Raw genomic sequence first — 285,907 nt, 5'->3', positions numbered from 1 at the left:
GATAAGAAACTAGTTTGTTCTGTAAAACTTCAAATAAAGTACAAGGAAAAAAAAAGAATAGATTTGACAAATTGAGCACTATGGACTGAAAACCAGTGGCGTTGTGGAATGACATCAAGGACATCATATATGAGGAAAGCAGAAGGTCATTAAAAAGGCAGGAAAGAAAGAAAAGACCAAAATAGATGTCAGAAGAGACTCTGAAACTTGCTCTTGAACATAAAGTAGCTAAAGCAAAAGGAAGAAATGATGAAGTAAAAGAGCTGAACAGAAGATTTCAAAGGGAAGCTCAAGAAGACAAAGTAAAGTATTATAAAGAAATATGCAAAGACCTGGAGTTAGAAAGCCAAAACAGAAGAACACACTCGGCATTTCTCAAGCTGAAAGAACTGAGGAAAAAATTCAAGCCTCGAGTTCCAATATTGAAGGATTCCACAGGGAAAATACTGAACGACGCAGGAAGCATCAAAAGAAAATGGAAGGGATAAACAGAGTCACTGTACCAGAAAGAATGGGTCGACGTTCAGCCATTTCAAGAGATAGCATATGACCGAGAACCAATGATACTGAAGAAAGAGGTCCAATATGCACTGAAGGCACTGGTGAAAAACAAGGCTTCAGGAACTGACAGAATACCAACTGAGATGTTTCAACAAACGGGTGCAGCACTGGAAGTGCTCACTCTTCTATGTCAAGAAATTTGGAAGAGAGCTACCTGGCCAACTGACTGGAAGAGATGCATATTTGTGCCCATTCCAAAGAAAGGTGATCCAACAGAATGCAGAAATTATCAAGCAATATCATTAATATCACACAAAAGTAAAATTTTGCTGAAGATCATTCAAAAGCAGTTGCAGCAATACATCAACAGGGAGTTGCCAGAAGTTGAAGCTGGATTCAGAAGAGGACGTGGAATAAGGAATATCATTACTGATGTCAGATAGATCTTGGCTGAAAGCAGAGAACACCAGAAAGATGTTTACCTATGGTTTATTGACTATGCAACGGCATTCGACTGTGTGGACCATAACAAATTATGGATAACATTGTGAAGAATGGGAATTCCAGAACACTTAATTGTGCTCATGAGGAACCTGTACATAGACCAAAAGGCAGTCGTTTGAACAGAACAAAGGGATACTGCATGGTTTAAAATCAGGAGAGGTGCATATTAGGGTTGTATCCTTTCACTATATTTATTCAATCTGTATGCTAAGCAAATAATCCAAGAAGCTGGGCTATATGAAGAAGAACACAGCATCAGGATTGGAGAAAGACTCATCGACAACCTGTGATATGCAGATGACACAACCTTGCTTGCTGAAAGTGAAGAGGACTTGAAGCACTTCCTGATGAAGACCAAAGACTGCACCTTCAGTATGCATTACACCTCAATGTGAGGAAAACAAAAATCCTCATAACTGGACCAATGAGCAACATCATGACATATGGAGAAAATATTGAAATTGTCAAGGATTTCATTTTACTTGGATCCACAACCAACACCCATGGAAACAGCAGTCAAGAAATCAAACAAAGTATAGATTTGGGAAAATCTGCTGCAAAAGACCTCTTTGAAGTGTTGAAAAGCAAAATGTCACTTTGAGGACTTAGGTGCACCTGACCCAAGCCATGGTATTTTCAATCGCATCACGCATGAGAAAGCTGCACAATGAATAAGGAAGACTGAAGAATTGACGCCTTTGAATTACGGTGTTGGCGAAGAATATTGAATATACCATGGACTGCCAGAAGAATGAACAAGTCTGTCTTGAAAGAAGTACAACCAGAGTGCTCCTTAGAAGCAAGGATGGCGAGACTTCTTCTCATGTATTTTGGACATGTTATCAGGAGGGACCAGTTCCTAGAGAAGGACATCATGCTTGGTAAAGTAGAGTGTCAGTAAAAAAGAGGAAGACCCTCAGTGAGATGGATTGACACAGTGGCTGCAACAGTGGGCTCTAGCATAACAACGATTGTGAGGATGTCACAGGACCAGGCAGTGTTTCGTTCTGTTGTACATGGTGTTGCTTTGAGTCATAAACAACTCAATGGCACCTAACAACAACAAAAAGACAAGGAGAAAAGATCCAAGTTTGAGAGCAAAAGGCTTGGGCAAATCCTTTACTATCTCTGAGCCTCAGGCTCCTCGTCCTGCAGTCTGGATGGAGGCCTTGCTGCAGCCCTTGGATGGAGGCAGCTCTCCTGTGAGGAAGACAGACCACCGCTGAGCCCTTGAGCTGGGCCAAGGACAACACCTTCCCTGCCGAAGCCATGAGTTGGTAACCATGAAAGGTTCACACTTCAGGCCGAGTGACCAGAATTTCTGATTTTTAAAGGGAAGCCAGAAAAGGAGATGTTAATGTGAAATTTCCTGACTTTCAGTGTTGGCTACTAATTCACTTTTCTTTAAAACATGGTGACAGACAAATCAAACTTGGGTGCAGGCCAGATCTAGCCTGAGACATTCCCTGGCTCAGCCAGTCAAGTCCCAATCCACCTCTAACAGGGTTTTGTTTGGTGTGGAGAAACAGGGGGTGGGGGCGATTTATGTAATTTCTTCTGAAGCCCACCTTCTTCCCACAACATCCATGTATTCCCAAGACAGCTGGCCTGAGCCTGGGTCATGTTGACTGGTCAAGTGGGCCCTGTTCCCCAGCTGGGCATACATAGGACTCTGCCCCCAGCGTCAGCTGAATGGCTTCAAAATGGGCACTTGTTCTAAGATGAGCCAGTGAATCTTTTCCCTGAGACGTTTGGACTTGAAGCCAGAGAAAGGGACAGGTAACTCTCTCTCCAGTGGCTGGGGCTGTGAGCTATCAAACTTGCCAGCTGTTGACCCCTGCTATGTTTTCCAAGATGGGAGCTCAGGGAGAATGAAGTGGGTGCCCAGAGGCAGAAATGTAAAAAATTTGAAAAATGGCCAAAGAAAGAATCCTAAGGGGGTCTGAGCGCCTGGTTCTAGTTGTCTTGAGCCCCTGCCCCTTCCTAGTCCTAAAAGGCCAGAAACCTCAGTTCCCTCATAAAAAAATTCCCTTTCTTGCCTAAGCTAGTTGAATTGGCTTTCCGTGTCTTGCAGCCAGCAGTCCTAACTAGTGCACGTGGCTTCTGCTAGCTGGCCCTCTCCAGTCCCGCCTCTGACCCAGGCTGGGAAGCGGTTTTCTGATAAACAGGGCAGCACTAAGGTTCAAGTCCTGGCCTCCCTCCCAGCTCTCACCCCGCATCTCCCACCCCACTCACTTAGATTTGCATTAAGCCTCCTCCCTCTCTGCGGCTCCACTTTTAAAAGGAAAAAAAAAAAAAAAGTCAGAAGAAAATGAACTGGTGAAACACAGAGCATCATAGTGCCTAACGGGAGGAGTTCATTCCCTCTAGGAAGGGAACTCAGAACACGCTGGGGTCCAGTACTGCGTGAGAGACGGAGGCTGTGTGGGGCTAGCGAGCCCAGTGAGTGGTACTGCCCCCCTTCTTGCATCGGGTGAGGTAAAAGGCATCCAAAGGGCTCCCCGCCCTCCCATGGTTTTTAGAAAACCCACCCACCTCTGCTCCATCAGCCCTGCCCTGGCAGCCCACACTCAGAACCCCAGTTCACCGGCTTACCACCCTCTGGGGTTCCTGTTCACCCTCTCCCTCACTCAGACTTCTAGTCCCAGACCCACTTGGGAATAACCTCCTGGGTGCCTCTGGGTGGGTCACTTCTCCTCTCCTCTAGAAAGCAGTGTTCTGAATACCTCTCCCGTTTTTGCCCACCCAGCCCCTTCCCCTTCTTTTGGTGACAGCCACAAGCACTCTCAGTCCACGTGACCGGTAGAGCTGACTCCGCCCCCGGCTCTAGGGGCGGGCACAAGAGCTGCCTGGCCAATCAAGTATGCCATCTCCTGAGCCCGTGCCCCTGCAGGGCCAATGCGAGTCCACTCCCTGAGCCTGACTGGAACTAGGCGGGGACGTTCTTTCTCCTGAAATCACAGGCTGTGTAAGGCTGGGGGTGTCGGGTCACTTTACCGCCACGCGGAGATCGTCCACCTGAGAATGAAGCCCACACAAAGGAAAGCAGTGCGGAGACAGACAGCGAGTCTTGGTGACATACCTGAGCTTTTGGGTTCAGCCGAGCCCCGGTCTGGAACCTGGGCCTTTTTATGTAATCTGTTCGTGGCGCAGTGGTTGAGCGCTCCGCTGCTAGCCTAAAGGTCGGCAGTGCCAACCCACAAGCCGCTCAGCTAGAGAAAGATGTGGCAGTCTGCTTCCATAGAGATTACCGCCTTGGAAACCTTATGGAACAGTTCTACTGTGTCCTATAGGGTTGCTGTGAGTTGGAATCGTCTCAGTGGCAATGGCTTTTCAGTTTGGTCCCTGTCACTTGTACCTGGAAGTGTCCTAGGTGATAATTGAGGGGAAGACGATTCCTGCCTGGCAGCCACCTAGTGTGATAAAGGAGTGTGTCAAAATCTCCAAGCTCTGCTGTGTAAGAGGTTAGGGTTGTGAAACTCCGAGAGCAGGGCCAGGCCTAGGGTGAGGGAGGGGGGGAGGGAAGGGCACGACATTTAAGGAGGCGCTCAGGTGTGACCCTGAGAGCAGGTGTTTCCTCAAATGGTGCACCACAGACATCTCTCTGGCCTCACCCTAGTCCTGCTTCTGCGAAACAGCTCAAAGAATTCTGGGTTTGCCCCGATAGAGGAAGAGCAGCCCAGCCCCTCGAGGTAAGAGAAGGTACCTTGTCTACTCCCTGGTTCCCAAGAGGGAGCATATGCAGGAAAGAGCCCCTGTCTGGGGTCTGGAGATCTGATCCAAATCTCAGCCCTTGGCTATAGCTTCAGGCAAGTCCCACTAAAACAGGATGGTAGCTGTCTGCCCTTCTTTCAAGGAGGTAGACATTTTACATGGGCACATGGCCACCCAGCTAAAGCTATGTCCCAGCCTCCCTTGCAACTAGGAGTGGTCATATGTATTGGCCCATGGGATGTAAGGGGAGTAATGGGTGCAGCCATCAGGGAGTTTCACTTAAGGGAGAGAACAGGGCCTTCCACCCTCCTCCCTGCCGCTCAGGATCGGATGAGCCATCTCAGATGCTCCCAACCAGGGCAACATCCCAGACATGGCAAGCAACAAGAGAGGCACAGCCTGGGTCCCTGAACACCGTCCTGGGGCAACACAGCCAAACCAGCTCTGGACACCCTCCCTATGGTCTGTACCATGAGAAAGAAAGAAAACTCTATTTGGTATAAGGCCCTGTTGTTAGGTGTCCCTGTGTCTGAGTTTATATCCTAACTGATACTCTACCCCAGGGGTTCCAGTTAACATTTTTGATTGTCACCACATGGGCTGGGGGAGTGCTATTGGTTTCTCGTGGGTAGAGACCAGGAATGCTGCTAAACATCCTACAGTGCACAGGACAGCCCCTCCACAACAAAGAACTGTCTGATCTAATGTGTCAGTAGTGCCACTATTGAGAAACCCTGCCCACCGTCCCAGAGATTTAGTGTTCCCATTTCTAAAATGGGGATATTGAACTATCATGTTTTTTATGAGGACCCAGTGGGATGACAGACATGATCCTACTTTCAGGAAAGGAGACCATGCTGCAAAGAGAGTGGTGAAGTCTTTATTACTGTGAAAAAACTATGATGGAAACTCCAGAGGAGGAGGGCGAGGCAGGTTGCCAATTTACCTCCAAAATGAGGCAACAGAGGCTCCAGGAAGGAAGAGGGACCCAGGGTGTTTTGGGGCCTGGTGGGGGCCCTGGCTCAGAGAGGGCTGGGCTCCTGGAAGTGCACTACAGAACAGGGTGGGGGCAGGGGCTCCTGTCTGCCGCCTCATCCTTGGGGCCGGGGCAAGGGTAGGGAAGTCTAGCTGAGAAAGGAGTGGGGAGATAGTCCCCACACCACCCACAAAGCCCACATCACCCGTCCCCACCACCTCCTGACCTGCCTGGGACCCCAGTCTTTCTCACACACAGCTCCTCACCTCCCTATCCATGCTCACTTCCTTCAGATGCAAATATACACACACCTCACCTTCCCATATGGGCTTGCCCTTCTGCACACCCCCAGCCACACCCACCTCACCCATTCTAAACCTGACCCCAGAGAGTTAGAGCTGGGCTGAACCAAGCAGATGTCCCGTGAAACGGGGCCCTTTCCTTAGGGCCAGCTTTGAGACCCATGCCACAGGGAACTGCAGGGTTGGACAGGGCACACTCAGTGCCACTGGGCAGAGTAGTTGAGTTTAACCTGGGACTCAGGACTGTGGGGAAACTGGAGGCCCGAGCCTAGAACAGGCAGGGGCAAGCAGGAGCTCTAGACAGCACAAAGGCACTGGGGGCGGGTGGGAATGTCCCCAGAGCAGGAGAGGGTGGGCGGGATGGACACGGAGAGCCTGCCCCGGGCCTCTAGCAGAAATAACACCAGGTGCTCCATCTCTCCACAGCCAGGGCTCTCCTGGTGCACCCCGGGCTCCCCAAGCTGGGCTGCAGAGGAATCCCCGGAGGACCAGAGGGCCGTCTTCTCTGCTCGGAGGGTCTCCAGGCTGGGCAGGAACGGGGAGGGCGCCACAGGCCCGCTCAGACCTCGGGGCCACCGAAGGCCAAGTTGTCGCGCACCATCAGAGTCTTGCGGAAGTCGCGGTCCACCAGGGGGCGCTGCATGCGCCACTTGTGCGCCTCCTGCAGGCCCGGCTCGAAGTAGTAGATGCAGGCGCCGAAGCCCACGAGGATGAGGACTGAGATGACCAGGTAGACAGGTACGAACCAGTCCAGGAAGTGCGGCATTGCGGCAAGGCTGCCGAGACACGGGCGTGAGGGTCGGAGAAGCGCCCCTTGTCCCGCCCAAGGGAAGCCCCCAGGCAACCCGAGCCAGGAGGCCCAAGCGTCCCTTTACAGGTGGCCGTCAGTGCCTGGTCAACCCAGGCCTCCTGACACCAGGCTCCTCACCCAGGCCGACTCACCCTCTAAGAAAGAGGCGTATAGCCGCTGAGAACCGGCTCTGTGTCTGGTTCAGTCCTTTTCCAGCATGTGTGTCCTTGAGCCAGCTGCCTAACCTCTCTGGTGCTCAGCTTTCTCCTGTGGAAGGCGAAACTAATAGAGCCTCCTCACAGGTGCTAGTGAGGACTCAGTGAGGTTACAAATCCTTGGACGCAGCCGTGCAGAGCGCTCAGGAGGTCTGGTTGAAAGAGGCCCCCACCTCCCCCCACCCCCCCCCACCCTGCCCCCAGCCACGGGGCTGGCCCTCACTGCGCTGTTGCAGCAGCGGCTGCTCTTCAGGCCCCACCTCCCACAGATAGGTGGGGGGCGCCCAGCCGCCTGCACTCACTGACCATCCCTGGGGCACCTGGTTGATATCAGCAGGGTCAGCATAGGCACCCGCGCTTTCCTGGTTAAGAGCATGGACACTAAAGCCAGGCTGACTGGGTTGAGTCTTGTTTCCACTACTTACTAGCCAAAAAACTTGGGCCAGATACTCAGGACCTCGGTTTCCACATCTGTAAAATGGGAATAACAATAGTAGCAAGGACATAGGGCTGCTGTGACTGTTGAATGAGTTAATTTATGTGAAATGCTTAGAAACAGTGCCTAGCACATACTAAGTGATTCACAGTAAGTTTGCTTTTCTCCAAGACTCAGTTTCCTCAGCAGGGATAGAAATAGGACCTTCTCCCAAAGATCACTGTGAATGATTTTTAAGTTGGGGTGAAAATATAAATAACAAAACACCTGACATCTCAACAGTATCTACATGTACAATTCAGGGTCACTGTGAATTTTTAACGAGATAGTGTCTAACCATGCCTGGCACAGAATAAGCACTTAATAAATATTAGCTGGTGTTATTGAGGAGCCCTTGGTGGTATAACAGTGGTAGGCTGTTAACTGAAAGGTTAGGGGTTCGAACCCACCCAGAGGCTCCTCAGGAGAAAGACCTGATAATCTGCTCCAGTAAGGATTACAGCCTAGAAAACCCTATGGTACCATTCTACTCTGCCACATGGGGTCGCCATGAGGCAAAATCCACTTAACAGCACCCAATAACAACAACATTGTTATTTCCAGTGAACCGGAGATGGAGAAAGCAGGAAATTGGAAGGTAGCCGGTGTAAGATGCTTCACAAACATGCCATACACCCAGACTCTGTAGAATGGCCCAATGGCTCCCACATCTGCCTCCTGCCAACCTCCCGGCCTCATCTCCCACCCTACAGGCCATCCTATGGAACTGCTTGTCCATCACCTGCACACACTGGCCTTTGCAGGTGCCTTCTTTTTGCCCAGAATGCCCTTTGTCTTCTTGTTCACTTGGCAAGCTCCTATTCATACTTCAAAACTCAGGTCAGAGATTATCTCCTCCAGGAATGGGATATAGTGGGGCTCATTTAATGCATTCTCAAACCCTCCCTGAGGTGAGATGCCCCACTTCTGTCTGCCCCACAGGGAGAGCACTGTTCGAGGGGCTTTCAGGAACTTTACAATGGGCATATAGGGTAGGTGTTACTGTCCACATTTTACAGATGAAGAAACTGAGGCTCAGACAAGCTCACTAACTTGCTCTGGGTTACCCAGCCAGAAAGAGGTGGGGCTGGATCCCAAGCCAGGTGTTGTCCTGAGACCTGAGTCCTCAGGGTGGGGAAAGATACCTGAGCAGGGTGAAGTGAGCGGAGGCCCACCAGGGAGGAAGCAGAGGCATGGACAGGTGGCCTCAGTGGAGGCTGAAGAGAAGTCCCACTGCTCTGACCTCTGTCTCCAACCTGCAGTTCCTGTTGGCCCACTACTTCCAGGTGGGTCTGTCGAGGTGACCTGTAACCCTGGGGAGGAAGAGATGCTGCTTCCCGGGCTGCATCCTTCCCCGAGCCCCTCCCTGCCCCCAGGTCACTGGCTGCTCCAAGTCCAGACAGCCTCTCAAGGTTGCCCCACTCAAGGAGGAGTAAAATGGAGCATGCGCTAATTGCCCAAAGTCAGGGCTTTAGCAGCTAGCAGGATGGGAACAGGACCCACTACCCTCCAACCCTCTGCTTTTCTGGAGAGCCAGAGAGAGAATTTAGAATTGCCAGGTCCCAGGCAGGAAGGCTGCTCTAGCCCAGTTTGACTGAGGCCAAGGGGATTTGGACCCCCTCCCCTAGCCCCAGCCAAGACCCAGACTCCTTTCGGCTTAAACATGATGATGCAGGGAGCAGAACCATTTCAGTTGCAATATTGTGGGTCTGCAGAGCTGAGTTTAGGGTCCCCCAACATCTCCAGCCCCGTGAGCAAAATCTCAGACATTCTGGGGCAGACTGAGGCTCCCCAGACCTTTGCCTGGCTTCTCAGGAGACTGGCAGAGGTGGAGAAGCCAGACACCCCCCTGGCCTTCTGGGTGACCTTGGGCCACTCCTCACCCTCTCTGGGCCTCAGGTCCCCAGTGCACAGTGATGGAGAGTGGGGGTTTACAGATGATCTATGAGGAATTTTCCAGCCCCATCTCAGCCATGGTGCTGACCCGGGCAGTGTGAGGGCTGCAGAGCCCCTATTCCTGCCTCCCAAGTCATCAGCACCCCTCTATGCCCCCCGAGTGCCCGCAGACCCACCTCACACCCTGCAGATGCCTGTTCCGGGGGCTCTGCACTGAGCACACCACCTCGGCCTGAGCAGCTCAGCGTCGGCCCGTAGACTCAGTCACAGCTGCTGTCCCCAGAGACACTGCCATCTGCTGCTGCCCAGGGGGCTGGAGGCAGAGATAGGGCGAGGCCAGTGCCCTCCACAGGAGATGGAGCTTCCCAGGCCCGGGGGCTCTGACTGGGCCAGAAGGGGGCAGTCCTGGATAGGCTCTGCACCCTGGTACCTCTCCTTGTCCATGGAGACCCTTCCTCTGTCCCCCACCCTCAGGATGCAGGAGGCGGGACCTGTCTCAGCCAATCAGTAGCCTGGCAGAGCAAGGGCTTCATCCTCCGTTGCCCTGGCAACCAGCCTTCTCTTCTGGATCCCTCTCACTGTGCACGTGGTACAGCAGATGACCGGGAGGGCAGGGTTGGGGGATGCAGGGAGGGATAGGAGCCACCCAGTGGGCCACTGGGGTGCAAGGCTGGTGGGTTGAGAGGGGTGGACCCCAGCTCAGGCAGCTGGGAGGCTTTGGAGATTTGCAGTTTGGGGATAGAGAGAGGTGGCGTCCCTGGCAAGTGGGTGGGGACACAGAGGCAGGGACTAGTAGATCCAACGAGGGGTTTACGTCACAGAGGGGAGAAGCGAGCCTGAGAGTCTGGACACATCGTTCCGCCGCATTTACTATGTGCCAGACACTGTTTCAGCATGTTGTTTTCACACAGCAAGAGACAGTAACGGCAGGGCAAAGCCCTAGCCCAGGCTTCAGGGGTCCGGCCTGAGAGAGTGGAGGCCCTCCTGCCCTGGGCACCTCCACGCGCCAGGCACAGCCCACACATTATTCAGGCCTCGTGGGTGGGTGGGTGCTGAGAGCCTATTTTGGGATGAGGCAACTACAGCTCAGAGAGGTGACACCCTTACCCTCTCTTCTAGGTCACTCAGCTCCTCTGTGACTGAGCTAGAAATCAAAGCCAGGGGGTAGGGGTGAGGGGCCCGCTTCCTGAGCTTGGGTCCTCCACCTGTGCTGTAGACATAGGGTCTGCAGAGTGCTGGCGCCTGGTGAGTATGCCATAAACAGCAGTGGTTACCGACCCAGCAGGAAAGAGCAGTCCAGGAAGCCCGAGCCACTAGCGGGCAGTGCACGGTGGGGAAGAGCCTTCAAGGAACCACCTCCCTGCGGAGACCCTTCCCAGACATCTGAGGACCAGCAGGTGGGAAGGGCTCTGGGCAAGGTGGCTCTGGGACCCTGGGTCCCCCATGTCACAGACACTCTGCCTGCTCTGAGACTGTCTGGGGGGCTTGCAATGGAGGTGGGGGTCCTCCCTACCATATGGGGAGCAGTGGGGGTGAGTTCGTGTTCACAGGGGGATTTGTTTTGTATTGAGGTGTAGTGTACATACAGTAAAATGCAGAGATCTTATGTGATGAATTTTTACCTATTTTGCACCTGGACAATCACCACCAGATCAAGATATAGGCTATTTCCCTATCACCCCAGAGTCCCCGCCTACCTTTTGCTTGTCAATATCCCCTTCCTGAAGGCACCCACTGATCTGATTTCTATCCCCATCGATTAGTTTTGCCAGTATTTGTATTTAATGGAAACTGAATCACACAATATGTACTCTTCTGTCTGGCTTGTGTTGCCCAGGTCCCAGGGAAGTGTAGCGTGGGCTTTCCAGGAAGGCCTCGTGCACCTTCATCTCTGCTTCCCCGCCAGCTCTCACCTGCTGCACTGCTTTAGGCGTTGTTATCTGCCACTGATAACTCCCTGAAGCAGAGGTGGCACCAATGGTGCCTGGGTCCCCAGGACCAGGCACCAGGCCAGTCCAGAGCCAACACTCAGAATGGGTCACAGCTCAGCCCCTCCGGGACATGTCCTGGCCAGGGTCCAGAGTTTCCATGGCCTACGAGTTCCTAAGGATCTGGCCCTCAGTCATGTCTCTGGCTTCATCTCTTCCCCTTTCTCCTCACTCTTCTTCAACCGCTGGCCACCTCGCTGGTCCTCAGAAACGCCAGGGATGCTCCTGCTATGGATTGAATTGTGTCCGCCAGGAATATGTGTTGGAACCCTAACCCCCTAAACCTGCGGATGTAATCCCATTTGGGATCAGAATTCCCTTCGTTAACGAAGCCATATCTGTGTAGGGCGTGTCTTAAACCTACTTAATGACTGTTGAGATGTAAAAAGAGCAGATTTGGCACAGAGAGAAGCAGCCACAAATGCGGGAAGATGGCCGCCAAGGTGTGGAGATCGCCAAGGAATGCCGAGAAGAACACCAGAGAAGTAGAGACAAAGGTTTTCCCCCAGAGCGGACAGAAAGAGCCTTCCCCTAGAGCCGGTGCCCTGAATTCAGACTTCTAGCCTCATAACTGTGAGAAAACAAATTACTGGTCATTAAAGTCACCCATCTGTGGTATTTCTGAAAGAGCATCACTAAGAAACTAAGCCCACTCCCCCATCAGGATCTTTGCACTTGCTGCTTCCAATCCAAAAGTCTTTTCCTCAATATACTCACTTGGCTCCTCTCCCACTGCACCCAGGGATCCACTCAGATGCTCCCTTCTTAAAGGGGCCTCTCCTGACCTCATGACTATCTCACCCCACTCTGCTTTACTTTATCTTCATAGTACTTACCTGGCTTCCACACCCCACACTTAGCCATGCTGTGGGGGTATCAAAGCCTCATCTGTGCTGGGGACAGGGGCCCCAGGAAGACAATTACTTCTTGATCTTTCTGAGCAAGATGTAATTAGTTTAGTCTGCAAGGAGGAGGATTGAGGTTAGACAGGAGTATACCTCTGCTTTCCCACACACCATAGCAATGGACACACTGTCATCATCTGTCTCCCTCGCCACACTAGTTGATCAATAATTTCTGACTCATGCATCATCCAAGGGTGGGGCATTGGGTCTGGTCCCAGAAAATGATGAATGAATGATTGTTGTGAATGAACGTAAATCAATCCATTCATTTGACAATATTTGCAGAGCAACTACTATGTACCAGGCACTTTTCTGAGCGCTGGACATACAAGCTGATGGTCTCTGCCCTCCTGTGTCTTAAGCTGTAGGTGGAGAGACAGATATTGAACAAGTAATTACATCACTGTTGGCAGATGGGATCTGCCGTGGGCCCTGAATGGTTCTGCACGTTCTTGTTGGGTATTGTTAAAAATGATCAAAACTAACCAAAATTTGAACATAAGGTTGTTTCAGAGCAGTTCATCTATCTGCATATAAGGAGACCATTTTATTTCCAGAAAAAGCAAATGGCTCGAAGAAACTAGGTACAATGAGGCTTTATAAAGAAGACAGGAAGGACAAATATAGAAGATCAAGCATGGGGTAATCCCAAGAAAGATGATCCAACTGAATGTGGAAATTATCAAACAACATCATTAATATCACACACAAGTAAAATTTTGCTGAAGATCATTCAAAAATAGCTGCAGCAGTACATCGACTGGGAACTGCCAGAAATTCGGGCTGGTTTCAGAAGAGGATGTGGAACCAGGGATATCATTGCTGATGTCAGATGGATCCTGGCTGAAAGCAGAGAATACCAGAAGGATGTTTACCTGTGTTTTATTGACTACGCAAAGGCATTCAATTGTGTAGATCATAACAAATTATGGATAACATTGCGAAGAATGGGAATTCCAGAACACTTAATTGTGCTCATGAGAACCTTTACATAGATCAAGAGGCAGTTGTTCGGACAGAACAAGGGGATACTGACTGGTTTAAAGTCAGGAAAGGTGTGCGTCAGGGTTGTATTCTTTCACCATACCTATTCAATCTGTATGCTGAGCAAATAATCTGAGAAGCTGGACTATATGAAGAAGAATGGGGCATCAGGATTGGAGGAAGACTTATTAACAACCTGCGTTATGCAGATGACACAACCTTGCTTGCTGAAAGTGAAGAGAACTTGAAGCACTTGCTGATGAAGATCAAAGACCACAGCCTTCAGTATGGATTGCACCTCAATGTCAGGAAAACAAAAATCCCCACAACTAGACCAATGAGCAACATCATGATAAACAGAGAAAAGATTGAAGTTGTCAAGGATTTCATTTCACTTGGATCCACAATCAACAGCCATGGAAGCAGGAGTCAAGAAATCAAAAGACACATTGCATTGGGTAAATCTGCTGCAAAGGACCTCCTCAAAGTGTTGAAGAGCAAAGATGTCACCCTGAAGACTAAGGTGCGCCTGACCCAAGCAATGGTATTTTCAATCACATCATATGCATGTGAAAGCTGGACAATGAATAACGAAGACAGAAGAAGAACTGACGCCTTTGAATTGTGGTGTTGGCGAAAAATAATGGATATACCACGGACTGCCAAAAGAATGAACAAATCTGTCTTAGAAGAAGTGCAACCAGAATGCTCCTTAGAAGCAAGGATGGAGAGACTGTGTCTTACATACTTTGGACATGTTGTCAGGAAGGATCAGTCCCTGGAGAAGGACATCACACTTGGCAGAGTACAGGGTCAGCAGAAAAGAGGAAGACCCTCAACGAGGTGGATTGACACAGTGGCTGCGACAATGACCTCAAGCATAACAATGATTGTAAGGATGGCTCAGGACCGGGCAGTGTTTCGTTCTGTTGTGCACGGGGTCGCTATGAGTTGGGACTGACTCGATGGCACCTAACAACAACAGTCTCCTGAACGGTGAGAAAATAGATCTCTGTTCTGTAAAGTGACTCACTTGTGGTATTTGTGTTACAGCACTCCTAGGTAACTAAGACAGTGAGGAAGCAAGTCAGGTGACTGGGAGGAGACCATTCTAACCAGAGGGACCCGCAGGGGCAAAGGTCCTGAAGTAGGAGCACACTTGGAATATCTGAGGAACAGGCCAGGGGCCAGCATGGCTGGAGGGGCTGTTAGAGGGAGAGGAGCAGGAGATGAGGTCAGGGAGGTTGTCAAGGGCCAGAATGCAGGACCTCGAGGACAATGTAAGGCATTTGCAATGTACTCTGAGTGAGATGGGCTCCATTGGAGGGTTTAGATCAGAGAGGTGGCTTGCTCTGACGTCTGTTTTAAGAGGATGACCCTGACTTCTGTGGGGACAGGGAGCCTGTGAGAAGACTGTTACAAAAGTCCCAGTGAGGGAAGACAGTGGCATGGCTGGGTGGTGTGGTGGAGGTGGTAAGTGCTCAGCTTCTGGGATTCTGGGACTTTGAGGGTAGAACTGATGGGCTTGCTTACGGATTGGATGTGGAGCACGAAAGAGAGGAGGCAGGAATTTAGTTCTGAGCACCTGTAAGGATGGAGTTACCATAAACGGTGATGGGATAGGCGTGGGAGGGGCAGGTTTGGAGGGAATTAAGAGTTCTGCGAATGAGCATGAATGAATGGACGAAAGTGAACAAATGAACCACTGAATGCTTTCTTTCTCCGAGGTTCACGCCTGTCCCGCCAGCAGCACCTTATCTGCCTGGGGCCAAAGCCTGGACTCCCCTCAGAAAAGGAGCTAGCGGTCCCTTTAAGAGAACACCATGAAGCTCCGCCCAGAGAGGGTCACGTGTCCCTCGGCCCCGCCCAAGGGGAAGGCTTCAGGGCGGTTTGAAAACCCGGCGCGCTCCGCGAGAGTCACGGTTCGGCCTGCGGCGAGGATGTCGGTGTTGAGGCCGCTGGACAAGTTGCCTGAGCTGAACACGGCCACCATCTTGGTAGGTCGCGCCCCCTGGGCTCCTTTCCTCCTTGGCTACGCCTCCGCCGCCCTTTCCATTGTGCTTAAGCGCTGCGCGGTCTATCCTGGCTGAAGTGGGTGGGGCGTGGGGCGGGGGCGGGAGAACCACGCTCTGAACCAATCGGCGTGGCCTCTCTGTGAGGCGGCCGGACCCCCCCACCAATCCCGGCTTCTGGTTGGTGGAGTGGGTGGGCGGTGCCCAGAGAAGACTCGATCTTCCCGCGTCGCGAGTCCGGCGGCCGGGAGGGCCTAGGCGGTCGGAGGACGGGCGGAGGCCGTAGTCCGCGCTGTGTAGACGGGACCAGCCGCTCCGAATGATCGCCCACCTCCGGCCCGCAGCCGTGCCTCCTCGCGGGAGTCCTCTTCTCAGTCAATGGCGCCCTCCGAGCGGGGCGGGAGTCCAGGAGTCGCGGCCGCAGCCGCAGGCGGTCGGTGTGTAGCCGGATCCCCGGGAGTGGTCGAAAGTGACTCTCCAGCCTGGGCATCGGTCGGTCGCCTTCTTTCTCTGGGCAGCTGGTGAGCACGGAGGATGCCCTTCTGCAGCAGCTGGCGGACTCGATGCTCCGGGAGGATTGCGCCTCCCAGCTGAATGTGTAAGTAGCGGGGAAGGGCCGTGTCCCTGAGCTGGCCTGTGGCCTTGACTCTGGCCTGAGCGTGGGGGAGGCAGGAGGCGGGCGCAGGTGGCCTGGTTGGCAGACCCCTCCATCCCAACACTGGTCTCAAGGCTCGTCCACGTTGTAGCATGTAGCAGAACTTCATTCTTTTTTATGGCTGCATAATATTCCATTTTGTGCATAGACTACATTTTTTTGATTCATTCATCTGTTGCTGGACTCGTGGGGTTTTTCTACTTTTTGGTAAACTTTCGTGAACCAAAACGTCACAGTCCAACATGCCCTTTTCTGAACCTGGTCTCCATCCCAGCATGCGATGTGGCTGGCTACCCCCATGCCACCCGACGTCCAAATCTCCGTTTTGCCAAGGCAACCTCTGACCCACTGAGAGCCGTCCTCCTGTCCAGATCGCTCTTGTCTGATTCCCTCTGTTAGTAATAACGGCTCCTCTCTGGCAGAGGGAATCAGACAAGAGCGATCTGGACAGGAGGATGGCTCTCAGTGGGTCACAGGCTGCTGCCTCCTGTTTAACAACGTTCAACAGATAGAGAGGGCCTCAATGTCCAGCGCAGGGCACAGAGGATAAAACAACGAGAGATACGTACGTTCCCTGTCCTCCTGGAGCTCACCCATCTAGCAGGGAAGAGGGTGTTATGAAGGAGAAGCGTAGGCTGCTTCAAGTGTAAAGGAAACCAAAACCAAATCTTGAGGGAGGTGGTCTGTTGCTGTAGTGTCTGATACCTTGCTTCCCAGGTATGAGGCAGTTACAACCATTATCCAAGTTCCACTGAGAGCCCGAAAGTCCTGCCCCTCAGCTCTAGTAGGTGTCAGACAGTCAGGGTGGTGACCATGTTGATATAAGGAGGAGCTCTTAGAATGGGATTGGGCAGAGCAGGAAGTGATGTGAATGGAGGTACCAGCCCTGCCCTCCTCTGTGCTCACCTGAGGTTGTCAGATGAACAGGTGAGGAGTCCCTGACAGCCTCTTCCCTAAGAGCAGCTTGTGAATGATCACTGCGAAGTGGGGACGTATATCTCTAGTCCTGTAATTTCTTGTTTTTCAGGCACTTGGCAAGGTCCCTCCCTCTGCCCTCCAGTGTGACCCGGCCCCGAATTGACCTGATTGTGTTTGTGGTGAACCTTCACAGCAAATACAGGTGAGAACCAGAGGATGGGGGCTGTCAGGGCTCAGGGGTCCCGGGACAGTGACCCCACTTATGATGGGAAGGAGGGGAAGCAGGGAGAGGCTGCCTGGGGTTAACCTAGAGGTGAGGAAGCAGGGGCTGGTAGGCCAGCATGCAGTGTTTAAAAGACACTGATAAATTTCGGCAGCGTCATCGGTTTGTTTGGCTGATGCTCTCTGAGGCCTGATTTGTACGCCTGACACCAGGTTGGAGTTGAACGAAGCAGACCCCTTATTCTTAAGGGGCTTCTCATCCAGTGGGGGAGGAGGCCAGACTTCTGAACAGTGACACCACCTGGGAGCTGTACTGTACAAGAAGGAAGCGCTAGGTTGGGAGTCCAAACAAGACATCTGATGCCCAGGAATTAGGTGTGGGAGGTCAGGGTAGACTTTGTGGTGGGCTTTGTGGTCTACTAAACTGACACCTAAAAGATGAGAAGGAGTTAACCAGGTGAAGATGGGAGTGAGCAGAATGTTCCAGGCAAAGGGTTAGCATAAAGGCTAGGAGGGGAAGGAACAGAGTGTGTTTGGAAGACTGTTAAGGCCCACGTGAGGCCAGGAGCCTGGTCTAGTTTGGGGGCCCTGGCAGTAGCAGCAGGAGTGGGAGATGCCTGTGGCCCAGCCTGGCCTCTCTGTAGCATCTGGGAACCCTGGGACAGGATTGCAGCCAGCCCAGAGGAGTATAGAAGTAAGGCCTACCCTCTCCCCCATCCTGGGGGACAGCTCACTAGGGTTAGGCAGGAGCTCAGGGTCCAGCCCAGAAGCCACAGCAGACATCTAGTCATGTGGCAGGGCCTAAGGGAAGACTGTGGTGGAAATACTGGAAACTCAGAGGCGTGGAGGTACCAGGTACAACAGCAGTTAAGTCCAGAACTCACAAACTGACCTAGTGGGACAATCAGCAGTGGCTTCGGCCCCAATGGGTCTGAAAAACACTGGGCTTTGCCATGGTTGCCACAGCATCCTGGCTTATCAGATCTGCTGCTCTGTGGGTGAGGCTTCTGGTCTCTGATCCAGCCTTTGGAGGGTCCTGCTTCACAGCCACACTTAGGGGCAAGGTCCCTATTTTCCATCCCCACCTCTTTGCTGTTGGCCTCAGGCCTCGTTCTGACCAAGATGGCTTTTTGGCCAGGAGATGGCAGGTTCTGTCATCAGTGCCTAGACATCAGTGAATGAATGCCTTGACCTAGGAGGTCAAAGTGTCCCTAGTTTGGGGGAAAGGGTGTTTTCATACAGTTGGCACAACTGTAGGTTGCTATAACCATGTTGGAAAGCCATCTGACAATAAACCCACCCACCCAGTGCTGTCGAGTCGATTCTGACCCATAGCGACCTGATAGGACAGAGGAGAACTGCCCCATAGAGTTTCCAAGGAGCGCCTGGCAGATATGAACTGCTGACCCTTTGGTTAGCAGCCGTAGCACTTAGCCACTGCGCCACCAGGGTTTCCATCTGACGATACGTATCAATGTTTAAAGGAGTCCCTGGGTAACACAAACAGTTAAGTGCTCAACTACAGGGCACTAGCCAAAAGGTTGGCTGTTCGAACCCACCCAGAAATCCCTTGGAAGACAGACCTGGCCATCTGCTCAAGATCACAGCCTTGAAAATTCCATGAAGCAATTCTACTTTGCACACATGGGGTCTCCATGAGGTGGAATCGACTGGAAGGCAACTAATAACATCAGCATCTGAAAGGCCAGCCACTCTGCTCCTAGGATCTGTCCTACAGAAGCATTTGCTTGGATGTGCAAGGATACGTGTGAAAGGGCGTTCCTGGCTGCGTTCTTGTAAGTGGGAAATCGGAGACCATTTCTGGAAACCCAGAAACACTGGTGGCGTAGTGGTTAAGAGTCTGGCTGCCAACCAAAAGGTCAGCAGTTTGAACCCGCCAGATGCTCCCTGGAAACCCTATGGGGCAGTTCTAACCTGTCCTATAGGGTTACTATAAGTTGGGATCAACTCGACAGCAGCGGGCTTTATGGACACGCTGGTGGTGTAATGGGTAGGAGTGCAGCAGCTAACCAAGAGGTCAGCAGTTCAGTTCCACCAGGCGCTCCCTGGAAACCCTGTGGGGCAGTTCTGCTCTGTCTTACAGGGTTACTGTGAGTGGGAATCAACTTGATGGCAACAGGTATGTCTGTCACTGGAAAAACAGTTGGATCATGGTAGACCGTGAGGTCATTCGGAAGAATGTAACCACCAGCGATAGATGGTGGCGTAAAAGAAGGCAAAGTATAAACTAATACTGCGATTCCACTTGTGATGTTAAAAAAAAAAAATCCCAAAACTCAACTACACACTTAAATATATCCCTGTCTCTCTTTATATATGAAAAAAATTCTGCAAGTTCTAAACTGTTGCCAGCAGTCGCCTCTGGGGAGTTGGGAGTGAAGGACGGTGTTGAGAGAGGGGGGCTTTTCCTTCTTCCAGCACATCCGTATTTGCCAATTGATTCTTTTGCAAGCATGAATCACTTTGTGATTAAGAGTAATTAAAAAAATCAGAAGACCAAGCCTTGCTCTGGGGCTGTTTCCTGTGGTCTCCCGCCTTGCATGCTAGGGCCTTCCTGGCCTCCGAGGAGTAGGGTCTTCAGCTTTCTCTGGTGTAAGGTTTTGTCCTCTGGTTTATTCTCTCACCCTGGCCTGGCCACCAGCCTCCAGAATGTCGAGGAGTCCCTGTGCCACGTGGACGCCAGCTTCTTCCTGGGGAAGGTGTGCTTCTTGGCCACAGGTGGTGAGTACATCCTTTGCCTGACCCTGCCCACCCCACCCCCTGGCCCGCCCCAGGAGGGCTATGCAGAGGCAGCCTGGGTGATGGAAAGGACACGGGCCCTGCGGCTGTCAATCTTCCTAAACGCTTTACACTCTGAGCAGATAATGCTGCTGCTGCATGGGCCTCCCTGTGGCTTTCAGAGTGAAACCCCAACTCCCGTAAAGGCACGACATACGGTGCATTTTGACCTCTGCCTCCCTGCCTCGTCTCATCGGCTACGCTTGCCCGTTCTCTGGGCTGGCTTGTAGTTCTCTGAACAAGTCTGACTGTTCTGAGACTTTGTCACATCAACAGTGGAAGTAGCAATAGCTAACCTTTACTGGGAGCCCGTGGGTGGCGCACACGGTTAGGTGCCCAGCTACTAACTGAAAGATTGGTGGTTCAGATACAATCAGAGGTCCCTCAGAAGGAAGTCCAGGTGATCTGCTTCTGAACAGGAAGCCACTGAGCCCCTGTGGAGCACCATCCTGCGCCGACGCGCACGGGACAGCCATTCTGCGCCTACGCGCACGGGGTAGCCATTCTGCGCCGACGCGCACGGGGCAGCCAGGAGCTGAAATCAACTCCACAGCAACCGGGGCGGGGGGGGGGGGGTTGTTTTGTTTTGCTTTGGGTTTTTAACCTTACTGAGCACTCGCTATTATCGCTGAGAAAACAGAGGTCAAGTGGTTGAGTAACATCCCCAAGGCCACTGAGTTAAAAAGGGGTAGATTCACACCTAGGTAGTGTGCTCAGAGCCCATGATGACACTATGTGGCTTCTCTCAAATAGGTCTTTGCTTTTTGTCTCGCTAACCTGTACTAACGTCTCCAAACACAGCTTCATTGTCACCTTCTGGGGGAAGCCTCCTTGCCCCATCTGACTCAATGGCTTCCCATCTCTGGGAGCGCTCTCACCCTTCCAGCATCACTGATCGGCATCTGACTGGGCGGCCTCCCCAGCAGAGCTGGGAGCTCCCTGGGGACAAGAGAGGAGGGCTGGCACGGATTATTCTCAGTAGACATTGGCAAACAGAAGAATGCCAGGGAATTCCTGTATATTGGTTCATTGGATCTTTACGGTTACTCAGGGCAACAGGGGCTACCATTGTCCTCACTTTTTAGCTAAGGAGCCTCAGGTTCTTATAGAGCACTTTCTCGAAGTGACCTTGATCTTCCTGACTGCCCTGAAAAGAAAGTAGAAGAAGATGACCAACCCATTGACTAGAAAGCAGCTGCGGCCCAGAGGGGCAGCGCATTCCTTGCCCGAGCTCCGTGGCTCCCAGCTGTGGAGGCCTAGGTGCTGGCGCCAGCCTCGTAGCACTCACGGCTTCTTTGCAGCTGGACAGGAGAGTCACTGCAGCGTCCACCACAACACCGTCGTGACGCTGGCCCGCACCTACCGTAGCCCTCTGCTCTTCTGTGACCTGAAGGTGAGGACCCCACGGTGGTGGCAGGGACGCGCGGGTGGGGTGGGGCAGGGCCAGGCAGCCCCAGTGGACATGTAGGGAGTGTTGACCGAAGGGCTGTAGGGCACCGAGGGAAGTTGCTCCTGCTGTAGAGACACAGTTGCTAGTTCGAATCCTGGCTTCTCCATTTCCCTGGGCAGGTCACCCTAAGCCTCAGGGTACACACCTGTAAAATGGGGGTGCCTCTTAGGTGCCAGGCTCTATCACTTGCTGCCTTGCTCTTTAGTTCGGTTTTCTCTGCACTTATAACTCGATCTTGCGTGTGCGTTTGTGGGCCATGTTAATACCACGTTTTCCCACGAGGTGTGAGTGCTGTGAGCCAGGCAGCGTGTCCATCTCGTGAATCGGTGTATCCTCCTGTCCACCTGGCAGTCAGGTGCCTAATGTCCCCCTTACCTCCCTGGGTGGTGGACCTTCTCAGATTCATGCCTGTGTCCCAGTCCCAGCCCAGGTCTCATAGTCACACAGCTAGTAAGGAGGTGGTAGGGCCAGCGGGTTGGTATGCACCTCTCTCCCTGCTTTGTAGCCTCTGCCTGTGTGGCCTTGAACAAGTCACTTCCCTCCCCCGCAGCCTGGGTTTTCTCTTCTGTGAGAGGGAATCACCATCTTCACTCTACATCTCAGATGCGCATGGGTGGCCATTCAGCCAGCTGTGGTGCCAGCTAAAGGAGCCCTGGTGGCGCAGCAGTTAATTGCTCAGCTGCTAAAGGAAAGGTTAGCGGTTTGAACCCACCAGCCGCTCTGCAGGAGAAAGATGTGGCAGCCTGCTTCTGTAAGGATTACAGCCTTGGAAGCCCTGTGGAGCAGCTCTATTCTGTCCTACAAGGTCACTATGAATCAGAATCAGCTTGATGGCAATGGTTTTGGTTTTTTGTGTGTGTTTTTTTGGTGCCAGCTAACCTACGAGCCCACTGCAGTGGCTAAGCACTCGGCTGCTAACCAAAAAGTCAGCAGTTTGAACCCACCAGCCACTCCACAAGGGAAAGGTATGGCAGTCTGCTTCCATAAAGATTTACAGCCTTGGAAACCCTACAGGGAAGTTCTACATTGTCCTACAGGGTCACTATGAGTTGGAATCGACTCAATGGCCATGGGTTTGGTTTTGGTTTGGTAACGCTTGAGGGCAGTACAGTTCTGTGTGTGGCCACAAGGCGGCAGGCCATACCAGGCCCATGTTCTTGTTGAGTTTTAGAGAATGTCTCTCAAGAAAAAGCCTATTGGGCCCCGTGGTCAACTGTCTGGGGAAGCAGGAGCCCAGTCTGGCCCACCAGCAGAAACTCCTGCTCAGAACATGGGTCTGGCCTTCCCTCAGGTAAAACCCTGGGTCTTTGGACAGCCCCCACTCCTCATACCTGTGCTGACCTACATGACCGGGCGTGAGCCTGGCCTGTGTGGCGAGAACCATCAGCTCCGTTTTACAGATGAGTAAGCTGTGATGGTTGAGGTTGTGTGTCAACTTGGCTGGGCCGTGACTCTCAGTGGTTTGACAGTCACATGATGTGATCATTTACATGATGAGGTTTGATATTATGCGATCATGTCCATGATGGATCTGCCGTGAGTAGCCAGTCAGTTGAAAAGGAGCTTCCTTGGGCGTGTGGTCTGCACTGAGTAGAAGTGGACATTCTGGCAAGGCTTGGGGGCTTTTGCTCGTTCTGGATCCTGCAGCTGGCTCCTGTTCATCTGAGCTCTGGTTTTTGGGACTTGAGCTAGTAGCTCACCTGCAGCCTTGCCTGCCGATCTTGGGATTCATCGATCTTCCCAACCTGTGAACAAGAGTCCTACTCCCTGACCTGTCGATCTTGGGTTCGCCAGCCCCTGCAACTACATGAATCAGGCGAAGCCTCTATCCTGACCCACGACTTGGAATGTTCCAGCCTCTACAACCATGTGAGCCATTTCCTTGATATAAATCTCTCTCTATATATATATTTATACGCTTTACTGGTTTTGCTTCTCTAGAGAACCCAGCCTAAAACAGAAGTGCACTCAGGGAGGGGTGTGATTCACCCAATGAGATCCCTCCCTAGGCCACTTGCTGGTCCCTGGGGACACAGATGACTCAGACTGTGCCCACCCTCTCAATGCAGCGAGATAGACAGAGGTGTGACAATGCCACAGAAGAAGGGTGTGCAGGCTTTGAAAGGCCTGCAGTTGATGGGGCAGAAAGACAGTGTGAACAGACTTGTCCCTGGAGCATGAAGTGTGGGCTGGAGGAGGCCCAGCCAGAGGCAGGGAGCTGGGGCCGAGGCTGCACCAAGGCAGACGCAGAGCCTGAGCTAGAGCAGGTGCAGCCTGGAGATGGCTCGGGGGCAAAGGCCAGAGAACTTGGGGTGAGAGGGTTCATTCCACAAATACATCTAACACATCTGCAGTGTGCCAAGCACTGTTCTAGGCACCAGGGATACAGCATGAGACAAAACAGAAAATAAAATCCCATTCTAGTGGAGGAAACAGACAAGATAAAGAAGTAGAAGGTGTACTGTTAAAAAACAAGCTGGTGACATGTCAGGTAGTAGTAAAGGGGTAACATTTAGATAGGGTGACCAGGGAGGTCCTCAATGAGAAACAGACTTTTAAATAAAGACTTGAAGGCAGAGAGAGTGGAGAAGCAGCAGGCTGTCTCATTAGGGGGAGAGTGGAAAAAAGTTAGGAGTATATAGCAAGGTGTATATAAATTTTTGTATGAGGGACTAACTTGATTTGTAAACTTTCACTTAAAGCACAATAAAAAAAAAAAAAGACTTGAAGGCAGCAAGAGAGTAAGCCGTGGAGATAGCTTGTAGAAGAGCACACCAGGCAGGGAAACAGCAAGTGCAAAGGCTCTGAGGTTAGAACTTTCCTGGTGTGTTCAAGGCCCAGCAAGGAGGCCCCGATGCTAGAACAGAGCAGAGGAGGGGCAGCGTAGTGGGAGGTGAATCAGAGCATAAAACCCCCATTGCCATCAAGTCAGTTTTGACTCATAGCGACTGTAGGACAGAGTAGAACTGCCCCACAGGGTTTCCAAGGCTGCACATCTTCACAGAAGCAGACTGCCATGTCTTTCTCCCACAGAGCACCTGGTGGTTTCCAACTGCCGACCTTTTGGTTAGCAGCCAAGCACTTAACCACTGTACCACCAGGGCTTCTTGAATCAGAGTATAATGGGGACAAATCACCAGGGTCTTGTGGGTCACAGGAAAGGTAGTGGCTTTTACTCTGAGTGAGACGGAAGTTGCCAAGGATTTCATTTTACTTGGATCCATGATCAACGCCCATGGAAGCAGTGGTCAAGAAATCAAAGGACACGTTGCATTGTGCAAATCTGGTTCAAAAGACCTCTTTAAAGTGTTAAAAAGCAAAGATGTCACCTTCAGGACTAAGGTACACCTGACCCAAGCCATCGTGCTTTCAATTGCCTCATATGCATGTGAAAGCTGGACAATGAATAAGAGAGAACGAAGAAGAATTGATGCCTTTAAATTCTGGTGTTGGCAAAGAATATCAAATATACCATGGGCTGCCAGAAGAATGAACAAATCTGTCTTGGGCGAAGTACAGCCAGAATGCTTCTTGGGAGCAAGGATAGCAAGACTATGTCTCACATACTTTGGAAGTGTTGTCAGGAGGGACCAGTCCCTGGAGAAGGACATCATGCTTGGTAAAGTAGAGGGTCAGCAAAAAAGAGGAAGACCCTCAACAAGATGGATTGACACAGTGGCTGCAACAGTGGGCTCAAGCCTAACAATGATTGTAAGGATGGCGCAGGACAGGGCAGTGTTTGGTTCTGTTGTATCTGGGTTGTGGAGTCCGAACCAACTTGGCGGCACAACAAGATGGAAGCCAGTGAAGGGGTTGGAGTCTGGCAGGGATGCGGCCTGACTTGGGCTTTCACTGGACCCTTCTGACTGCTAAGTGGAGAGTAGACTGAAGGAAGGCCAGGGCAGAACTGGGGAGATGGGTTCAGAGACCAATTCAGGAAGAGTTAAGAGTGTCCTGGGCCAGATGGTAGCTGGGGAGGGTCATGGTCTGCAGTTCTGGGTGGGTTTCCAGGGTGGAGCCAACAGAAGGTGCTGGCAGCCTAGACACGAGATGTGAGAGACGGGAGTCAAGGAACACTCTGAGGTTTCCAGCCTGAGCCCCAGGAAGGGGGCAGTTGCCTTTGGCTTTGATGGGGAAAAATACAGGGGGGGCAGGTTTTGGGGGGCCTCTCAGGGGCTCCAATTTGGACAAGCTGAGATGAAGGTGGCTCTCAGGGGTCTGTGTGGAGAAATTGAGGCAGCTGCAGGTGTGCATGCATGTGAAATTCAGGGAAGGATCTGAGCTGGAGACATGACGGGGGAGTCATCGCAATAAGAGGGCTTTAAAACCATGGAACTGGATGAGGTCACCGAGGGTGGGAGTGTGGGCGTGAGACCTGGGGCGCCCTGGCATTTAGATGTTGGAGTGAAAAGGAGGCAGCAGCTTGTAAGGTGTGGGGAAAGCCTGGGTGAGTGTAGGGTCCCAGGAAAAAAAAAAAAAAAAACAGGTGCCGTCAAGTCGATTCTGACTCCTAGTGACCTTGTGTGTCAGAGTAGAGCTGTGCCCTGTAAGGTGTTCAGTGGCTGATTTTTCAGAAATAGATTGCCAGGCCTTCGGAGGCACCCCTGGTGTACTCAACTTCTCAGTAGTCGAGTGCATTTGCACCCCCCAGGGACCCCGGAGTCCTGGAAGCCAGGTGGAAAAGTATTTCAAGAAGGAGGGAGGGGTAGCTGTGGCAGATGCTGCCAAAAGGGCCGGTGAGCCAACTGAGAAGTTACCGCTGAGTGGGTACCACAGAGGTCATGGTTGACAGGTGGCGGGATAGGAGCAGGAGGACCATGACCCAGGACATCTTGCTTTCTAGTTTGGGTGATGGAGTAGACGGTGCGCCCTCCTTCTCCCAGCTAGAGAGGGAACGGGGCAGACATCTGGACATTATCATTTACTCTTCCAACAAATGTTTCTAGATCATCTCTTATTTGCCTGGCACTAGGCAGTGCCAGGAGCCCTGGTGGTGCAGTGGTGAAGAGCTCAGCTGCTAACCAAAAGGTTAGCGGTTTGAATCCACCAGCCACTCCTTAGAAACCCTGTGGGGCAGTTCTCCTCCATCCCATAGAGTCGCTGTGAGTTGGAGTTGATTCGGTGGCACACAACAACAATGACAGGCAGTGCCAGGGTCTAGAACTGTCTTGTTGCCCTGCCTAGCCCTGAGGCTCCTCTGTGCCCACCAGCCTTTACATGCCTGACAAAGCGACCTTTGTTCATGTGTCCTGCCTCTCCTGGTGAGGGCCTCTGTCTGTCCTCCCCCCATTCCCATCTCTTGGTCCCAGGTCGGTGAGCCTTTGGGCCATGTAGCCTGGGCGTGGTTGCAGCTGGCCCATTTCAGTCCCCAGCTCTGCAGTCACTAACTGTGTGACCCTAGATGGTTTCCTTAACCTCACCAGCCTTGCTTGCTCAGCCCTATTTCCTCTCGAGCAGGGGTCATAGTCTCTGGGAGTCCCTTTCTGGAGGCCATTTGAAGGATTCGGTGAGCTAAGGGTTGGAAGTTGCTTGTTGGTTTGTGAAGTGTGACGTGAACAGGGTGGGAATGGGGCATGGCTGGGATGGGCAGCGGAGCCCTGAGCAGCCCCATGTTGCTCAGCTCCTGTGCCCCTGGTGGCCTATGCAGCCACTCTGGTGACAAGGAGCAGGGCAGGCCCCCCACCTGGCTTACTGCTGTTCTGCTCTCTCCCTGCAGGTGGAAAACTTCCGGGTTACCATGGCGCAGCGCCTGGTGCGGATGCTGCAGGTCTGTGCCGGCCACACACCTGGTGTCTCAGCCCTGAGCCTGGTGTCCCTGTTGCAGAGCCCTGAGAGTCCCTCCCTGGAGGACCTGTGAGGTCACCATGCAGGCTGCCCTCCACACAACTCAGTGTCCAGGTGGCTCGAGAAACACTTAGCAGTGGTGGAGCCCATGGCAGGGCCGGCAGGCCCGGGCAGCCAGTCCCATGGTTTCCCAGATGCCCTTCAGAGCGGGCTCCTCTGAGCTGTGGCAGGGAGGGGAGGACAGGAGGAAGGAGCCCAGCAGGCAGAGCCAGCCCCCTCACTGCCCCCTCGCTCCAGCACAGCCCGTGTCTTTACCCGCCTGATGTGTTACGCTTCTACTTAAGATTTCTCACAAACAAAGGGTCGGCAGCTAAAAACAGTTTGAAAATCACCGGCCTCCTCCACCACTTTGATTTTGCCGATGAGGAAACTGACTCAGAGCAATTAAGCGTGGGGTGGGGTGGGGTGGGGGAGTTTGGACTCCATCAGCCCCATCTGATTGCCTAGCCCTGCTGTTTCTATGGCTCCTGGCTGTTGCCTCTTACAGCCGCAGTTTCCCTGTGTGTAAAATGGAGATTGTTCTGCTTACCTTGTCAAGTTGTGAGGACGGGATGCAATGATAAGGTGAGGTACCTGAGACTGTGTTACTCCCTCTGCTTCTTTTTTTTGCACCTGCTCTGTTGCGTAATTTCATAATAAATGTTGTTAATGCCAAGCACAGGGCCGGGCAGGCCCTCAGGGGGTAGTCACTGTTACGTGAGATCACACAGCCCCAAGTGCCAACACTGGCCGCAGCATTTGGTGAGTGGGAGCCACACCACCAGCCTCATGCATCTGTGAGAATCACGTGAGAGATGCGGCCGAGGGCTGGCTTCAGGGCTGGCAGCGAGACATGTACAGTGACGATTGCTTTCCTCCTCCTTCCGGTCTAATCAGGAATTTGCGGAAGCGTTGGGGCTGGGATCCAGAAACCCTGTCAGCCTGGTCAGGGCTCCTGCCGCTCCACAGAGGTGGGCTTGGCGTATGGGGGAGGGAAAGGGGGTCTGGTGGCTCCCTCCCCTCCAGCACAAGGGCCTGCCTACCGTGCTCAGGCAGCAGGACAGTCCCTGCAGGAGGCCCTGCAGGGCCAGCACTCTGGGGCCTCGGCTTCAATGTCACCATCGCGGCCAGGGCTCCTGCCGACATCAGAGGGGGCTCTTCATGAAGGATGGGCCAGCTGATGACTCATTGTAGGCGTCCTGAGGGGCGCTGCTTTCTCCTTCCTGTCTTTCTGCTCCTCTAGGTGCCTTCAAGAGCCTCACCCAGCACCCCCACCCTTAGGTGCTCAGTAGGTACTGTAGACGCCAGGCTGTCTCTGATGCAGCCCCTGGGGCCCCACCAAGAACCTACAGCGTAGACTCCAGCAAGTTCTCATCACTGGCATTTGCGGGACACGTCACGCTTTACGGAGCTTTTCTCACACAGCAGCAGCTCCTGTCCCCCCTACAGCCCTGTGAGGCTGATTGTGTTTCCCCATTTCACAATTGATGAAACCGAGACTTGTAGTGAGAAGGGTGTCCACAGTCACAGCTGGTCAACAGCAGAACCCAGCCTTTGGCCCACTCTGCTTTTCCCTCTGTCGCCTTCTTATGTGTCTTTGTTGTTGGACAGAGGCATGGGCTTCACTGGGCAGGCCCTGAGCCCAGGATACAGGAGTGGTGCGGACAGGCCTTGCCCCTGAGAAGCAGCATCTGGAAAAGCCCCATAAAATCCACCGCGCACACTGGGCCGGGCCTCAGGACAGGCTGCTGTGGCACCACCGGCACAGAGGGGAGCTCTGGGGGCATCGAGGGCTGAGGCAGGCTTCACAGAGGAGAGGGCTGGTGAGCAAGTAGCGGGGGCAGGGCAGGGGCCCAGGGCCAAGGTAGGGGGGCTGGTTGATGCCACAGGAGCAGGGGGCGGATCGGAGCACGGGCCTTGAGCAGGCCTGTGGCTGGCAGCAAGGAACTCCCTTAGTGTTGGCCGGGTGTGCCGGCTTCTGTGCTGAGCGGGGGCTGGAGGTGAGGTGAAGGTCTGCACTGACCCCCGAGGCCCCTGGGAACCAGCACAGGTGGTGGAGACGGCCCCAGGCCCTGAATGGTGCCTGCAGTGTGTGCAGCCCCTCAGTAGCCTGGGCCATGAAGGGCAGAGCTTTGCAGGGCCCGGGGAGGTCGGCGGGGGGGGAGGGGGGTGTCCATGAAGAGGAGGAAGACAGTGTGCACCCACCTGCTGCTCCTCTGGGCACCCCACTGCTTTTTCTGGAGTCAAGGGGAGGCCCTCCGCCCAGCCAGCATGGGGGCATGGGGCACACTCTCACAGGCCCCTGTGCCACATTTTCTTTGCCACCTGGTGCCATTTAAGAAGAGAAGTGGCATCATATTCCCCAGCCTAAGGTCTGGGAGCCTTTCAAGTGCTGTGGGAACAAGATGCTGTCACTGCTGCCAGCTCCAGGTGAACTTGCAGGGGCCCTTGAACCAAGACTGGGGGCTGGCAGGGCCCTGCCTCACAGCAGAGCTGAGCAGCATTTAAAAGGCAGGCAGGTAGCCCCTCAGCCCTGCTGTCCCTGGGTGGCCCCTCAGACGAGTCTCCAGGTAGCCTGGGAGTGTGGCTGCTTCTCAGTGTCTGCAGCCAAGGCTGGATGGAGGCCAGCAAGACTGTCCAGGGGGATAGTTTGAGGGAAGGGCTGGGAGACCATCTTTATGCAGCGACTGAGTGTGCCCAGAATTGGTGCAGAGGTGGCGTGGAGGGGGATGGGAGAAGCCGGGCTCAGCTGCTCACTGATCACATCACCTCACACAGGTCACTTGTCCTCGCTGAGCCTCAGTTTCCTCATCTCAGTGGGGTCAGGCTAATGAATGCCTTTCTCCCCAGCTAGTTGTAAGGATTGAGAATGAGGAAGGTTTTTTTTTTTTTTTTTTTTTTTTAACATAAAGCTTTAAGCAAGTGTAAGACCCTTCGTACCTGTTGTGGTCACACTATGCAGTTCTTGAGGGTGGGCAAAGACCCCATGGCTGCAGGTCTCGGTGGGCCTCTCAGGTGAGTACAGATGAACGTGGTATGTGGGCCCCCACTACACAGATCAGCTGTCAGAGGCTCTCAGAAGGGCCTGCGTTCATTTGTCCCCGGTGTAGGCAGCCTGGGGGCCCACCTGGGGGAGCTTACCTCTAGGGATGACCCAGGCCCAAGTGTTTGAGCCCCACACCTGGTGGTATTTCCCATCTCTGCCAAGGAGCAGGGCCTTCCTAGTGAGGAGGGACTTTGTGGCACGGCGCCCTGTCTCCTCCACCCCTCAGCAAGCAGAGACAAGCAGCCTGCCTGTGACGAAGGCAGGGGTACCCAGGCCACAGAGGGGAAGTGGTGCAGTGGGAAACGACCCAACCTTTGAGTCCCACCGACTTGGGGTCTGCGGCAGCTCACTTCCCTTCTCTGAGCATCACTTGCTTTCTCTGCCCCTTGAGGTTTCTTGTGAGGCTCAGTGAGAAACTGAGGAGCCTGGCAAGTGTCTGACCCGTGTTTGCCCTTCACAAATGGTGGCCCTGAGGGTCAGCTGTGTGGCAGGTAAGGTGAGCCTTCTTGAGACAAAGCCCTGCCATGCCTTCCCCCGGCCCTACAGGCCAAAGGGGTATGGGGCCATGCCTGAGTGAAGGATCCCTTTCTGGAAGGTTCCTGCTGGCTTAGCCCCACCTTCCCTCTCAGGCTCCCCTGGGGCCATAGGGGGCAGGCCAAATCACTGTGAAAGGACTTCTCACAGGCACTTGGCAAAGCCAAGAGTTGTGCCTGAGTGTGACCCCATGGACTGGGCCACTGAGGACCAGCTCTGGGAGGAAGAGGGGGTGGGTGGTCTCTAGTGCGCCTGACCTGAACGAGAGTCAGCCTTCCTTGGATCACCCTCTTACATGAGAGAAAACGTCAGCAACATTTGGGGTGGGTGGGGGCCCTGGGAGCTAGCATTTGGTGAGTGCCTGGTCTGACTACCTAACAGCCATGCAAGGCCGCAGCCAGAACGGGGATCCCCCGCACTGGATCCGCTTCTACTATGCTCAGCCACAGGCCATTCTCTCCCGTGAGGGGACCGGACCTGGACCACCACCACCCCATCTGCAGACAGGGAGAGGACCCCACGGATGTGTGGAGCCTGGGAGAGTTCGGGCTGAGGGGCTGCCTGGCTTTGAATGGTGACGCAGTTCCCTTATCCTCTCTGAGCTGGCTTTCTCCTGTCGAAATAGGAGCAGCAATACCATCTCCCCACAAGGCTGGGACGGGCGGGTGACATGCAAGGTGCAGGGCCAGACAGGTGAAGAGACTCCGTACCGTGCGCTGCCATTTTCCTACTTGCTTCTGCCGTTCCCTTGGCCAGCCACGTCTGCTCCTCCCCAGACAGCCTCAGGGATCACTCACCTCCGTCCAGTCTCTGATGCAAGGTCGCTTCTCCCCAGGTGGTCCCTGACTTCCTGGCCCCCTCCCTCCTGAATCTTTCTCACAGCACTTCTTGCCTTCTCACTACTATATTACCTGTTTGGGGGTTTGTCAGTTTCCTGCTGTCTCCCCAGAACCTAGAAGCACAGTAGACACGTGCTCAGTAAGGACGTGATGACTGGGAGGAGGTGCCGGCCTGCAGGAGTTGGAGAGCCCGGATCTGAATATGAAAGTGCTCAGAGAGCTGGGGGCTCCTGCTCAGAAGTGAGCTGTATTTGTAAATACACTAGTAATAATACTTGAAAAAGCCCCTCAAACAATACAGAAGCATGCTGAGTGAGAGGCGACATTTTCCGGCCTCCCCAGAGGGAGCCTGTTTTCTTCACCATGGAGCCCCTGCTCCAGGCTTTTGTGCCTTTCTGTTCTCAAGTATGGGCCATATAAAAAATAGTTTGTTGGGTGTTTGTTTCCTAAGTGAGGTTATGCAGTGTGACTTGTTCTTTTTGGCCTTCCCGTCCCCTTGCTGGTCCCCGGAGGGTCAAACCTCCAGCCTACCTCCTTTATAACAGGGGTCGGGCCCCCCGCTGTGTAGGTTCACACTTCTCATGGCATTTCCCTCTGACAAACAAGGATACCACCCGGAAGTCCCCTTTGCAGGGCCCAGTAGGAAGGGTGCAGTGTCCAGCCTGTGGCTGTGGGGAGAAAAAAAAAAAAAGGCCCTGGGAATCAGTACGAAGCCATCCATCCAGGGCAGAACAGCAGGACTGAAGCAGAGCGGTGGCCACTGGGCCCCACTGCCCCCTTCCTCTCCTGAGTCCAAACTACTGACAGGTTGGTAGGTACCTGAAGTTGGTTTCCACAGGCCCACGTGCTGTGGTTGTTGTAGCCTCAATGCCCCGCTCTCCCTACACAGGTTTGCACTCCGTGGGGTTCCTGGCCCTCCATGGTAGGTCAGAAAGCGCTAGCGCCTCAGTCTCTCAGCAGCAGGGAGTGATGTCCCAGCCCTGGGAACCAGCCCAGCAGATGTGTAAGGACCGAGGCTGAGAGGCCAGGTCGGGGAGGGAGAGGAGCAGGGAGGGAAGGTCTTGGAGGTGTGTAGGCCCACCTGGGGTGCCCCAGCCTCCTAGGGGCTGCCCCTCCCTCAGGCCTCATTCAGGGAATGACACCGGGGGGCCTGAGGAGCCTCTGTTACAAACGCAGTGCCGCCAGAGGACTGATCCTCCAGGACCAGGCTGAGGGAACAGGAAGGCGGAAAAGAACGAGTCACAGCGCACAGGCCCGTTTATGAAACAAACACCCAACAAACTATTTTCTGCACGGCACATACATGAGAACGGAAAGGCACAAAAGTCTGGAGCGAGGGGCTAAATGGTGAAAACAGGCTCCCTCTGGGCAGGCTGGAAAATGTCGCCTCTCACTTAGCATGCTTCTGTATCGTTTGAGGGGCTTTTTCAAGTATTACTCGTGTATTTACAAATAAAGCTCACTTCTGAGCAGGAGCCCCCAGCTCTCTGAGCACTTTCATATTCAGATCTGGTGGCCCACCTGCTCTGCCCCTAGGTGCTGCCCCCTGATGACACGGAGCTTGTCCCATGGGCACAGCGTTTCCCCATCTTTGACCTTGCCCCCAGGCACAAAGGGTACACAGGCTTCATCGTTGTACCTACTGGGTCAGAGCCTCAGAACCTCATTTCCCCATCTGAAAAATGGGCATCCTAGTCGTACCTGTGTCAGAAGGTGTTTGAGGGGGAATTCAGTGGGGAAATCAAGGGAGACTCCCTTCTCCCTGACAGGCCCTGAATTAATCATCTTTGTAAAAAAAAAAAAATCAGTGAGTGAAAATTTGTGAATGCTGAGAAGCATTCAATGAGAAGGGTTTTTCAGGCACCAAGTCCCCTATTTTCTATTCAAGCACAGACTAAGGAATAGGCAGACATTTACCACACTGGTCTGAGGGCGAAATCTCTCCTCAAGTTGCTGAATGGTCCGAGCAGAGATGCCAGGCCTGATGTGCACCCCCACACAAACGCACACACCATTGAAGTCTGTCTGGGCCAGGCACATGCACACCCTACCCTCTACAGACATCCTTCAGGCCTCTACTGTCTCCTGGGCCCCCAGGCCTGGCCCTGTGTGGCACATAGCGTTGTTGTCAGGTGCCGTAGAGTCGGTTCTGACTCACAGCCACCTTACGTTCAACGGAACAAAACCCTGCCCGGTCCTGCGCCATCCTCGCAATCGTTGTTATGCTTGAGCCCGTTGTTGCAGCCACTGTGTCGGTCCATCTCCTCGAGGGTCTTCCTCTTTTTTGCTCACCCTCTATTTTACCAAGCATAGAGTCAACCCCCCAAAATTTGCGTCCAATGAGTGTTTCTGCTTCTGTCCTTCAAGACGGCCCACCTCCCTCTCTCCTTGGCTGAGGTACCTCATGGATAGTGAGGCACAGCTCTCCCCCTCTTGCTGAACCGGAGAGTGGCTCCTCGATGCTGGAAGAGTCGCTGCCTCTCAGGACTCTCCACACCCCCTGTGAATCAGGTCTGGCTGCACTGGGCCACTGTCTCTCAGGAACAGGTGTCCTGCTCCTGGGTCCCCACAAGCCTTAGCCTACCTCTGCCCAAGGGTTTGGCACAAGGGTTAAATGAAATGGTGTATGGAAAACTTGACCTGGCGCCTGGTATGAGTCAGGGTCTGTCCGCTGTGAAAATAACAGTAACAGTAGCACCTATAGTGATGGGGTGGCCCAGTCTTCCTGGCCCTGCCTCCCCACCGCCACTCCTAGAATGGCCTTCTCTGCCCTGGTTTTACCCCCACCACCTCAGCACACACCCACACTTACACCCACCACCCCAGGCCCACTTCTCCTTTGCAGCCACCCTACCGCCTACACCTTCCTGCCACCGGGTTGCTGGCCCGTGGGCAGGGGAGGCAGAGGCAGTGGGCCAGGGACCCTCTACGACTGGCAGGTTAGTGGTCCCTGAGCCAGAAACCTGGGCCTCAGCCTTGCTCCCCTCACTCCACAGCCAATCACCCTGTTCTTTCCTCCTAAACAACTGTGGCGGTCATGCCCCTACCTTGCCCCCAGAAGCTCCCCTACACTTCCAGCCCCCCAGCAAACATCTGATGACCTCCACGGGGACTTTCTGCCCCTGTGGTAATGACCTGCACTGCTGAGGCCAGTATTCAGCTCCTCCCAACACTACCACCTCCAGCTCAGGGCCTGGTACCGAGTGGGTGCTCGGGAAATGTTTGATGAACCACAGGAGGTCCCAAGGAGATGTGGGCAGGTAGGGTGGGGGGACAGGTGGTAGGGAGCTCCTGGGGCCATGGGCTGGCCTTGGTGAAGTGGACCTGAGGAGGCCACCCAGAGGTCTGCGTCCCAAATTCAAGGCCCATCCCCTTTGGCTGCCCAAGAGCAGACCCTGGTCTGAGCCCCCAGCCTGGTCCCAGTGCCGGCCCGAGCAACCGCCCAGCAGGGGAGCAGCTGATGGTTCAGTGGCTGAATGGGGGAACTGCAAGCACACAGAGATCTGGGGTGCCGGCCCGGGGGCATGGCTGAGTGGTCCCACTTCAGCAGGCAGGGGGGCGGGGCAGGGGCGGGTTGGGCCGGTGGCCCCTCCCGATTTCCTCCCCGCCCGCCCGAGGGCAGACTGGGTCCCAGCTGTGTGCGCGGTAGCACAGCACCATGGGGCTAGGATCGAGGAGCATGGGGGGCAGGGACGGGTCGGAGCCCACCCTGTGCGGCCAGGCCGAGTGCTTCGATCTGCTGCTCCGGGTCTGTGTGGCCTGCAGGCTCTTCCGGACTCCCGAGCCCAGCCCGGGTAAGGTCGGGGTCCGTCTGGCCGCGGAGAGACCGCAGGGCGGCACCCCGGGGAGGGAGCCACAGGGAGCGCCCCGACCTGTCCCAGCGGGCGTGGGAGCGACCGGCTGAGGGGGGTCTGTGGGCAGGTGGCTGCTGGGGACCAGAGGTCTCTGCGTGACCCTCACCGTCCTCTCTCCCCTCCCCGTCCTCTCTCCCCTCCCCGTCCTCTCTCCCCTCCCCGTCCTCTCTCCCCTCCCCGTCCTCTCTCCCCTCCCCGTGCCCCCGTCTCCCCTTTCTACCCCCACTGCCCTGCCTCCCCGGCCCAGCCTCGCCCCCCTGCGGCCCTCCCCCTCCCCGGCCTTCCCTGCCCCCTGCCCCCTGTCCGCCCTCCCTGTCCCCTCCCCCAGCGGCCGGTGCGAGCAGCCCGGCGACCGGGACCGCGCTGCAGCCGCAGGAGTCGGTGGGCGCGGGCGCCGTCCCCCAGGGGGCGCTGCCACTGCCAGGGCTGCTCTTCGGCGCCCCCGCGCTGCTGGGGCTGGCGCTGGCCCTGGGCCTGGTGGGCCTGGTGAGGTGGAGGCGGCGACGGCGCGGGATGGCGCCCCCGGAGGCCTCCGACCGCTACCCGAACGGTGAGTCCGCGTCGGGGGAAACGGACGGCACTGCCCGGTGTGCCCGGGGCCACAGCTCCGGGGCTGGAGCAGTCTAAGAGGAGACGGTGCCCTGGGTGGGGACAATCTGAGCGGGGAAGCGGGGCCCTTAGGGGTAGGGGCAGTGCAGAAGGGAAGACACAGGCCTGAGGGGCGGGATTAGTCTGAGGCGGAGGCTCAGGTTGGGGGCGGGAAACTAGGCCCTGCTGGCAGGGAAGGTCTGAAGGGGAGAAGGGCCCTAAAGGATGGTGCAGACCCCGAGGGAAAAGAGCTTGCCTGGAGAACCTGGCCTGAGGGGGAGACATAGCCCTGCCCCTGAGACCCTACTCCAAGTGAGGGACACAGCTCTTCCCCACCCCCACATCCCAGTCTGAGGACAACACTGGGAAGCCCAGTCTGAGGGAGGAGGCTCCCCTGCCCTCTGGGAGTCTGAGGGGCCTGGTCATGCATCTCTGTGGGACCACCATCCTGGGCTCTCCCCCATTTCCCTTCCCTCTTGTCAGCACTCTCCACTCTCTTTGCCCTCTGGCCAGGCCCCAGGCTCAGCACTTCCTGTCCTCAGGGCCTGTCCTGTGCCCTCGTCCCTACTCCACAGTGAGTGGGTTTCATTAACTTATCTCTTGGGTTTGAGGGCTGCCCAGCAGAGGAGGCATCCACAACAGAGAGTTGGGGTAGGCTGTGACCCAATCCTGACCCTCCATTTCCCCCCCTCCCAGAGTCCCTGGACAATGTCATCATCCTCTCCCCTGGACCCATTGATGCCACAACTCCTGTCTGGTCTCCACCTGAAGACAGAGCCACCACCCTACCTGGCCACAGTGTCCCTGTGCCAGCCACAGAGCTGGGTTCTACTGAGCTGGTGACCACCAAGACAACTGGCCCTGAGCAGCTGTAGCAATGGAGGGGGCAGGAGGTGGCCCTGCCCTCCCTGTGGGCCACCAGCCAGGGGCTTGGAAGTTGAATTTGGCTCTTCACCCTAGCACCCACCTGCCCCTTTCCTGGGAGCCAAGCTGCTCCGCTGCTGCACCCTGCAGGACCACAGACACTACAGACGACAGTGTTCAAAGGCAGCATGGACTGCTTACCGTGCTTGCTTTTGGCTTCCAACCATACCATCTTTGACAGCCTGGAAGGTTGTATCTGAGCTCCTGTCCTTTTGAACAATTGGGGCACCACATAGAAGGGTCTTCCTTACACTGGGAAAGCACCATTATGCCAGAATAAATCTAGATAAAGGATAACTCAGAAGGATGCTTAGTTTGCAACCAAAACCGAAAAACCAAAGCACTTGCCAATTCTGACTCCGGGCAACCCCATGTGTTGCAGAATAGATCTGTGCTCCGTAGGGTTCTCAAGGCTATGACCTTTGGGAAATAGATGGCCAGGCCTTTCTTCTGAAGAATCTCTGGGTGGGTTAAAACCGCCAACCTTTTGGTTACTAGTCAAGTGGTTAACCATTTGCGCTATCCAGTGACTCCTGTTTGTAACTAGGTGTTATATTTCTTTAATACTTGCTCTCAGAGCTGTCCTGCTTTTAAACTGACGTAAATGGTAGCAATGAGTTTGCCCTGGGATTTAGGAATGAGAAGTAGCCTGACCAAAAGGCCAACAATTACTGAAAAGCAAAGACTAGAAGATAAGGGGTCACGGAAATCAGAGTACTGCAAAGGGAACAAACAGAACCACAAAGAGAATATTGACACATTGTGATAAATGCCACTGAACAGTTTGTGTGGAAGTTGTCAAATGGGAACCTAACTTGCTGTATAAGCTTTCACCAAAAACTCAATAAAATATTATTTAAAAAGAAAAGAAATAGCCCGGATTGTGCTGATTCTCAGGTATCTCTATCTTAGGGTCAACCCTGAGCCTGGCCCAACCTGCTGGGACCTAAGACGCCATTTTCACCCTAGTGACAGCTTCCAGAACCATAGACCTGCACCTGGGAGGAAGTCCACACCCTCTGGGGCTGGGCTCCCAAACCCAGGCTGAGGGAACACTGATAGGCATTGCCCCCAGAAACCACCCTGGAGTCCCAGCAGCCTCTAAGCCACCGCACAGTCAGCTACACACGGGACAGAGTCTGAGAACTACAGGAAGCTCCTTTGTACAGAGGCGAGGGCAGGCCTGTGGCCTGGAACCAGCTGGACCTGATGTCCCTTGAGCTACTTTCTCTCTGTGGCTTATCTTCAAGCACTAGCCCTGAGTGCTGGGGTCACTTGGCTGTTCTATGCTGGTCCCTAGATTCACCCCACTACTCCAGTGGAAGCTGCTCCTCTAGCATTGGTGCCCCTTGCTCTAGGGCCTGGGGCCGGACCATCTCTGTCCCCTCTGGACACGACGCTGTGCCCTTACAGTCAGCTGCTGTCTCTCCTGCCTGCCGTCCTACACAGGAACAGACCTCCTGATCTGGACTCCTCCCTGCACAGCTTCCTTGGAGCTTGTCACAGCTTAGCACTCTTGGAAGGAGCACTGGACTGGGAGTCAGAAGATGAGGTTCTGGGTCCCACTTTGTCCCACTGTAGGGCCTTGCCACATTCTGTTCCATGCGTCCGAGGTTTCTGCCTGCCTCTCCCTGACCTGCCCACCAGAGCTGCCCAGCAGACACCTGCCCTTCCTGCCCACTGCTTTCCCAGCTTGGTCAGTGGCCATCAGCATGTGGAACCCCCAGGACCCAGGCACTCCACTCACACCCAAGTTACTGCCCAGCCACTCCCTTCCCGAACCCATCTCAGATACCCCTGCCCTCGGGGAGAGTCACGTAGCTGGGGTGAGGTCAGGTGGCTGACAGTGGGCAGGGGAAGGAAGGGGGGGTTGCAGACCCAGAATGGGTCTAGCTGTCCACTTCCCTCTTTGTCCCTGAGTTGGAGGAGTCTGAGTTGTTCCTAGCCACCACCTGTTCTGTTCTATCTCACACCCCACCTTTTCCATCACTGAGGGCTGAGCCCTGGAGATGAAATGAGTGGGTAAAATCCCTGGGGCCCAGACATGCAAACCTCTGTCCCACCTGAACCCTGGCTGATGCCAAGCTTCTTTTCAGGGTCTCAGTTTTCTCTTCTGAAAAATGGGGGGAGGGGTTTCAATGTAAAGTTCTAGCCTCAGAAGTCTGGAAGGAACCCTAGGGAACTTACCCTGTTTTACAGATGAGGACATTGAGGCCCAGGAGGCGAGGACTTGGTTTCAGAGTTGTCCAGCAGATAATAGAAAAGAAGTTCCTCGGGGAAGAAGCAGGAGCAGAGACTAGGGAATAGGGAGACCCAGTATCCCCCTGGAAAAGGGTCCCGCCATCTGTCCAAGGCGTCACTTTCTAAGGAGGCTTCACACCCAGTACCCCAACTGGATCTTCATAACAGCACCTGGAAGGGGGGAGCTATTTGTGTTTGCTTAAAGAAATGCTTTTTATTAAAAATCAAGACACACTTTTTGTAGACAACTTGGAAAGTTCCAGAGAGTAAAGCTAAGGTGGGGGCCTGGAGAAATGACCCATAATCCAGCTACCAGCATATTCGATGTATTTTCTACACAATTGCCATCATTCTATACATACAAACTTGTTATCTTGACAATCACATTTTGGGAGTTTTCTCCTGTCTTTAAACATTCTGCAAACAAGGTTTTCAACATTCGCCAAGTTTTCCACTGAGCATTCATTCAGTTGCTTTCGGTTTTTTTGTTATTGTAACTGAGGCCATGAGCATTTCGGGAGACTTGCACTAAAGGCCTTGACCTTTTTAAAGCCTTTCCCAAAAATCCACACCAGTTTACAGACATCGGCAGGGATTCTATGGCCCATTTCGCAGAGAAGGAAACTGAGGCCCAGAGAGGCAAAGGCACCTGTCCCAAGACACACAGGCAGGGAGTGGTGGAGCTGGGCTAGAGTCTGGCCCATGGAAGGGCTTTGGCCCAAGTGCCCTCCTGGGGTCATTCCAGGCTCCACCCTTGTTTTTACTACCACTCAAAGGCTCCCTTCCCAGCTGGTTTCTTGCTGCAGCAAGAGGGATCCAGGATAGAGACTGGCAAAACCATGCTGGGGTAGGAACTGAGGGAAGCAGACCCCTCCCCCAGCCTCTGTTTAGGCCAGGTTTTCCTGAAGGAGGGTCAGCTTTCCCCGAGGTCCCCAAGGCCCCGGCAGCTGGGGGCGGGGCTGGCTGAAGTCTCAGTTCCTCTTAGGGCTTCCTACAGTCACTTTTCACTTCCTGCTGGGCAACTCTGGACTGGGGGCACAGGGTAGGGGTAGGAAAGCCCAGCTGGTGAGGCCTGCGAGGAAGGGCCTACCCTCTCACCTCCCTCTGTCTCAGCAGAGATGACCCCACACAGCACTGTCCTTAGAAGCTGGTGGCATCTCTCTGGGCCTGTCTCCCTATCTGCAAATGGGGCTCCTGAGGGCCAGCTGGCCCACATCAGACATTAGAGAGGTAATGTGGCAAGCAGCTTCTCGAACCAGGAGTGCCTCCACCTCCTTCCTTCCCCGGTGCTTCCTTCTCAGAGCCACCAATGCTCAGACATTCCCCCGGAAAATGAGCATCCCAGAGCCCGGGTCTAAGGTCTCATCTATCACTCATCTATGTACTGCCCTCCAGTCACACAGGATGCCAACCACACCTGTCCTGGGCCAGCCTGGTGGGAGAGACAGAGTCTGCCACAATGGCAGGACAGGGAATGTCCCAAGCAGGGAGGTGACTAATTCCAGGGCCCAGGGAGAGCTTTGGAGAGTAGGAGGTCTGTCCTGCTGGACTGGCGCATAGAAAAGGCATTCCGGGCCAGGGGAACCAAGTGCAAAGGGGCCGAGGGGCAGGAAGCAGAGGAGGGGAGTGGCTGGAGAGGTGGGCGGCTGTTCCGGAACCCTAAATGAGTCCATGCCTGCCCCACGGCCTCCCTCAGGGAGCCCGAGAGCTCCTCCGGCCTCACCACGTGGTGTCTCGCCCTTCCCAGTCCCCTCTCACAGGCTTCCGCACACCTCTGGGGACAGACGGGGTGGGAGCTCACTTCCGTCTGCTCGGCTGTGGGTAGTTCAGGCCAAATTCTTCCTCACCCAGTCATGGTCTGCTCTGTGCCCCCTCCCCGACTGCCTGACCTTAACCTGGGAGGCAGCGGGTAGCGACTGCCCAGGGTCACGCGGGGACTGGGGCGGGGCCAGGAAGAGCGGAGGCCCGTGGACCCGGCCCAGACGCTTTCCTCTCGCGCTGGCCTGTGAGCCCCCAGCAGGGCGGAGAGGCTGCCCGGGGCCGCTACCGGGTCTTGGGACCCAGGGGGCCCCTGAGCATCTCCTCTGCTCTCTTCAGCGGCAGAGCACTTGGGATCCAGCCCCGGGCATCCTGCCCGGATCCCTGGCCGTGCCAGCGACTCCGGGGTGGGCGAAGGTCTATCTGCGCGACTGGTGCAGCCTGCCCTGCCCACGGCGGCTTGACCTCTGGGCGCCCGCGTGGGGAGGGGGCTCAGAGGTAGGGGCGGGGCCTCCCAGACGGGGCGGGGCCTCCGAGACGGAGGGCGGGGTCAGGCCGAGAGGCGGGGCCGAGGGACCCCAGGCCTCAGAGTTGGATGGAAGGGGCGGGGCCGGAGGAAAATCGACGGAGCGGGGTCAAGTCCAACTGGACACCCTCCAAGCTCCTGCCCTCCGCCCCAACGCGGGGTCCCCATCCGCGCCCGGAGGACTGCCGCCACAACCTGGAGGGTCTCGGAGGCAGAGGAGGCCAGGGCTGCGATTCTGGGGCCAGGTGTGCTTGTAGGGGTGCAGGACGCCTTCCTCGGACTCCAAGCTGTCCTGAGTGATGCCCGGAGCGGGTGGACCTTCCCCAGGGACGCGCTGTGTGGCCTCCTCCAGGTCCTGCCCTCCCTGAGTCTGTTCCCCTGCTACGGATTTGGGGGCCGCTCCGGATCTGCACATTCACGGGCCTTTGGAGGGTCCTGAAGGGGGAGACTAATGGTGGGAATTCGGGCAGAAAGATCAACTGCAACGACTGGAGCGAGACTCCGCGTGGCAGTGTGGGTGCAGACCGGGAGAGGGTGCATGGGGGATTAGAATGGGAGACTGAGGCCCAGCTCCCAGCCCCCCAATCTCGCTGCTCCCCGCGACCTCAGGAGCTCAGGCGCCCCCTCCCTCCCACAGGCAGCTGGAGCCTGAGTCATTAGCTGCCTCTGAGAGGCAAAGGCAGCCGCGGGCCCTCCCCCTTCGGCCCCCTCCTGATACCGGAATTTGCGCTGGCAGGGAGTCCAGAGTTCCCCAGAATCTCTGCTTCTCGGGTCACCCTCCATGCCCAGGAAATAGAAGCAAAGGGGGCTTGGGAATGAGGCCTCTGAGGCTTGTGAATGACTCCCTGCAATTACCACTCTCTCAGCCAGGCTGGGTGGGGGACCCCCCCGGAGGCTGCATGTACCTGGGTGTTTCCCAGTAGGGGCTCATTGACTTTTCCCTGCAGCCCTGCCAAAGGGGTACTAGCAGCCCATCTTGCAGATGAGAAAAATAGAGGCCTAGAAAGTTTGGCCCTAGTAGAGCAGGAATCCCAAGCCAGGTCAGTCTGGGTTCAAAATGAAAGGTAAGTGGGAGCTCTCAGCGTGGGGGCTGGTAAGACATTCCAAAAAGAGAACAGCCTGTGCAAAGGCGCACTGGGGCATGTCCACATCAGGCACAGGCAGGTGTGTTTTCAGGGTGGAGAAGAGGCACTTCCCCTGGGCTCTGGGCCCAGCTGGGGCTCCTCTCTGCCTCTGCCGACCTGACCAGAAAGCAGGTTTGGGCCCAGTAGGCAGGTTCCAGGCCAGACCCTGCCCCTTCCTGGCTTGAGTGTCAGTCACAGAAGTCACTTCCCTTCCCTAAGCCTGAGCCTTGGGTTTCTCTCTAGCAAATCTCAAATGCCCTCTCCCAGGGCTGGTCAGAGCCTGCAGGCTGGCCACCCACCATCTATAATGGGGAAACTGAGGCCCTGCATAGGCAATCCCTAATGTCCAGACCTCTCAGGACCCCTAGCCTTCCACAGTCAAGTCCAGGTATCCAGTGAGGGCTTGACAGTGACATGTGTGCCCAGGCCAACCCACAGTGACACACACATACACACGTGTACATGCATATGTATGGTACAGGGAAGGCCTCATAGCCACACCAGTCCCAGCATGCACACTCTCGCTCACGTTCATGCACACACCCAGACACCCTCACATTTGAGCTGTCAGCTTCGGGAGCTGGGGGTGGGGTGGGTGCCCTTCAGGCACAGAGATACAGCTCCTCTGCCCGCCCCGCGGGGCTGGCTGCAGATGCCAGGGGTTATTTTAAGCCTGGATCAATGGACTCTTTTTGGTGACACAGGCTTGGGGAGGGGCAGTTAAAGGAGACGGGGGCAGATGACCTGGTGCCTTTTTGTGGAGAAGGGGGGCTTGCCTGAGACCCAGGATCCAGGGACAGGAAGCCTGGGCAAAGGGATCACTCCTCGGTCAGGCCGCTCCATCTCTAGATCCCCTCGCCTAGCACATGACCCGGCTCCTGTGGGGTGGGGGGCAAAGTCAGCTGAACGGGTGGTCAGGGTGTTCATATGGAGAGGGCACTAAGCACCTGGCATGGGCCCAGCAGATATGGGCATCTGTGCTTGCTGGCTGACCCTTGAACCAGACTGAGATGGGAGAAAGCTATACAGGGTGAGGGTATCAGTCTCTAGGTGAGGTGGAGGGACTGGAATCCAGGTCCTTCTTTGGACAGACAGCAGTCACAACCCCCTGTAATTGGCATGTATGTTTGCAGGACCTGATATAGGAGTCAACATGGGGTCAAAGGTGAGTAGAAGTCCAGTGCCCTGACAGGGGGGCAAGGAGGGGGCAGAGAGATAGCATGACCGCAGGGGAGGGCAATGGGGAGACTGGCTCTGGGCCCAGTAGGATCACCCTACCTAAGAAAAGGTCATGGTCTCAAAGGGACAGAAACATGACTATTTAAGCCTAAAAATCTCAACCCATTGCCATGGAGTTGATTCCTACTCATAGCGACCTACAGACCAGGGTAGAATGGCCTCGTAGGGTTTCCAAGGCTGGAAGTCTTTACAGAAGCTGACTGCCACACCTTTCTCATGCAGAGTGGCTGGTGGGTTCAAACCAAGGACCTCTTGGTTAGCAGCTGAGCACTTAACCGGTGCACCACCAGGACTTCTATTTAAGCCTAGTCCCTTGCCACGGCGGGGCAGGAGAGCAGGGAGAAATGTCATTCTCAGGGCCCCAGCAGCCTGGAGGGCAGCTGGCAGTGGGAGGCAGAAGCATTCCCACAAACTGTGCAGTTTGAGCTGCTGTTTCCACTTCTAGGAATGTCCCATAAGGAAGCAGAAAAGGCTGCTCCAGAAGGTGGAGCCACGAAGTTCTGAGCAGAAGAACAAACTAAAAGTTTAAGAGCATCAGAAAGCAAACCAAAATCCAGTTACAAAACAGTATGTAAAATGTGACATATTTTAGCATCAGTGTCTCTGGTGACAGGATTAAGGCGATTTCATTCATTCCTTTACTTATCTTTTTTTCTTCTTCTTCTAAAATTGTGATAAGGTTTAAAGAAAAAAAATCTTAATAAGGGAAGTCTTGTTTTTACACGCGCTGCTCACTTACGGACATGGTTAGTTTCCAAAGACCAGATCACTATTCGAAAATCAGCATTATGCAAAAATGGAGGATGCCCACATCAGATCACAAAATGGAGGATGACTGCATCATTATGTAAGTGCCAAAATACATCATTACATAACTGCCAAACCACTGAGAATCATGGCCAGGCCACGTTGACACATAACCTTGACCATCACAGCCAGCATTACTCTCACCTCTGCTTTCCTTACTGCCCTAGTTGTGAATGTGCAAAATACTAGATTTTTTTTTTACTATTGTCTTAAATGAGAAATAACAAGATAGTGGATAAGTGAGAAGTAGGTGTAATTGGAGTGGGGTCTTCTGGGCTGAATGGAAATTGAATGAGTGGGTGTGTGGGTGTGGGACGTGGGAAGTAGGGCGTCTTTATTTAGCCAGGGCACAAGGAAGGACCTAGGAGGGGTGGGCTGTGGGGAGGTCACCCACTTCCTGTCTTAGCGCATTAATACTTGAAATTAGCTGTCAGTCCCTCATCCTGGCAGCAGAACCACTTGATCCTCCTTAAAATGTAAATCCTCCCCTCTCCCCCAACCCCCACTTTTATGAGCGGATACCAGCTGCCCAAGGAAGAGGGGATGGAAAGGACAGCGGGAAGAATCCTGTCGTCAGGTGCCGTGGAGTCGGTGCCTACTCAAAGCGACCCCACGTAAAACAGAGTGAAACGCTGCGGGGTCCTGCGCCATCCTCGCAATCCTTGTGCTTGCACCCATTGTTTCAGCTCAGGAAACCCAAACGCTTCATCTTTTTACAGAAACTAGAGACCAGAGTTACTTCATTCATTCACGTAGCAGATATCGGGGGAGGCCTGCGCAGCGCTGGGAGCTGGGGCGAGCTGGATGCCGGTCCTGGCTCTGCTGGGGTCTGGACAGTGGGGACCGGACTATACCGACCCTGCCTCCTGCGGGGATGGGAGCGGGTTATAAGTCTGCCTTCCACCAAGTTTTTGATGTTACAGATGAGAAACTGAGGCAGAAAAAAGCAGGGCGCCGAGGCTCGGTCACATTCTCCAATTAAACCCAACTGGGCAAACACCGAGCAGCCCCCTAGCAGTGCCCGAGGCCAGGTCCTTGCTGGGTTACAGCCCGCCACCTCCTCCTCCTCTCCCTGGGCTTAAAGGGCCGGCGGAGGGCGGGGCGGAGGTCCGCCATTGTCCCCGCCCCCAGGACGGGCCTGGCCACTCGCTTGGACGGCACTGGGTGGCCCAGTCTCCGCCCCTTCACCCTCGGGTGCTGTGTCCGCTCCCATTACTACAGGGGTGGGAGCTCCCGAGCGAGGTTCACGCCGCGCGCCCTGGCTGCGCTGACAGTCCTCAGACCTGCCCTCTGCAGAGGCTCTGCTGGTGGTTTGTTTCCCAGGGGACAGACGCACAGAGGGAAAGGGCCCCACCTCAAGTCACATCTCTGTGTGGATCAGAACCTACAGAGGGAGCGGGAAAGGAGGCGGCGGTGGGGGCGGGGGGAGCACGGGGCCGCCCGGGACTGCTCCGGCCTCTGCGCCTCAGTCCCCACCTGTACAACACAGGCGCGCTGTCGCCGGCCCGAAGTCCGAAGTAACAGCCCCGAAGCCGTAAGCTAAACCCATTTCGAGCGTCCAAGTCCCTGGACTATTTGGGGAGGTCTTCGGGGAGCGTCCCTGGTGCCGGCTGCGCGCCGCCGCCCCCTCCCTCCCCAGCGCGGCCGCGCTCCTCCCGGCTCGGCCCCTCCCCGCCCGCCTCGCTCGCTCCCCCGCCCGCCGGAGCCGCTGAGCCGAGCCGGAGCCGGAGCCGGAGCAGAGCGCGGGAGCGCCGAGCGGCGGCCGGCAGGCAGCGGTGGCGGCCGGCCGGGCGCTCACCTCTAGACCTGGGACCGCACACCCGCCGGGCCGGGGAGAGGCTGGGGCACAGCTCACAGGAGAAAACCAACAGCCCGGCCTGGGGGTCCCAGGGCGCAGGACTTGCCGCCTCCTGCCGAGGGGAGCCCCGGCGGAGGTGCTGCCCCCGCAAGCTCCGGACCGAGTCCACCGGGCCTGGGCGCCCGCCGGACACCGCGCCTGGGCCAGGGCCAGGGCGACCCCTGAGGGCGCGGAGCAACCACCAGAGGCCGGGCCATGCGGGGTTCGCAGTAGCCGAGGCGCGGCCCGATGGAGCGGCCCGGGGCCCTGGGTGCGTGTTGTGGCCGCCGCCCGCCGGAGCTCTGGCTGGCGCTCGGGCTGGTGCTGCTGCTAGCGCGGACGCCGTCGGGCCGCGCGGGGGCCCCGGAGGAGCAGGAGCCCGTGACGCCGGGCACAGCGGCCCCGGCGGGTGGCGACCGCTGCCGCGGCTACTACGACGTGATGGGCCAGTGGGACCCGCCCTTCAACTGCAGCTCCGGCCCCTACAGCTTCTGCTGCGGCACGTGCGGCTACCGCTTCTGCTGCCACGACGGGCCGCGGCGCCTGGACCAGAGTCGCTGCTCCAACTACGACACACCGGCCTGGGTGCAGACCGGCCGGCCGCCTGCGCGCGCCCGGGACACCGCGGCGCCCCGGGACCCGGGCCGCGAGCGCAGCCACACGGCCGTCTACGCGGTGTGCGGTGTCGCCGCGCTGCTAGTACTGGCCGGCATCGGAGTGCGCCTGGGCCTCGAGAGGGCGCACAGCCCACGCGCGCAGCGCACAGTGACCAGGTGAGCGCCAGGCCTGGGCCGGGGACCCCGGCCAGCTGGGGTCCTGACTGCCCGCCCGCCCGCACTCACGCGCTCCCTCCAACCCCAGACTTCCCGCCCCTCTCCGAGCGCTGGTCTTCTAGCAGTGCCTCCCCCTGCTTGTCTCTCCCGTCTCTGTCTCATGTCTCTGTCTCCCCCACCCCCACTTCACGGAGGGCGACAGCTGATACCGCCCTGTCTCCCCCTGACCTTCCGGCCAGAGTTGGGCGCTGGTCCGCCCTCCCTGCGGCTCCCGTCTCCTCCGGGGAGGGCTGGTTGTCGTTCTGCACAGAGGGCACAAGGTCCCCGCCAAGGGGAAGAGGTCTGAGGGCAGAGCCCCACTATCCAGACAGGTGGGGAGTGGGGGAAGCTGATAGTGTAGTGGGCCTCTGGGGAAGAGGTCCCTGCCTGAGGAAGGGAAGGGGCACCTTCTGCAGCTTTCTGGGCTCTCTCCCCTCCTGCTTTCTCATCTCCCCTCCTTCTATCCCCCACCCCCTCACCAGCTGTGACTCAGGCCTGACCTTCCATCTCTGGGGTCTCGGGGTCTCAGGGTCCCCCTCCCAAGTACTTCTCAAGCAATGTCAGGGCTTCCCCCTGTGTAGAAAGTGGGTGGACACAGGTTCCTATGTTCCTGAGGCCAGGACAGGCGCTGGCTGAGTTTCAGGCATGGTGTGAAGTGGGGTGTCTGGGACCCAGGTTCTCTTCCTCAGCTGGAAATCAGGGGTAAGATATGGGGTCTGGCATTCTACGTGTTCTGGCCCTGGAACCCCCCACCCCCCACCCGAACACACATACCACCACAACATCTGGAGACCTATACCCTCCTCACCCACCAGCCCCCAGCCCCTTGGGCGTGTAGACTGCTGGGTAGCTGTTGTTGCTGCATTTGACAGGCTGGTATTTAGAAGTGATAACAAAGGAAGCATGCTTTCCCCTCCTGGGCCTCAGGGGCAGGGGAGAAGGGCTTCCTTGGCATTCCAGGACCCCTTGCCCCCTAGATTTAGTCCTCCTCCTCCCTGGTGACTGGAGAGCAGAGGTGGGCTAGAATCCTGGACTCTGCCCTCAGCCACTGCGCTGCCCTGGGGATGTGCATCTCATGGCCTGGTCCTCGATGCTGCCAGGGGCAGGGACTGGGCCTGCTGTGCTTGGGGTCCTCATGCTGAGTGAGGGTGGGGGAAGCACAGGGTGTGTCCTTGATCAGGGTGCGTGTCTGAAGCTGTGGGCTGTGATGGATAGAGGGGTGGCTGCGCAACCTGGCTGACATATCCGCCTAGAACCCCCTTTGGCCGAAGGGGACTGGGATGCAGGTCTGGCTCTACTACCATTGTCCTCAGGATGTGCTGTGTGGCCTGGTCCAGGCACTTTCCCTCTCTGGGTTCAGGCTGCCATGCATCTGATACCCTGTCCTCTCCGGGGAGACCTGGAACATGGACTCGGGCTCATGTGTAGGTGTGTTCTGAACCCCTGCCTTCCCTGTCCCACCCTGAACTGTCGTATTGGGAGTCATGGCCAGGGACAGTCTCTCAGAGCACTGGCTGGGGGGGTGGGGGGGGTGGGGGTGGGGAGGGCTGGAATCTGTCCCTGAGAAAGTTGTGCAAAGGTCCAAATCAGAAAGCAAAACAAAACCCATGGCGGTCGCACGGATTCTGACCCATAGAGATCCTATAGGACAGAGTAGAACGGCCCCATAGGGTTTCCAAGGAGTGGCTGGTGAATTCCAACTGCCAGTCTTTTGGTTAGCAGCCAGAGCTCCCCATAGCTCTTAACCACTGAGCCACCAGGGCTCCTGTAAAGGTCCAGAGGCATGAAAATGACTGAGGTGTTTGGGAGAGCTGGGCTGGAGGGTGCTTGTCCAGAGATGAGACCAGGGAGGTGGGCAGCTGAGTGAGCAGGGCATGAAGGTCAGCTCAGGAGGGCATTAGGAGGTGTTCAGACCCTGTCACATTGCAGCCAAACCGCACCAACCCCCAGGTGTCCCACCCCCAGCGTGTCTCGTCATGAATCAGCCATTTGAGGCCCAGCCCCAGAAGGCGGTTCATATTTAGTTAGGAGAAAATCATGGATTCTGGGCACCAGAGGCAGCTGGGCCAAGGGCTGTGGCTAGCTGTCTTCAGGGAAGCCTGTCAGCTGCTGTCACAGCTGGGTGGGGGCTGGGTATCCTGAGCACCCAGGGAAGTGGCTGCCCAAGGTCATACAGCCTTTTGGTGCTGGGCTGCCACAAGGCGATCTCCTGGCCTCCCTTCCTGCTCTCATCTGCCCACCCCTCCATGTCTGTGCTGGCAGCCATGGCCCAGGACCCAGCAGAAGCCCCTACTGTAGAAGCAGAGTTAGGTAAGCAGGTAAAGAAGATGTCTTGGACAAGGAGGAACTCCAGTGGGGATTTGAAGAGTGAGTAGGAGTTTTACCAAAGGAGTTGGCAGGAAGGATATTGTAGGCAGAGGGAACAGCAAGAGCAAAGTCCAGGAGGTTGATATATTCACAGAGCTCGTGTGGGAGAGGAAGCTCAACTTGGAGAGCCTTGGATAGGGGCTTGGATAGGACGAGGAGGAGAGAGGAGCCTCTAGAAAACAAGGTGGCCACATGTGACCCCACTAGAGCTCCTTGACCAGCCCTGGGGAGGCCATCTTAGGGCCACCAAGATGTATGAGGTCAACTACAGGAAAGGATGGAGGCTTAGAGAGTGATGCCCAGGACGGCACAGTGAGACAGTGATGGCTGACCTCTGAGCCAAGGCCTGGCCAAGAGGAGTCTGGGAGGGTGGACTCTCACCACTTCATCCCCACAGGACACTGACAGAACTTCTGAAGCAGCCAGGCCCCCAGGAGCCACTGCCGCCGCCACTGGGCCCACCTCTGGGCAGCTGTGTCCAGGTGCAGATGGGCGATGGTCTCCCTCAGGGTTCCCCACACATCAGCACAGGTGAGTATGCTGGCAGCCCTGGACCTCCCTGGTCTGCCCCTGTCCTGGGCTCAGGAGCGGTGTAGTGTTGGTCCCTTTGGCTGGGGAGTAGAAGCTCTCAGCTGGCTGCTTCCCAGGTGGAAATGAACTGCCAGTGGCTGCAGGTGTGTAAGTGGGGGCTGGCCAAGGTGGTAGAGGAATCCCCTGGTGGAGGGGAATCCGCCATGGGCCCTGCCACTTCGATTTTCAGGGGCTGTGACTTAAGGCCTGTGACTTCCTGTGGGCTTTTTCTTCCAAGCTGGAGGCCTCTCTTGACCTCTAGCTGGAGAGAGAGCTCTGGCAGCTCCTCCCCCACCCTATCCACGGGGTCCTGGGACTCTGCACCTGGCTCAAGACTGACACGTGGAGGGTGGGCTGGCGAGTCACCCATTAGGTTAGCACCCACGCGGGGCTGACTATTATTCATGGTATTCTGAGCCAGGCCCTGCAGGGTCTGGCAAGTGTGGAGCGCGCCCCGGGCAGCGGGCCCAGGAGGTCTTACCTGCCCTCTCCTTGCCTCCCAGACAAGAAGCGCCCCAACAACGCGCCCCTGGGGTTGACGACACCAGGGCCCCCGCGCGGTCCCCGGCTGCAGGGCGGCGGCACCATGACGCTGCAACCCTACTACGCCAAATACACCACGCTCAAGGCCGCCGCGCTCAAGGTCGCAGGTGAGTGTCTCGTCTGTGCCGGAGCGCCCGCTGCCTGGCCCACTCACTGCCCGGCCCACTGACCCTCGGTACCCAAGCTCCTTGATTACAAGGCTAGGGGAAAACAGCTCAGAGCCCAAAGTTCCCAGCCTGGCTGGGAGCAGCGAACAGAAGTTTCCCGTTGCAGCCAGTCGGCTCCCACGCCTTCTTCGCCTGTAACCCTCCATCTCCCGCCCAGCCTCCTGCGGCCGAACCCCACCCTGTCCCGCACCTTGGGCGCTGAGGCCCCGCCCCTAGGACCTGACCCCGCCCCTGCGGTCTGACCCCGCCCCGCCCTGTTCCCCAATCCCCTGACCTGGTCCCTGAGGTCTGACCCCGCCCCTGCCCTGTTCCCCTATCCCCTGACCTGGTCCCTGTGGTCCGACCCCGCCCCTGCCCTGTTCTCTTATGCCCTGCCCCTGCCCTGTTCGCCTACCCCCGACCCCGTCCCAGAGGTCTGACCCCGCCCTCGCCCTGTCCCCACAGAGGGCGCCCCCCAGGACTTCTACCAGCATTTCTCTGCTCCGGAGCCGGCACCGCTGACCCTCCCAGCTCGGGCCCCGCGGCCTTCAGAGGACTTGCCCGCACTGCTCGACGCCTGCCCCTGGGCCCCACCGGGCTACACACCCCAGGCCGGCCCCGCCTCATCTGGCCACTACAAGGCCTGGACAGCCAGCCGCCCCGCCCGGCCTGCCCCACGTAGTCACCTGGCGGCCCAGGCCTCCCCGGCACCCCGGCGGCCCGGCCATACTCCCCGGCGCCAGATCAGCCTGGAGAAGCTGCCCGAGGCCTTCAGTGCACAGCCTCCCAGCCTCTACAGCAGCGCGGGCCGCGGACCACGGCACCTGAGCACCAACAGCAAAGCTGAGGTGACCGTGTGAAGACTAGGACGCCGGTCCTCCAGAGGCATTGCCCAGAGCCCTCATCGGCCGGGGGCAGCTGATGGCCCAATCCAGGGCATCAGACCGCAGGAAGAAGGAGCCTCGGCCCAGAAAGGCCAGCCCTCTGCCTGCCCAGATTGGGTAGGGTGCCTTGGAACTTGAAGGTGTAAGAAAGGTCCGCAGGCTCAGGCCAGTCGTCAGGCCAGCAGGCCCCAGGGCCGGAGTTCCTCATGTAAATAAACCCTATTCTGTGGTTCCTGCCCCCAAGAATAAAGAGGGTGCCCCAGCTTGGCTGGGCAGGCGCTGATGGCAGTGCTGGCCACTGACTGGACAGACGGCAGGGCGACCAAGAGCACAGCATGTGCAGCAGCAGAGGGCTGCTCCGGAGGGCTGGCACTCAGGTGTTGGGAGCCAGGGAAGTGATGGAGAAATGGCCAGGGTTGAATGCCAAGCTTAGTGCCCACACCAGTAGGAGCCATGGGCAAGGGGGCATCTTGAGACTTGGGCACAGGGGAGAGGGCTGTTGGCCCCTTGAGGCCTCTTAGGGAGTCCATGCCATCAATGGAGGTACCCCCACCCCAGGTCACCCACCCTACAGCCGAGTTAGCTGAGCCTGGTTAACATGGTCTGGCTCTGGGCCAGCCCCTGGCCTGCTGGCTGTTTGGTCGGCTCATCCTGGGGCCACCCCCCTAATGGGCATGGGCAATGGGCCAGCTGGACAGCTGGTGCTCAGGGTGAGGACCTCCTTCCAGGAGCTGCTCTCGGGGGAGAGGGATGAGATGCTGGACTAGGAGGCTGGGCAGTGCCCCCACCTAGGTTCTCACACCAAACATGCTTGGCACTGCCAGCTCCCCCTTTCCTGCCAGAAAGACTCCCGGTATCTGGCTGTGGCCCAAAGCTTGCCAACAGCCTGTATGCCTCTTTGATGGGTTCTTCTGTGCCAGGTACTGTTGGGGAGGTGGCGGCTGCGCTACAGCCCTGGATATGTGACCATGGCACAGCCACTCAGTTGGGCCTGTTTCCCTCCTGTGTACCTCGGCACCGTATACTGTTCTGATAACAACGGCATCCATTTGTTGCTGTTTCTCCCATTTAATCCTCACGAGAACCCCAAGAGGTGTGGCTTTTATAGTGCTCACTTTATAGATGAGGAAATGGAAGTTTGGAGAAGTCACCTGCCCAAGGTCACCCAGCTGACCCCAGTTCAGGACGCTCCCATATTCTGCCATCACTGTGGATCTGGTGGTGGAATGGTGTGCAGTGGGGCAGTCTGGGGGAAAAGGGAAGATCATGAACGTGTGTGCTGGCTCCAGGTACAGGAGCCCTGTTTCAGACCTTCCGTCTGCTGGCTGGCCTGCCCCAAGGCCCCAGAATCCACCAGGCCTGGTCCCAACTCCTAGCTGCAGGAGGGTTCAATTCCCTCCCTCTTAAAGAAGGCTGTTGAGGGAGCCAAGGCCCAGAAGCCCCTGGATCAAATGGAGCCCATGGTCCTGCCTGCAGTGAGTGGCCTATAGCTTCCAGAGGAGGGTGGTGGTGGGCCCTGGGCCTATCCCACATCTGTGTAGAGCTGGGGGAGAGGGGTGGCTGCTGAGTCATGGAGCTTGCCAAGACTCACAAAAGGATCAGGCTCCTGGGCATGTCGACCACCCACAGCCACCCACCCTGGTGACGCAGCCCCTGCCCCGGCTATGTGGGAGATGGGCACGACCCCTCCACTCCTTCTCAGCTCCGAGGGCCTGGATCTCCGTCCCACCGGGGCCAGGCTGAGGCCATGGGAAGTGGCCACCACTGAACATGCTGATGTTCTAACTGTGGGCATGGACCAGCTGTGGCCGCCCTCTCCTGGCTGTTCCAGGCCTTCAGAGAGCAGAGGGGTTCAGAGAGCTGAAGGGAACCGGCCCACTTCTCAGCCAGGGGAGCACTCGCCTGTGGCCTCAGCTGTCACCCCCCACCACCCCAGCCTTAGAAGGCCCAGTACTCTGCTTTCCATCTGCTCCATGGTGGTCTCCCCCAACCCCAGGGGTGTCCTAAACCAAGGCTGGCCTCACCTGCCTTACAAGGCTGCCAAAGAGCCCATGACGACTGCTGTCGTGGGCAAGGATTGTCATTGCCATTCAGAACATAAGTACAGACTGAGAGGTGACATCTCCTGCCCGAGGTGGCCCAGCTGGGAAGTACAGGAGCTGGGCTTCGTCTGACTTGTTGCCAGTGAGTGTCCTCAGAGGCTCACTGCCCTCGGGGAGGAAGAGGAGACTAAGGAGAGGGCCCCCCAATGGGGGGAGATTTCTTCTGAGAATTAAAGCACAGAAGGACTTAGCCTCAAAATCCCAAAGGACTGTGTTATCAGCCACCTGGCCAGCTCTACCTCTGGGTATGAGACAAAGTGTGGGTATGGTGACCTCTGACCCGAGCAGCATCACCCATAATCCTTATCACAGGCCTTTCCTGGGCCTGGAGTGTGGGCTGGGTGGCCAGCACTGGAACGGGCAGGCAGTGGGCAAGGAACGTCCTTTAGGCTGAGGCCCCCTGGGGGCTTCTGCCTCATCAGCAGTGATTGGGTGGGGGGCCCGCCATTACTTTCTGGTCCACTGGAGGCCCAGTCATCAGCCACCTGGCTAGTCCCAGTGGTCACACTACAGACCCTCAGACACCTCACGCTGGTCTTACCAATCGTGTTTATTGAATAGCCTACGTCCTGGACACGTGAAATGAGTCAACATCAAGGAAGCCCTGGATGCATACACTCATCAGTGGAAAGCACCCCCTCCCGCCTCTGGACAGTAAAAGGCACAGTATACACACACGACACAAGGGGCCTGAGGGGGCTGGGGGGCAGGGTCCATAATTTACAGTGAGAGCGGGGAGGGGGTGGAGATAAAGTGGGAGGGGCCCGCAAACCTGGCTCAACAGGGTCCTTCCAGCCTGCACTCGGCATGGAGCCCTGCCCATCCTTTGTGCCCCTCAGGCTGAGGGGGTGAGAGGCACAGGGAGAGAGGGCAGGCCCCCGGGGTCCCCAGAGAAACAGTCTCAGGTGAGGGCACTGAGCTAGGGGGCCCAGAAAAGTGGGCAGCTTTTCCTCCTAGCATGTCCACTAGGGCATGGGACCTCTGCCTTAGTGCCCACTGTCCCCATCCCAAAAAGAGGGGCTTGTCTCTGGGGAGGGGCTGTAGGCCAGTCCCTGCCACCCTGGCTTGTTTTCAGACAAGAATTAGGGATATAAACAGACTTCGGAGTTAGGAGTTGGTCTGGGGTGGGGGTGGGAGGGAACTGGAAAACCCTCGCTGAAGGTTCTGGTCCCCAGCCCCCATGGGTGGCCTCATTCCTCCCAGCCCCTTGGCCTACCCTGAGTTTGGGCTTACATCCCAGGGGGCGGGGGGTGGGAAGGAACAGGACAATTAAATAAGATACCATTTATTTTTAAAAAAATTAAAAAATAATGCCGACATTATTTCATCCATCCCAGGCCTGCCCTGCCTCCCACAGCCTCCCAGGGCAGGCTCCCCGCTGTCCCTGGCCATCCTGCATAATAAGAACAACAAACTGGCTTTGTCAGGCACAGGGGAGGGACGCAGACCCGGGGGAGAAATATACTACAGCAACAGCCCTGCACCGTGGCAAACCCATGCGCACGGATATAAAAACGTTCGTATAAAAAGGGGGCACGCTGAGCACAGGCCCGAGACCTATGTCCCCAGAGGAAAGCCTGATAAAAAAGGAGGACGCAGGAAAGGGGGACCGATGTCCAGTGGACACTCGTCCTGAGAAGGCTGAAGGCGGGGCTCAGCAGCCTTCAAGCCTGGGACCTGTGCCACCTGCCCTGCCCATCTTTCCTCTCAGACCACCTGGCCCTGGGCCCAGGGCCTCTGCTGCAGCAGATTAGGGAGCTCTGCCCAGGGGCCACTGGCCTGAGGAGGCCCAAAGGCCAAGGGTGGCAACAGCCCAGAAGCAATGCTCATCCCACGGCTCTTGGAGGGAGGACAGAGGGAGGAGGGACAGAGGGAGGAAGAGGATTGGAGACAGCGTGAGGAGGAAGAGAGAGGTTGGGAGACAGAGGGAGGAGGGAGAGGGAGACAAAGGGAGGAGGGAGAGGATGGGAGATGGGGGAGGAGAGGATGAGAGACAGAGGGAGAGAATGGGAAAGAGGGAGGAAGGAGAGAATGGGAAAGAGAAGGAAGAGGGAGAGAATGGGAAAGAGAGGGAGGAGGGGGAGGGAGACAGAGGGAGGAGGAAGAGGATGGGAGACAGAGGGAGGGTGAGGATGGGAGCCAGAGGGAGGAGGGAGGGAGAGGATGGGAGCCAGAGGGAGGAGGGAAGGAAAGGATGGGAGACAGAGGGAGGAGGGAAGGAGAGGATGGGAGACAGAGGGAGGAGGGAGGGAGAGGATGGGAGCCAGAGGGAGGAGGAAGCAAGAGGCTGGAAGGCAGGGAGAGGGTGCCGCACAGCAGAGCAGCGGTCAGGAGGCAGCGATGGCCGTGCCGCCACCCAGCTTGACGATCATCTGTTGACAGTCGTTGCAGGAGCGCCGGTCGCCCACCTTCTCCAGGGTGCGGGCCGCCTCGGCCAGCAGCACTGCCCGCTGTCCCGGGGAGGAGAGGAAGGAGAGGGGAAGGTGGCGGCAGGCCAGCAGGATGGCGGTGGCCCGCTCACGCTGGCCGGGCCAGGCATCCACCTCACCTGTGGGAACGGTGAGAGAAACATGTGGGTCCTGGTCAAGGGCGCTGTGCCAAGTGCTTCCTAGGAATCCGTCCTCACAAGCACCTCCCCTGCCCGAGTTCACGAGTGAACAGCTGCATGGGGCTGACCCACAAGGCCCGGCTCCAGGACCCACGTCGCCCCTCAGGGGCAGGAACTGCACTCACTGCTGAACTAGGGTTCCAGCCCCACACTGGCCCATTCTGCTCCTCAGAACCAGCGCCCACTCCCACGCCCCCATGACACCGCCTGACCCTCGCAACAACCAAATCAGGCCTCGTCCTCATTTCTGTCTCCCAGCCACCCCTGCGAACTTGCAGACGGACACTGAGGCTTAGGGGGTGAAAGCGGTGCTCGAGGCCGCTGTGCCCGATGCAAGGCCTTTGAGCTGGTGCTGGTGGGCTCACCATGCTTGGCGTTCTGTGTGGTGCGCCTTCGCAGGCTGTGCTCCAACAGCTGGTGGGTGCGGGTAGGGCTGGCTCCTGCCATCAGGCGGACGGTGGCTTCGTGCAGGAACACCTGGGGGAGATGCAGTCGAGCCCCAGGTCCTCAGGTGTCCACTGCCCCAGTGGGTCCCTCTCCCTCTGCCATCTCTTCTGCCACGTGATGACACCCCTTCTTCTCTCCATACTACCCTGCCTCACTCACTCCTGACAGCAGCCTCCACTGCCCTGCACTCCAATCCTGAGCCAAGCCTAGCCAGAATCCTGAGGGAGCAGGAGGGATGAAGAACAAAGCAGAGGTGAGGGGCGGGGTCAGGAGTGAGGCCGAGATGCTGGAAAGGGGCAAGAGGCCTGAGTTCCCTACTGGAGATGAGGGAGCCTGCTGTTCCCATGGGGCTGGGAGACAAGTCACCTGGTGAAGGCACAAATCCTCTGAGGCTACCTCCAGCTTGAAAAGAGGACAGAAGAGGAAGGAGGGACAGAAGGGCCAGGACCAGGGAGGTGCAGGGTCCTACTTCCTTCCGTTTCTTCAGAAAGAGACTGGAAGGTTCCAGGAGAAGGCCTGAAACTCTCATGTAATATGAGTTACTGGGGAGCTTGGGGGGAGGCGTCTTTACATCCTGTACCACCTGTGGGGAGGGTCTTGAGTGCGCCCGTAGCAGGAGGTGACAGGGAACCTATGAAGGGTCTGAGTGGGAAACCGGCAGGAAGGAAACGGCATTTGAAGAGGAGGGCTTTGATGCCAGCTGCTCCTTAGCAGATGGAAGGCAGCTGGAACTGCTCCCAGGAGGCAGGGCTGGCCCAGGCCCCAGGGCCCACTTCTACTTCTCTGCAGCAAGAGCTGACCTCACACGATGACATCTATCACCTGCTGGGTCTGGCCTGCTCATGCACACTAGAACTTGAGTGACAGGAGGGACACGAGTGTAAGCTCGTGAGGCCCACAGCACCCAGGGCAGCAGCCTCCCTCAGGGCCCTTCTTTCCTCTGTCCTGCCAAACAAAGCCCCCCTCCCCCACTGGCACTTCTGGCCTCCTCATCTGACTTTCTGGAAAACAATTCAGGTAACGATGCCAAACATATTACTCTAATTACCAATAAAAGTATAACAAACGAGGAAATGATCTGAGTCCAGCAAGTCAGTCACACAACTGTCCTCAGAGACCCTCGACTCCTGTGGCTGGCACCGGGGTCTCGGTGGGGAAAGTCAGGCAGCAGAGCTGAAGGGCTCCGAGAAAGAATCAAAGTGGACTTTCCTTGAAATGCGGTTCCAGGGAGTGTCTGTCCTCTAGCAACCAGTTACCCACGTCCAAGAGGGGCGTCCTCAGGCTCAAGCCCTGGACAGGCCAGGGGCGCCCTACTTATTCCCAAGCCCCCCAGACTCCACCTGTCCCAGCATTGTCTGGTGGGTTACAGCTCCATGCCAGCCACCCTCTCCGCAGGCACAGAGTGGCCGGCTCACTGCTGCGCTCCAGGGCTGGGCACACAGTAGGTACTCAATCAAGCAGAGGAGGGCATGGCGCCCAGCCCAGTGTCGGGCCTGAACGGGTGCCTGACAGGTCACCTGGCTGACCTCAGAGGGCCAACTGCACAATTATGAACTGGGCCCCACAGCCGTGGCCTCTTGAAGCCCAGGAGGGAGCCCGATGAGGGCCCAGTCACCTCCTCCTGCCCGTTCTTGCTGTTGGGCCTCACCTTGCGGTATGCCGGGCGGAAGCTGTGGGCCAGCCTGCGCAGGCTGCCCAGGTCTCGCTGGAAGCCAGCCAGCTCGGCACCCGATGCCTGGTAGGTCTCACCCAGGGCCTGGCTGGCGCCTGCCTGCTTCTGCCAGAGTACAGTCCTCAGCGACAGCAGCAGGTCACAGGTGAGCAGCTGGACCACCTGTGGGAGGGCCCAGAGGGAGGAGTCAGGTGACCAGCAGGGGTCCCAGCCCAGGCTGGGCAATCAGAGAGCCCCAGATGGGGGCAGCCTGGCAAAGCACTGCAGGGAGGGAGAGGAGAGCCAGAGGCGAACTTGGTCTCATGTCACCTCTTTTTGTGGCTCTGGGAGGTGGAAGAGGTATTCCCTCCCGTTCTGCAGGTGAGAGCCGAGGCTCACAGAGGTGCAGGAGTCAGGAGTCTGCAGAGGGGGACAGTGGCAGGGGCAGGAGGGAAACCCTGGTGGGTCTGCTGGGAAGGCTCAGGTTTTTCCTGCCCCAGCGGAGACCCCTGGCTGGCCCAGAGGTGGACACGCGACTTTCCCTGCCCCCAAGGCTCTGGACGAGGCGAGGCTGCCTGTGCTGCACAGGCCCTGCTGACAGCCCCAAAGTGGCATGGGTAAGGACCTCCTCCAACAAAGCTGACACATCTAAGATGTGGGCACCCGAGGGGCACTTCTGGACCAGGGAACAGCAGGGCCGCCAGGCTCCACAGGGTCCCCTCTCCTCCTCCCACTCTCCCACCAGCAGTCCCAGACCCCAGGGCAGCCACAGCCGTTTGCTCCCCAGACTGCACTGCGGCTGCTTGGTTCTCCCACCGAGACAAATTTCCCATCCTGCCTGTGGGGGCCCCAGTTCAGGGGCCTGGGCCCTTCTGCATGCTGACACCAGGTCACTGTGGGCTGGTGTTCCATCCCAGATTCTGCACACTGTAACGGGCTGGTGCCCTGTCTCAGGTTCTACCCTGCCTGTCACTGGGACTGGTTCCCTGTCCCGGGTTCTGCGCACTGCCTGTCACTGTGGGCTGGTGTCCTGTTCCAGGTTCTGCACACTGCCTGTCACTGTGGGCTGGTGTCCTGTCCCAGGTTCTGCATGCTGCCTGTCACTGGGGCTGATGCCCTGCCCTGGGTTCTGCACAGTCACTGGGGGCTCGTGCCCCATCCTGGGTTCTGCACGCTGCCTGTCACTGGGGCTGGCCTGCCATCCCGGGTTCGGCCTGGGCCCCTTGATGTCCTCCAGCCAGAAGTGCCAGTCTAGTCACCCAGGGACCAAACCCCAGCAAGGGCTGAGTTTGACCCCCAGGCCTCTCCCTGGCCCCCTTCCTGAGTTAAAGCGTGCTCTTCCAGGTGAGCAGACAGGCGAGCAACCGGTAATTCCCTTCCAGTTGTGCGCACGCCTCCTGGGTGGGCCGTGCCATGTGGCCCGACAGTGGCTTAATGGCCACAGTGCCCTGTAACAAGGATCCCTGCCCTGGTGCAGGTGGGGAGGTCTCCTCGCAGGCGGGCAGGTGGGTGGGCAGGCCTCTGGGATGCACTGTGGGAACATTGCACGGAGCTACACAACATGCAATGCAACTACAATGCACCCCAGCTGCCCGCCAGGGGTGCTGTCGTCGCTGCTCAGTAGGCTGCAAGGAGGCATGGCTGGTGGGAGGACCTGCAGCTGCAGAGCACTGTGGGCAGGTGGGGGGAGCCTGAGGCTGCAGAGCACTGTGGGTGGTGGGGGGACCTGGGGCTGCAAAGCACTGTGGGCGGAGGGGGGCCCTGGGGCTGCAGAGTGCTGTGGGCAGGTGGGTGGAGCCTGGGGCTGCAGAGCGCTGTGGGCGGAGGGGCTGCAGAGCACTGTAGGTGGGTGGGGGGAGCCTGGGGCTGCAATGCACTGTGGGCGGAGGGGGGACCTAGGGCTGCAGAACGCTGTGGGCACGTAGGGGGAACCTGGGGCTGCAGTGCACTGTGGGCAGGACCTAGGATTCAGGGAACACACCTGACCCTGGAAACAAAAAAAGAGAGCCCAACTTGGCCAGTTGGCCATATTTTTGGAAAAGAAGGCTCTCGGACAACACCAGGCGCTGGGTACACTCAAGGAGGGGGTCAGCTTCTCACCAACCAGAGCTGAGTACCTCCTGAGGGGTGCTCGAGATGCCCCCAACTCACTTGGTTGAGGGTGGGGTCGGAGGCGGCTCCACTGACATTGAGGCTGCTCCACAGGTGGCTGCTGGCCCTCTCACAGTGGCAGAAGCTCTGCTGCCCATCGGCCTTCCCTGAGAGAGAGGCATGAATGGCTCTGCAGGCATGGAAGACGGCCTTCACCAGTGGGCTCCTGCGGCGGGAGAGATGAGGTCAGCCCCGGTGTGGGGGGGAGGGCAGTTACGTCCCTTGGTAACAGGAGGCAGAGCCCAGCTGGGTGAACGGGCCCTAGGTGACTGCTAACCTCATGCTACCGTGATGTGAGGGTCAGGCCCAGCTCCAGGTCTGATGTGGCCGGCTGGGGCCTTCTCTGGCTGCCCCCCAGGTTGGGCCCTTTGTTCCCACCTCTGCTCCCCCACAGACCAGGCTGCCTTTGAACTACTGGTTTATGGGCCTCTCCCTCACCTGACGCTGTGTGGGCTCTTGGAGGCTGACCCCTGGCCTGGAACCCCTTCCTGTGAAGCTGAAGGGACGTGCTGCTTTCCAGGCCCTCGAGAGGTGGCGGAAGCAGGCTGGCCTGCTGAAGGCCCACAGAAGACAACCTGTGCTGGGTGGTCCTGCCATGCCCCAGAGGCCCGCCCTGGCCCCACCCCACTCCTCTGCCCCCTCACCCTGCTTTATATGTTCTTCCCAGCCTAAGCACCACCTTCATTACTGCATATATTTACTGCCAGAGCCTCGAAGAGCCCAGCTCTGAGTAGGTCCTCAGGGAAGTATCTGTGAGGGATGACGGTATCACAGGAGTGCAGGAGACCCCTGGAGACATGTGCAGCCAACGAGGAAGGAATCCTCCAGGCGGCAATCTGTGCCTCAGTTTCCTTATCTATAAAGTGGCCACGATGCCGCTGGCTGCTACCTACGGCGTCATAAAGTGCTGGCCCTGTTACACGTGCCTGCTGTCTAAGGGACCACTCCCCCGGAAGCCTGGTGCTCAGCTCTCTGCAGGAACTTAGCCTGTGTTCAGAGCAGAGGGGAAAGGATGGGGGGTGGGGCAGGGGGAGTGTTCTTACAGCATCTTTTCCCTGAAGAGCAAAGGGGCCCAGGAGTGACTGAATGCAGGTGGTGGGGGACCTGCTGAGGCATCTTAGCTGCACGCTGGGATCTGCCACTTAGAAGTGGGGTGACTTTAGGCAAGCTACCTCCCTGAGCCTCAGTTTCCTCAGGTGAGTTGGCTGGGAGACAGTGTACACATGGGTGAAGCTCTACTATAGGGCCGGGTGCTCACTGGCCAGGGGCTTAAAATGGAGCAACGGAAATGAAATTGGGGGTATTAGGCCTTCTTCAGGGAACACAGGACTTCAAACCTGCTTAGGCCCCCTTTTCTTGGCTCCGTGTTCACCTGGTTAAGAGCTGCTTGGTGGGACACAATAGTCTTGGATCTAAGGCCAGGACCTCACAGGGCTTTGATGCCAGGGAGCACTTTGCAATTTCTCTGAAGTGGCAAAAATGCCAGGAACACTCAGATCCAATCAGGAGCAGCCTGGGTGTCGGTGTGCAGGGCTACCTGTCACAAAGGGCCGAATGTCCCCAAGAAGCTGACAGAAGTGCCCAAAGCAGAAGGTCATAAGCTTTCAGGTTGAGCTGAAGGCCTTTTAGTTATGGAACAAGGTTGATATTGCTGCTGGTGGGGACAGTGAGTGGCTAAGAGGGAACAGGGTGAAATGCTGGCATGTAGGGAAGACGCTCACTTCTCTGTGCCAGCCTTGAGATGCCACACTGCCTGTCCCCCAGTGACATGCCCCACAGCGATGCTCCCCAATGCGCCGGGGCCAGACTCTCCCCTGCACCTTGTGGCTCCTCAGAGGCCACACGAGGAGCCCTGGAAGCGGTACTCTCAGCTGCTGTGATGACTGCTGAGCTGTGCCCAGCACGACACAGGCAGGCGTACTGCCTAGCCACGCTTGGTTCTCCACGGTACCCGTTTCCTGTCTGTCATTCAGCTCTCCATCTGTCATTCAGTCCCGGGGCTGCCTGACTCCTCAGCGCAGCACAGCCACCCAGACCTGCGCCCCTCCCACTGATGTGAGTGGGCCTGGCACACAAGCTTTTTGGATGTCCAAGGTGGCCTACGCACTCGGTCACTTCCAGGGCCTTGGGGACACGCTCTACTTCGGCAAAATGAGAGCGCACAGCTGTGTCATCTCCCTGGAGCCAGCTGATGGCCATGGTGACTGCAGATGTCCACCACCGACAGACGACATCTGGACCTGGAGGGGAGCAGTACCACACGTCATTCCAGCACCCACAGAAGCCACGCTGTGGCGCTCAGCCCAGCTGGTTGCACCTGTGCCTGCATGGTGCACAGCCCCTTCACCTCTGGCGAGGGCCCAGGGGCCCAGGGGCCCAGGCTGCCCTCACAGTTCTGCTGGAAGCATCTGCCAGCACTGTCTTTGGCAAGTGACTGGCAGTGTCTATCAAGAGCCTTAAAAATGCTCACTCCTCGGGAACCATCCCCGAAGACAATTCATCAGACATGAAAGGGACTGGACAGTGGGTGGGAGAGAGATGCTGAAGAAGAGTGAGCTAAGTATATCAGGTGGACACTTGAGACTGTGTTGGCATCTCCTGTCTGGAGGGGGGATGGGAGGATAGAGAGAGTTGGAGGCTGGCAAAGTTTTCAAGAAAGGAGAGACTGGAAGGGCTGACTCATTAGGGGGAGAGCAAGTGGGAGTAAGGAGTAAGATGTATATTAACTTATATGTGACAGACTGACTTGATTTGTAAACGTTCACTTGAAGCTCAATAAAAGTTAATAAAAAAATATACATATATATACTAATGGCAAAAAAAAAAAAAATGCTCACTCCTATTGACCTAGTAATTCCACTTTCGGCAATCAATCACAAAGGAATTGGCATAAATAGAGAAAAAAAAGTTTAACGAAGATGGTTGCTGTACTGTTATTTTTAAGTAAAAACTTGGGCACAACCTAAACTTCCAACTGCCATAAAAAATGGCATTTTCAAAGCATTTATCATAATAGGCTCATGTTAAATCTTTTAAGTTTTTCTCTCTGTGAGCCTTAGTTTTCTTAATTGCAAAACTATGATCCTAGTGACCTCACCCAGCCCCTGGGGATGGTCACAGAAGACAAAAGGCACAAGGGCACATCCTTTTCTATGCCTTGAGACAGGCTGCAAGGTTAGTGGTCACAGTGGGCTGGCGGCTGTTCTGCAGTCCTTCTCTCCCTGGGAAGTAGCCCAGCACCCCCGTCTTGCCCTGAGGCCCCAGAAGCTTAAGAGGTGGCGGCTAATGTGCCATCACCCTGATGGCAGTTTAGGGATAGAAGCAAAGACGGCTCTGGTGCAAGTCAGCGGGCTGGGCTGTGTCACCCAAGGCAACAGGCAGCCGGAGGGAGTAGAGGTGCCCCTGAGAGGTCTGTGCAGCCGCGGTGTCAGACCCACCAGTAGCATGCATCAGGGGCCACTGCACATCTAAACGTTGTGCTCCGCCAGCCTGTGGTGCCTGGGCCGCGACCTGCCCACCCAGCCACTGTCCTGCTTCTGAGACTATTATTTCCTGCCCTAGAATGCGGCCCAGGAGGGGTAACTGTGGGTTGGTGCTGCATGGGATCCTGCGGAGACCCTCCAGCGTGCACTCCTAACTAAACCTGGGCCCTCCAGGAAGAAGGGCTGTGAGGGACTGAACTAAGGAGCCCTGAGACCTGAGGAACCCGCCACAAGGTGCATACCGAGGGCTGACTTGAGCACGGAGCTGCTGGCAAACGGCGGGGTCACAATCCCCACAGAGTCCACAAAAGAATTCAGCAATTTCAGGTACTCCAGAGCACTGGAGAATTCACTGGAAGGAAAAGGAAGGGCCCCGTGTGCAGCACAATGTACACAAAGGCCAGCTCAGCCCCTCAGCGCAGCTCCCCAGCTGCAGAACATACTTCGTCCCCCTGAGGGCCATTTTCGGCCCCTCCCCACAGCATCCCAGGCCCACCCAGGGGTCTGCCCCTGCACCACTGTGCCCCACAGCCCCGTTTCCCAGGCCTCTGGACTGCTACCAACCTGCTACCTTCCTCCAGCCCTTCTCATCCGTCACTCCCCAGCAAAATCAGACTCCCCACAAGGCCCAATTCAAAAGTCACCCCTCTCAGGAGCTTTCTCATCTCCCAGGCAGAACTGACCCTCCCCAGGTGCACTCCAGCCAGGACCTGGGCCTTGTACTAGGGTGACTTGGGCACCTGTCTGCCTCTGAGTCTGAAGGAAAGGCTGTACCCAGTAAGTATGTAAGAGTTAGAATTGGCCTGGCAGACTCAATGTGGGTCTGAGACTCAAAGGTGCCCGCACTCTGCTGAGCGCTCTGCTTCCATTTCTGTCCTTTCAACAGGCCACTCCGCAAAGAGGCAAACCAAACTAATCAAGTCCTTGACTTGCTCCACTTGGAGGAAGGACGGGGTCAGAGAATTTGGGGAAAAAGGCTGGATCGGAGCTCAGTGCAGGGTTCGGGTGCCAGGTTTGATAAACACACAGGAATAGTCTGATCTCCTGCCAGCCCTCCACGAGGGCCCATCTGCTTCTAGACGTGTGGGCACAAGCTCCCGGCCCCCCACCCCAGGTAGGGCCTGTTCTGGGGATGTTACCAGCCCCCTGAAGCAGAGGCTGTTCTGGGAAGTTACCAGCTCTCTTCTTCCTGGTCGCCAGCCTTCTTCTTGGCCTGAGGCTTCACTAAGGCTTCCACAGCTCGCTCCAGTAGGTTCTTGCAGAATGCCTGGTGGACCTGGGCAATGGGATCCGCTGGAGAAGAGGAGAAGGGCCAAGGAGAAGGATTAAATGGGTCTTCTTTGTGAGCCCATATTGTCTTTACAGAGAAATAGAAGGGTGAGGAGAGGAACCCCAAAATAGGTGTCCCCTCTGAATGGGGATCAAATTCCCCATCCCCCACCCAAACCCAGAACTATCTTGCTCAACAGTCTGCAAGATGGGGGAGGGGAGGGTGGTTATCACCAGTACCGAGGCACCCAAGACTATGTAGGTTCTGGTTTAGCTTGTGTGTGTGTGTGTGCGCACGTGTGTGTGTGTCAGGGCGGCGGGGGGTGCCCAGGGCTTCGATTCAAGGTTGGGGGCTGGAAGGTGGTGGCCTTGAGGCTGGTCAGCAATAGCATGTAGGAAGGTGGACAGCTACACGAAGTCTCAGCGGCATCTACTCTCCTCGTGGATCTAGACAGCGGACAGCCCAGAGGGGGCTGCTACTGCCACCACACTCACGATAGCGAATAACCTGCTCCTTCGCGTTTCCAGGCCCTTCTCATTGAACCTGTGAGCAGCAGCGATCTGGTTGAGGTGATTAAGTAAGGAGCCTTGTAAAACTGACAGCTGACGGTTGCTGGCAAGTCCCTTTACTAGCAGCCCCAAATCATGGCGTCATCAGTCCTCCCCGCCCTCAGGTGTCAAGGACATCTGGGCCTCAGTCTAATGAGGAGGAGGAATACTCAGGAACATGTTCTGGGTGACCAGGCCTAGGGCAGAGACTGCAAGAGCTGAAAACGCCAGCGGAAAGTCTATGCCGTAACACAAAGCAGTCAATGGGGACGGGGCTGGAAGGTTTAGGACTGTTTTCCTTCCATTCTTCCTTTTTGGTGTTGCAAACAATTCTTATATTGAGCAATGAAGTTATTGTTTTAAAAAAAAGAGCGGGGAACCCCCCCCAAATGTTTGCCATACACCCTGTAACTGTGATACTCTTCACTCTCCCAAGGCTCCCGATTTAGGGAGGTGGGAACAAGCAGAGAAGAAAGCCACTGGCTGCTCCAGGTCTGAGTCGACGCCAACCAGTCTCCACCACTCTGAGGCAGGCAAGTCAACTCCAATCATGATCAAATACCAGGGACAGAAAGCCAGTGTCTCCTCCCACCGCCTGGAGCCCTGTCCCTGCCACCACTCTGAGTACTTGATGACTGCCTGTCACCTATTGTTCCCTAGCAGTTCCATTTATGTCCAGCTGCTGGCCTGGTCCGCAAGCCCCACAGCCGCTGTCCCCCGAGCCCTGAGCTAGGGCTGAGAAGCCAGCTGGGCTTCATCCCAGACATCACGTGTGGCAGTGTACTGTAACAGCCACGGCCAGCTTGGTGGTTGACCCGACACGTGACCTCAGGCAGTTACTTAACTTCCCTGAGCCTCAGTAAAAAAGACAGGAGAATAAGACGGAGGTGACCTGTGTCCCAAGCATCTGGCGCTCAGTGACCTTACCGTACTGGGGCTCTCCTGGCTTTCTCATCTCACCTGGGTTCCTCTGGGCACAGTACAGACTCTCCTTGACCGTTGACTTCACTGACCAGCTTCGCTCCATGAAAAACTTCTGGCCCAAGGGGTGGCAGAGCCAGCGCAGGGAGTCAGGGACAGCGCTGCGGTCAGGGCCACAGAGGCTCTGGGCTCGGCTGAGGAAGTAGCTCTGTGGAATGACAAAGACTGGGGTGACACCAGGGAGGCAGAAGGCTAGTGACAACCCCCATGGGCCATCAGAAAGCAGGTGTGTACGGGGCTGTGTGTGTGTCTCTGTGTGTCTGTGTCTGTCCGCCTGCCTGTCTGGGAGAAAAGAGACCAGAGTGAGAGCCGGGCTCTTCCCAAGTACCTGGAAGGAAGTAACCCCACCACTGAAACTGGGGTGAGGGGGCGGTAGATCAGGTACAAAGCCCGGCAGGCAGGCGGGGTGGAGCCTCGGCACGTGGGCTCCTGCTGCCTCGTCCTAGGGCTGTGGATGCGTGAGAGAGCACTCAGAGACCACTCTTGCACTTCCACCCTCAGCCCCCGAGTGCTGCTGCGCAGGGCCAGGCAGCCCCCTCGATCCTGGGGCCTAACTTCCTTGAATGCCGCTGAACCTCGGGCTTTGGACTTTTTTTCATCTGTCATTTTAATCACATATCTTTCAGAGTATTTTTGGTAAAATTTTATTCAGCTTTATTTTTCATTCTTTTACCTTGAATGTGGTGAGTTTAGGGCAGTGCCTGGCACATAGTAAGCGGTCAGGCACTGTTATTTCCTCTCGTTATCATACAGATAGCTCTCGACAGGTAAAGGGGCGGCTGTGAAGCTTGTCCTTGACTTATGCAGGGGTCGGCATGTGTGTATACTCATGTATGTATGAGACACCCTCCCTCCAAAGCTAGCTCTGCAAGGGGTTGTCCAGCCCCCTACAGAGACCCCTCCACCACCCCTGGATGAACTCCCCGACATGAACACCAGCCTGCGAGGAAGGACCACAGGTGTCACTTTGAAAGCTCTCTGCTGGGCTATTCAAGGAGCCAGTGTCCCAGCCTTCCCAGCCCCTTAGCCGCTGCCACCCGGAGAACATCATTTCCAGGGCTCAGTAATAAGAATCGCAGGGTCAACACTGTCCACTCCTGTTCTGAGAAATTCCGACATTTTGTGAGTGAAGAGTTAGATCTTAACTCTAAAATCTGTAATTTCCAACCCACATGATACAGGCCAACCTGAACGAGCACAGACACAGACCTCGGGGCGCCTGAGGTAGGACTGCCAGGACGAGACTCCTGGATCTTGACCTTCACACGCATGTCTTCCTTTACAAGGGGGCAATTCTTCCTTGTCTGGACTCAGTCTGATGGCTCTGACCTTTCCTGTGCTCTAAGTAGCCATCAGCCAATCTCACAGCTTCCGGAGACGTGAATGCCAGGCTCAGAAACAGCGCTGCCAAAGTGCCCCTCAAGGAACATGGATGGAGAAGGGTGCCTCTCTCTCGGGAAATTTGGAGACAGCTGTCTGAACACGAGAGAAAACGACCTGGCCAAACCACTCTGGAGACGCGCTAACATCATCACGGGCAGCATATGGGGCCAGGTGGGAAGAAGGTCATTTAAACCTTGTGATTCAGGGTCAGCAGCACTGACGGCCTTTCCTCCTCTTTGCTGACCAATATCCTTGCAAAGTGTATTGGAGAGCAAAGGTACGAAGTTCCACAACCTTCTCCTGACCTCCACAAAGCATTCATGGAAACTAAGCTTGTAACTGCAATGGAGACAACAGCAGCTGACGAGCCTGGAAGGGACAGAGGTTGCTGTGGGTGGTGGGGAGTCCAGGGCCTCTGAAGTCCCAGGATCTGCTAACAGTTGCTCCCTGACCACAAACCTGATAAGCAAGGGAGCCTGGTGGCTGCTCCAGGAGAAACCGAGGACCAACTGGGCCCAGAGTCACACACAGAAGAAACAAAGCTTAGTCAGGAAGTACTGCAAGACAAACCCAGAGGAGCTATATGGAACATCAAGTGAAAATATATTTTTAAGCTTAATTCCTAATAAAGAAAAAAAACCTTAGTTATAACAAATCTCAGTGGGGCGTGAGGGGCACTTGAGTTTCGTGGTTGAAACTAGTAAGAAAATATAAATCCTGGGATACCGTCAGCCACCATATGGCTTCTGTGAGGAAGATTGAGAAAATAATTTTTGTTGCTCTTTTAATTTTCTTGGCATTATAGTTCTATAATAATTTTCCTAAATTTTATAGACACTAGAATTCTCCTGGGCTGGGTTCTGGCAACTCTTTCCCCTATAACTCACCTGGCTAATCACCCAGGGTGAGAGGCTTGGCAGGAGACCTGCCGCCAGAACTATTTAAATCCTAGGAGCCGCTCCCGCCCCCACTGCAAGGACCAATTCCAACTTCAGGTTGTGTCCTCCCTCTCATCTAGTCCCATGGTTCTCAAACTGTGTGCCAAGGTACTGCAAGCGCCTCAGTGAATTCACAGGGCACTGACGGATGTTTTAAATTTTTGAGGGAAATACCGCGATCCTCGACACTCGCTGAACACGATGGAAACTATTAGACTGAGGTCGTTCACAGTCTCAACATCGGATCCCGCTCCATTCCTTTGGATGACGTATTTTTACAAAGCTGGGTTTTCAGCGAACACCATGAGAAAAAGTGAGTACTGTGTAAAACTCAGCGTGGAACAGGGCATGAGGGTGGCAGTGTCTCATCTGACTCCAAGTTTGAGTAGTTGTATGCTATCCACCAGGTGCATGCATCCCATTAGTGCACAGCTGCGGTTACTTAAGAATGAAATAAAAATATTATTTCTGCTTTCCATTTTCTGTATTACTTTTTCAAATAACTACTAAGTTGTTGGACGCAATTATTAAGTAGCTTGGACCTAACTACTTAACAGAGTTGTCTAGGGGAGCCATGAAGAGATTACCAAGACACGAAGGGAGCCATGAACCAAGAGTTTGGGAACTGCTGGGCTAAACCATTTTCACAGAGCCAGCTCTCCACGTGCCCGCAGTACCCCGACTCATTTACTAGCTAAACACATCTCACCAAATTCAATGCTTCCCCTTCTTTAAGAAAGTACTGTCTGGAGAAGCAAATGGATGAACGAAGCAGCTACTTTATTAGCGTTCACAGTTACCCTTGCCCACCTAACTGAGAACTGTACTAAGACACTGCAAACTTGGCAATGCCCTTAAAGCTCCAACCATGATATGTTCTGCCCCGGCATCACCATTTCTTAGAGGTTTGGCCTGAAGGAACGTTTGCGTCAGTGTGTGAAGACAGCATACGCTGATGCTCCCTGCAGCACTGTTTGTAACAACAAATACTGGCAACAACCCAAAAGCCACAGCAAAGAACTGGTTCAGTCGCTGACAGTGTTTACACACACTGCAGTACCCAGTACCTCTGTAAAATAACGAGGCTGACAAAGATGTCCAGGATCTTTCATTATGCTGAAAAAAGCAAGTGGCAAAACAGGGCTTTCGGTATGATCACGTTTAAAAATGATAACGTACATATGCTAGTATATGCAGAAAATGAACCTCTGAGGAAATAAACACCAAACTCTTCACTGCTTGTTAGACAAACCAAGGATTTTCCTGGGGGCTCCTGGGGAGAGTTTTAAGGGAAATAACAAACAACAGGCACACCAATCTATGGTGACAGAACGCACAGTAGTGGTCACCATTGGGAGGGTGAGTTGGAAAGGACCTAAAGGAGGCTTCTAAGGGTGATGGTATCATGGGGGGAACAAAATACATGCTGTAAAACCTATCCTGGTCACCCAGAGGACACAGGTCTGTGTCCTTATTCAACCCCAGGTCATCATTACGACTACTGAGATGTGAAAACTAAAACCGCAATGGCTTGTTTTAAACACGTCTGATGTATTCAGCGAAGTGGGCCCTGAGTAAAAACACATCTGCTTCTGCCGGAGGAAGAGGAAGCCTGGGTGGACCAGCTGATAACAAGTGCCACGGGTTATGCGATTGTGATTCCCCGGGCCTGGCGTGTAGCCCACTGGCAGTGCTTGAGGACTGCAGTTGCCACCCTGTATGACCCAAGCTCCTTGAGACTCGCACTGTTTCTTATTTCTGGATTCACGGTGCTGAGACTGACACAAGGTATGCAATAAATATCTTTTGCATGAAAGAAAGAACCAAGAGATACGACCAGAAGATCCCAAGAATTTTTATGACCACTTGAAGAGCAGAAGAGATAAGTCTTAACCCACCAAGTTATAGGTCACTCTGCATACTGAACCAATCTTCTCATCTCAGGGCACTGAAACATCCTGGTTATGAGTCCACTGGCCAGTAAGGGCCACGAGGAAGGAATTTTGGTCTGGTTTGTTCCCTGCTGTAGTAAGTGCCTGTGGGATGGCTGACTGAAAGAATGTCTTCCCCTCTAGGTGGTCAGCGCCTGAGGGCAGGCCCGGGGCTTTGATTTTGCACCCTTAGCACATGGCTGGGAAATGTGCTCCACAGAGGTAGGAGGAAGTGAATGGAAGGGTACTCACGGCCAGGAAGCCCAGCTTGCCTCCACAACGGGTCTGGAGTCCCATGGCAGCAGTCAGATGGATCTCGACCAGCGTGCTGGGTGGGATTTTCTCCTCCGCACACTCTGCCAGGTTGACGGCACACAGAGCCATGTGCACGTCTGAACAGGCGGATCCCACGGAAAGCTTCCCTGTGAGGCCAAAACACGAATGTTGACAAATCCCCCACAGAACTTTCCCTGCTTTCTAGCACATCAGTGGAACCAGAGGAGAAAGCACAAGAGCTCTATGATCAGACGGCCCTGGGTGGAGTCCAGCCTCCACGACGTACTAGCTGTGTGCTCCTTTCTAACTCACAGGGTTGCTGGGGTCAAGAGAAAACGCATGACAGGGCTGGGCCCAGGGTTCTTGTACAAATGGGAACAGTCAGGGCTGCGGGTCACTGGACAGGACTCAGAGGCACACACTCTGCAACAAGGTCTAAAACAGCATCAACTGCACGGCCACATTGTACTAATACACTCCTGCGCCCCCAAAGTTCCAAGAAAAAAAACCAAACATCCTGTCGCCGAGTCAATTCCGACTCATAGCGACCCTATAGGATAGAGTAGAATGACCCCATAGGGTTTCCAAGGAGCGGCTGGTGGATTCAAACTGCTGACCTTTTGGTGAGCAGCTGAGCTCTTAACCACTGTGCCACCAGTGAAAAATTAAATTTCCTGATTTGAATTTACTTTCATTTAAAAAAAAAAATTCACAAAATATAAGCATGTCCCCTTTCGAGGGGAGAAGTAACACAAAGCTCATCAACGACAGAGCTGGACATACCTTGGGTTAGCAGCTAGAAGGCCGTGAAAGGCTTGCCACACCCACTCTTGCACAGCCGCTCGTCTAGGGGTGGCCCTGAAGTCAGGGGACAAAGTGCTCATCAAGGGGCTGGGGGGTCAGCAAGCCTTACCAAGGCCTTCACGCTGTCGCTGCCCTTGGTCCTCATTGCAAGGGCTGGGAGGTGATGAGGGCAAGCAACCTCCTCACTTTGCTGAGGGGAGACTGAGCCTCAGGGGCGGCTGTGGACGTGCCCCGGTCAAAGCCCCAGACGAAGGAAAGGCAGGCCTCCCAGTCTGGCCCAGCCCAGTGTTCTTCCCGCTGCACCTCTGTCTCCCTGGCTTCTTTTTCAGAGTAGGAGGCCTCAGCCTTCATACTTTATTATTTTGTACTGCTGTTACCTGTCTGTCTCCCCTAGGAGGCTCGAGGCTTCGTCCTCCAGGGACAGGGCGGAGGGCAGTGTGGGAACCACTTTTTGTTCACCTCCACCCGCTCAGAGCCTAGAACAGAGCCTGGCCGGGCAGTGCTCTGCTCGGTGAATGTGGAGGAAATGAGTGCCGTGAAGCTTCCCAGCTGGAATTTTCGAGAACATGACAGCTAGGAGAACCCGGCTTCCTGAGCTGAGACTGGGGCACGGGCTAGCTCGATCCCCCAAAGGGCACATTGAGAGCAAAGAAGGAAAAAGGAGGAAGATCTACAGATAGGGACCTGCTACTGAAAACCTACCACGAGTCCAGGGATGAAGAGCCCACAACTGGCTCCGCAGTCTCCGGCCCATGCCTGGTTACTCCCCCAGCTTCCAGGCTGAAGCTCCTCCCTGCCACCCAGGCATCTCCAACACCTTCCTTTACCAAATCCTACTGTTACTGTCTGGCCCTCATCGTGCTGGACTCCCCAGTGGCAACCTCCCTTCTGGAACCTTCTCTGTCCTTGCTGCCTAAGCCTCCTCTGACCTCTCCACCTGCTCCTTCTTAGGCAGGCCCTTCCTGTGGGTCCCTGTCCTTTATATCAGTGTTCTTCTGGATGCTCTGGGGCCCCTCTCCACCACACGCCCTCCGTCAGCCCCCTTGGTTTTCAGTCACATCTGGAGGCAAAGACCCAGTTCACCCCTCAACTGCAGACCCTGCACGCACGTCCTGCTCTTCCTCCTGTTCCCTCAGCCCTGTTGGTGGCACCAGCATTCACCCAGACCCCAAAGCAAGGAACCAGGGAACCTTCTGCCGGCTCTTTTCCTTACCCATCACATCCAGTGGGCTCCTAAGTGCTGACAATTCCACTTTCCAATTTTCTCTCCAATCTGTCTTGTTGGAATCTCTCATCTTCAATTTTGCAGCTGCTCCTATGTGGCCTCCCTGACTCTTCAACCTCTCGGATCCACTCTACCTGCCGTCAGCGTGAACCTTCTGAACTCTAGATGCACAGCTCTGATTACACGGTTATTTCCTCACGCCCTTCACTGGATAACTACCAGCCGAGCATCCAAACCGTTCATGATCCAGACACTGCCACTGTCCCTCCCGCCCTGGCTACCACCACTCTAGTTCCAGTGAAATGTTATTCTCCAGGGCCACCGCAGGCAGGGTGCCTCCTTTTGGACATCACGGCCTTCCACAGAGCCAGTGAAGTCTATGCGTCCTCCCATGCAGGACCAATACTTGGCCTCCCCAGAAAGCCTTTGTTGAAACCTCCCCAGCCAGTGCCCTATCCCCGCATTATAGAATGTTTCTTCTGCCTCGAACACACCGACTGTAATTCATCCAACTCTAATAGGAAGACCTGTCTGCTTTTCTACTAGACTGTGAGTTACTGAATAAACTAATTTATATTACATTAAATTTAAAATGGCATCAATTTCAAGTCTCACCATTAAGTACCACCAAGAAGGAAAAACACCATGCCAACCAAACCATTTCATGCTGTTGTTCACAGGATGCACCCGAGTGTAGGGATAATGTGACAAAAGGCGCACCTTAGAGCTCATGGACCTCAGCAACAAGCCACTCCACAGCTGAGCGGCAGGTGGAAGGTGCCCTACCACTCTGAAGGGCAGGGTGAGGGGGACTTTGGCTGGGGTGGAACACTGGCAAACCACGGCAAAGTGGTGAGCTGGCACGGGCACCTCGTGGCAAACCAGGTGGGGCGGCCTCCCCTCACCTGTGATGTGCAGCTGGTGCAGTCTGTGGTAGGCCAGGGCTGCATCTCGGGCGCTGGTCTTTGCTTCGTCCTCAAAGCCCGCCGTGGCTGGGGTGGCCCGCCGGCGCTGGAAGACCTTCTTGAGCAGCCAGCGCACCAGGCGGAGCTTCTGCAGGCTGTAGCGGATCACGTTCCAGGAGAGACTGCAGGCCAGATCCAGGCGGGAGGTGGGCAGTGCCCGGCCCAGAACCGAAAGGCAAGTCTGTAGGTTGGTGGCAGCAGCCGCAAAATCCCCCTAGAAAGCAGCAAGAGGGTGTAATAGCCATGGTCTTGCTGGGGTCGTTTTGCTTTGTTGTTGCTTTCTTTTTAATAATTTATTTTTGTCATTGAGAATATACACAGTGGAACACACAGAAATTCAACCATTTTTACGTGTATAATCCAGTGACATTGATTACATTCTTTGAGCTGTGCACCCATTCTCACCCTCCTTTTCCGAGTTGTGCAACCATTCTCACCCTCCTGTTCCTCCCCCATTAACGCGAGCTCACTGTTCCATAAGGTTCCCACCTAATCTTTCAGGTTGCCGTTGTCAATTTGATCCTATATAGATTGATCTTAAAAGAGCCCAATGCTCATGGCAGACATTCTTTACTAGTTAAGCTGAACTATTTCGTTTGAAGAAGGCTTCGGGGGTATTTTTGGTTGAAGGTTTAAAGATTATCTCAGGACAATATTTTTGTGGGTTCACCCAGCCTCCGTGGCTCCAGAAAGTCTGGAGTCCATGACAATTTGAAATTCTGTTCTCCATTTTCCCCCCTTTTGGTCGGGATTCCTCTATAGAATCCTTGATCAAAACATTTAGTAATGGTAGCTGGGCACCATTCAGTTCTTCTGGTCTCATGGCAAAGGAAGCATTTGTTCATGGAGGCACACATTTTTGGCTTTGTTTTTAATAAAAACTTCTATCACCTCCCCTCATTATCAGAGTAACACGTGCTCATTGAGGAAAATCTGGGGAACTTCAGAATGCTACAAAAAAGAAAGCAGAAATCCCCTATTATCTCAGCTTCCAGAGAGAATCACACTGACCCAGTGATGTATTTTCTCCCAGGCTTTTTATTAAACTGGGATTGTGCTGGGTTCTGTCTTTGAGCAAATCAGGGCTTTGAACCCCTTTCTTCAGGTTCAAGCCCCTGCTGAGAATTTGAATTTTTAACAAGTTTCTAGGTGATGCTAAATACTGGTTAGGGACCAATTCTAAGAATCACTAGTAGAACCAAACCCCACCAAATCTTCTGCTTTCGAGTAGATTCTGACTCATAGCGACCCTATAGGACAGTGTAGAACTGCCCCATAGAGTTTCCAAGGCTGTAAATCTTTATGGAAGCAGACTGTCACATCTTTCTCCCATGGAGCAGCTGGCAGGTTCAAACTGCTGACCTTTCAGTTAGCAGCCGAGCACTTTAACCAGTGTGCCATCAGGGCTCCTGCATTAGTAGAGCAGTGGTTTTCAAAATTATGCGTAACAGTCACCTGGGGATTCTTCCTGTCACACTACAGACTGTGGACCATTGGGTCTGTGGAGTTACTTCTGCACAGGTGCTCTTCCTCCCCTTGGGTACCACAAGCACCTCCCACAGGACTCTGTACACAGTGGGGACTCAACACAAGCTACTGAGATATGGGGCTGAGCCCAGGGGAGGGACGGGAAGGTGGAGAGCAGAGCTCACCCTGGCGAGGTCTAGGTCTGCCTGCTTCCGGTGTCTCCAGAAGGTGACAGAGGAGCGAGAGTGTGGTCGGATCACCGGCTCCCCGTGGACCAGCAGCTTCACAAAGACACTCAGAACAATCACGCCATTGACCAGCCATAAGAGGAGCGTTGGCATCATCCAGTCAAACCAGCCTGCAGAACCTGAAGGGGAACACCTTGGCTGAGCCTGTGAGGAAGGGCTTCCTGAGACGCCCTGGGAGACTGCAGGGTAGCTGGCTGACCCCAGAATTGTGACACGAAAGAGCCTCATTTTTAGAAGAAAGGGTAGGATCACATGATTGCTTCAGTTCGTAACGTGCTTGAGACAGGAGTAATACATACACTTTAATCCACACACCAGGCACATTTGAGACAATTTTACAGCTTATGTAGGAACCCTGATGCCTTTGCCTTTACGGAGCAGAGTGCCACAAAAATCTTTTGTTAGTCAAAGGTCGTTAGGATGCTGGCTTCACAACTCAGGTAAAAAACCCCACATCCTTCCTCAAACAGGCCCCTCCCGCCCATCCCGGGGTAATTATAGCAGCACAGGCTCCTGATTTGTTTTGCTCTTTCTGACCAAACTTGGGTTGCCCCACTTCCCAAACGCAACCTATCAGCCCTACCAGAAGCAGGCAGGCGGGGCCCACTACAAAAGCCCTTGGGATCTGGGGGACAAGCCAGGGCCCTGCACACAGGGGGTCCCCTGCCACAGCAGTCCAACACACATGGTACCACCAGGGCCTCCACTCACCTGACTCAAGGGATAAGACGCTGCGGCCGGAGCCTGTGTATGGGTGCTGGTCCGAGTCGCGGTTCCCTCCCCACTGCAGCAGGGACGTCAGAGGGTTAAAGGAGAGGCAGAGGAAGGTGAGGAAGCACAGAAGAATGCGTGAGCGGTCCACCATGCCCAGCGCCACCGGAGGAGAGTCCGGCTCGTCTTTGACCTGAAACCAGAACCGCAGTCCGAATGAGCACTGTGTGGGCTTCACGGCATGCTACTTTTACATATATTGGGAAACCGACTGTGAGGCTTCAATTTGAGGCCAGAAATCAGATGGGAATAAACAGGGGGACACATGGTCCGTGATTCAAGAACTGCTCAAACACTGGTGCGTCTGCCCTCTCGTTGACTAGGAAGACAGACAACGCTTCCTAAGACCTAAGGCAGGAGAGTTGCCTTTTAAAACAGAGTTCAAGCACAAAACCGAACACAGTGCATGACTGTTGCTATGAAATTCCAGCATGAGAAGATATAATTCAGCTGACACGAAGCACATCAGTGGTCACCTAAGGCCAGAGCGGGGTCTGTGAGCCCCCTGCTGAGATCACGAAGGAGCTTTCCGGGGTGACGGAAATGTCCCACATCTTGACTGTGGTGATAGCTCCAAGTGTTTACATTTGTCAACGCTCAGCATACTGTACCTTTGAAACAGGTGTATTTTACTGCAATAAATTATATCTCAGTAAAGCTGATTAAAGACATAATACTGCCCCCCGCCCCCATTTTAGGGAGGGCGAACTAAAGGCAGAGCCCTATCCACCCTCCCTCCTAGGCCGGGGGATCCCACAAGGAAAGAGGGATGAAGGCTGGAGCTGGGTCTCTCCTGAGTCCCAGCACATACCTACCCTGCCACTCGTCTTCAATAGTTTAAAACCATTTGGAAATTTCTTCCGACGACCCAGTTGTTGCTGCTCGTTGCCGTGGAGTCGGTTCCGACTCATTGCGACCCCTTATGCGCAGAGTAGAACTGCTCCATTGGGTTTTCAAGGCTCTGACCTTTTAGAAGCAGATGGCCAAGCCTGTCTTGAGGTACCTCTGGGTGGGTTCCAACATCAACCTTTCAGCTAGTAGACGAGCACTTAACCATTTGCGCCACTCAGGAATGCCAGAAGCCTAGCTAATTCTACTTACATATCATATGGCCTATTGTTATAAAACAGAATCACATTTATAAAATATTTCAAAAGGAGAGCTTCCTCAGTAAAATCAAGTACATGTCTACAATAAAAAATTGGCTTAAAAACATATACTACAAAGGGATTTTCTGCTTTTGGGGACAGAATTTGCCAACGTCAAAATACAGCAGAGAACCCGGCGGTCTCCACAGCTCCCCAGAAAATCACTAGGCTTTCAGCCTCCTTTAACTAACTCCATCAAACCACAATTGTCAGGGGCTTTCTTTGACTATAAAAGACATTTGGTTTGAATGTTATCTGTTAGACTGCAAACTGCAATCATTTCCAGAAAGAGGACCCAGAGGCAGCCTCGTCCTAAACCCGTGGATCAACCTCACAAAGTAGTCTTGCCAGGCCCATTACGGGCAGAGGGAAGTAATGAGGCGCCTCTGGCAACTCCCTGAGCCCACAGCTGCTGCGTGTCCCATTTTGGATTCGGCTCTTATTCCTCTCTGATGGGTCACTATTAATCAGAATCAACTCCACAGCAATGGGTTTTTGTTCTTTTTGGGCCTTTTCGGCAAGAACCAGTTAGGCCTGAGGGGCTGTTTCTCCCCAGGGTGGTTTTCTCCGTCTTCATTCTCCACGACCTGGCTCACTTCACAGAACCAACCCCTGCTCTGATCCAGCCCGGATCCTCTGAGCACCTGGCCGGCCCGGACTTGGCCTGGTCTGTGGCCTCTGCACTGTTTTCTCAGCTAGGGAGATGGAGAAATACCAGGGGCCAGAGATTTCAAAAGCTCATACCTTTGCATCATCCAACAAAGGACTTCCCGGCTCAGAGTCGATAGAGTATGGGGAGAAGCCAGCCTGGGACCCTGAGTCTGAGGCCGGGGGTGACATCAAGAGGACGTTCTGATTAAAGTCATCAATCTTCAGGTCCATGTCATTGTCCACCAGGCTGCCTAGGTCGATGCCCTTCAGGAGCTCTGCAAAGACACACCCCCTGGTAAACGGAGCCACACCTGGGCAGGGCTGGGCTGGGCCCGGGGTACGCAGCCCTGCTCTGGTTCACCCCGAGGGCCCCATATGTGTCTGTGGGCCTGCCACAGTGCCCAGCATGGGGCTCTCACATAACCGACAAGCTGGAACCCTTTCCTCAACGAGCTCACTCACTGTTTTTCTGGTTCGCCAGCTTCAGCACCATGTTCTCCTGGCGCAGTTTATGATTGACCTGCTGCAGGTATTTGATATAATCAATGGCTTTCCTCAGAACGCCAGACTTGTGCATCTGGGAAGGGAGACATGAAAACCACCGTAAGGCACTGCGCAGCGCACAGTCCACTGACCAGGAAGAGCTTGGGGTTGACAGCCTGGCTCTGGAGTGGGACACTGTGCTACCCAGGAGAAGTTACTTGATCTCTCTGAACCTCACCTCCTTCCCTATAAAGTGGGGAGGATGAGTGGGTGTGACTTGCAGGCCTGCAGTGAGGGCTGAATGAGACAATCTACACACAGCAACACTCGATAAACAAACACTGGCTATCATTCCCACTTCTTAGGATAACACGGTCTCCACAACAAACTTAAAGAAAACAAATGACTAGCAAAACATCAGAACATTTTTGGATGGTTATCTTAAGTAAAGGCATATCAGTACCTTTAAGATTTGTAGGTAACAAAGAAAATAATAAAATCCTTTTTCAAAATAGGGGTCAAAGTAAACAAATAAGAGGTAAAAATCTCCTAGATGCCCGGAGACACATGAACTAAAATATAAAAATATGTGGAAAATCAATTTCCTCTATTGCTATTGGTCAAAGACCCAATCTCCATTTTCTATCTCCCTTCCCTAAAAGGTACAAATATGCTAGCAATGCCATCAGCTGACTCCGAGGTATACACAGTCCTGCACCTGGTTCCCGGTGTATGGCAGCTCTCTCTCTCTGCCTGACACTTGGGTCCATAATGCCTGCAGAGCAGGGTCAAAAGTTGCAGTGCAGTGGGTTACTTAATATGGCCCTTCTTTTTTTTTTTTTTAGTCATAGTCTTGAACTGCCACCAATAACTGGGTGGGACTATGCAAATAAGGTACATGGCATCCTTGTCGGGGTGAGACCATACAAATAAGGTATATGGAACCCTAACAAGGGAATTGGTCAGTTTTGCCATCCTGCTAGGCTTAAAATGAGCCGTCCCAGAGGCAGACAGGGAAGATCTGACTACCACCAAGAAGAGTTGGGAGCGGAGCGTGTCCTTTGGACCTGGGATCCCTGTGCTGAGATCCTCCTAGACCCAGGAGACAGACAGAAAGAGCTGTAACACCACAGACAGCAAGACAGCAAGAAGCATTGGCAGAAGAAGCAGGAGACTGGCAAGAGATGGCACGGTGAGCTTCCTGGCTCAAAGAGCAAGAAAGCTAAGTGCCTTTGGGCAGACGGCTTGCTGGAGGAGTGGGGTGTCTTATGATGCGTGGTGGAGCTAGGCTCCCTGACCCACAGAGAGCTGAGTGCCTTCAGGCTGAGGCTTACTGGTGGGAAGGGGTGCCCCTGGGGCACTTACTGGCAGACCCAAAGAGTTCTGTAACTTGCCTGAGCAGGTGAGGGGCTGAGAGGCCAAGGGCCAGAGAGAGGCCTGCCTGCAGGTGTGGCTGAGAAGAGGCTGTCCTGATCAGAAAAACTGTATCCTGAATCGTAACCTGTTACTTTCCTAATAAACCTCATAACTGACAGTATGGTCTGTGAGTTCTGTGTGACCACTGCGATGAGTTACTGAACCCAGCAGAGAAGGAGAAAGTGCCACAGGAGGGATGGCTGGTGTCAGAATTGGTAAAAAGTTTGGAGGGTGGAGGTAAGTCTGACCTCTGCCTCGTAGCTATCAGCCTTGGGCTGTTGAAGGTGATACTGATTCTCTCTTCCCCTTGTAAAGTTAGCAGGAGGTCAGACGCCTCCACCACGCCATTTTTACAAAGGTCCAGGCGGACCAGTGCCCATTCACCCTCAACAGTTCCCTCACATTGGTTAATGGTTTATAATCTTGACAAGCACCCAGACGCTTTAATAAGAAAGCACCTCTAACTCCTTCTTGCATTCACTCAACCTGGGCCTGGAATGTGCTCGTCTTTCCTAACCCCCATGGCAAGGACAGGTAGAACGAAGAGGGTGGGGTGTGAGGCACCATTTTGCTTGGCACCTACCTTGGCATCTGTCCCCATGACTAGGTCTTTTAATTCGATGATTTTGTCATTGATGGAGGAGCGATACCGCTTCTCAATGATGTTGTGCGTTGTCCGCCTTTCTCCTTCTTTGGGGGGCTCCATCTGCTTAATCCCCCCAGGTACCTGCTTAATGGGCACCTTCTCCTGCCCCATCATCACAGGCATTGTGGTCAGAATGGTCCCATTGCTGCCCACCAGGGTCTAGAACAGGCACAGGGGCAGAATCACAGCTTCAGTGGTCTGCACAAAGCAATCTCAGACACAAACCTGCTCACCCCCAGCCACGTGGCATCACTTGGCAATGCTTCATGCAGCCTTCCAGGGTTAGTTAAGTCAGGCCCCAGGGAGCCTCGGGAGCCACCATGGAATCTCAGCCACTAGCTGTCTTCCAGAATGGTTGACAGTAAATTGCACCACAATACGGTTAATATCTAAGTGTGTCTTAACCTTTGATGGAGGGGTACCAGAAACAAGCCACATGACTTCTGCTTAGCTGTCAAACTGTTAACCACCTCTCGGCCATCCATACACTGTGCACCAGAGATACAGGACACTTTCTCCTGGTATCTGACACATTTTTCCTCTCAGGTGACAATTAAAGGAACTTATTATATTTCCTTATACAACTTGGCCAGCAAAAGCTCAGTTCAGACGCTCTCAATCAGAGCAATTTTATTAAATAAACCAACCAACTGCATAGGTTACCCCTTTTCTTCCCCTCAACCCTGCTTTCCTGTCTTTTTGTTTCAATTTTTAGCAATTTTTAGTTGTATTTTCTTCAATGAATGGCTTCAATATCCAAATGGCCAATAAATAAAAAGTTGCACATTATCACTAGTCCTCAGGAAATAATTTACACATAATAAAAATACACAAATCTGAAGGGTACAGCTTGACGAGTTTTTATGGAGGTATACACCTGTGTAACCACCCAGTGAAAGACAGAGATCATTTCTGTCCCCTCAGAACGTTCTCTCATGTCTTCCCAGCCAGTATCTGCCCTCTGCAGCCCCACTCTGTAAGCACTGCTCTGACCTGTTACTATAGCTTAGTTTCGCCTCTTTTGAACATCACAGAAATGGAATCATCAGCACAAAACTCTTGTGACGGGCTTCTATTGCTCAACATATGACTTCTGAGGTATGTCCATGTCCTTGGATGTATATGAATCGTTCTTTTACTTATTGCTGGGCATAATTTCATTGTATGACTATACCCTAATTTGTTTATCTGTTCTCTTGTTGATAGGCATTTGGGTTGTATCTAGATTTTGGCTTTTATGAATAAAGCTAGTGCTTCCAAATTTGAAACCCCCTTTTCTTCTATCTATATGGTTATTACGAGTCAGTATCAACTTGACTGCAATGGGTTTGGTTTTCTCTCTAATAGACTCTCTTGCCTCAGAAGGCTGAAGAGGCAAAGAGCCCACACCTCAAGGACAGGGTGCCTCCTGTGCCCCTCACTTGGAGCCCCTCCCTGCCTGGTGGCCCTAGTGTCCTTCAGAAGCCAAACCTCCATCAACAGGACCTAAGAGGCAGGTGGCCCTGGATGGAGCTGCTGTCCTCTGGTCTTCTCCCCTCCCTCTGCGTGGGTCCCAGTACTCCCATGTTATACACATTGGTGGTACTTCTTCAAAGAAAAAAATATAAGTTAAATGAGGGGTGGTGACATTTGCAATGTGACTGATAAATGCTTTAGCACTGCTGACACCCACTCAGCAACTAGACTCTGTGATCATCCCGGAGGCCTAGCACCTCCAGAAAGGATGCAAGAGGAAGGTAGGGAGCAGGCCGCTCTTACTGGTACTTGCAGGGCGGCTGTCTGGATGGGAGTGGTGAGGGCAGTGAGGGCTGGATTCTGGACCGCGGCCATGACAGGGCTGCCATCTGTCTTCAGTGTGGTCAAAACAAGGGAATCTGTCTTGATGATCTGAGGCTGTACGAGGACCTGGATGGGGAGGAAGAAAAGGGAAAGGAAGGTTGCATTATTTTTCTATTTTGTACCTGTTTCTTACTATGTAGACATTCCAAGAAAGAATAAGAAAAGATAATTTTCATGAAACTGAGACTCAAAAAAATAACAGGAAACCTCACAGAAGCCCATTTTCCAGAGCTGGCTATTTTGTACAGCTTGGATTCTGGGTGAGGAGAGGCAAAAGGTATAGCTGAAGAGGGCTTGGAGTTCTAGGCTGAAAGGCTCTGGGGAGAGTGACCAAGCAGGCCAAGCGGGACAGGCTGGGCAGAGGGGGCAGGGAAAGACATCTGATTTTGGACGGACACTCAGGAAAGCTAGGAACCTGGCTGAGATGCAAAGATGATATGCCTAGGGGGTGGTGGTGGTGGTGATTATTTTAAGATAAATGACTTTGGTAAGAAAATACAGTCCACTATAACACATGACTTCAATCTTTTTTAGATTACAAAAGTAATGCATGCTCAGAATCTACTGTAGAAAATATGGAAAAGGGAAAATTACAAACAAGAAAGTCAGTTGCAAGATAACATTTTCGTACATCTCTTTCCCGTTTTATTTGTAATGTACCATCTATGTGTTATACAGGATGTCTTCACCCGGTCTGTGTGTAAACAGTTGACGATCTTGCTCACCAAGCGCGTGTGAATACCCGTGTGGAGTGCCGATGTGACCTCAGCCAGGTCTCCAGACCCAGTGCTCACTGTGCACCCTCCAGCCTGATGAGCCACTCCTTGTACACTGTGGCTGGTCCTTCTTAGACATGGACCACATCTTCAACCAGGGACCTGCCAACAACCCCTCCTTGAAGCCCTGCCAAATACCTACCGGGACCTGCTGCACCTGGGGAGCGGCCACCGTCTGTACCGTGGCAGGGGCCAGGGTCTGCAGTGTGCCATTGGCCGTCTGCGTCAGTACCCGCTGGGCCTGGACCGTCTGCACCTGCTGCTGGATGGTAACTGGCTGCACCTGGGAGGACGTCACCAGGCTTTGGACTTGAGGCTGAAGGACTTGGGAGAAGAGGAGAAAAAGTCACGCAGTCGCTGCAGCAATAACCGAGGGTGGGGTGCCTCCTCAGGAGTCCAACCCCACCTGCTGCTGAGAAGATGCGCACCACCATTTACAAGCTGGTCTAGATAACAAGAACATCCCTGAAGGACTGTATCCATCTCTGAAGGAACGAGTACAAATGATTTCATTACTCTGGGAGCTGGAGAGGGGAGTGAGGGAAGCTACTCAGCAAATGACTGCTCCCAGCAGGAGGGGCCACAGATGTTCCCAGTCAACTCTGCCTGGGGCTTCACGGCCTCTATCCTTTCTGGGTACTAAGTGTACTCTGGGAAGGCTGCCCCACCCCACCACCACCACCCACCCCGCCCCTTAATCCTTGAAGTCCACTGAGGAGCTCCATCAGAATCTGAAATGCAGAGCAATACCAGTTCCACCCCGGGCTCCCACAGCTCAGAGGGAAACCTGGCAAAGAGGTGCTGGAATACAGCTCCACACAGACAGCGAGCCACCGTGAGCCACGCGCTCGCTCCGCACACGCTGAGGGCCGCTGGGAGGCCTGCTACTCAGACGGAGCACCCAGACTACAGGGCGCGTGCGTCTCCAGTGTGGGTGCTCAGGGGTCTATTGAACAAATGGTTCACAACTTATGGGTGCTGAGAATGGGCTGCTGCTTCAGCAAAAAGCTGGGCAAGTTTGGAGCCTCATTTTATTCGAGGCTCACCCTCCAGTTACCAGGATGATCCTCTGTCTGCTACGCTGGCGAGCATCTTTGACCAAATGTCATCAAGGCAGGGATGGGAAACGCTCCTGTACCACTGTTCTCACCCCTAGTTATCACACCCATTCAGACAGGGCCCAGGCAATGCCGTCTGTACCCCCAACAGGACAGGGCTATGTACAGTCTGCCTAGTAGCGTCTGAACGCCGGCACAGAGACATTTTGGCCGACCAGCCAGGCTCCCTCACACCTGACTTGGGAGTCACCTTGAAAGCTGGTAGCTGCATTCTGGTAGATCAGGGGCTGCTGGATGATCCTGGTCTGGGGGGCGGTGCTGAATGTGGGGGTGATCATCACCGTCTGTGGCTGCAGCTGAGCCTGGGGCTGAGGCTGGGGCTGGGGGCGGGGCTGAAGAACTGGAGTGGCCCTCGGCGGGTTGGGGACCGTGGTGGGGGGAACCTTGACCTGCAGGGCCGGAGCCTGTGGGGAGGCAGCCGAGGGAGAGAAGGAAGGCAAGGGGACCTGGCTGAATGACCTCTGCATTGAGGGGTCCACGGCTCCGCCGCTGCTGCCCCCGCCACTTCCTCCGCCACTGCCACCATTGGAACTTCCGCCACCGCTGCCGCCGCCGCCACCAGGGAAGGAGCTACACAGCTGCTCGGAAAACAAGTCCGGGAACTCTCCCACTTGATTGCTGACAAACTGCAGCATCTCTGCGAACAAAGGAAAAGGGGACTTTCATTGCCATCAAAAGTATCTACTAACTTCCACATTTGCCTAAGAAAACTGTGGCATGAAAGTCCAATAGCTTTCCCACGGCCATGCCAGAAACGGGTCAGGAAGCCCTTGCCGCCCTCTCGTGTGGGGGTCACCTGGGCCAAGAGCCACCAATCAAGGGCCCCGGGACAAAGGGACAGGATTTCCTCTGTTTGATGGTCTTTCCTCACCTCTCCCTCACCTCCGGGCTCTATCTATGCACTTTCCTGATTGATTTTATCGGTGATAATGACCGCTATTTCTATACCAGGTGGATATTGCTCGGTAGATGGTATCGCTGGCCCCATTTCCAGCTGGGGACACTGAGGCAGAGTGTGTGCAATCACTATCCCAGGGCCTTGGAGTTTAGCACCTTGGACTGTGAGGCCGCCTCCAATCTCAGCATTGCCTCCAGGGCAGACCTGCCTCCCCCAGCCCTAAGCAGTCTTTCCTCCTCACCCCCAGCAGCCCCTGGGTCTTCTCCACCAGAGGTGTTAAGCCCCACGGTTACAACCCCAGGCACCCTCAGTGCCTCAGGGACACTCAGGGACAATGAAGTCGCTGGCCCTTGAGTCATGGGTCTTTAGGGTGGAAGAAATGGACAGATCGTAGATCTTTCATATAAAGATCATATGATATCCAGAACTGGGAAATAACTTGGCCAAGGTCAGGATCAGCGCCAGTTCTCTGCTTCCAGCCTCCTGTTCTTCTTCTGCACCACATCACGTTGGTGGATGGGTAGGGCGGGGCAACTGGCCTGCCCTGGGCGCAGCACCCGGAAGGCCTGCTCTGGTCCTCCTCTGGCTGTGCGAGAAGTCTGTGCGGCCAAGGAAGTGTCTACCTGGAGGTCCTACTTCTAGTTCAGGCTCTGGATACCCAGAACCCCCGCCTTTCTGGCCTAAACGGCCCCTAAGCCAGGCTCCCTGTCTGCAAGAACCTCTTCCCTGGTCTATCCTCCCAGCAGTTTACCAAAGCCCAACTTAACCCACCACTAATAACTCATCTCTCACGACACCATCCTCCTCTTAGGGCTGGTCTCCGTTAGGAGTCTAGGTCCTCAACTTTGTCCCAGGTGTCTTCAGGTTTACAACTGTCAACCTCCCGCTTTCTCTGCAACACACTCCCAAGAAGCTACTATTCACTCCTGGACTGTGACACCCTCCCCTCTGAATGTGAAGACCACAGGAGGCTCTGAGCTGGATAACACACCAAAAAGAAAAGACCACTACCTCCATTAATTTCCCCAAACCTCCACCAACAAGTCCCTCCCCGGTTCCCAATGCTGTGTGTGTGTGTGTCTGTGTCTGTGTGTGTGTGTGAGAGAGAGAGAGAGACAGACAGAGAGCGAGAGAGGCAGGACTGAAGAATGTATGTCAGGCAAGCAGAAAGCTCCTGGGAGTTTCCAGCGTGACCTCCACATAGGATAAATAGAGCTTAGGATTTCAGCACCCTAAATTTTTGTCAGTCCAACCCGCTGGGCAAGATAGCATCTCACAGGCTTAAATGACTATATCGTGGTACTATTTTCTAACACCTTGACACTCAGCTGTCCTCACCGAGCCTGTTGTGTGTGGGAGGGAGAAACGGGCAGACTGCCTCAAATATCTGCACTGACCGATTCCAGCTCCTCATACATGATTAAGCTACAAAGTCTCCTCAAACTCTGCACAAAAGTTAAACAAAACGCAGTTCAATGCTGACACATTCCAACTACAACATAAGATTATAAGAAGCCTTAAGAAAATGATTCAGAGAAACCTAAGAATTGGTCAAGTCTTCCGGAATTCCCATAAGATCCCAAAGCTCTGGGAAAGCAACAGAAGTCTGCTTTGTGAACCAGAACTCACTCACTACCTAATTCCAGTTTTTTAATCCATGGAAAGCTAAGAAGGACAGAAGGCAAACGAGGCCAGGGTGGCCCGGTAGCCGGGCACAGGCTTTGGTGCCAGGTGGGCCTGGGTGTGTCTCGAGGCCACCTAACTAGCTGTGAGGAGAACGGGATCAGTTACGTCTCCCTAGGCCTTGGTTTCCTGACCACACAAGGCTGCCTGGAGAATACTGACTTGGCCTCTTTGTCATGAGGATTAATAAAATAATTTATGCCAAGTGCTTGCTGAGAGCAGGCCCTTATAAAGGTCCGTATTAGTGGCACTTCTCAAGCACCCACTATCCGGGCACTTTGCCCCACTTATATCTCATCTCGTCGAGTGCTCTTGAGAATCTTCTGTGGGAAGGACAGGGGCTCAGCGTGGTGAAGAAACCTGCAGAGGTCACAAAGCTTATCTCACAGAGCAGGCTTAGAGAGTGTAGGCAGATGGAATAGGAGTGCTTAAATTAAAAAAATAAAGATCCTCTTTAGCCCACGCACAAAAAGCTGCAATGGGAGGTATCTCCAGGCAGCCAGGTGCTGGGCTGAGGGGCACTGAGTGGCCATTAAGACAGATCATTTGAAGGAAGAGGTTATTTGAGCCTCTGTTCCACAGGGAGTGCGTGGTGGGACTGCTCCCTACGGTCCCCTCTCTGGGACCCCATCTGGTCTTCAGTGACAGCCTTGGAGAAGCCAGCCTTGGAGACCTGCCCAGGTGCAGCTGTGTGCTGTAACTGAGCTACGCCACGTGGGAGCGCCCTAGTGACTGTCTCCTTGCTGTGCCCCGCTCTGCAATTCCACAGAGAGCCACGAAACCCAGAAAGGGGAAGCCTGGGAGAAGGCACAGGTTTGATGGAGCCTTGAAAATGATGTCCCGGTCCCTGCAGGATAATGTGCAGCCCACGGAGTCAAAGCCACAGGCAGGCCTCCTGGGAGCCAGGCGGCCACTCCCAGGCCTGCCAACCCCAGCTGGCCTTGCAGGGGAGCTCCTGGCAGCCACCTTCCTGCACCAAGCCACGTTCCTGTTTTTAACTGCTTCTTAAACTAAGGCCTAAGCTATTTCATAGAGTGCGCTGAGCCTCAAGAAACAACACTTGAGTTTTGGTCTCTTTAAAATCAGGCAACAAAATCAGAGGCTCCGGCCAATGCAACCAGTCTTGAGCCCCCACCCAAGAGCCTCAAGTTCACATGTTCCTGGAGGCAACGCAATTCGCTCTGCCTGGTTCAGCCTTGCAGCATCTAACAGGGGTGAGGCAACTCGCCATCTGCTCAGATCGACTCTGGCTAGGAACGAAGAATCTGAAGCACCCAAATGGGACAACAGTGTTTCAAAGCTACAAGTTCCTCAGGCAGTCACCAGCCCTAGAGGGGGTATTTGTTACCTAGCCCAGCTAGGTGCTGGGAGAGCCATCTGACAAAGATCATTTATTCTTACATTTTGTATTTATTATCCACCTTGTGTTAGACAATGTTTCAAAAATAGCTTTCCTTTTAAAAATCATAAAAGTAACATATTTACTATAGAAAACTTTAGTATAGCAAGCAGTTCACTGAAAACAACAAGTAAAAACCACCCGGGCAGTCCCGCCACCCTGAGACATCCACGGGCAATGTGGTGATGAGCATCCCTGCGGACTCTTCCTACACGAGGCCTGCCTGTGCCCGCAAATGGATTTACACAATGGGATCAGGCCGAAGGTGTCGTTTTGCAGTCCGCTCCCTTCACTTCATAAACCATCAGGAGCCTTTACCGCCAAGCACGAGCACTGTAGTGTCGGCCTCTTCAGGGCCTCACAGTGTTGTCGTCTATCAGCGTATGTCAGTACACCAGAATCTGTTCAGCCACTCACTGATGATGGGTAGTTGCTTTTTACTTTTCAGAATTATTAAACTCTTACGTAAAAATCATACATGAAATCTTTTCCCACTTATCTGATTACATATCTGTATTTTTTTAAAATATCTTATGGAGTTTTTGGTGAACGTTTACATAGCAAGTTAGGTTCCCATTTGACAATTTCCACACAAATTGTTCAGTGACATTAGTTAAATTCTTCTCATGGTGTCAACATTCTCTTTAACGGTGTTCTGGTTGTTCCATTCCCAGTACTCTAGTTTCCCTGCCCCCTTATCTTCTCACCTTTGCTTGGGATTCAATGTTGACCTTCTGGACTCATACAGCTGGTTTTTGAGTAGACACCATTCTTAGGTGTAATGTCTTTTATTTTGTATGCCCCTCTGCTATTTCGCTAAAAGGTGATCTCTGGGGACAGTTTCGGTTGAAGGTTTAAAAAGTGCTCCAGGGCGATACGTCTCAGGGAGCCCTCTGGTCTCAACTAGTCCAGTTAGTCTGGCCTTTTTAAAGAGTTTGAGTTTTGTTTACATTTTTCTCCCATTCCATCTGAGACCATCTATTGTGACCCTGGTCAGAAGGGTCAGTGCTGGTAGCCAGGCACCATTAAATTTTTCTTGTTTCAGGGTAGATGAGGCCGTGGCTCATCTGATTATATTAAGCTAAATTCCTCACCTTTAGATGGCTGGGCCAAAGGATAGGCAAGTGTGCTTTGGAAATGCAGTGATTTCTGCTTCCACCCTCATTTCCCCACATCGAGCCCACACCTGTGTCTGTCAATCTGCTGGAGAAGGAAAACAACATGTAGTTGTTTCGTGACACACATGACAGTACTAACAAGGATGAATGTCTTTTTTTTTTCTTTCAATTTTATTAGGATTTGTATTTCTTGTATAAATGGCCTCCTCTTGATTTTTGTCCATTTTTCTATTGGGCTATTTGTCTCCCTTACTGATTTGAAAAACTTCCACAGATTATGGAATCTGCTCATTTGTACATGTCTGCCAGTGTTGCCTGACTTTGTTATTTCTCTTTCAGTTTGTTCAAGAGGAAGAATGGCGCAGTGATTAAGAGCAGCCACGAACCAGCCTTGGAACCTGGGGTAAGTTTTACCTCTCTGAGCTGGTTTTCTCACCTGTCACCTGTGGCTAACAGTTGTACCTAACCCATGGGGTTGTTGAGAGACAATTCCTATCACGTCTACAGCAGAGTGCCTGGCACTTAGTATCAGCTAGTTTGTATTATTCATGGTGTTTTTAACAGTTTTGCTTTACCTCTTGCTTTGAAAATGTAAATTTGTTCCAATGTTGTTGTTGTTAGGTGCTGTCGAGTCGGTTCCAACTCATAGCAACCCTATGCACAACAGAACGAAACACTGCCCAGTCCTGAGCCATCCTTACAATCGTTGCTATGCTTGAGCTCATTGTTGCAGCTACTGTGTCAATCCACCTTGTTGAAGGTCTTCCTCTTTTCCGCTGACCCTGTACTCCGCCAAGCATGATGTCCTTCTCCAGGGACTCATCCCTCCTGACAACATGTCCAAAGTATGTAAGATGCAGTCTCGCCATCCTTGCCTCTAAGGAACATTCTGGCCGCGCTTCTTCCAAGACAGATTTGTTTGTTCTTTTGGAAGTCCATGGTATATTCAATATTCTTCACCAACACCACAATTCAAGGGCGTCAACGCTTCTTTGGGCTTCCTTATTCCTTGTCCAGCTTTCACATGCATACGATGCGATTGAAAATACCATGGCTTGGGTCAGGTGCACCTTAGTCTTCAGGGTGACATCTTTGCTCTTCAACACTTTGAAGAGGTCCTTTGCAGCAGATTTACCCAGTGCAATGTGTCTTTTGATTTCTTGTTCCAATAGGATGGATATATTAGAGAACAATTTGAGCATAATATGAATTTCGTGTGGTGGCACAGTGGTTAATGTGCTTGGTTGCTAACCCGAAGGTCAGTGGTTCAGAACCCACCAGTGGCTCCATGGGAGAAAGATGTGGCAATCTGCTTCCATAAAGATTTACAGGCTTGCAAACACTATGGGGCAGTTCTACTCTGTCCTATAGGGTTGTTATGAGTCGGAATCTACTCGAAGGCAACAGATTTTGGCGACAGCAACCGTTATATAGATTTCCCATACAGACATGACATACATAAATAATCTCAAGAGTACAGGCAATAGTAAACGCGGTAAAATACTTAGGAAAAGTGAGTTTTGAATATTTATTACCTTGTGTGTAATATGCTAGGAGCCCTTGTGGCACAGTGGTTAAGGCACTCAGCTGCTAACCAACAGATCGGTAGTTCAAATCTACCAGCTGTTCTGCAGGAGAAAGATGTGGCAATCTGCTTCTGTAAAGATCACAACCTCGAAAACCCAATGGAGCAGTTCTACGCTGTCCTATACGGTCGCTAGGAATCAGAATCCACTCGATGACAAAAGATTTAAGAGAAAACACTAGATGATGCAGAAAACCACACCCAGTTGAATTGAGCCACATAGCGATACGCAGAACACACACGGGCACACACCTCAAACATCTCTCAGCTTGTGAGGTCACAGCCTCTGCTATGAACCACACGCAAACACATTTGGGATTACAACTTTCCGCCTGATTGCAGATAATGCTCTTTCCTCCGTTTCATGATAACACACAGCTGTAACCTTCCACCACCCACTTTACAAGCAAACCCAAGGCCTCTTTCAAGATGAGGTACTGTATTCATTGTGATATTTATATATTTCATAATCACTTAACAGCTATAAAACTCTGTTTTATTAAGTTCCCATTGGTTTTGAAAATGTCTTTTTATGTTTTTCCTATCTTTTTTTTTTTGGTTGCTACTTAAGTTTTTGAGTGTTGTTGTGACCCTAACCCCATCTCCCCATAAGCCCCATGGTTTTTATTGCGTGTTTTTGCATAGTGTGGTGATTTTTAGGAATGCGTATGTCATGTTATATTAGAACTGACCGCATAAAAGTTTCAACACTGCGTAGTCAAATTACATGGCTTGTGTTATACATAAAAAGGCCCTTATCCCCAAGATTATAGGTGAACATTAGGGATATTTGCCTAAACTTTCTTCATTTACTTTTTATCTTTCACATACACAAGAACACAGAGATAAGCATGGCATGATGTGCGCAGGCAGCTGGGAATGAGCTGGACCACACAAGGAAACCAGTGCGGCAGAGGGAGGTAAACACAGGATCCAATTTCTAGCAAGAATCCTTGTTGAGTATATAGAACTGTTTCAAGCTGGTAATCCTATTCCCCCCAACTGCAATGTTTTTTCTAATAATTAAAAGAATAAAAAAATCAGAAGAGGCAGGGCCAAGATGGTGGAGCAATCAGATGCTTCTGGTGATCCTTCTTACAACAAAGACCCCCCAAAACAAGTGAAACGATTATGTTTATGACAAGCTAGGAGCTCTGAATATCAAAGGCAAAGTTAGAAAACGGACTGAGCGGCAGGGGGAGGGAGACACGGTCCAGATGTAGAGAGGAGTTACCAGACCTGAATCACCAGGATCCCTCAGGACCATTCCCGGGAACAACTGCAGCAGGGCTGGCAGTAGCATTCCGGACGCTCTTTCCTTAGGGAGAGACAGCAAGCCACACAGCCTACTCACACTTCCGGAACCAGAGAAGAACAGCACTCTCAGCAAAAGCTAAGTACTTGCGTTTATTTTACCGTGCCCCCAGCCCGCAAGCCAGCTTCAGTGGCTGTTGATCTCCCTGGGCCTGAGATAGGCCCTGCTGTGTGCCCTGAGCCATTCTCCCAGCCTTGGAGAAGGAATAAATTCACAACTGGGGGAAAAGATAATCTGCTAGCTCCACTAAACTGGGGGGCTCAGGAAAGAAGCAGCTCCTGTCCAGGCATAAACGGCCCATGGACTTTGAATACCTTTCACCCCTGCATGGCCCTGTGTGGGCCCATTTCAGGAGAATAGGCCCTTGCTGGCAGACTGCAACTGTTTCAGCTGTGCGGTAGAGAGGTGGGTGTTTGCTGTTTGCCACTGCTTTGTCTATTAAACAGGGTCCTCACCTACCCACATCAGGGGCCTGAGGACTGGTGGCTCCACTCAGGTCACCCAGCCAACCATGACAGGGGTCCAAGGATAGCTGGTACCTCCCAGTCCTCACAGCCAAAAGCACTGGGTGCCCATGGTCCGTGTGCAGAGCCCACACACTTGTGCGCTCTAGGGAATAGGGATACGCTTTCCTCACAGACATTAGGAGGGATGGCTGTCAGCCCCTACCTTGTTCAGAGCGTGACCCCCTGCCACAACCAGATACCTGTACCTATACCGATCACCCCTGCCCTCCTAAGACTGTAGGACAGAGCCTGTACCACACAATTGATGAACAACTACCTGGATGACGGAGCTGAAACCACAGAAGAAAAGTGGATGGACTCATAAGCTCACATACCTGATAACAGCTCTAGCCATCTGGTGACAGGACGTTAGAGCTTCAAAGGCAAAAATAATCAAGCTAGCTCACTCGAGCAGCCTACTTGGATACATCAAAACAAAACAAAGCAAGAAGCTAGGATACAGTAAGCAAACATAAAAGAAACTAATAACTTATAGATGGCTCGGAGACAACAGTCAATATCAAATCACATAAAGAAGCAGACCATGATTGTTTCAACAAGCTCTCAAAACAAAGAATCGAGGGATCTTCTGGATGAAGGTACCTCCCTGGAACTACCAGATGCAGAACACAAAAGATAAATATACAGAACTCTTCAAGACATCAGGAATGAGATCAGGAAGGAGATCGGGCAATATGCAGAACAAGCCAAGGAACACACAGATAAAGCAGTTGAAGAAATTAAAAAGGTTATTCAAGAACATAATGAAAAAATTAATAAGCTGCAAGAATCCATAGAGAGACAGCAATCAGAAATTTAGAAGGTTAACAGTAAAATTACAGAATTAGACGACCCAATAGAAAGTCAGAGGAGCAGAATTGAGGAAGTGGGAGCCAGAATTAGTGAGATTGAAGACACAACACTTGGCACCAATATATTTGAAGAAAAATCAGATAAAAGAGTTTTAAAAAATGAAGAAACCCTAGGAATCATGTGGGACTTTATCAAGAGAAATAACCTACGAGTGATTGGAGTTCCAGAACAGGGAGGGAGAACAGAAAATACAGAGAGAATTGTTGAAGATTTATTTGCAGAAAACTTCCCTGATATCGTGAAAGATGAGAAGATATCTATCCAAGATGCTCACTGAACTCCATATAAGGTAGATCTAAAAGAAAGTCACCAAGGCATATTATAATCAAACTTGCCAAAATCAAAGATAAAGAGAGAATATTAAGAGTGGCTAGGGATAAACAAAAAGTCACCTATGAAGGAGAGTCAATAAGAGTAAGTTCGGACTACTTGGCAGAAACCACACAGGCAAGAAGGCAATGGGATTACTTATATAAAGTATTGAATCATATATCATATATGGTATCATATATAAAGTCAAGAATCATGTATCATATATGATATCATATATAAAGTCAAGAATCATATATCCAGCAAAACTCGCAAATATGAAGGCGAAATTAGGACATTTCCAAATAAACAGAAGTTTAGGGAATTTGTAAAAAGCAAACCAAAACTATAAGAAATACTAAAGGGAGTTCTCTGGTTAGGAGAAAAAAAAAAAAGCAAGCCATTATCAAACCTGTTATGGATTGAGTTGTGTCCCCCTCAAAACGTGTCAACTTGGCTAGGCCATGATTCCCAGTACTGTGTGATTGTCCATCATTTTGTTATCTGATATGATTTTCTGGGTTATAAATCCTACCTCTATGATATCAATGAGGCAGGATTAGGGACAGTTATGTTAAAGACACAGGACTCAGTTTACAAGATTAGGTTGTATCTTGAGTCAATCTATCTAGAGAGAAGAGAGCAGAGAGAAAGGGGATCCTTATACCATCAATAAAGGAATGCCAGGAGCAAAGCACATCCTTTGGACTGAGGGTCCCTGTGCTGAGAAGCTCCTAGACTGGGGAAGATTGATGACAAGGACCTTCCCCCAGAGCTGACAGAGAAAGCCTTCCCCTGGAGCTGGCACCCTGAATTTGGACTTCTAGCTTCCTAAACCATGAGAGAATAAATTTCTCTTTGTTAAAGCCATCCACTTGTGGTATTTGTTATAGAACACTCAATAACTAAAACGAAACCTGGGGATCGACTGCAAGATAGCTTTCCATTTTGTTTCTGTGATCATCGGTGCTTTCTCCAAGACCCAAAACATCAGTTACTCTCACTCAAGTCACCCAAAGAAGTGAAGGAGCCGGGCTCTGTCAACAATACCCTTGAATGTAGAAGCCCTGCAACACAAGAAAAAGGTAGGGGACACAGTGAGAGTTTAGCAGGCAAACTGGTGTCTAAAACCACTCGGCTCAAGCATGTTCATTTCTAAGGAGCTTGGATCACAGGACAGTGCCCTTCAAAGGGACTCAGGGTCACCTTCTGGGAAAAGGGAGCCTGGAGGAGGTGCTGAGTGACACCAGATAGCAAACTGGCGATTCAGGCATCCTATATCTTAAACAAGGGATGTGTGAAATCTATCTACTGGCAAAGAAGCCACAGAAGGAAAATGGGTGCGGAGGCGGCAGATTCTCAAATTCTTGTGTTTCATGATATACATACGTGTGGTGTATATTCCTTTGTGTGTATCAAACATTACATAATAAAACAAAACATTTAAAACTCAGGAGAAAAAGAAGGTACAAAGAGAACCCGAAGTGATTCTCAATGGTCTTCACTCTGCTCTCTGGCTCCCCTCACCCCCATGTCCTCAGGCTGGGTACTGGAGCACCTCCAGAGGGCTATGCTTGGCCACAAAGCCCTGGCTTTCCTGGTCTACCCAGGACCTGAGCCAACCCTCATGGCTTCAACCAGGAGAGTGACCTTCAGCACCACCTTGAGTGCTCTTTGGTCTTCCCTCCACGGTAAGTTCACCATGAATTCCTGCCAAATCTCCATCCACACAGAGTATCACAGATTGAACTCTTCGCACCACTTCATACCTGCCTTGATTTCCACTGCAGCCTCCAACCAGGTGATAGTCACCTTCTTGGAGTATCTTGGTGGTCCAACAGCCTTTGAAATCAAATCACATTTTCTTAAACATGAGCTTCAAAGCTTCCTACCACAGGACTTCCGGCCAACGTGGTGCCACAGACAGAAGCACCACACCGTCCCTCCACAGCAAAGATCCAAAAAACTAAGTAAACCAGAGACAAACATCATTCCTGGAACCTGAAGTACCAAATGAAGAGAGAACTCAGCCAAGCACCGAATGGAATAAGAAACCGACAGAGGATGGAGAGCAAGGAAAGATACCCTGCGGGAGGCCTGATTGACTAATGCAGCACGGATCCACCGTCTTGGGCTCCAGTCCAGGATCGGCAGGCAGGGAGCACAGGAAAGCAGCTTCGCAGAACTCCCAGCAGGAGACAGAACACCAGGTAACCAGTGATACATGCTTTCCCACCTCCCACTCTCTCCCCGCTGTTCTACCTCCGAGCTTCCTGGCTGGCTGCGGTGGCTCGGGTGGCCGGGAAGTACAGCATCCGTGCTGCTTGGATTTGCTGCACCCATGTCAGAGATTGGTGGACAGGGAGTATGGGAGAGCAGCTTCATTAAGTTCCCAGCAGGAGACAGAGTACCCGGTAATGAGCGATGTATACTTTCCTAGCCCCCTTTCTTCCCCCCACTTTGGCCTCCTCTGCTTCCTGCTGCCATAGTCTCTTGGCCAGGAGGCAACTGCTTTGGCCTCAGGCTGCTTGGACTCACCCTGCCCACACTGGCCTGGCCCCTGAGCTGGTGTGGGTTCTTTCCATCTCTTTTGGTTTCTTCTGTGCCTCCTACCACCTTCCCCTCCTTTCTCTGGAACACCTGGCTCCGTGTGCCATCTTTGCTTCTTCATGAAAGGCTGTGAAGCCACGCTCAACTGGGGAACCACTCCCCCGGCCCGTGACACCACGCTACTGGGATCCCTGGGGCTTTCTTTCCCCCTTGTTTTGCTTTGTTTGTTTTCTTTTTCTTTTTGCAGCTTGGGAGCCCCTTCTAGCTGGCTGCACTGCACGGCTTAGGAGCCACTCCTCCGATCTGCGCAGCCATGTAGTGGGATCCCTGGGGGAAATTCTTTTTTTCTTCTTTCTCTTTTTTTTCTTTTCTCTCTCTTTTTCCCTTTCTGTCTGTATTCACTTCTCAGTTCTCGTCTCTCAACACTTATCTTCTTTTCCTGTCTCCTGAATACTTGGTGCTGTGTGACATCTATACCCCCTCTAGCCACGCTATACTGTGTAGCCTGGGAGCCATTTCCCCAGTCTTAGCAGCCCCACCGGTGGGACTCTGGGACTCCTGGGGGCTTTTCTTTTCCAAATTTTTACCTAGTTTTTTTTTTCTTTCTTTTTCCCTTTTTCTTTTCTCCATTTCACAGTTTCTCATCTCTCTACTCCAATGGCAAGCTCCCTTAGCATGCTTTTTTTTTCTTTTTCTTTGTTTGATTGTTTGTTTTTAGATCCTGTTTTTCTGTTCTCTCTCTCCTCTTTCTCACACCCCTATTAGTTCCACACATTACAACCTCCCCCCTTTCCTGCCTACCTGCATTGTACACTGAATATCACACCCCCGAGCAGCACAGGCACGGCCTACTGGAACCTGCCCAGCACTGATTCCTGGTCCGCCATGTCGGACTTAGTATGTGCCACAAACAACCCATGCCAGGACCTCCCCTTCAGCTGGACCTGGCATGCTGCACCATAGCTGAGTGACTGGCCCTACCCATTGGACAAGGAGGTAAAAAGTATCGTGACTACAACCAAACAACAAAGAATGCACAGTCCACCTGCTCAGACATAGCCAAATAAAACAAAAAAGCAGGACAAAACTAACAAAATCTATACTCCAGAAACAAAGAAAATAACTACTAAATGTCCTGAAGACAACAGACAATAGCAAAACATATAAAAAAACAGGATAGGATGGGTCCAGTAAGCGTCCAAAATACACCACCAGATGACTTTCCAGTAGAAGAAAAGGCACTAGAACTACCTGACAGGGAATTCAAAACTCTAATATTCAGAGCAATCCAAGAGTTGAAGCAAAAAGCAGACAAAAATTAGGAAAAACAAGACGAATTTTTGGCAAAGACAGACAAATTGATGGAAAATACAGACAAAAAAATGGAACAATTCAGGAAAGTAATACCAGAACAAAATGCCAAAATAAATTCACAACTAGAAATCATACAAAAACAACAATTAGAGTTCCAAAGGATACACGACAAGATTTCAGAAATGGACAGTATCATAGAAGGCTGAGCAGCAGGTCTGAAATGATGGAAGACAGAATCAGCAAAACTGAAGACAAACACTTGGATACAATTCTGTTTGAGGAAAAAGAATGAAGAAAACTGAAGAAACTCTGAGAATTATGTGGGATACAATCAAAAGCAAAAATTTGTGAATGATCGGAGTTCCAGAACAGGAAGAGAAAATGGAAAACACAGAGAGGATCATTGAAGAATTGCTGACGGGAAACTTCCCTAATATGATGAGTGATGAAAAGCTGACCAGCCAAGAAGCTCAACAAACCCCATATAGGATAGACCCCAAAAGAAAATCACTGAGGCATGTCATAATCACACTCGTTAAAACCAAAGACAAAGGAAAAATCCTGCGAGCAGCTTGGAAAAAAAAAGTCACCTAAAGGAGAAACAATAAGACTAAGCTCTGATTATTCAGCAGAAACTACGCAGGCAAGAAGGCAATGGGACGACATATATAAAACCTTGAAAGAAAAAAACTGTCAACCAAGAATGGTATATCCTGCAAAACTTTCATTCAAACATGATGGTAAAATTAGGACATTTCCAGATAAACAGAAATTAAGGAAATATGTAAAAACCAAACCAAGCTTACAAGAATTATTAAAGGGAGTCCTTTGGTCTGAGAACAAACAACATCAGACCACAGCCTGAATCTAGGATGCAAGATTGTACCAGCCAGATACCAACCTAGGAAATGAACTCTCAAGGACTATCCAAAACCAAAGCAACTGCAACAGGGAACCAGAGAGGTTAATCTGTAAATGACAACAACATCAGAACAATAAAAGAGGGAAGAAACAGTATAGGTATAGAACTCTCTAATGGAGAGGAAGGCAAGGCAATACCAAGTCATAATAGACTTGCTCAACCTTAGGAAGATAAGGGTAAATTTCAAGGTAACCACAAAGAAAGTTAACAAACCTACTCATCAAAATAAAGAAGAAAAACATAAAGTCTCAATAAAACCAAAAGAAATGAAAAAGAAATCCACAAACAAAGGGAACTCAGCCAGGACATTATGCTGAATGAAATAAGACAATCACAAAAGGACAAATATTGTATGAGACCACTGTTGTAAAAACACATGAAAAGGTTTACATACAAAAAGAAACAATATTTGATGGTTACGAGGGAGGGGAGGGATGGGGATGGGAAAACACTTAATAGACAAAAGATAAGCAGTAACTTTGGTGAAGGGTGAGACAGTACACAATACTGGGGAAGCCAGAACAACCTGTACAAGGCAGGGCCACAGTAGCTCTATAGACACATCCAAACTCCCTGAGAGACCAAATTGCTGGGCTGAGGGCTGTGGGGACCATGGTCTCAGGGAACATCTAACTCAACTGGCATAACAGAGTTTATAAAGAAAACGTTCTACATTCTGCTTCGGTGAGTAGCGTCTGGGGTCTTAAAAGCCTATGAATGGCCATCGAGGATGTTCTACTGGTCTCACGCTTCAGGAGCAAGGAAGAATGAAGAAAACTAAACACACGAGGGAAAGATCAGTCCAAAGGACTAATGGACCACCATCTACCACAGCATCCACCAGACTGAGTCCAGTACAATGAGACAGTGCCCGGCTACCATCACTGACTGCTCTGACAGGGATCACAATAGAGGGTCCCAGACAGAGCTAGAGAAAAATGTAGAACAAAATTCTAACTCAAAAAGAAAGACCAGACTTGCTGGCCTGACAGACTGGAGAAACCCTGAGAATATGGCTCCTGGACACCCTTTCAGCTCAGTAATGAGGCCACTCCTGAGGTTCACCCTTCAACCAAAGACTCAATAGGCCCATGGAACAAAACAAGACTAAAGAGGCACTCCAGCCCTGGGGCAGGGACTGGAAGGCAGGAGGGAAGAGGAAAGCTGGTAATAGGGAGCCCAGGGTTGAGAAGGGAGAGTAATGACATGTTGTGCATTTGGTAACCAAAGTCATACGACAATGTGTGTACTAACTGTTTGATGAGAAACTAGTTTGTTCTGTAAACCTTCATCTAAAGTTCAGTAAAAAAAAGGGGGGGGGGACCTTCCTATCGCAAAAGAGATTTCACTTCTCCTCACCTTCATTCCTCCCCACTCTAAAAAAATCCCCACTCCTTTTCGTGCACACTCACCTCTGTGGTGGGGACAGCCTCTCCCTGCCTGTAACTGCCATGCCTCATCTTATGTGCTCCTTACTGTCCTCTCCCTCTCTCCCAGTCCTGAGTCCACAATTCTGCTTCAAAACGACTTACGATTACTTTTTACCAAAGACTCTTCTCCACCTGAGATCCAGCCATTTTTTAAGCTCTTCAACCCAAATATGATTTATTTGTTAAAAAAAAGAAATTAACCAAAACTTGGAAATTAAAAACAAAAAAATAACAGAGAGAGAGCACTGTCTAACCCGCCTGATGCTCTAGGGAAACGGAACTGTCTGATTTTCTATTTACTACTGATTAGGGCCCAGATTCCACAAAGTTAGATGTTAACTTATAGAAAACTGCTAGGTTGTAAATGGTTTTTGTCTGGTAGAAAAGATAACTGCAAAGCAGTTGGTTTTATTACTGCAGGGCAATAACCAGTTTTGTACAGAAATCTGCATTTACTCCAAAAAAAAAAACCAAAAAACCAAACCCAGCGCTGTTGGGTCAATTCCGACTCATAGTGACCCTATAGGACAGAGTAAAACTGCCCCACAGAGCTTCCAAGGAGCACCTGGCGGATTCAAACTGCCAACCCTTTGGTTAGCAACCGTAGCACTTAACCACTATGCCACCAGGGTTTCCCCATTTATTTCAGCATTCTTTTTCTTCCTTTGTAAATAACCAGTTTATTACATTCTCCTTTGAGCTAGCTTTGGCAACTTGCTGGTTTCCTGATTAATAATGTCAAGGAAGTCTTGGATATGTCTGGTATACGCTCATGATGTATAAGAGTATGTTTTAAACTTTTGGAAATTTTATTTTGCCACATTATATACCAAACATATCCACTGCAGTCGACCGAGTGACCGTACAGACAGCGCAGAACCACCCAGTGGGTTTGCAAGGCTGTAATCTACAACAGCAGACTGCCGTATCTCCCGCGGAGTGGCTGGTAGGCTGAAACCACCACCATCTTGGTTAGCAGCTGAGCGCCTTAACCACTGCACCACCAGGGCTCCTTCACATTATATACAGTAAGTTACACTTTTAAATGTTTATATTTTGTGCTCCACAAGTGTCACTAGCTGCCGTCAAGTCAGTCCCTGACTTATGGTGACCCTGTAACCAAATAAGGGTTCTTATCCTGTCTTATTAAAAAAAAAAAAAAAATTTTTTTTTTTTTTTTTAAATTAGCTGATGGAAATAAGATGGACACCACACCACCAGTTGCAGGGGAAACAGAAAGTGGAAATTTATTCTTTGCACAAACAAGGAGCAATGTGGGGCCTCGTAGCTGAAAGACCACGCACTCCCCGCCCCAGGGGAGCTTGGAGCTTTTATACCCTTTAGTCCCCAGGGGGTGGGATTGGCACCCAAAATCTGACACCCCGTCCCTCCCATGTCCATATTTGGAATCTAGGTGTTGTGTCATTTGCAAAGCAAGGGAACTTTGCTTTGCAAATGGCCTGGGGTGCAGCTGTGTGCCAGAGAACATCTTCCTCCCCTGACAAGTTCAGGTCCAGGGTCAAGTTCGGGGCCACGGCTCTTCCGGTCCTGGTTTGCACGTGTGCGGGATCACAGCGCCAAATTTAAACCATCGTTAGGGTGCACTGCGAGGTCCCACCAAGCGGAAGTTAGAAACTGCTGCTTGGCAGGGGTGGGGTGGGGGAAACTTCCGCACAGTGGGGGAAGCCCTGGCGGCGACTTCAACCCTACACACAAACTCTGTCCTATAGGGTGGCTATGAGTTGGAACCGACTGGACAGCAGTGGGTTTTTTATGCACAAGGGAGTGAAATGTTACCCGGTCCTATGCCATTCCTACGATCAGTTGCAAATCGAACCGTTGTGATCCACTAGGTTTTCACTGGCTGATTTTTGGAAGTAGATTGCCAGGCCTTTCTTAGTCTGTCCTAGTCTGGAAGCTCTGCTGAAACCTGTTCAGCATCACAGAATGCAAACCTCTTCTGACAGAGGGTGGTGGCTCAGCACGAAGTACACTGGCCAGGCACTGAACCTGGGTCTCCCGCGTGGAAAGGGGGAATTCTACCACTGAACCATCAACTGTCCCCACCCCATGGGTACATGGTCCAAATCTGCCACTCTCCTGTACCTCTCCAAGCACCAAGCACCCTGGTACTTTAAAAAACTGGCATTTCATAGAAGAAAAGTTTACTAGTGGTTACCAGGGGCTAGGGAGAGGAGACAATGAGAAGTTATTTCTTAAGGGGTGCTGAGTTTCTGTTCAAGGGCGTTAAAAACATTTGAAAATGGACAGTGACAATGGTGACACGACATGCTGCTGTCGTTGGGTGCCGTCCAGTCGGTTCCCACTCACAGTGACCCCCGCACAACGGAACGGAACACTGCCCGGTCATGCATCATCCTCGCAATCTGCTGCAAAAGACCTCTTTAGAGTGTTAAAAAGCAAAGATGTCACTTTAAGGACTGAGGCGTGCCTGACCCAAGCCAAGGTATTTTCAACTGCCTCATATGCATTCGAAAGCTGGACGATGAATAAGGAAGACTGAAGAAGAACTGATGCATTTGAATTATGCTGTTGGAGAAGAATATCGAATATACCATGGACAGCCAGGAGAACAAACAAATCTGTCTTGGAGGAAGTACAGCCAGAGTCCTCCTTGTAAGCAAGGATGGCGAGACTTCATCTCATGTACTTTGGACATGCCATCAGGAGCGACCAGTCCCTGGAGAAGGACAACATGCTTGATAAAGTAGAAGGTCAGAAAAAAAGAGGAAGACCCTCAACGAGATGGACTGAGAGAGTGGCAATAACAACGAGGAATCTGCTGAATACGTAACTGAAACAGCTTATTTTTTTTTTTTACAGCGATTTACCTCATCTTTGTGTATATTTATATACACCAACTATATAAAGTTTAAACGTGACTGTGTGCTGGCAAAGAACTTTATTAGCACTCCCAGTTGGTTTTGCATTTAACCCCTGGATAGGCACTTTCTCACGTGCTCTTAGATAATCTTCAAAGTCGCTCAGTGAGGTAGATGGTTCAAGTGTCCTTCTGGATGAGTCAATGTGCAAAGCACCTGGAGAGTGGTGTTGGTGGTGCATGTTACACACGAGGAACAAGTCGGGAGAGGCGGTGACTTGCTCTGGTCTCAGGGGTGGGTAAGGGAGCCGGAGGCAAGGTGGGAACCTCCTTCTCCCTCTTCCAAACCCCGTGCTCTTTTCACAGCCACCCCGTTCCAGAAGTGGGGGGCTCCCTCTCAGGGTCTCTCACTGCGGCTGTCCTTCTTCCCTGTGTCAGGGTCAACAACCAACTATACCAGGAGTCCCCACTCAAGCAAGGGCCCTACCTTCTGCCCAGCCAGGGAACCCAGGCCTCCAATCCTTACCTCACCCCAAATTAGAGGCATCAGATTCTCGGCACCCCACATTTGAAAGGCTGTCCACCTTATTCCATTTATTGGTTTGAAATGCTTACTTTTAGAAAGAGGCACAGCCTAGTTTCTGAGAACAATAAGTAAGAGGAAAAAGCCAGTTAATAGTGGTAGTCATAATAGAAACAGTAAACTGTTAGCATTTACTGAGCCTTACTATGTTTTTTACTATGTGCCGGTAATTGTGCAAGCACTTTACAGAGACTTCCTCATTTAATTTCCACAACACTCTGAGGCAGGTGCCCTTATCATCTCCATTCTACAGATGAGGAAATGAGGCACAGAGAAGTTAAGCAACTGGTCCAAGGTGACCCAAACAGCAAGTGCTAGGATTTACAGCTGTCTGGTTCCTGTGCTGAGCTCACAGCCACCCCAAGTACCTGTGGTACTATTACCACAGGGATGTCTCCAAATAGAGGCTGGTACAGAGCAGGTGCTCAACAAAGGCTTCATTGACGAATGTGCCACGTTGATGAATGTGCCACGTTGATGAATGTGCCATGTTGATGAATGTGCCACGTTGATGAATGTGCCACGTGAACGCCCCAGGTCTTGCCTGTACTTCCCGGCTTCCTACCTGCCCCCACCCTTGTACCATACTGTCCTCTCTGCTGCTCTCCTGAAACAGGAGATGGAAAAGTTGAGCAAGACTTGGAGAGCAAGGCTCCAGATCCTGTTTGATCCTGTTCTGCAGGAGGAGGGCCTTCAGTTTCATAATGACAGGTAGGCACAAGCTGCTTCACTGAAACTGTCCCCGTCCTGGGGCAGAGTCTACGCAGCAGCAGCTCTTACCCTTTTCCAGCCCTTCAGCCATTCGGAATACCAGAAAGATGTTCACCTGTGTTTTACTGACCACCCAAAGGCATTCGACTGCGTGGATCATAATTATGGATAACACTGCAAAGAATGGGAACTCCAGAACACTTAATTGCGCTTATGAGGAACCGGTACATAAATCAAGGGGCAGCGGTTCGAACGGTATCCTGCGTGGTTTAAAGTCAGGAAAGGTGTGCGTCAGGCTTAAGTCCTTTTACCATGCCTATTCAATCTGTATGCTGAGCAAATAATCTGAGAAGCTGACTATATGAAGAAGAACAGGGCATCAGAATTGGTGAAAGACTCATTAACAACCTGCGTTATGCAGATGACACAACTTTGCTTACTGAAAGTGAAGAGGACTTGAAGCAGTTACTGATGAAGATCAAAGACCACAGCCTTCAGTATGGATTACACCTCAACATAAAGAAAACAAAAATCCTCATAACTGGACCAACAAGCAATATCATGATAAACAAAGAAAAGACTGAAGTTGTCAAGGATTTCATTTTACTTGGACCCACAATCAACACCCATGGAAGCAGCAGTCAAGAAATCAAGAGATGCATTGCATTGGGCAAATCTGTTGCAAAAGACCTCTTTAGTGTTGAAAAGCAAAGATGTCACCTTGAAGACTAAGGTACGTCTGTCCCAAGCCATGGCGTTTTCAATCGCCTCCTATGCATGTGAAAGCTGGATGATGAATAAGGAAAACCAAAGAAGAATCGATGCCTTTGAATTGTGGTATTGGGGAATAATGTTGAATACACCACGGACTGCCAGAAGAATGAACAACTCTGTCTTGGAAGAAGTACAACCAGAATGCTCCTTAGAAGCAAGGATGGTGAGGCTACATCTCACATACTTTGGTCATGTTGTCAGGAGGGGTCAGTCCCTGGAGAAGGGCAGCACGCTTGGTAGAGTGTCAGTGAAAAAGAGGAAGACCCTCAATGAGATGGACTGACACAGTGGCCTGAACCATGGGCTTAAGCATAACAAGGACTGTGAGGATAGCGTAGGACCTCACAGTGTTTTGTTCTATTGTACATGGTTGTTATGAGCCAGAACCGACTCAAGGGCACCTAACAACAACAACAAAGCCATTCAGGCAAAAATAAAAGACCTCAACTCGACAGCCCACCATTCTCCCCTTCTGCTCAATACCACACCCCCAAATGTCCCTAAGAATACCCCTAAATATCCCTAAGACTAAGGAGAGTAGATGACTAAACCATACTTCAAATGTGCACTCCACACTTGCATACGCTGTGTGCCCTGTGCTGGGAACTGAAGGATCCGGAGGCGCCTTGGGGGGACCCAGCACAGAGCTCCTTCCTGCCTCCCAGCCTCAGAGAAGACAGAGAAACCCAAACACCTCCATACACAGTGGCCAGGGCAACAATAGACAGGTGCCTCACAAAGAAGGGCTGGCTGAGAGCAGAAGGACAGCTCCTTTCAGCAGGCAGTGAAGGCAGCGCCTACAAGGAGGAAAGGGTTTTTGAGTCAGAGAGAGGGCAGGGCCTCCCAGACAGTGTCCTGCAGGCAGCTGAGTGGAGTGTCGTGGAGCAGATGGCAGGAGATGGGGAAGGCCTAGTGCCATGAGGCATGAGACCTGCCTTTCAAAGGCAAGAAGAAGAACAGAAAGCGTAGTAGCCATTTGCCATGTGGTTTTGCTTCCCATTATCTGACCCCCACCCACCCCTACTAGTGCCTGACCTTCCTTTTGGAGATTCCCCAGTGGGTAGCAGTTTTACTGAGAGGCAGTTTCCTGCTGGTCAGCTCTGAGATGGGACTCTTGAGGGATTGACACAGGAAAGCAGCGACAGTTAAGAGATCACCATGGCGGTGGTGTCCTATCCAGGCTGCTCCCGGCTCATCCTCAGCTCGGTCTGCCCTGCCAAGCCTCCCTTGGTTCCAGCACCTTCTCCAAATCCCGCTCTCCAGCTTTTCTGGCCAGTCAGTACACAATCTTCCCATAAACTCCTTTTCTGTTCCAGCTAGGCAGAGAGGGTTCTACTGTTTATCATCAAGACTCCTGATTGATAGAGAACTCACTGAAGCAGGGCAGGGGCCTGATCAAAACTGTCTGAGAAAAGTAACTTTTTTTTTTTTAAAGTACTGTAATATTTTACTGTGCCTTAGGTGAAAGTTTACACAGCAAATTAGATTCCCCTTTAACAATTTTTATACAAATGGTTTCATGACATTGTTTACAATTTTCACAATAGTAATTTTCAGTATTCTCATTAATTCCATTCTGTTTGTTCTGTTTCCATTGGTCTAGTTTTGCTTCCCCTCTTTGCCTTCTCACCTGTACTTTTGGGTAAATGTCGACCGTTTGGTCTCATATAGTTGATTGTTTAAGGGAATACATTACTCACAGGTGATGTTGTTTATTTTATAAGCTAATCTATTATTTGGCTAAAAGACAATCTGTAGAAATAGCTTCAATTCCAAGTTCAAAGGGTATTTTTGGGTAAACTAAAAAACTAAAAATTTTTTTTTTAGTTTTTTAGTCTTGGGGGTTCCTCTAGTCTCTTTCAGTCCAGTAGATCTGGCCTCTTTTAGGAACTTGAGTTTTGTTCTACGTTCTTCTCCCACTCTACCCAGGACCTTCTACTGTGCCCTTGGTCAGAACCGTTGGTAGTGGTAGCTGGGCACCATCTGGTTCTTTTGGTCTCAGGTTAGAAGAGGCTGTGTTTCGTGTGGGCTATTAGTTCTGGGGACTAGTTTCTTCTTTGAGTCTTGGATGTCCTTTATTCTCTTTTGCTCTGGATGAGCAGAGAGCGATAGTTGTATCTTAGATGGCCGCTCCCAAGTTTTTAAGATCCCAGACACTACTCACCAAACTAGGATGTAGAACATTATCTTTGTGAACTATGTGATGTCAAATAATTAGCTTGTGCCCCAGGCTATGGTCCCAAGCCTTCTGACCCAGGAAACCAATCCCAGGAGTTGTTTGGAAAAAGATATCACTCTTCATAACAGAAAGATAACTGTTATCAAGAGTGTAGTCTGCAAAACGCCTGAATACTAGAGGACCACTGGAGGTCAAGGCCTTCAAAATGGCTATCCACTCAGCCTGGAACCAGCTCCTCTCTCTCCTTTCATCCCTTTATCCCTGAGACCTCCACTTACCAGTTACCTCCCTGACTGACCCCCACTAGTTCGATGCCCCCCTGTACGCCACCCCAGACCCTCGAAATTCAGATCTCTGAGGGTGTGTCCTGGTGGGGTTCTCAGGCACACTCAAGCTTGAGAACCTCTGTCCTATTCCGTACACTGACCCCACTGAATCACATGTGCGGTGCATGAATAGCTCTTATATGGCCTTTCTCACCATGGTCTTGTGACTCCTACAAAATGATTGGGTAGGACTATGCAAATAAGGTATTTGTGGTCCATTAAGGGATTAGATAGCTTACTAATAATGCAAATAAGGTACATGGCATCCTTGTGGGGTGGGACCTTGCAAATAAGGTGTATGGAATCCTAATGAGGTGACTGGTCAGTTTCTTAAAATGAGCCATTCTAGAGGCAAAAAGAGAGGACTTCACTACCACCAATAAGAAAAGCTGGGAGTGGAATGTGTCCTTTGCACCCAGGGGCCCTGCACTGAGAACCTCTTAGACCCAGGAGACAGAGAGAGAGAAAGAGAGTTGTAACACTGGAGATGGCGCAAGACGGTGAGAAGCAGCGGCAGAAAGATGGCAGCAGTAGGATCAGGAAACGGGCAGGAGATGGTGTGGTGAGCTTCCCTGCCCACAGAGGAAGGTGGTTACAGTGGGTGTGCCAACTCATGGAGAGAGAGAGCTGAGTGCCTTCAGGCAGGAGGGCTCCTGGCAGAGTGGGGTGCCTCTGGGAACTTATCGGCAGAACTAAAGAGCTTTGTAATGCTTGCCGGAGCAGAGCAGAGGCTGGCCTGAGCGGACCAGGGGCTGAGGGAGAGGCCTCCCTGCTGGCATGGCTGAGGAGCTGTCCTGACTGAGCTGACTGAGTAACTGTATCCTGAGTCATTCCTGATCCTGAATTGTAACCTGTTACTTCCCTGATAAACCCCATAATCATGACTATGGTCTGTGAGTTCTGTGTGGCCACTGCAACAAATTATTGAACCCAGCAGAGAAGTAGAGAGTGCCGTGGGAGGGACAGTTGGCATCAGAACTGGCAAAAAGACTGGAAGGTAGAGGTATGTTTGACCTCCACCTCATGGAGATCAGCTTGGGCTGATGTTGATCTTGACTTTCCTCTCTTCCCCTGAAGTCAGAGGACCTCTGACGCCACCACACCATTTTTACAACATGTTTCTAGAATGTGCCAAATTATTCCCAACTTCGGTCCCATTTCATTAAATGAAAACCCTGCCTCTTCCTTTACCTACGAAAATTCTGCTCACCCTTTACAGTTCAGCCCAAATGCCAAAGTCCTGGCGAAGATTTTCCCCTTCCTCAGTGTTCCACAAATCTGGTGCTTGTTCCTCAGTTAAGGCCCCTACTGCATTTTGCTTTGTATTCTCACTGGCTGTGTACCTGTCACCTCCCTGAAAGCAGAGACAGGTCTATGCGTCTCTAACGTCCTGCAGAGTCTAGCACTGTGCTGGGAATACAGTGGACATCCATTCATGGTGAACTGGACTGAATCAATGATTAAAAAGCATAACAACAATGAACATGAACTTCTGACCAGAGCAGGGGCTCCTAGACAGACCGGCTTCCTTAGTCAGCACGTCTGCCACCCCATCCTCCCGGGCCAGTAAAATGTATGGAATCCTACCTCAGAAGCCTTAAGTTCAACTCCTAACTTCACTTCATCGGCACGGGAGACACATTGAGCAAATCATTTTAACCACGTCTCAGTGTCTTCAACTGCAAGACAGACACAAAAAATAAGCCTCTACCTCCCAGCACTCACTGTTAAACCCGTTGCCGCCGAACCAATTCCAGCTCATAGCAACCCTAAAGGACAGAGCAGAACTGCCCCATACGGTTTCCAAGGCTGTAATCTTTACGGAAGCAGACTGCCACATCTTTCTCCCACAGAGCCGCTGGTGGCTTTGAACCGCTGACCTTTAGGTTAGCAGCCGAGCACTTAACCACTGTGTCACCAGGGCTCCTTCACTCACTGTTAGGAGGAGCTAATGTATTAGGAGAATGTTTGCAGTGTGTGAGGCCTCAGAGAAACATCAGTTCTTCCCTCTGCAGCTGTGGGAGAGGGAGGACCACGAAGGTGGCTCCGTATCTGGCTCAGCAGCTCCCAATTTCATCAGCGTTCCTCACCAGGCCTAGAACCCAAAAGACCAGATGCAAGAGCCAGATGCAAGAGCCAGATTGGAAGGCATGCTTAGACGCCATATTCATTAGCAATTCCAAAGGGCTGGGAGATGCAGAAAGAGCTAGGTTTTCCAGTTTCTGAGCCCTTCAGTGGTTTAGGATTCATTTCTAAACAGGTTCCCCAGGGAGCCCTACCTTTGAGGCCCAGGCTCTGGGGTTCTGCCACTCTTTAAAAAATTCCATCATGTCAACAAAGTTGACCTCTGGAGTCTTGTGGTCTAGAAATGGAACATTCTACCCCACGCTGACTGCTCCTCTGTGTCCCGCCCACCACACCTACAGAAGCTCTCTCTAAAGCTCTAAAGGAAAAAATAAACATTACAAAACTGTATTCTAAAAAAAGGCTCCTTGGTTCTGCCACAGTCAACTTGCAAAGTGAAGTTCCTCATTCATTTTCAGATAGAGCCCGGGGAAAATGCTAGTTCCTGACCCTTCCCTTTATTCACTTTAGCTAACTTAATTTTTGCACCATTGTCATCACATGGATATGACCAAACAGTGCCTGGTCATGAATGAGTGAACACCATGGGCTCAGAAAGGGAAGAATGGAGATAGTGCCATCCTCACTTCACAGAGGAAACCAAGGCTCTGAGGAGGGCTGCAGGGCCCAGCCCAGGGCAGTCATCTCTTGATAAGCACTTGGCTACTGAAGGCAACTGAGCAGAGGGTCTCTCTAGCCTCCAATCCCACCCACCACACCACCTTGTGTTCTTCACTTAGGAGCCCGCTTACATCAGACGGTGGTAAAGTACACAGGTTTTGGAGTTGGACATGTCTTGCTTTAGGTCACCATCCCACCACTTTCTAGTTGTGGCATCTGGGCCTCAGTTTCTTCACCTACAGTACACTACGGAATTACAGCAACGATTAACAGCAAAAATGCATTAAGATCATGGACTCCAGACTTCCTGGAGCCACGGGGGCTGGAGGAACCCCTGAAACTATCGTGCTGAGATAATATAATCTTTAAGACGTAAACTAAAAATATCCCCTGAAGTCTTCTTAAAACTAAAAAATAGTTTAGCTTAACTAGTAAAAAAATTGCTGGCTTGAGCGTTATTTTTTTTAAGAACTATTTATATGGGATCAAAGTACAACAGCAACTTGAAAGACTACACAGTGTCTTAGTTACCTAGAGCTGCAATAACAGAAATACCACAAGGTGGCTTTAACAAACTGAAATTTATTTTCTCACAGTTTAGGAGACTAGAAGTCCAAATTCGCGGTGCTGGCTCTAGGGGAAGGCTTTCTCTTTCTGCTGGCTCTGGAGGAAGATTCTTGGCTCTTCTGAGCTTCTGTTCCTGGGTGATCTTCATATGGCTTGGCATTTCTCTTCCCCCATCTCTCCTTCTTTTGCTTTGTTTAATCTCCTTTATATCTCAAAACAGGTTGACTCAAAACACACCCTATACTAAACTGGCCTCATTCACGTAACAAAGACAACCCATTCCCAAGTGGGATGATAACAACAGGTATAGAGGTTAGGATTAAGAACACATATTTTTGGGGGACACGATTCAATCCCTAACAGATAGGAAACTCAGGGGGCTGTGAGTTTATGTTAATGGGGGAGGAACAACTCAGAAAAGGAGGGTGAGAATGGTTGTACAACTTGAAAAATGTAATCAATGTCACTGAATTGTACATGTAGAAATGGTTGAATTGGTGTAGTTTTGCTGTATATATTCTCAACAACATTAAAAAAAATTGCATTAAGACATAATATAGGTAAAGGGCATGGAATGATGCCTGGCACCCAGGGCATCACACTCTGTGAGGGCGGGCATCTCATCTACCTCGACAGCACTGTACCCGCTGCCCAGCACAAAACAGGCCCCATGTACATGCCAGAAAGAATGAAATGATTCACGAACTATCACTGCACGTTTAACCAGACACAGTGGTTGGCATGTAGCAGGTGCTGTCTACATAACTCAAAGCCTGAGGGGGGGATCGAAAAGTAGAGACTGTCAACAACCAATAAAGGGACCCAGTTAAGTCCACTCAGAGAACACCAAAGCATGTCAGGGCAAATGACAACATGACTGGGTAGGATCAAGACGAAATGGTCCAGTATTCATTATCAAATATATGCACGTAGAGAAGAACTAAATAATGGAAAACAGTGATCACATGTCGAGGCCCAGCCCTAGCCCAAGAAACAAACAGCCCACCCAACTAGCTCAGAGAAACAATCAAGATTGATTTAAAAAAAAAATTTAAAGGAAAGTATTGTGAGAAATGAGGCTGTTTATAACAAAAGGGCACTTCCTAAAATATCCACAGATTTTGATGAAAGCTGGTCTTAAGAGAATTACAGTGAAAGGATGCAATTTCTAGAACACCATTTATCGTGATGGAAAGCCCCAAGGAATTTTTATACGAAGCTGCACTGAATTTCCAGCCCATGAAACTACATATAACTGCACAAAACTGCACGTAAAACAAGAAGCCATCTTCCAAGTCCCCCAAAGCAGAGGGCCGAAAGTAAGGAGCTGGTGTGCATAACAGAGGAGCCCTGGCGGTACAGCAGTTAAGAGCTCAGGCTGCTAACCAGAAAGTGGATAGTTCAAATCCACCAGCCGCTCCTTGGAAACCCTCTGGAACAGTTCCACTCCATCCTATACAGTCACTATGACTCAAAAGCAATGGGTTTGGCTTTTTGGTTTTGGTACCTAAAGATCAAAGACCACAGCCTTCAGTATGAATTACACCTCAACATAAAGAAAACAAAACCCCTCACAACTGAACCAATAAGCAACATCACAACAAAACAAGGTAAAGACTGACGTTGTCAAGGATTTCATTTTTCTAGGATCAACAATCAACACCCATGGAAGCAGCTGTCAAAAAATCAAAAGATGCACTGCATTGGGCAAATCTGCTGCAAAAGACCTCTTCAAAGTGTTGAAAACCAAAGATGTCACCTTGAAGACTGAGGTGCACCTGACCCAAGCCATGATGTTTTCAATCGCCTCCTCTGCACGTGAAAGCTGGATGATGAATAAAGAAGACTGAAGAATTGACGCCTCTGAATTGTGGTGTTGGAGAAGAATACACCATAGACTGCCAAAACAACAAACAACTCTGTCTTGGAAGAAGTACATCCAGAATGCTCCTTAGAAACAAGGATGGCAGGACTTTTTTTACATACTTTGATCATGTTGTCGGGGGGATCAGTCCCTAGAGGAGGACATCATGCTTGGTAAAGAAGAAGGTCAGCGACAAAGAATAAGTAATAAGAATAAGGACAACGAATAAGGAAGACCGAAGAAGAACTGACGCCTTTGAATTGTGGTGTTGGCGAAGAATACTGAATATACCATGGACTGCCAAAAGAACGAACAAATCTGTCTTAGAGTAAGTACAACCAGAATGCTCCTTAGAAGCAAGGATGGCGAGACTGTGCCTTACATATTTTGGACTTGTTGTCAGGAGGGATCAGTCCCTGGAGGAGGACATCATGCTTGGCAGAGTACAGAGTCAGCAGAAAAGAGGAAGACCCTCAACGAGGTGGACTGACACAGTGGCTCCAACAATGAGCTCAAGCATAGCAACGATGTTAAGGATGGCACAGGACTGGGCAGTGTTTCATTCTGTTGTATACAGGGTTGCTATGAGTTGGAACTGACTTGATGGCACCTAACAACGGCCTTAATGAGGAGCTCTGGTGGCGCAGTGGTTAAGAGCTCAGGCTGCTAACCAAAAGGTCAGCAGTTGGAATTCACCAGCCAGTCCTTGGAAACCCTACGGGACAGTTCTACTCTGTCCTATAAGGTCCCCATAAGTCAGAATCAACTTGATGGCAATGGTACCTTGATGAGCAATTTTTAAAGTGAAGGGAGCCGGCAAACTGGATCAAACTGGACTCCGGGGGTGAGGCTGTGGGGAAGGAAACAGATACTCTCCTACACACTGGGGGAAGGGGTGGCTGGTGGTGGCAGAAGAATCGGCACATCCACCAGGGAGGGCAGTAAGGCAAGAGCTGTCATACTACCAAGGCACACAGAAGGGAACGTTAGTGTCTGCCCCTTTCCCCATGCGTGTTTTACCTCACTGAATCCTGGCAATACCTCTGACATTGCCAGGCCCATGTGGATCCCGCTGTCCCACTCCTGCACCCATACCTGCACAGGTGTGAAATGATGACTTTACAAAGCTATTCACTGCAGCAGTGTTTTTAATGGATAAGACCGGAAGCAACCTCAAATGTCCATCAACGAGGGACTGGTAAAAAAGTTACACTGCATCCATGAAATGGAAAACCACGTGGCAGTGAAAAAGGCTAGGAAGATTTCTAACAAACATTGTTAAGGCGGGGGTGGGGGGAAGGCAAGGTACCGGAAAACAGCATTTATTGGATGCTACCTTTCTACACAAAAATAAAAAAAGCAGCAAAAAATTAAAGTCCACCTTTGTTATTTGCTTGTTGTGTATTAAGTGAGTTTTGAAGCGGGTGAAAATGTCAACGACTTGTGAGGAGGTAGGGTGGTGGGACCTAGGCAGATGGTGGGCAGGGTTGGGAAGAAGCCCTTTCATGGGACCCTTCTGTATTTTGGAAAGGAGCCCTGGTGGCACAGTAGTTAAGTGCTCGGCTGCTAACTAAGACGTCAGCGGTTCGAATCCACCAGCTGCTCTGTAGGAGAAAATGTGGCTGTCTGCTTTCATAAAGATTATAGGCTTGGAAACCTACGGGGCAGCTCTACTCTGTCCTACAGGGTTGCTGTGAGTTGGAATAGGCTTGAGAGCATCAGGTTGTTGTTTTTTTTTTTTTGTATTTTGAATCATTTGGGTGAAGAAAAAAAATTCCCAAGTCGTAGTCCCCAATCACCATAGTCATGTGAAGTACTGGAGAAGTTTTAAAGATGCAAGGCTACCAGCTGGCAGAGGGAAAGAGCAGCAACACAGCCCTGAACGTGACGATTCCTCAGCGACACAGCCCCGAACGTGACGATTCCTCAGCGACACAGCCCCGAACGTGACGATTCCTCAGCGACACAGCCCCCAACGTGACGATTCCTCAGCGACACAGCCCCGAACGTGACGATTCCTCAGCGACACAGCCCCGAACGTGACGATTCCTCTTTTGAATTAATGCCAATGTGACTTGGTTTTAACTGTCTGGAGCAACACGGCTCACCTTAATGAAAAACCGCAAATGGCTCAAATGTTCAACAGGGCCGTGAACAGCGAGTGTCTGCCTATGCAGACAGGTCACCGCACACTGGATCCCGTGACTATGACAAACGACACCTTGACTGCTGCACCACAGAGGAACCTAGATGTGAAAAGGTATGTGCACATCAATGAAGTTCACCTAAGAATCCAGAAGAACAGAAAAAAGGTGATATTTGGGAAGTTCTATTTGAATAAAGTTGCTTCAGAGCTTTCTTTTTAATTACCAGATTGAAGGGAACAAAAGGTCTCGTCAATATAGACGCAAAAATATGCTTTTCTAACGTACCAAGCCATGAGCTGAGCAGGAGAACAACAGAGAAGACTGTTGAGAGAGGCAGGCCCTGTGCAGGGACACGAGGCCAAGGGCCTGGGTGTGAATGTGGAGACTGTTTGTCAAGGGTGAGGCCAGAAAGGGCGGAGGAAGGAGGAGAAAGCACAGGGGACTCAGATTTGGTGGTCTGAGCAACCCCAGAAAACCTCCAGGAAAAATGGGCTAAAAAAAGGAGCTAAAACCGGGTGGAAAATAAATACTGTGGGCAACAACACCTCTTTCAACACAAACGTTAGTGAGTTGGGTGCAAGCAGATTCTGACTTGTAGCAAAGACAGAGTAGAACTGCCTCATAGGATTTCCAAGAAGTGTCTGGTGGATTTGAACTACTGACCTTTTAGTTAGCAGCCAAGCTCTGAACCACCGTGCCACCAGGAGTCAAAAGGTGATCTGTGCCCCACCTCACCAAGCCATTTTTCCCACGTATGACTCACTGGCGAAACGGGAAGTCCTTCCTTTAGTCATTGTCTACCTTCTCCTCACCTCTGCCTCCTGCTGTGTGCTGGCCACACCCTTCCCACCACTCAGCCTGGCTCCCAGGGCTCACCACCCCAGCCTTCTCAGTGACTTCAACACACAGGCTGAGGAGCCATCTACCAGCCTGAGCTTGAAGTGCCTCCTTCTCAGCATTAGACAGACCTTAGTTGTCATTGATTCTGACTCACAGCAACCCCACGTGTGCAGAGTAGAACTGCTCCACAGTTTTCAAGGCTGTGACCTTTCAGAAGCAGATCACCAGGCCTGTCTTCCAAGGCACCTCTGGGTGGATCTGAACTGTCAACCTTTCGGTTAGTAGTTGAACACTTAACTGTTTGTGCCACTCAAGGACTAGGCACCTATTCCTTGCCAGGCCCCGTTGGGGTATTCTACCCTGGGGACACCCACAGCAACTATCACTGGGGGACATGAGTTAATTTTAGCTGGTAAAGGTTTTGACAATTTTAAACCCGTTGCCGTCGAGTTGATTCTGACTCATAGCGACCCTACAGGATGGAGTAGAACTGCGCCATAGGGTTTCCAAGGAGTGGCTGATGGATTTGAACTGCTGACCTTTTGGTTAACAGCTGAGCTCTTAACCACTGCACCACCAGGGCTCTAAAAGAACTTGTTTCTGCTTATCTTACCAGTTATGAATTCATTTTAATTTATATTAGAAGGCTACATAACTAGACCGTCAAATCGGTGACTTCACAAATATAAATACTTAACCAAAAAAACAAACCCATTGCCGTCGAGTCGATTCCGACTCATAGTGACCCTACAGGACAGAGTAGAACTGCCTCATAGAGTTTCCAAGGAGCGCCTGATGGATTTGAACTGCTGACCCTTTGGTTAGCAGCAATAGCGCTTAACCACTACGCCACCAGGGTTTTAGGACAGCCTAAGTTTTTTTTTTTTTTTTTTTAGTTTTTTAAGTTTACTTCAGCAAAAAAAGTGAGTTGATATAAAAAGATAGGCCAAGTTATACACGCGGCATCGAATATACATGGTTATCTTTGCTTCCTTCTGAAACCCCGTTACAAACTACAGTAAAGAACATTTTTAAATGTATAAATTCACAAAGACAAAGAAAACGGGAAGGCAGATGAAAAACATCACCAAAGGTCAGGAGATGGAAGGCACAGACAAGCAGTAACTGATTCAGCAGACCAAAGGTGAAACTGACTGCAGGGAGAAGCCAACAGAGCCCCAGGACAGTGCCACAGGCTGGCTCAGGACCTGGCAGATCCTCTGCGGGCTGCGGCTCACAGTGCCAGGACAGGATGGAAGCAGGTATCAGGCGCAGTCGGCCCTCCAGAGCCTCACCAACTGGGGACAAGGAACGGTAGCCCAGCTGTCTCAAGGCACATCACCACGGACTTCAGAACATCAAGGGCAAAGAGAAGATCCTAAAAGCCTCCAAAAGAGAACGCAGGTCACACACACAGGATCAGGAATCACAACAGCACTGGATTTCTCAACCAGTAGAAGCTAGAAGACAATTAGGTAATGCCCTCAAGATTCTAACATAAAATCATGTCCAACCTATAATCCTAAACTCAGTCAAAATTCAAATTGGAGTGAAGTAAGAACAGACATTTACAGACATGCAAGGCCTCAAAAAATTGACCACTCTTTCTCAGGAAGCTATGGGGGATATGCTCCATCGAGGGTGTAAAACAAGAAAAAGGAAACAGGGCTTTCAATACTGACAGGGCCTCCCCCTCCCCCCCCCCCCCCCCCCCCCGCTCAGGATGATCGTTAAGGGTAGTCCCAAGCCTAGTCCACAACCATCAGATGGGGCAAAAAGGGAGAGGGCTCCAGGAGACACATCACCAAGGGGATAAAAGGAACTGACCATCATATTGACAGTTTCTGCCATAAAATTCAAGGCTGAATTAGTTATGGGAACATAGAAACTAAGCACATGAGTGAAACTATTATAAACCCTAGGAAAACAGAAAAAAAAAAAAAAAAAAAGAACATGGAGGATCTACTCAAGAGAAATAAAAATGTATGTCCACACAAAAACTTGTAAGTACATGTTCACAGCAGCTTCGCTCATAGTAGCCAGAAAATGGAAACCACCCAAATGTCCATCAGTTGATGAACAGATAAACAAAACATGGTCTAGCCATCCAGTGGAACACTGTACTACAACATGAATGAACCTCAAAAAACTATGGTACTTGAAAAAAGTCAGTCACAAAAGGCCACATATTGTTTGATTCCATTTATATGAAACATCTAAAATAGGCAAATCCATACAGACAGAAAATAGAAGATTTTGTTGAAAAATTTCTTCCACCTTCTCCAGTGAGAATAGCTGCCTCTACTTGCCCATCACCCACTTACTTCTGACTCCTTCCTGGTTGATCTGGCCTTTACCCCGCCTGATTGCTCTGCTAAAGGTCAGCCTCCTAACTGTCACATCCCTCAACTCTCTCATGGCCTTGTCATCTTCACTGTTCTCTGCAGCACTGTCTGAATCACCCATTAACCCTTCCTTGAAAAGCTCAGGGCCCCTTGATAAAGGTCCTCTCCAGGTGACCTCCTGGTTCTATCTTCTCTCATTTCTCCTCCAACTTATCTACAGTGACTACTCCTCAGTCTCTATTCCCAGTTTTGACCACCTCTCATTTCCTACTAGATGACCCCCACCCCCCCAGCAAGCACCTCAATTTCAGCCCATTTAAAATGGAAATTTCCATCATCTCCCCAAACTAGCTCTTCCTGCTGGCTTTTAAACTCCCCCAAAGCCTGAGGCTCAAAGCCTAGATGACATCTTGGAATTCCACCTCTGCTCTGCCTCAGGGGCCAAGCCTTCTCTGAGGTCATGTCCTTTCAGGTGCAGCGTCTCGCACAACGATAACATCCTATGCAACTTCACGATAACATCCTATGCAACTCCCCTATCGCCCTCCCGGTGCAACCTTTATCATCACCTCACACTGGATGGCTGCGGTTCCCCCCAGTGTGTCTCCCTGCCTCCAATCTTCCTTGCTCATCACTACAGCTGAATTTTCTTAAAACCCAGGATTAATGTGCCATGTCCCCACTGGAAAATCTTCAGCAATCCCCTCCCTACATTCCACAAAACATCTGTGTCCGGTATGAAGATCCTCCACAATTTGGCTCCAATGCACCTTTCAGACCTTGTCTTACTGTTGCGTTACACACCGTGTATGCCAAGAAATCTCTAGTAGTCATTCATTTCTAAGGCAGCTTGGTCCTTCTGCTTCCTTGTGCTTGCTCATGCTGTTCCTGCCACCCATCCTTTTGGGCCTAGTGAAACGACCACCTCCGTGACTGGGCCTTTCCTGAACCCAGCAGAAGAGGCGTCCTCCTCTCTGTCCTTCCAGAAGACCTGGCTTAAGGCCCTTTCTCATAACACAGGTATCTACCACCACCACAACCACTACCACCAAAGGAAGTGCTCCAGCTAGCCTATCACAAGAGACCTGGGGGCCTGGGACAAAGGGGCATTCTGCAGTGGGACAAGGCCTGGCAATTAGGTAGCCAGCGCACACGCTTTATTGGGCATACAGCGTGTTTCTAAAAACAAAACAAAACAAAACAAAGCCAACATTTAAAAATCTGGAGATCTCATATAAAAATTCAGATTTGGGCATCTCTTAGAAAACAGACACTGACATCTCTTCCTGAGAGGCTTTCCATGACTACCTCCTCAGGTAGGCTACCCTAGTCACTATATTATGACCCCATTTTATTATCTTCATAGCACCCTGCTAAAACTCTTCATTTATTTTGTCTAGCCTGAGTTTTCTCCCTCGAGGATTCACCCTCTCTGAGAAAGAGACCCTGTCTGTCTTGTTCAAAGCTATCCTCAGCACTGTGCCTACCAGGGGGTACTCAGAAGCCACTCAAGAGATGTGCTGAGTGACTAGAATGCATGTGCCCCCAAAGGGCACCAATGGACTGGTGCAGGGCAGACTCTGCCCAGCGAAGGATTCCTGACCACCTGTGTGCCAGGAGGAAGTGAGCAGGCGCTGTCCAGGCTGCAAGTGCCTGTTGCCCTCCCATTCCCCCCACACACATATGAAGGAAGCACTTGTACTCACAGCCACAGGGGCTTTCCTCTTCTTCACCTGACTGACCATGGAAGCACCTGGGCTGGTGACCCTGGTCTATTCCAACTCCAAGGACTGTGTTTAGTACAACTTGGTATCCTGCCCAGCCCAAGGTCATTGTATTCAGTCAGCATTTCGCAAATTATCAGTGAGCACTCCGTGCCAGGCACTGTTCTAGGTGCAAGAAACACAGCGCTGTACAAAGTGAAGACCCCTGCCCTCATGAAGCTGTTGCTCTGGAGGGGGAAATGGTGGGTGAGTATTGAGAACTGCTTGTATCTGCAAACCACAGGCCTTCAGCTGGCCCAATCCTTCCTGTCCTTCAAAGCCTAAGTCAAGGACCACCTCCTCGGGGCAAGCTTGCTGGTAAGACAGTCTTTAGTGAACTCCCTCACTGCTGATGTTCACCTACTGCCCTGTACATCACATTATAAGCTATTCTGTACTCGGCACTACGGCTTTATTGTCACTGTCTCAAGCTCCACGAGGCCACAAAATTCTCTCCTGTCTCTCCTTTTCCCTACAGCTCAAGAACCACAGGCAGACCTGACTACTTGGTGACCAACTAAAAACAGGGAATCACTTCTCCCAAACCTGGTATGGATGGGGACCTGGGAAGCCAGTGAATCACTGTGGCAGTTTCCACAACGGACATTTTACTAAGAAATCTATGCGGATACAGCTACTTTACCAGAAGGTAATTGAACACGTTACAAATTAAGACAAATAAGAATTCCTTTGGATTAGGAATGCAAAAAGCACACGAACTTCCTTTTGCCTGCTTGCTGAGAGACAGCTTTGGACACATTTCTTACCGGTTGTGTAACCTTGGGCAAGTTAATGACCCACCAGGGCCTCAGTTTTAGGATCTGTGAGAAGGGAATGACAGTAGTGGAATGGCAGGCACTAACTGATAGGACTGTTGTGAAGATCAAGACGACCAATGTGTACGTTCGCTGAACACAGTGCCTGGCACAGAACTGCTCCAAACATGTTAGCTGTCCTTGTTATATTCCCAAAAACCCCCTCCCCCATTTGTTAACACATCTCTGTATTCAGGAGCACCTGCAGTTAAGACACCGGGCTTCAACGAAGGGTCTCACCACATGGCCCAGATGACTAAACACAGAAAGCAAGGGCAGGCCTAGGAGAGGTGCTGCGGAAGCAAAATGGGAAAGGCATCCTTTTCGGTTAGTCAGTCGCTGCCACTTTCTCTTCCCACAGAGAAGAATCTTCTGTTACCCGTTTCTTCCTGTACACAATCTGGACAGAACCATCATACTTGCCTTCAAGGCTGTCACGAGATCCTACCCGCCAAAGCACTTGGTAAGCTCAAGCGCACAGTGCACCTCAGAGTTACTGTCTAAAAGCCTGGGTCTGGGTTCTCTAAGGAGAGTGACCTTACACAGGTTAACCTCTCCTGGCCTCATATTGCTGCAGAATGGGGCAATAAAAACATCTCATAGGACTGTTGTGATCAATAAATGAAACAGAGTACTTTGGGTCTGAAACACCAGAAGGGCGCAACTACTGGGTTATTATTAAGACTCCTAACCTGTTCACTAGACTCCTCACCCCCAAGGGTCGGGGGGAAGCCTGATACAGTGAAACCAACACTGGTCGCGGAGCTGGGAGACCTGGGCTCTGGCTCCATAACGAGCTGAGAGACCTTGGGCAAGTCGCTGACCATCTCCAAACTCCAGTTCCCATGGCTACACGAAGAGAACATTGCAAGAGAAAATCCCTGGGCTTCTACCAGCCCTTCCACTCTGCTGTGAAGGCCTCCAGAACAAAGGGCACCCGCTACCGAGCCTGCCCACGAAGGGCCACAACCCAAAACTCCTGCTGGTCAACTCCCTTCGCAGGCACGGTCAGGTCTCCGTCCCGGAGAGATGCGTCCACGCTCGGACACCACTGCTCGCTTCATCAGCAACTTGCTTCTGCAGCCGCTGCCCAAAGTTTTCCCAGCGCCCGGCAACCCGGTGGGCCGTCACTCCCGGGAAGACCAGAAGTGGGGGCAGGCGCCGGGAGCCCTGCCCCGGAGATCCCAGGGCCTCCCCGCAGCCCGGCCGGGAGTGACAGGTGCGACGCAGGCCGGGACAGCAGGAGAGCGCGGAGCTCACGTGGGCGCGAGGGAGGCGGCGGCGCGCGCTCGCTCAGACCGCCCCCGCGCCCCCACGACTCACACCCTACTTCCGGACACGCGGCGCCGCGGACCCCACGGCCCCGGAGCAGAGCGGCGGCCGAGGCTCCAGCCCACAGCGCCCGGAAGACTGGGGACCGCCGGGCGAGCGCGCGGGGCTCTTCCCGCGCGAGCCGAACTGCCGCGGGGTGGGCGCACGCGCACCCGCGCGCGCCGCCGTAACCCCTTCCTCCCCGCGCGCCCCCGCACTCCCACCCACCCATCCACCGCTCACCGTCGATGTCCCCTAGGGTCAGTTCGTCGCCCAGCTCCGTGAGCGTCTCCATGGTCTCCAGCCCGCCCAGCTCGCCGCTCCCGTCCATCGCCCGGCTCGGCGCAGAGCCCACCTGCCGTCCCGCTCAGGAAGACGCAGGGGCGGTACCGCCGCCACCGCCCATGACACCCGAGATCCCCCGCCCGGTACCGCCTCACCGACCCGCGCCAGTCGCCGCCATGTTTGCGCTGCGCCCGGCGCCGCGCGGGAGGGGCGGGGCGGGATTCCCCCGCCCCCGCCCGCGCCCTCCGCGGCCCCGCCCCTAGGGCGCGCTCCCCCTTGTTTATTGTCAATGGGACCAGGCTGGCGGCGGCCAATCGGCGCTCGAAGCGGCGCGTGGGGTGATGGTGCGTCAACGATCAGCAGCTCTGATTTGCATACTTAGGCCCCGCCCCCCGCAGCCTTGTAGCCAATGAGAAGACAAGCCGGCCGATCCTCAGTCCAACCTCCCTCCCGGAGTTTAAAAGAACCGTTCCCTTTTCTGTGAGACGCGCTCCGCAAGCAACTCCCGCCACCTGACAGAGATTAAAGGGTTAACGCATAACCCTCTGCCTCCGCCTGCAGGACACCCCTGCTGGCCAGGAGCGCATTACGTCATCTTCCCAGCTGCCCACCCCGCCCCGACCGCCTAGAGAAGCGCGTAGAATCCAACCTGGCCGCCAACACTTGGAGACGAGGGGAACCTGGAGATCGTCCAGGTCACGTTCCTGCCAATCCCCTTACAAAGGCGGAAAAGAAGGCTCTGCGTGGGCAGCGAATTGCCTAAATGCAGTCGGCGTTTTATGGCTTTGCGCCTTGGCACCTGCCATGACCACGCACAGTACTTCGGAGCCCCTTGAAGACCTTAAAGCAACGCCGGTGCCCACTGGCCTCCCGAGGTGGCCCAGGCATGGTTATTTTGAAAAACTACTGCGGGGATTTTGACGCGCAGCCTTGGCGAAGACAACTACCCGTTGGCTTTGCCCACCCACGGTGTTCTCTAAGCATCTCAGGTTGCAGCTGGTCACCTTGTAAAAAATTTAAATGTGCAAACTTCTAGGAAAATTACCTTACTGCAGAACCAAGAACTGTAATTGTTGAGTATTTCTGCCTTGTTTTGTGTGAGACTTTATAAACGTATATATATATATGTATACATATATATAGCCTTGGTGGCCCAGTGGTTAAAGTGCTCTGCTGCTAATGGAAAGGTCATGGTTTGAACCCACCAATGGCTCCAAGGAAGAAAGATGTGGCAGTCTGCTTTCATAAAGATTACAGCATAGAAAACACTATGGGGCAGTTCTACTCTGTCCTGTAGGGTCCCTATGAGTTCGAGTACACTCTACAGCAATGGGATTTAGGTATACACGTAGCAAATATCTTTGTTTTCTTCCCTTCTTTTTATGATGGTTAAGATTGTGTGTCAACTTGGCTGGGCCATGATTCTCAGTGGTTTGGCAGTTATGTAATGATGTAGTTTGGCAATTATGTACTGATGTAATCATCCTTCATTGTATGATCTGATGTAGTCATTCCCCATCTTATGATCTGACAGGAGCAGCCCTGCAGTTGACAAGGAAGTGCATTGGGGGTGTAGGCTGCATCAAATACATATATGCATGTTCTGGTAAACCTTGCTGCCGTGCTCTGGATTTTGCATTTGACTCTTCATCCTCTGATCTCTGGTTCTTGGGAGGTGAGCCAGCAGCCTTCCACCTGACCTGCCAATTTTGGGTTCACCAGCCCCTGCAACCATGTAAGTCAGACGAAGCCTCCGCCTGACGTCTCACTCAAGGATTTGGGGCTTGGCAGCCTCCACAATTGAGTGAGCAATTTCCTTGCGATAAGTCTCTCTATATACGTGTATTTATATATATGTGCTTTGCTGGTTTTGCTTCTCTAGAGAACCAACTTAAGATGTGTAGAGAGTGGTTCTAGAGAAGCAAAATTTTAAGGATGAGTTTTCTAAATTGGTTCTCAAATCTGTCTAATATTAAAGGCACTGATGACTCTGCTGTTGGGAGTAAATGGGGCACTGCTAATCCATAAGGTGATGTGGAAATAAAATATGCAAAATGTCACCACCAATGGATCAACTATTTGTGAGACAAAGTTCTGGGTGATTGCATATTTGCTACTTTTCAAGCAATTTTGTCAGAATGAGAAGTATAAGGAAGCTGGTTGGTTGGTCCTACTTTCACAAGACAAAGTGGTGAAAAAAATGAGCTCAGGGCTTCAGAGTCACAGCTCAAGTACTGCACAAAACACATCAAACCTGCTACTTGTGCCATGAAAGAAAACCTTATTCCTTGTAGTAACACAACTGATACCGCCACAAACCAAACCCAAAGTCTTATCATAACAGTGGCTGAATCACAATGCCAATTGAATTCGCAACCTCAAGTAGTGTCTGAAGTTAAAGTGAGGGCATTGATTGGCAAGAAATGGAATCCCGAAACTTGAGATGGGGACATATGGGCAGATAATCCGGAAGCAGAGGACATCAAGCCCCTAAATTCAGTTGAATCACTCCTGTCACTATACCTGCTCTCTTGCTCCCATCTGAAGAGATTACTGCTTCTTTGACTGCTAAGGCACCTTCCCCAGTAAAACCATTATCCCCACCATCCCCATCTGATGAGATTAATCCAGCTGTGCCTTAAGAGTCTGTCTGAGATATTACCTAGGGTGGCACCTGGGGTGTTGCCTGGGAAAACACTTGAGGCAGATGCCTTATAAGACGCTGCTGAATGTCCCCAGGACCCACCCGCACCACCACATGTAACTAGACTTAAAGCACTGAAGGCATTGGTGAAAAGCAAGGCTCTAAGAATTGATGCAATACCAATTAAAATGTATTGACAAATGGATGCAATACTAGAAGCATTCACTCATCTATGCTAAGAAATTTGGAAGACAGTTACCTGGCCAACTGACTGGAAGAAATCCATATTCATGCCCATTCCAATGAAAGCTGATCTAACGGAATGCAGAAATTATTGAACAATATTAATATCACATGCAGGTAAAATTATGCTGAAGATCATTAAAAAATGTTTGCAGCAGTACATTATTGACTATGCAAAGGCATTCAACTGTGTGGATAATAACAAATTATGGATAACATTGTGAAGAGTGGGAATTCTAGAATACTTAGTTGTGCTCCTAAGGAACCTGTACATAGACCAAGAAGCAGTTGTTCGAACAGAACAAGGAGATACTGTGTGGTTTAAAAGCAAGAAATTGCCTCAGGGTTGTATTCTTTCACCATACTTATTCAGTCTGTATGGTGAGCAAATAATCCGAGAAGCTGGACTATATGAAGAAGAAAAGAGCCTCAGGATTGGAGGAAGACTCATTAACAACCTGTGATATGCAGATGACACAACCTGGATTGCTGAAAGTGAAGAGGACTTGAAACACTAATGAAGATCAAAGGCTACAGTCCTCAGTATGGATTACACATTAACATAAAGAAATAAAAAATCCTCACAACTGGAACAACAAGCAACATCATGATAAATGGAGAAAAGACTGAAGTTGTCAAGGATTTCATTTTACTTGGATCCATAATCAACACCCATGGAAGCAGCAGTCAAGAAATCAAACAATGTATTGTATTGGACAAATTTGTTGCAAAAGACCTCTTTAAAGTGTTAAAAAGCAAAGATGTTACCTTGAGGACTCAGGGACACCTGACCCAAGCCATAGTATTTTCAGTCATCTCATATGCATGTGAAATCTGGACAATGAATAAGGAAAACCAAAGAAGAATTGATGCCTTTTAATTATGGTGTTGGCAAAGAATATTGATGATACGATAGACTGCCAGAAGAAGGAACAAATCTGTTTTGGAAGAAGTACAACCAGACTGCTCCTTAGAAGCAAGCATAGTGAGACTTCATCTTACTTACTTTGAACATGTTATTAGAAGGGACCAGTCCCTGGAGAGGGACATCATCCTTGGTAAAGTAGGGGGTCAGGGAAGAAGAGGAAGACCCTTAATGAAATGGATTGATGAGTGGCTGCAACAATGGGCTCGAACATAGCAACGATCCTGACGATGGTACAGGACTGGGCAGTGTTGTGTTCTGTTGTGTATGGGGTTGCTATGAGTTGGAACTGACTCAATGGCACCTGACAACAAGTCCAAGCGAGCCCCAAGAGGTGAAGAAAGTGCGACCCAGGAGGAGGTATGCTACACTCCAAAAGAACTGCTTGATTTTTCTAATATATATAAACAGAAACCTGGGTAATATGTGTGGGAGTGGCTGTTAAGGATGTGGGATAATGGTGTGAGGGACATAAAGTTGGATCACTCATTGATGTGGGCCCACTAAGCACAGATTCTTCATTCAGTGTTTCAGCTTGAAAGGTTAGAAAAAGATCTGATAGTTTATTTGGTTGGTTCACTGAAGCATGGATTAAGCACTGGCCTATACTAAACCAAGTTGAAATGCCAGACCTGCCTTGGTATACTGTAGAAAAAGATATCCAAAGGCTTAGGGAAATAGGCATGTTAGAGTGGATTTATCAGGTTGGATCAACAGACCCACTCACGGAATGCCCAGAGGACACACCTTTCACCACAAGAGTGAGGAAAAAATTTGTGAAGGGAACCCCAGTATCCTTGAAGACTGCTGTGATTGCTATTTATGTAAGTCAGATTTGACAGTGGGAACTACCCTAACTGAACTAAGACAACTAACTACAATGGGGCTGACTGGACCTTGGGGTGGTAGGGGCCAAGTGATGGCACTCAGTGGACAAAGACAAGGTGTGTGTGATTACTGTAATAGAGGGCAGAGTCAAAGCTGTTTAGTCATGGTGTCCCTAGGAGTGAAATAGATGGAAAATCTACTAAATATTTTCTTGATGTATACAAGTGAAAGAATTCTAGGTCAAGTGAATGGCAGTCTAACCTGAATCACTGGACTAGAAAGTCACGGCCCCTACAATCAACTCCCAGACTTAAGCCAGTTTACAGACCCACAACCCCTTGAGGAAGGGTAGGCTGGGTCCCTTTGAGGAAGGACCTCAGTGCAGTACAAACAATTCATTCTGTTAGTCTTTCTCCTAGGCTTCTCCAAAGGGATCTATGACCTTTCACAAGAGCAACTGTTCATTGGGGAAAAGGAAATAATAGAATTTTAGGGGATTATTGGACTTGGCTCAAACTGACACTAATTCCAGGAGATCCAAATGTCACTGTAGCCCATCAATCAGAGTAGGGGGCATATTGAAGTCAGGGTATTAATGTAGTCTTAGCTCACGTCCATCTCACAGTGGGTCCGCTGGGTCCCTGAACTCATCTTCTAGTGATTTCCACAGCTCCAGAACGCATAATTGGAGTAATATACTCAGCAACAGGCAGAAGCCCCACATTGGAACCCTGACATGTGGAGTAAGGGCTTTTATGGTAGGAAAACAAGTGGAAGCCATTATATCTGTCCCTACCTAGGAAAACAGTAAACCAAATGCAATACTGCATTCCTGAAGGGACTCCAGAGATTAATGCCACCGTCAGGGACTTGAAGGGTGCAGGGGTGGTGATTGCCACCACATCCACATTCAACTCTCTCATTTGGCCTGTGAAAAAGCAGAGAGATATTGGGAAATAACAGTGGATTATCAAAAACTTAACCAGGTTGTGACTTCAATTGCAGCTGCTGTTCCAGATGGGGTTTCATTGCTTCAGCAAATTAACGCATCTCTGGTACCTGGTAAACCTTGGAAACCCTATGGGGCAGTTCTGCTCTGTCCTACAGGGTCACTATGAGTTGGAATTGACTCGACAGCACTGGATTTTGGGCTGGTACCTGGTATGCAGCTATTGATCTGGCCAATGTCTTATTCTCGATCCCGATTTTGATGGAACACCAGAAGTTTGCCTTCAGTGTCCTATCTCAGGGTTATATCAATTCTCCAGCCCTATGACATAATTTAGTCCATAGGGACTTTGATCACCTTTTCCTTCCACAAGACATCACACCGATCCATTACATTGATGACATTATGCTGATTGGACCTAGTAAGGAAGAAATATCAATGATTCTAGACTTATTGGTAAGACATTTGCATGCTAAAAAAAAAAACCCAAACCCATTGCCACCAAGTCAATTCCTACTCATAGAGACCCTATTGGACAGAGTAGAACGGTCCCATAGGGTTTCCAAGGAGCACCTGGAGGATTCGAACTGCCAATTTCTCCTATTTTTTTTAATTTCTTGTGCTTTAAGTGAAAGTTTACAAATCAAGTCAGGCTCTCATACAAAAAGTTATACACACCTTGCTATGTACTCCTAGCTGCTTTCCCCGTGATGAGACAGCACACTTCTCCTCTCCACCCTGTATTCTCTATGTCCATTCAACCAGCTCCTGTTCCCCTCTGCCTTCTCATCTTGCCTCCAGATAGGAGCTGCCCACATAGTCTCATGTGTCTGCTTGAGCCAAGAAGCTCACTCCTCATCAGTATCATTTTCTGTCTTACAGTCCAGTCCAATCCCTGTCTGAAGAGTTGGCTTCAGGAATGGTTCCAGTCTTCGGCTAACAGAAGGTACAGAGACATGACCTCCAGGGCTCCTCTAGTCTCAGACCATTAAGTCTGGTCTTTTTACGAGAATTTGAGGTCTGCATCCCACTGTTCTCTTGCTCCATCAGGGTTTCTCTGTTGTGTTCCTTGTCAGGGCAGTCATCGGTTGTAGCCGGGCACCATCTAGTTCTTGCGGTCTCAGGCTGATGGAGTCTCTGGTTTATGTGGCCCTTTCTGTCTTTTGAGTTCACATTTACCTTTTTTCTTTGGTGTTCTTCATTTTCCTTTACTCCAGGTAGGTTGAGACCAACTGATACATTTTAGATGGCTGCCTGCTAGCGTTTAAGACCCCAGACACCACTCACCAAAGTGAGACACAGAATTTTTTTTTAACACACTTTGTTATGCCAGTTGACCCAGATGTCCCCTGAAACTGTGGTTCCCAGACCCCCATCCCTGCTAGTCTGGCCTTCGAAGCTTTCAGTTGTATTCAGGAAACTTCTTTGCTTTTGGTTTAGTCCAGTTGTGCTGACCTCTCCTGTATTGTGTGTTGTCTTTCCCTTCTCCTAAAGTAGTTCTTGTCTACTACCTATTTAGTGAATACCTCTCCCTCCCCCCCTTGTAACCATCAAAGAATATTTTCTTCTGCGTTTAAACTACTTCTTGAGTTCTTACAACAGTGGTCTCATATGATATTTGTCCTTTTGCAACTGACTAATTTCACTCAGCATAATGCCTCCCAGACACCTCCATGTATGAAATGTTTCACAGATTCATCATTGGTCTTAATTGTTACATAGTATTCCATTATGTGAATATACCATAATTTATCCATTCGTCTCTTGATGGGCACCTTTGTTGCTTCCATCTTTTCACTATTGTAAACAGTGTTGCAATGAACATGGGTGTGCATATATCTGTTCATGCAAAGTCTCTTATTTTTCTAGGATGTATTCCAAAGAGTGGGATTGTTGGATTATATGGTAGTTCTATTTCTAGCATTTTAAGGAAGTGCCAAATCGATTTTCAAAGTGGTTGTACCATTCTACATTCCCACCAGCAGTGTATAAGTGTTCCAGTCTCTCCAAAACCTCTCCAATACTTATTTTGTGTTTTTTGGATTAATGCCAGCCTTGTTGGAGTGAGATGGAATCTCATTGTAGTTTGATTTGCATTTCTGTAATGGTTAATGATCGTGAGCATTTCCTCATGTATCTGTTAGTGACTTGAATGTCTTCTTTGGTAAACTGCCCATCAAACTGCCCACTTCTTGATTAGCAGCCATAGTTCTTAACCACTACACCACCAGGGTTTCCACAATTTGCATGCTAGAGGGTGGGATAAAAAAAAAAAAAAGAGGGTGGGATATTAACCTGAAAAAAAATTCAGGTGCCTTCCACCTCAGTGAAATTTCTAGGGGTCCAATGGTGTGGGTCATGTCGAGATGTTCCTTTTAAAGTGAAGGATAAGTTGTTGCATCCGGCCCCTCCTACAACTAAAAAGGAGGCACAACACCTGGTGGGCCTCTTTGGATTTTGGAGGCAACATATTCCTCATTCAAGTGTGCTACTTCGGCCTATTTATCAAGTGACTTAAGAAGCTGCTAATTTTGAGTGAGACCCAGAAGAAGACAAGGCTCTGTAAACAGGTTCAGGCTGCTACGCAAGCTGCTGTGCCATGTGGGCCGTATGATCCAGCTGATCCAATAGTGCTTGAAGTGTCAGTGGCAGATAGAGATGCTGTTTGGAGTCTTTGAGAAGCTCCTATTGGTGAATCACAGCACAGACACTTAGGATTTTCGTCAGAGCCCTGCCATGCTCTGCAGATAACGACTCTCCTTTTGAGAAACAGCTTTTGGCTTATTACTGGGCCTTAGTAGAGGCCAAAGTTTTTACCATGGGCTACCAAGTGACCACGCAGCCTGAGCTGCCTGTTATGAACTGGGAGTCGTTTGACCCACAGTCATAAAGTTGCATGTGCACAGCAGCACTCCATCACTAAATGGAAGAGGTATATACGAGATTGGACTTTAGCAGGACCTGAAGGCACAAGTAAGTTACATGAGGAAGTGGCCCAAACACCCATGGTCCCCACTCCTGTCACATTACCTTCGCTCCTCCAGTCTGCACCTACGGCCTCATGGGGAGTTCCTTGTGATCAGTTGACTGAGGAAGAGAAAACTTGTGCCTGGTTTACAGATGGTTCTGCGTGATATGAAGGCACCACTCAAAAGTGGACAAAGGTAGCATTGCAGCCCCTTTCTGGGACCTCCCTGAAGAGAAATCCTCCCAATGGGCAGAACATTTAGCAGTGCATCTGGTTGTTCACTTTGCTTGGGAAAAGAAATGACCAGATATGCAATTGTATACTGATTCAAGGGCTGTGGCCAATGGTTTCGCTGCATGGCCAGGGACCTGGAAGGAGCATGATTGGAAAACTGGTGACAAGGAGGCATGGGGAAGAGGTATGTGGATAGACCTGTCTGAATGTGCCAAAGAAGTAAAGATATTTGAGTCTCATTTGAATGCTTACCAAAGGGTGACTTCAGCAGAGGGGGATTTTAACAATCAAGTGGATAGATCATGTGTTCTTTGGAAGCCAGTTATCCTCTTTCCCCAGATACTCCTGTCATTGCCCATTTGGCTCATGAACAAAGAGGCCATGGTGGCAGGGATGGAGGTTATACATGGGTTCAGCAATACAGACTTGGCTACAGCCACTGCTGAGTGCCCAGTCTGCCAGCAGCAGAGACCAACACAGAATCCCTGATACGGTGTCATTCTTAGGAGCGATCAACCAGCAACCTGGTGGCAGGTTGATTACATTGGGCCACTTCCATCGTGGAAAGGGCAGCGTTTTGTTCTTACTGGTATAGACACTCTGGGTATGGATGTGGATTCCCTGCATGCAGTGCTTCTGCTGAAACTACCATCCACAGACTTACAGAATGCCTTATTCACCATCATGGTACCCCACACAACATTGCCTAACATCGAGGGACTCACTTCATAGCAAATGAAGTGCAGCAATGGGCCCATGCTCATGGAATTCACTGGTCTTACCGTGTTCCCCATCACTCTGAAGTAGCTGGGTTGATAGAACGATGGAATGGCCTTCTAAAGACATAATTACAGCATCAACTAGGTGGCAGTACCTTGCAGGGTTGGGGCAATGTTCTCCAGGAGGCTATATATGCTCTCAACCAGTATCCAATATATGGTGCTGTTTCTCCAATAGCCAGGATTCATGGTGGAATCAGGGGGCGGAAATGGGATTGACATCACTCATTATTACCCTTAATGACCCACTCGCAAAATTTTTGCTTCCTGTCTCTGCAGGTCTAGAGGTCTTGGTTCCAAAGGGAGGAATGCTCCCACCAGAAGACACAACACTGATTCCATTGAACTGGAAGGAAAGAATGCCACCCAGCCACTTTGGGCTCCTCACAACTCTGGATCAACAGGCAAAGAAGTGAGTTACCGTACTGGCTGATGTAATCAATCCTGATTACAGATAGAAAATCAGATTCATATTACATCGTGGAGGTAAAGAAGAGTATGTCTGGAATACTGGACATCTCTTAGGACGTCTCTTAGTACCACCGTGCCCTATGATTAAAGTCAATGGAAAACTATAGCAACTCAATTCCAACGTGACTTCTAATGGTCAAGACCTTTCAGGAATGCAGGTTGGGGTCACCCCACCAAGGCAAAGAACCACAACCAGCTGAGTGCTTGCTGTGGCCAAAGGGGATACAGAATAGGTTTTGGAAGAAGGTAATTTTAAATACCAGCTCCAGTTACGTGAATAGTTGCAGAAACTAGGACTGTAATTGCTTTTAGTGTTTCTTCTTTGTTTTGTTATACGTTTGTATGTGTGTGTGTCTACATATGTATACACATGGGGACCTGGTGGCACAGTGATTAAGAGCTCAGCTGCTAAGCAAAGGTTGGCCTTTCAAATCTCCTAGGAAACCCTATGGGGCAATTCTACTGTGTCCAGTAGGGTCACCATGAGTTGAAATTGACTCAATGGCATGGGTGTGTGTATACATATATATGTAGATATATATGGCAAATATCTTTTTTTTCTTCCATCCCTTATTCTATTACTTAGTATAAAATATAAGACATAAACGTGTCTAGAGCATTAGTGCGCTTCCAGTTGTACACATTGGTTGTATCCTGTTAGGTGCAAGTGTGACTTTATAATTGTCTTTAGAGATCATATATAAGATGTCTATAAGTGCCAAGCTGACAAAGAGTGGGCTGTAATGGTTAAGGTTGTGTGTCAACTTGCCTGGGCCGTGATTCTCAGTGGTTTGTCAGTTATGTAATAATGTAATCATCCTCCATTTTGTGATCTGATGTGATCAGCCTATCAGTTGAAAGGAGTTTCCTTGGGGCTGTGGCCTACCTCCAATATATAAATGGACATTCTGGCAAAGCTCCTTCTCGACCCTGCACTCCTCCTGTTGCCTGACCTCTGGTTACCTAAGGAGTAAAAGCACAAGTGCTCAGAGAAGTGTATACACATTCACGTTTAGAAGCGCAAGTTACAAGGTCCTCTGTCACTAAGGAAAACCGAGAAGCCCAATGAGAGACTGGATATATTTACATCAACATTATAGAATACCATGGCATCATTAAAAATTACATACGCAAATGTGTATTTACTGACAAGAAAAGGCTTTCATAATGTAGTGTTGAAAAGGAAGTTTCCTATGAGTCTGTGAGAGGCAGCCTCGCCTGGTGGTCCTGACTTCAGAGCGCACAGGCTGTGTGGAGCCAGGCATATAGATTCACTAGCTCAACCAGACCGTGGGCTGGTTAACAAAATGCTCTAAGCCTCAGTTTTATCACTTATAAAATGGAGATAAAAGAGTACCCCTTCACAGTTGTGAAGATTCAATGAGATCATTCACACATTTGTTTGACAATTTTTATTGAACATCTCCGGGAGGCAAACAGAAACAGTTCCTGCCCTCTGAGAGCTTCCAGTCTAGCATGAGAAACAGACATCAAGCAAATAAACAGAGACATAAAAAATAACTGATGGTGGTACAAGCGATTACAGGGTAGTGGTGTGATGAACTAGAACAAGGGACCTGACTTGGGGAAAGGACTCTGAAGAAGTGGCATTTAAGATGAAACCCCAAGTTCTAAGAAGGCGAGAACTGTATGTGGGGTAGCCAGGAGAGTAAAAAACCTGACAGGAAGGCGCTGCCCCTGCCAGCATTTGGCCTCAGGTCTGCCGTATACAGGGTAGCTATTGTAACTGAAAAAAATATGGATCTACATGCTCACAGGAAGGGCCAAATGGGTAGAGACCAACAGTCACGGTTATGGTAGTGTGGTGGGATTTGGGTGACTTACTTTCTTCTTGATATCTCCATATTGCTTAGATTCATTTTTATAATGAACATATATAACCAAGAAACAAAGCTTATTTGGGGGGAAAAAAAGACAAGATCTCCTCTTCCCTGTTTAGACTCAGAAGAGCTGGCGTAGACTACCCCAGCATCACTCTGAAAGAAAAAGAAACCCGCGCTCTGCCTCCCTGCTCTGGCCCCAGCGCTGAGCTGGATGCTGCCACCTTCAACTGTGCCTCTCGGGGCTCCTTACTGCCCCTGCTGCCCTGCTCTGCATTGGCACTGAGCTGGACCCTGCCACCTTCAACTGTGCCTCTCAGTGGCTCTCATGGGGGTCCTCACTGGGTGACAGTCTGCTGGCCTGGCAGGATGTGGCAATGGTTCCATATTGAGTCACTTTGGTCATGCGCCCTCCTACCCCAGAGCCTCATAATCCACTTGCAGAGGGCTGCCGGGAGCCCTGGAAGGTAAGATTAGTAGGCACAGCACCTCCACATGGTAACTGTTCCCCTGGCTTCCAGCTGGGCATACCAAGTGGTCTGAGGGGGCACCGTGAAGGCACAGTGAAAATGGTGTTAGAAGGGAGGCCGCACTGGACCCGGCCTCAGCAGAAAGCAGGCCTTCCATGGCACTCCCTCTCTGGCCCTGGGTCCCACCTACCTGACCATCTCTGTCAGCTGGCCCCTTGTCCTAGTGGGGAGGAGACAGACTCTGAGGCTGGCTCTGAGGGGCAGAAAAGACTTCCACAAGTCAGTCCTCAGGACCTGGTGCTTCCTCTGAAAATGGAGGGATTGGGCTAGGTGACCACAGGTCTTGCCACAGACCGTGGCCTGGGTGCCCACTGCGGGTCATGGAAGAGAACTTTGTGTATGTTTTTTCATGTAAGACCCCTCCCCTTTTAGGCCTTTGCTTGCAGTGCCTGTCCTCCTCCCTACCCACCCAATCCCCCAAATCCTTTGGGATTCAGTTCCGGTGTCACCTCCTCCAGGAAGCCTTTCCACTGGGTTAAGCAAGAGCATATACCCCACTGTTTAACACAGAGGTGGGATGGGAGTAGAAAACAGCAAGTTTGGTTTGGAACAGCTGAAATGTAAGGACCAAAGGTCATCAGGGTGTGACAGGGTGGGTGCCATCAGCTATGTGGTCTTAGAAAATGAGGCTCCCTAAGCAGAGGAGAAACTAAGGCAGGAAAGCCTTCACTGAGGGGCAGGTGATGCCAGAGGAACCAGGGAAAGCTAGAGCAGGCTCAGACCGAGCACAGAGAACCAGGACGATGGGTGGCCCAGAGCTGGGAGGGTCACCTCAAGGAGAAGGAGCCATCACCAGCACGTCTGAGGATGGAGATGGGGAGACAGAGGAAGGGGCAGGCTGGGATGAGGGGACGGTGACACAGCAAGGTGAGCCCACTTCTCCTACAGCACAGCAAACAGCCCCAGCTAATTAAAGCATAAAAGGAATTTCTACAGCAATGGTTCTTTCTCACTGGAGGCGATTTCACTCCCCAGGGGACATCTGACAAAGTCTGGAGACATTTTTGGTTGTCATAACTGGGGCATTGCTACTGGCATCTAGTGGGTAGAGGCCAGGGATATTGTTGAATATCCTACAATCACAGGGCACCCCTCCCACCCATACAACAAAGAATTATCCAGCCCCAAGTATCAATAGTGCCACTGTTGAGAAACCGTCTTAAGGGATCCTGGGGAGCCCCACTCTCCAGGGGCGCCAGGGACAAGGCCTAGAGGTTGACTGAGAGGAGCAATGTCCTAGGCCACGATGACAATACCACTGTTGCCACCTCTGAGGACCCAACATGGGTCGCTGGACCAGTCACTAGAACCACCCCGCAGAGCGTTCCCTGGTCCCTGCTATCACCACCACGACTCCTCTCAGGCTGGGGCATCTGGGGAGTTTCAGACACATGGCTGGATCCTAGCTGCACGGGGGGCTGCACAGACACGTGTCGTGGTGCCCGCGGCTCCTGGGCAGGAGAGGGGTGGGCTCCGCAGCAGGAGCCCTCAGGGGGGGGACTCTGGGACAAACAACAAGCAATGGAAGGGAGAAGGGAGAAGAAGAGGGGAGGAGAGGGGCGAGCAGAGTGGTTCTGCTCCTTTTAGGGTGTCATATGGGGAAACATGGCCCATCTGAGAGGAGGTGGAAGAAATCAACCCAGGAGGGAGGCTGGAGTTGGAAAGGGAAGAGCCCGGGAGGAGGGAAGTACCACAGGGGCTAAGCGAGAAGCTGGGCCCCCGTCTTGGGCTCTGCATACAGTGGGTGCGAAACAAATTTATGGAACCAACAGAGAACCGTCAGAGTGGACCCGAATCCCAGGTTCCGCTGCCTGTTGCTGTTGTTGGGTGCCATCAAGTCAATTCCAACTCAGTAACCCCATGTGACAGAGTACAACTGTCCCATAGGGGTTTCTAAGCTGTAATCTTTACGGTAGCAGATCCCCAAGTCTTTCTCCCGGGGAGCCACTGTGTGGGTTTGAACTGCCAACCTTTCAGTTAGCAGCTGAGTGCTTAACCACTGCGCCACCAGGGCCTTTCACACAGGCTCTTATTGTACTTCCTGACCAGCTAGCAGGGGGTGTCCCAATCCCACTCTGAGATGGGGACACCGAGGGTCTAAGAGAGGCGCCTGGTTCTGATGACAACAGCCAGGAAGCGACAGCCTCTGCTAGTCCCAAGCTGCACAGGTTTTCCTCCCAGCTCTGCTTCACATGACTGGAATCCTGCCAGTGACAGAGCTCCAAGGAGTCACTCAGGAGGACCCCAGCCAAAGCTGGAACGACCTCCCCGCTGTCCCGAGGCGTCCTTTCAGCCTCTACTCAGAGTCCTCCAGTCCCTGGGGTCACCATCTACCTTCCAGAAAGCGAGGTCCACTGCCACGCAGGCCTGGTTCTTAGGAAGCTCTTCCTGCAGTTAAGGGGGAGGCTTAGCACTCGCCCAGCAAGGTCAGCAAACACAACCACTCTCGGGCATGATGAGGACGGTGACTGGCCAAGCCCCTCTCCAGGGAAGAGCCTGGTCCTGGCCCCAGCTCCACCTGCGGGCACCAGGTGATCCCATGTGTTACAGAGTACAACTGCTCCATGGGGTTTTCTTGGCAGTAGTCTTAATGCAAGCAGATCGCCAGGACTTTTCTTGCACAGTAGGTTAGTGGTCGAGTGCAAACAGTCCTCTAGGGTTCCTAAAATCTGGCATTGTCATCTCACGTAATTGTCACAGAAACATGGCTGGGGTCACACAGCTGGGGGAGGGGGCGAAGGGCAAAGGTGAATGGAGCCCAGGTATCTGAGGTCAGTCCTACAACCAGACCCCACCTCCGCTGCCCAGCAAGAGGGACCAGGTGGTTGCCAGGCAGTTGTGAAGGGAAAACTTGTCCAGTCCTCCTCCCAGCCTCCAACACCCCTCTCTCTTCCAGCTGCTTCCTGCTCCTAACTCCTCCTGACTGATGGGGTGGGGGATGTTCTGGGCCCTTCCATGAAGCCTCCCGGAGGCCTGGCTTCCCTTCACCGCCCTGAGATGAGTACTCTGGGAGAACTCCCAGGACGGAAGCTGGCCAGGCTCCAGCCTCAGAGCCAGGTCAGGGCTAGGCAGAGGCTCTGCCATCGGCAGATCATTCTGCCAGTGAAGCTCCGATACAGGGAGGCTGAGGCCAGGCCCAGGTCTGGCCTGCACTGTCAGTGGGAGTGGGGAGGTCTGGGGATGTTCATCTCTCCGCTTTTTACAGGCAGGGCCCGGCCTGGCCAGGCCAAAGGGGTCGAGGGAGAATTCCTATAGGGCCTCCCACCCCCGCCTCTGCTTGGAAGGGGCAGAAAGCATAAGGCTGCTCTGCCCTGCAGCCACAGGTCTCTGGTTCACGTCTCCTGGGGCTACGAGCTCACCATCCCACCGAGTCGGGGCAGTGAGATGCACAGCCCCTGCGGAGCTGCAGCCGGCCCCCACCTACATGCCTAGGGTCTCAGAGCATGCTGTCTGAGAGGACAAGCTGAGCCTTCCCTGGCTCTGCTCAATGACTGCTCCTCAGGCTTCTGAGGACAGAGGCCATGTTGCTCCAAGGTCTCCTTGGGCTGAACACCCTCCCAGGACACTTTTGGGTCCCTTCCCAACACTGATCTTCGCCAAGTGCAGTGCTGACGAGGGACCATGAGGGCCCGGGCTCCTCCCGATGAGACCGGCCTCCTCCTTGCTGCTTTCTATGTCCCTGGGGCCCCTCACTCCCACCCACTGGAGGGCTTGCAGAGGCCTAGGCCCAAACCAGCCTCAGTCATCGGATTTGCTGGCTTTTATTGTCTCTGCAGAGGGGCTGGGACCTGTGCCAGGGGGGCTCACTGACAGTGGGTAGGGCCAGCAGTAGGCGTGGCAACTTTATGCCCCAGAGCCTTGTTCTGTTGCCCTCACAAAGGGCTCCACCAGCCAGGAGGGCCCAGTAGGGTCCTCCCCTCTCCGCCAGTAGTCTCCACGAGGTCACAACCGCAGCACAGCAGCCTCTGAAGGCCCCTGCGGCGTCCCTCCAGGGAGGCCCTGGAAGGAATCCAGGCCGTTCAGTTAGGCTCAGATCTGGCTCCCCAGGCGACAAGCAGATGTGGCCTCCCCATTACACGGGGCGGCTCTCACCATACAGTTGCTGCTGCTGCACCTCGGCTGCACTGCTGCTGCCTCTTCCTCCCACGTGGCCTCCTCCTGGCCCCTCGGACCCTGAGCTGCTCCGGGGCTATAACTCGGACTGGGATCTCGAGATCCGTGGGCCTTTTCGGATCTCTTTCCGCTTCTCCTCTTTCTTCCGGCGTTTCTCCTCTTCTCTCAGAGCCTTCTGGAAAGGGTCGGTGCTGGGAATGAACTGAGGGAAGAACATAGCAGCTTGGTTTAGTCTCCTGGGAGCCACACTGTGACAGGCTTGCTCTAGGCCAGGTTCCCTGTGGGGTGTGGGGACAGAAAGGCTGCCTGGACACAGGCCCTGCCCTCAGGGAGCCCCCAGACACGTCAACCACTCAAGGCGCTTGGGGAAAACTGCTGAGTGGGTCTTAGAAAAGATAAGCAGGGGTTGGCCAAGCAAATAGTGGGAGGAAAGAGAAGGGCATTCCAGGTAGAGGGCCAGATGCTGAGGTGTGAACCTGCAAGGGCATCAGAAAGAAAAGAAACAAACTCCTCCTCCCAGGGTGGGGGGAGCCCTGCCGGCCACGCCTGAGGGAGGAGGGAAGGAGACTAGCAGCAGGCAGACCCTGACAAAGGGATGGGAGTGAGGAAGAGAGGATGGTGCCCAGGCTTGCAGCTTCCACAGCGGGTGGGAACACAGGGCCAGCAAGGGTGGGAGGAGGTGAGCACTTTGGTAGGGGCTCTCTAAGATGGGAACCCCCAGGCCCTTCTCTTCTCACTCTGTGCTCTCTCCGGACTGTCTCACCTATACCATGGCTTCTGTTCCACCTATACGGTCAATTATCCTTCAACTGGCATTTCCATATCTAACGGCCTGTCCCATATGTCCACTACGATGTCCCAAATATGCACCATAATTCAGCATGGCTTGACCTCCCTAAAACCCAGTCCTCTCCCAGCGTCCCATGCTGATGAACACCTAGCCTAGATGAGAATGGCAGAAAACAAGGAGCACCACCATGCCCGCTGTACCCTTTCCATAGCGAGTCCATGGCCAAGGCCTGGTTCATTTTACTTCCCAAACCCATCTACTCTCTGTCTCTCTATTGCTAGCCCCACCGTCACCTCCACTTGGGCTTAGCCACCACCAACTCTCTCCTGAGTCTCCCAAGGTCTCCCCACACCCACTTTGGTCCTTCCTTAGCTTGGCCTTCAAGGTCCCTGGCCCCAGCCCACCTCGCTCCTCCTGCCCTCCAGCAAATCCTGCTCTGCAGTCCTGCAGGTGACCTTGCCCACCAACCTCAAGCATTTCACTCTGGCCATCCCCTCCTCTTCCCTAACACCTTCACCTGCCAGGACCTACCACCTGTCGTTCCTGTCCCTTTTCACTGTCCATCGTCTGCTGTGCAGTACAGCAGGTAAGTGCCTGCTTGCTAACCAAAATGCTGGCAGTTCGAACCCACCAAGTGGCTCTGCAGGATAAAGACCCGGCAATCTGCTCCTGTAAAGATTCCATTAACCCATTGCTGTTGAGTCCATTCCTCCTCATAGCCACCCTATAGGACAGAGTAGAACTGCCCTGCTGGGTTTCCAAGGCTGTAATCTTTACAGAAGCAGACCGCACATCTTTCTCCTGGGGAGCTGCTGGTGGGTTCAAACTGCTGACCTTTTGGTTAACAGCTGAGGGCTTAACCACTGCACCACCAGGGCTCCTTCTGTAAAGATCATAGCCTAGGAAACCCTATGGGCAGTTCTACTCTGTCACATGGGGTTGCTCTGAATTAGAATTGACACAATGGCACCCAACAACAATCTCTAATGGGTCCATGTGCTGCCTGGTAACCCAGGACATTTCCCTGGTCCACTCACCCTCCACCCTCTGACACACCTTCTCCTCCAGCACCTCTCCTCACTCAGAACACAACCTTGCTTCCTATTTCACAGGGAACGGAAGCACTCTAGACAATTTCTAGAAGCCCTGGCCACTGCTCCCACCACCACACCCACCAACTCATTTGGTTCTGTGCCTACATACTCTGCCGGCCCTCCCAGTCAAGGTTAAGGCTCCTCCCCGCAAGGCCAACCCCTCCTGTGGGCGACAGATCCCGCCCCTCCTCAGTTCCTGAGGGAAAAGGCTCCAGCAACTTTCCCCTTCCCTCTCCTTCAGCATCAGTTCTTCCCTCCCCAATGGATCATTCTTGACAATGTACAAACAGGCTGTAGTTTCTCCCATCAGACCACAAAGCTCCCTTGAACCCACACCCCCACACCTCCCTCTAGCTCTGCTCCCATGTCTGTTCCTCCTTGCTGCAACAGTTCTTCAAAAGGTTCGTCTCTACTTGCCGTGTCCCCTTCTTTTCCTCTCATTCTCCCAATCTGATCGCGTTTTTGTTCCCCTCCTCCACCAAAGCAGCTCTTATCAAGACCTCTGACAACTTCCACATCACCAAATCCAGTGGTCAAGTCTGTCCTCATTTCCTTGTCCTCCCAGCAGCGTTTGACCACTCGTTCCTTCCTGTAATACTTTCTTCACTTGGCCTCTGGGAAACGGCTCTCTCAGGTTTGCTGCTATCATGCCGACTGCTCCTTCTCGGTGCTCTTTGTTACCTCCCCCTTACTCCCCCAAATTCTGATTGCAGCTGCGCCCCAGGCCTTGGTCCTTGGGTTACGTCTCCACCTGCCCTGGCACTTCTGGTTGACTGGTCCAGTCCCCTGGCTTTCGATACCTTCTCCATAGCTAGGACTCTCACATCTCATGTTGAAGCTCCACTTCAACCTCTCCTGAAATTAAGAGTCATATGCCCAGCTGCTACCTTGACATCATTCATGCTCTCCTGGTCCAGGAACAAACTCCTGATACCGTCCCAATCCTCAGCCTGTTCCTACCACAGTCTTCCCGTCTGAGGCAATGGCGCAGCCCCACTTGCAGATACTCAGGCCCAAAATCTTCCTTAACGCCTGTGAGGTACAGAAAGTAACCTGGCCCTTTGTTCTAGGTTCCTGAGTGCCACACCACCTGGGGGCTAGATAGTGAGTAAACCTCATGAGATGTGACCATGGCTACTTGGTAAGGCCCCCGGTGAGGCTTGGCTGCGAGCCCAGTACTGACTAAGCCTCAGCAGGCATGATGTAATCTATCACGGCCATGTGGTGAGGCCGATATAAAGGCTCAGTGAAAGTAAGTGCATCCCCTGGGGACATGGTAGTTCTGCCCTGGGACCCCTCCTAGACTTAGCCCTATGTGTCTCTTCCTTTATATCCTTCCTGGTTATAATAAATAGGTCACTGTAAGTATAGATACTCTATGTGGATTCTATCAGTCTTTGCCAGCAGGTCAGAAGTTAGGGGCCTGGGGACCCCTGAACTTGTGACTGGTATCCTGAGAGATTAGAGGAAAACCCCAAATTGGGGGCCGCTGGTCTGAAGTGGAAGGAGTCACGTGGACCCCTGTGTTTGTAGCTGGTACCCTCTGACCTAGCCCAAATGGCTGGGGATGAGAGGGAGCACTGCTGCGTGCACCTGACAATGAGGATGGAGAAGTGGGAAGGTGAGGACTGGATCCACTTCCAGGTGGGAATTAGACTCATGCTGATCCTGGCCACGCAGTTAGCTATGAAGGTGGGATCTGCCCACTGTGCCCTCTGCTCAGGGCAATGCCCCCGTCTCACCACATCTGTTTCATCAGGAAATCCTGTTGGATCTACCTTCAAAATATAAGCAGAATCTGACCATTTGTCATCATCTTCACTGGGGCACCCCCCCTGCCCCACTTCAAGTCACCATCAACTCCCAAATGGTCAAGTATAGTAGCCACCTCACCTGTGTCCCTGGATCCACCTTGACCACTGACTATTCTCCACACAGCAGCCACGGTGATCCTTCTAGAGGGTAAGTCAGAGCCCATCACCCGGCTCTCCATGTCTCGAGTAAACGCCAAGGCCGCCTGAAGACCTCTGAGGCTCTCTGTGATCTGGCCTACCACTCTGACCTTGTACTCCTCATACCAACAAACAAAACAAAAAAAAACCCTGCTGCAGTCAAATTGATTCCAACTCATAGCAACCCTACAGGATAGAGTAGAACTGCCCCATAGGGTTTCTAAGGCTGTGATCTTTACGGAGGAGATCCATATTTATGCCTATTCCCAAGAAAGGTGATCCAACCGAATGCAAAAATTACTGAACAATATCATTAATGTCACACGCAAGTAAAATTTTGCTGAAGATCACTCAAAAGCGGCTGTAGCAGTATATCAACAGGTAACTGCTAGAAATTCAAGTTGGATTCTGAAGAGGTCACGGAACAAGGGATATCATTGCTGATGTCAGATGCATGCTGGCTGAAAGCAGAGAATACCAGAAGGATGTTTATCTGCATTTCATTGACTATGCAAAAGCATTCGACTGTGTGGGGCATAATAAATTATGGATAACACCGCAGAGAATAGGAGTTCCAGAACACTTAGTTGTGCTCATGAGGAACCTGTACATAGATCAAGAAGCAGCTGTTTGAACAGAACAGGGGGATACTGCGTAGTTCAAAATCAGGAAAGATGTGTGTCAGGGATCTATTCTTTCACTATACCTATTCAATCTCTATGAAGAGCGGGGCATCAGGGTTGGAGGAAGACTCATTAACAACCTGCATTATGCAGGTGACGCAACCTTGCTTGCTGAAAAGTGAAAAGGACTTGAAGCACTTACTGATGAAAATCAAAGACTACAGCCTTCACTATGGATTACACCTCAACATAAAGAAAAAATCCTCACAACTGAACCAATAAGCAACATCATGATAAGTAGAGAAAAGACTGAAGTTGTCAAGGATTTCATTTTACTTGGATCCATAATCAACACCGACGGAAGCAGCAGTCAAGAGATCAAAAGATGCATTGCATCGGGCAAATCTGCTGCAAAACACCTCTTTAAAGTGTTGAAAAGCAAGGATGTCAACTTGAAGACTAAGGCGCGCCTGACCCACGCCATGGTATTTTCAATTGCCTCATACGCATGCGAAAGCTGTACGATGAATAAGGAAGACCGAAGAACTGATGCCTCTGAATTGTGGTGTTGGCGAAGAATATTGGATATCCATGGACTGCTAAAAGAACGAACAAATCTGTCTTAGAAGAAGTACAACCAGAATGCTCCTTAGAAGCAAGGATGGCAAGACTATGTCTCACATACTTTGGACATGTTGTCAGGAGGGATCAGTTCTTGGTAAAGTACAGGGTCAGCGGAAAAGAGGAAGACCCTCAATGAGGTGGATTGACACAGTGGCTGCAACAATGGGCTCAAGCATAACAACGATTGTGAGGATGGTGCAGGACCAGGCAGTGTTTCGTTCTGCTGTACGTAGGGTCGCTATGAGTCGGAACCGACTCAATGGCACCTAACAACAACAATCTTTACAGAAGCAGACTGCCACATCTTTCTCCCGTAGAATGGCTGGCAGATTTGAATGGCCAACCTTTTGGTTAGCACCTGAGTGCTTTCCACTGTGCCACTAGAGTTCCCATCTGCTCACAGTCGCCCCCAAATACACTCCCAACTTGGGGCCTTTGTCCTTGTGGCGGTTCAGCCTGGAATGTTCTTCCCTAGTTACATGACTGGCTCCCTCACTTCTTCGAGGTCGTCTCAGTGAGGCTCCGTCCAACCATCTGAAACAGCAACTTTGGCCCAGCCTTACCCGTGGCATTCCTTAACCACCTTGCCCTGCTTTTTTCTCCACAGCTTTCGTCATCACCTATCATTTATCATCTGTATTTTAGCTACTGCATACCTCTCCCAACTAGAATGTAAGTCCCACGAGAGCAGGACCTTGTTTTCTTCAGTCTGCTTCTCCAGTAGCTGGGATTCAGTAGGTGCTCACTAAATATCTGATGACTGAATGAACCGTGCTCTGCCTCGGAGCCTTTGTACAAGCTCGCATCTCTGCCTGGAAGATTTTCCCAGCTTGTCCACTGAGCAACTCTTACGCATCCTTCAAACCTTAGCCCCAAGTCTGCATTCTCTGTGGAAACTTCTCTTGGAGCCCCTTCCATAGCCTCCACCAACCGGCAGACCTGGGTCAGCCTCCCCCGTGGGGGTCCCACAGCCCCTTATGCTTCCCTCCTCCATTGGTACTGCGCTGGGACTGGGTTTCCCTGCTGCCTTCTCCATCAGACTGTAAGCTCTCCCTGACAGCAGGGACAGGGGGCCGTGGCCAGTGATGTGTCCATGAGTAGGACCCCCACAAGCAAGAAGGAAGTATGTGAGGAGGGCCGGGGGTGCTACTGGTGGACACGTCCCTCTGGGTATCAAGAAGTGAATAAAATCACACTGTCCCTGGCCAACAAGAGGCAAGGAGAATAGGGTGCTGCTCTGGTGATGTCCTAGCAGAGCCCATTATGACGACGCTGGCTCTGCTGAGCTTGGTGTTGATTCTCTCTATGGTCCATGCTCTTGCCCTCCCCCTCTGAGAGAGGTGCCCACGGCCTGCCGGGGATGGAGGGTCAGCATCACAGCAATGAAGCCATCTCTGCACGTGCCCTGTCTGCTGCGACCTTGAGTGTCCCGGCATGCCCTGGGATGTGCCAAGAATGTGAGGCCCTGGCTGCTCTTTAGGCCATTTCTTAGGATCAAGGACGAAGCAAGCAACCCTGGGGGATGTGTCATTTCGGTTTTGTGTGAAGGGGTGTGTCATGGACTGATTTATGTCCCCTCAAAAATGTGTGTATCACTTTCGTTGTGCCATGATTCCCAGTATCGTGTGGCTGTCCTCCATTTTGTGATTGTAATTTTATGTTAGAGAGGATTAGACTGGGATTGTAACAGCCTTACCAAGGTCATATCCCTGATCCAATGTATAGGGGGTTTCCCTGGGGTGTGGCCTCCACCACCTTTTATATTACAAGAGATAAAAGGAAACGGAAGCAAGCAGAGAGTGGGGGATCTCACACCACCAAGGAAGGAGCACATCCTTCGGACCCAGGGTTCCTGTGCTGAGAAGTTCCTAGTCCAGGGGAAGACTGATGACAAGGCCCTCCCTCCTGAGCCAACAGAGACAAAGCCTTCCCCTGGAGCTGACACCCTGAAAATTTGGACTTCTTGCTTACTGGACCGTGAAGACATAAATTCCTCCTTGTTAAAGCCATCGACTTATGGTATTTCTGTTACAGCAGCACTGGGTGACTAAGACAGGGTGGCAGCTGCATCAGTCAGGAAAGCTGTATCCCCAACCCTGCTGCTGGAACAAATCCACTGGCTCCCCTTGGGGGGTCCCACAGCCCCTTACACTTCATAGGGGTTCTCCGAAATGCTTAGGCCTGGTCCACTCCTGGTTCAGCCACGTTAGAAGCGTATGGTGCTATGCAGAAAACCTTAACGCAGCAGGTCCAGCTGCTGTATTTTGAAGGGCCTGGTTACAAGGTAGGCCCTTGGCTGGTGTTTGAGAACTCGAATTTTGGGAGTGTTTTCACCACCCTAACTGATAAGAGTGGCTCACTGTGCCTAAACTGTTCGTACAAAAACAATTTAGTTTACGCTGAAACCTGCGTTCCTCCTGGAAGTTCGGCATTTCTTTATATACTAGGTAGAGGGTGCCTACGTGACAAAGCCAAACCCAGTGCCGTCGAGTTGATTCTGACTCATGGTGATCCTACGTGTTACAGGGTGGAACTGCTCCACAGGGTTTTCTTGTTGTAATCTTTACAGAAGCAGATTGCCAGGCATTTCTTGTGTGGTGCCGCTGGGTGGGTTCGAAGTCCAACCTTCAGGTTAGTTGTTGAGTGCAAACCATCTGCGCCACCCAGGGCCTCTCTGGCCCCTGATAAAACCCCTGGGCACTGAGTCTCCAGTGACCTTGCCTGGTAAAAAATACTTTGCCCATGTTGTCACTACTCATTGCTGGGGGAACCAAGTGCATCCTGTGACTGCACTGGGAGATAACACTTGGAAGCTTGTGCTTTGTTCCCCTGGGACTTCGCCCAGGTGCCTTTTCCCTTTGCTGGCTTTGCTTTATATCCATTTGCTGGAATAATTAACAGCTGCAAGTAAAACGATGTGCTAAGACCTGGCTCTTCCCAGGGAATCACTGAACCTCAGGTGGTCTCGGGGATCCTTGATACAGTTGTTTATGGGCAGCAGTAGCCACCTAGTCCTAATAATGCTCCCTGTAATTACTGGCAATGATGCCAAAGCTTAACAGGTCAGCCTAAACTCTCTTGGGTGGGTCATAATGGATAATAGATTGGCTTTAGATTATATCCTGATTGTTTAAAATAGTCTCTGATACTGCAAATGGTTAAAGCACTCACTGTCAACCAAAAGGTTGGAGGTTAGACTGCACCCACAGGTGCCTTGGAAGGCCTGGCGATCTAATTCTAAAATATAAGCTGCTCAAAACCCCATGGAGCACAGTTCTACTCTGACATACATAGGGTTGTCACGACCTGATAGCAACTGGTTTGGTTTTTTGGGGGATTTAAAATAAGATCTAGGGGTCCCGCAGAAGTTCGGGGCCCAGGAGGACATGGTTGAAGTTGACACTATAGGCTGGACTCACCCTGCTTTTTGGAATCCTGTGGTAGTAGCCTTAATTAAACACAGTATGAGGTCAATTGGACAGATTCGGTCCTAGCCTCTACCAGTCAGACTCATCAGGCTGAAAAGAATACTCAAATGCAAATGTGAGTTAAGTGGAGCACTGAGAGGTGGGCTGTTGGAGGAGGCAATCTGTCAGGGGCCTGAGTGTCCCTGCTGGGTGGGCCAAGACTGCAAGGCCCTGACCACCCTTCACCTGGGTCATTTCTAGGACTGTGTTTGCAGAGAACAGCCTGGAAGGATGAGGTAGTATCTCCCCCAGGACAGAGAGCGGGCATGCTTACTGCTTACTATGTTGCTGTTGTTAGCTGCCATCAAGTCAGCCCAGACTCATGGTGGCCCTGCACACAACGGAACAGAACGCTGCCTGGTCCTGCGCCACCCACGTGGTTGGCTGCAGATCTGGGTCTCCTATGGTCTGTTGTGATCCATTGGGTTTTCACTGGCTGATACTTGGAAGCAGGTCACCCGGCCTTTCTTCCTAATCTATCTTAGTCTGAAGCTCTACTGACATCTGTTCATTATCACAGCAACATGCAACCTCCACTAACAGATGGGAGGTGGCTGCACGTGGGTGCACTGGCTGGGAATCAAGCCAGGTCTCCCGCATGGAAGGCGAGAATTCTACCACTGAACTACCACTGCCCTCACACTGCTCACTACAGGAGCAGTGACTTTCCCAGGCTCAGGGACCCTCAGCTGTGATGCAAACCTACTGTGTGTATAGAATCCACCTGGGTCCCTCTGCGTCAGTCCAGGGGGACTTGGATGACGAGAGGAACCAACACCACTGTGCTGACACTCTGGTTACTGCTTGTACAGTAATAAAGTCACGTCTCATCGTCTTCTGCCAGCATCCATGACATAGTAACAGGCTAGCTTGTTAACTTGTAAGGAGGGTAAAGTCCTAGCCCCCTCACAGGCCCTGCCACCCCTCCCTACGCCAGGGGTGAGCCAGTCTAGTCCTCCAGTCATCCACGGAGCCCTTCCCGCCCTGCCACCTCTGATCCCTCCCCTCTCTATTGTATGCATCCCCATCTGTTGTCCCAACCTGCAGCCACCAGGGCTCAGAGCCCATTTCAGCCCCTGCACCAAGGGCATGTCCAGGAACGAGGACGGAGCCAGGCAGGGGCTCAGAGGCTCAAGGGCAGGGAAGAGGGTGACCTGAGCTCCCCAGCAGCCGACGCTCACCCAACACGAGGTGCCTGTTGTTCACTTGGGTGGTGTGTTCACAGTCTCAGGACTGCCCTCCAAAGCTGACACCACACCCCACAGACAGACAGGGCTAAGCTAAGGTCGAAGGACCCAGTGCATGCTAGGTCTGACCCAGGCCCATCCTGCTCCAAATGCATAGCCCTAGTGCTGCCCCTCAGGCACCCCAGCAGAGACAGAGCAGACATGGCCGGGTCCCACCACTCACCTCTGTGCGGTCTACTTTAAACGGGTTCTGGAAGTCGGAGTCTTTCTCACTGATCCCCAGCTCCTGTGCCATCTGTGGATGAAGAAAAGCTGGTCACATCTGTGTCCTCCTGCATCCTGCTCACCTGTGGGTCACTTCCTTCACACGAGGACCCCGCCCAAGGCTTGGGCAGATTCAGGCCAGGTGACGACCCCTAGGGACCCAGGTCAGCACAGCCCCTTGAGATGCGGGCTCTGTGATCGGGGCGCCCTGAGGCCCACCACAGAGAAGCAGCCAAGCATCAATATTCAGGCCGCACTGGAGGCGATGCCAGGCTCCCAGTCCACCCCTAGACAGAGGGCTCCCCAGCTCCTCCACCCGGGTGCTCACCAGGCCGAGGATGGGTGAGTGGGGCCCCTGGTCGAAGACACCTGTCTGGTTGCAGAAGCTGATGCCCCAGCGGATGAGCAGGTTCCAGTTGGAGTTGTGGTCGAAGTAGTGGTGCACGATCCTGGGGAAGCGCAGCACCACGTCGCCGAAGAAGGCCGTGTTCTCCACCACGTGCGAGAAGGCTGGGTGAGAGGGGAGGAGTGGCCAGGGCTGCTGCTCCTACTGCCCGTCTGCCTGCCCCCGGGCAGCCTCCAGACACTATTCAGAGACGGGAACGGTGTTCCCTGACCACAAGAGCGGCGCATGCTAAAGGCTTTCTGTCCACCAGCTCATGGAGCCTGCAGAACCACCTGTAGAGGGGAATGTGGCTGCTGTTCCCATTTTACAGATGGAAAACTGAGGCTCAGGCAACTAGCGAGGGACAAATCTGGGCTGCAAACCCAGGTCTGTCTGACTCCCAGCCCCGAGCTCTTTCCCCTGTGTCTCTCTGCTTAGAGGACGGAGCAGGGTGAGGCCCAGAGGGATGGGTGTCACTTTGCATGTGGAGGCTGATGCAACCCATGACAGGCTCACTGGGCTCGGCTCCCCCAACGTGGCGTCCAAATGTCCAGAGCCAGACACTGGTGTTAACACAATTACAGTGTCTGTGGGGTCAGTTCTGTTAGAATGTTAGGGAACGGATCTTGTTTTTTTAACATTGTTCCAATTTTATTTTAAAAATGTTTCTTGTTATTTTGGTGGGCCCTGGTGGCACAGTGGGTAAGCGTTTGGCTGCTAACCAAAAGGTCGTCAGTTTGAATCCACCAGCTGCTCCTTAGAAACCCTATGGGGCAGTTGTACCGTCCTATAGGGTCGCTATGAGTTGGAATTAACTTAACGGCAATGGGTTTTGTTATTTTGAAATGATTTTAGAACTTACGTAAAAGCTGCAAAAATCCTACACAGAACTTCTATATACCCTTCACCCGGATTCCTCTAATATTGTCATCTTATGTAACCATTGTATGATGATCTGAAACAGGAAATTAACGTGGATACGATATTAATAACTTATCTACAGATCTTATTTGAATTCACCACCTGTCCACTAATGTCCCTTCTCTGATCAAAAGGTGTGTTTAGACTGAGGTTAGTTAGCATGTCTATCATGGTTACGGGTCCCCCAGACCCAGGTTACCATGAAGAATGACTACATACTGGCCATGGAGGCAGCCCCCATTCCAGCCACCCTCACACACAGGGCCCAGGCAGTTCTCATCAGCACTGGTCAGCGATGCCCTGAGAAATAACAGGCTGGCTCCAAAGAAATCCCAGGTGGGTGGTCAGACCAGTGGGGCAGGGACCCCTTGGTGTCAGAATAGTCTTGAACTTCAAAGGACTCGGGAGTTAGCCTGGTTCAGAGTAAGAGCCAGGACTCTGGAGTTGTGGGCTCAATCACCAGGCAAACCACTTGTTCTTTTTCATCTGGAAACAAGGTACTGCCTTCCTCACAGAGTTATAGTGGAGCTTAGAGAGGATACTTATAAAGTGCCCCCGTTCAATACATAAAGGCTACTTCCATCCACTCCCAGGCCCGGTAGCCTAAGAAATTTATTTTTAAAATGTAACCGGTAGATGGGGGGAAATGACCACCGGGGAGGAATCCTTGGAAGACGGAATAGAGGAACGCTGAACACTGATTCTTTTATCTTATTTATCTGTGTTTGCCCCACCTTATCTCAAAAAGAATTTAAGGGGGGTGGGCTTTTAAGGGAGTCCCTGGGTGGCACAAACAGTTAAGCGCTCGACTACTAGCCAAAAGGCTGGCAGTTTGAACCCACCAAGGGCACTTCGGAAGAAAGACCTGGTGATTTAGCTTCCAAAAAGTCAGCCTTGAAAACCGTATGGAGCACAGTTCTACTCCGCACACATGTGATTGCCATGAGTTGGAAGTGCTTTTAGTTTTATGGGAGCTTTCAGGACAAAAGCAAAGGGTGCTGATTAACTGCCACCACTGGATCAACCACTTTCACAGGCCTCAGTCTTCTTTCCTTTAAATGGGAACACCCCTTCCCTACCACAGGAGCAGGGTAGGGGTGCCCCCCACCTCTTCCAATGGCCCGCTGACCCTGCCCTGGCCCCTGGAGTGGCACTGGGCAGAGGCTCCTCCCTAGCTCCCCTGCCCCATGCACAGGGTGGCACAAGGAACACATCTGTGTCAAGAGGACAGAAACTGGCTCTGAAGCGGTGCTTCCAGGCAGGAAGAAGTGACAAGAACAGGAGAGGAAGAGCAGCTGGAGAAGATGGCAGTGGTCAGGGACAGGTTGGGCTGGGAAGACCTACCATCCTTCAGCTTCTCGTCCTGGGGGAAGGGCCCATCTGGGAGCACATCAGCAGCAATGAGCACCGTCCTGGAGTCCTCCAGCACCTGGAGGAACCCGCCTGGGCTGAGCATTCTGCAGGGCCCCGCATGGCCTGGTCCACCCGACTGACTTCAGACCCACTGCAACTCCTCTGTGCAGGCAGGTCGCCCCTCACTGCACACCACCCCGCAAGGGAGCTCCTACTCATCCCTCAGTGCCCACATCAAAGGCCGCTGGTACCACCCACACTGAAAGACCAGGCCGGCACCCTGAGCTACTCCTGGCCTGCACGCACCTTAAAGAGCCCCTTGAGCATGACATCGAGGATCTTGTACTGCTGGTGGATGTCATCCAGCTGTGCCAGGTTCTTCAGCGCCAGGAGCTGCTCCCGGCGCTTCACCTCAAACATCTTCTTGTCTGGGCAGGAGTAAGTTAAGGGGCTGCCACCAAGACTCCTGCCTGGGCAGGTCCAGTGGTCTCGATCCCCACCAGCAAGAATGCCCAGGGGCCATGGATACTTGCCACTGGGGCGCCACGGAAGGACCTAACTGTCCGAGGAGTGTCTGTATCCTGGAATGTGTTATTCATCCAGCTGACGAGGGACTCCATACCCAATAGCTGGAGCCCAAGCCTCCAGGACCTGGCTCCTGCCTCCTCTTCCCTGGGGTCTTCCCGCCATCTCCCACCACCGCTCTACACCTCTGCTCACGGTGTCCTCTGCCTGGATGCCCCACCCTTTCCTGTGCCCCACCAAGACACTGGTCAAAGAGCGCAAGGCTGATTTATACGGACACTTCCTCCTCCAGGCCTGTGAACTCCTCAAAGCCAGGGGCTGGTCCTGACTCATCTCTGTGTCCCCTAAGCCTGGCCCAGAGGAAGTGGCCCAGCACACCAGGGTCAAGACGGGCGAGAAATCCAGAGTATTACAGAATTCCTGAGTTCCCACCCAGGGTCTGATACACAGGTGCTGGGCACCTGTACCAACCTCACTGAGCCCTCCTGGTTCAGAGATGTGAGCTGTCTTCTCCATTTGATATATGGGGAAACTGAGGCTCAGAAGGTAACTGACTTGCTCAAGGTCTGGCTAAAGCATCTTACCTTTCTCCCCTGTACCTGCTGGCTGGGACTGCTCCATCCCTGGAATCCCCCAAGGGGTTATGGGTATAGCGACCTCACCTCCAGGCCCCTCAGTCACCCACTCTCAACTCTGAAGGATACAGATTTCCAGGCTTGGGTGCAGGGAAGTCCTCAGGGTCCCTGTGGCTCCCATCCCAGACAGTTCCAGGGCAAATAGGAAGGCCAGGAACTGAAGAAGGTCCATATCCAAAACCCTGGAGGCAGAGGAGTAACCCAGAGAAAGTAGGTGAGGGCCAGAGCTTGGGGTTATGCAAAACAAAGAATGCAGGGGAATAGTGACGTCCTCAGGAGGGACCCCAGCTCTGACTCAGCACAGCCTCCAAACACCAGAACTCTGCCCTGGGGAGGCCTGAAGCCCCAGCCCTGAGCCTTGTGACCAGCAGGCACACAGTAAAGAGAGTGAGATGGCAGGAGGGAGGAGGGAAGATAAATGTCAGGAATGTAGGAAAGCGCAAAGCACAGGGATTGACGTCAGAGAGCCCTGGGCTAGAGCCCTGGTCTGCCTGACTGTAGGACCTTGGGCAAGTTGCTTGGCCTCTCTGAACCTCAGCTTCCTCATCTGTAAAATGGGGATAAGCAGGCCACCTGCCTGCTGCAGGGAGGGAGGACTGGGCAAGGCACTGTGCCTGGGGACACAGGAGTTGGTCAGTATTATTCTCTCTCAGCTCCCATCCTGGCGTCCTAGGAATGTGTCTGGGCAAGGAGTCAGTCCCTGGCCAGTCGGAGGGAATGTGGAATTTCTGGGTTTTCCCTCTGTCTTAGTCATCTGGTGCTGCTATAACAAAAATACCACAAGCGGATGGCTTCAACAAACAGAAGTTTATTCTTTCACAGTCTACTATGCTAGAAGTCCAAATTCAGGGTGCTAGCTCCATGGAAAGGCTTTCTCCCTCTGTCAGCTCTGGAGGAAGGTCCTTGTCATCAATCTTCCCCAAGCTTCTTGGCGCAGGGACCCTGGATCCAAAGGAAGCATGCTTCTCCTAGAACTACTTTCTTGATGGTATGAGGTCCCCCTGTCTCTCTGCTCGCTTTTTTTTTTTTATATCTCAAAAGAGATTAGCTTTAGACAAAACCTAATCTTTCAAGAAATAACATGATCAGGAACCTATGGTACCAAAGGAAGAAATCCAAACTGCACTGAGGGCATTGGCGAAAAACAAGGCTCCAAGAATTGATGGAATACCAATTGAAATGTTTCAACAAACGGATGCAGCACTGGAGGTGCTCACTCGTCTATGCCAAGAAATTTGGAAGACAGTTACCTGGCCAACCGACTGGAAGAGATCCATATTTAAACCTATTCCCAGGAAAGGTGATCCAACCAAATGCGGAAATTATGGAACAATATCATTAACATCACATGCAAGGAAATTTTGCTGAAGATCATTCTGGCTATAGCAGTATATAGGCAGGGAACTGCCAGAAGTTCAAGCTGGATTTAGAAGAGGAGGTGGAACCAGGGATATCATAGCTGCTGTCAGATGGATCGTGGCTGAAAGCAGAAAATACCAGAAAGATGTTTACCTGTGTTTTACTGACTATGCGGAGGCATTTAACCGTGTGGATCATAACAGATTATGGACAACACTGCGGAGAATGGGAATTCCCGAACACTTAATTGTGCTCATGAGGAATCTATACGTGGATCAAGAGGCAGTTGTTCGGACAGAACGAGGGGCTACTGCATGGTTTAAAGCCAGGAGAGGTGTGCATCAGGGTTGTATCTTTTCACCATACCTATTCAGTCTGTATGCTGACCAAACAATTCATGAAGCTGGACTATGTGAAGAACAGGCCATCAGGATTGGAGGAAGACTCATTAACAACCTGGGTTATGCAGATGACACACCTTTGCTTGCTGAAAGTGAAGAGGATTTGAGGCACTTACTGATGAAGATTAAAGACCACAGTCTTCAGTATGGATTACACCTCAACATAAAAAGAAAACAAAAATCTGAGGAGTGAGCTTCTTGCCTTAAGGAGACAGAAGAGTCTATGTGGGCAGCTCCTGCCTGTAGGCGAGATGAGAAGGCAGAGCGGGGCAGGAGCTGGTTGAACGGACACGTGGAATACAGGGTGGAGGAGTGTGCTGTCACATTAGGGGGAGAGCAGCTAGGGTTACATGGCAAGGTGTGTATAAGTTTTTGTATGAGAGGCTGACTTTTATTGTAAACTTTCAGTTAAAACACAATTAAAAAAAAAAAAAAAAAAGTCCTCACAAGTGGACCAATAAGCAGCATCATGATAAACAAAGAAAAGATTGAGGTTGTCAAGGACTTCATTTTATTTGGATCCACAATCAACACCTATGGAAGCAGCAGTCAAGAAATCAAAAAACGCATTGCACTGGGCAAATCTGCTGCAAAAAGGGCCTCTTTAAAGTGCTAAAAAGCAAAGATGTTATATTGAGGGGAAACCCTGGTGGCATAGTAGTTAAGCGCTACGGCTGCTAACCAAGAGGTCTGCAGTTCAAATCCGCCAGGCGCTCCTTGGAAACTCTATGGGGCAGTTCTACTCTGTCCTGTAGGGTCGCTATGAGTCGGAATTGACTCGACGGCAGTGGGTTTGGTTTTTGTTTTTTTGCTCACCTTGAGGATTAAGGTGTGCCTGACCCAAGCCATGGTGTTTTCAATCGCCTCATATGCATGCAAAAGCTGGACAATAAGGAAGACCAAAGAAGAAGCTATGTCTTTGAATTGCAGTGTTGGCGAAGAATATTGAAATATGCCATGGACTGCCAAAAGAATGACCAAATCTGTCTTAGAAAAAGTACAACCAGAGTCCTCCTTAGACGCAAGGATGGTGAAACTATGTCTCACATACTTTGGACATGTTGTCAGGAGGGATCAGCCCCTGGAGAAGAACACCATGCTTGGTAAAGTATAGGGTCAGCGAAAAAGAGGAAGACCCTCAATGAGATGGATGGACACCGCGAGTACAACAATGGGGTCAAGCACAGCAATCATTGTGAGGAGGATGCAGGAACAGACAGTATTTCGTTCTGTTGTGCACAGGGTCGCTATGCGTGGGAACTGACTCAATGGCACCTAACAACAATCTCATAGATTGAGTCCTGTGTTATTAACATAACTTCCGCCTAGCCTATCCCACCTCATAACATCATAGAGGTAGGATTTACAACACAGAAGAAAATCACATTAGGTAACAAAATGGTGCACAATCACATAAGACTGGGAATCACGGCCTAGCCGAGTTGACACACATTTTTGGGGGACACAATTCAATCTACGTCACCCTCCTTCCTTGACTTGTCATCAGAAAGGAAGAAGGGCCACAGGGGTGGGAAGGGGGCAGAGCAGTCTTAGGCAAAAGGACAGCCACTCACTGTGGAACCACAGACACCATGTGCAGCACCTGCTCCTGCCAGACAACATTCCACAAACAGTTACTGAGCACCGGCTACGTCCCAGGCACTGCCACAGGGACACAACCAACAAATCCCCTTGCACTAACAGCACTTATGTTCCTTCCAGCGGGGGTAAGAAACAATCAATAAACTTGTAAAAAAGGACGGAATGATGAGAAGGAGTTGGTAGGCTGCGATATTATGTACAGTGGTCAGGAGAGGCCTCACACCCAAGTGACAGCTGCCCAATTTTACCAATATGGAAACCAAGGTCTAAAGGAAGTGAGGTGACGATCCTAAAGTCAAGCAGCTAGTCACAGTTGACCCAGAGTCTATTAGACGCTAATCCCAGTGCTCAGTCTCCTGTCTCTTTCTAAATGGGCACAGGCTGCCCCAGAGCTGACCACTCTTCTACCAAGACCCGCGCCCCAGGCAGGAGAGGCTGTTTTACACAGTGTAAAAATGGCATGGCGGCGGTGCCAGACCTCCTCGTCTAACTTCACAAGGGGAAAGGAGAATCAAGATCGACAACCCAAAGCTGATTACTAAGAGGCAGAGGCCAGACATACGTTCTCTCTCCAACCTTTTTACCAATTCTGACAGCAGCTGTCCCTCCCGTTGCACTTTCTGCTCCTCTGCTGGGATCGATAATTCGTTGCGATGATCACACAGAATTCACAGGCCATACTCATGAATATGGGGTTTATTAGGGAAATAACAGGTTACAATCCAGGATCAAGAACAACTCAGGACACAGTTCTTCAGTCAGGACAGCTTCTTGGCTGTGTCCATGGGTAGGCTTTTCCCTAGCCCTGGGCCCCTTGGGCCGGCATAGACTCTGCCCTGCTTGGGCAAGTGGTACAGAGCTCTTTAGCTCCACTAAGTGCCCAGAGGCACTGTACACCGCCAGCAAGCCTCCTCCATGAAGGTGCTCGGCTTTCTTGTTCAGTGGGTCAGTAAGCCTAGCTCTGCCCAGTGCCTGGAGGCACCCTACTCTGCCAGGAAGCCTCCTGCCAGAAGGCTCTCAGCTTTCTTGCTCCCTGGGCTGGGAAGCCCAACCAACGTGCAGTCTCCTGCCAGCCTCCAAGTTCTGCTGCTGCAGCTTCTCACCATCTTGCACTGTCTCTGGTATTACAGCTGTCTCCTAGGTCTAGGAGGTTCTCAGTTCAGGGATCCCGGGTCCAAAGGATAGACTCAGCTCCCAACTTTTTCTTAGTGGTAGTTTAAGGTCCCTTTTTCTGCTTCTGGGATGGCTCGTTTTAAGCCCAGCGGATGGCAAAACTAACCAATCCCCTCGTTACGGTTCCAGGCACCTAATTTACACTACTGGCAAGCTGTCCAATCCCCTTGGTGGAGCACAAGCACCTTATTTGCATAATCCCGCCCAATCATTTGGTTGGGCTTACCAGATAGATTATGGCTAGAAAGGCCATATAAAAATGACCCGTCACCCAACAGACCGTGAGAGCCAAAGGGGCACAGAGGTCATCGCTTCCCAAAAGACAACAGAAAGGGCAGGAATCGTCCAAAATCACGCAGGGCCCTCCACCTTCCACTTCACGCGCCAGACCCAAGGGACCCAGACTACGGCTAGGGTAGACCTGGAGTTAGGGAGTATCAGCCAGCCAGCAATGGCTGAAGCAGGAAAGAAGTGGGGAAGCAAAACCGAAAAGAGGGGGCGGACGCTGCCTGCTGCGCCCGCTTCTCGGCCACTCGGCCCCAGAGCGCTCTGAGACTACTTTGCACGGAGGATACTGAGCGGTGACGCGATCTTGGCGGGCCCTGAGCTCGCGGACCTGGGCTGCTGCCCCAGTCTTCGGGCTCCCGGACGAGGACAGTCCTTCCAATGGGTACAGGAGCCCGTGGCCGCAAGTCCACTCCCGCCCCCTGCAGTGGGTCCGGGTCCCCGGTCTCCGACCCCCACCCCTGGGCGCCCCACCACCACCTACCGGCCCGGGCGTGCAGGAAGGGGATGCAGGCAGGCCCCCGCGCGCGCGGCACGAGGGTCGCCAGGAACCCGGCAAAGACGAACCTGGAACACCGGGCGAGCGCTGCCGAGAGCCCCGCCCCGCCCACCGCGCCTCCCCGGCCAATGAGCGCCGGCCGCGACTGTCCCGCTCCCTGACCTCACTTCCGGCCCCGCCCCGCCGTCCGGGCTCCGGCCTTGGTTCGCTTCCCGCCCGCCCCGCGCCCCGGGCTCCTGCCGACCGGGTTAGCGTCGGGCTGGGTGCCGTCGCCTGCATGTGGGGTCTGTGCCCTCACGGGCGCGTCAGCAAACGGGGGCCTGGCGCTGCCGGCGGGCGGCCGCCCTCGCGCCCTCCCGGACCTGCGCCGTCGCCTGGGACCGTTTTGAAACTGCAGTTCCCAGACCGAGTCAGTGGGTCGTGACCAGCACGTTTGTTTTTAATCTTTTTCGAGGAACTGGCAGAGACCGGGTGCAGAGTCGGGGCGCCCGCGCTCGCCCCTCCAGCCCATCGACTGTGTCCGGGGGCTTGTGTCTTCGCGATAGGGCGGGGTGCAGCCCTCCTAGTGCGGGGTCGCTGCAGCCGCCCCCCAGGAGGGAGGACGGCCTCGCCCTCTGGGGTCTCGCTGGCCGGGGGGGGCGGGAGGCCGGGCCGAGCTTGGAACCCGTGGGTCGCGGAGCGGAGACACTGCCTAGGCAACGGCACACACGGGTAGGGAAATGTCAGCGCAGGAGGGCTGTGAGGGGCGGGAACTGGGAGAAGACAGGGACCTCCGTTAGCCAGGGAAGAGCTGAAGCCTGGACGGTTTCGCGGAGCTAGAAGACTGAGAAGGGTTTAACCTGGCTCAGCTTCTTGCCTGGAAATTGTCAAGTGCCTCTCGGAGAACTTGGGTCACACGGTCCCCATCCCCAAGGACCTCTCCCTGCCCGCCCAGCCAGGGATGAGGACGGCTTGGCCGCTGCTCTCTGGGCACAAGGGAAGCGCTCAGCTGGTGCTCCTCCTGTTAGAACATAACCCTACCCGCTTTCCCCTGAGGAGGCCATCCAGCACTCCTTGCTGAAGCGTTGGCTGTCCGACTGGCTGGGGAACCAACTCAACGGAGACCAGACTAGAGTGAAATGTTTTGGAGAGCCCATGCAGGCATGTGAGGGTATTTCTATTTCCTGATGCCATTTCAACAGTGCAACAGTGGAACAATTCAACAACTGAATGGCTGTACTTGTCATCCATTTCTTCAACAACTGTGCCCTGCCATTGTCTCCAGGCTTCAGTTCTCTCTATTTCTGGGCCTTCAAGTCCTGGGGGTCAGTCTCTGATGTGGGACAGGGATATGGCCACCCCTCCCAGGCAGCTGGCAGCAAAGCATGAAAGGAGAACAACAGAGATGTGGGGCCAACCATGGGGGAACACATTTCCAGAACCAAAAAGGGCAAGAAAGGTCAGACAAGAACAGAGGCTCCTAAGAATAGTGGGACGGATTCTAAAATTGGACCTTAGCACCCGGGCACAGGAAGCTGTTCCGTGGGAGGGGAAGGACAAGAGCCAGGAGGCAGCGGTGGGGGCAAGGAAACACCCCTTTCTCCTCCCACTCCCCAGACCGCAGTGTCTCTGGAGCACCACAGTGACCGCCCCAGAGGGGACTTTCTCAGGGACAGGCCAGCCTCCCCATGTGTGGGCTGAGGGAAGCACCAGTGCTAACTGGGCATGGGTGGTTCTCTCCGAAGCCTGTGGGGAAGGCCAAGCTCCTTCCCGAGTGTGCTGAGGTGGCTTTGGAGAGAGAAATCTGGGGTCAAATCCTGACGCTAACCACTTACTAGTTGTGTGATCCTGGGCACCTCAGTTACCATACAGCACTCACATGGGCCAGGTGCTGTTGTAAGCACTTTACACATACTAACTCACGTAGTCCTTGAAACAAGCCTAGGAGGTAGGCATTACACCTACATTACCACTACCTGGCTGCCATGACCCGCAGGAGGAACTTCATTCACAGAACAAGTTACTGCTGTTGCTACCCTGTTAATTCTCACTGACTCCTTGCTTTAGAGGACAGGGATGTAGACAGTACACCTCTCTCCCAGGGCTGGGGTTTGTGCCCCTCATGATGCTGTAGCTTTTGGTGGCCTCAGTGACTTTGCCCAGGCCAAGGCTCTCTGGTGCAAGAAAGGATACAGCATGTCCTGCAGGTGTGGCTGGGCTGAGGAAGCCTGGGTAGAAAGGCCTTCCAAGGATGCCTGCAGGGTCTGGGCTGTGCTGGGCTCGGCCAGGAGGCCCATGCTCCGGACCTGAGGGATGAGAGGGTGGGAGCCAGGCCTGCTCTGCATCCACCCCACACAAGCCCATGGACTGCTCCTCCCCGCAGGTGCCAACATCAACTCCCTGCTTCCTGCACTCCCAACCCCCCATTGACTGCTACGACCAGAGTGCTTACTCTGCACCGAGGGCTGGCTTCCCACGGGCTCCACGGCACCCCCTCCTCACCCACCTGCAGGAAGAAGCCGTGCAAAGCCCGGAGTGTGGTGCTTGAGAGCGCAGACAGGTCTGCCAAAGCCACGCCTTGTAGAACATGACCCACTTCTTCATGAGACAGGATGTTGCTGCTCTGGAAGCGCACAAACTGGCCCAGGGAGAAAACCCCACACCCAGTGATCCAGCATCACTCTCATCCACAGACATGTCCTGTACCCCTGCCATGACAGCACTGGGCTGGGAACACAGATTTGAAGGCCAGAAAGGCCCCAGCCTTCAAAGAGCTCACAGTGGGGAGGGTAGGCAGGGCTGGCTCCTGATGGCCCCTTGGGCTTTGCCCCCCACTTGCCCACCAGCACCTTGCACCTCACACGCATGGCCAAAATGAAGTATATTTGGGCCCCTAACACACCGCTACGTGCTCTTGTCCCTGCTGTTCTCACAACCTACCGACTTTGCCTCCTCTCTGCCTTTTTGTCCTTTAAGTCTCAGCTAAAATGTTACCTTCACTGCTGAATGTTCTTTGGTTTTATTAAAAAAAAAAAAAAAAAAACAGGCATTTATTGAGTGCCTACTACATTCTTACATCTCCGTCCTGGCCTGGGGAAAGTAATGACCCTTTCTCTGTGTCCACGTTCATCCACTGACCTGTTCACTATTTTTTTATAATAATTTTTATTGAGCTTTAAGTGAACGTTTACAAATCAAGTCAGTCTGTCACATATAAGCTTATATACACCTTACTCCGTACTCCCACTTAGTCTCCCCCTAACGAGTCAGCCCTTCCAGTCTCTCCTTTCATGACAATTTTGCCAGTTTCTAACCCTCTCTACCCTCCTATCTCCCCTCCAGACAGGAGATGCCAACACAGTCTCAAGTGTCCACCTGATACAAGTAGCTCACTCCTCATCAGCATCTCTCTCCTACCCATTGTCCAGTCCCTTCCATGTCTGATGAGTAGTCTTCGGGAATGGTTCCTGTCCTGGGCCAACAGAAGGTTTGGGGACCATGACCGCCGGGATTCTTCTAGTCTCAGTCAGACCACTAAGTCTGGTCTTTTTATGAGAATTTGGGGTCTGCATCCACTCATCTCCTGCTCCCTCAGGGGTTCTCTGTTGAGCTCCCTGTCAGGGCAGTCATCGGTTGTGGCCGGGCACCATCTAGTTCTTCTGGTCTCAGGATGATGTAAGTCTCTAGTTCATGTGGCCCTTTCTGTCTCTTGGGCTCATAGTTATCGTGTGACCTTGGTGTTCTTCATTCTCCTTTGATCCAGGTGGGTTGAGACCAATTGATGCATCTTAGATGGCCACTTGTTAGCATTTAAGACCCCAGACGCCACATTTCAAAGTGGGATGCAGAATGTTTTCATAATAGAATTATTTTGCCAGTTGACTTAGATGTCCCCTTAAGCCATAGTCCCCAAACCCCTGCCCTTGCTCCGCTGACCTTTGAAGCATTCATTTTATCCAGGAAACTTCTTTGCTTTTGGTCCAGTCCAGTTGAGCTGACCTTCCGTGTATTGAGTATTGTCCTTCCCTTCACCTAAAGTAGTTCTTATCTACTAACTAATCAGTAAAAAGCCCTCTCCCACCCTCCCTCCCTCCCCTCCTCATAACCACAAAAGTATGTGTTCTTCTCAGTTTATACTATTTCTCAAGATCTTATAAGTGGTCTTATACCATATTTGTCCTTTTGCCTCTAATTTCGCTCAGCATAATGCCTTCCAGATTCCTCCATGTCATGAGATGTTTCATCAATTCGTCACTGTTGTTTATCGATGTGTAGTATTCCATTGTGTGAATGTACCACAATTTATTAAACCATTCATCCGTTGATGGGCACCTTGGTTGCTTCCAGCTTTTTGCTATTGTAAACAGAGCTGCAATAAACATGAGTGTGCATATATCTGTTCGTGTGAAGGCTCTTATTTCTCTAGGGTATATTCCGAGGAGTGGGATTTTTGGGTTGTATGGTAGTTCTATTTCTAACTTTTTAAGAAAAGGCCAGATAGATTTCCAAAGTGGTTGTACCATTTTACATTCCCACCAGCAGTGTATAAGAGTTCCAATCTCTCCGCAGCCTCTCCAACATTTATTATTTTGTGTTTTTTGGATTAATGCCAGCCTTGTTGGAGTGAGATGGAATCTCATCGTAGTTTTAATTTGCATTTCTCTAATGGCTAATGATCGAGAGCATTTTCTCATGTATCTGTTAGCTGCCCGAATATCTTCTTTAGTGAAGTGCATGTTCATATCCTTTGCCCACTTCTTGATTGGGTTGTTTGTCTTGTTGTGGTTGAGTTTTAACAGAATCATATAGATTTAGAGATCAGGCGCTGGTTGGAGATGTCATAGCTGAAAATTCTTTCCCAATCTGTAGGTTGACCTGTTCACTGTTATTCACAGGTTCGTGGCTTTGTTGTTTATTCACTGGGCACTTCCTGCAGGCCAGGCACTTGTGTATCCTCTACTCTACCACTGACAACACTGTATTTTAATTTGATTTTTAAATTTTTATCGTGCTTTAAGTGAAAGTTTACCAGCCAAGTCAGTCTCTCATACAAAAACTTAAATACACCTTGCTATATACTCCTAGTTGCTCTCCCTCTAATGAGACAGCACACTCCTTCTCTCCGCTCTGTTTTCGTGTCCATTTGGCCAGCTTCTCACCCCCTCTGCCTTCTCATCTCCCCTCCAGACAGGAGCTTCCCACAATAGTCCCCTGTATCTACTTGATCCAAGATGCTCACTCCTCACCAGTATCATTTTCTATCCCATAGTCCAATCTCTATCTGAAGAGCTGACTTTGGGAATGGTTCCTATCTTGGGGTAACAGAAGGTCTGGGGACCATGACCTCTGGGGTCCTTCTAGTCTCAGTCAGACCATTAAGTCTGGTCTTTTTACAAGAATTTGGGGTCTGCATCCCACTAACACTGTAATTTGAATATCAGCTTATTTGCTGTCTGTCTCCTTCTCCAGGCTGAGTGTGTTTGGTTCCTCGCATAGGGCCTGGCACGTGGCAAGCAGGCCCTGGTCAACGCTTCATGAGTAAGTGAACAAGAGGATGGGTTTCTGGGTCTCTTGGGGTCCTACAGATGTGGGCATTTAGGGGAGCTCTCTGAACAGGCCTCTTGCAGGGTGGGGCCTGCCTGGCTCATCTACCTTCTCTGAGGGTTAGGATCACCCAAGGTTAAGGTGTGCCTGGCCTCCTCAGGACCACCCAGCTCATGACATTCTTCAGACCACAAGACCATCCCTTCTGCACTTACCAGGGCCATGAGCCTCAAGACCTCAGGTCTGAGGAAGGAATTCTCTCCAGCATCCAAGAGGGTAAACAGCAAAAATCGATTCCAGGGCTGGGAGGCCACATGGAGTGCTGCGGGAAGCACCAGGCCCATGGGGGGTTAACACTGTGTTTCCAAAGGCCTTGGAACGCTGCTAAAGAGGACTTTCTCCTCCTGGCTCGAAGAGGAGGGTTGCTCAGCCAGAGGCAGAGCGGGGGACACACTGACCCCAGGAGGCTTCCACCTGCCTAGCCTGTTATCCACCTCTGCTGCCTGGCTCAGTCAGACTGCCCCACTATTGTCTGAGGCAGTACAGGAATGGCTCAGCCACCTGAGAGCTCTGAAACCTTGGTCAGGCATGTCCCATGACCTCACTCAACCTCAGCATCCTCAGCTGTAAAATGAGCACCACAGCATCCCAGCAATGTTGTTAAAAGGATGAAAGCAAATGGGATTCTGGGGATAGGCAGGGGCTGGCTCCCCCAACTCCCGCTATGGGAACAGCAGAGAATAGGGAGGATGTCTACCGACTTCTGGGCTCCGGGCATGCAGGTAATCAAGCAAGGCTTCCAGGCAGCCAACACAGGACTGGGACAGCAGAGGGTCCTTCTGCAAAACACAGAAGTTCATGTCAGGTTTTGCAGCCAATGGGTCATGGTGCCAACTAAGAAAAAATATTCGGTTGTCAGGGCTATTTGGATTTCAAAATTTCAGATTTGAAATTTTGGACTTATAGGTAATCAATTTTTTTGATTGTTTGTTTTATCTCTCACCCACACACAGAGCACCTGCACTTGAGTGGCTGTTTGTTTCTGAAAAGGAGACCCTGTGTGGCCACAGATTCACAGAGTACTGACCCTGGAAGAGCTTGAGAGTTTATCTAAGCCAGTGGGTTCCAGTGTTTTTCTTCTTTTTAAAGCAGTAGATTCTTTCATCAAAATCTGATATGCTAATTAGCAAATAAAAAGATCTCAATATTATTAGTCATTAGGTAAATACAAATTAAAACCACCATGAGATACTACTACATAACCACACGTTGGGTGTCACTGAGTTGATTTTGACTCATAGTGACCGCGTGTGACAGAGTAGAGCTGTTCCACAGGGTTTTTTAGGCTTTGATCTTTACAAATGGCCAGATTTTTCTCCCACAGAGCTGCTGGGTGGGTTTGAACTGCCAGTCTTTCAGTTAGCAGCCAAGTGCTTAACCATTGCACCACCAGAGCTACTTACACAACCACTAGAAAAGCCAAGATTAAAAAGACTGACAATAAATACCAAGGGTTGGTGAGGACGTGAGGCAACTGCAGCTCCCACACACGGCAGGGGGAGGTAAAATGGTGCAGCTGCTTTGATAAGCACTTTGATGGCTTCTTACAGAGTTAACCACACATCACCATATGTGGTGGGCAGAACTTTAAGATGGCTGCATGACCTGTGCCTCCTGGTGTGAGCCCTGTGTTTATGTTATGGTATGCCAAAAAAGGAGATTGTCTGAGAGGGTCTAATCTAACCACACAAGCCCTTTAAAAACAGAGACTTCTCCAGTCAGTGGTAGAAGAAATCAGACTGAAAGTGTGAGAAGGACCTGGCATGCCATGTTGGTTTGACAGTGGAAAGGGCCAAATGAGAAGGAATGTGAGAGAAATTAAAGAGCGGATCCCCAGCTGACAGCCAGCAAGGGAACCAGAACCTCAGTCCTACCACTGCAAGGAGTGCATTCTTCCCCCAGAGCCTCCAGAAAAGAGCCAAGCCTGGGTGACACCTTGGTTTCAGCCTTGAGAGACCTTAAGCAGAGAACCTAGCTGAGCCCACCCAGACTTCTGACCTACGGAGCTGTGAGATAATAAATGCGTGTTGTTTTAAGCTGCTAAACTTGTGGTACTTTGTTACACAGCAACAGAATACTAACACATGATTGGCCTGCAGTCCCACTCCTAGATACACAGCAAGAGAAATGAAAACGCAAAGACTAGTACTTGAATATTAAGGATAACTTTATTCATAATAGCCTCAAATCTGGAAATCCCACATATCTATCAACAGGTGAACGGATAAATAAACTATGGTGTAGCCATACGATGGTATACTAACCAGCAATAAAAGTAAATGAATTACTTTTGCCACAAAAAAAGAATTACGGGTAAAACAATATGAATAAGTCTCAGAAGGGTATGCTAAGTGAAAGAAGTTAGACACGCAAGACCAAATACCATATGCTTTCATTAGAAAAAATTCTAGAAGAGGCAAACCTACAGTGACAGAAAGTAGATCAGTGGTTGCCAAGGGGGCGGGGACAGAGAGGGGACTGAGGACAAAGGAGCACAGGGAACTTTATGGGGTGATGGAAATATTCTATATCATGATTGTGGCCATATTTACACAACTGTACATATTTGTCAAAACTCATCCAATCATGCTTAAAATTGGTGAATTTTATTGTACGTAAACTATATCTCAATAAAACAGATTTTTTAAAATGTAAACACTAACAAAAAATCCTACACTCCTCATGGTATTCTTTGGAAGGCAGTGCAGCCTGTGGTTAAATGTATGAGGCAAACTTGGTCACTTACCAGCTGTGTGACCCTGGGGAAATTACTTAACCTTGCTGAGTCTGTTTTGTCATCTGTGACTATGAACAAAAGAGTACCTGGGTTGCTGAGAGGCTTAGATGAGAAGATGGATATGGAGTGTTTAACCAGTGCCTGGCACAGAATAAATACTCAATAAATGGTGATACCTTAGCGACAGGCACAAGAGTGGAAACAGTCTCCCCCTTTAGCAGCCCCTGAGTCTTCTCCACAGAACCCTAGGGCCTGCAAGGAACACAGCTTGAAATGGTTGATCTAACTCACCCACCTCATTTTACGGATAAGAAAAAGGAGGCCAGAAAGGGAACACTTGATCTGTGGACACCTGGGTAGTCGGTGGCAAGTCTGGAACCAAAACCTAGGCCATCTAATTCCCAGTGCCACTCTATGACTCTGTGCCCGTATTACCCCACACAACCCACGAGGGCCCCTGGCTGGTGGCTGAGAAGCTGGGCAGCAGTGCACCAGGACAGCCGGGACTACACTAGGTAACAACGGCTCTGTTCACAAGATGCTCTGCCTGTTTCCCTGGCACTTCGTGGAACACTGAGAAAACACGGGCTTTCGAGCCAGAATGACTTAGGTTTGAATCCTGACCTAAATCTTGGGCAAGTGACTTAACACTCTGGGACTCTGTTTCCTTGTCTATAAAACTGAGATAATTTCTACCTTATAGAAGAGTATTGAGGAGCTCTGGTGGTGCAGTGGTTAAGTGCTCAGTTGCTAACTGAAAGGCTGGTGGTTCGAACCCACCAGCTGCTCCATGGGAAAAAGACGTGGCAGTCTGCTTACATAAAAGTGATAACCTTGGAAACCCTATGGGGCAGTTCTACTCTGTCCTATAGGATTGCTATGAGTCAGAATCGACTTGATGGCAACAGGTTTGGGCTTTTGGGGGCTTTTTTTGTTTCAGAAGAGTGGTGGTGAATAAATAATATATGCCAAGTGCCCAGCCCACAGCCTTGCGCAGAGAAGGCACTCAGTGCATGTTGCTCTCTCTCCCCTTCTTTCTCATCTCTGACTCTCAAAGAACCTTGGCCCTGACGTCTGAATGATCCTTGATATCAAAGCCTCAAGGTTAATAAAACTAATTAGCTCCCTAATTTCCAATCTGATCACACAGTCCCCTCTCTCCCTAATCAGCAAGCCAAGCCTGAGCACCCAGGATATCTGTCTCTTTCCTGCTCAAGTCCAATTTTCTCCCTCCCTGGAGGCTCCCCAGGGGTATAGCCTGAAAGACCATCTGACCCTGGTTGGCAAACCCTGGAAAGCAAAACCAACCAGCCCAGAGAACTGCTATGTAGCCTCGGTCTGAACCTCCAGGCGCAGGACTGGACAAAGACAAGGGCTGCTCTAAGCATTTGCTAAAGGCACACAGAGAGGTCTGGCTGAGAGCTGGCTTTGCAGGGGAGGAGGGAGAGAAGGCAGCAGGAAAGCATCCCATCTCCCCTCACTCTCAGCCAGTCCAAACCCTGCACCCCACCCCCTCCAAGACGGGGCGGGGACCATCTGCTAGCACTGCAGGGCACCCCCTGGCCTCACGTCTCCATGATGGGCAAAAAAAAAAAACATTTAGGTTTTTTTCCATTTTGGGCCACTATCAATGACGCCGCTGTAAACATTCATATACAAGTTTCTGTGTGGACACACGTTTTCACTTCTCTCGGGTGTATGCCTAGGAGTGGGAGTGCAGGGCCATGTGGTGACTCTGTGTTGGACAATTTGAGGAGATGCCGAACCGGTTTCCAAGGTGGTTCACTATTTTACTTTCCCAGCAGGAAAGAACAAGGGTTCCCTTTTCTCCACACCCACACTCGGGACACTTGTTATTGCCTTTTTGATTTTATCCTTCCCAGGGGGTATGAAGTGGCCTCGCTGTTATTTTCTGGGATCATTGTTATCACCTCTTCCTCACCAGTTCCCAGGCTTTTCCCTCCCATGCATCCTCTCTACCACGGCTATACAAACTGACCTAAGCCCTCTCCTGCCTCCCCACAGCGCTCCTTAGCCCGGCACAGAAGACATTCCCAGTTTGGCCCCTGCCTCGCTGTTCTGCTGCTTCTCTCCACCCCACCCTCTAAGCCCTTTCCTGCCTCCCCACAGTGCTCCTTAGCCCGACACAGAGACATTGCTCAGTACGGCCCCTGCCTCGCTGTTTTGCTGCTTCTCTCTGCCCCACCCACTACACTTTTTCATGTTTTGTGCTTTTGTTCCTGCTGCTCTCCTGCCTGGAATGCCTCTCCCTCTGCGTCTGCCTGAACAAAGTCCACACGCCCTTCGAAAAAAAAAACTGAGCTCAAATGCCCCCTTCTCTGTGAAGCCTTCTCTGGCCATCCCAGGCATGGGAAGTTTTTGACTAAAAGAAGTTCACAGTTTTATGAGAGAAGACAGAAATGCAAGCTACTCATCATATATAATAAAAAGTGATGAGTGAAAAAGCCATTCTGGAAATTCACGGGAGAGAGACTTCCTTTATCCTTGGATTTTGTGAAATAAATTTTTGTTAAATGTCTGAAGGGACAAATAGCTTTTTTTATACAATAAAGCAGGGGCAGGGTATGAGGGAGGCTTCTCTAAGCCTAAGAAAAGGACAGAGAAACAGGGGGACTCTCCCATATATGCCCTCGGGTCCTGGGCAGTGACAGAAGGGTCACTGTGGCAAACACAGAATGTCAGGAACTTCTAGGGTATGTGGCGGTGAGAAAAAGAAGGAAAGGGCTGCCTGGCCTTTGCTCCTTGGGTCTTTTATTTTTATATTTTTATTGTGCTTTAAGTGAAAGTTTACAAATCAAGCCAGTCTCTCATACAAAACCTTATATACACCTTGCTATAACTCCTCTCCCTCTAATGAGAGCACATTCCTTCTCTCCACTCTGTGTTTACATGTCCATTCAGTCAGCTTCTGTCCCCTCAGCTTTCACATCTCCCCTCCAGACAGGAGCTGCACACATAGTCTCATGTGTCTACCTGATCTAAGAAGCCCACTCCTCATCAGTATCATTTTCTATCTTATAAAAAAAACCCAATCATAGGCCAGTCCAATTCCTGTCTGAAGAGTTGGCTTTGGGAATGGTTCCTATCTTGGGTTAACAGAAGGTCCGGGGACCAAGACCTCCGGAGTCCCTCTAGTCTCAGGTGGACAATTAAGTCTGGTCTTTTTACAAGTATTTGGGGTCTGCATCCTACTGCTCTCCTGTCCTGGGGTATTTCTGATAAATCAGCTGCCTCCTATTCATCAGACAGTAACAGAGACAGTGGCTGTGAGGTGGTCAGGCTTCTCACCAACATTCTCCTACACTCTACCAGTGTAGGCCCGGTAGCTTCTATATGGGGGAATTCAGGAGTTATTCTAGCTGGCTTCCCCTTCCCACGAACTGCTGAGGATGAAAACTGCCAAAGGCAGACGTGAGTGTGACAGGCCTGGGAAACATTCAGCTCCTAGGCAGGGAGGCGAATGGTGACGGTGCTACAGTAGGTCACTTCCCCTGCCCTGTCCCTGGCGCTTAGGCCAGTGGTTTAAAGAAAGCTTTCTCATTGTTCAAGAGCTTGTCTGAATGCTACCTCCCCTGTGAATCCTTCCTTGATTCAACTAATAGGTCACTTTGGCATTAATTATTATCATTTTTGTTCATATATGTCTCCCTTAGATCTGTGAGTGCCTGAATAGCTAGCTACGTTGTCTCACTCGCTCATTCTACAACGCTGAACACCAATTTTGTGCCTGGCTTTCTGCTGGATACTGGATATAGGGGAATTGTTTTCCCTTTTCCTATGTTCTGAATGCGGAAACAGGAATGTTAGCCCATTCTCAGAAATGTTATTGAGAAAGTATTTCCCTTCCTCCCGCCTCTTACAGCTCCTCCTCATCCGAGGAAGGATTTATCTCACTAGTGATCTACTAGTTTAACGCCCACTGTGCCATCCTGGCAGGGCTAAGGTATAAAAGGTCATGATCCCTTAAACTCAAACACTTGAGAGATCTTGGCTGGCTAGCAAAGCAACTGTAATGCAGACACAGCTTCCCCACCTGTGGGTCTCAGGTCTGGCCTTGGGGAGTGTTATGGATTGAACTGTGTCCCCCCAAAATATGTGCTGTAAATCTTAACTCGTAAACCTGTGATTATAATCCTATTTGGCAGTGAGTTTTCTTCGTTACAATAATTAGACAGTATTAGTGTGTGGTTAAAGCCTGTACATAAATCAGGAGGCAGTCGTCCAAGCAGAACAAAGGGACACTGCATGGTTTAAGTCACGAAAATCACGCGTCAAGGCTCTATCCTTTCACCGTACTTATTCAGTCTGTATGCTGAGCAAATAATCTGAGAAGCTGGACTATATAAAGAACAGGGCATCAGGATTGGAGGAAGACTCATTAACAACCGGTGTTATCCACATGACACAACCGTGCCAGCTGAAAGTAAAGAGGACTTGAAGTACTTACTGATGAAGATTAAAGACTACAATCTTCAGTATGGATTGCACCTCAACAAAAGAAAACAAAGATCTTCACAATTGGACCAATAAGCAACATCATGATAAATGGAGAAAACACTGAAGGTGCCAAGGATTTCATTTTACTTGGATCCACAATCAATACCATCAATACCCACGGAAGCAGCATTCAAGAAATCAAACGACACACCTGACCCCAGAACCTACTATACAGCTATGGTAGTCACAACAGCCTGGTACTGGTATAACAACAGACACACTGACCAATGGAACAGGATGGAGAACCCAGATGTAAATCCATTCATCTACAGTCACCTGATCTTCGACAAAGGCCCAAAGCCCATTAAATGGGGAAAAGACAGTCTTTTTAACAAATGGTGCTGGAAAAACTGGATGCCCATCTTTAAAACAGTGAAACAGGACCCGCACCTCACACCATACACAAAAACCAATTCAAAATGGATCAAAGACCTAAATATAAAACCAAAATCTACAAAGATCATAGAAGAAGAAATAGAGTCAACGCTAGAGGCCCTAATACATGGCATAAATAGGATACAAACCATAACTAACAATACACAAACACCAGAAGATAAGCTAGATAATTGGGATCGTCTAAAAATTAAACACTTATGCTCACCAAAAGACTTCACCAAAAGAGTAAAAAGAGAGCCTATAGACTGAGAAACAATTTTTGGCTATGACAAATCCGACAAAGGTCTAATCTCTAAAATCTGTAGGAAAATCCAACACCTCTACAACAAAAAGACAAACAATCCAATTTAAAAATGGGCAAAGGATATGAACAGACACCTCACCAAAGAAGACATTCAAGTGGCTAACAGACACATGAGGAAATGCTCACAGTCACTAGCCGTTAGAGAAATGCAAATCAAAACTACGATGACATACCATCTCACCCTAACATTACTGGGATGAATCAAAAGAACAGAAAATAACGAATGTTGGAGAAGCTGCAGGGAACCTGGAACTATTACGCGCTGCTGGTGGGAATGTAAAATGGTACAACCACTTTGGAAAACAATATGGTGCTTCCTTAAAAAGCTAGAAATAGAAATAGCATATGATCCAGCAATCCCACTGGTAGGAATATATCCTAGAGAGTTAAGAGTGGTCACACAAATAGACATATGCACGCCCACGTTCACTGTAGCATGATTCACCATAGCAAAAAGACGGAAACAACCTGAGTGCCTCTCAACAGATGAACGGGGAAACAAACTATGGGATACTACACAACGATAAAGAACAATGATGAATCTGTGAAACACCTCACAACATGGATGAATCTGGAGGGCATTATGCTCAGTGAAATAAGTCAATCACAAAAGTACAAATACTGTATGAGACCACTGTTATGAAAAATCATAAACAGGTTTACACACAGAAAGAAACAATCTTTCATGGTTGCGAGGGAGGGGAGGGGTGGGGAGGAAAATACACTAAATAGACAATAGGTAAGTGGTAACTTTGGTAAAGGGTAGGACAGTACACAATACTGGGGAAGTCAGCACAACTGGACCAAGGCAAGGTCATGGAAGCTTCACAGATACATCCGAACTCCCTGAGTGACTGAATTACTGGGCTAAGGGCTAGGGACCATTGTCTCAGGGGATAAGAAGCTCAATTAGCATAACATAGTTTATAAAGAAAATGTTCTATATCCTACTTTGGTGAGTAGTGTCTGAAGTCTTAAAAGCTTGTGAGCGACCATCTAAGATATTCCACTGGTCTCATCCTGTCTGGATCAAGGGAGAATGAAGAAAACCAAAGGCACAAGGGAAAGATTAGTCCAAAGGACTAATGGACCACAACTACCACAGCTTCCACCAGACTGAATCCAGCACAACTAGATGGTGCCAGCCTACCACCACCACCTCCTCTAAGGGTCACAATAGAGGCTCCTGGACAGAGCTGGGAAAACATGTAGAACAAAAGTCTAACTCACAAAAAAAGACCAGACTTATGGTCTAATAGAGACTAGAGAAACCCCGAGAGTATGGCCCCTAGACATCCTTTTAACTCAATACTGATGTCATTCCTGAGGTTCACCCTTCACCCAAAGATTAGACAGGCCCATTAAAAAAAAAAGAGAGAGAGAGACTAAATGGGCATACCAGCCCAAGGGCAAGGATGAGAAGGGAGGAGGGGACAGGAAAGCTGGTAATGGAGAACCCAAGGTTGAGAAGGGGAAAGTGTTGACATGTCATGGGGTTGGCAACCAATGTCACAAAACAATATGTGTATTAATTGTTTAAAGAGAAACTAATTTGCTTTTTCATCTAAAGCACAATAAAAAAATTGAAAAAAATAAAGTATGAGGCTGGACTAGCAAAAAGAAATCAAATGACACACTGCATTGGGCAAATCTGCTGCAAAAGACCTCTTTAAAGTGTTAAAAAGCAAATATGTCACTTTAAGGAGTAAGATGTGCCTGACTAAGCCATGGTGTTATCGATCACCTCATATGCATGTGAAAGCTGGACAATGAATAGGGAAGATCAAAGAAGAATTGACACCTCTGAATTACCACATTGATGAAGAATAACAAATATATCATGGACTGCCAGAAGAACGAACAAATCTGTCTTGGAAGAAGTATAACCAAAATGCTCCTTAGAAGCAAGAATGGCAAGACTTTTTTTTCGCATACTTTGGACATGTTATCAGGAGGGATCAGTCCCTAGAGAAGGACATCAAGCTTGGTAAAGCAGAGGGTCAAAGAAAAAGAGGAGGACCCTCCATGAGATTGGATTGACACAGTGGTTGCACCAATAGGCTCAAGCATAATGAAGATCATGAGGATGGCACAGAACTGGACAGTGTTTTGTTCTGTTGTACACTGAGTCGCTATGAGTCAAAACTGACTCAGTGGTACCTTACAACAACAAGTACAGGGTGTGTTTTAAGTCAATCTCTCTTGAGATATAAAAGAGCAGATTAGGCATAGAGAAGGAAGCAGAGATGGGGGAAAGCAGATGCCATGCCACATGAAGATCACCAAGGAACAGAAGCTGAAAAGAGACAAGGACATTCACTCAGAACCGACAGAGAGAGGGAGAGCCTTCCCCTAGAGCTGGCGACCTGAATTCAGATTTCCAGCCTCCTAAACTGTGAAAAAATAAATTTCTATGTGTTAAAGCCATCCACTTGTGGTACTTCTGTTATAGCGGCACTAGATAACTAAGATGGGGAGGATGGTTTAAAAGCTCCTTTTGGGCAGATGTGAGAAAGTGAGTAAAGTGTTAATGGTGGAATCTAGGCGGTGTGTGAATGTTTACTGTAAGATCTTTCATCTTAGCTGTATGTCTGAAAATTTTCAGGAATAAAAAATGTTGAGAGAGAAAAAAAAAAAAAGCCCATTCTGGCCTTAAGTCCCAGCTATGTTCTACCATGGACTTTATCAACAAGAAAGCTAAGGTTTGGGTTCCCATCTGACTCCTAACTTCTCAACTGGTTCTGAACCCACAAGGAGAAGGAGACACAGAGCTTCACCAGACACAGTCTTTGCCCTTGAGGAGCACACAGGCTGATGAGGAAGACTGATAGGAAAACGAAACCTTACAACAGAGAGCGATAAGAGCTATAATGTGATAGAGGTTTGGTCCACAAAGAACACAGAGCCTTGTCATGGATGTGCTGGCAGGACAAGACTCAGCAGCCACGAGCCCAGCACAGGGCCGACTCCTAGGGCATTTTCTGTCTCTTTACATTTCCCAACATCCCCCAACCTGTGTGCAGGCTCAGAGGGGATCAGTCCTTGAACATAATTCCTCTACAAACAGCCGTATCATACATGCGCACCAAGTGGAGTCTACTCAAATCAAGCCCCCTGTGCCCTCCTTGAGCTTACTTGCTGGCCTCTAATGCCCTGCCATCAGATCAAACCATGAGGATCTGTGGCTGTCTTGGACAAGCTCCTAAAAAGCCGGGGAGTCCATATCTAGCTCAAACAACATAAGTATCTGGAGCCTAGGTCACCCTGCAGTGTCCAAGCCTTATTTGAAAATAATAGTCAATAAGCTCTTGGAAAGAGAACCAAGTCCTAGGAATCAAGGGTGGGGAACAGGCCACAGAGCCAGGGAGAGGAAATGAGCCCATATCAGAGAACAAAATGGTGCCACAGTCAAGATCAAGCCCATCTCTGATGCCTCCTGGCGTTGGGGACTGAGGACAAGTCACTTGATCCTTCTAGCCCAGCTCAAGCACCTCCCCCAGGAAGCCTTCTCAGATAGCTAGCCTCACACTCACCATACACTCAGACTATTGAGTATGTCCTATGTGCCCACGGAGCCCTGATGGCACAGTGGTTAAGAGCTACAGCTGCTAATCAAAAAGTTGGCAGTTCAAATCTACCAGCTGCTCCTTGGAATCCCTATGGGGCAGTTCTACTCTGTCCTATAGGGTCACTGTTAGTAGGAATTGACTCAAAAGCAATGGGTTTGGTTTTGTTTTGGATGTGCCCATATCCCATTCCCTCCTTTTATAGTAAATATTCTGTTATATGGATTTTTTTTCCCAGGGGCATCTGGCCTGTGAAAGGCTAGATTATTAATGAATATAACCAATCTCTAATCACGTGACGTCAAGTCGATTCCAACTCACAGTGATTCTACCTGTGTTAGAGTAAAACCGTGTTCCATAGGGTTTTCAACGGATGATTTTTTTGGAAGTTAGGTCACTGGCCTTTCTTTGGAGGCACCTCCGGGTGGACTCCAACCTCCAACCTTTTGGTCAGTAGCTGAATGCGTTAACCGTTTGCACTACCCACAGACAAGGGCTTCTCTTTAGCACAGCACTGATCACGTTGTGTCACCACGTCCTATCTACATGCTGCATCCCCTACCAGGCCGTTAACTCCTAGAGGCAGGCACCTGACCTACAGCCTCAGCACTCTTCGTAGGCCCTGACATGGAGCTAAGGCTCAGTATGTGATGGCTAGATGAACAATGATCTCCAAGATTTCTCCAAGCTGTAAAACACAACCCCTCTGGGGTGGGCATCTATTGTTCTTCCCATCCGGCATCCATTCCTTCTTCTTCTGGTAGCACTCTTCCTTTGGGGGATCATCCCTCTCTCACTCTCAGTCCATGTAGGTTATGGAGAGATGACCATACACCCCAGGTCCCAGGAGGGCACTGAGCCAGGCCTGGCCAATCAGAGAGTTCTGTGCCTCTGGCCATTGGCACATTACCCAAGCCAAGCTAATGAGCCAATTCTGGGTACTCTTGGGAGAGAGAAATTTTCTTTCTGCTAGAAGGATATAGGCTGGGGCTGCTGTTGGTTGTCTCACCACCCCACGGGGGAAACCCTGCCTGAGGAGAAAGCTGACAGGAAAGCAGAGCCAAGAGATGGTGATAGGGTTCTGGTGACACTGAGCCTCTGGGATTTAGCCGTGCCTGAAGCCAGTACTGACCACTGCCCTTCTCAGTTGTGAGCCAATCTGAGTTGCATTTCTGTCGTGATAACTTCAAAGGTCCCAATCGATCCAGCCTCCAGGCCCAGTGGGAACACAGGCTCTTGACAGGGGTACAGCTACCCTTCCCTCTGTTGTCCTGGAGATGCAGCCCCACTGCCAGGGTCCCACTCAGCAAGGGCCTTACCTGCACCAGGAGGTTCTGCAGTCCGATGACCAGGGACAGCACTTGTGATGTTCCCAATGGAGCGAGCATGGTGTCCTCAGGCGCTGGTGGTGGCCGGGCTCCTGAGGGTACCAGGGCCACCAGGGCAGAGGAGAAGCCCTGTTGTAGGGCTGTCCGCAGGAAGCGTACAATGGCAGCTGAAAGCAAGGGGCTCCTTACACCTACTCCCTGCCTCCTTCCCCACCTCCCACCCAGCTCTGCCAAAGGAAGGGGACAATGGAGATCATTATGGGGTGACCACTGGCTGGTCTGGGTAGGGGGGGTTCCCACCTCAGAATGGAGGGCAAAAGCTTTCCTCCTCCTGCCGGAGGTCCCTGGGCCCACACCTGAGAGCAGCACAGCCTGTTTCTTGGGGAAGCTGAGGACATTCAGTACTTGGTCCAGCTCCACGGACAGTGTCTGGTGAACCTGGCAGGACAGGGGGTCAAAGGCTGAAAACAGCCTACCCCAATAGCTCCTCTACTCTCACCCACACACACCTGCTGTACCCAAGAGGGACTCAGGAGGCCACACAAACTCTTTGGATCCCCTCAGACCTGGCTTCAGGAGTGTGAGGAGGGGAATCAAGCCTGCACCAGGGGAACCCTCTTGCTCCCAAATCTCCTTATCATCCAGGGCCTTCCCCACCTCATCTGGGGTTAGACTACCAGCCACCTAACTCAGAGGATCTGGAGTCAGGCTGGACTCAAAATCCTGGCTCTGCCACTTCCAGCTGTGGGGCCTCGGGCAGGTCACTGAGCCTCGCTCAGCCTGCCTCGCTGTTTTCATCTACAAAACACGGACAATGCCACCTGCTTCCACTCCTCGGAGAGGCGAGGATCAGCATCGGTGAGCGAGCCCCTTGCTATCACAGCAGTGCCCAGACACAGCAGTCAGCTGCAGCAGAACCGGGAATTCGCTCCTCCACCAGCATACAAGCTACCTGAGTTTCTACCTGCTTGAGCCCCTCACAGGGTTTAACACAAAGCAGTTCCTTAAAACTCCACTCCAGGTTGACTGGTGAAAGTAGTAGGTTCTAGATAGAAGAACTAATGTGTAAAAAGGTTTGGAGACGAGAAAGAGCACAGCTGACTGGGAGAAGAGCAAATGCTTGGCCAGAGGACAGGGCAGGAGGGTGGAAATGGCAAAAAGGAAGGCTACAGAGGGGCCAGGCAGACAGGGCCTCTGTTGCCAGGTGGAGGGCCAGGACCAGGCAGAGGAGAAGTGCCAGCAGACAGTGGCTGCAGTGATGGGAGATACAGAGTAGGGTAGAGGCTGAGGCCAGGGGACCTGTGAGCAGGCCACACTGTGAGGACGACTATAAGACCTGTGCTGGCGCAATGGAGAGGGCCTGGGGTCAAGGTACTTAGGAGTAGGTAATTGTCTAGGTATGAGGGGAGGACCAGGGCAGAGCAAGGATGAGGTGCAGGCATCCACCCCAGCAGATGACTGCAGAAGTACAACGGGTCCTGGCGGCCTCACGCAAAAAAGCAGTGAAGGTTCCTAGCCCAAATCAGCCCCATGGGCAACAACCTGCAGGACCTGCCACTACTGTCAATCTGCCACAGCTGTTGATCTGTCACAGTTCACTGCCATCCTAGAGGTCAAAGTTTAGAACTGACTTCACTTCCACACAAATGATTGTGTGCCTGGCACTAGACTGGCACAGCGCTGGGATCAGGGTGGGATGCCACGGAAGCCTGGGAGACAATTCTGTCCTGAGGAGCAGCCAGCCTTAGGGAAGGAGATATTCAGAATGTGAAGCTGCCCACAGCAGCATCTGATGCGTGGCCCTCCTTCTGGGGAGCAGGGGAGGGGCTGAGAGGAAACGGAGGTGCTCTGTGGCTATGCAACCCCCTGCTGTTTTGCGTCATCTTCTTGAGCATAGCTGACTCCCTGCACGTGTGCAGCCCTTCATGATTCCAGGCTGGCTCCCCACTCCTGTCCAGTCTGGCCCACTCCCCTTCACTGGCTATATTCTAGCCTCAGAGAGCTCCCTCACTCCCCAAATCTGTGCACCATTTCCTGCATCTATGCAGCTTTGAGCCTTTGCTCATGTTGTTCTCTGTACCTGGGATGCCTGCCCCACCTTCTCTGCGTGGCACAATCATACGTACCTTTCAAGGCTTTTCTTAAATACTACAAGCTCTCTACAGGCAGCAGGTGCTGTGTTCATTTTTATTCCTCTGTGCCTAGAACAGAGCCTGTCATATAGTAGGTGATCCATGCATGCCAAATGAAGTAATTTGAACCAACCTGGCAACAATCCTGAGATGTTTTTCCCCCTTTTATAAGGTAAGGAAACTGAAGCTCAGAGAGGGTTAAACACCTTACCAAGGTCACACAGCTAATAAGCCACAGAGCTGGGACCAGAACTCAGGACCTTCATCACTCTTTTGAGTGCCATCCCCTCCCCCAAACCCGCAGGGGTTAGAGACTCACCTGCAAACCACTACTGTGCTGCTGGGCGGAGAGAGAGGCGGTGAGCAGCCAGGCAGAGCAGAGGAGCGCGGTTCCCGGAGAGCCTGTCTCGGCCCAGGTGAGCGCCAGCAGCTTCTCCAGAAGCTCCATCAGAGCTGTGCTACTCAGGAGCACAGCAGCGGCTGTGGGGGTGGGGCAAGGTGTGGACCACAGAGTTACACAGTTACACAGGGGGGCCTCCGTGTGGTTCTCAGCCTGTGGGGGCTTCACACACATGTGCTGAGAGAACAAAAAGGTTAGCTTGAGGTGTTAATGGCCCCAGGTCATTGCAGGACTATGGCTGTCAGCCACTCCTCTCCATTTATTTTTTTAAGAGGAGGAACTGAGGGCAGAGAGGGACCAAGAGCTCACTCAACAGCATGCTGGGCCCTCAGAATCAGTAAAGTCAGGAGGTAGAGCTGCATGACTCATGAGAGCCCCAAGCTCTGGCTTTCTGGGGGTGCTAACGACCCTGAAAAAAAGGCTCTGTCCTTTTCAGATCACTTTCACATCAAATGCCCTACTTGGTCTTTAGATCAGTCCTAGGAGATAGGTATTGCTATTCCCCTTTCTCAGATGAGGACAAGTAGGTTCAGAGAAGAGGAGTGACATGGGCGAGGTCTGGCAGCTGACAAGGAGGAGAGGACAGGACCAGATCCACGCCCCTGACTCCTGGGCTGCTCAGTACACCAGGCCGGGGCCTGCGCAGACACTGACTGGCCCTCTCCCTCTTCACTAACCCACCCAGGCCTAGCACCTCTTTGCCGACTGCTGGGTGTAGTCTGATGAAGGCTCCAGTACAGGAAGTTGAAGGAGGGCTGTAGGATATCCATGTCCGTGGGGCTGCATTTCCCGCACAGCTTGGTCACTGCAAGAGACAGAGTCCCCCGGCACCCTATCACACAGCCCTCTGTGCCTTTAATACACACCAGCACTCACGCTTCTCACAGATAACGGCTGCAAATGGCTAATTTCAGATGTCAGTCTCTGGACCAAGCACAAACTAAGTGTCTCTGACATTACAGCCAATGGGAATAAATGCAGTCCGTCTGGACAAACATGAGGTAAGCCATCCACAGCTGCTTATACGCAGCAGCCAAAATGGACTGAACAAGTGCAGGTGTCCAAAGTCATCAGATCACAGTGCTCTGTCCTGGTGGGATCCGGGGCAAAGGTCTGTAGAGGTCATCTGAGTCAACCTGCACCCTTTGCAGGAGTCCCTGCTACTCCCTGAGATGATCCATTCTCTGCATTGTTCCAGCAATGGCCACTCGCTACTTTCCAAGGGGCACTAACGATCAGTGGGTGGTTCCCTGGCTTGCTGTGTTCCCTCTCACGTCACCCCCGCCTGGCTGACTCCTTAACTCCTATTCAGCAACCAGGATTCAGCCCAAAGTTCACCTCCTCCACAAAGTCTTCTTAACCTCTCAAGGCAAGATTAGACGGCACTCCTGCTCCTCAGCCCTCATCCGAGCAGTGATCACACTATAGAGCGGACATCTACAGAACCGTCTGCCCAATATTCCTTTCTTCCTGGGAACTGTCCCTCTCCCGTGACCCCCTGACCTACTGCCCAGGTCTCCAATCACCCCTTTGGCAGCCACAGCACACTCTGATCCCTAATTGGCTACAGTCTATCAGAACAGGCAGGGCTTTTCCCCCATCCTTACTCACTCAACATAAGTACTGAAGGGTTACGTGGAGATGCCAAGCACGTTCGAGTTCTGGTTTCAGCCTGTTATTTCTCCCTGTTGGAGGCCCTTCTGAAGGCTGCCTTTGCCACATACAGCCCCAGGCCTCCCGCCAGCCTGGCATCACTCTCAATCTGACGGACAGGCTTAGGCAGAGCTGATAGCCAGTCCCCAGAGGCTCTTCCTGAGACAAACACTGATCTTCTTGTGAGCAGTGAGGGAAAGAAATTCTGTGTCCTCACCCCGTGGCCAGTGGACCTGAGAGAGACTTAGCACATGCCATTTTCCTATTAACATCTACCTTCCCTCAACATGTCTTCCTGAGGCTGCTGCCCATTAAGTGGGGATACATTTGAAAGGAATGAAAGGTCCTGCTGAGGTTTGGGCAGGGGTGGAAAGGGGCCCACTGTGCGATGAGGTGGAGAACTGAACTTATTTCAGGACAAATGCATCCATGAGGACAGCTGCCACTGAAAGCCTGCTGTGTGCCAGGCACTGGGCCCTCCATGCTCCACCTCCTGGTTCAGTTGTTCCTCAGGCCAGCCCCATCAGGTAAGTGCTGTGATTTCTAAGAAGCCTAAGGCTCATAGGGATGCCACTAGTGACTAAGCAGAGATTCAAGCCCAGGCCCTCCTGACTCCAAAGCTTGTGCTTGTCACATACTGCTATTTTTGTTTCTCAATTACTTCTAGAGAACAAGTAGGGCAAACCCTGGGAGGTCCCTTAGGAAGAGGCCCACCGGGCAGATTGACCCCCTAAGCTTCTTCCAAAGGGGTGGAAGGATGCAAGAGAGGAGCACCCACAGCTCTGCTGTGTGAGTGCACCCTGTACGCTGGCCCTGGACCTCAGGCGTCGTCCCAAGTGGCTGACACACCCTGGTGAAGGAGCTTCATGGCCATGCTGTCCAGTTCCTGCTCTGACTCGCTTCTAAGCTGCACCAAGGAGAGAAGGCTCAACAGCAAGGGGAGATTCATCGAGGCTGTGAAGAACAAGGAGAGTTACTCAGGGACCCAGACACCCCGATCAGCCGGACACCCTGCCCAGCTCTACATGGCCCTTAGTAAGGGGCACCTGAGTCTTATTTTTCCCAAGTTAGGTGACTTGATGGGATTTACCCCTATTTCCTGACTTACTTCTTCTTCACTGGGTTCAGGGGCAACTGACATACTGAGTACCAACTCTGGATTAGATACTAGGAATTCATGATTTCACCTAATTCCTTTAACAACCACGTGAAGCAGGGATTGCCATTCCTAGTTTGGAGTTAAGAAAATTGAGGTGCAGAGAGGCTGAGTGACTGTCCAAGGTCCCACAGCCAGTAAGTGGTAGGGTAAGGACTTGAACCCAAGTCTGAATCCAAAACCCATGGCCTTTCCACTATGAGCTTCCACTAAACCTCATGGTTGTTAGATGGTATTCTCTGTGAAGCATATCATGTCCTTCCCTGGAAAGGAAGGACCAGCTCCTCCAAACACTCTTAAATCTGCCTCCAGACCCCAGGCCTCACTCAGGCAGAGCGAAGGGAACCTTGGCTCGCCTCCCACTTTCTCCTAGTTGCTACAAAATTTCATTTAAAAATTCAGCCTCCTTAAAAACAGGAAAAGAAAAACCAATTGCAACTTTCAGTCTCTTCGTACTACTCTAAACTTCAAGCTTCCTTGACCCCAGGGAGTCCCACCCAGATTTGGAAACTATCCTCCTGGTTCTCGCTGGGAGCTTCCAACACATCACAGGGCTTCCCTGCTGGCTGCTGTGCCTCCCCTGCCTCCCCCATATTTCCCGCTTTCTTCTTCCCAACTGGGGGCTGCCACTCTTGTGGCAAACAGCTCTGAGCACACGCTGTGCAAGGTGGGGACATGAAACCACCCACCCTTGTTAAATACATAGACATTAAACATAAGTAAACAGACTCATACACCACACACACACTCCCCAAGCTTGTTGGGTACCCACTCTTCCAATGACAGAAAGGAGGTGATGTCTGGCTTGATGTCTCACTGGCCTGACTCTTCTTCTGCAGAGGAAAGTCCTAATTCTCTCCTCTGGAGTAGAACTAACCAAGGCAACGATGCCCACTCATGAATGCCCAGCCAGACCAGGACCTTCTTGTCAAAACATGTTCCCAGGACCTGCAGACTGACCTCCTGAGGCAGAAGGGCCATACTCCACCAGCAGATGCTGTAGGATCAGCAAGAAGTGACCTCGGATGAGACCACCCACTTGGACATCTTCATTCCTCCTCAGAAAGGTCCTTAGGGCTATCAATACTTTATAGGCTGTGTCTACGGAGCTGGAATAGATGAGGTCCTGAGCAGGAAAGAAGGAAAAAAGAGCTCAGAGGGCACGGTAGTCAGGGGACAGGTGGACAGTGAAGAGGAAAGAGGCAGCGGAAGGGCACAGGATGAGTGTCCCAGAACCTGGGGAAGGAAGCTCTCACTGACTGAGCACCGATTATGTACCAAAGGCTCTGCTGGTACACTGACTCCTCAAAACCACCCTGGAGAATAGGCAGAAATTAAGTCCATCCTAAATAGGAGGAAATGGAGGCTCAGCAAGATTATGTCATTTGCCAAAGGTCACACTGGCTAGTAAGTGACACAGATAGGATTTGAACCCAGGTCTCCTAACTCCAAGCCCAAAGATCTTTCTACTTTCCAGGCTGCCTCCTTCTTGCAAATGGAAGTAGTAGGGTCAAGAAGAGATTGTTTTCAGGATGGGGGATCTAAGTGTGCCGTAAGGAAGAAGAGAAGGAGAGGTGGATGCAAATGTGACAGGAGAGGAAGAGGATGGGCAAGGACAGATTCAGGGCACAGGAAGGGAAGGAAAGACCAGGTCGGGCCCTTCTCTACCACAGCATCTGGCTAGCTCTACCTCAAGCTGTGAAGGCCATGGGTTTGGAAGACGGAGAAGGACATTGCTTTTTATCTTGCTTTCAGAGTTATTTCAATGAGTGTATGTTAAAGGCAAAGCCCGTTATAAGCCATACCATAGGTCATTCTACTGATAGCTCCTGGCATCTACCAGCTCAAACAAGCTGATTGTTTCAGACAGGCTAATGTGCTAGGCCAGTCAGGGCTGGGTGCTATGAATCCAAGGTCACACACAGACTCCCTGACCAGGGAATACAGCTACTACCACACACAGAGACATGGTTAACAGTGTACACAGCCAGACACATCCAGATGTGCTGCTGACTGAGTGGATGGGTGGGTAGGGCACAAGGACCATCTTTGCTTGGCTCATTACAAACCTACACAGCTGCCAGAGAAGCAACTGTAATATTAGTAACAATCTCCTGGTTAGGGCCTAATGATGTTAGGTATTGTACCGCGTTTATATAGTAGCTGTATGTTAACATGCTTGGCTGCTAACTGAAAGTTCGAGTCCACTCAGAGGTGCTTTGGAAAAAAGACCTGGTGATTTAGTTTCAAAAAACCAGCGACTGAAAACCTTAAGAGTACAGTTCTACTCTGACACACATGGGGTTGTCATCTTCATGACAACTGGTTTGGTTTTGGTTTTTTGGTATGTTTGTTTATATGCTATCTAGACCTTCATAGTAACTCTTCCAGGTAGGTTTGCATTTTTCAAATGAGGAAACTGAGGCAAGATGTTGCCTATCAAGAAAGTAGGGGAGTTGTAAATTCCACTAGACTGTGAATTAATCAGGAGCCCTGGCTGCACAAACACTGGTTAAGAGCTCGGATACTCACCAGAAGGTTGGCGGTTTGAATCCATCGGTTGCTCCTCGGGAACCCTATGGGGCAGTTCTACTCTGTCGTACTACCTGTTACCCTTTCTGGGGTAAGAATCAGGTTTGTTTCATTTTTGTCACCTTGTAGGGACTGAGAAAACATCTCTGGAAGGAGATCATACAATGGAAGCACCTGAATCTCCAACAACTTTATAGATTATGAGGCTGAAGCTTAGAGAGGTGATGTGATTCGCCCAGGCTCACAGGGCTAACTGGTTTCCCCATCCAGTTTCTTCACCAGGCCCACTGCCAGAGAGTTGGTCCCTCAAAACTTGAGTATATCTGTTGTTGTGGTTGTTAGGTAGCGATGAGCCAGTTCCAACTCATAGGGACCCTATGAACAACAGAACGAAACACTGCCTGGTCCTGAGCCATCCTTAAAATCGTTGCTATACTTGAGCTCATTGTTGCAGCTACTGTGTCAATCCACCTAACTGAGGGTCTTCCTCTTTTCCGCTGACCCTGTACTCTGCCAAGCATGATGTCCTTCTTCAGGGACTACTGATCCCTCCTGGCAACATGTCCAAAGTATGGAAGACGCAGTCTCACCATCCTTTCTTCTGAGGAGCATTCTGGCTGTACTCCTTCCAAGGCAGATTTGTTCGTTCTTTTGTCAGTCCATGGTATATTCAATATTCTTCGCCAACACCAAAATTCAAAGGTGTCAATTCTTCTTCTGTCTTCCTTATTCATTGTCCAGCTTTCACATGCATATGATGTGATTGAAAATACCATGGCTCGGGTCAGGTGCATTTTAGTCTTTGAGGTGACACCTTTGCTCTTCAACACTTTAAAGAGGTCCTTTGTGGCAGATTTACCCAATGCAATGCATCTTTTGATTTCTTGACTGCTGCTTCCGTGGCTGTTGATTGTGAACCCAAGAAAAATGAAATCCTTGACAACTTCAATCTTTTCTCCATTTATCATGGTGTTGGTCACTGGTCCAGTTGGAAGGATTTTTGTTTCTTTATGTTGAGGTGCAATCCATACCGAAGGCTGTGGTCTTTGATCTTCATTAGTAAGTGCTTCAAGTCCTCTTCACTTTCAGCAAGCAAGATTGTGTCATCTGCATAATGCAGTTGTTAATGAGTCTTCCTCCAATCCTGATGCCCCATTCTTCTTCATATAGTCCAGCTTCTCAGATTATTTGCCCAGCATACAGACTGAGTAGGTATGGTGAAAGAATACAACCCTGACGCACACCTTTCCTGACTTTAAACCAATCAGTATCCCCTTGTTCTGTCCGAACAACTGCCTCTTGATCTACGTAAAGGTTCCTCATGAGTACAATTAAGTGTTCTGGAATTCCCATTCTGAGCAGATCTGAGTTAGTGAATATTAAAGGTTCAAAGGGAAGGGGGCTGTGATGGTCAGTTTTATGTGTCAGTTGGGCTAGGCTATAAAATAAAAAAAAAAAAAAAAAAAACTAGTGCGGCTATAAAATAGTCCCCAGTTATTCAAGCAAACACTAATCTAGGTGTTTCTATGAAGGCATTTTGTAGATGTGGTTAACATCTACAATCAGTTGATCTGAAGTAAAGGAGATTATCTTTGATAATGTGGGTAGGCCTCATCCAATCAGCTAGAAGTCCTTGAGAGCAAAACTGAGGTTGCCCAGAGAAGAAGAAATTCTGCCTCAAGACTGCTCCTGGCCAAGCTTCCAGCCTGCCTGACAAATTTCAGACTTGCCAGCCCCCACAATTGTGTAAGGCAATTCTCTGTGTGTGTATGTAAAAGATTCGTACACACACACACACACACTTATATGTATATATCTCCTACTGACTGACATAAGAGCTAAGATGGCCTTTGGTGGCTGTGACGAATGCTTGGGGAAGGTATGCACCCCATTGCGTGGGTCAGTAGGAAGGCTCTGGGTGGAGCCAAGTCTGGACCCACTCTGCAGTCTCTGCTGCCCAATACTGTGCAGAACTCTCTGGGACTGGATTGAGCAGGTTGACTTGGCCAAGGAACAAAATAGCTTCTGTGACATCACTGTTTCTGACATCTCAGCAACCCACAGAAAGACCACCCATTGATAAGAGTGGCAATTAACAGCTTTGTTTTTAGCTGTTAATTACCCATATCAGAACCAGAAATTGGTACCAACACATATTTTTAGACTCTTTTCCCCTCCTGTGGCTAGAAGCTGGGGAGAAATGGCAGGAATTATATATCTGAAGAGACAAGGAAGTTGTTCCTTGCTGTTGTTTTTTAGCATTGATGTTCTTAGGATTTAATTTAGTGTAAGACTCATTAATTTGGGTTCTAGTCATAGTCACGACCCTTATTAGCTTATGACCTTGGGCAATCCAATTAGCCTCTCTGAGATGAACTTTCTCTGGTTCAGCGTCAGAGGCAATGAATGCTGGGTTACTCTAAAGAATACCAAGAGTGTTCCTACAAACTATCTCATTTATTCTCACCTTATCCCCATTTTACAGGTGAGGAAATACGCTCAAAGAAGCCTTGTCTTCCTGGACCTCTGTGCAGTGTCCAGCCTTGAGGGCAGCTCATTCCTGTTGAGCTCCAGGCTTGGCAAAGCACAAGGCTCCTCTCCGCCTGCCCCTATCTCCTCCAGGAAGGAGAGGTGATAGGGATGGGGCATATTCAAGGACAAGGGCTGTACAGACTGTGCAGATTTGGTCTCCTGAGATTCACTTTCTCTTTGGCTTGTTGCTTTTGAGGACTTATGTCCTTTGAAACTAGTAGCCTAGGACAGACTTCAGCTCTGGAGGGACCTCCACCCTAGAAATACTCAGACTGAGAAGGGGAATTTGGGAGAGGAAGATAATGAGCTCAGTTTTTGACATGCTGAGTTTAAGAAAGTTATAGGACATATTAAACGATGAAGGAAGCATCAAAAGAAGATGGAAGGAATACACAGAGTCACTATACCAAAAAGAATTAGTCAATGTTCAATCCTTTCAAGAGGTGGCATATGACCAGGAACCAATGGTACTGAAGGAAGAAGTCCAAGCTGCTCTGAAGGCACTGGCGAAAAACAAGGTTCCAGGAATTGAAGGAATATCAACTAAGATGTTTCAACAAATGGATGCAGCGCTGGAGGTGCTCACTTGTCTGTGCCAAGAAATACGGAAGACAGCTTCCTGGCCAACTGACTGGAAGAGATCCATATTTATGCCTATTCCCAAGAAAGGTGATCCAACTGAATGTGGAAATTATAGAAAAATATCATTAATATCATGTACAAGCAAAATTTTGCTGAAGATCATTCAAAAGTGGTTGCAGCAGTATATCGACAGGGAACTTCCAGAAATTCAGGCTGGTTTCAGAAAAGGACGTGGAACCAGGGATATCATTGCTGATGTCAGATGGATCCTGGCTGAAAGCAGAGAATACCAGAAGGATGTTTACCTGTGTTTTACTGACTATGCAAAGGCATTCGACTGTGTAGATTGTAACAAATTATGGATAACATTGTGAAGAATGGGAATTCCAGAACACTTTATTGTGCTCATGAGAACCTTTACGTAGATCAACAGGCAGTTCAGACAGAACAAGGGGATACTGATTGGTTTAAAGTCAGGAAAGGTGTGCATCAGGGTTGTATTCTTTCACCATACCTATTCAATCTGTATGCTGAGTAAATAATCTGAGAAGCTGGACTATATGAAGAAGAATGGGGCATCAGGATTGGAGGAAGACTCATTAACAACCTGCGTTATGCAGATGACACAATCTTGCTTGCTGAAAGTGAAGAGGACTTGAAGCACTTACTAATGAAGATCAAAGACCACAGCCTTCGGTATGGATTGCACCTCAACATAAAGAAAACAAAAATCCTCACAACTGAACCAATAAGCAACACCATGATAAATGGAGAAAAGATTGAAGTTGTCAAGGATTTCATTTTACTTGGGTTCACAATCAACAGCCACGGAAGCAGCAGTCAAGAAGTCAAAAGATGCATTGCATTGGGTAAATCTGCCGCAAAGGACCTCTTTAAAGTGTTGAAAGACAAAGATGTCTCCTTGAAGACTAAGGTGCACTTGACCCAAGCCATGGTATTTTCAGTCGCATCATATGCATGTGAAAGCTGGACAATGAATAAGGAAGACCGAAGAAGAACAGATGCCTTTGAATTGTGGTGTTGGCGAAGAATATTGAATATACCATGGACTGCCAAAAGAACAAACAAATCTGTCTTGGAAAAAGTGCAGCCAGAATGCTCCATAGAGGCAAGGATGGTGAGACTGCATCTTACATACTTTGACATGTTGTCAGGAGGGATCAGTCCCTGAAGAAGGACGTCATGCTTTGCAAAGCAGAGAGTCAGCAGAACAGAGGAGACCCTTAACAAGGTGGATTGATAGTGGCTGCAACGATGAGCTCAAGAGTAACAACGATTTCAAGGATGGCGCAGGACCGGGCAGTGTTTCATTTTGTTGTGCGTAGGGTCGCTATGAGTCAGAACTGACTCGATGGCACCTAACAACAACAACATAGGACATCTAGGCAGAAATGTCAAATAGATGGTTGACTTTCTGGGCCTGGGCTCAGGAGGAAGGTCATGGATGGGGGCAGAGATTTGAAAATCATTAGCATACAGACAGGAGGCAATCAAAGCCTTGGGACTAAATGAGACAACCGAGGGAGAACACACTGAGCGAGAATAGAGTCTGGGACTAAACTTCAAGGAAAATCAATTTTCAAGAGCTAGCCAGAGGAAGGGGAAACTATAAGAGAGACTGGGAAGGAGCCTAAGAGAGGTAGGAGGTGTGGAGAAATAGGACCCCTCACCCATTACTGATGGGAATGCAAAATGATAGTCATTATGGAAAACTGTTTGGCGGTTTCTCAAAAAGCTAAACATAGAACTACCACATGACCCAGCAATCCCACTCCTAGGCATATGCCCCAAAAGAATTGAAGGCAGGAACGTAAACAGAAACCTGTACACCAATGTTCATTGCAGCAGCAGTTACAATAGCAAAAGGTGGAAACAACCTAAATGTCCATCAACAGATGAATGGATAAACGAAATACAGTATATTCATACAAGGGAATGTTATTCAGCCTTAAAGAAAAATGAAGTCCTGATACATGCTAGAACATGGATGAACCTTGGAAATCTTATGCTGAGCAAAATAAGTCAGTCCAAAAGGACAAATATTGTATGATCCCATGTCTTAGTTATCTAGTGCTGCTGTAACAGAAATACCACAAGTTTGTGGTTTTAACAGAAATTTATTTTGTCACTGTTTGGGAGACTAGAAGTCTGAATTCAGGGTGCCGGCTCCAGGAGAAGCCTTTCTCCCTCTGTCAGCTTTGGAGGAAGGTCTTTGTCTCTTCTGAGCTTTTGCTCCTGGGCAGTCTTCATGTGACTTGGCAGGTGTCTTCCCCCAGCTGTTTTCTTAATCTGCTCCTTTTATGTTTTGTAAGAGATTGACTCAAAATGCACCCTAAACTAATCCTGTCTCATTAACATAACAAAGACAACCCATTCCCAAATGGGATTATAACCACTGGCATCACTGTTGCTGTTGTTAAGTGCCCTGGACTCATAGCAACCCTATGTAAAAAAGAGCAAAACACTGCCGGTCCTGCGCCATTCTCACAATTGTTGCTATTTTTGATCCCACTGCTGCACTCACTGTGTCAATCCATCTTGTTGAGGGTCTTCCTCTTTTTCGCCGATCCTCTACTTTACCAAGCATGATGTCCTTCTTCGTGGACTAGTCCCTCCTGATGACATGTCCAAAGTACAGGAGACAAAGTCTCACCATCCTCTCCTCTAAGGAGCATCCTGGCTATACTTCTTCCAAGACAGATGTGTTCATTCTTCTGGAAGTCCTTTGTATATTCAATATTCTTTGCTAACGTCATAATTCAAAGGCATCAATTCTTCTTCGGTCTTCCTTATTCATTGTCCAGCTTTCACATGCATATGAGGCAAATGAAAATACCATGGCTTGGGTCAGGTGCACCTTAGTCCTCAAAGTGACATCTTTGCTTTTTTAACACTTTAAAGAAGTTTTTTGCAGTAGATCTGTCCAGTGCAACGCATCTTTTGATTTCTTGACTGCTGCTTCCATGGGTGTTGATTGTGGATCCAAGTAAAATGGAATCCCACAGGCATAAGGTTAAGATTTATGACATATATTTTTTGGGGACACAATTCAATCCACATCATCCCACTTATATGAAACAGGCCAATGCAGAAAGACCAAAACTTACTGGTAGTTGCCAGCGTAGGAGAGAGGAGGAGAGTGGGTCATTGCTTAGGGTGCACTGAGTCTCTGCTAACGGCAGTAGAGTGTTTGTGAAAAGACAGTGGTGACGGTTATACAACAGGGTGAACATAATCAACATCACGGAATTATGCACGTAAAAGCTGCTGAATTGGCAAATGCTTTGTTACATATATTTTTACTGCAGTAAATAAATAAAAAGGCGGGTAGAATTAGGAGAGTTGATATTACTAAAACCAATAGTGTTCCAATAAAAAAGAAGTGGATGACCATCAAATATTAACAGGTCACACAAGATGAGAACCAAAAGTTCCTGGTAATCAGCCCCAAGGACATCATTGCTGATCCTGGGGAGCGCAATTTCAAGTAGTGATGGGGGAACACCAGTGCGCACAGGAGTGACTGGGAGGTGAAGACCTTAAGAGTAGAAAAGCACTTCTAGGAGTCTGGCTGTGAAGTGGAAGGAAATGAGAGTAGACAGGTTTAGGAGGGCAGGGACCAGTGTGAGTCTGGGTTAGGTGAGAGAACCAATCTAGGTGGGCTTACCCCTTCCTTCTACCATCCCATAGCTAGGTTTGATGATCTGAGATTCTTTTCCAACCTCACTATTCTATGATTCTCTCCCTCCAGTGATGCTTTCTAAGCTCCTATAAGGTGACAGAGATAAAACAACTGTCTATGATTTCCTAAAGGGAAAGAACTGAATATATATGAATTATCTTTGTAATCCTCACCTCAATGCCTGTTGTTGCTATGCGCTGTCGAGCCAATTCTGACTCATAGTGACTATACAGCAACCCTATATGACAGAGTGGAGCTGCTCCATAGCGTTTCCTGGGCTGTAATCTTTATAGCAGCAGATCACCAGATCTTCTGTGGAGCACCTGTGTTCAAATTGCTGACCTTTCAGTTAGCAGCTGAGTGTTGAACTATTGTGCCACCAGGGCTCTTTTCCTCAATGCCTAGTGCCTCATAAGTACCAAATCAATGCATGCTGAATGAAAAAGTGAACGACTGGATGAATCAAGGCTGAAAGCCTGCTCCCCCTATCTTTCTCCAGCCTCACCGCTGGTGATATACTCCAAGCTTCACAACGACACAAGAACACTCACTGTCGTACAGAAAGCACTTCCGTGCTGCTATATCGGCCTGGAATGATCCTCCTCCCCACCTTTGCGCTTGTCAAATTCTTTCAGGATCAGCATATGTCACCTTTCCTTTGTCTCCTGTGATTAAGGTTGTCAGCTTTGCTGGGCCATGATTCTCAGTGGTTTGGCAGTTGTGTAATGATGTAGTTTGGCAGTTATTTAATGATGCAGTTATCCTCCATGATGTGATCTCATGTGATCAGCCAATCAGTTGTAAGGGGAGTTTCCTCAGGAGTGTGGCCCATATCCAATACACATATATATAGATGTTCTGGCAAAGCTCGCTGGCTTGCTCTAGATCCTCCATCTGGCTCATCATCATCTGACCTCCAGTTCTTGGAACCTGAACCAGCTGCCAGGAGTACTGCCTGCCAATCTTGGGATTCATCAGTCTCCGCAGCCTGTGAGCCAGCGGCCTGCTATCTTATCCACCAATCTTGGATTCATCAGCATCTGCTGCCCATGAGCTATCAGCCTGCCATCTGACCTGCAGATCTTGGGTTCCTCGGCCCCTGCAGCTACATGAGTCAGGAGATGCCCGCAGCCTAACATCTGGCCCACGGACTTGGGAGTTGCCAGCCTCTGCAACTATGTGAGCCATTTCCTTGAGATAAATCTCTCTGTGTATACACATACACATGTTTCACTGGTTTTGTTTCTCTAGAGAACACAGCCTAAGATACAACCAAGTGGAATTAATCTCTCCGCCATCGGTGGACCTAAGCACTCTGCCCAAATTTTACTGCCACACTGGTTAGCATAGTTGCTAGTGGTTCATTGTATCTGACTCCCTCGCTGCCTGTGGGGCAGGGACTGGTTCCAATCCATCTCTGTATCCCCAGTGCGTAGTACACGGCCTGGCACAAACTGTAGGCTCAGAAAAAAAAAAAAAAGAGACCTTTCAAACAAACAAAGCAAGCAAACATACAAACTCTCCCAGCAGAAGGAACACCCAATCAGGGGTGGGTTTCCTCGTGTTGTGAGAGTCAGTTCCATTTACTGGAAAGAATGAACATTAGACAGGGAGTCAAAATCTGGGTTGTGACCTTTGGAGCCCTGGTGGCACAGCGGTTAAGAGTTCAGCTGCTAACCAAGAGTTTGGTAGTTTGAACCCACCAGTCACTCCTTGGAAGCCCTATGGGACAATTCTACTCTGTCCTATAGGGTTGCTATGAGTCGCGATCAACTAGATGGCATTGGGCTCTCGTGACCTTGGGCAAATCTCTCAATCTATTTCTTTATGTGTTTAAAAAGCAAAAAAGTAAGATACTGCCATAATATCTCTCTCAAAAAATCTGAATTCATTGTTTCTGAGACACTTAGATCTTTCCAGACCCCTAATTCACCTGGTCAGCAAATATTTGTGGGTACCTACAATGTGCGAGGAACTGGTCCTGAGTACTTCATCTGGCAAGTAAACTTAGTATCTCAACTCTGCCCACTGGTTAGGACCAGAGCACTAACCTCCCAGTGGAGCCCCTGGGTGGTGCAAATGCTGCTAAGCAAAAGGTTGGAAGTTGGAGTCCACCGAGAGGCACCCTGCAAGAAAGGCCTGGTGAAATAAATACTTCAGAAAAATCAGCCACTGAAAATCCTGTGGAGCACAGTTCCACTCTGAGACACATGAGGTTACCATGAGCTGGAACTGACTCTGCTGCAACTGGTTTATCTTCCAGCGGAGCAGCCCAGAGGCTGCGGGAGAAAGATAAAGACATTTGTGAGGGAGGAGGGGCAGGTGCTCAGGAGGACACAGAAGTTGGGAGATGCTGAAGCCAGCTTAAAAGAGAGAATGAGGAGGGCCCCAGTGAAGAGGGAGAACAAGAAACCAAGAGGAAGCATGGCTAAAGTAATCAGTCAGTTGAGTTTATCAAGCCTTTCATGGTATCAGTGGGGACTCCAAGGGAGAATTAGGGAGGCTCAACCTCACAGGCCTGAGGCAATGTGCACCTGGGCAGTCTTGCTGCTTTGGAGGTCAAGGTGCAAGGTGTTTTTGGAAAGTACCACCACAAGACAAAGGAATTACCATGCTTCTCTGACTGGCTCTGTCGTTCCCCCTGGGCTTATTATTGTGTGCTGTTAAGTTGATCCTGACTCATAGTGACCCTATATAACAGAGTAGAACTGTCCCATAGGATTTTCTAGGCTATAATTTTTATGGTGAAGATCAAAGACCACACAGCCTTCAGTATGGATTACATCTCAACATAAAGACAACAAAAATCCTCACAACTGGACCAATGAGCAACATCATGATAAACGGAGAAAAGATTGAGGTTGTCAAGGATTTCATTTTACTTGGATCCACAATCAACAGCCATGGAAGCAGCAGTCAAGAAATCAAAAGACGCATTGCATTGGGTAAATCTGCTGCAAAGGACCTCTTCAAAGTGTTGAAGAGTAAAGATGTCACCCTGAAGACTAAGGTGCGCCTGACCCAAGACATGGTGTTTTCAATCGCATCATATGCATGTGAAAGCTGGACAATGAATAAGGACGACCGAAGAAGAGCTGGTGCCTTTGAATTGTGGTGTTGGCAAAGAATATTGAATATACCAGGGACTGCCAAAAGAACGAACAAATCTGTCTTAGAAGAAGTACAACCAGAATGCTCCTTAGAAGCAAGGATGGCGAGACTGCATCTTACATACTTTGGACATGTTGTCAGGAGGGATCAGTCCCTGGAGAAGGACGTCATGCTTGGCAGAGTACAGGGTCAGCGGAAAAGAGGAAGACCCTCAATGAGGTGGATTGACACAGTGGCTGCAACAATGAGCTCTAGCATAACAACAATTGTAAGGATGGTGCAGGACCGGGCAGTGTTTCGTTCTGTTGTGCATAGGGTCGCTATGAGTCAGAACCGACTCGATGGCACCTAACAACAACAACAACAACAATTTTTACGGAAGCGGATCTCCAGGTCTTGTCTCCCAAGGAGCCACTGGCCATCAAGTTCAAACAGCTGAGTACTTAACCATTATGCCACCAGGTCTCCTTCCTGGGCTAGGGAGGGGCTGAGTGGGTGAGCTGGCATTGAAGGCAGTGGTTCTCCATCAGCTGTCTCCTATACTAACAGGCTAGAATCAGTGTGGGATCTACTGCTAGTAATCTGTCACTATATATAAGGTGTCAGATGTGCAAATCATCTTCAAAAATATCTGTAAATCACAGCAGCTACCTGTATAATATTGTCACTCTCACCTTGTTTTCCAATGTGCTTTCTAGAGTGGAATAAAAAAAGTAGAGCTAAAGCCAATGTGTTAGAAATTACGAACAATAGGTAACTGATCTTATCTAACTGATGTTCCAGTTAGATAAGGGCGTGAGGTTTTACTTCATAAAAAATTGTTGGGGTTTCTGAAAAATTCTGGGCCTGCGTGCAGGAGTGTTGTGCTTTGTATGTTGCTATGGTGGTATAGTGATTAATTGATATGGCTGCTAACCAAACGGTTGGCAGTTCAAATCCACCAGCCGCCCCTTGGTGGGCAGTTCTGCTCTGTCCTCTAGGGTCACTATAGGCTTAGAATCAACTCGAAGGCGATGGGTTTGGTTTTTTTGCCAAGTTCCTCTGAGTCAGACATCTCCATCTACATGCAGGAAGCTCTCCTTTGACAGTAAACCCTTGTTCACAAAATCTACTTGAGAGGAAAAGGCAGGGAGGTGAGAGGAATGGTAACTGAGGTCAGCATTTTAAAGACTTACATCCCCTGGAAGTAGAGAGGCTCTATTAGACTTAGGAAAGGGTACGAATTTACAGGAACCAGGCAGTCACCAGCACAAATGGCCCCACTCACATGGAGACAACTCGGGCAGAAGCAGCTGCAGTGCCTCCTGACCTGAGTAAACCTGGTCCCAGAGAGAGGGGACCTGCCACCTCCAACTGCAGAAGTGAGCGCGTGGTCACCTACCAGCAAGATGAGCAGGGTGCTGGGGCTGCTTCTGAGGATGAGGAACAGGGCTGCCAAGTTGGCAGGAAGGGTGGACTGCCCAGCGGAGGGGACGTCGTCCAGTTCCTCGTAGCTTATCTCTTCCCAGGAGAACCAAAGTTCCAGGACACGGTGCCCAAACCTACTCATCAGCTCTGGATACAGCAGGAAGAACCTGAGCAGGGAGGGGTGGTGGGTGTAGACTAGGTGCAGGTCCCAGATGTCCTCTAGGAATTTTCTGATGGCACTGACCGCAGCCTGGAAACAACGGAAAAAAGTTGCAAAATATACCTTACAGAGGACCCAAAAGACCCCTTCAGGACACCTTCATTGGCTATCTCAGGATACTCCAGGGAGAAGAAAAGTCCACTGTGCTTACCTTGTACCAATGGTTCTCAACTGGGAGTGGTTATGCCCTCCAGGGGACATTTGGCAATGTCTAGAGACTGGGGAAGTGCTATTGGCACATAGTAGGGCGAGGTCAGGGATGCTACTAAATATCCTACAGTGCACAGGACAGTCCCCCAAGATAAGAATTATCTGGTCCAAAATGTTAATTGCGCCTAGGTTGAGAAATTCAGCTCTACGACACTTCTCACAGTGTGTTGTAATTGCTATGTTATGTGTCTACCTTCCACACTAGACAGAAAGATCCTTGAGGGCAGGGACCATGGAAGATTCATTTGTATATCTATCATAGGGTCTGGCACAGAAGGGGTAAAGGTGAGGTGTGCTGAATCATTTATTAACCCTCAAAAACCTATTTCTTCCCATTGCACCATCAAACCAAACCTGCTGCCATCAAGTCAATTCTGAGTCTTGGTGACCCCATGTGTTACAGAGTAGAACTGCTCCATAGGGTTTCCTTGGCTATAATCTTTACGGAAGATTTCCAGGCCTTTCTTCTGCAGACTTAAGTCTATCTTTCGGGCTCCTCTTCACTCTATCTCCCACGTGACTTAGCCAAGACACCCTAAAAAAAGCTTCCTTCCTTGAATGGATGGACTGGAAACTTCCCACTATTATATCTTAAATCAGGCTGACCCTCAACCTGAAAGTTCTCCTTTCACCACCTCCATCTCCTCCACAAAACCTTTCCTGGTGCCATAGTCAGATATAATCTCTCTTCCCATGGTGGTCTCCTAGCTCTTGATCAGGTCTCCAGCTCCATGAGAGCACTCATTGCTGTTGTTACCTGCCTTGTAGGGGGTCTTTTTGTCTCTCCTGCGAAACTGGTGCTCCCTAAGGGCAGGGAACTTGTTTAACTCATCCCAATAGAGCCTTGCATGGCATCTGGTAAATCTCAAGTGGTTAAGTCATACTGGTTGAAGTACTAAAATGTTAAGGAACAAATAAAAAGTCATGTGCACTGGGTAATGCTCAAGGGTTCAGGAAACGCTGATCAAACTGAAGTAAAGTCATTGAAAAGGAGGAGCTTCCATGCACAGGTGGAGACTGACACTGAAATGTTCAACCCCTAGGGACGCGCACACTCTGACTATTGGGGGTACACACACACATACACCAGCCCACTTCTCTGCCACTTCCCACAGAGTCAGAAGGAATTTCAGGCCTACCCCCTTAGCTTTTGAATGGTGTAGGCAAGGCCCAGAGGGGGAGGGAGACTTCCCCAGGGATACCCAGCCCATTAGTGACAGGATCAGAATGTGGACCCTGACAGATACCCTGCTTTTCATGGGTAGTGAATGTTTACAAGGTCACCCTACTTCCACATAAAAGGTATTCACAAGTAGACGGCTTCAAGTCAGCCTTCTCACAGAAGATACTGCAAATATTCTTTGAATATTCCTTTCCCCTTGTTGCTTTGATTCTCTTCCCCAAACCTGTTTTGCCTGTAACCCTCTCAAATGGAGGCTATTTTCTCTCCCACATCCCTAGTTCCAAAACCTTACCTTCTAAATTCTGACTTCCTACTTTCTAACGATCTTGTCCTCCACCTGCCTCACCCATGCGTGCCCATGGTCATATCCCTAGACCTATTTATTACCAGGAACTGCACCCTCCCTAGTAATCCCAGTTTCAAGCAGCCCAGCCTCCCCTTTCCCATCACCATCTCCGGTCTCTCCAGCTCACTCCCTCTAGTATTTCAATCCAGCATTTCTTTGACCCCATCAGAACCAAGGACCCATCAATCCTATACCTTTTTGCTGTCTTACCTCATCGCGTCCTCACTTCCCCCGTGGGCTGCCTATGCACCACCCCCGATCACTGTACTTACTCTTTCCCATGTCCTTTCAGTGCCCTTTGTCCTCTTTGGTTTTGTCACACTCTGGCTAAACCTCTTCCACCACGGTTAAATCTAACTCTGCCTACACTCTGCTCACAGCCATGCAGCTGACACAAAAGGGTGGCATGAAGCAACTCTGTCCTCATCGTACTTCTCAGCAACATCTGTCGCAAGTGATTACTCTCCTCTTTGAAAAGGTTTTCTTCACTGGGTTTCCAGGACATGGTCCCTGGGTTTTCCTCCTACTTTATTGGCTGTTCCTTCCCAGTCTGCACTGCTGGTTCCTCTTCTTTCCCCCAGCTTCTCAATACTGACAGCCCCAGGCTCAGTGCTTGGTTCTTTTTTCCTTCTTGACATACATCCACCATACCCACTCTTGGAGATCATACCCAGTCTCCAGTCTCATGGTTTCAAATGCTGTTCATACACTGATGACTTCCAAATCTGTAACTCCAGCCCAGAACGCGCCTCTGAACTTCATATTCAAATATTCAGTGACCTAGCCAATACAGCCACTCAGATATCTGAAAGAAAACTCAAATTTAATGTGCCTGAAACTGAGCTCCTGAAAGTTGCCCCTAAACCTGTTACTCCAGCAATCTTCTCCATCTCGCTTGATGGCTACTTCATCTTGCCCATTGCTCAGGCCAAAATCCTTGGACACACCCTTTTATTCTCTCTTATTCCCACATCTGATCCATCGAGAAATCCTAATGGTTCCACCTTGAAAATATATCCAGAATCTGACCCTTTTTACCACTTCCTGTACTATCTCTTGCCTACATTATTACTGTAGCTTCCTAACTGCTCTCTCTGCTTCTGCCCTTGCACACCTTTGGTCTATTCTCCTAGCAGTCAGCGTGCCCTTGTTTAACTCGGGTCATGTCACTCCAGCCATAAAACTGTACGATATCATCAAGGCAGTAGGTTTAGATAGAAAATAAAAGTGGTCAGATGCTGAGCCCTAGAGCACTACAATGCTCTGGTGTCAGGGAGATAAAGAACCAGCCAAGGACTGAAACAGAACTGCTAGAGAGGTAGGAAGAAAACCAGGCACGTGGGATTCTAGTTGCCATGTAAACACAATGTTTCAAAGAAAAGAGATGCTGTTGATAGGTCAAGTAATGTGATGACTAAATATTGACTACTGGCTTTAGTCACATGTTGGTTATCGGTGACTTTGATGAGTACATTTTCAGACTTGATAAGGGTGAAAGACTAACTGGGGTAGCTTCAAGAGGGAATAGGGAAACCAGAAATGTATTAGGACGGGCCTAAAATATCTTGTCACACTAGAAAGCATAAAAACTGTCAAAGACTACCAAGGTTGTATTAGAAGGACTCAGGGGCCACCTGAACATGTTCCCACTGGCCAAAGACGGGAGCCCTGCTGGCACAGTGGTTAAGAGCTCGGCTGCTAACCAAAAGGTCAGCAGTTCAAATCCACCAGTTGCACCTTGGAAACCCTATGTGGGCAGTCCTATTGTTGCACCTTGGAAACCCTATGTGGGCAGTCCTATTATAGGATCACTCACTATAAGTCGGAATTTACTCAATGGCAACAGGTTTGGTTTTTATGTTTTTGGCCAAAGATAGGACAAGTTGAGCCTCAAAAGGATAACAATTACAGTTAAATATTTTAAATCATAAGCTTGTAGTGGTACAAAAAAAAAAAAAAAAACGCCTTGGTCACCCTTCGAGGATACTAGGCAACTAACTCATTTTTTCTTTTTTTGAAAACTGATAACTAAAGGGAAAGAATCGAGCACTTCATTTATGCTTTCTACACAATCAGAGTAACGAGGGGAAGTATCTTTTTGTAAGAATATTCCAGTTAATAAGCAATGACAGAATTAGAATATTATCATTTTGCAATGTGTTGGTGGATCTAGGCAATGATCACCAACGGCTGCTAACATCACAAAGAGACAATGGGACTTTGTGCCCAGGTCTGTCTTACTTGAGGGCCCATGCATTTCATTACACCTTCCTACTTCCATTCAAATTAAACCAGCTTTGCTCAAATCATGTATGCCCCCAAAGAAATCAGTAAGAGGCATAATTACAACTCTTCAGACAAAGATTAGACAGGACTGTAGGACATAAAATGATACTCATGAAGAGTGTGCTTCTTAGCTCAAGTAGATACATGAGACTAAATGGGCAGCTCCTGTCCAGAGGTGAGATGAAAGGGCAGAGAGGAACAGGAGCTGGTTGAATGGACACGGGAAATCCGGGGTAGAAAAGTAGAGTGTGCTGTCACATTACAGGGAGAACAACTAGGGTCACATAACAATGTATGTATAAACTTTTGTATGAGAAACTGACTTGAACTGTAAGCTTTCACTTAAAGCACCATAAAAAAAAAAAAAATAGGGGACATAATTAATAGTCAGTGAAGGAAAAGTATCCTTAGGTTGAGGCTGAAGGATCAGCAGCAAAGGAGCAAGCAGATTCTTCTATGAAAGAGGTGTGAGATTCAGTGATAAATTAGATATGGTCCTTGATCACCTGGAGTTATAAGGAGCTGGAAAGAGAAAACTTGCACAACCCATCCACCATCAAGGACCCAGGATCAGCCTGATTAACAATGAACTGGGCCCAGCGACCCACCTTGTTTGATAAACTATTACCAGAGGACAAACAATACCCCCGCACCTCTCTCCTGCACGCACCAGTGGTAACAAGCAAACAGCCTCAGGAGTTGGTCAAGTCTGAGTTGGAGTCCTAGCTCCCCTATCAACCGACTGTGTGATCTAGAGACACTTATTTTAACCTGAGCCTTGAATTTCTCATCTATGGAAACAAGACTCTCTGCCTCCCAGAGCTGTTAGGAGAATTAGCTAAGTTACATAGGCTCTGAAGGAGCCCTGGTGGCACAGTGGATAAGCACTTGGCTGCTAACCAAAAGGTTAGCGGTCTGGAGCCACCAAGCTGCTCCATGGAAGAAAGATGTGACAGTCTGTTTCTGTAAAACTGACAGCCTTGGAAACCCTATGGGGCAGATATACTCTGTCCTATAGGGTCACTTTGATTTGGAATTGGCTTGATAGCAATGGGTTTATTTATTTATTTATTTTTTGGTTTTTGGACAGAGGCTCTGTATGTGTCAGCACCCTCCCCTCTCACTCTGCCCGCTCTCTTCCTCTCCAATGCCACCTCCTTCTCTACACATGTATCACCATGGTCTCCTAGGCACATTAACATAAAGATGTACAGGAGGAGGGGACCCTGGGCGTTTGTTCCATACCTTATCTACAGTATCATCTTTGTCCTGGCAGACTGCAAGCAGATAGATGGAGGCTCTGAAGACCACTGGTGGGGGGGACTCACCCTGGTCCCGCAGAGACAGAAGGAAGCTTTGCACGGCCACAAATAACTCTGCCTCCAAGACAAACCTGTCAACCAAGGAGAGCCTGAGTGAGAATGGCAGAGATGCCAGGCCAGTTAGCTCTTGTGTCTTGCCTTGCTGTATCCTCCCACAGCATCATCGTCCCTCTGTCCCAGCATGTCCACGACCTAATGACACCCTGCACAAATAACGTGCTATTACTTGCAAAGCCTTGTCTCACACATGCATCACATAGTTCTAAGCTTTGTGGAAGGCTGTCAGGGGCCAGAGGCTCTTCATTTGCATTGGGAAGTGAGGCCTCTGCCTGCCACATTAGGACCGTTAAGGGGGTTCAGGAGACCAGTCCACCCATCTCTCCTTGCATCTCTTATCTATAAGCATTGCTGTGCTCAATGGGCTACTTTCTATGTGAGGGGGCATCAATACTTGTACATGTAAGGGAAGTGGTGGTGAGAAGGAGGCTGACTTTCCATTATATACCCTTATATACCTTTTAAATTTTGTACCATGGGCATGTCTTACTTAACAGATCAAGTACCTAAAAAAGTAAACATTTAAAAATGGATAATACTAAATGCAATGTGGCATCCTGGATTTTGTCTGAGAACAGAAAAAAGACAGTAGAGCAAAAATAGATGAAACCTGAATAGAGTTTAGTTAAATGTACCAATGTTGGTTTCCTGGCGTTGGGGGAATGATTTGCTTCTATGCCTCCCATCCAGGCTACCTAAGTAAAGTCCTTGGGCCTAGAACATTCTCTGATAAGGAGGCTGGGCATTGGGAATCGACTCGACGGCGGTGGGTTTCTTTTCTTTTTTTTGGTCTCTCTCATAGTTCCTTCTCTTTATCAGAGAAGCCTTACTCCTGTTCTGGACACAAGTAACTTTCTCTGTCTCTTATACCTGCTTAGGCACCATATGGCACCTGGCCAACCTCACTTCTGTATCTGTTCCCGGTGGGGAAGTCTCTAGTACTGCAGCACAAGAGGGGTGAACACCATAGAACATCTGGCCTGCATCAGCCACATACAGGATGAGCCAGTGGCCACGGAGACTGGCACCCACCAGTGAAGCTGATCTTGCTGTGTCTTGTCTTTATGTGAGTAAAGTGTTTCCCACGCACTGACAGACTGTGTGTACCGTCTTTTGCTGGCGATTGTGGACGCTGTGTCGACACTTAGTTTTGAGAAATGTATCTTGGTTATGTTAACATTTAGAGGAAAATAGGTGAGGGGTATATGGGAACGCCCTGTATTACCTCTGCAACTTTTCTATAAATCTAAAATCAGCCCCCCAAAAAAAAAACTTTATTAAAAATAAAATAAAGTGGATAATAGCCATAGTGTAGACTGTTATGAAGTTAACAAAAGAATAAGATAGGTTTATTAATACGTGTACTAGCATGGAAAGTTTTCAGGATATATTGTTAAGTTAAAAAGAAAAGTTGAATACCTTATATAATATCCTACTGTGTAAATCTTTTTATAAAAGCACACATATGCTTATATATGCAAAGACAAGTTTACACAGGATACCTAACAACAGTTAACTCTGGCAGATATATGCAGTGGTATCGTTACTTTAACTTTATACCCAAGCATTTTACTTAAATTTTTACAATAAGCATGATTTTAAGAAAAAACTTTTTAAAATCACACCGGTAAAGTGATTTTTGACAAGTGTGCCAAGATAATTATATGCGTGAAAATTAATCTTTTAAACAAATAGTAGCTGGACAACTGAATATTCATATGCAAAAGAATAAAGCTTGACCCCCTACCTCACACCATACACAAAAATTAATTAAAAGTGGATCATAAACCTAAATGAAAGAGTTAAAACTGTAATAGAAAAGAACTGTAGAAAAAAATATAGGAGTAAATCCTCATAAAGTTGGGTTAGGAAACGGTTTTCTAGATCCAACACCAAAGCACAAACAACAAAAGAAAAGATAAACTGGACTTCTCAAAATTCATAAACTGCTGTGCTTAAAAGGATACCTACCCATCAAGAAAACAAAAAGCTTACAGAATGGGAGAGGATGTTTTCAAATCATATACCTAATAAAGGTCTAGTATCCAGAATATAGATAGAAATCTTAAAATCTGACAACAAAAAGTGACTCGATTTAAAAATGGCAATGATCTGAAGAGACATTTCTCCAAAGAAAATATAAAAATGGACAGTAAGTACATGATAAGATTTTCCATTTATCGTTGTTGCTGCGTGCCATCGAGTAGATTCTGAGTCATAGCAACCCTACAGGGCAGAGTAGAGCTGCCTCATACGGGTTCCTAGGCTGAAATCTGTATGGGACCAGATTGCCAGGCCTTTTCTCCCACAGAGCAGCTGGTGGGTTCAAATCACCAACCTTTCAGTTAGCATCCCAGCCCTTAACCATAGCTCCACCAGGGCTTCTTCATTAATCTTTACCTGTTGCCATCGAGTCGATTCCGACTCATAGTGACCCTACAGGACACAGTAGAACTGCCCCATAGGGTTTTTAAGGAGCGGCTGGTAGATTTGAACTGCTGACCTTTTGGTTAACTGCCAAACGCTTAACCACTGTGCCACCAAAATAAGCCAAACCAAACCCATTGCCATCAAGTTGATTCCAACTCATAGTGAGCCTATAGAACAGAGTAGAACTGCCCCATAGAGATTCCAAGAAGCATCTGGTGGATTTGAACTGCAGACTTTTGATCAGCAGCCATAGCTTGTAACCACTACACCACCAGGGTTTCCACTGTGCTACCAACGTTCCACGAATCTTAGGGAGATGCAAATCAAAACCACAATGAGATACCACTTCACACCCACTAAGACTGCTACAATCAAAAAGACATGCGTTGGTGACGATATGGAGAAACTGGAACCCTTGCACATTGCTAATGAGAATGTCTAGTTACCTAGTGCTGCTATAACAGAAATACCAAAAGAGCACGGCTTTAACAAAGAGAAATTTATTCTTTCACAGTCTAGGAGGCTAGAAGTCTGAACTCAGGGTACCTGCTCCAGATGAAGGCCTTCTCTCTCTGTTGGCTCTGCAGGAAGGTCCTTGTCATCAATCTTCCCCTAGTCTAGAAACTTTTCAGGCACAGAGAACTGGTCCAATGGACCCGCTCTGCTCCTGGCGCTGCTTTCTTGGTGGCGTGAGGTCCCCATGTCTCTCTGCTCATTTCTCTCTTTTATATCTCAAAAGAGATTGGCTCAAAACACAATCCAATCTTATAGATTGAGTCCTGCCTCATTAACATATAACTGCTGCTAATCCCATCTCATCAACATCATAGAAATATGATTTACAACACATAGGAAAATCACATCAGATGACAAAATGGTGGATGATAACACAATACTGGGAATCGTGGCCTAACCAAATTGACACACATATTTTTGGGGTACACAATTCAATCCATGACAACATATGATCCTGCAATTTTATGCATGGGTATATACTCCAAAGAGTTGAAAACAGGTACTCAAACAGATACAGGTACATGTGTAGTCATAGCAGTGCTACTCACAATAGCCAAAAGTAGAAACAACACAAATATCCATCAATAGAGGAATGGGTAAACAAATTGTTCTTTGGAAGAAAGTGCTGACACGTGCTAAAACGTGGATGGCCTCGAAAACAGAAGGACAAATACTGTATGATTCCACTGATATGAAATATTCAGAATAGGTAAATCCACAGAGACAGTATGGGTGGTTACCCCGGGGGGCGGGGGTGGGGAAATGGTGAGGGGCCAGAGGAGTATGGGGAATAACTGCTTAATGGGTACAGGGTTTCTTTTTGGGGTGATTAAAATGTTTTGGAACTAGACAGAGGTGGTGGTTACACAACAATACGAATGTATTATATGCCACTAAATTGCTCATTTTAAGATGGTTTGTTTATTTATTTATTTTAAGGATCTGTAGTGAGGGATATCATTGTTGATGTCAGATGGATCTTGGCTGAAAGCAGAGAATACCAAAAAGATGTTTATGTGTCTTTTACTGACTATGCAAAGGCATTTGACTCTGTGCAGCATAACAAATTATGGATAACATTGCAAAGAATGGGAAATCCAGAACACTTCATGTGCTCCTGAGGAACCTGTACACAGACCAAGAGCAGTCATTCGAACAGAACAAGGGAATACCGCATGGTGCAAAATCAGGAGAGGTGTGCGCCAGGGTTGTATCCTTTCACTATACTTATTCAATTTGTATGCTGAGCAAATAATCTGAAAAGCTGAACTATATGACGAAGAATGGGTCATTCGGATTGGAGAAGAGTCATTAACAACCTGTGATATGCAGATGACACAACCTTGCTTGCTGAAAGTGAAGAGGACTTGAAGCACTTACTAATGAAGATCAAAGACTACAGCATTCAGTATGGATCAACATAAAGAAAACAAAAATCCTCACAAATGGACCAGTAAGCAACATCACGATAAATGTAGAAGATAGTTATCAAGGTTTTTTTTTTTTTAAATTTTTTATTGTGCTTTAAATGGAAGTTTACAAATCAAGTAAGTCTCTCACATGGAAATTTATATACACCTTGCTATACACTCCTTGGAAACCCTGGTGTTGTAGTGGTTAACTGCTATGGTTGCTGACCAAAAAGGTCATCAGTTCAAATCCACCAGGCGCTCCTTGGAAACTCTATGGGGCAGGTCTACTCTTTCCTACAGGGTCGCTAAGAGTCGGAATCGACTCAATGGCAGTGGGTTTGGTTTTTTTGGTATGTGCTCCTAGTTGATCTCCCCCTAATGAGACAGCACACTCCTTCTCTCCACCCTGTATTTCCGTGTCCATTCAGTCAGCTTTTGTCCCCCTCCTCCTTCTCATCTTGCCTCCAGGCAAGAGCTGCCCACACAGTCTCATATGTCTACTTGATCCAAGCTCACTCCTCACCAGTATCAGTCCAATTCCTGTCTGAAGAGTTGGCTTTGGGAATGGTGCCTGTCTTGGGATAACAGAAGGTCTGGTCTTTTTAAGGTCAGCATTCCACTGCTCTCCTGCTCTCTCAGGGGTTCTCTGTTACGTTCCCTGTCAGGGCAGTCATTGGTTGTAGCCAGGCACCATCTAGTTCTTCTGGTCTCAGGTTGATGTAATCTCTGATTTATGTGCCTCTTTCTGTCTCTCGGGCTCATATTTTCCTTGTGTCTTTAGTGCTCTTCATTCTCCTTTGCTCCAGGTGGGTTGAGACCAATTGACGCACCTTAGATGGCTGCTTGCTAGACACCACTCTCCAAAATGGGTTGCAGGATGTTTTCTTAATAGATATTATTATGCCAATTGACTTAGATGTCCCCTGAAACCATGGTCTCCAAACCCCTGCCCCTGCTACACTGGCCTTCAAAGCATTCAGTTTAGTCCAGAAACTTCTTTGCTTTTGGTTTAGTCCAATTGTGCTGACCTCTCCTGTACTGTGTGTTGTCTTTCCCTTCACCTAAAATAGTTCTTGTCTACTATCTAATTAGTGAATACCCCTCTCCCTTCCTCCCTCTCCACTCTCGTAACCAGCAAAGAATATTTTCTTCTGTGCTTAAATTATTTCTTGAGTTCTTGTAATAGTGGTCTCATACAATATTTGTCCTTTCGCAACTGACTAATTTCACTCAGCATAATTTCTTCCAGAGACTTCCATGTATGAAATGTTTCACAGATTCATCATTGTTCTTTATTGATGTGTAGTATTCCACTGTGTGAATATACCATAATTTATTTATCCATTCATTCGTTGATAGGCACCTTGGTTGCCTCCATCTTTTTGCTATTGTAAACAGTGCTGCAGTGAACATGGGTGTGCATATATCTGTTCGTGTAAAGTCTCTTATTTGTCTAGGATATATTCCAAGGAGTGGGATTGCTGGACCATATGGTAGTTCTATTTCTAGCTTTTTAAGGAAGTACCAAATCATTTTCCAAAGTGGTTGTATCATTTTACATTCCCACCAGCAGTGTATAAGTGTTCCAGTCTCTCTACAGAAGTTGTCAAGGATTTGAAAAACATTTCAAGGTGTCAAGGATTTCATTTTACTTGGATCCACAATCAATACCCACAGAAGCAGCAGTCAAGAAATCAAACAACTGCCCAGCTATCACCAATGACTCCCCTGACAGGGAACAAAACAGAGAATCCCTGATGGAGCAGGAAAAAAGTGGAATGCAGACCTCAAATTCTAGCAAAAAGACCAGACTTAATGGTCTGACTGAGACTGGAGGGACCCGAGAGGTCACAGCCCCCCAGACTCTCTGTTAGCCCAAAACTAAAACCATTCTTGAAGCCAACTCTTCAGACAAAGATTAGACTGGACCATAAGACATGAAATGATACTGGTGAGGAGTGTGCTTCTTAGCTCAAGCAGACACATGAGACTATGTGGGCAGCTCCTGTCTGGAGGTGAGATGAGAAGGCAGAGGGGGACAGGAGCTTGTTGAATGGACATGGGAAATACAGGGTGGAGAAAAGGAGTGTGCTGTCACATTGTAGGGAGAGCAAGTAAAGTCACATAACAATGTGTATATAAGTTTTTGCACGAGAAATTGAATTATAAACTTTCACTTAAAGCACAATAAAAAAAATACATATACATATATATAATAATAATACACACTGCACTTGACCCAGAAGGGGCCTTTCAGTTCTCACACTGCCAACTGCCTGTTAGATACCTAGTCGCTATTGTTAACAAGAAATTAAAATGCATAATAATTGTACACTTACTGTAAAAAAAGAAAAATCAAACAACGCATTGCATTGGGCAAATCAGCTGCAAAAGACCTCTTTAAGGTGTTAAAAAGCAAAGATGTCACCTTGAGGGCTAAGGTGCACCTGACCAAAGCCATGGTATTTTCAGTTGCCTCATACGCATGCAAAAGCTAGATAATGAACAAGGAAGACCAAAGAAAAATTGATGCCTTTGAACTGTGGTTTTGGCAAAGAATATTGAATATACTGTGGAGTGCCAGAAGAATGAACAAATCTGTCTTAGAAGAAGTACAGCCAGTATGCTCCTTAGAAGCAAGGGTGGTGAGACTTGGTCTCACGTACTTTGGACATGTTATAAGGAGAGACCAGTCCCTGGAGAAGGACATCATGTTTGGTAGGGTAGAGGGTCAGCAATAAAGAGGAAGACCTCAACAAGATGGACTGACACAGTGAGTGCAACAATGGACACAAACATAGCAATGCTTGCAAGGATGGTACAGGACTGGGAAGTGTTTCGTTCTGTTGTACATAGGGTTGATATGAGTCAGAACTGACTTAGATGGCACCTAAGAACAACAACAATTTTACGTATGTGAATTTCACCGCAATTAAAAAAAGAAAAAATAGATAAATAAGAAATGTTGGTAAAGATGTGGAGAAAGCGGAACCCTCAAGCATTGTTGGTGGGAATACAAAACGGTGTAGCCACTGTGGAAAACAGGCTGGTAGTTCCTCAAAAGTTTAAAAATAGAGTTACCGTGTGACCCAGCAATTCCACTTAGTTTGGTGGACCAATATTGAGCCTACTGCCTCAACTCTAAAAATGGCAGCCCCTCCATCTTCTCTGCAACGTCAATCCCTTGCCTTTTGACACTTAAATGAGTAATTTCGTTTATAAAGATCAGCACAAAGCTGGCTCCCGTGATGCAGAGATTAAAAATGTCCCAAATATCTAACTTTTCCAAGCTGCTGTACCACTCCATCATCTCTACCATCTACTACTCCCTCTTGCCTCAGTACTCTCCCTCCTGTGTTTGGGTTTCCTAATTTCTTGCAACATCTCACAAAACTCAAGGACCATATAAAGGAAATGGCTCATAAGGTTTTGCTGGCTGGCAAGTCCCAAACTTGTGGGTCAGGCGTAGACTTCTCTCTGGCCCTCAGTCTCTGCTGAAAGGCACTCAGCTTTCTCTCTCTGTGGGCTGGGAAGCTCACTCGCTGCCTCCTGCTGGTCTCTATTGCTGGTTTCTGCTGTGGGTATCTCCTTCTTTGGTGGTGGTGGTCTCTCCTCTTTTCTCTGGAATTGGCTCTCTTTTAAGGCAAAACTGACCAATCCCCATGGTAGGCCAAAATTACCCTAGCACACAATCACCTGGGTAGGAATCATAAGACCATGGCTATAAATGCCACACACAAAAGTAATTAATCCACTACACACTGCACCCCACCTGGTTCATCTCTACCTTTCCAACTGCTACTTTCCAGGTTCTTCTGAGTATCTTCCACCTCAACACAGGGTTAAGGGATGGTCTTCCCCAGGATTCTCTCTTTGACCCACCCCTTTCCTCAGCTTTTAGAGTACAGCTTGAAGATGCTCAGATCTCTGCCTTCATCTCAAATTTCTCTACCTTCATCTCAAATCTTGCTTCTGAGCTCCAGAGCCAACTGCCAAATAGACATCTTCAGTAACTCACCTAGCCTAGTAATTACCCATATATATTTTTAGATCTTGAAATTTACTTAAGTACTAGAGAAGGTATGTCAACTAGTTAAGTTCTTAAAAGCGAAATTGAATATACTGAATTTATAAATGCAATTAAAAATTTTGAAAATATTTAATCAAGTAAGTTTAAAAATGGGATCAAGTACTAAAGGTATCTTGTTGTTGTTGCTAAGGTGCCATCAAGTCAGTTCCGACTCATAGCGACCCTATGCATAACAGAACGAAACACTGCCTGGTCCTGCGCCATCCTTACAATTGTTATGCTTGAGCTTATTGTTGCAGCCACTGTGTCAATCGACCTTGCTGAGGGTCTTCCTATTTTCCACTAACCTTGTACTCTGCCAAGCATGATGTACTTCTCCAGGGGCTCATCCCTCCTGACAACATGTCCAAAGTATGTAAGACACAGTCTCGTCATCCTTGCCTCTAAGGATCATTCTGGCCGCACTTCTTCCAAGACAGATTTGTTCATTCTTTTGGCAGTTCATGGTATATTTAATATTCTTTGCCAACACCACAATTCAAAGGCATCAATGCTTCTTCGGTCTTTCTTATTCATTGTCCAGCTTTCAAATGCATATGATGTGATTGAAAATACCGTGTCTTGGGTCAGGCGCACCTTAGTCTTCAGGGTGACATCTTTACTCTTCAACACTTTGAAGAGGTCCTTTGCAGCAGATTTACCCAATGCAATGCGTCTTTTGATTTCTTGACTGCTGCTTCCATGGCTGTTGATTGTGGATCCAAGTAAAATGAAATCCTTGACAACTTCAATCTTTTCTCCGTTTATCATGATGTTGCTCATTGATCCAGTTGTGAGGATTTTTCTTGTCTTTATGTTGAGGTGTAATCCATACTGAAGGCTGTGGTCTTTGATCTTCATTAGTAAGTGCTTCAAGTCCTCTTCACTTTCAGCAAGCAAGATTGTACCATCTGCATAATCCTCCTCCAATCCTGATGCCCCATTCTTCTTCATATAGTCCAGCTTCTCAGATTATTTGCTCAGCATACAGGTTGGATAGGTATGGTGAAAGAATACAACCCTGACGCACACCTTTCCTGACTTTAAACCAATCAGTATCCCCTTGTTTGGTCCGAACAACTGCCTCTTGATCTATGTACAGGTTCCTCACGAGCACAATTAAGTGTTCTGGAATTCCCATTCTTCGCAATGTTATCCATACTTTGTTACAATCCACACAGTCGAATGCCTTTGCATAGTCCATACAACACAAGTAAACATCCTTCTGGTATTCTCTGCTTTCAGCCAGGATCCATCTGCCATCAGCAATGATATCCCTGGTTCCACATCCTTTTCTGAAACCAGCCTGAATTTTTGGCAGTTCCCTGTCGATAAACTGCTGCAGCCGTTTTTGAGTGATCTTCAGCAAAATTTTGCTTGTGTGTGATGTTAATGATATTGTTCTATTATTTCCACATTTGGTTGGATCGCCTTTCTTGGGAATAGGCATAAATATGGGTCTTTTCCAATCAGTTGGCCGGGAAACTGTCTTCCATATTTCTTGGCATAGATGAGTGGGCACCTCCAGCGCTGCATCTGTTTGTTGAAACATCTCAATTGATATTCCATCAGTTCCTGGAGCCTTGTTTTTCGTCAATGCCTTCAGAGCAGCTTGGACTTCTTCAATACCATCAGTTTCTGATCATATGCCACCTCTTGAACTGGCTGAATATTGACTAATTCTTTTTGGTATAATGACTCTATGTATTCCTTCCATCTTCTTTTGATGCTTCCTGCGTCATTTAATATTTTCCCCATGGAATCCTTCACTACTGCAACTCGAGGCTTGAATTTTTTCTTCAGTACTTTCAGCTTGAGAAATGCCGAGCGTATTCTTCCCTTTTGGTTTTCCATCTCCAGCTCTTTGCACATGTCATTATAATACTTTATTTTGTCTTCTCGAGAGGCCCTTTGAAATCTTCTGTTCAGTTCTTTTACTTCATCAATTCTTTCTTTTGCTTTAGCTGTTTGACGCTCAAGAGCAAGTTTCAGAGTCTCCTCTGACATCCATCTTGGTCTTTTATTTCTTTCCCGTCTTTTCAGTGACCTCTTGCGTTCTTCGTGTATGATGTCCTTGGTGTCATTCCACAACTCGTCTGGTCTGCGGTCACTAGTGTTCAATGTGTCAAATCTATTCTTCAGATAGTCTCTAAATTCAGGTGGGATAACTCAAGGTCATATTTTGGGTCTCGTGGACTTGCTCTGATTTTCTTCAGTTTCAGCTTGAACTTGCATATGAGCAATTGATGGTCTGTTCCACAGTCGGCCCCTGGCCTTGTTCTGACTGATGATATTGAGCTTTTCCTTTGCCTCTTTCCACAGATGTAGTCAATTTGATTTCTGTGTGTTCCATCTGGTGAGGTCCATGTGTATAGTCGCCATTCATGTTGGTGAAAAAAGGTATTTGCAATGAAGAAGTCGTGGGTCTTGCAAAATTCTATCATTCGATCTCTGGCACTGTTTCTATCACCAAGGCCATATTTTCCAACTACTGATCCTTCTTCTTAGTTTCCAACTTTCGCATTCCAATCACCAGTAATTATCAATGCATCTTGATTGCATGTTTGATCGATTTCAGACTGCAGCCGCTGATTGAAATCTTCTATTTCTTCACCTTTGGCCCTAGTGGTTGGTGCGTAAATTTGAATAATAGTCGTATTAACTGGTCTTCCTTGTAGGCATATGGATATTATCCTATCACTGACAGCGTTGTACTTCAGAATAGATCTTGAATAATTTATAATTTGTAAGTCACTTAAAAGCTTAAGAAAAAGCAGTCCTTTGATTTCAAAATTTTAATAAACTGTATATATTATAACAAAATAAAACCTTTTGCCACTGAGTCAATTCCAACTCAGAGTGACTCTAGAGGACAGAGTAGAACTGCCCCATCAGGCTTCCAAGTCTGCGATCATTACAGAAGCAGGCTGTTACATCTTTCTCCCACAGAACAGTTAGTAGGTTGGAACTTCCGATCTTTCAATTAGCAGTTGAGTGCTTAATCACTTCACCACCAGGGCTCCTTATAAATTGTATGTTGTTGTTCGGTGCCATCAAGTCCGTTCTGACTCATAGCGACTCTATGTACAACAGAACAAAACGCTGCCTGATCCTGCACCATCCTCAGAATCGTTGCTATGCTTCAGCCCATTGTTGAGCCACTGTGTCAATCCATCTCCTTGAGGGTCTTCCTCTTTTTTGCTGACCCTCTACCTTACCAAGCATGATGTCCTTCTCCAGGGACTGGTCCCTCCTGAAATATGTCCAAAGTATGTGAGATATAGTCTTGCCACCCTTGCTTCTAAGGAGCGTTCTGATTGTACTTAATCCAATACAGATTTGTTCGTTCTTTTAGCAGTCCAATATTCTTTGCCAACACCACAATTCAAAGGCATCAATTCTTCTTTGGTCTTCTTTATTCACTGTCCAGCATACGTTGTGCATATGAGGTGACTGAAAACACCATGGCTTGGGTCAGGTGCACCTTAGTGTTCAAGGTGACATCTTTGCTTTATAACACTTTAAAGAGGCCTTTTGAAGCAGATTTGCCCAATGCAATGCGTCGTTTGATTTCTTGACTGCTGCTTCCATGGGTGTTGATTGTGGACCCAAGTAAAATGAAATCCTTCACAACTTTTCTCCTTTAATCGTGACGTTGCTTACTGGTCCAGTTGTGAGGATTTTTGTTTTCTTTATGTTGAGGTGTAATCCATACTGAAGGCTGTGGTCTTTGATCTTCATCAGTAAGTGCTTCAAGTCCTTTTCATTTTCAGCAAGCAAGGTTGTGTCATCCGCATATCTCTGGTTATTAGTGAGTCTTCCTCCAATCCTGATGCCCCGTTCTTCATTTAGGTCAGCTTCTTGGATTATTTGCTCAGCATACAGATTGAATAGGTATGGTGAGGGTATACAACCCTGACGCACACCTTTCCTGACTTTAAACCAATCAGCATCCCCTTGTTCTGTTTGGACGACTACCTTTTGATCTATGTACAGGTTCCTCATGAGCACAGTTAAGTGTTCTGGAATTCCCATTCTTTGCAATGTTATCCATAATTTGTTATGATCCACACAGTCAAATGCCTTTGCATAGTCAATAAAACACAGGTACACATCTTTCTGGTATTCTCTGCTTTCAGCAGGATCCATCTGACATCAGCTATGATACCCCTGGTTCCACATTCTCTTCTGAATCTGGCTTGAATTTCTGGCAGTTCCCTGTTGATATATTGCTGCAGTCGCTTGTGAATGATCTTCAGCAAAATTTTACTTGCATGTGATATTAATATTGTTTGATAATTTCGACATTCGGTTGGATCACCTTTCTTGGGAATAGGCATAAATAAGGATGTCTTCCAGTCTGTTAGCCAGGTAGCTGTCTTCCAGATTTTTTAGCAGAGACAAGTGAGCACTTCTAGTGCTGCATTCATTTGTTGAAACATCTCAACTGGTATTCCATCAATTCCTGAAGCCTTGTTTTCGACAACGCCTTCAGTGCAGCTTGGACTTCTCCCTTCAGTACCATCAGTTCCTGGTCATACGCTACCTCCTGAAATGGTTGAACATTGACCAATTCTTTCTGGTACAGTGACTCTGTGTATTCCTTCCATCTTCTTTTGATGCTTCCTGTGTCGTTTAATATTTTCCTCATAGAATCCCTCAATATCGCAACTCAAGACTTGAATTTTTTCTTCAGTTCTTTCGGTTTGAGAAATGCCAAGAGTGTTCTTCTGTTTTGGTTTTCTAACTCTTTGCACATGTCATTACGATACTTTACTTTGTCTTCTCGAGCCTCCCTTTGAAATCTTCTGTTCAGCTCTTTTACATCATTTCTTCATTTCGTTTTAACTATCAACATTCAGTAGCAAGAGTCTCTTTTGACATCCATTCTGGCCTTTTCTTTCTTTCCTGTCTTTTTAATGACCTCTTGCTTTCTTCATGTATGATGTCCTTGATATCAATCCACAACTCGTCTAGTCTTCGGTCATTAGTGTTCAACGTGTCAAATCTACTCTTGAGATGGTCTCTAAATTCAGGTTGGATACACTCTAGGTTGTACTTTGGCTCTCGTGGACTTGTTCTAATTTTCTTCAGTTTCAGCTTGAACTTGCATATGAGCAACTGATGGTCTGTTCCACAGCTGGCCCCTGGCCTTGTTCAGACTGATGATATTGAGCTTTTCCATCATCTCTTTCCACAGATGTAGTCAATGTGATTCCTTTGTATTCCATTTGTCTGGGTCCATGTGTATAGTTACTGTTTACGTTGTTTAAAAAAGGTATTTGCAATGAAGAAGTCATTGGTCTTTCAAAATTCTATCTGTGATCTCTGGCATCATTTCTATCACCAAGGCCATATTTTCCAACAACCAATCCTTCTTCATTTCCAACTTCTGCATTCAATTACCAGTAATTATCAATGCATCTTGATTGCACGTTCAATCAATTTCAGACTGCAGAATTTGGTAAAAATCTTCAATTTCTTCATCTTCATCCTTAGTGGTTGGTGCATAAATTTGAATAATAGTCATATTAACTGATCTTCTTATGGGTATAGGGATATTATCCTATCTCTCACAGCGTTGTACTTCAGGATAGATCTTGAAATGTTCTATTTGACAATGAATGTCATACCACTCCTCTTCAATTTGTCATTCCTGGCATAGTAGACCATACGATTTACCAATTCAGAATGATCAAAACCAGTTCATTTCAGCTCACTAATACCTAGGATGTTTATGTGTTCCATTTCATTTTTGACAATTTCCAATTTTCCTAGATTTTTACTTTGTACATTCCACATTCCGATTATTAAGAGACGTCTTTGCCTGTTTCTTCTCATTTTGTGTTATGTTACATCAGCAAATGAAGGTCCTGAAAGCTTGACTTCATCCAGGTCATTAAAGTCAACTCTACTTTGAAGAGGCAGCTCTTCCCCAGTTGTATTTTAAGTGCCTTCCAACCTGAGGGGCTCATCTTCCGGCACTATGTCAGACAATGTTCTGCTCCTATTCATAAGATTTTCACTGGGTAATTCTTTTCAGAAGTAGACTGCCAGGTCCTTTTTCCTAGTGTGTCAGTCTAGAACATCAGCTGAAACCTGTCCTCCATGGGTGACCCTACTGGAATTTGAATACTGGTGGCATAGCTTCCAGCATCACAGCAACATGCAAGCCCCCACAGTACTACCAACTGACAGACACGTAAATAGTATGGTAACTATCAAAACCAAGGTAAAGCACTTAAGTCTTTTTTATGTGTGCAAACACTACTCTCAAGTATATCAAAGAGCTCTCACTAGCATTCTGGGCTTCTGTCTCTCTCAGCACTGTGTCTACGTACCATCTCACCTCCCCTTCAAAGATATGAGCCCCTGTGGGATACAACCCAGCGCCCAGCACCAGGCTTGAAGAGTGTGGCTCTGCAAATATTTATTGAACTGAACTGGGCTGCAGACACAGGCCCAGCACCCACCGCCAAGCACCAGCCCTGAGCACTGACCTGTCCTCATGGATGTAGGCCAGGTAGAAGAGAATCAGGATGCAATACTGTCTCTTTCGATCAGGTCCCTCCACATACTGGCAATCGGACAGGAAGGCAAGGCTTTCGGGGCCCCTGCTGTTTATCTGGGGCAGCCCATGCTGCAGAAGCTCAGATGCTGCAGAGAGTTCTGGGGAGGGAACAAGCAGGGAAAGTCAAAAAGAGAACATTGGAGAGCAGGTAATAAGCACACGAGTACCTACTACAGGCAGAGTACTGCACAGGGCAGAGAGGCTACATGTAGGACAGAAGGAAATCTGGGCCCTTTTCCTTTTGCAGCTTTCAGCCTACCAGGACACACTATAGTTAACACATGGAAGGACATGGAATTGCCTCAAAAAAGCTTCATTCATTTGACAAACTTTCACTAAGTAGCTGCTCTAGGCCAGGCTGTGAGACCCAGGTCCTACCTCCAGGAGCTGGCAGCTGGTGGGAAGAGACAGACATTTGCTATGCATGTGATGATTATGGCTTTCAAAGTAAGGGGGAAGGGATGACTAATGCTGCCTGGGGTGGGGTAGGCAAGCTTCACAGAGGAGGAATCTGTAGAAAGTGAACCAAAAGCAAGCAGAGAAATTCTACCTCCTAAAAAAATATCAGGCTTGCTGGTCTGACAGAGGCTGGAGAAACCCTGAGAGTATGGCCCCCAGATACCCTTGGAACTCAGTACTGAGGTCACTCTTGAGGTTCACCCTTCAGCCAAAGATTAGACAGGCCCATAAAATAAAACAAGATTAAATGGGCATACCAGCTCAGGAGCAAGGAAGAGAAGGCAGGAGGGGACAGGAAAGCTGGTAATTGGGAACCCAAGGTCTAGAGGAAGTATTGACATGTCATGGGGTTGGCAACCAATGTCACAAAACATGTATTAATCATTTAATGAGAGACTAATTTGCTCTGTAAACCTTCATCTAAAATACAGTAAAGTGTGACAAGGTACAAAAAAATAAGTTAAACATAAAAAAATAAAAAACAGGCAGAGAAGGGAGGGAAGAGAATCCTAGGGACATGGGACAAGGAGTTCAGAGGCCCAGAGGCAAGTTGTTCAGTGTGACTGGACCATCAGTGAAGAGATGTGGAGTGTCAGGAGTCGAGGAACTGTGTGATGTAATTTGTAGCTAGAATGTGAAAGACCTAGAATGCCGCTGAAAGAATTTGGATCTTACACTGAAGGGCAGAGATTCTTACATTTCCTATGAAACCTCTGTTTCATAAAAGAAAAACCAAAACCAAACCCACTGCCGTCAAGTTGATTTCAACTCATAGTGACCGTTCAGGACAGAGTAGAACTGCCCTATAGGGTTTCCAAGGCTGTAAATTTTTATGGACGCAGATTGCCACATCTTTCTCCCACGGAGCAACCGGTGGGTTTGAACAGCTGACCTTTCATTTAGCAGCCAAGCACTTTAACCACTGTGCAATAGATCTTTTTTTTTTTAATAACATTTTACTGTGTTTTAGGGGAAAGTTTACATAGCAAATTAGGTTCCCATTTAACAATTTTTATATAAATTGTTCCATAACATTGGTTACATTTTTCACAATGTATCAACATTCTCATTATTTCCATTCTGTTTGCTCTGTTTCCATTAATCTAGCTTTCCCGCCCCTCCTTAGCTTCTCATCTTTGTTTTCCCATAATGGTCACCGTTTGGTCTCATATATTTGATTACTTAAGGTAGCATAATATTGATGGGTGATATTGTTTATTTAATAAGCCAATCTATTATTTGGATGAAAAGTAACCACCAGGAGTAGCTTCAATTCCAAGTTCAAAGAGTATCTTAGGGCAATAGTCTTGGGGGTTCCTCTAGTCTCTATCGGTCCAGTAAGTCTGGCTTTTTTTAGGAATATGAATTTTGTTCTACATTCTTCTCCCTGTCCCTTTCCATTTGTGTCCCTGGTCAAAATGGTTGGAAGTGGTATCTAATTCTTCTGGTCTCAGGCTAGATGAGGCTGTGGTTCATGTGGGCTATTAGTCCTGTGGACTAGTGTCTTGAGTCTTTGGTTTCCTTCATTCTCTTTTATTACAGACCAGTAGAGACCAATAGTTATATCTTAGATGGCTGGCTCCATGGCACCTAACAACAACGGCTAATGATCGCAAGCATCTTTTCATGTATTTGTTGGTTGCCTGAATATCCTCTGGTGAAATGTCTATTCATGTCCTTTGCCCATTTTTTTGATTAAATTGTTAATGTTTTTGTTCAGTTGTTGAAATTTTCTATATATTTTAGAGATTAGACCCTTATCAGATATTTCGTTGCCAAAGATTCTTTCCCAGTCTGTAGGTTCTCTTTTTACTTTCTTGGTAAAGTCTTTTGATGAGCATAAGTATTTAATTTTTAGGAGATTCCAGTTATCTAATTTATCTTCTGTTGTTCATATATTTTTAGTTTTGCTTGATAGACTATGCTGAAAATTAGGTCCCCTAGTTTTGACTGTATGTTATCTTCTAGGAACTTATAGTTTTAGCTTTAACATTCAGGTCCTTTAACCACTTTGAGTTAGGTATCATGCATGGTGTGATGTATGGATCCTGATTCATTTCTGCAGATGGATACCCAGTGTTGCCAGTACCATTTGTTAAAGAGACTATTTCTTCCCCATTGAATGGACTTTGACCCTTTGTCAAAGATCAGCTGCCACTGATGCATAGATTTACTTCTGGGTTCTCAATTCTATTCCATTGGTCTATGTGTCTGTCATTGAACCAGTACCAGGCTGTACTGATTACCATGACTGTCTAGTAAGTTTTCAGATCAGGAAGTGTGAGGCCTCCTACTTCGTTCATCTTCACTATTGCTTTGGCTATTCAGGGTCTCCCTTCCATATAAACTTGAAGATAAGTTTTTCCATTTCATTAAAGAATGTTGTTGGGGTTTGGATTGGGATGGCATTATATCTATAGATGGCTTCTGGTAGCAGTGACATTTTCACAACGTTAAGTCTTCCAACCCATGAGCCAACAGGGCTCCTTTTGTAAAAGAAAGGGTATGTTAATATCAAAAGCATAAAATTTGAATAAAGTCAACTTTATGGAAAATTCACTATACCACCCTTATTTTCCACATTATACCATGAACCAGAGGAAACTCCATTACTATCTGACACTGTTCCACAGGCTGATGCTGGGAACCACAGCTAACAGCCAGGGGATTTTAGATGTTCAAGACTTGGGTTCCAGATAGATTATTACAGCAGTGGGTGGAGATGGCTAGAAGATGGGAGACTGAAAGCAGGGCACCAAGTTGCAGGTCCACTGGAAGGTCCCACTATGTCAAGGCAGTGGATTCAGGGCCAAGGCCATGGGCAAATACAGGGTGAAGATGGAGAATGTCCCATAGAAATGTGGTAGCAGAGCCAGGTGAGGTCTCATAATTCCAAGTTTAGTGCTTTCTCTACCAAACTACACCATTATCATTGTGACTATTGGCACTAATAACCTGGAGCCTCGCACATCTGCTTGTCCTTTGCTCCTGACGTATCAGACAAAGAAATGGTCAGGATGTAAGTTCTGCTGCTCTTTCTGGTGCTCTGAGTTGTGTCAAGGTCTTAGGGCCTAATGGGGCAGATGTGTTGGGCTTCTCTTATTCTGACAAGACAGGCGCCACTAGCTGCAGTGGAGCAGAAATGGTAAACACAAGAGGCTGCTGTGATGAGGCTGCCAACGTGTGTCCCTACTTCACCACCAGCACCTGGAATAGTCTCTGACACATAGTGGATGCTCAAGAACTATTTTCTGAATGAACAAAGAAATGGAACAGACTTCTCAAGAGAGAGTGAGCACTGGTCTCTGGAGGTGAGCAAGCAGAAGGCAGGAGGCCTGATGATGGTGATGACACTGAGAGATTGTGGGGGGCTGGGGATCGGACTTGATGATCTTTAGGATCCTTCCCAGTCCTGAGGTTCTAAGATGCCAGGAGCCTTGAATTCCATCATTTTCTGATTCTATTATTTCACCACCCTAGGAATTAGCCTATAACTCCATCATTCCATGATTCCTCTGGGCAGCTCCAAGCAAAAGGCTCTTATTACTTCTCGTAGTTATCTAGTGCTGCTATAACAGAAATACCACAAGTGGGTGGCTTTAACAAACAGAAATGTATTTTCTCACTGTTTAGGAGGCTAGAAGTCCGAATTCAGGGTGCCAGCTCTAAGGGAAGGCTTTCTTTCTCTGTTGGCTCTGGAGAAAGGTCCTTGTCTCTTCTGAGCTTCTGCTCCTGAGTGATCTTCATGTGGCTTGGCATCTCTCTTCCCCTATCTCTGCTTGCCTGTTTGTCCTAATCTCTTTTATATCTCAAGAGGGATTAACTCAAATATTATATAACATCACTTACATAAAAAGACAGGAAAAGGCAAATGTATAGTATAGAGGCATAAGTTTCTTAATGGTTACCAAGGGCGAGAAGAAAGGGAAAAGGGGGGTTAATGGTGACGAAAAAATTCCCATTAGATTAAGGATAGGGTTGCATAGCTGATTATATTAACTGTTGTCAATAAGTTGTACACCTATAAAAAGTTGAACTGGGCAAAAGTTGTGTGACAGATATACTTATATCAAAGACAAAAAAAAAAAAAAAAAGAGTAGCTGCTGAGGCTGCTTATGTACAACCAAACACCTTAGAGGATTTGGATACTTGGTTTGGAGGTCTAGAATCATAGTTTTACGGGACATCCCAGTTAATTGCCCTAATGACATGTTTAGTGCTTCTGTTCTACCTCCTAGTGCCTGGGCTCTTAAAAGCTTGCAAGCGGCCATCCAAGGTACAACAGTTGGTTTCTACTCACCTGGAGCATCAGAAGAAGGAGAAGCAGGATAGGAGGAGGAAATGGAATGCGTGGCTAATTGCCTCCATGAACAACTGCTTCCTTTGCCACGAGACCAGAACTGGATGGTGCCTGGCTACCACTACTGAACATTTTGATCAAAGATTCCATAGAAGAATCCCAACCAAAAAGGGAAATGCAGAACCGAATTTAAAATTTTCATGGACTCCAGACTTCCTGAACGAACCCCTGAAACTACTGCCCAGAGATAATCTCTGAACCTTAAACCAAAAATATCCCCTGAAGTCTTCTTAAAACCAAACAATAGTTTAACTTAACTAGTAAAAAAGGTCTGCCTTGAGCACTGTGCTCTTTTAAGAACTATCTATATGGGATCAAATTGACAACAGCAACTCAAAAGATTAGACAGGAGCCTTAGGAGACAGGGAGTTTATGTTAATGGGAGAGGAACAACTCAAAAAGGAGGGTGAAAATGGTTGCACAACTCGAAGAATGTAATCAATGTCACTAAATTGTACACACAAAAACTATTGAATTGGTATATGTTTTGCTGTGTATATTCTCAACAACACAAAATAAATAAAGTTAAAAAAAATAAGAGCTTGATTTACTAATCCTGCCTCACTAACATAACAAAGACAACCCAGTTCCAAATGGGATTATAACCACAAGCATAAAGGTTAGAATTTACAACACATATCTTTGGGGACACAATTCAATCCGTAACATTACTATACTGACAAACTACCCAGCTAGTCAATAAGGTACCCAGATCACTGGAAGGCCAAGCTTGCAGGTTCTGACCACCATGGAACTCATGAGTGGTCGAACTACAAAAACTTACCTTCTTGGGAAGGTGGTCTTGTCTTCTCTGGAGCAGAGAGGAGGTTGAGACACATGTAGTAAAGGAAACTGGAACACACCTGGTTTAGGGCTGAGTGACTGAGAGGGAGAAAAGGAAGAGAGAAGAAGAGAGAAGACGTTTCTACTTTGGCTCAGACAGCATTATGCCTGCCATGTGCCTGGGCACCACTGTTCTGTGCCAGAGCCCAGTGAATTCTGAGCACCACAGGCAGTTCCTTTGCCCTGAGAGAGGAGGTCCTGCGATGGCTGTGAAAAGTAAACATGGAACATGCTGCCCCAAGCTGCAAGTTAGGCACTTGGTCCTCACTAAAAATTCACTGAAAAAACAAATCAAGGAGGGTTGCTAATATAACAAGATAGACAAATAAAAAACTGTTCCTGGGTCTAGAAAGGGAGGGGGGAGTACAAGAAAAACAGGAAGTTGCTGAACCCAAGACAGGTAGTCAGTGAGTACTACCAACATCCAAACTTTTGACTTTGAACCTGCAATCCAGATGGATCCCTGTATTCTCTCCTGAACACTGGGTGTTCTGTTCAGAGATAGGGGAGGAGAGCTGGTCACCACTCTGTAGTCACCTGTGGACTGTGGGTGAGAACAAATGGTCTCTGCCAAGTAAATGCAGAAGCAGGGGGCAGATCAGACACAGGACATTGCAGAGGCTGCTCCAGAAACCTAACAAGACAGAGACAGAGGCAGCAACCTCTCTACTGTGCACAAGAAAGCTTCTCCTCAGGAACTGCTGGGCTGGCAGCAACTAGAACATAACCCTCTCGTGAAGGACACGGCATCTTGGGAGCTGGTATAGTAGGAGACAAACGGAAGACAGCCTGGTACATGGAAAGAGCACCTGAGTGGGAGCAAAAAGACCTGTATTGAAATCCGATCTGCTAACCACAAGGCCTTGGGCTTGTCCCTTCTCCATCTGAGGGGCTCAGTTTTCCCACTTGTAAAATGAGGGATTAGACAAATGAGCCCCTAAGAGCCCTCCCAGTTTGGATGTGACAGAGTGCCCATCCAAGTGTCACATGGAATAAGAGACTTAACTGAGCCAGATTAAATACAACCTACAGAAGCACATCCAGCTCATAGCTCCAGTTGCTATGTCAATCCCCTCATAGTCCTGTGACTACCATGTTTTTACACAAATAAAGCAGTGCGTATTATCCTATTTTTTTTTGCCAGCTGCACCCTCCCAGCTCCTTGTGGGGTATTTTAAGTGCGTTATGCTAATTTAATAGCAACATTTGAAAAAAATTAGCATAGCATGCTTACGAAAATACCTGGTAGGAGGCTGGTTCGCCAAAAAAAGTATAACATGTGCGCATCATTTGCATAAAAATACGGTAAATACAGCAGCCAGAAATTCCACTTGTCCAGTCAAGAAGAACACTGGCCCCTGGCCATTCATTTTTGCCTGAGACCATACATACATACCTCAGGCCACTGCAGAACCTGGCCTTCAGCTCCAGCGTCAGTTGTATGAAGGATGAGGCAGCTTGGGAGAAGTGGGAAGAAAGCAGAGAGCTATAAAGCAGGCTTGTTACAGAGATCCCCATGTTTGGGGGTATCAAAGAGCACTGGTCTTGGAGTCATACAGCCCTAGATTAAAATTTGGCTTCACTGCTACCTACTAGTGCGACTCTGGAAAAGTTATTTAACTGCCTCTACCACTCAGTTTTTTACGACTCAGTTTTGAAATCTGTAAAATGGATGTAGCACTAACAACCTCACAAGTTGCTGTAAAGTCAAGTAAGAGAAACATATACAGAACATCTAACAAGCACTTTATTCAGAAAGGGCTCGTTGTAGGCTCTGAGCTGGAACCTCCTGGGCATTCTCAGAGGACTTTCAATACACTTAACGACTTTTGATTGCTGCATGATATTTCTTTCCACTTAACACCGGGCAGTGTGGACATAGATTCTGAATGAGTAAGAAAACGTCCCATCCCACAGGTCATGCTCTGCGTACTCTGGGCAGCTGCCTAAGGTGCCTCCCTCCAGACCCAACCTCCACACCTGCCATCCCTACCAAGCTTTTTGGAGAACTTCTCCCTCATGTGGGGAACAATGACAAAGAGGTTGTGTAGCGTCGAGAAGAAAACTTCCATCAGGGCTGGGTGGGTGGCCTGCTCCAAGTGCCTCTGCAGAGAAACAGGAGGGAGAGCACAGTCCACCAGGACTGAAACCCTGAAGAAGAAAAAACTAGCAACCAATCTAACAACAGTAGAATAAATCCTTTCATTTGAAGGGTACAAGAAAAGGTAGGAATCTGAAGTCACAAACCTAAATCCAAGGCTTGGGTCTGCCACTTAAAGACTGTGCAAGATGCTTCACCTGTCTGGGCCTCTGTCCCCGAGTATAAAAACTGTAATAACAACAAGACCTACTTCCTGGAAACAAATGAGGCCTGATGCGTAAAAATGCTTTTTATGTTTTTATCACTATAATCATAACAATAGCATATAGCTCACGAAGTGCCCTCACGTTTATTATTTTATGTGATCCTTGAACATGGCCACGAGGTAGCTAGATGTAGTAGTCAGAGCTCTGGAATAAGAGGAGAAAAAATTAGGGTCTCATCCAAGCTCTGCACAAAGGCCTATGTGCTCTTGGGTCAGTCAGTCACTTTTCCTCTCTGTGTCTCATTTCCCTCATCTGTAAAGAGCCAGGGCCTCAGAGACATTCTCTTTATATATACCTTTGCTTTGGTTTTTAAAACCAAGTCAGGGTTTTTTTTGTTTGTTTAATTATAGAAGTAATACATGTTTCTTAAAGAAAAATTGTAAAATAGAGAGAAGTAGAAAACAGGATTCTATGAGCCCATCCAGCTCTAACACTCTATAAACCTGGGAGGAAGGCAAAGCAGAGAAGAAAACCACCGTGCATTACCCAGGTTGTGCTAGGACAGTGCCCGTGAGTCAGGGCTGCAGCCCTGGCTCCCCCCGCCACCCGAACTGCCTGCAGACCCTGTCTGTCGGGCTCAGTGGCTTCTTCAAGGAAAGGCAGCGTTCTCCCGCCAGAGCCAGAGCCCTGCTGCCACCTACTGTTCCCAGTGGGTGTTTAGGAGGTACCCTTCCCAATTAACAGGGACTCCACGGCATTTTTTTTTTTTCCACGGCATGTCCAACCCTAAAGCAGGAGAGGGCTTGCCCAAGGGCACCCGGGCAGCCAATGGCTCTGAACCCTGCTCTTCCTACCACCTCTATCCCAAGTCAGCTCAAAGCGAAGCTCTTCCCAACCAGGTCTTTCTTCATCTATCAGCTGGGGGAATTACAACAAATCTGACAGGGTTATCAGGAGGATTAAAGCAGGTAATGAATATGAGGCCCTTATCACTCCATAAACATTACCTATTTATTATTTGATTATTCCTGCTTTCCACTTTTTCTTGAGAGGCATTTATTAGTTGTATAATGAAAAACTACTTTATTTTAAAAACTAAAGGGAAAGCTCTTAGAAGGTCCAATTGCACAGTCGTTGGCCTGCGCCTCTCAGCCTGCCTTGCCCTCAGTCTTCTCTTCCCCAGGTTCACACTGTCCAGGGCACAGGGGAACTCACCATCACCATGGGGACACACAAGGAGTCACAGGCACTGAGGAGAAATTCTGAGAAGGCCTCCAAGGTGTCTTCTTTCTCGGCACCGGGAGCTGTGAACGGATTCTCCTGGGCCAAAGGCTCGCTCTGGAATTCCACAGCCAACCTGAGAAATCGATGTGCAGGTATGTCCACTACACTCACACAACATACAAGTACCCTCCTGCGGGTAGCTCAAGGCCCAGGGGAAGTATCCTCATCATCAGACCTGGAGAAAAGTCAGGGACCTCAACAAGGAGAGGACCTGACCCTCGGCCCTCCCCCCACACCTGCCCACACCATCATACTTGAGTCTTGAGCCCTACTTCGCATATTTCCCTGAACACACAAGCTGCTTGCCGCTTCATTTCTGCCTTTGCACATGCTGCTCCCTCTACCTGGAATGTCTTCCCTGGACTCTAGAAAACTGCCTCTTCCCAAAGAAACTGTGAGCTCCCTGTGGGCAGGAGCCATTCTTACTGATCTTTCTACCTCTGCTGTCGTGTACCAGGTTGCTCACAGCAGATACAACAAACATTTGTTAATTTGAATTGAATTAACTCAATAAGCATTCAATGAACACCTACCATGCTAGCTGAGGGGCTCAGGACTAAATGAGACACAGCCTCATTGCATAAGAGTGAGGACTTTGTTAGCTGCCATCAAATCAGCCCCCAACTCATGATGACCCCCGTACAATGGGACTGGACTATTGTGATTCATAGGGTTTTCCTTATCTGATTTTTGTAAGTAGATCTCTAGGCCTTTCTTCCTAGGCCATCTTAGAGTGGAAGCTCCATTGAAGAGCAACGTGTAGGCTTCCACTGACAGATGGGTGCTGGCTGTGCTTGAGGTGCGTTGGCCAGAATTGAACCTGGGTCTCCCCATGGGAGGTGAGAATTCTACCACTGAACCACCATGGTCCTCAGCAAAGCCTTTACCAGGAAGGAGTCTTTAGTAGAAATTTCAACCTGCTAATTACTGTCTGTCTGCAAACCTCCTCCACCCCGCCCCCACCCCCAGGTCTCACTCCGGTTTTCTAGCCAAGGTCCTCTCACTATGCAGACAGAGCAGCAGAAGTCAAGTGCTGCTCCCACAACTTCATCCATGGTCTGAGTCCCCTTCCACTCCCACCCTCCTGGCTACTGCCTCAGACCACACAGGGCCCCTCACCTGCAGGCACTCCGAAATCCCTCCAGAGTGCTCAGGAGGAACTTTCCCCTTCGCACAATGGCCTTCTCCAAATCTCTAGTGGAGGCGTGGCCCTGAGTGAAAAGGAGAGAAAGGAATGTGTTGGTCAAGGACTTGTTTCCCAGTCTGTGCTTGGATGACTACTGACCTCTTCCCAGACACCTAACACTTTCTAGGGGATCTTGGTTAGGCCCTTATAAATCTAGCCATTTAATAAAAAAAAAAATGGTAGAGATGGAAACTTTAACAATCTGTCTCCCAGTGAATGACAGGACTGATTGTTGGTCTCCTATATGGCTAATGACATTAGCCTTAAAAAAATAAAAAAACTGTTGCCGTCAAGTCGATTCCAACTCATAGCGATGCTACAGGACAGAGTAGAACTGCCCCACAGGGTTTCCAAGGAGTGGCTGGTGGGTTCGAACTGCCAACGTTTTTGGTTAGCAGCCGTAGCTCTTAACTGCTGTGCCACCAGAGCTCCGTTAGCCTCACTGGTTGTTAATGCCCATATTAGTTGCTCCAAAACACAAGAAAATCCCCATCCCATTAGGTGTGAAGAACTTAAGTTTCCAAAGTTCATCCTGAATGACACATCAGCATTAACACTGACTGTATCTCTTCTGATACCTTAAGTCCATAGACCGTTCAAAGCCAACCAATTACAATGTGCTGGACATGGTCAGGTTCTTCCTGTGGTTCTAGTGAACCCAGCTTTAAGTGATTTTGTGACCATGTCTCTCATACCTGTTTGGATGACATAAAAGACAAGGTGTGCAGGCTTGGAAACAAAAAACCTGGGATTTGACTATCCAGGCTCAGGTACTTGCTAGTTTTGGACCTTGGAGAAAAATTATTTTAACCCTTCTGGGCCTCAGTTTCCTCATCTATAAAAATGGGGATAATAATCCTTAAGTCTCACAGCTCCACATTCGGGAAAAGTAACACTGCATTATATGTGTGTATGCACATGAGAACAGGCTATAAAACAGCATATGAAGGCAAGGCAAAGTGCCAATTATCCTTCTCAAAACACATTACAGCATGATCCGGGGAAGAAGCAGGCTGCAGTGCACTGACCAGGGGTCTCCTGTTCAGCGGAGTCTGGGAAAGATCCGCACACCGGCTCAGCATGGCTTCGACCAGGGTCCGCAGTTCCCTGTACTGCACTGGTGGAGAGCTCTGGTGGTCCTTCCTGCACCCAGAGAGACAAGAGCAGGCTCAGGGCAAGGTAGGGGTCTTCCCAGGATACTATGGGGCAAGGAGAAGGGGAGGGTACAATGCAGTGTGGTGGATCAGAATATGGGTCCGGGTTCTGATCCAGTAAAAGTCCTAGCTCCACCACTCACCTAGCTACACGTCTTTGTGCACACTCCTATCCTCTCTAACTTTCGGTTTCCTCATCTATTAAACAAGGATTAACAGTATTCTCCTCACAGAATTATTCTGAGGACCAAATTAGATAATGTATACCAAGCACTTAGCACAATACTTAACACATAGTAAGTTCTCATAAATGGTAGCTATGACTATTACTGATGTTATTAAGGATACAGAGGGTTTTCTCAGTGAGAAGGGCCTCCCCATGAAAGAAGCGCTATTTAGAATCGAAGGTGCATCAAGAGATATCCATGACCACTGTTCTCAAATAAGCGGTAAGCTCTCCAGGAGAAGAGAGATCAAACTTGCTTTCAATTACCCCAATGAGGAAAACTAGGATCAATAGGTAAATATTAATAGAACCTGGATTTTATGTCAATATGAGTGTTATGGATTGAATTTTGTCTCCCCAGAATATGTACTGAAATCTTGCCCCTATACCTGTGGATACAATCCTGTTTAGAAACAGGGGTTTTCTTTTGTTATGTTAATGAGTAGTACCAGAGTAGAACGGGTCCTAAACCTAAAAACTTCTAAGTTACAGTTACCAAAAAACCCCATTCTCAACGAGTCAATTCCAACTCATAGTGACCCAATAGGGTAGAGTAGAACTACCCCATAGCGTTTCCAAGTAGTGGCTGGTGGATTTGAACTGCTGACTTTTTGGTTAGCAGCTGAGCTCTTAACTACTGTGTCACCAGGGTTCCAAGTTACAGTTAGGTATCTTTTAAAGGTGGTTCTGAAAATATCCTTTACAGATAGAGTATTCCCTTATTGTTCCATTTTTGTCTTTCTTGCTTGAATGCAAATGTGATGGCTGGAGCTGTAGCAGCCATCTTGGACCACTAGGTTGAAGCTGGGTATCAAAGATTGGGAAGCAACAAGCTAAAAGGTACATGGCTCTCTGATGATTGGAGAGTGTCATACTACTCTGGACAACCGAGCCAGACTCTCATGTGAAGAAAAATGAACTTCGGCCTTGCTTAATCTACTGCAAATTTAAACTGTGACTTGCAAACAAATCCTAAATATTACAGATGTGTGGCAGCAAACTTTTTTCTCATGGTACTCCTCCATTTTTATCCTTCCAATTAGCAGAAAATTATAAGGTTTACAGAAGCCAGTGTTGACAAATGTTCATATCATATCCCTTGAGTCTAAAATTACACTTTCAGAAATTTATCCTATAGAAATTCTCCTATAGGTAAAATGATACATACAAAAAAATTCTCTGCCATACTACTTATTATAGCAACACTATTAATAAGTATGGACAATATATGATACTGATCAAGTGATAGCAAAAAGAATAATAAAGGTTCGTAAATATATAAAAGAATTCTAGAAGAATATATGCTGAACTATTAACAGTGGTTACCTTTGGAGGTGAGATTATAGGGGTCTTTGACTTAAAATTTTAATTCTTTTACAAGCGTGTGTTACTTTTTCTTTTCTGAATTTTTCTTATCCATCATTTTTCTTAAGTCAGTACACAATTCCTCCCCATTCCTCCCAGGTTTTAATATGTTGTTGTTGTTTTGGGTACCATCGAGTTGATTCCGATTCACAGTGACCCCATATGACAGAGTAGAACTGCCCCATAGGATTTCCTAGGCTATAATCTTTATGGGAACGGATCACAAGGTATTTTCTCCCATGGAGCCACTGGTGGGTTTGAACTGCCAACCATTTGGTTAGCAACCAAGCACTTAACCACACTGTACAACCAGGGCTCCAAAAGCATATATTAGTTTTAAAATAAGAACAAACAGGAAATTTTTTAAGTGAAAGATAAACCTCTAGGCATCCAGCTCCAGATAGTAGGCTGGGCAAACTTTTCTTCCCTTCCACCCAACGCCCCAAATAAATCTCAGTGGGAATAAACCTTTACAGAAAATAGGAAGGAGATCATCAGTGGACCACAGACATCAACAAATTCTTGCAAGATTAAAAGGTAAAAAAAGTGTACTGGGTTGAACAGTAACCCCTCAAAATTCACATCCTCTGGAATCTCAGAATGTGACCTTATTTGAATATAAGGTCCCTGCAGATGCTATTAGTTAAAGTCATACTGGATTACCATGGGCCCTCAATCCAAGCACTGGTATTCTTATAAGAAGACCACGTGCAGAAACAGAGACACATGCGGAGAAGAATGGCATGTGACAATGGCAGGTAGAGACTGGAATGACGCAGCTGCAGGCGAAGGAACGCCACTGATTGCCAGCAACTGCCAGAAGCAAGGAAGAGGCAAGAAGGATTTCTCTCTAGAACCTTCAGAGGAGATATGCTCCTGCTGATGCATTGATTTTGGACTTTCAGCCTCCAGAACTGTTGCTGTTGTTAGGTTCCGCTGAGTCAGCTCTGACTCATAGTGACCCTGTGTACAACAGAACAACACACTGTGTGGTCCTGCACCATCCCCACAGTCGCTGATATGCTTGAGCCCACCACTGGAGCCACTGTGTCAATCCATCTAGATGAGGGTCTCCCTCTTTTTCACTGACCCTCTACCCTACCAAGCATGATGTCCTTCTCCAGGAACTGGTCCCTCCTGATAACATGTCCAAAATACACAAGATAGGGTCTTGCCATTCTCGCTTTCAAGGAGCACTCTGGCTGTACTTCTTCCAAGACAGATGTGTTCACCCTTCTGGCAGTCCACGGTACATTCAACATTCTTTGCCAACACCAGAATTCAAAGGCATCAATTCTTCTGCAGTCTTCCATATTCACTGTCCACCTTTTTTTTTTTTTTTTTGCATGCATAAGAGGCGACTGAAAATATCATGGCTTGGAACAGGCGCACCTTTACTCCTCAAAGTGACATCTTTGCCTTTCAACACTTTAAAGAGGTCTTTTGCAGGAGAGTTGTCCAATGCAATACGTCCTTTGATTTTTTGACTGCTGCATCCATGGGCGTCGATTGTGGATCCAAGTAAAATGAAACCCTTGGTAACTCTGATCTTTTCTCTAGTTATCATGATGTTGCTTATTGGTCCAGTTGTGAGGATTTTCATTTTCTTTATGTTAAGGTGTAATCCATACTGAAGGCTATGGTCTTTGATCTTCATCAGTAAGTGCTTCAAGTTCTTTTCACTTTCAGCAAGCAAGGTTGTGTCATCTGCATATCTCAGGTCATTAGTGAGTCCTCCTCCAGTCCTGATGTCCTGTTCTTCTTCATATAGTCCAGCTTCTTGGATTATTTGCTCAGCACACAGATTGAATAAGTATGGTGAAAGGATACAATCCTGACACACACCTTTCCTGATTTTAAACTGGGTGGTATCCTCTTATTCTATTCAAACGACTGCCTCTTGGTCTATGTACAGGTTCCTCATGAGCACAATTAAGTGTTCTAGAATTCCCATTCTTCACAATGTTACCCATAATTTGTTATAACAGACACAGTCAAGTGCCTTTGCATTGTCAATAAAACACAGGTACACATCCTTCTGGTATTCTCTGCTTTCAGCCAAAATCCATCTGACAACAGCAAGGATATCCCTCATTCCACATCCTCTTCTGAATTCAGTTTGAATTTCTGGCAGTTTCCTGTCAATATACTGCATACTGCTACAGCCACTTTCAAATTATCTTCAGCAAACTTTTATTTGCATGTGATATTAATGATATTGGTCAATAATTCCTGTGTTCTATTGGATCATCTTTCTTTGGAATGGACACAAATATGGTTCTCTTCTAGTTGGCTGGCCAGGTGGTTGTCTTCCAAATTTCTTGGCAAAGGCAAGTGAATATCTTCAGTACTGTGTCCATTTGTTGAAACATTTCAATTGATAGTCTGTTAATTCCTGGAGGCTTGTTTTTCACCATTCTCTTCAGTGCAGCTTGGACTTCTTCCTTCAGTACCATCAGTTCTTGATCATATGCTACCTCCTGAAATGGTTTACCGTCGACCAATTCTTTTTGGTAGAGTGACTCTCTGTATTCCTTCCATCTTCTTTTGATGCTTCCTGAATTGTTCAATTTTTTGCCTATAAAATCCTTCACTGTTGCAACTTGAGTCAATTTTTTCTTCAGTTCTTTCAGTTTGAGAAATGCTGAGCATGTTCTTCCCTTTTGGTTTTCTAACTCTAGGTCTTTCACATTTCATTATTAATACTTTACTTCGTCTTCTCGAGCCAGTCTTTGAAATCTTCTATTCAACTCTTCTACTTCATAATTTCGTCCATTCACTTTAGCTACTCCACATTCAAGAGCAAGTTTCAGAGTGTCATGTAACATTCATTTTGGTCTTTTCTTTCTTTCCTGTCTTTTTAATGACCTTTTGCTTTCTTCATGTCATCCCACATCTTCATGTCACGACATCTTCATGTCATCCCCCGTCTCATCTAGTATTTGGTCATTAGTATTCAATGTGTCAACTCTATTCTTGAGATGGTCTCTAAATTCAGGTAGGATATACTCAAGGTCGTACTTTGGCTCTCATGGATTTGTTTTAATTTTCTCAGATTCAACTTGAACTTGCATATGAGCAATTGATTGTCTGTTCCACAGTCGGCCACTGGCCTTGTTCTGACTCATAATATTAAGCTTTTCCATCATCTCTTTCCACAGTTGTAGTCAATATGATTTCTGTATTTTCCATCCAGTGAGGTCCACATGTATAGTCACGGTTTATATTGTTGAAAATGGGCATTTGCAATGAATAAGTCGTTTGTTTTGCAAAATTCTATCATATCATCTCTGGCATCATTTCTATTACCAAGGTCATATTTCCCAACTCCTGATCCTTCCTGTTTTCAACTTTTCCATTCCAATCATCAGTAATTATCACTGCATCTTGATTGCACGATCAGTTTCAGGCTGCAGAAGTTGGTAAAAATCTTCAATTTCCTCTTTGCATTAATGGTTGGTGCGTAAATTTGAATAATAGTCATATTAACTAGCCTTTCTTGTAGGTGTATGGATACTATCCTATCACTGACAGCATCGTGCTTCAGGATAGATCTCGAAATGCTCTTTTCGATGATTAACTAATGCCATTCTTATTCAATTTGTCATTCCTGTCATAGTAGAACATATGATTGCCCAATTCAAGATGGCCAATACCAGTCCATTTCAGCTCACTAATGCCTAGGATATCAATCTTTATGCAGTCCATTTCATTTTTGATGGCTTCCAATGTTCCTAGATTCATACTTCATACATTCCATGTTCCGATTATTAATGGATGTTTGCACCTGTTTCTTCTCATTTTTCTTTTTTTGTTGGAAGTTTTTTGATTACCGTTTCAATCTCTTTTTTTGTTATGGGTCTATTTAGTTGTTCTACTTCTGATTGTGTTAGTTTAGGTAGGTAGTGTTTTTCCAAGAATTCATCCATTTCTTCTAGGTTTGCAAATTTGTTAGAGTACAATTTTTCGTAGTAATCTGAAATGATTCTTTTAATTTCATTTGGTTCTGTTGTGATGTGGTCCTTCTCGTTTCTTATTCAGGTTATTTGTTTCCTTTCCTGTATTTCTTTAGTTAGTCTAGCCAATGGTTTATGAATTTTGTTAATTTTTTCGAAGAACCAGCTTTTGGCTTTGTTAATTCTTTCAATTGTTTTTCTGTTCTCTAATTCATTTAGTTCAGCTCTAATTTTTATTATTTGTTTTCTTCTGGTGCCTGATGGATTCTTTTGTTGCTCACTTTCTATTTGTTCAAGTTGTAGGGACAGTTCTCTGATTTTGGCTCTTTTTTCTTTTTGTATGTGTGCATTTATGGATATAAATTGGCCTCTGAGCACTGCTTTTGCTGTGTCCCAGAGGTTTTGATAGGAAGTATTTTCATTCTCGTTGCATTCTATGAATTTCCTTATTCCCTCCTTGATGTCTTCTATAACCCAGTCTTTTTTCAGGAGGGTATTGTTCATTTTCCAAGTATTTGATTTCTTTTCCCTAGTTTTTCTGTTATTGATTTCTAGTTTTATTGCCTTGTGGTCTGAGAAGATGCTTTGTAATATTTCGATGTTTTGGATTCTGCAAAGGTTTGTTTTATGACCTAATATGTGGTCTATTCTAGAGAATGTACCATGTGCGCTAGAGAAAAAAGTATACTTTGCAGCAGTTGGGTGGAGAGTTCTGTATAAGTCAATGAGGTCAAGTTGGTTGATTGTTGTAAGTAGGTCTTCCGTGTCTCTACTGAGCTTCTTACTGGATGCCCTGTCCTTCTCCGACAGTGATGTGTTGAGGTCTCCTACTATAATTGTGGAGGTGTCTATCTCACTTTTCAATTCTGTTAAAATTTGATTTATGTATCTTGTAGCCCTGTCACTGGGTGCATAAATATTTAATATGGTTATGTCTTCCTGATCAATTGTCCCTTTTATCATTATATAGTGTCCTTCTTTATCCTTTGTGGTGGATTTAAGTCTAAAGTCTATTTTGTCAGAAATTAATATTGCTACTCCTTTTTTGCTTATTGTTTGCTTGATATATTTTTTTCCATCCTTTGAGTTTTAGTTTGTTTGTGTCTCTAAGTCTAAGGTGTGTCTCTTGTAGGCAGCATATAGATGGATCGTGTTTCTTTATCCAGTCCGTGACTCTCTGTCTCTTTATTGGTGCATTTAGTCCATTTACATTCAGCGTAATTATAGATAAATAAGTTTTTAGTGTTGTCATTTTGATGCCTTTTCATGTGTGTTGTTGGCAATTTCATTTTTCCACATACTTTTTTGTGCTGAGACGTTTTTCTTAGTAAATTGTGAGATCCTCGTTTTCATAGTGTTTAACTTTATGTTAGTTGAGTCGTTACGTTTTTCTTGAGTTATGGAGTTGTTATACCTTTTTGTGGTTACCTTATTATTTACCCCTATTTTTCTAAGTAAAAACCTAACTTGTATCGTTCTATATCGCCTTGTATCACTCTCCATATGGCAGTTCAATGCCTCCTGTATTTAGTCCCTCTTTTTGATTATTGTGATCTTTTACCTATTGACTTCCATGATTCCCTGTTATGTGTATTGTTTTTTTTTTTTAATTAATCTTAATTTGTTTTTGTGATTTCCCTGTTTGAGTTGATATCAGGACATTCTATTTTGTGACCTTGTATTGTGCTGGTATCTGATATTATTGGTTTTCTGACCAAACAATATCCTTTAGTATTTCTTGTAGCTTTGGTTTGGTTTTTGCAAATTCTCTAAACTTGTGTTTATCTGTAAATATCTTAATTTCGCCTTCATATTTCAGAGAGAGTTTTGCTGGATATATGATCCTTGGTTGGCAGTTTTTCTCCTTCAGTGCTCTGTATATGTCGTCCCATTCCCTTCTTGCCTGCATGGTTTCTGCTGAGTAGTCTGAACTTATTCTTATTGATTCTCCCTTGAAGGAAACCTTTCTTTTATCCCTGGCTGCTTTTAAAATTTTCTGTTTATCTTTGGTTTTGGCGAGTTTGATGATAATATGTCTTGGTGTTTTTCTTTTTGGATCAATCTTAAATGGGGTTCGATGAGCATCTTGGATAGATATCCTTTCGTCTTTCATGATGTCAGGGAAGTTTTGTGTCAGGAGTTCTTCAACTATTTTCTCTGTGTTTTCTGTCCCCCCTCCCTGTTCTGGGACTCCAATCACCCGCAAGTTATCCTTCTTGATAGAGTCCCACATGATTCTTAGGGTTTCTTCATTTTTTTTAATTCTTTTATCTGATTTTTTTTCAGCTATGTTGGTGTTGATTCCCTGGTCCTCCAGATGTCCCAGTCTGCATTCTAATTGCTCGAGTCTGCTCCTCTGACTTCCTATTGCGTTGTCTAATTCTGTAATTTTATTGTTAATCTTTTAGATTTCTACATGCTGTCTATGGATTCTTGCAACTTATTAATTTTTCCACTATGTTCTTGAATAATCTTTTTGAGTTCTTCAACAGTTTTATCGGTGTGTTCCTTGGCTTTTTCTGCAGTTTGCCTTATTTCGTTTGTGATGCCTTGAAGCATTCTGTAAATTAGTTTTTTATATTCTGTATCTGATAATTCCAGGATTGTATCTTCATTTGGGAGAGATTTTGATTCTTTTGTTTGGGGGGTTGGAGAAGCTGTCATGGTCTGCTTCTTTATGTGGTTTGATATGGACTGCTGTCTCCGAGCCATCACTGGGAAACTAGTTTTTCCAGAAAATCCGCTAAAAAAAAAATGCAATCAGATCCCTATCAGAGTTCTCCCTCTGGCTCAGGCTATTCGGATGTTAATGAAGCCGCCTGGGGAGGGTGGGGGAGGGATCAGAGAGATAGGAGAGTAGCACCTCGGAATATAGCCGGAGTTGCTTGTCTTGCTTGGAATGACTATTATATCTGAGATTTCCGCGGGGCGCGTCGCCTATGTGTGCTGGCTGTGTGGAGATTGCCCCAGGGGGGTCTGGCCCGCTGGAGTCACGGTCAGATCCTCCGCTGCCAGCCTGGGACAGTGCACTCCCGACTCCAAAATCAGTCGCTGCCTCCCGAGAACTCCCCGTCCCACCTGCCGCGTCACTGCGCCGCCCCCGTGAACCGGCTGGGCTCCCCCCCACGGTCAGCTCAGGCGAGCGGAGCTGCTCCCCGCGCCTGCGCCGCTACCGCGTGTCCCGACTGCGACGCCACTCTCCCCGCTCCAAGACCCGTCACTGTCTCCCGGGGACTTCTCCCACCGGCTGCGTCGCCACGCCGCCCGCGCGAGCCGGCTGGGCCCCCTCCCGGGGTTAGTTCAGCGGGGTGGAGCAGCTCCCTGCGCCCGCGCCCCGCCAAAATCCCGGTGGGACAGCTCCCCGGCTGGGACGCTGCTCTCCCCACTCCAAGACCAGTCACTGCCTCCCAGGGACTTCTCCCACCGGCTGCGCCACCACGCCGCCCGCGCAAACTGTCTGGGCCCCCTCCCGGAATGAGTTCGGGGGCCAGGGCTGGGCCCCTTGTTTGTGCCATCTGCCCCCATGGGCTCTGCCCCAAATTGGGCGCCGAAGGTCACCTGACTGGTACGCTGGCTCCAGGCTCTGAAAACAATCGCTGCCTCCCCATATTTGTTCGTTCTCTGTCTCTAAATCTGTGTTTGTTGTTCAGGGTTCGTAGATTTTTATGTATGTGATCGATTCACTTGTTTTTCCGAGTCTTTGTTGCAAGAGGGATCCGCGGTAGCGTCCACCTAGTCCACCATCTTGGCCCCCTATCTGTTTCTTCTCATTTTGAGTCCGCCACATCCACAGATGAAGGTCCCAAAAGCTTGACTCCATCCATGTCACTAAGGTCGACTCTACTTTGAGGAGGCAGCTCTTCCTCAGTCGTATTTTGAGTGCCTTCCAACCTGAGGGGCTCATCTTTCCATATTACACTAGACAATATTTCACTGGCCAATTTTTTCAGAAGTAGACTGCCAGGTCATACTTCCTAGTCTGTCTTAGTCTGGAAACTCCGCTGAAACCTGTCCACCATTGGTGACCATGCTGGTATTGTAAATACTGGTGGCATAGCGTCCAGCATCACAGCAACATGCAAGCACCCACAGTACAACAAACTGAGAGAGGTGTGGTGGTCCAGAATTGTGAGGGAATAAATTTTAGTTGTTTGTAAGCCAGTTAATTTGTGGTAATTTGTTACAATAGCCCTAGGCAGCTAATATAAAAAGTGAGGAAATGGTACTCTAGAAAACGCAAAAAGGGTTTGGAACAGAGAAGGAGCCAATTCAGGCTCAGAGCTGACAGGTGCAAGAAAGGACAAGTAAAGTCCCTGGAAAAACAAACAGCTCTCTGATAAATCACAGCATAAACATAAAATGTGTAATAATTTTCAGCAATTGGTGAAATACAAGAAAAGATAAGCAGTTTGGCATGGAGCTAGTATCATGCTCCTTTGAGGGCACAAGAATAGTAACAGTAGATTTTAGGGAAAGATATATATCTAGCAATAAGGCCTGTCATTATAATGTAAATGCTAGTACTCGTCATTGTAATGTAGATGCTATTTTTTGTTTCAATTTTTGGAACAAATTTAGAGTCAAATCAAAAAGACTTAAATATAGTTACAGAAGAGACTATAAATATTAACACTTTTATCCTGGAAGACAACAGGGAATCCCTGATGGAGCAGGAGAACAGTGGGACATAGATCTCAAATTCTCATAAAAAGACCAGGCTTAATGGTCTGACTGAGACTAGAGGGACCCTGGAGGTCATAGTCCCCAGACCCTTTGTTAGCCTAAGATTGGAACCATTCCCGACGCCAACTCTCCAGACAGGGATTGGACTGGATTTCAAGACAGATAATGATACCGATGAGGAGTGAGCTTCCTGGCTCAAGTAGACACATGAGACTATGTGGGGAACTCCTGTCTGGGGGCGAGATGTGAAGGAAGAGGGGGACAGGAGCTGGTTGAATGGACACAGGGAATACAGGGTGGAGAGGAGGAATGTGCTGTCTCACTAGGGGGAGAGCAGCTAGGAGTACATAGCAAGGTGTGTATAACTTTTTGTATGACAGACTGACTTGACTTGTAAACTTTCACTTAAACCGCAATAAATAAATAAATTTAAAAAAGAGAGAGAGAGAGGGATTACAGCCTTGGAAACCCTATGGAAGCTGTTCTACTCTGTCCTACAGGGTCACTATGAGTTAGAATCGACTCAATGGCAATGGGTTAGAGTATCCTGATGGCCTACTTAAGATTGGTCAGTCAAGAAGACCTCCCTGAACTGGGACCAGAATGATGAGAAGTAGCCAGTCACGTAAAGATTTAAAGAGAGAATATTTTAGGCAGTGGGAACAATTGGTAGAAAGGCTCTATGGCAGGGAAAACCTTAGCGTATTCAAATGGAGCAAGAGGTGACTGAGTCCTAACTGTCGAGCCAGGAACAGATCTAATTCTTGAGATCCCAATTGAATGTTTTTCCTCATATGGTGGTAGCACAAACAGATTGAGTGAGGCACCAGGCAGTTGGGAGTGTGGTCTGGAGCTTCGAAGGCCACTGTGGTGAGCTGAATGGTGGCCCCAAAGATATCAGGTCTTATTCCCTGGAATGTATGGATATTGCTTTCCATGGCAAAGGTTTCACAGCTGCAATTAAATTAAGGATCTTGAGATGAGGAGATTATTCTGGATTATCTGGGTGGGTCCCAACTGCCATCACAGATGTCCTTATATCGGACAGGCAGCAGGAGATTAGACACAGACACAGAGGAGAAGGCAATGTGAAGACAAAGGCAGACACTGGTGTGATGAAGCCACAAGCCAAAGAGCGCCAGAAGCCAGCAGAAGTTAGAAATGAATTCTCCTCTGGAGCCCCCAGAGGGAGCACTGCCCTGCTGACCCCTTGGTTCCAGCCCAGTGATCCTGATTTTGGAATTCTGGTCTCCAGAACTGTAAGAGAATAATTTTCTGTTGTTTTAAGCCAGTAGGTTTGTGACAATTCATTACAGCAGCAATAGGAAATGAATCGAAATACTTTAGAACAACAGACTTGAACATCATCAGCATACAGCTAGTAGCTGAAGCTCTGTGAGCGGAGGGGAGCACTCAAGGAGAAACTATACCGAGAGACCCAGAGGTAGAACTCTGCAGATCACAGGTGTTGAGGAGCGGCCAGCTTCTGGTTAAAGATGATGGACTCGACAGGTGTATTTTCCTCTGCCACTCCTTATCAAGTGGGAGAAGGATGTGGCAGTCTGCTTCCATAAAGAGGTACAGCCTTGGAAACCCTATGGGACAGTTCTACTGTGTCCTATAGGGTTGCTGGGAGTCGGAACAGGCTCAATGGCAGCGGAGCTGGGCTTGGTTTTGGTACTCCTTATCAAATGAAAGCAAAAGGATTTCTAAAAAAGTTATAAATCCAAAAGGACAAAGAGAACACGGAAGAGATGATAACCTTCCGGAAGTAACAGATTTAGCAGATCTAAGAAAGCTGTCCCCTAAGCCAGCAGTGGGGAAAGCCAAGAAGTAACCTGATTTACATTTGGAACCCTTCAAAAGGAAGAGGGAATAGTGGCACCAAGTACCTCTGGAGGTGGGGGCACAGTCTGGACGGAAACAGAAAGGCTGGTCACAAATTTGTTTAAAAGCAGTGGGACCTCCAGCTCTCTCCCCACTTCGTACAGCCAAGCAATGATCCTCCGCCAGACCAAGACTGAAGTTTATTCTCTGAAGAAGGTAAAAGAGAGGAAGGTATTGTGAGAGAAGGTATTGTGCTGAAAACTGGGGGATAAAGTGAAGTTTACATAGTGAATGCTGAGGGCCTCATTTGGCTCCCAGAACTTGGACATCAGGCTTATTCCATTCACACAAGAGACCAAAGAGTGTCATCTGGTAATGTGTCAGGCTGAGAGGGCAGAGCTAGATACTGACATCAGGGTCTCCCCAAGAAAATGGCCCAGCCAGCTCCTCCTCAGTGAAACCCACGATCGAAAAGCCCCACTTGTATACACAGAACTTCCCATCAGCTTTTTAGTGCCCCATCCTTAAGTATGAGAAGACAGACAAAAATCACTAGACATTGGAAGAAAGCTTCCACAATGAAAGAGATACACAAAACAAAACAAAACAAAAACAACTTGAAAGATACTATGAAGGGAAATGAAGACTTCAAAAAAACTCTCCTTAGAGAGATGAGAAAAGTGGCAGATCCCAGGGATTTTATATCCATGAAATAAATATAGAATAAATGCAATTAAAAAAAGAAACATTCAGAGAACTGGACAGAGCTCCTCCAAATAAAAATATGAAAGCAGAAATATAACACTCTATACAAGAGTTGAAGGATAAAGTCAAGCAAATCTCCTAGAAGTTTATACATAAAGATAAAAAGATGGGAAATTGCCAGAAAAACAACGCAGGATATCCAACATCTGAACAGGAGTTCCAAAAGAGAGAACAGAATCAAGGCATTTGAGGAAAGAGAGAATTCAAGACAATTTCCCTAGCCAAAAAGCAAGTACCCCTGGAAGCTGTCCTGGCCTTGACAGGGCCTCAGGTACAGGCAGGTGTGGGAATACCAGCCTTGCTGAGTCTCTCACCTCAGAAACGCTGAAGCGGCCTTCACTGCCTCAGCTGCCACCTCCAGCACGGGGCTGCTCACTGCCTCCTGCAGGGCACGGCTTGCATCTCGGCACATGGCTGAGCTTGTGAACAGCTTGATCTCCTCTGGCTGCCTGAGAGATGGCAAATGAGGGACAAGTGAGTGAACTGCTCCTATCACTGGCCCCACCAGGGGTAAATCCTTCACTTTTTCCCTTCTCTGGGCTGGCCCCTTCACCCTGACTTCCCACAGCTTTGCTCACCGAGTCAGGATCTCAGCAAAGAGCAGCAGGCCCTGCTTGTGCAGCTCAGCGTTGTTCACCTTCAGGCTGCCCTGTAGGCTCCTCACCACCGACTCGATGCCTGCCTCGGGGATGACATGGCAGATCCCAGGGATTAGCACTCTCTCTGTAGCTCCTTCACTGCCCACCCAGGAAATGTGCCAGGTGCTGGGCAGCACATACTGGCTGGAGGCCCCTCGGGGAGGGGCCCTGACAAGACTGAGCTGACGGGCTAAATGTGAGATCTTTGAGAGCAGGCCCCCATCTGATGCATCACTACCTCTCCGGCACCCCCCACAAGCCATAGCACGGACCCTGGCACTGGAGGTATGATTCGCTAGTTGGCACACTCCCACTCCCCCTTGCAGAGTCAGGTCAGACCTCCACTCCTTCAGGAAGTCTTCCCTGACCACTCAGGCTGAGTGGGATCTCTGAACTCCCACAGCTCCTGGACTTCCCTCTAACAGACCTCCAATCAGCTAGTACTGAAATTGCCTGTTTACATCCCCGTCTCCCCTTCCTGAGCTCAAGCTCCATGAGGGCAGGGACCACATTATCTGTATCTCTAAATCTCCAGGTCTCAGCCTGGTACCTGGCATAGAATAGGGACAAAGAACATAAAATGAATCGCTGAACGTGTCTAGTCAAAAGCCTACAATAAAAAACCTGTATGATTTTAAAAGTCCCAGACAAGGAAGGAATCATCAAGAACGGAGAGTTTCAAGGAACTCTGAAAGAATGGCTCAGCAAAACTTAGGGACTAACTTGTAGATATCTGGGGCACAGCAAGAATTGAATCCAAGGCTGAGTAACACGTTTAAAGCTGTTCTTAAGGGCAGCAGGAATTCATTTAGTGGCTAATAGGAGTGTCCTTCTCTTGCTGAAAGGTCTACATGCAGATACTTCTGCTAATCAGTGAATGGGGTCCTGGGTGATATAGATCTAGTTAATGTTCTCAGCTGCTAACTGGAAGTTTGAAGGTTCAAGTCTACCCAGAGGTACCTTGGAAGGAAGGCCTGGTGATCTACTTCTGAGAAGTCAGGCATGGAAAACCCTATGGAGCACAGTTCTACTCTAACACAGATAAGGTCACCATGAGTCCAGAGGCAATTCTACTGCTATTAATCAGTGACCAGGAGAACCACTTGAATTCTGTAAGTTGTATATGGATATCAATGCTTACATGCGGAATCCGGTCATGAGTTTCGGCTGACGGAAATGACCAGACCTAAAACCCCTCCAAGGTGGGGGCTAGAGCCCTGTCACCAAAATGCTGTCTCCCCACCCCAGAGCTCCTACAGGACCCCACTACCAACCGTACACCGTGTGGCACTTGGAGAAGAAGAGCGGCTCTTCAGCCAGGAGTATCAAGCAGCTGTACACGGACCAGACAAGCACTTCGCTGGAAGAGGAGAGACGCTCAAAGAGGAACTCTGGCCAGGTAGACAGGAAGACAACAGTGAACGACAGCTATGTGATCACGACCCCTTAACTAACGCTGGTGCCCTGGATTTACTCAGCATCTCACTCCTGTTATTTCATCTCTTCACACACACTCTCCAAGAGACATGATCATCCATTCACAGACAAACCTGGAACTGCCCTCAGGATTATGAACTAACCTCTTCTTTTAACAGAGGGAGAAACTGAGGCCCAGAAAGAGGCACTGTTAATGGTAGGGGTGGGACTGGAATTCGGGTCTCCTAATTCTCAGAATGGGCAGCAGCATGATGCAGAGAAAAGAGCTTTTAGAGCCAGAGAGAGACTTGAGTTTATATGCCATCTCTGGCGAAGACTAGCCTTGTCGATTTGAGCCAGTTACTTCCCTTCTCTGAGCCTCACTTTTTTAGCCATAAAATGGCAAAGCTGAGGACCTAAGCATGGTAACATTTGCAGTGTACCACAGGGAATCTTTCCCAGCTCATAACAGGCCCTTGGGAAACATTGGTTCCCTTTGCCTGCCTGGTCCACGGTCCTTCCTGTGGTTTTTATTCCTACTGGTGAAATCAATGACAAAGATCAGGAACAAATTGTTCAAGGTTATACAAGAGTTCCATGGCAAGAGAATTCAGACTGCACGAAGCCTACTTCCTAGAGTCTGTCATGTACCTGTCACCAGCCCACCCCTCCAGTCTGGTTATCAAAGGACCACCAACAAAGCTGTTGCTGGTGCCCCTGCTGTGACCCACAGGTCTCCAGTCAAAGCTCTGGGGTCCTCGGAGAAGGTTAGAAGGCCCCCTACCTGGGATGTCAGCATGGATAAAGGCTGGGGCGTGCTTCGCTGGGGAGTGGACCAGCACCGCAGTTATACAGTGGGCACTGGCCACCTGCAGAGTCTCATCTCTAGACAGGAGAAGCTGAAGAAACAGGAACAAAGGGCCCCAGTCACAGCACTGGCAGGACCAGAGGGAACTGACCTGAGCACCTGGGGCAGGAGCCTAATTCATCTCTGGCTCCTTCAGGCACTGCTCAGCACTAGGCAAGGGTGGTGCTTAGGAAGAGTAGTCATCATCTATGGAAGTTTCTCTGAGCAGCAGCAGGTGAGAAGTAGAACAAAAGGCCACAATGTAAAATCCACCAATGGCACTCAAAGAACAGTAAGACCATCACCAAGAAGTGCTCAGGCCTTCCTTGACCAAAGTACTTTCTTAGCCCTCATCTGTTTTTGATGTTTGCAACAACCCTGTGGCACACCAAGGGAAGGCTCTGCTATGATCCTCACTTACAGAGTGCACAGAAAGAGTTAACGTAGCAGGTCTCAGACTGCTATGCTTACAAAGGCCTGCTTGCAAGGTTGCTCCTTGGGAACTTGGTGTCTTAGGCTGGTTCTCTGGAGGATCAAAACCAGTGAAGCATATATATAAATATAGAGAGAGAGATTTATTTCAAGGAAATGGCTCAGGCAGTTGTGAAGGCTGGCGAGTCCCAAATCCTTGGGTCAGGTGTCCGTCTGGAAGCTTCTTATGACTCAGACGGTTGCAGGGGCTGATGAGCTCAAAATCTGCAAGTTAGGCAGTAGGCTGCTGGCTCACATCCCATGAACCAGGGCTCAGAGGATGACAAGTTGGATGCAAGATCGAGAGAGGGCAAGCTTTGTCAGAACATCCATATATATTGGATGCAGGCCACATCCCCAAGGAAAGTTCTCATCCAACTAATTGGCTGATCACATCAAATCACAAAATGGAAATGATTACATAATATAAGCCAAACCACTGAGAATCATGGCCTAGCCAAGTTGACACATACCCTTAACCATCACAGTTCACCCCTTGTCAACGTGGCACCTGTACACATCTCCTTAAATCATACACAATCTCTAAGTAAAGACAATTATAAAGTCATACTTGTACCTAATGGGATACAACTAACATGTGTACAACCGAAAATGTACTAGTCCCCTTCGTTCCTGTTGTTGGCTGCTGTCGAGTCAGTTCCAACTAACAGCAACCCTATGTGTACAACAGAACAAAATGCTGCCCAGTTTACATCTTTTATTTTACGATAAGTAATGGAATAAGGGAGGGAAGAAAACAAAGATATTTGAATATATTTATCTACACATATATACGTATATATATAGATATATATATACACACAACACGCACATACCTATAACAAAAAATAAGGAAGAAATATTTGTAACAATTACAGTCTCTGTTTCTGCAACTTGTCACACGGTCGCAGCTGGTATTTAGAACTACCTTTTTTTTTTTCCACTACTCATTCCATCCTCTCTTCGCCTTCAGTTGGTCGTGATTCTTTAGCTGGTGCGGTGACCCAAACGTGCATTCCTGAAGGGTCTGGATCATTAGTAATCAGGTCAGAATTAAGGTGCTGTAGCTTTCCATTGACTTTAATCACAGGGCATGGTAGTATTAAGAGACATCCTGGGGGATCTCCTGTATTCCATACCCTTCTTTATCTCCTTATGTAATATCAATCTCATTTCCCCTTGGTAATCAGGATCTATCACGCCAGCCACTATGCTAACTCCCTTCTTTGCCTGTTGATCCAGAGGCGTGAGGAGCCCAAAGTGGCCAGGTAGCATTCTTAACCACCAGTTCAATGGAATGAGTGTTGTGTCTCCTGGTGAGAGCATTCCTCCCTTTGGAACGAAGACCTCTAGACCTACAGAGCATAGAGTTGCAGGGACAGGAAACAAAAACTTTGCAAGTAAGAGACCAGTGAAGTTCATGAGCATGGTCCCATCGCCACACTTCATTTACTGTGAAATGACTTCCTTGATCTGAGGCAATGTTGTGTGGGATACCACGATAGTGGAAAAAGCATTCTGTAAGTCCACAGATGGCAATTTTGGCAGAAGCATTGCTTGCAGGGAAAGCAAATCCATATCCAGAGTAAGTGTCTACCCCAATAACAATAAAACGCTACCCTTTCCATGACAGTAATCAACTGCCACCAATGTAATCAACGGCCACCAGGTTGCTGGTTGATTGTCCCTCGGGATGGTGCCATATTGGGGACTCAATGGATCGGGCACTCAGCAGTGGCTAAAGCCAAGTCAGCCTTGGTGAGTGGAAATCCGTGTTGCTGAGCCCATGCATAACCTCCATCCCTGCCACTATGGCCACTTTGTTGAGCTGACTGGCAATGACAGGAGTGGCTGTCATTGTATGATTTAAGGAGATGTGTACAGGCGCCACATGCCTGTTCCCCATACCTCCTTGTTACCAATTTTCCAATCATGTTACTTTCAAGTCTCTGACCATCCAGCCAAAACACTGGCCACAGTCCATGAAGCAGTATGCAGTCGCACATCTGGCCATCTCTCCTTCCAAGCAAAACAAACAACCAGGTGCACTGCTCCAAGTTCTGCCCACTGGGAGGATTTCCTTCGCCACTGTTCTTCAGGGAAATCCCAGGAAGAGGCTGCACTGCTGACACTGTCTACATGCAAATGGCGCCTGCACAATGCACAGAATCACCTATAAACCAGGCACGAGTTTTCTCTTCCTCAATCAACTGATCGTGAGGAACTCCCCGTGAGGCCGCAGGTGCAGACTAGGAGAAGGAAGGTAATGTGACAGGAGTGGGGACCGTGGGCATTTGGGCCACTTCCTCATGTAACTTACTTGTGCCTTCAGGTCCTGCTCAAGCCTGATCTCATATATACCACTTCCATATAATGATCAAGAGCTGCTAACGTTATGACTGTGAGTCAGACAACACCTAGTTCATGATGGGCAGCTCAGGCCACATGGTGACTTGGTGGCCCACGGTTAAGCGTTCAGTCTCTACCAAGGCCCAGCAACAAATGAAAAGCTGTTTCTCAAAAGGAGAGTATTTATTTGCAGAGGATGGCATGGCTTTCACCAAAATCCTAAGGGTCTACACTGTGATTCACCAAAAGGGGCCTTCCAAAGACTCCAAACAGCATCTCTATCTGCCACTGACACTTCAAGAACCACTGGATCACCTGGATTATATGGCCCAAGTGTCAGAGTAGAGCCTGTTGCAGAGCCTTCTCTTGTTCTGGGTCTCACTCAAAACTAGTAGCTTTTTGAGTCACTTGATAAATAGGCCAGAGTAACACACCCAAAAGAGGAATATGCTGCCTCCAAAATCCAAAGAGGCCCACCAGGTGTTGTGCCTCCTTTTTAGTTGTATGAAGGGTCAGATGCAACAACTTATCCTTGACTTTAGAAGGAATATCTCGACATCCCCCACATCACTGACCCCTAGAAATTTCACTGAGGTGGAAGGCGCCTGACTTTTTGACAGATTAATTGCCCATCCTCTAGCATGCAAATGTCATACCAGTTAAGTCTAGAGTCATTTATACTTCTTCCTTACTAGGTCCAATCAGCATAATGTCATCAATGTAATGGACCAGTGCAACATCTTGTGGAAGGGAAAGGTGATCAAGGTCCCTGTGGACTAAATTATGACATAGGGCTAGAGAGTTGATATACCTCTGAGGTAGGACAGTGAAGGTATAGTACTGGTCCTGCCAGCTGAAGCCAAACTGGTTCTGCTGATACTTTGAAACCAGGATCAAGAAAAGGCATTGGCTAGATGAACAGCTGTACACCAGGTACCAGGAGACGTGTCAATTTGCTCAAGCAAAGAAACCACATCTGGAACAGCAGCTGCAACTGGAAGTCACCACCTGGTTAAGTTTATGAGAACCCACTGTCATTCTCCAAGATCCATCTGTTTTTTGCACAGTTCAAATAGGTGAGTTGAATGGGATGTGGTGGGAATCACCATCCCTGCATCCTTCAAGTCCTTGATGGTGGCATTAATCTCAGCAATCCCTCCTAGGAATGCAGTATTGTTTTTGGTTTACTATTTTCCTAGGTAGGGGCAGCTCTAATAGCTTCCACTTGGCTTTTCCTACCATAATAACCCTTACTCCACATGTCAGGGATTCTGCATGTTGCTGAGTATGTCTATTTCAATTATATATTCTGGAACTGGGGAAACCACTACAGGACCACTAAGACGCCCCCTAAGAAAGAAAAAGTGCTACCGATTAAACTGATGACGAAATGACACACTATTCATGGTAAGATGTCTCCGAGTTTCATAGCTGTTAAAATGTGGGAGAAAAAAATACGCCTTAGAATCAATGAAATGTGGTATTTCCTCATTAATGATCAAAACAATGATTCTTGGTTTAACATGCATATGCCTTACCGTGTTGAGAAGGAAATACTCCAACTCTTTTTCTCTATTATAAAAAAATTAATTATGGAAATCTATCTTTAAAAGAGTCCGATTACTGACCATGACCTACCAAGGCTTGCATAACCTGTCCCTGATCACTCCACCTCATCTTGCATCATTTCCCCTCACCTCTCACCCACCCTCCCATTCCGCTGGTCTCCATCTGTTTCTAGACCATACCAAGCCCTTTCCTTCCCAGTCTTTACTTGCTACTCCCTCTGCCAAAATGCTTCTCAACCCATTTTTCTTAGTCATCTGGTACTACTATAACAGAAATACCACAAGTAGATGGCTTTAACAAAGAGAAATTTATTCTCTCACAGTTTAGGAGGCTAGAAGTTCAATATCAGGGTGCCAGCTCTAGGGGAAGACTTCCTCTCTCTGTGGGTTCTGGGGGAAGGTCCTTGTCATCAATCTTCACCTGGTCTAGGAGCTTCTCAGTGCAGAAACCCCGGGTCCAAAGACGCACTCTGCTCCCGGCACTGCTTTCTTGGTGGTATGAGGTCCCCCTATCTCTCTGCTCACTTCTCTCTTTTATATCTCAAAAGAGATTGACTCAAGATACAACCTAATCTTGGAGATTAATTCATGGCTCATTAACATAACTGCCTTTAGTCTTGCCTCGTTACATCATAAAACCCCAAAAAAACCCCGTTGCTGTTAAGTTAGTTCTGACTCATAGCGACCATAAAGGACAGAGTAGAACTGCCCCATAGGGTTTCCAAGAAGTAGCTGGTATATTCAAACTACCACCCTTTTTGTTTAGGAGCCAAACTCTTAACCACTGCACCACCAGTGCTCCCGTTAACATTATAGAGGTAGGATTTACAACACACAGGAAAATCACATCAGATGACAAAATGGGTGACAATCAAACAATACTGGGATTCATGGCCTAGGTAAGTTGACACATTTTTAGGGGACATGATTCTATCCATAACACCATTTCTCATGTTGTTGTTCAGTGTCATCAAGTCAGTTCCGACTCATAGTGACCCTATGTACAACAAAATGAAACACTGCCCAGTCCTGTGCCATCCTCACAATCGCTGCTATGCTTGAGCCCATTACAGCCACTCTTCATATCATTGGCTTATTTTCATCTTCAAGCATCAGCTCAAACCTCAGCCCTTCAGAGAGGCCTTGCCTGACCACTCAACCTGTAGATGGCTTCCTGCACTACTCTATCTTGGGTCCTTTGTTTCCTTCATAGTGCTTATCACAATCTATGATTATCTTGCTTGTTCATTTGTTGTTATTGTTGTTAGGTACCATTGAGTTGGTTCGTACTCATAGAGACCCTATGTACCACAGAACAAAACACTGCCCAGTCCTGTGCCATCCTTACAATCCTTGTTATGCTTGAGTCCACTGTTGGAGCCAGTGTCAATCCATCTCGTTGAGGGTTTTCCTCTTTTCCGCTGGCCCTGTACTTTACCAAGCACGATGCCCTTCTCCAGGGACTGATCCCTCCTGACAACATGTCCAAAGTATGTAAGACGCAGTCTCGCCATCCTTGCTTCTAAGGAGCATTCTGGTTGTACTTCTTCCAAGACAGATTTGTTTATTCTTTTGGCAGTCCATAGTATATGCTTCGCCAACACTGCAATTCAAAGGTGCCAATTCTTCTTCAGTCTTCCTTACTCATTGTCCAGCTTTCACATGCATATAATGGGATTGAAAATACCACGGCTTAGCTCAGGTGCACCTGAGTCTTCAAGGTGACATCTTTGCTTTTCAACACTTTAAAGAGGTCCTTTGCAACAGATTTGCTCAATGCAATGTGTCTTCTGATTTCCTGACTGCTGCTTCCATGGTTGTTGATCGTGGATCCAAGTAAAATGAAATCCTTGACAACTTCAATCTTTTCGCCATTTATCGTGATGTGGCTTATTGGTCCAGCTGTGAGGATTTTTGTTTCCTTTATGTTGAAGTGTAATCTATACTGAAGGCTTCGGTCTTTGATCTTCATCAGTAAGTGTTTCAAGTCCTCTTCACTTTCAGTTAGTAAAGTTGTGTCATCTGCATAATACAGGTTGTTAATGAGTCTTCCTCCAATCTCAATGCCCCATTCTTCATATAGTCCAGCTTCTTGGATTATTTGCTCAGCATACAGATTGAATAGGTATGATGAAAGGATACAGCCCTGACGTACACCTTTCCTTACTTTAAATTACTCAGTATCCCCTTGTTCTGTCCGAACAACTGCCTCTTTGGCTATGTAACAGGCTCCTCATGAGCACAATTAAGTGTTCTAGAATTCCCATTCTTCGCAATGTTATCCGTAATTTGTTAGGATCCACACAGTCAAATGCCTTTGCATAGTCAATAAAACAAAGGTAAACATCCTTCTGGTATTCTCTGCTTTCAGCCAGGATCTATCTGACATCAGCAATGATATCTCTGATTCCACATCCTCTTCTGAATCCGGCCGGAGTTTCTGGCAGTTCCCTGTCAATATACTGCTGCAGCCACTTTTGAATGATCTTCAGCAAAATTTTGCTTGCATGTGATATTAATGATATTGTTCAATAATTTCTGCATTCGTTTTGATCACCTTTCTTGGAATAGGCATAAATATGGATCTCTTCCAGTCAGTTGGCCAGATAGCTGTCTTCCAAATTTCTTGGCATAGATGAGTGAGCACTTCCAGTGCTGCATTCATTTGTTGAAACGTCTCAATTGACATTCCATCAATTCCTGGAGCCTTACTGTTCACCAACGGCTTCAGCGCAGTTTGCACTTCTTCTATCAGTGCCATCAGTTCCTGATCATATGCTACCTCTTGAAATGGTTGAACGTCGACTAATTCTTTTTGGTATAATGACTCTGTGTATCCAACTTCTTTTGATGCTTCCTGCATTGTTTAATATTTTTCCCATAGAATCCTTCACTATTGCAACGCGAGTCTTGAACTTTTTCTTCGGTTCTTTCAGCTTGAGAAATGCCGAGCATGTTCTTCCCCTTTGGTTTTCCATCCCCAACTCTTTGCACATGTCATTACAATACTTTACTTTGCCTTCTCAAGCCACCCTTTGAAATCGTCTGTTCAGTTCTTTTACTTCATCATTTCTTCCTTTTGCTTTAGCTGCTCAATGTTTGAGAGCAAGTTCATTTACTCATCTATTATCTCCCTTCCCCACTAGACTCTACGGGGAGCAAGGGCAAGAAACTTGTCTGTTCACATAGCACAGTATTCCTAGTGCCTAACACAGTGACTGACACATCATATTAGTGCTTGGTAGGTTCTTGACTAAAGGAATGAATCAATGTCGCAACAGCAGGAACACAAACATTGACAGCATGTTCCCATGGATCTGAATCTTTGGAGAGTAAGTTGATCACCAGCACAAAAAAGTAGCCTTACACTCCGGTAATCACAGAACGCCAGAATGGCAGTATAAGGAAACACGCCAGTCCTATCTTTTTTTTTAATTTTGATATTTTATCATGAATTATTTTTTTTAACTTTTATAGTGCTTTAAGTCAGGCTCTCATACAAAAATTTATAAACACCTTGCTATATGCTCCTAATTGCTCTCCCCCTAATGAGACAGCACACTCCCTCCCTCCCCTCTCTCTTTTCGTGTCCATTCGGCCAGCTTCCGACCCTCTCCATCCTCTCATCACCCCTTCAGACAGGAGATACCAACATAGTCTCATGTGTCTACTTGATCCAAGAAGCTCATTCTTCACCAGTATCATTTTCTATCCCATAGTCTAGTCCAATCCCTGTCCGAAGAGTTAGCTTTGGGAGTGATTCCTGACTTGGGCTAACAGAAGGTCTGGTGACCATGACCTCCGGGGTCATTCTAGTCTCAGTCAGACCATTAAGTCTGGTCTTTTTACAAGAATTTGGGGTCTGCATCCCACTGCTCTCCTGCTCCCTCAGGGGTTCTGTTGTGTTCCCTGTGTCTGGGTAGCCATCATTTGTACCTGGGCACCATCTAGTTCTTCTGGTCTCGGGCTGATGTAGTCCCTGGTTTATGTGGCCCTTTCTGTCTCTTAGGTTCATAATTACCCTGTGTCTTTGGTGTTCTTCATTCTCCTTTGCTCCAGGTAGGTTGAGACCAATTGATGCATCTTAGATGGCCACTTGCCCCAGATGCCACTTTCGAAAGTGGGATGCAGAATATTTTCTTAATAGATTTTACTATGCCAATTGACTTAGATGTCCCCTGAAACTATGGTCCCCAAATGCCCACCCTATCATGAATTTTTTGCATTATTTTTTAATATTGCAATTAAATATGATTTATCTTAAGTGCTGAGTTTTTTTAGCTCTCCTTTAAATTTTTTGCATCCAAGGTGAATGCTTCACTTGCCTCACCCTAATCCCAACCCTGCTAGTTGCTGTAATAAAATAAAATCATGATCAACCAAAATTACCAACAGAAGAACAGTCTCCACATATGGATGGAGACTGAGACCTGTAAACCCAGACTCATGTTCCCAAAAAGTTCTCTCCGCTTGGGAAACACTCCCTGACACTGCCACTACCATGCCTGGTAGCTCTCCTGTGAGGACACAAGATCCATTTTGCTGAGCCCAGGATGAAATGTTCTAACCAGATGCTACCACAAGCTCTAGGATGGCAGCACAGAAATGAACACAGATATAAGATTATCTGGTTCAGAGACTCAGGACTTGATCTCCGGAGTTCAGAGGTCCTGCATGGACCATTCTTGAGGTACCCCAGAGAACCAAAGGAAGAGCAGTTTGCTCTGGCTATCTTGTAATATCTACCTTATCTATCCCTGACTGTCCCTTTCCCATGGTGACCAGGGCTCCCTCCCTTCCTGAATAAGAGCCCCACAATCTGATCAATCACCCCAATATCACACGAGGATCTGTAGCTCCATCAGGCCCTGTTTTGAACACTGACTAGAGAGACGGCCAGACTCAGGTCCTGCCTTGAAGCTCCCAGTCGACCAATCACAATATGGTCAGGTCAGCACTGTGACAGAGGGACATAGTCTGCCTAAAAGACCTGGAGCGACAAGGGAGGCCTGCGGGCCTTAAAGGTTGAATCAGAGATCAACAGACAAAGAGGGGGAAAGGCTCACAGCAGAAGGGCAGAGCATCTGTACAGGGTCAGGGGTAGGATGACCTACATGTATAGGGCCAGAGAAAAGGTGTATACGGTTGGAGCACCAGGTTTTGGAGGGGACAGGTAAAGGAGGCTGAAGGGATAGGCAAGGTCCAGAAAAAGAGAGCTTTTGGTATCAAGTTGAGAAACTTGAGTTTTATACCTAAAACAACTGAGGTGGCTTTGTTTCTACTGCTGTATGCATTCTCCATTCTCAGGCATCCCAATGTGAAGGGGAAGATGCAAAGATAAGAACTTAATTATCGAAAAGAAACCTGCTCTGAGTCCTGTGACAGCATATCATCTTGGCCAATAAGGAAACTTTTGGAAATCCTAGATAGAAGGGATGGTGGACTATGACAAGGTCCAAGAGACATTTAGTTCCTCTTGTTATTGAACCTGGAGACCAGGCATCACAAGACAACTACCTTTTTGAGCACCAAAGGCAGTGAGGTCTCTCGTGGCAGCCCCTCGACACTCTCAGCACTTTCTGGCAGTGCAGATTTGTTCATGATCATGGTCACAAAGAGGTCATACTTCAGCAGCTGCCTCAGCAAACCTAGGAAGCAAACGGGTGGATACGTAAGGTGAGAGGAACACAGGCACCACAGTACATCTGAGGTAGCTCCGCAGACAACCCCAGAGACACTTCCTCACGCCTCCATAGACATGAAGAACAGTTAGAATCCTTAAACACCAATTTGCTTTCTGCAACCCAGCTCCCTTCCACAATGATCTAGTGAGAACCTACATGTGCCAGGGGTAAGGACGTAGAGATTCAATAGTGAACCAGACAAGCATAGCCCCTGGTTTCCCCACTAAACTGTAAGTTTCATGAGGGCAGGGATCATCCACCCATCATCTGGCGCAGTCCCTGTCATGAAAAATAAACTCGATAAATATTTTTTGACTGACAAATGGTGCATTTGTAGGGAAAACGGTCACAAAACAAAGTCACACAAATGATTCCTTATAATTGCAATTAAGGATATAAATGAGGAATATTCGGATACAAGAGGATCTAACCTATCGTAGAAGATCAGTAAAGCTTTCCACAAGCAGGTGTAGTTTAAGCCAAACCTTAAGGACACACACTTAGGTGAAGCAAGGTGAAGTTGGCAGAGCATTCCAGGCAGAGGGACAACACGCCAGTGACTGAAAGAAAGTCAGAGTGGCTGAAGAAAGAATACCATGTCAAGAAATGACGCTTGAGAAGTAGGCAGGAGTCATACTATCAAAGACCATATAAGCTACGTTAAGGATTCTAGTCTTTATGCTGGAAGTCATAGGAAGCCACTGAAGCATTCCAAATAATACATGATTTAGCTAACAAAGATCGCATGTCAGAATATTAAATATTAATATGAAATGTTGTGACAAGGAAAGCCCAAAGGTCTATGGGAAATCAGAGGAAGCATCAAATCTAGCCAGGGGCTCAGACAAGACTTCTAGAAAAAAGAAGATACTTGAGCCAAACCTTGAGGATGAGAAGTCAGATAGAGGGGCATCTTCTTCAGGGCAGAGAGAAGAGAGTGAACAAAGGCAGGAGGGTATGGTGTGTTCCTGGAGACTTATTTGGTTCAGTAAGGTTGTTTTGGCTACAGGGTGGCACACAAAGAGAAGTGAGAGATGAGGCTGGAGAGGTAAATAAGGGTTAGATCATAAAGAGCCTTGTAAGGATCTTGAGCTTTAGGCTAAATGGATAAGATGACACATAACAGAATATAAGACATACAGCACTTAAACGGTTCAACTCAAAGGGTGGATCACACATCTGGCTGGGGGGAGCAGGTGGTAAGGAAAGGCTTCATAAAAGAGGTGGCATTTAAAATGAGATTTCCAAGTATCATCAGCTGAGTTTTCCCTCTGCTATGCTCAGGCCAGCTCCTGTGATGGGCCAGGGCCTCGCCTTTGGGCACTTACTTGCCCCCTTCATGCTCTGACTCCACTTACTACCCTGTTCCAAGTTACCTACCTTGCTTCCTACCTTGTGCTTTTGCCCGTGTGGCTCCCTCCCTCCCTCCCCTGGCCTACGTCCACTCACACTGAGGACTCAGTCCCAGTATCCTTTCCTTTGGGGTACTTCTCCCACCCTGTTCTCCCACCCTCTCCTATGTAACTTCTGTGACAGCTCTTATAACGCTGGACTCTAAGTGTTTTCACATCTGTCTTCCACACTGGCCTGTGAGCTCCCCCAACATACAACTTTGGCCTGATTGATCTCTGTGACCCAGAGCCCAGCCCAGGCCTGGACCTGAATGAATGCTCACTACCTGTGGCTGGGCTGTTCCGCACAGGGGTCTCAGCCCACACTGTGGAAAAAAGTCGTTGTCACCCATAGACTCTGCTTTTCCCTGTAGCTCTTGCTCCAGAACAGGCCCTCAAACGTCACCAATCACAGTGCCCATCTGCTCTGTCCAAAATACAAAAGCTCCCTTCTCAGGGCATTTGATAGATCTTATGTACTTCTGTAACAACACATTGCATTAGGCAAATCTGCTGCAAAAGACCTCTTTAAAGTGTTAAAAAAAACAAAAAACAAAGACGCCACCTTCAAGGCTAAGGTGTGCCTGACCCAAGCCACGGTGTTTTCAATCACCTCATATGCATGTGAAAGCTGGATGATGAAAAAGGACCAAAGAAGAACTAATGCCTTTGGATTACGACATTGGTGAAGAATATTGAATATATTGAATATAACAGAAGAAGAAACATCCGTCTTGGAAGAAGTACACCCAGAATGCTCATGAAGTGAGGATGGTGAGACTTCATCTCACATACTTCGGACATGTTACCAGGAGGGACCAGTCCCTGGAGAAGGACATCATGCTTGGTAGAGGGTCAGCGAAAAAGTGGAAGACCCTCAACGAGATGGACTGACGCAGTGGCTACAACAATGGTGTCAAGCACAACAACAATAATTAGGATGGTGCAGGACCAGGCAGTGTTTTGTTCCGTTGTACATAGGGTCGCTATAAGTCAGAAGCTACTCGACGGCACCTAACAATGACAACATGTACTTATGTAAGAAAGCAGGAGGTGGGGCCAAGATGGCTGACGAGGCAGACGCTACCTCGGATCCCTCTTGCAACAAAGACTTGGAAAAACAAGTGAATCAATCACATACATGACAATCTATGAACCCTGACCAACAAACACAGATTTAAAGAGTTGACCTGAGTGACAGAGACTGAGGACGAACAACCATGGGGAAGCAGCGACTGTTTTCGGAGCCTGGAGCCAGCGTCCCAGTCAAGAAACCTTGGCACCGGGCTTTGGACTGGGCGCAGGGGAGCTGAGCACGGCATCCCCCTGAACTGACCTCGGGGGAAGCCCAGCCAGTGCACGCAGGCAGCGCAGCCACGCAGCTGACAGGAGGATAAGTCACCGGGAGGAAGCGACTGGTTTTGGAGCCGGGAGTGCGGAGTCCCCACTGGGGAACCGTGGCGCTGGGCTTTGGACTGGGAGCGGAGGAACTAACCGCGGCTTCTGAGACACCGCAAGCACGGGACGCGGGCCTGACCCTCGGGGGCAATCTCTACCCAGCCGGCGCACACAGTTGACAACGCGTCCCTCAGGAATCTCAGATAAAACAGTCATCCCAACCAAGATAAGTAACTTTGTCTATATTCCAGGGTGCTACTCTCTCCTATTTATCTGAACCCTCCCCTCCCCTTCCCAGGCGGCTTCATTAACATTGGAATTTCCTGAGCCAGAAAGTAAACTGCTCTTCGGTTTTTCTTTCTTGCATTTTGTTTTTGTCTTTTCCTAACCCATTCTCCTGGCCTGAGAAAAGCAACTACAAAAAACCCAGGGACCAAAAATCCTTCCCTAATTGGACTAAAAACACAGAACCAGCTCCAAACAAGCATATGTGATCCACAGTCTCGGGCTTTCATCCCTACAGGGAACAAGGTGGCTATTACAATGCAAAGGCATTTCTGATAGGGATCTGACTGCAATTGTTTTAGCAGATTTACTGGAAAGACAAGTTTCCCAGGTCTGATATCTCTGCGTATTCAACAGAGCCCTCACTGACCCACAACAGGGAACTGAGGGCTGAAGCTCCCCCTAGACCACCTAGCCTCCTGCCTTAGGGGTCTAAGGAGGGTAACACCTACCAATCTGTAGAGGTACTTGCATTGGGGGCCTAAGGTACAGCTGCAGAGCCCACCCACCAAGGTGCTTTAGGAATAGAGACACACCTACCTCACTGACACTTGCGGGAAGACTGTCAGCATCCTGCCCCCGCTGGAGCGTGAACCCCAGCTGCTACTAGAGTCTGGTGCACACAACTATCACCACTACTTCTCGAGGTGGATAGGTGACATTCTGCATCACACACTTGATGACTCAAAATCAGATTCTACTCAAGAACAGTGAATAGACTCAGGCTTATATATCTGGTAAGAGCCCAAACCAGCTGCTAATAGGTCATAAGTGAGTCAAGGGCTACAACACTCAAGACAGCGCAATCTAGTAGCCCATCTGCGTATATTGAAAGAAAACAAAACAAGATAAGACTCAGGGAGCAAATATAGAATAAATCACTACAATATCTTAGTGATGGCTCGGAGACAGCAGTCGATATCAAACTACATAAAGAAGCAGACCATGACTGCTTCTACAACTCCCCAAACTAAAGAATCAGAATCTTTCCCAAATGAAGATACAATCCTGGAATTGCCAGATACAGAACGTAAAAAACTAATTTACAGAATGCTTCAAGACATCAGGGATGACCTCAGAAATGAAATAGGACAATCTACAGAAAAAGCCAAGGAACACGCTGATAAAGCAGTTGAAGAACTCAAAAAGATTATTCAAGAACATAGTGGAAAAATTAATAAGTTGCAAGAATCCATAGAGAGACAGCATGTAGAAATCTAAAAGATTAACAATAAAATTACAGAATTAGACAATGCAATAGGAAGTCATAGGAGCAGACTAGAGCAATTAGAATGCAGAGTGGGAGATCTGGAGGACCAGGGAATTAACACCAATATAGCCGAAAAAAAAACAGATAAAAGAATGGAAAAAAATGAAGAAACCCTAAGAATCATGTGGGACTCTATCAAGAAGAATAACTTGCGAGTGATTGGAGTCCCAGAACAGGGAGGAACAACAGAAAACACTGAGAGAATAGTTGAACATCTCTTGGCAGAAAACTTCCCTGACATCATGAAAGACGAAAGGATAGCTATCCAAGATGCTCATCGAACACCATTTAAGATTGATTCAAAAAGAAAATCACCAAGACATATTATCATCAAACTTGCCAAAACCAAAGATAAAGAGAAAATTTTAAAAGCAGCCAGGGATAAAAGAAAGGTCTCCTACAATGGAGAATCGATAAGAATAAGTTCAGACTACTCAGCAGAAACCACGCAGGCAAGAAGGCAATGGGATGACATATACAGAGCACTGAAGGAGAAAAACTGCCAACCAAGGATCATATATCCAGCAAAACTCTCTCTGAAATATGAAGGCGAAATTAAGACATTTACAGATAAACACAAGCTTAGAGAATTTGCAAAACCCAAACCAAAGCTACAAGAAATACTAAAGGAAATTGGTCAGAAAACCAGTAATATCAGATACCAGCACAACACAAGCTCACAGAACAGAGCAACCTGATACCAACTCAAATAGGGAGATCACAAAACCAAATAAAGATTAATTAAAAAAAAAACGCTCAAAACAGGGAATCATTGAAGTCAATATGTAAAAGATCACAATAATCAAAAAGAGGGACTAAATATAGGTGGCATAGAACTGCCATATGGAGAGGGATACAAGGCGATATAGGACAATACAAGTTAGGTTTTTACTTAGAAAAATAGGGGTAAATATTAAGGTAACCACAAAGAGGTATAACAACTCCATAACTCAAAATAAAAACCAAGAAAAATGTAACGACTCAGCAAACATAAAGTCAAATACTATGAAAATGAGGAACACACAAGTTACAAAGAAAAACGTTTCAGCACAAAAAAGTAAGTGGAAAAATGAAGTTGGCAACAACACACATAAAAAGGCATCAAAATAACGGCACTAAACACATACTTATCTATAATTACGCTGAATGTAAACGGACTAAATGCACCAATAAACAGACAGAGAGTCACGGACTGGGTAAAGAAACACGACCCGTCTATACGCTGCCTACAAGAGACACACCTTAGACTCAGAGACACAAACAAACTAAAACTCAAAGGATGGAAAAAAATATATCAAGCAAACAATAAGCAAAAAAGAAGAGGAGTAGCAATATTAATTTCTGACAAAATAGACTCTAAAGTTAAATCCATCACAAAGGATAAAGAAGGACACTACATAATGATTAAAGGGACAATTGACCAGGAAGATATAACCATATTAAATATTTATGCACCCAATGACAGGGCTGCAAGATACATAAAACAAATTTTAACAGAACTGAAAAGTGAGATAGACACCTCCACAATTATAGTAGGAGACTTCAACACACCACTGTCGGAGAAGGACAAGACATCCAGTAAGAAGCTCAATAGAGACACGGAAGACCTAATTACTACAATCAACCAACTTGACCTCATTGACTTACACAGAACTCTCCACCCAACTGCTGCAAAGTATACTTTTTTTTCTAGTGCACATGGAACATTCTCTAGAATAGACGACATATTAGGTCATAAAACAAACCTTTGCAAAATCCAAAACATCGAAATATTACAAAGCATCTTCTCAGACCACAACTCCATAAAAGTGGAAATCAATAACAGAAAAATTAGGGAAAAGAAATCAAATACTTGGAAACTGAACAATACCCTCCTGAAAAAAGACTGGGTTATAGAAGACATTAAGCAGGGAATAAAGAAATTCATGGAATGCAACGAGAATGAAAATACTTCCTATCAAAACCTCTGGGACACAGCAAAAGCAGTGCTCAGAGGCCAATTTATATCGATAAACGCACACATACAAAAAGAAGAAAGAGCAAAAATCAGAGAACTGTCCCTACAACTTGAACAAATAGAAAGTGAGCAACAAAAGAATCCATCAGGCACCAGAAGAAAACAAATAATAAAAATTAGAGCTGAACTAAATGAATTAGAGAACAGAAAAACAATTGAAAGAATTAACAAAGCCAAAAGCTGGTTCTTTGAAAAAATCAACAAAACTGATAAACCATTGGCCAGACTGACTGAAGAAATACAGGAAAGGAAACAAATAACCCGAATAAGAAACGAGATGGGCCACATCACAACAGACCCAACTGAAATTAAAAGAATCATATCAGATTATTACGAAAAATTGTACTCTAACAAATTTGCAAACCTAGAAGAAATGGATGAATTCTTGGAAAAACACTACCTACCTAAACTAACACAATCAGAAGTAGAACAACTAAATAGACCCATAACAAAAAAAGAGATTGAAACGGTAATCAAAAAACTCCCAACAAAAAAAACCCCGGCCCGGATGGCTTTACTGCAGAGTTCTACCAAACTTTCAGAGAAGAGTTAACACCACTACTACTAAAGGTATTTCAAAGCATAGAAAATGACGGAATACTGCCTAACTCATTCTATGAAGCCACCATCTCCTTGATACCAAAACCAGGTAAAGATATCACAAAAAAAGAAAATTACAGACCTATATCCCTCATGAACAACATGAACATAGATGCAAAAATCCTCAACAAAATTCTAGCCAATAGAATTCAACAACATATCAAAAAAATAATCCACCATGACCAAGTGGGATTTATACCAGGGATGCAAGGCTGGTTTAATATTAGAAAAACCATTAATGTAATCCACCATATAAATAAAACAAAAGACAAAAACCACATGATCTTATCAATTGATGCAGAAAAGGCATTTGACAAAGTCCAACACCCATTTATGATAAAAACTCTCAGCAAAATAGGAATTGAAGGAAAATTCCTCAACATAATAAAGGGCATCTATACAAAGCCAACAGCCAACATCACTCTAAATGGAGAGAGCCTGAAAGCAATTCCCTTGAGAACGGAAACCAGACAAGGATGCCCTTTATCACCGCTCTTATTCAACATTGTGCTAGAGGTCCTAGCCAGAGCAATTAGGCTAGACAAAGAAATAAAGGGTATCCGGATTGGCAAGGAGGTAGTAAAACTATCTCTATTTGCAGATGACATGATCTTATACACAGAAAACTCTAAGGAATCCTCCAGAAAACTACTGAAACTAATAGAAGAGTTTGGCAGAGTCTCAGGTTACAAGATAAACATACAAAAATCACTTAGATTCCTCTACATCAACAAAAAGAACGACGAAGAGGAAATAACCAAATCAATACCATTCACAGTAGCCCCCAAGAAGATAAAATACTTAGGAATAATTCTTACCGAAGATGAAAAGACCTATATAAAGAAAACTACAAAGTACTACTACAAGAAACTAAAAAGGAACTATTTAAGTGGAAAAACATACCTTGCTCATGGATAGGAAGATTTAACATAGTAAAAATGTCTATTCTACCAAAAGCCATCTATACATACAATGCACTTCCGATCCAAATTCCAATGACATTTTTTAATGTGATGGAGAAACAAATCACCAACTTCATATGGAAGGGAAAGAAGCCTCGGATAAGTAAAAAAAAAAAGTAAAGCATTACTGAAAAAGAAGAAGGAAGTGGGAGGCCTCACTCTACCTGATTTTAGAACCTATTATACAGCCACAGTAGTCAAAACAGCCTGGTACTGGTACAACAACAGGCACATAGACCAGTGGAACAGAATTGAGAATCCAGAGATAAATCCACCCATATATGAGCAGCTGATATTTGACAAAGGCCCAGTGCCAGTTAACTGGGGAAAAGATAGTCTTTTTAACAAATGGTGCTGGCATAACTGGATATCCATTTGCAAAAAAATGAAACAGGACCCATACCTCACACCATGCACAAAAACTAACTCCAAGTGGATCAAAGACCTAAACATAAAGACTAAAACGATAAAGATCATGGAAGAAAAAACAGGGACAACCTTAGGAGCCCTAATACAAGGCATGAACAGAATACAAAACATTACCAAAGATGATGAAGAGAAACCAGATAACTGGGAGCTCCTAAAAATCAAACACCTATGCTCATCTAAAGACTTCACCAAAAGAGTAAAAAGACCACCTACAGACTGGGAAAGAATTTTCAGCTATGACATCTCCGACCAGCGCCTGATCTCTAAATCTGTATGATTCTGTTAAAACTCAACCACAAAAAGACAAACAACCCAATCAAGAAGTGGGCAAAGGATATGAACATGCACTTCACTAAAGAAGATATTCGGGCAGCTAACAGATACATGAGAAAATGCTCTCGATCATTAGCCATTAGAGAAATGCAAATTAAAACTACGATGAGATTCCATCTCACTCCAACAAGGCTGGCATTGATCCAAAAAACACAAAATAATAAATGTTGGAGAGGCTGCGGAGAGATTAGAATTCTTATACACTGCTGGTGGGAACGTAAAATGGTACAACCACTTTGGAAATCTATCTGGCCTTTTCTTAAAAAGTTAGAAATAGAACTACCATACAACCCAAAAATCCCACTCCTCGGAATATACCCTAGAGAAGTAAGAGCCTTCACACAAACAGATATATGCACACTCATGTTTATTGCAGCTCTGTTTACAATAGCAAAAAGCTGGAAGCAACCAAGGTGTCCATCAATGGATAAATGGTTAAATAAATTGTGGTACATTCACACAATGGAATACTACGCATTGATAAAGAACAGTGACGAATCTGTGAAACATTTCATACCATGGAGGAACCTGGAAGGCATTATGCTGAGCGAAATTACTCAGAGGCAAAAGGACAAATATTGTATAAGACCATTATTATAAGATCTTGAGAAATAGTATAAATTGAGAAGAACACATACTTTTGTGGTTATGGGGGGGGGAGGGAGGGAGGGTGGGAGAGGGTTATTTACTGATTAGTTAGTAGATAAGAACTACTTTAGGTGAAGGGAAGGACAATACTCAATACACGGAAGGTCAGCTCAACTGGACTGGACCAAAAGCAAAGAAGTTTCCGGGATAAAATGAATGCTTCAAAGGTCAGCGGAGCAAGGGCAGGGGTTTGGGGACCATGGTTTAAGGGGACTTCTAAGTCAACTGGCAAAATAATTCTATTATGAAAACATTCTGCATCCCACTTTGAAATGTGGCGTCTGGGGTCTTAAATGCTAACAAGTGGCCATCTAAGATGCACCAATTGGTCTCAACTCACCTGGAGCCAAGGAAAATGAAGAACACCAAGGTCACACGATAACTAATAGCCCAAGAGACAGAAAGGGCCACATGAACTAGAGACTTACATCATCCTGAGACCAGAAGAACTAGATGGTGCCCGGCCACAACCGATGACTGCCCTGACAGGGAGCTCAACAGAGAACCCCTGAGGGAGCAGGAGATCAGTGGGATGCAGACCCCAAATTCTCATAAAAAGACCAGACTTAATGGTCTGACTGAGACTAGAAGAATCCTGGCGGTCATGGTCCTCAAACTTTCTGTTGGCCCAGGACAGGAACCATTCCCGAAGACTACTCATCAGACATGGAAGGGACTGGACAATGGGTAGGGAAGAGATGCTGATGAGGAGTGAGCTACTTGTATCAGGTGGACACTTGAGACTGTGTTGGCATCTCCTGTCTGGAGGGGAGATGGGAGGATAAAGAGGGTTAGAAACTGGCAAAATTGTCACGAAAGGAGAGACTGGAAGGGCTGACTCATTAGGGGAAGAGTAAGAGGGAGTATGGAGTAAGGTGTATATAAGCTTATATGTGACAGACTGACTTGATTTGTAAACGCTCACTTAAAGCTCAGTAAAAATTACTAAAAAAAAAAAAAAGAATGTTGTTGTTCACATTACAAGCGAGATCAGCACAACTGGACTAAAGTAAAAGCAAAGAAGTTTCCTGAATAAATTGACTGCTTCGAAGGCCAGCATAGCAGGGGCAGGGATTTGGGGACCATGGCATAATAAAATCTATTAAGAAAACATTCTGCATCCCACTTTGGAGAATGGCATCAGGGGTCTTAAACGTTAGCAAACAGCCATCTAAGATGCATCAATGGGTCTCAACTCACCTGGAGCGAAGGAAAATGAAGAACACCAAAGATGCAAGGTAATTATCAGCCCAAGAGACAGAAAGGACCACATAAACCAGAGGCTACATCAGCCTGAGACCAGAACAACTAGACGGTGCTTGGCTACAACCGATGACTGCCCTGACAGGAGAGCAATGGGACGCAGATCCCAAATTCTCGTAAAAAGACCCGACTTAATGGTCTGACTGAGACTTGAAGGACTCCAGAGGTCATGGTCCCAATTACCTTCTGTTAGCCCCAAAAATGAACCATTCCCAAAGCCAACTCTTCAGACAGGGACTGGACTGCACTATGGGAAAAAAATGATACTGGTGAAGAGTGAGCTTCTTGGATCAAGTAGACACATGAGACTATGTTGGCAGCTCCTGTCTGGAGGGGAGATGAGAGGGCAGAGGGAGTCAGAAGCTGGCCGAATGGACACGAAAATAGAGTGGAGGGAAGGAGTGTGCTCTCATTAGGGGGAGGGCAATTAGGAGTACAGAGCAAGGTGTATATAAATTTTTGTACGAGGCTGTGTCGATTTGTAAACTTCTACTTAAAGCACAATAAAAATAAAAAAAAAAAAGAAGGTAGCAGGAGAAGAGGCTGGAAGGTCATACCAACGCTCCTGAAGAGTCTCAAACAAGCATAAAAACCTGGACCTTTTCCTGGACCACAGAGGGAGCCATGGAAGATTTATGAATAGGAAAGTGACAGGTCGTGAACTGTGTGGCATGATGATTATCTTGGCAGCAAGTACAGAATGCACCAGGCAGACAGAGATCAGAGGCAGAAAATCTGGTGTGTAACTTGCCTCCCTCTTCTCCTTCCAACATCCTGAAAATGCCACACCAGCATCTTTCACACAGTCTGTGCATCTTATCTTCTAAGCTTGTGGTTTCTACACTTTGCAAAGCAGCAAATTTCTGCATAAGAGGAGCCGATACTCAAGTCCTAAAGCCACCACCAGTTGCCGTTGAATGGATTCCAATTGATGGCGACCCCATGTGTGTCAGAGTAGAACTGTGCTCCATAGGGTGTTCAATGGCTGTTTTTTTGGAACTAGATTGCCAGGCCTTTCTTCCAAGGCACCTCTGGGTGAACTCCAACTGCCAACCTTTTGGTTAACAGCCAAGCACTTAACTGTTTGTGCCACCTATGAATTCCGCATCCTAAAGCGAAATCCTCAAAAGTTTGTTCCCCTTCTTTTCTCCAGCCCCATGTCTTACCCAAGCAGTTGATCTGTAGCTCCTTTGTCTGGGCACTGTCCAGGGTAGAAAGGAAGAGGGGACACAGTTTCTCCCGGAAGTGGCTGGAAAGCATCTCGGCTGCCATTGGTGCAGCATACAGCTTCCCGTAGAGGTAACAGACAGAAGCTTGCACCCCCTCGTTGGGGTACACCAGACCTCTCAACAGATGCTCCATCAGGTTGCCTGTCCAGAAAACAACCCAAGGACCGAGTGAATCTCACAGCGTCAACTGCTACATGAAACCCCAAATTACTTATCCCAGTGGCATAGTACTGGTAATCCCTCATTTGTCTAGTCTTTGGATATTGGAAAGAACCTTCTTCTCCATTTTCAGTTGATCCTTACAAAACTTAGCCACAGTAAATGCTTTCTGGGCACTTAATCAAAAGGTAAAATCGAAGCTTAGAGAAGTTAAGTGACTTACCCTTGGGTAAATCCTGAGGTTTTTTTTTTTTTTTGCATTTCACTGACAGGAGAAAAATGCTTCTACATTCCAGAATTAATTCCTCCTCCCACCCAAAAGAAAGCTTCTTAATAGGTACATAATTAATATGGATTAAAAAATGGATGGAAATAGCACAAGATCAAGAATTAAGAAACTGACCTTTTTCATATTGACCAACAAAGAACATATTTGCAGATAAGGAAACTGAGGTCTAGAGAAAGCAAGAAATGGCATTCCCAGATTTACACAGTGAATGGGCTACCCAAATGAAAGAGTGATCAAATCAGGCAAAAGGGTCTTGGTAGCTCTTGGCCACAGTCACTCACCATGCTCCATTACAAGCATATCTGCCAGAGCAGGGATGGCATCCACCAACTTGCCAAGAAGGGTCAGGATGGCCAGGCTACCTCGCATGGAAGGCACGTTACACAGCTGCAGAAAGTGAACACACTCCACCCTGTAAATTAGGATCAGGACAGACCTCCCACCAAAATTTACCTCACCCACCCACGCCAACACCTGTATTGCGTACGCCTCTCACCACATCAACAATCAGCCTCTCTAGATGAGTAAATGGCCATCTCCCGACTTACTGACAACTCCCAGGGCACAGGGACTGAGTCTGATTCCTCTCAGAGCCTTCAATACCTAACTCAGTACATGTTTGTTTAACTGAATTATAATAGTGGTATTTTGCTTCCTACCGAAGCAGAAACTGGAGGGTGAAAGTTGGGAATGTCATAAAGACAGAAGGCTGGCTCAGTGCAAAAACTATCATTATTGTTACTACTACTTCTACTACCAAAGAAGAGTTGAAGCCTTTGAATTGTGGTGTTGGCAAAGAATGTTGAGTATACCGTGGACTGGATAAATCTGTCTTGGAAGAACGAATAAATCTGTCTTGCAGGAAGTACAACCAGAATGCTCCTTAGAGGCAAGGATGGCGAGACTGAGTCTTACATACTTTGGACATGTTGTCAGGAGGGATCAATCTCTGAAGAAGGGCATCATGCTTGGCAAAGTACAGGGTCAGTGGAAAAGAGGAAGACCCTCAACGAGGTGGATTGACACAGTGGCTGCAACAATTGGCTCAAGCATAACAACGATCGTAAGGATGGCGCAGGACCAGGCAGTGTTTTGTTCTGTTGTGCAGAGGGTCACTATGAGTCGGAGCCGACTCAACGGCACCTAACAACAACAACAGCTGCTACAAATACTGAATACCCTGTATGTGCCAGGCACTATGCTTGCTGCTTAGAGTCCATGGGTATGGTTTTATATCTCACCTTTTTCACTGACCAGCTGTAGCACTATGGGTAAGACTCCTTTGGTTGGAAATACAATAGTACCAATTTCACATGGTTGTTGGAAGGACTGAATGAGATACTGCATGTAAAGCACCTAACATAGCACCCAGCATACAGAAAGTGTTAGGTGATATCAGTTTCATAAGAAGTACTGATGTGTATGCAATTGTAAATTCAATCAGATATATCAATCATATGCATATTAATTACGGTATGCTAATTTTAATATAATTTATAACTAAATGTTGCTCTTGATGGTGTTAAGACAAACATTTGTCTTCCTTTTGAAACATAAAACGGATTGTGATATTATTCCTAAATCTTAAACGCAATCTAAAAGCTGTTTGTTTAATGGACATCTTTGACTACAATAAAAAGTCAGGTTGAACATACCCACTCGGTGCTTGCTTTAATGGTGATAAAGGCAAATGCCTTCAGTATAAAGTAACACATGAAATTAAAAAACAAATAAAAACACTAAACCAAGACATAGTGAACATATTTCCTTGATATATTCATCGAGGAAAATCAATATTGCATCTAGGAGAATACAGAAAATGGGCCACGGAATTATTGTGCCAGAAAGATGTATCTTCACAGTAGGGAGGTGGCATAAGGGAGACTGGAAGGGTGAGCAAGGGTGCGGGGCAGGACCCAAGGCCCAGCCACTAGCTTTGGTTCTGACATCTGCTTAAGAGACCCCAGGCAAGGGAGTGCCTTTTCCTCTCTGGGCTTCAGTTCCCCCACCTCCCTAAAGAAGGGGTTGGGCCAGCTCCGACAAATGGGAATTCTGAGGGGTGCCCAAGAACCCAGGTATTTACTGACCTCTCTGTGGCACTCATCCAGCAGGCAGTGGATGGTCTGCTCCAGCTTCAGCTGCATTATAAGCTGGATAAGGACTGAGCAGATACAATCGTATCACTGATCAGAAGACAGCACTGGCCCAGAATTTACCTTCCACAGCCCTTCTGCTCAAAGTCAGTGCGGGGAGTGATTTGCTGTATTAATTGCTGAGTCTTCCCCATCTTCCCCGTTAAGCTATGTGTGCACATCCACACCAGAGGATTCGGGGCTGCTTCTTGTTTTGTGTCGGTGGTTCTCGGCCCAGGCTGCACATTGGAATCCCCTGTTGTTGTTGTTAACTGCCACTGTGTTGATTCTGACTCAGGGCCACGCCGTGTGCGCAGAGCAGAACTGCTCCGTAGGGTTTTCAGGGCTGTGACCCTTCAGAAGCAGATCACCAGGCCTGTCTTCCGAGGTGCCTCTGGGTGGATTTGAACCACCAACTTTTCAGCTAGTAGTCGAGCATTTAACCACTGTGCCACCAGGGCTCCTGACTCACTTGGAGGCTTTTAAGAATAATCAAAAAAAAAATGCAGTGTCCAAATCCCACCTTAGACCAATCAAATCAGAACCTCTAGGGGAAAAGTCCAAGTATCTGTGTATATTTTTTTTAATTCCCCAGGTGAGTCTACTGTGAAACCAGGATTAAAAGCTACTATTTTATATTATCTGTACTTTTTTCCTCCCTTAGAGTTTGGTCCTTTAAATACCAGAAAACAGAAGTATAAGTGAGTTTCTGTGCCAATTATTAAGATATTATCTCTCAGCACCAAACCCACCCTTCTACACAATCATCTGCGATGGTTCCTCTGGTGTCTCTCTGAGGGGCAGGGAAGAAGACGTGGCTGGCTCTGCAGGTGCTGGGAAAGCTACACACTAGATTCAGCTGCTGCCGTGGGACGGCTCTGCCCTGCCACGTAAAGAGGCATTCTAGAACAGTCACAGAAGCAGGAAACAAGCCAGGAGCAAGCGCTTCTTCTCTCTCCAGCCTTGCAATCTCCCTCTAGTGCCTCACAACTTTCAGCTCTGCTGGTTTAAAGGCCTTGGTTTCCAAGGTTTTGTTGAATTAGAAGCTGAGACTACCATCTGGCCGTTTTGAGATCCTGATGCCACTGGGCCAATAGGCAAAGGAGGATTACTCTACCACCTGGAGCAATGATCCAGATAACCAGGGGAAACTAGGTTGCTTCGAAAAATAAGGGCAGGGAGAACTATGCCTGGAAACAGGAATTCTCTGGGGAACTGCTCAGTACTTCCATGTTCAATAGTAAAAGTCAATGGAAAATTACAGCAACCAAAAAAGGCAAGACCACTGAAGATTCAGACCGTTCAGGAATGAAGGTTTGGGTGGCCCCGACTAGGTTAAAATCCCAACCAGTTGAGATCCTTGCTGAGGGAAAAGGATACATGGAATGGGTAAAGGAAGAAGGAAATTATAAATATTAACTACAGCCTTGTGACCAGTTATGGAAATGAACATTGCCTGCATGTGTGTGTGTATAATCTGTATATATTTTCTTCTTGCTGCTTTTCCTTTTCCTTATTACCCGTACAAGTTTCACTAGAGGTTAACTTTATAATTCACTCTTTAGGTAACAGAATATTCAGATGGGACTGTGACTGAAATTTGAAAATTAACTATCGTGACCCAGAGATGGACAGTATGATTGTTTTTCCAAAATAAATACAATTGTTATTTCAACATTTCATTTCCTTATCTTGGAGAGAAATGGCTTTGTTCGTATGAAAGATATGTATAAAGTACAGCTGCATCTTGTTAGGCAAAACCAGCTATTTTTGTTGTTCTATAGAAGTTCAAGTACTTGTAGAAAGGTGTGTGAGGATGACAATTAGCCAAAGGAATGGACAGAGGCAGTTATTAAGCTATTGTCTCTCAGCTCAAAATCCATCCTTCTATACTTTGCTTTGGGATGCTGGAGCTGGAACTATGCAAGGCACATTTCTGCTTTTCTAGATGGCCCCTAGGTAGGCTCTCCCAATAATGAGCACCATAAAGAAATGGCAAGGCAGGGCCAAGATGCAGAGTAGTCAGACACTTCCTGTGGTCGCTCTTACAACAAAGACCCAAAAAAAAAAGCGAATCGGTTATATATGACAATCTAGGGGCCCTAAACATCAAAGACAAAGTTGATGAGTCAGACTGAGCGGCAGGGGGAAGGAGAGGCAGTTTAGAAGCAGCGAGGATATGTTCGCCAGGTCAGATGTGCTGGCAAAAAACCCTACAGGCTGGATCACTAGCGCACACAGGCTGAGGCAAGCAGTAATGCTCAGGGCATGTTTTACACACCAGAAGAAACACAGTGGCGGAGAGTCTGCGCAAGCCTGCAGAACCAGGGGAAAGCGGCACTGACTCTGCAAAAGTTAAGTGTGAGCATCTAACCTACTGCATGGAATCAAAAAAATCCCTTCCCCCTTCTGGAAAGAACCTCTCTCCCATTTACCTGCCCCCTCCCCACTCTGCTCTGGTCCAGTTCTGCTTCAGTGATTGCCACACCCCCTGGGCCAGAAGTAGGACCCGTCACACTCCCAAGCCATTCTCCCAGCTTTGGAGAGGGAACAAATTAACAAACACGAAAAAATAATCTGCCAGCACCCCTAAACTGGGAACTCAGAGCAGGCACAGCCTATTGCCTAGGCACAGGAGTAAGGGGTCCACAGACTCTGAATGCCTTTTATGCCTCTCTAGACCTGTGTGGGCCCATTTCAACAGCATAGGCCCATATCATAACAGTACGACAGGGTATATATCTGAAGCCTATTCTCAACTGCAACAGTTAAGTGGGATTGGCAGATTCGTGACATTTGACACCACCCGCCCATTAGGCAGGGTCCTTACCTACCCACATCAGGGACCTGAGGACTGGTGGCCCCACCCATGCCACCTAGCCATCCACGGAAGGGGGCTGAGAACAAGTGGTGCCTCCCAGTCCTTACAGCCAACAGCATTGGGTGCCCAATGTCTGGTTGCAAAATCCACCCACCTACACACTCGAGGGAAAAGGGACACGCCTTCCACCCAGGCACTCAGGGGCAGCCATCAACCCCCTACCTTGCTCAGCACATCACCCCCTACTGCAGCCACATACCTGTGCCTACCCCAATTATCCTGATGTAGCCCTGCCCATCTAGGTCTGTAGGTGAGAGCCTGCACCACACACTCAGTGACCAATGACCTGGACACCTGAGCTGAATCTACACAAGAAAAGCAAACAAACTCCTAGGCTCACATACCTAGTAACACCTCTAACCACCTGGTGACAGGACATGAGAGCTTCAGAGACACCAATAATCAAAGTAGCTCACATGTTCAGCCTATCCGGGAATATCAAAACAAAACAAAAAGCTAGGACATAGTAAGGAAACAAAATAAATATAATAACTTATTGATGGCTTAGACGTAACAGTCAATATCAAATCGCATAAAGATGCAGACCATGACGGCTTCAACAAATGACCAAAACAAGGAATCAAGAAACCTCCCAGAGGAAGAGAAAATCTTAGAATTACCAGAGGTAGAATTCAAAAGATTAATATACGGAGCTCTTCAAGACATCAGGAAGAAGATCAGGCAAAACGCAGACCAAGCCAAGGAACACACAGACAAAGCAACAGAGGAACTTAAGAAGGTTATACAAGAGCATAATGACAAATTTAATAGGATGCGTGAATCCATAGAGAGATAGCAAACAGAAATTCAAAAGATTAACAATAAAATTTCAGAATTAGACAACTAAATAGAAAGTCATAGGAGCAGAATTGAGGCAATGAAAGTCAGAATTAAGAGACTGAAGATACTTGATGCCAGTTTATTTGAGGAGAAATCTGATAAAAGAATTAAAAAAAAAAAAACCCTAAGAATTATGTGGTACTCTATCAAGAGGAGTAACCTACAAGCAACTGGAGTACCAGAACGGGGGGGATAACAGAAAATACAGAGAGAATTGTGGAAGCTTTGTTGGCAGAAAACTTCCCTGGTATCGTGAAAGACAAGAAGATACCTATCCAGGAAGCTCATCGAACCCCACACCTGGTAGATTCCAAAAGAAAGTCACCAAGACATATTACAATCAAACTTGCCAAAACCAAAGATAAAGAGAGAATTTTAAGAGCAGCTAGGGATAAACAAAAAGTCACCTACAAAGGAGAGTCAATAAGACAAAACTCTGACTACTCAGCAGAAACCATGCAGGCAAGACGGCAATGAGATGATATACAAAGCCCTGAAGAAAAAAAATTGCCAGTAAAGATTTATATATCTAGCAAAACTCTCTCTCAAACATGCTGGTGAAATTAGGGCGTTTCCAGATAAACAGAAGCTTAGGGAATTTGTAAAAAACCAAACCAAAATTACGAGAAATACTAAAGGGAGTCCTCTGGTTAGAAAATCAATAACATCAGACAACAACCCAAGACTAGAACACAGGACAGAACAACCAGATATCAACCCAGATAGGGAAGTACAAAAATAAATCAAAGCTAAAACACTGAAAATAGGGAAACAGAGACATCAATATGTAAAAGATGACAACATTAAAACAAAAAAGAGGGAGTAAATAATGTAGTCATAGAAATTTCATATGGAGAGGAAATCAAGGAAATATTAAGAAGTAAAAGGTTGGTTTAAACTCAGAAAAATGGAGGTATATATTGAGGTAACCACAAAGAACACTAACAATCCTACACATCAAAATAAAAAACAAGAAACTCATAAAGACTCAGCAAATACAAAGTCAACAACAATGAAAAGAAAATAAATGATTCAGCACAGAAAATTAAGTGGAACAAAGAAACTGCGAAAAACATACCAAAAAAAGACATCAAAATGACAGCACTAAACTCACACCTATCAATAATTACGCTGAATGTATATGGACTAAATGCACCAATAAAGAGACAGAGAGTGGCAGAATGGATTAAAAAAAAAAAGCATGATCCATCTATATGGTGCCTACAAGAGACATACCTTAGACTCAAAGACACAAACAAACTAAAACTCAAAGGATGGAACACAACAGAAAGTCCCTGATGGAGCAGGATAAAAGCGTGGTGCAGAACTCAAATTCATGTAAAAAGACCAGACTTAATGGTCTGAGACTAGAGGAACCCCAGAAGAAATGGCCCCCAGATCCTCTATTAACTCAGAACTAAAACCATTCCCGAAGCCAACTCTTCAGACAAAGATTAGACTGGAGTATAAAACGTAAAATAATACTCGTGTAGAGTGTCCTTCTCAATTCAAGTAGATACATGAGACTAAATGAGTAGCTACTGTCTGGAGGTGGGACGAGAATGCAGAAAGGGATAGGAGCTGGTTAAATGGACATGGGAAACGTGGGTAGAAAGGGAAGTGTGCTATCTATCACATTATAGGGATTGCAACTAGGGTCACATAACAATATGCACATAAATTTTTGTATGAGACATTAACTTGAGCTCTAAACTTTCACCTAAAGCACAATAATGATAATAATAATCATACATGGCAAGGCTGTGGGAAGAAGGGACTTGCTCCTTCTTGTTTGGGCTTCCTATTTGTTTCCTTCTACTTTCCATTCCTGTGAGTGTCACCCTAACACTTCTGCACTCTGGCAGTGGCAGTGCCCTCCCCTAAGGGCAGCTGAGTCCAGCTGGGAGTTTTGCAGATCCAGCCTCATTGCATTTCTCTAGAAGTACCAGCATCATCTATCTGGTTGTCACCCCTCCTCAGAGGTCTGGGTCCCAGCCAGTGGGGCCCCTCCTCCAAACTTGTAAGTTTTAATAATTCCGATCTCTTCCCTCTGTTTTCTCCAGCCCTAGGGGTGGAAGCTGCTTTCCGTGATCGCTATCTCCATGAAAACTCGGTGTTCTCTTTTTGCCTCTTCAGTTACCTAGTTAATAATTACTTTTTAAAAATATATATATACAACATAAATTTGCCACTGTAACCATTTTTAAGCATACGGTTCAGTGGTGTTAAATATATTCACAATGTTGTGCAACCATCACCACTATTTCTAAAACTTTTTCATCACCTTAAACTAAAAAACTCCATACTTTTCTTTTAATAATTTTTATTGTGCTTTAAGTGAAAGTTTACAAATCAAGTCAGTCTCTCACAAAAAAACCCATATACACCTTGCTACACACTCCCAATTACTCTCTCCCTAATGAGACAGTCTGCTCTGTCCCTCCACTCTCTCTTTTCGTGTCCATTTCCCCAGCTTCTAACCCCCTCCACCCTCTGATCTCTCCTCCAGGCAGGAGATGCCAACATAGTCTCAAGTGTCCACCTGATCCAAGAAGCTCACTCCTCACCAGCATCCCTCTCCAACCCATTGTCCAGTCCAATCCATGTCTGAAGAGTTGGCTTCGGGAATGGTTCCTGTCCTGGGGCAGCAGAAGGTCTGGGGCCATGACCACCGGGGCCCTTCCAGTCTCAGTCAGACCATTAAATCTCGTCTTATAAGAATTTGGGGTCTGCATCCCACTGCTCTCCTGCTCCGTCAGGGGTTCTCTGTTGTGTTCCCTGTCAGGGCAGTCATCCGCTGTAGCCGTGCACCATCTAGTTCTTCTGGTCTCAGGATGATGTAGTCGCTGGTTCATGTGGCCCTTTCTGTCTCCTGGGCTCGTAATCACCTTGTGTCCTTGGTGTTCTTCATTCTCCTTTGATCCAGGTGGGTTGAGACCAATTGATGCATCTCAGATGGCTCCTAGCTAGCATTTAAGACCCCAGAAGCCACTCTTCAAAGTGGGATGGAGAATGTTTTCTTAATAGGTTTTATTATGCCAATTGACTTAGATGTCCCCTGAAACCATTGTCCCCAGGCCCCTGCCCCTGCTACGCTGGCCTTCGAAGTATTCAGTTTATTCAGGAAACTTCTTTGCTTTTGGTTTAGTCCAACTGTGCTGACCTCCCCTGTATTGTGTGCTGTCTTTCCCTTCACCTAAAGTAGTTCTTACCTACTATCTAATTAGAGAATACCCTTCTCCCACCCTCCCTCCCTCCCCCTCCTCGTAACCACAAAAGAATGTTTTCTTCTCAGTTTAAACTATTTCTCAAGTTCTTATAATAGTAGTCTTATACAATATTTGTCCTTTTGCAACTGACTAATTTCACTCAGCATAATGCCTTCCAGGTTCCTCCATGTTATGAATTGTTTCACAGATTCCTCACTGTTCTTTACTGATGTGTAGTATTCCATTGTGTGAATATACCATAATTTATTTATCCATTCATCCATTGATGGGCACGTTGGTTGCTTCCATGTTTTTGCTATTGTAAACAGTGCTGCAATAAAAATGGGTGTGCATATACCTGTTTGTGTAAAAGCTCTTATTTCTCTAGGGTATATTCCAAGGAGTGGGATTGCTGGATCATATGGTAATTCTACTTCTAACTTTTTAAGGAAGCTCCAAAGCGGTTGTACCATTTGACATTCCCACCAGCAGTGTATAAGTGTTCCAATCTCTCCACAGCCTCTCCAATGTTTATTATTTTGTGTTTTTTGGATTAATGCCAACCTTGTTGGAGTGAGATGAAATCTCATTGCAGCTTTGATCTGCATTTCTCTAATGGGTAATGATCGTGAACATTTCCTCATACATCTGTTAGCTACCGGAATGTCTTCTTTAGTGAAGTGTCTATTCATATCTTTTGCCAATTTTTTAATTGGGTTATTTGTCTTTTTGCAGTTGAGTGTTTGCAGTATCATGTAGATTTTAGAGATCAGGCGCTGATCAGAAATGTTATAGCTGAAAACTTTTTCCCAGCCTATAGGTAGTCTTTTTACTCTTCTGGTGAAGTCTTTGGATGAGCGTAAGTGTTTGATTTTTAGGAGCTCCCAGTTATCTAGTTTTTCTTCTACGTTCTTTATAATGTTTTCTATACTGTTTATGCCATGGATTAGGGCTCCTAACATTGTCCCTATTTTTTCTTCCATGCTCTTTATTGTTTTAGATTTTATATTTAGGTCTTTGGTCCATTTTGAGTTAGTTTTTGTGCATGGAGTGAGGTACGGGTCTTGTTTCATTTTTTTGCAGATGGATAGCCAGTTATGCCAGAATCATTTGTTAAAAAGACTGTCTTTTCCCCGTTTAACTGTTTTGGGGCCTTTGTCAAATATCAACTGCTCATATGTGGATGGATCTATGTCTGGATTCTCAATTCTGCTCCATTGTTCCATGTATCTGTTGTTGTACCAGTACCAGGCAGTTTTGACTACTGTGGCAGTATAATACGTTCTAAAATCAGGTAAAGTAAGGCCTCCCACTTTGTTCTTCTTTTTCAGTAATGCCTTATTTATCCGGGGCCTCTTTCCCTTCCATATGAAATTGGTGATTTGTTTCTCCATCTCATTAAAGAATGTCCTTGGGATTTGGATTGGAATTGCATTAAACGTATAGATCGCTTTTGGTAGAATAGACATTTTTATAATGTTAAGTCTTCCTATCCATGAGCAAGGTATGTTCTTCCACTTTTGTAAGTCTCTTTTGGTTTCTTGCAGAAGTGTACTGTAGTTTTCTGTGTGTAAGTCTTTTACATCTCTAGTAAGATTTATTCCTAAGTATTTTATCTTCTTGGGGACTACTGTAAATAGCATTGATTTGGTGATTTCCTCTTCGATGTTCTTTTTGTTGGTGTAGAGGAATCCAACTGATTTTTGTATGCTTATCTTGTATCCCGATAGTCTGCTGAACTCTTCTATTAGTTTCAGTAGTTTTCTGGAGGATTCCTTAGGGTTTTCTGTGAAACTCCATACTTCTCAAGCAATAACTCTCTTCTCCCCTCTCCTTAGACCCTGGTGTCTCTATGAATTTGCTTATTCTAGATACATCACATAAGTGGGGTCATACAATATTTGTCCTTTTGTGTCTGGCTTATTTCACTTAGCATAGTGTTTTCAAGGTTCATCCTCGGGGATCATCATATCTCCCTTAATAACATAATATTCCATTGTATGTATGTACCACATTTTGTTTACCTAATCATCCATTGATGGATATTTGGGTTATTTCCACCTTTTAGCTATTGTGAATAATGCTGGTATGAACACTGGCATACAAGTATTTGAGTCCCTGTTTTCAATTCATTTGGGTATATGCCTAGGAATGGAATTGCTGGGTCATATGGTAATTCTGTGAGCCCTGGTGGCACAGTGGCCAAAGCCCTGGGCTGCTAACTGAAAGGTCAGTGGCTCGAACCCAGCAGTGACTCTGCAGGAGAAAGATGTTGCAATCTGCTTCTGTAAAGATTTACAGCTTTGGAAACTCTATGGGGGCAGTTCTACTCTGTACTATAGGGTCACTATGAGTCAGGATCGACTCAGTGGTAATGGGTATGGTAATTCCATGTAATAATTCTTTATATTAAATTTTTTTTTCTGTTCATATAACTGGTGTTGTTTCTGTTTCCTGGCTGGACCCTAGTTCTCACCTCTCTGCTGGAATCCTCCCGTCCCAGTTCTCTTGCCTTCTTTCTTTATAAGCCCTTCGCAGGTAAACTCATGCATTTCCACAGCTTTAACCACTACCTATGGGCAGGCAACTGCCAACCAACCAATATGAAATGTAATAAAAATTGTTTTGTACATGCCTTTGTAATGGCACCTACCAGCTCTATCTACTTACCAGACAATCTCTCCTCCAGGCTATAAATTCTTAGAAGGCAGGGACCCTGTCCTACTCATCTAAGTATCCTTAGTGCCTGATATAGGCACAGAGTAGGTACCCAATAAAGATATGTCAAATTAATGATTGACGACTAATTGAGTTCTCTTTCTCTGTCTCTAAGTGGGCCATTTCACCAAGGTCTCAGATAACCAGAGCTACAATTCAGGCTAATATCCTTAGCTTCAAATGCTAAGTATACAAGTTTCACCTTACCTTCAATACAGAGGTCTGTTGCACTCCCATCTTCTGTGCTGCGTAACAGTCCTTGGAGTAGAGAAGGAAAAATAAGGAGTAGTTACCAATTAAAAGAGAAACAAACCCACAAAGGCACACTGTGAATTCTAAAACTAACAGCAGCTTTAAGCAATCTCCCAGCTAAATTCTACCCTCAGCATCAAATATTTAGAATTTAAAGACCCACCCTGGCTTTAAAAAAGTAAGCACTGTCAGCATATATATAAAAAAAAAAATTCAAGCCAGTTGCCATCAAGTCGATTCCAAATCATAGCAACCCTGAAGGACAGAGTAAAACTGCTCCATAGAGTTTCTGTCTTCGTTATCTAGTGCTGCTATAACAGAAATACCACAAGTGGATGGCTTGAACAAAGAAAAATTTATTCTCTCACAGTCTAGGAGACTAGAAGTCCGAATTCAGAGTGCCAGATCCAGGGGAAGGCTTTCTCTCTCTGTCGGCTCAGGGGAAGGTCCTCGCCATCAATCTTCCCCTGGTCTAGGAGCTTTTCAGTGCAGAGACCCCGGGTCCAAAGGACCCATGCTCTTGCTCTTCTTTCTTGGTGGTATGAGGTCCCCATGTCTCTCTGCTCACGTCTCTCTTTTGTATCTCAAAAGAGATTGGCTCAAGGCACAATCCAATCTTGTAGATTGAGTCCTGCCTTATTAACATGACTGCTGCTAATCCCATCTCATCAACATCACACAGACAGAACTGACAACACATAGGAAAATCACATCAGATGACAAAATGTTGGACAATCACACAATACTGGGAATCGTGACCTAGCCAAATTCATATACATATTTCTGGGGGACGCAATGCAATTCATGACAGTTCCCAAGACTGTAAATCTGTACAGCAGCAGACTCCCATATTTTTCTCCCTCAGAGTGGCTGGTAGGTTCAAATCTTTTGGTTAGCAGGATTATGGATTGAATTATATCCCCCAAAAATGTGTGTCAACTTGGTTAAGCCATGATTTCCAGTATTATGTGGTTGTCCTCCATTTTGTGATCTTATATAATTACTTATATATTACAAATCCTAACTTATATGAGGCAGGATTAGAGACAGTTGTGTTAATGAGGTAGGACTCAATCTACAGGATTAAGTTGTATCTCAAGTCAATCTCTTCTGAGATATAAAAGAGAGAAGCGAGCAGAGAGGAGGGGGAACATCCTACCACCAAGAATGAAGAGTCAGGGGCAGAGCATGTCCTTTGGACCTGGGGTCTCTGTGCTAAGAAAATCCTAGACCCAGGAGAAGACTGATAACAAGGACCTTCCCCCAGAGCCAACAGAAAGAAAGAGCCTTCCCCTGGAGCTGGCGCCCTGAATTCAGAATTCTAGCCTTCTAAACTGTGAGAATAAATTTTCTTTGTAAAAGCCATCCACTTGTGGTATTCTGTTATAGCAGCACTAGATTAAGACAGCAGCCGAGTGCTTAACCACTGCACCACTAGGGCTCCTGTACTGTCGGTATAGCTCCGGAGGAAAACTGTATGATCTGAAATCTGTAACAGACCTGGGGTAAAATTCAGGTTCTGCCATGTGTTAGCTTAATCTCCCTGAGCCTTAGGGATCTCTCCCTTAAAGGGCCGTCTTGGCAATTAAAAGCATGAAAAGCCTCTAGCACAGAAAAACACCCAATATGACTTACCTCCTGTCTTAGTTATCCAGTGCTGCTATAACAGAAATATCACAAGCGGATGGCTCTAACAAACAGAAATTTATTTTCTCACAATTTAGGAGGCTAAAAGGCTGAATTCAGAGCGCTGGCTCTGGGGAAGGCTTTCCTTCTCTGTCGCTCTGGAGGAAGGTCTTTGCCTCCAGCTTCTGATTCCTGATTCCTTGGAGATCTCCATATGTCTTGGCAACTGTCTTATCCCATCTCACCTCTGCTTGCTTGTTTAATTTCTTTTATATCTCAAAAAAGATTGACTCAAAATATACCCCACACTAATCCTGCCTCATTAACATAACAAAGATAACCCATTCCCAAATGGGATTCTAGCCATAGGCATAAAAAAAAAAAAAAAAAAAAACCTGTGGCCATCAAGTCAAGTCGATTCTGACTCATAGCCACCCTACAGGAGAGAGTAGACCTGCCCCATAGGTTTTCCAAGGAGCGGTTGGTAGATTTGAGCTGCTAACCTTTTTTGGTTAGCAGCCAAGCACTTAACCACTGTGCCACCAGGGCTCCAAACCACAGGCACAGAGGTTAGGATTTACAACACATATTTTGGGGGGACATAATTCAATCCATAACATTTCCCGTCCTCCCAAAAATGCTCATTCCATAGGACACTATAATCATATTAAAAGAAAAGACGTGAGATAAAATTTAATACATCTCATTTTACAAATGAAGAAACAAAGGCACAGGAGGGGGGAGTGAGTGACTTATCAGGGTCACACCCAGATCGGCAGACTTCAGTCCAGACCTAAGCTGTACTAAGATCCAGTGCAAAGACCATACACACTTGTCTCTTTGAAGGCTCACTGATTTCCCATATTTATCTTCACACTTTTACTAACCTCTTAGCTCCAGTAAAACCAGTTACCATATAATGCGTATCTTAGAAAGGGGGACATATGTTCACCATTATTACAAAATAATTTGCTAATAAGTTAAATTATGAAAAATCTTACTTGTTTCTCCAAGACTCCAAAAACAGACCACTTTATACACACAAAACTCACGCCAAGCTTTCCTTTTCAAACTCACCAAAAAGTGTGCTTATGAAGTGGATGCAGACTCTCTGGTCCTGAGCCACCAGCTGCGTGATGAGGGAGGTGTGCCTCATGAGGGCATCTCGGAAACAGGACAACACATGTTTCTTGCGTACCAACTTGGGGAAGAAGGAGAAAAATATTCTTCAATAGCAACCAGCTCTCAACCATGCTGAACCCGATCAATTGCGATTTCCAAATATAATTACAAGATGGCACTGGAGGAATCATCTCGACTATGGTAAGATCCATACTCACTGAAGGTCCTTTGGAAAAGAGCATAATTCACACACAGGAATCCACCTATTCATAGAGCATTATACATGGGCTGAGGGTCCTAACATCCTATTTTGCATAGCACTTTTACTGTTCACAAATCACTCTTTTCTCCACTAGCTCATGTAAGCCTAACAAGTTAGTGAAGCAAAAACAGACATCATCACCATTTTGGAGATGAGAAAACTGAGGCTTGGAGACTTTCCCAAGGACTCAAATCTAAGTCCAGGTCTTGCCCAAGGTCAGTGTTCTTTCCACTTCAACAGTCTGGGGGAGCTGCACTGGTGGAATCATCTAACTTATAACTTACAGCACAAGAGCCTCAGAGAGGTAGGTAAAGAAAACGCACCGTTCCATTCAAGATAGGCATAAACCCTCATGCTCAAATCACCTCCCCTGCAGGGAACTGGGGAGTGCAGTGCAAAGTGCTCAAGGCAGTAGCAAACGGTAGTTCAAGAAATGAGTGAGCACTGAGGATAGGACAGGAACACAGGTACAGCTGATTACATCACCCGCTCCAGGAGGTGCACTCAAGAAAAGTGCATTCAGTCAAATGTAAAGTTGCATATCTTATTGCCTCTTATTGCAATCACTGCAAGTCTCCAGTTTCCCTTCAATTCATCCTACATAAAAGTTTAAGCTAATACTCTAAATAAGCTACTCAAAAAATCTCAGTGAGTCTCCTTTACCTGATTAAGGCCAAGCTCCTTAGCTTGGATTCAAACACTTCAGTCAACTGTTCCCAGCCTGGCTCTCTAATCTTACCTCCCACAACTTCCCTTCAAACACTCTGATTATCCCCTAAACTCATCCCTGCTAATAGCTGCCTACTGAAATCAGCAGCCCCATCCCCTCTAGGCCAAATCTCACCCATCTTCTCAAGACTGATTCAAATCCTTCCTCCTCTAAGAAGTCTTTCCTAATTTCCCTCCTAAACTGTTCGGTCCTTGACCACAAACAACATGTCCATGTTCTAAACGTCCAGTAATGTGCTCATATTTTCTCTTTCTGCACTGTTTTATTCATCTCTATATCCCTGTCTTACAATCCAAGAATAGTAGCCTCAAAACCTCTGGCCTTACAGAAACTTCAGAGATTATTAACTAGCCCAGCATTTCTCAGGGCGTAGTATAGGGATCCTTGGGGATCCCCAGACCTTTTCAGGGGTCCACAGGGTCAAAATCATTTCCATAATAAAACATTATTTGCCTTTTCCACAAGCGTACAGCAGAATTTCCCAGAGACTACCTGACGTGATATCACAACACATTGAGTACAGAAACAGATGAGAATCCAGCTGTCTTCTATAGTCAGACATTAAACAGACTTGCAAAAATGCAAAACAATGCCACTCTTTTCACTATCCTTTTTGTTTTAGAAAACATAGTTATTTTATTTTAAAAATTACTAATGCTATTAACTAATGGATTTACTATTATTTTTAACGAATTAATAGCTATTTTAAAATTTTGTTTTGATTTCTATTACAATAAATATCAATGGGTAAAACCCACATAAAGAAAAGCTCTTCGGGGTCCTCAGTAACTTTTAAAATTGTAAGGCATCCTGAGATCAAAACGTTTGGGAACCACTGATCTAGTCCAACACCCCCCCCCCCCGCAAGACATAAATTCCCCTCAGTAATGGGAAAAGTGATCTCCCAAACTCTTCTTGGATGAAAAGATGGATGGGGTTGAGGGAACAGGCAGCCCATGTTTGAGCCAGCTCTGCCTGTCAGAAAGGTCTTCTTCCCGTTCACCCTCTTCTGCCTGCTCTAACGTCCACCCCTTGATCCTGCCATCACAGGGGCCAAGACAGCCCCCTCCTTCACATGGACACTCGCAGGTATCTATCTGAAAGGAATGAGAAGCCCCCACTGCGTTTGTGCCTGGCCGCCGAGTGGGGCCTGAAGAGGAGCGAGTTCGAGCTAAGGCTAAATCCTGGAGAAATGGCTCGGCAGGTGCCAGGGAGGCTTGGTGGGGGAGTGTGGGGGGGGATCCCAATCTGGAGCGACAGCTTGGAAAGGGGATGCCTTGGTCCAGAGTAGGGCCCCAGCAGGGTAGACTAGGGGCTGGGAGGTTTAGCAAGGAAGGGTCAGTCGGGTGAGGGGGACAAGCCTGGCTTAGTTAGGGGCAGAGTGAACAAGGCGGCTAGGCCCAGTTTAGTTTCGGGGGTGGTGAGCCCAGGTTAAGGGGACAGATATGGCGCGTGGCGGCCCTGTCTGGTGACGGGAGTGCCTGGGCAGGGTTCGTCAGAGGACGGAGCCGCGCGCACCGACACGCCGGGCTCCGGCAGCAGCTCCAGCGCGCAGGCCAGGCAGAGGCGCGGGGGCACCGGCAGCAGCCAGCGCGGGTCGTGCCGGTAATGGGCCCTCTCGAAGAGCAGCGCCGCCTCCTCGTCCCTCTCGGGCCCTGGGAGAGCCGCCGCCTTCTCCCTCACAGCCATGTCGGGATCGCACTCCGCCGCCGCGGGACGCTTTCCCGCGCAGATTGTGCGCAAGCGCACTTGGAAGAGAAGGCTACGACTGCCTATGTAATGCGCCTGCGCGGACCGAACGTACGCACTCTAAGAGCGAACGGCGGCCCCGGGGGGCTGGTGTGGGGCGCCGGGACCCTGGAGCGTGTTCAGCTGCGCCCAAAGCGGTGTGCTTTTAGAACCCGCGGGGATTCGTCTTCACCACACCGAAAGTTGAAAACCGTTTAAAATGAAGCTGTCATTATTGGCCTTGAAGAAAGAAAGGAAAGGGAACAACCTATTTCTACTATAAAACTTTTTTAAATAAATGAATTCAGGAATTACCATTATTTTAAGTTTACGTGACACCTTTCTTGCAGAGTCTAAAACACTCCCCTTAAAATGTCATCTCACGGAGGGCTGCATAGTACCTGGGACTTTGTGAGTGCAGAAGGAATACTGAAGAGAAAATGCTTTACCAAAAACAACAAAAAAAAGTACATCAGTCTATATGTACTTATTTAGCACTACGCACCCAACCATGGAGGTTCAAGAGGTGTTTTCTACATTCAGAGAGACTATGGCTTAGTGGGAAAAAAAGTGCTTTCCATAGCAGAATAGTTTGGAAAGGAATGGTTTATTATTCAATGGAGTATTATTATAAAGTGATGTTTCTGAGAAAAGCAGGTATTAACGTGGAAAAATGTACATGGGTCACCATGAGTCAGGGACGACCCTATGCAGCTGACAACAAGAAGACATATGTATTAGCTACCGATTGCTGCATTAAAAAAAAAAAAAAATCACTCCTTGTAGTAAGCTGAATGTTGGCCCTCAAAGAGATATGTTCACATCCTAATTCCCGGAATCTGTGAATATTATCTTATTTGGAAAAGGGATCTTTGCAGATGATTTAAGGATCCTGAGACAAGACTATCGGGGAGTGTATAGGTGAACACTAAATCCAATGGCAAATGTCCTTATAAGAAACACAGGAAAGACATACAGAGAAGAGAAAGAGACAATGTGATCACATAGGCAGAGACTGGAGTGATGGATCCACAAGCCGAGAAATGCCTGGAGCACCAGAAGCTGGAAGAGGCAAGGAACTGATCTCCCTGGTAGAGCCTTTGGGGGGAGCACAGCCCTGTAAACACCTTAACTTTGGACTTCTGACCTCCATAACTGTGAGTAAATGAGTTTCTATTGTTTTAAGCCACCAAGTTCATGGTAATTTCTCACAGCAGCCATAGGAAACTAATATACTCCCAAAATATAGCAGCTTAAAACAACAAATGTTATCTCCTAGTTTCTGTGGGTCAGGAATCCAGGCATGGCTTAGCTGGGAGCCTCTGGCTCAAGGACTGTCATGAGGTTGCAGTCAAGCTGTCAGCTGAGGCTACAGTCATCCGAGGTTCATTGGGGCTAAAGGACCTGCTTCCAAGGTCACTTACATGATTGGTGGCAGAATTCAGTTCCTTGCAGATTGTCAGACTGAGGCCTCCCTCGGTTGCTTGCCACATGTGCCTTTCCATAGGGTAACTCACAACATGAAGTCTGGCATCTCTCTGTGAGTAAACAAGAGAGCAAGAGAGGGTGCCCAAGAAGGAAGCCACAATCTTTTTGTAACCTATTCCATTTGTTAGAAGTGAGTCACTGGGTCCAATCCATACTCGAAAGGAGGGGATTACACACAGATATGAACACCAGGAGGTAGGTGTCACTGATAGCCATTTTAGAGGTTGCCTATCACAGTGT

At 48.6% G+C, this 285,907-nt stretch overlaps 7 protein-coding genes across 14 annotated transcripts; 3 read left to right on the top strand and 4 right to left on the bottom strand.

Annotated features, from left to right (window-relative positions):
* Positions 1 to 6,067: 6,067 nt before the first annotated feature.
* SMIM45 (small integral membrane protein 45) lies at positions 6,068 to 6,885 on the bottom strand. Its single transcript, XM_049884558.1, has one exon. It carries the CDS (start codon positions 6,761 to 6,763, stop codon positions 6,557 to 6,559), a length of 207 nt encoding a protein of 68 aa, XP_049740515.1. The 5' UTR covers positions 6,764 to 6,885; the 3' UTR covers positions 6,068 to 6,556.
* An 8,219-nt stretch (positions 6,886 to 15,104) lies between these two features.
* CENPM (centromere protein M) lies at positions 15,105 to 29,251 on the top strand. Of its 8 annotated transcripts, XM_049884547.1 has the most exons (7): positions 15,105 to 15,247; positions 15,781 to 15,860; positions 16,945 to 17,037; positions 19,720 to 19,799; positions 21,158 to 21,249; positions 27,023 to 27,073; positions 27,638 to 27,753. In XM_049884547.1, the coding sequence occupies exons 1-7, from the start codon at positions 15,191 to 15,193 to the stop codon at positions 27,656 to 27,658; spliced, it is 474 nt and encodes a 157-aa protein (XP_049740504.1). In that variant the 5' UTR covers positions 15,105 to 15,190; the 3' UTR covers positions 27,659 to 27,753. The 8 variants fall into 8 exon arrangements, with proteins under 8 accessions (XP_049740504.1, XP_049740503.1, XP_049740502.1 ...); XM_049884546.1 differs by lacking the exon at positions 21,158 to 21,249 and having other exon boundaries at positions 27,638 to 29,251; XM_049884545.1 differs by having other exon boundaries at positions 27,023 to 27,730.
* A 5,883-nt stretch (positions 29,252 to 35,134) lies between these two features.
* Positions 35,135 to 37,802, top strand: TNFRSF13C (TNF receptor superfamily member 13C). The gene is made up of 3 exons (XM_049884554.1): positions 35,135 to 35,342; positions 35,731 to 35,952; positions 36,687 to 37,802. Exons 1-3 carry the CDS (start codon positions 35,207 to 35,209, stop codon positions 36,863 to 36,865), a joined length of 537 nt encoding a protein of 178 aa, XP_049740511.1. The 5' UTR covers positions 35,135 to 35,206; the 3' UTR covers positions 36,866 to 37,802.
* Positions 37,803 to 46,613: 8,811 nt separating this feature from the next.
* On the top strand, positions 46,614 to 52,524 carry SHISA8 (shisa family member 8). Its single transcript, XM_049884537.1, has 4 exons — positions 46,614 to 47,219; positions 50,023 to 50,156; positions 50,699 to 50,845; positions 51,350 to 52,524. Exons 1-4 carry the CDS (start codon positions 46,696 to 46,698, stop codon positions 51,742 to 51,744), a joined length of 1,200 nt encoding a protein of 399 aa, XP_049740494.1. The 5' UTR covers positions 46,614 to 46,695; the 3' UTR covers positions 51,745 to 52,524.
* Positions 52,525 to 54,390: 1,866 nt separating this feature from the next.
* On the bottom strand, positions 54,391 to 123,295 carry SREBF2 (sterol regulatory element binding transcription factor 2). The gene is made up of 19 exons (XM_049884514.1): positions 123,051 to 123,295; positions 85,284 to 85,730; positions 84,118 to 84,299; positions 83,119 to 83,265; positions 81,298 to 81,519; positions 79,278 to 79,392; positions 78,909 to 79,090; positions 76,957 to 77,149; positions 76,183 to 76,364; positions 74,471 to 74,744; positions 71,513 to 71,682; positions 66,988 to 67,156; positions 65,385 to 65,502; positions 64,452 to 64,561; positions 62,835 to 62,967; positions 60,728 to 60,893; positions 58,574 to 58,759; positions 56,844 to 56,955; positions 54,391 to 56,418 (listed from the first exon to the last, which is right to left on the bottom strand). The coding sequence occupies exons 1-19, from the start codon at positions 123,136 to 123,138 to the stop codon at positions 56,198 to 56,200; spliced, it is 3,417 nt and encodes a 1,138-aa protein (XP_049740471.1). The 5' UTR covers positions 123,139 to 123,295; the 3' UTR covers positions 54,391 to 56,197.
* An 11,242-nt stretch (positions 123,296 to 134,537) lies between these two features.
* On the bottom strand, positions 134,538 to 158,854 carry CCDC134 (coiled-coil domain containing 134). The gene is made up of 7 exons (XM_049884543.1): positions 158,742 to 158,854; positions 153,507 to 153,619; positions 152,584 to 152,705; positions 152,269 to 152,353; positions 149,947 to 150,128; positions 149,578 to 149,649; positions 134,538 to 139,819 (listed from the first exon to the last, which is right to left on the bottom strand). Exons 2-7 carry the CDS (start codon positions 153,607 to 153,609, stop codon positions 139,694 to 139,696), a joined length of 690 nt encoding a protein of 229 aa, XP_049740500.1. The 5' UTR covers positions 153,610 to 153,619; positions 158,742 to 158,854; the 3' UTR covers positions 134,538 to 139,693.
* Positions 158,855 to 159,910: 1,056 nt separating this feature from the next.
* MEI1 (meiotic double-stranded break formation protein 1) lies at positions 159,911 to 284,140 on the bottom strand. Its single transcript, XM_049884513.1, has 31 exons — positions 283,970 to 284,140; positions 281,415 to 281,538; positions 278,667 to 278,717; positions 268,767 to 268,840; positions 266,961 to 267,066; positions 266,169 to 266,372; positions 254,240 to 254,370; positions 244,272 to 244,386; positions 243,346 to 243,462; positions 242,012 to 242,111; positions 241,748 to 241,882; positions 228,486 to 228,600; positions 227,391 to 227,482; positions 226,203 to 226,344; positions 224,674 to 224,785; positions 224,077 to 224,137; positions 222,622 to 222,719; positions 216,948 to 217,116; positions 201,887 to 202,034; positions 196,371 to 196,646; positions 183,490 to 183,655; positions 182,223 to 182,327; positions 180,415 to 180,525; positions 179,640 to 179,800; positions 177,545 to 177,626; positions 177,180 to 177,355; positions 165,037 to 165,118; positions 164,495 to 164,601; positions 161,242 to 161,373; positions 160,929 to 161,041; positions 159,911 to 160,107 (listed from the first exon to the last, which is right to left on the bottom strand). Exons 1-31 carry the CDS (start codon positions 284,138 to 284,140, stop codon positions 160,062 to 160,064), a joined length of 3,822 nt encoding a protein of 1,273 aa, XP_049740470.1. The 3' UTR covers positions 159,911 to 160,061.
* Positions 284,141 to 285,907: the final 1,767 nt, after the last annotated feature.

The sequence above is a fragment of the Elephas maximus genome, chromosome 4 (genome assembly GCF_024166365.1).
Source record: "Elephas maximus indicus isolate mEleMax1 chromosome 4, mEleMax1 primary haplotype, whole genome shotgun sequence".
Classification (NCBI taxonomy): domain Eukaryota; kingdom Metazoa; phylum Chordata; class Mammalia; order Proboscidea; family Elephantidae; genus Elephas; species Elephas maximus.
This window is presented reverse-complemented; position numbering and strand designations above follow the sequence as displayed.

What these genes read in the sequence shown, in the direction of transcription:
- MEI1 (XM_049884513.1), bottom strand. Translation starts at nt 284,140, where the DNA reads ATGGCTGTGAGGGAGAAGGCGGCGGCTCTCCCAGGGCCCGAGAGGGAC. An exon ending in TGCCTTTGGTGCTCAAAAAG is followed by an intron (nt 244,387 to 254,239) that starts GTAGTTGTCTTG and finishes CTGTTTCTTCAG; the next exon opens with CTTCTCCTGTCTAGAGATGA. An exon ending in GAAGTTCTCCAAAAAGCTTG is followed by an intron (nt 224,138 to 224,673) that starts GTAGGGATGGCA and finishes ACTTCTCCCAAG; the next exon opens with CTGCCTCATCCTTCATACAA.
- CENPM (XM_049884545.1), top strand. Translation starts at nt 15,191, where the DNA reads ATGTCGGTGTTGAGGCCGCTGGACAAGTTGCCTGAGCTGAACACGGCC. An exon ending in TGCGCCTCCCAGCTGAATGT is followed by an intron (nt 15,861 to 16,944) that starts GTAAGTAGCGGG and finishes CTTGTTTTTCAG; the next exon opens with GCACTTGGCAAGGTCCCTCC. An exon ending in AACCTTCACAGCAAATACAG is followed by an intron (nt 17,038 to 19,719) that starts GTGAGAACCAGA and finishes CCTGGCCACCAG; the next exon opens with CCTCCAGAATGTCGAGGAGT.
- SMIM45 (XM_049884558.1), bottom strand. Translation starts at nt 6,763, where the DNA reads ATGCCGCACTTCCTGGACTGGTTCGTACCTGTCTACCTGGTCATCTCA.
- SHISA8 (XM_049884537.1), top strand. Translation starts at nt 46,696, where the DNA reads ATGGAGCGGCCCGGGGCCCTGGGTGCGTGTTGTGGCCGCCGCCCGCCG. An exon ending in TTCCCCACACATCAGCACAG is followed by an intron (nt 50,157 to 50,698) that starts GTGAGTATGCTG and finishes CTTGCCTCCCAG; the next exon opens with ACAAGAAGCGCCCCAACAAC. An exon ending in CGCCGCGCTCAAGGTCGCAG is followed by an intron (nt 50,846 to 51,349) that starts GTGAGTGTCTCG and finishes CTGTCCCCACAG; the next exon opens with AGGGCGCCCCCCAGGACTTC.
- SREBF2 (XM_049884514.1), bottom strand. Translation starts at nt 123,138, where the DNA reads ATGGACGGGAGCGGCGAGCTGGGCGGGCTGGAGACCATGGAGACGCTC. An exon ending in CTGTGCCCAGAGGAACCCAG is followed by an intron (nt 65,503 to 66,987) that starts GTGAGATGAGAA and finishes CCTCTTCTCCAG; the next exon opens with CGGATCCCATTGCCCAGGTC. An exon ending in GACCAGGAAGAAGAGAGCTG is followed by an intron (nt 64,562 to 65,384) that starts GTAACTTCCCAG and finishes TTTTCCTTCCAG; the next exon opens with TGAATTCTCCAGTGCTCTGG.
- CCDC134 (XM_049884543.1), bottom strand. Translation starts at nt 153,609, where the DNA reads ATGGACCTTCTTCAGTTCCTGGCCTTCCTATTTGCCCTGGAACTGTCT. An exon ending in TGCTCAAGGGGCTCTTTAAG is followed by an intron (nt 152,354 to 152,583) that starts GTGCGTGCAGGC and finishes GGGTTCCTCCAG; the next exon opens with GTGCTGGAGGACTCCAGGAC. An exon ending in GGACGAGAAGCTGAAGGATG is followed by an intron (nt 150,129 to 152,268) that starts GTAGGTCTTCCC and finishes CCTCTCACCCAG; the next exon opens with CCTTCTCGCACGTGGTGGAG.
- TNFRSF13C (XM_049884554.1), top strand. Translation starts at nt 35,207, where the DNA reads ATGGGGCTAGGATCGAGGAGCATGGGGGGCAGGGACGGGTCGGAGCCC. An exon ending in GACTCCCGAGCCCAGCCCGG is followed by an intron (nt 35,343 to 35,730) that starts GTAAGGTCGGGG and finishes CCCCTCCCCCAG; the next exon opens with CGGCCGGTGCGAGCAGCCCG. An exon ending in CTCCGACCGCTACCCGAACG is followed by an intron (nt 35,953 to 36,686) that starts GTGAGTCCGCGT and finishes CCCCCCTCCCAG; the next exon opens with AGTCCCTGGACAATGTCATC.